This window comes from Pelodiscus sinensis, chromosome 5 (assembly GCF_052426305.1).
Source record: "Pelodiscus sinensis isolate ZL-2025 chromosome 5, ASM5242630v1, whole genome shotgun sequence".
In the NCBI taxonomy this organism is placed as follows: Eukaryota; Metazoa; Chordata; order Testudines; family Trionychidae; genus Pelodiscus; species Pelodiscus sinensis.
The window spans coordinates 34,922,741-35,211,098 of NC_143056.1; positions in this window are offsets into that span (position 1 = coordinate 34,922,741).

Below are 288,358 nucleotides of genomic sequence, written 5' to 3' on the forward strand. Positions count from 1 at the left end.
TTGTCCAGATCATTTTGAATGTTGATGTTATCCTTCAAAACACTTGCAACCCCTCCCAGCTTGGTATCATCTGCAAACTTAATAATCGTACTCTCTATGCCATCATCTAAATTGTTGATGAAGATATTGAACAGAACCAGTCCAAAAAACAGACCCTGTGCAACCCCACTTGTTATACCCTTCCAGCATGACTGTGAACCATTAATAACTACTCTCTGAGAATGGTTATCCAGCCATTTATGCACCCACCTTATAGTAGCCCCGCCTAGTTTGTATTTCCCTAATTTATTGAGAAGAAGATAATGTGGGACTCTGTCTAATGCCTTACTAAAGTCTAGGTATATACCATGTCCACTGCTTCTCCCTTTTCCACTAGGACTGCAGCTGGAATCAAATGGTGAGCAGGAAAGATGCTTCCTTTATGTAAAGCAGAAATTAGTTGATTTTGTTAGGTGGGAAAAATAAGGGTATGGATATGGATAAAGGAAAAGCAGTCCTTGGGAAAGCCAGATAGATACATTTAATGAAGGAAAAGTGTCAGGTAGGTGGCTGCTGAAGTAATACAGAATGTTAGATTTATGTTCCTTTAGAGAAAACAGCAGAATGGTTAGGTCATGCACAGGCTTGTGATGGCACTGACATGGAGGAATATATGTTGTACACATTATATTCAACATAAAAACTCAATTTTAATGTGTAGTTCAAGTGTATTATTGAAAAGTGATATTTTTATTAATGAAGAATGATGGGATGTTCTGATGTCCTGCATAAAATGTGATTTTATAACCTGCTTTTCACAGAATCATAGAATCCTAGAATATTAGAACTGGAAGGGACCTCGAGAGGTCATCAAGTCCAGTCCTATGCTCTCAGAGCAGGACCACGCACCATCTAGATCATCTCTGATAGATGACTTGTCTAACCTGCTCTTAAATATCTCCAGTGATGGAGGTTTCACAAACTCCTGAGGCAATTTATGCCATTGTTTAACCACACTGACAGTAAGGCTGTGTCTAGACTGCATCCCTTTTCCGTAAAAGGGATGCAAATTAGACATATCGCAATTGCAAATGAAGCGGGGATTTAAATCCCCCCCACTTCATTTGCATAAACATGGCTGCCGCTTTTTTCTGGCTCGGAGCTTTGCTGGAAAAAAGAGCCAGTCTAGACGCAGATCTTTTGGAAAATAAAGCCTTTTCCGAAAGATCCCTTATTCCTCTTAAAATAAGGAATAAGGGATCTTTCGGAAAAGGCTTTATTTTCCGAAAGATCCTCGTTTAGACTGGCGCTTTTTTCTGGCAAAGCTCCGAGCCAGAAAAAAGCGGCAGCCATGTTTATGCAAATGAAGTGGTGGGGATTTAAGTCCCCGCTTCAGTTGCAATTGTTATGTGTCTAATTTGCATCCCTATTACGGAAAAGGGATGCAGTCTAGACACATCCTAAGTGTTTCCTAATGCCCAACTTTAACCTCCCTTGCTGCAATGTAAGCCCATTGCTTCTTGTCCCATTGTTTTTACTCTCATAAGAAACCCAACTACACTGGTCTTGTTCATGTGAGTGAGATCTGCTCATTTGGATAGCACTTGCAAAATTAGTCCCATATTTTGCAAAACATAAGCATCAAAGTCCTGATGTAATCAGCACATCAGGTAATAAGAACGAGGCAACCAAAACCTCATTATATGTTGCCCATGTTGCCCATTAATTGCTTTCACTAAATAAGGTCTGGATTTGCTCCTTACATTCCACTGATTCACCCTGATGGAACTCAGGCTGTGAGCCTTTGGTGGTGGTAAATCTGGTTTGGGGCTGGGATACCACAGCATCTCACTTTACATAAATGACACAAAGCCAGCTGGTGCAGACCTAAAAATGGTTTCAAGAGCAGGAATGCTAGGTCAGGTAGAACTACTTAGGTTCACTGGCTCTCCTGGATGTTCTCCTTGGCATTTGGCAGGATTTACAGCTGTGCTCTCCCAGCAAAATTCCCAGAGGAAGTTGGCAGTGGTATTGCTATCATTCACTGCCAGAAATGAATCTCTTCTGAGATGTGGCTGCCTACACGGGTCTTCGGGGTACAAAGTGCAACCTCACAGCATGGTTGAATGCTGTGTCTGGCTGTGCTGTATTAATATAGTATACTGATAATATATTACTTATAAGTAAATGGTCTATTTCCTACAGGAAGTATACACAGGTTGAACCTGTCTAGTCCAACACCTTTGGGACCTGACCACTTCCGAACCAGAGAATTTTCCAGACCACGGGAGATCAATATTGTCTAGCAGAATTATCAACCAATGCTTACTGGATTGTTAGGGTATTTGCACACTGCACAGCTATTTTGGGATACCAGAAATATCCCAAAATAGCTACCCCACATCTACACAATCTGCCCGTTATTACAAACTATTTTTTTGAAATAATGGGTGTGCTATTTTGGCATCCCAGTAGCCTTCATTCCACAAGGGTTAAGGGATGTCTCAAAATAGAACATTATTTTGAAATTTGGTGCTGTGTAGACATGCCAAATTTCAAAATAAGCTATTTTGAAATAAGATATGCTATTTGCATAGCGCAAATTGCGTATCTTATTTTGAGTTTAGGATGCTGTGTAGATGCACCTTTAGAGGATATTTAGGGGTATATTAGAGCTAAATAATACAGAACACTGAGAGCCAAGACTGGTGGCTGTAAACTGACTTTATGGAACCATAGGAAATTTAATCACACCCATAAAAAGTGGACATCCAGCTAACTAAAATCATGGACAATTGGGCTACGTCTAGACTGGCATGATTTTCCGGAAATGCTTTTAATGGAAAACTTTTCCGTTAAAAGCATTTGCGGAAAAGAGCATCTAGATTGGCACAGATGCGCTTTTCCGCAAAAAAGCCCCGATCACCATTTTCGTGATCGGGGCTTTTTTGCGGAAAACAAATCTGAGCTGTCTACACTGGCCCTTCTGCACAAAAGCTTTGCGCAAAAGGGACTTTTGCCTGAACGGGAGTAGAATAGTATTTCCGCAAGAAGCACTGATTTCTTACAGTAGGAAGTCAGTGCTTTTGCAGAAATTCAAGTGCCCGGTGTAGACAGCTGGCAAGTTTTTCCGGAAAAGTGGCTGATTTTCCGGAAAAACTTGCCAGTGTAGACACAGTCCTGATGTTTCCAGACCAGAGAGTTGTGGACTACAGAGATTCAGCCTGTACATATAATATATATATGGGCTTTTCCCATCTCTGAACAGTAGAAGTTCCTATCTACCTCGACTTTGTTGTAGATCCTTGAACTTTTATTAGGAGCTATGTAGGCATTATTTGGCAAGTGTTAGATATTTTTCATGGACACGTCCTTCTATAGTTATTGTTTGTATTACAACAGCCCTTCAAGGACCCAACTGAGATCAGGGTTCCTTTGTGTTTGTCACTGAGCTACCACAGAGTAAAGAGTCCCTTCTCTAAAATGCTCAATGATCTAAATTGATGGGGCAGATAAAACATGAAAAGGGGAAGCAGACAGATGATGTGACTTGTTCAAGGCTACACAGCAGGTGAATGGCAGAGCCCAGGAATAGAACCCAGTGGTGAAATCCTGGACTTGTTGAAGCTAATGGGAATTTTGCCATTGACTTCAGTGAGGCCAGGATAGGACTTTAGACTTGTACAGTAGTGCCCTATCCATAAGACAACATGGACTGTCAATGAGCACATACATGGAAGGAAACACAGAAGCTGCTTACCGGTGCTCAGTCATATTATATACCCAGGTTGGAGAAGAAGGATAAGCCATCAGGGCTGGATTAAGGGGGTGGGGAGGCAAGCCGGGCAGCTGCCTGGGGCACCAACCTATGGGGGGTGCCTGATGGCAGCTGCAAGGGGCGTCACGCATCCGGCCTCGCTGCGCTCCTTTAGAGCTGCCATCAGGCGCCATGCGCCTGGAGCCGGGGGTACTCCTTAGAGCTGCCATCAGGTGCCATGTGCCTGATTGCAACTGTAAGGTGCACAGCATGCTGGGGGGCAGGGCCGCAGATGCGCTGTGTGCCTGGGGGCAGAGCCACGCATGCGTCATGTGCCCACTGCTTGGGGCGCAGGAATGGCTCGAGCTGGCCCTTTAGGCCATATCATGTCCTACTGAAATTACAGGGGGCTTTTCAGGTAAGGAAAATGCAATTACCTATGTTTGGAATTTCAACAGTATTTTGGGACAAAGAGTGTCAGAGGAACTGCAAGGATTAACCCTGATTATAACCTTGGTTTCATATAATCTCCATGTCACTGCTTCTGATCTCATCGGAGTCATATCTGCTTAGTTTCTCCCTCTAATTTACTTTCATCTTCTTTAAATCATGTACAATGTTCTAATTTTGCTAAGAATAATGTAATTGAAAAGCTTCCACTCCTCATTGCCTTCTCAAACAAACAGTAAAAGGCGTCATCCCTGTCTGTTATCGTAACAGCCCGTGAAGCAGAACAAATATTATAGACTGACATTCTCAGAGAGAAATGTGTTGCAGCTTCATCTCAATAAAATGCTAATGCTGCCTTCTCAATCAAAGGCATTACCACATTTCATGGGTGATAGAGTCATTACCCCAGGCTATCTCTTATGTATATTTAAATTTCTCTTGCGAAGGTTATTTTTTCTCCATAAGATTCACATACTGAAATAAGCGACATGTTTCTGTTTCAGACTGGATAAATGTGAGACTGACAGTTTATTCAAGAAGAAATATTTTTGCTTAGTGGATAGCATACCAGAGTGTGGGACAGGAGATATAGGTTCAACTTCTGGCTCTTCCACTGCTATTTGAGGACACAGTTTCTCCACTTGTAAAATGGGTATAATGATTCTGCCTTCCTTTGTAAAACTCTTTGAGGTCTACTTATGAAAATTGCTATATAAGAGCTAGATGTTACTATTCCAGCCTAGATCAACTTTTAGAAGGGACAATCAAGAGCTATTTTAAGACCCATGGCACATGTATTTCTGCAATCCTTCCTTAACTGTTAGTTTAGATGTTTACAGAATCTGTTCCCCATCTCCAAACTTACCCTGAAAAAAAAACCAGGCTGATACATCTATATTAATGTAATGTAAATGTTTAGTTTCCCAATATATTATGCCACATCTATTAGACCAATAGTGTTCATTGTGCCATTCTTACAAAATAAAATATATTGTTTCACTGCTCTCTCTCTCTCTCTCTCTCTCTCTCTTGCTCTCATTCTTCCAAAGCTAACACATCTCTTTCATATGACACCATACATATGAGGACTGTTAATTTCCTTATGCAATATGGGTCTCATTATTCAGAAATGAAAAAATATTACAACATTTAGATTATGATAAATTAAACAGACCAGATAAAAATATTAGTCTGCTTAATTATGTATAGTAATTCATGGTGAAGCAAATTCTTCTCAAATTATCAGAAATTCTATTAATGCCAGTAAGATTTTTGATGTAACTAAGACTAGCAGAGTTTGGTTTTTGCCCAGTGTAGCCATTGGTCAGAATTAGTTGATTAAATAATGAAAGACTAAATGGAATATACATACATGCCGGGGACAGTTAAGGCTTGGAGGGCATGTATATGGAGGGTCAGTGGGAATATGAGGACAGATTTAAATTGGTGACAGAATTCCAATTCACATTTTCTTTATCCTGCTTGAATTTTCATCTATGATTTTACATTGACAATGTGGGCTTTTTGTGGCAGCATTACCTTCTTAAGTCAGACAAAGAGGATCGGTAAGGGTATGTCTACACTACAAAGTTAATTCTAACTAACAGACGTTAGTTTGAATTAACTTTGATAGGGGCTACACAGGCAAACCGCTAGTTCGAACTTAATTCGAACTAGCAGTGCACTTAATTCGAACTAGGTAAACCTCATTCTACGAGGACTAACGCCTAGTTCGAATTAAGTAGTTCGAATTAAGGACTGTGTAGCCACTTAATTCGAACTAGTGGGAGGCTAGCCCTCCCCAGCTTTCCCTGGTGGCCACTCTGGGCACTACCAGGGAAACTCGTCTGCCCCCCTCCCGGCACCGGAGCCCTTAAAGGAGCATGGTCTGGCTACGGTGCCTGTGCCAGGTGCAAGCCTGCCGGCACCCAGCCAGCAGACCCTGCACCTGGCACAGCACGAATCAGCCACCCGCTGCCACCCAGCCCTCCGCATCTTCCCGGGACCAGACTGGCGGCTCCCAGGAGCCCACCTGGTCTAGTGCGGACATCGTGGACCTCATCCACGACCTCCGCACTAGGCACAGGAAAGTGGCCGTCTAGGGAAGGAGAGCTGCCAGCCTGGCCAGCCAGGAGCAGGTGTACATGAAAATCAGGGTGTTCCAGTGAGACCCCCGACCCTGAGCTTAGAATGGCCATACTGGGTCAGACCAAAGGTCCATCTAGCCCAGTAGCCTGTCTGCAGACAGCGGCCAACACTAGGGACCCTGGAGGGTATGGACCGAAGACAATGATCAAGCCATTTGTCTCATGCCATCCATCTCCAGCCTTCCACAAACAGAGGCCAGGGACACCATTTCTACCCCCTGGCTAATAGCACTCCATGGACCCAACCTCCATGAATTTATCTAACTTCTCTTTAAACTCTCTTAGGGTATGTCTACACTACCCCGCTAGTTCGAACTAGCGGAGTAATGTAGGCATACCGCACTTGCAAATGAAGCCCGGGATTTGAATTTCCCGAGCTTCATTTGCATAAATTGGGCGCCGCCATTTTTAAATCCCTGCTCGTTCGAACCCCGTGCCGCGCGGCTACACGAGGCACGAACTAGGTAGTTCGGACTAGGCTTCCTAGTCCGAACTACCATTACTCCTCGTGGAATGAGGAGTAACGGTAGTTCGGACGAGGAAGCCTAGTCCGAACTACCTAGTTCGTGCCGCGTGTAGCCGCGCGGCACGGGGTTCGAACGAGCAGGGATTTAAAAATGGCGGCGCCCAGTTTATGCAAATGAAGCCCGGGAAATTCAAATCCCGAGCTTCATTTGCAAGTGCGGTATGCCTACATTACCCTCCTAGTTCGAACTAGGAGGGTAGTGTAGACGTACCCCCTGGGTACGTCTACACTACCCCGCTAGTTCGAACTAGCAGGGGTAATGTAGTCATCCGCAATTGCAAATGAAGCCCGGGATTTAAAAAAACTAGCCGGCATTTAAAAATGGCGCTGGCCGGCATTATGCAAATGAAGCCCGGGAAATTCAAATCCCGGGCTTCATTTGCAATTGCGGATGACTACATTACCCATGCTAGTTCGAACTAGCGGGGTAGTGTAGACATACCCAGCGGGTACGTCTACACTACAGTGCTAATTCGAACTAACTTAGTTCGAATTAGTTAATTCAAACTAAGCTAATTCGAACTGACGCATCTAGAACTAAAAACAGGTTGACTCTTTGCTTTGTGAAGAACAACTTTCTGTTATTAGTTTGAAGCCTGCTACCCATTCATTTCATTTGGTGTCCTCTAGTCCTTCTATTATGGGAACTAATGAAGAACTTTTCTTTATGCACCCTCTCCACACCACTTATGCTTTTATAGACCTCTATCATATCCCCCCTCAGTCTCCTCTTCTCTAAGCTCAAAATTCCCAGTCTCTTTAGCCCCTCTTCATATGGGACCTGTTCCAAACCCTTGATCATTTTAGTTGCCCTCCCCTCTCTCACCCTCTCTCTTCTCCTCTCCCACCTCCTTTTCCCAGTCTCATGGGGTATGAGCCCCCGATGGGGAGGACTGGGGTGGCTCTGCAGGCTCCTCGGGGTGGAAGCTCTCCTGCAGTCCCCCGATTAAACCCTCCTCCCCCGGATGGCAGCCTGCGGCAAGTATAACCAGGCTGATGGCCGAGTGCTGTGATGTGCCAAGTGTGGGCATTCAGGGCACTCCAAGCCAGGACTGCTTTGCAAGCAGGGTACCCCTGAGAACTGTCTGTCCGGGGTGGGGGTCAGGTCCCTTTAAGCACAGCCATCGGCTAGCATGAGACAGCAGCTCCACTCTCTAAATCCTAATCTGATGCCCTGCCGGCACTGCTTCCGGCCATCCTTAACCTCGGTTCAGGGTCCACTCAATGTGGACATGCTAGTTCGAATTAGCAAAATGCTAATTCAAACTAGTTTTTAGGTGTAGATGCACTAGTTCGAATTAGCTTAGTTTGAATTCACTCATTCGAATTAAGTTAGTTCGAATTAGTGCTGTAGTGTAGACATACCCTAAGTGAGGGTGCCATGGACAAACAATGTTAAAAATTCAAAACAAATCCTCTGTTAAACTGTTAGCAAGAGCTCAGCTGCCTTCCAAAATCAGTTTCATGCCAGTAATTCCCTGTGTTTCTGGGGAACATGTGCAATTTTTCTCTGCTGATTGGCACACAGACCCTAATCAAACATGGTGGATTAACATGCAAGATGACTATATGAAAAATGCTCCTGACTGTAAAATCATACATCCTGTCATATTTTTAAATGAGATGGCAGGGAGTAGAAGGGATCATTATGTCATTGTCTAACAATGGGCATTGATTCCTTGTTTTGTAAACAAAAGATTTTGAGAAACCTATAAAACCATTTATCCTTGTAATATTTGGTGGTGCACAGCATGATATACTAGCAATATGCCATAAATAGTGAGTCTATCATACTGTTGCTATATGAATGGCAGATCAAGAGGCTTCACTATAACTTAAAGGTTGTAGAGTGAATAAATAAGAGATATATGTGAATTTCGGGGCTATAATTCCATCAGGGGAATCTGATGTCCAAAATCATAAGTGAAGCTAAATCACCAACATAATAAACTAGGAGTAGAATTCATGTTAGAACAAAGGATTCAGAAGCAGGATTCTAGGTTTTGTACATTGCTCGGCCATTACTTGGTGTGTGATACTCAGGGAAAGTTGGGGTTGGCCCAGCTCCATGCTCCTGGAAGGGATGGAGCCTTGGGTGGAAGGGGCAGGGCTAGAGGCTAGCCTCCAACCAGCCAACCTTCTGTACCACCTGGAGCACACCATGTGGGACTCTGCTGATGATTTATAGGGCCTGAGTTTCTATCTGTCACTACTTCTGCAGGAGCAGTGACTGGGAACCCTGGGCCTTTTGGATCACCAGGCCCCAGGACAACTGTCCTTTTTGTGTCCCCCAATCCCTGGTCAGTGGGCCTGTTGATCCCAAGCAGTTTCACTTCATTTGCTGTTTCATGGACAAAACATCAAATCAGCCCTCTACATGGAAACAACTGCACTGGTATCAGGAATCTCTGTGCATGTGTGGTGTGGGTATATGTATGCATGTGCAATGCAGTTTGCTCTCTCTTGAACAATATAATGATGGGGACAGCTGTTCACAAACCCCTTTTTTCTTCTCCAGTCCAGGTGTGTCTTGTGATTCCATCACGGGTGCAAATTCATTCATGAAGAAAGCTGAATGCTTCTACCTTGGCTTTGGGTCTGTGTAGCTCTCATCCCACTCTCAAGCAGCCTTGCAAGTTCCCACTCCTAAGTATCATGCTAGCAAGGATTCCTCATCTGATGCCTGCCCTTTACATTTCAGTTTAAGGTAACTCCTCAGAACAGAAGGGACTCTTGCAAACAACTGTGCTTGTCTCATGTGCAAGGGTGCAACACGAGAAAAAGTCCTTGTGTCCTCCTTCCACTTGCTTTCCTAGCTAGAAATCAGTCACAAAAAAAGAGCCCAAAACATGTATTATTGGTATAAGAAACATGTGAATATTTTTCAAATATAGCAGTCCAAAAGGGTACACCAGGGAAATAAGTGACCCCAGTAAAAATAATCTTGGTCAAAGGTTCCAAACATTCAGCTGTGGGTAATGAACTTTGATATCAGTCTGCAGACTAAATACAGCATGAGTAGTATCCATACAAGCTTAGCCATCACTGCTATCTCGATATGCCTCAGTCCTCCTTTTTGTTGTTGTCTAATTTTCTTGTCCATTCAATCATTTGTTTCTCTGCTGAGAATCTCAATTAGTGCCAACTGTGGTGATTTTTTTTCCTGCAGACACCTGTTCACTAGTAACTAGTCTATAATTTCTAATACGATGACTATTGGTCATAGGCTATTGAACAGATGGCAGATGGCTTTGAGACCCTACTGAGATAGGTCAGGTTTAAGCTGGTGATTTAAACCTGAAAGTTTATTATCCTGCCATTAGTTTTATATGGACTGAGATCACCACCTCATTATGCAGATGCCAACTTTTGGTCACCATTTACCTATGCTAGATGCAAACTGGCAACCAAGCAGTGAAAGATTCTAATTAAAAAAATCCCCTGAGTCATCCAGTCACTTTGAATGAAGAGTCTAAATAATAGATGGCATGGAGATAGATGAAATTCTCAACATCTACTTAGTTTCAGGCTTCAACACAAAGGGAGAGAAGCAAGAAGACAGGAGGCAGCAAAGTGAGATAAATGTGAATGAAGTTCTGGGAATATGAGAAAAGGGAATTAATAAGAAATAGGTAAAAGAACACTTCAATAATTTAAAATATCTATAAATCAGTGAGGGCCTAATGACATTTAGCCAAAGGTTCATAAGGAACTGTTAGAGGAACAATGACAATTCACTAAGCATATTAGAAAGCCTATAGAGAGCAAGTGACAGGACAGAGTACAGAGATGAATGGTAAAAACCTGCAATAATCTTCAAAAAGGAGAAAAGAAGAGTGATGGGGAAAGGGAATCATAGACTAATTACCCTCAGTACTGGATAAGATTGAAGATGATCGATAGTTTAGAGCATGTAGTTGATTGGCTACAGTTACTTATGGAGCCGGATCTTTTTTATTATTATTTGTATTACTAGAACTTCGAGAAACCCCAGTAATGGGCCAGGACCCTATCGTAGTAGGTGTTGTACAAATACAGAACAAAAGATTGTTCCTCTCCCAGAAAACTTGCAGTCTGAGTATGACAGAAGACAACTGCTGGATCATGACAGGAAGGGGAGTACAAGGAAACAATGAGTCAGCATTGATCAGTACAGTAGTCAGTGGTCTTCAGTGGAACCCAAATTTCAGACCCCAAGTTTTCATCCAAAATGAAATACTGCAATACATCCTGCATAGAGTTACCTCTTGTTTCCATTTGGAGATGAAAGCTGATGAAAAGTTGTGGTGGTTAGAAGTCAGGTATCTTTACTGGGTCTGGGAGTACATGGCACTTATACTCAAAGCACTACACTGGTAACCTATTGGTTGCTGGGTGAAATTTAACCCAGTTGTGGGTAATCCGTGGCTCACAGACCCCATGTGGCCCATCAGAGTATTCTGATTGTGAGACATTTTGCTATCATTGATGATGCACAGGCATCACCCTTGCCTGCTCCCAGTGACAGAGGTTCTCTGTTTCCTACTAATGGGAGCTGTGGCAAGTGGTGGCCAGCATGTCCCTCTGGCCCCTTCGCCTTCAGGAACCATCACCATAGCTCCCATTGACTAGGAACAAAGAACTGCTGCTACTGGGATCTGCGGCAGTGATGCCTATGGATGATCAATATCAACAACATGTCTCATGGCCCACAACCACATTACCCTGGTGGGCTGCAGGTTGCCTTCCACTGGTTTAATCTGTTGATTATGATCTATAACATTCTAACTAACTTGGGGCCCACCTGTCTGAGAGACTGCCTGTCATACAACCAAAGATGAAATCAGGAGAGCTGGGAAAATAACATTGTTCCATTTGCTGATAAGTCCAAAAATTGCTTTGGGTATAAAAACAACAGAAAATTTTAAATTTTACAGTGTTCTGATAAGTTGAAAAAAATTAAAACTTTTTGCTCAACCCCCAAAGTACCATTTGAATGTCAATGAATTTAAAACATTTTTTTTAATAAAACGAAAGGAAATTTTGAAAAAGTTGTTTCAAACCAAAAAAATCAAAAGGAACCATTTTGAGCTATGTTCTGGAAGTTAATTTGGGGAAGTGCTAGGACCCATGTTATACGAGAGGTGAAACTAGGTGATCATAACTGTCCCTTCTAATTTTGGAGTCTATAAATGTAGAGTTCTTTGGAACTTTTTGTTTTAGGGTTTTGTTTTGTTGACTGAAAGAACTTGGCAAAACAGGCACATTTTTATAAAACATTTTGTGTCACTGAATATTCATTTTTTTGTCACAATAAGTTTCATATGATATATTTGACCTACCTCTAGAAATCATTGGTGGCATTGAAGTTGGATCACCATCAACACAAGAAAGGGGCAATAGGCTGTAAGAGCTCTTGGTCTTGAAATTCACTCCTTTCCTTGATCCAAAATAATCTGAATGAAGTGATCTTCCTGTCATGTAGGAATATGGCTGGGCTTTGGGTGAAGTGTTTTGTGTTTTGCTGTTCTACATACTGTGTGGAATGTTACCTTTTCTATTCTATTGAGCTGCCAATATTTTAGTTGGCTTTAAACTTAATTGGTGTAAGGACTCTTAAAGCTCATGCATCAGCATTTTTTGGTTCATTCTTTATATCTAAAGAAGCTGGAGTAAGTAAATTAATACTTTTCACAGATGGAAAACTGAGGCTGAGTTTGCAGGCCTGCCAAAGTGGTGGCAGTGGGATCTTCTGCCTTACAAGCTAAGTAAAATCATCTGAAATCTCCGAGACAAAATAAAAATAGAAACTTTTGGTGTCATTTTAGCCACTTTTTTCAGAGCAGAACTTCACTTTCACATTCAAGAGGAGTGGAGTTATATTCCTTTCAATGCTCTACAAATTACACAGCAATTATCATGTACAACTGTATTATTACTATAAGCTGTTAAAACAGCTCTGTATTATTGAGCAAAGTCTACCACAGTGAATATACTTTGGTTTCAAAATGATTTGAAATGCTTTTGCACAGATTGTCTGAGCTCGCACATAAATGGGTGTAGGTTTCAAAAATCCTGTCACACAGTTAGGTTTTTCTGATGACTGAGAACAGGACAAACGCCTGAAGTCCCAATTCTGTAATTTACAAAGTATGAGTGAACTGCTGTGTCTGCACAGAGCCCCACTGATGTCATTTGCCCAGTAGTCAACCCATTTGCTGTAAGTTTCAGATTGAGGGCCTAAATCAGTAACTACTAATGTATTCTTTTCCATCTTCTCTGCTGTCACCCTTTGGATTTTTTTTTAAACATGGGATCTGACTCACCCTAACTTTAAGCATGTCTTCGAGTTCACTGTGTAAAACCCTGGTTCCAATGAATTCAACAGGAATTTTTCAGTTGACTTTAATTGAGCTAGGATTTATCCCAATTACTTTGGTTGGATTTAAGCACATGTTTCAGTGCTTTGCTGAATCAGGACAGACTAATGTACATGATTCAGTGTTAGTCAGAATTACATCCCCATTGCATATTTTTAAAGCACATCTCTGAACATTCTGGGTAATTAATATACTTATATAGGCCTATGTGTGTTATGGAGCCCTAATCTCCTTTTGCGCTCCTTATGTTCTAGGATAATAATTATAATAAACAATGCAGAGAGATGCATTCTGAACAAAAGCTGCTTAAGAAGTTATCAATATCACAAACTCCATCATGGTCAAACTGAACCCTTTGAGATTCTGCATCTGATTTTTGGGATGAAGCAAGCAAAGGAAATCATTTCAAGACAACTATTTTTTTTAAATAAAAGTATTTATTTGTAGCACATAAACCTTAAGCATTCTGCTAATGATTTCAGATTTCAATCAGTTTCTTTTCTTAAGAATAATAAAAGAAGACCATTTCAGTTCACCTTTAAATATTTCTGCAAATTACTCATAATTACACCATTTTCAAGAGTATTAGTTCTTTACATTGTACAGAATTACAATGAAATCTTTTTTTTTTTTTTTTTTTTTTTTTTTTTTGCTATTAAGTGTAATTTAAGGATTTTTCCTCTCCTGGATCAGATCCGTTAAATATTAAATGATTGGTCTTAGTCGCTTCTGGAAGTAAAAGTACATCTTCCATAATTCATTATCTTAGATAAAGGACAGACATCATCATTCTAAATCATGGTACACATAGTCTTTTTTTCTAATGAATTTCTCTTATTTGTTCTCTAATCATAAATTTTTGGCACTCACAAGAGATAAAGATAGAGGCAGATAGATTTTAAATGCCAGTACTGAGAGAGCTAACAGAAAAATCTTTGGTATATTTATTTATAGTTCATTGCCAAAATCCCCTGAAATATTTAAGAGGAAGAAGGCTTTTGTTAAAAAAACATATTGTGCATTAATTTGTAACTGGAAAGATGAGTACGTGCAAACACATGTCTGGAAAATGATCCCTTTTTACTAAAAAAAAAATATTTCTGGCCATCAGTCTCACAAACACTAATGCTCATCTAGTAAATTCATTATATTCTGGAAGTGGGCATTCTTGTCTGCATAGTAGTAACATCCCCCTACATCTTCCTCATCATATAATTAGCATAGCAACTCAAAGTCTCTGCAAATGCAACTTTGAGGAAACCATTTTCCCCAAGCTTGTCTGCCCCTTGCAGCATCATGGGGCTCCTGGTTGTACTTGAAGGTTAGCACACATGCAATTCTGTGCCGGATTGACACCATAGTCACTTAAAATTACTGCATACATGTGCTAGCTTTAATGATGCATATATATGGGAAACTTGGCTGAGAGTCTGCGCTGTCCCTTAAAGGGTGCAGCATGGAACCTGCAGCTCCAGGGAAGGACAGTTATGGCAGTTTTAAGCCATTCTGACTCCCTCCCAAGCCTAGTATGTTCCAAGGGTTCAAAAGGCCTTTGGCACAGCTCACATACACCTAAAGACCTAATTAAAATTATGGCCATCTCCTGGGCTGCCCTATGAGAAACAGCCTTGCCTGGAATCTCCATGGTGCTTTGAGCAAACCCCTGACACCACCGCACCTCTCCGCCACCTAAGCACACTACCCTCTCTGGGACCTCTTAAAAGGTTGAGAAGTAGCCTTGCAGTTGTCTCTTCAATGCCTGTGCTTGTGGAAATTCTCCCCAGGTCAAACCCGAGGCCTCTTAATACTGCTCTGGCTCTTTTACATGGTGTAAACGGGTGGCAGGCACCCCTTGTCACCAGCTATCCTTTTTCTGCTTCCATCCCACCACAAATTATAGATCATAGAACTCAGAAGTAATTGTAAGAGGTCATCAAGTCCAGTACCCTTTACTCATGGCAAGACCAAACACCCTCTAGACCACTCCTGACCGGTATTTGTTAGGGAGACAGAATACTTTACTTCTCCTGATTGACCACACTGGCTTTGATTCTTCTATTATTGTTTCCTTGGCATATGCATCATTCTAGTTTAGACTCATTTAAGCCATGTCTGTACTGCACTTAGGCCATGTCTATAATGCCTGGTACCAGGACACACATGGACAATTAGTATGCAGCAGGCTACTGTGCTGTGAATTTACACCCCAGCTTACCAGACACTAACTTGCCATGCAGACAAGCCCTTGGACTCTCTGACATCCAGTTAAATGCAGAGGGACAAATTCAGAGAAAGTCATTAAAGGAATATCTGTGTTACAACTTAGTAAGTGTGCGGGCATCCAAATTAGGCAACCATTGTATATGTGAGTCTTAGCTGAGGTAACAGGGATGAGAAAAAGGTGTAAATGTTACAAATCAGAATCTCTGCACATTCTTCTGCCACTTTGTTATTGCTGTGTACCATCTTAACACTCAAGCAGTTACAGTCATTGTAGAAAGATTGTTCACAGAAGAAGTGACTGCTTCACATAAATAAGAAAAGCTGAAACAACCTCTAAGAGTCAGCTCTGAATTTGCCCCAGAATCTCTGTCAGACTTCAGCAGTATTTTTAATGGACTTAAAGGACTGTTCAAACCTTTCATTTTAAAACGACTCTCCTCAGGTTGGATGTAGTTTATCATGTTAATTTATGTTATGAAGCAACAGTGTTTTGCAAGATAGTGCAATAAAGAAAAAGTCTATTTCCTACAACTGACAGTATTAGATAAGACTGGAGACATGACTGTGGAAATGAGGAATGCCTAGATGTTTTAGCTGGTACAGGTAGCATTTCCAATAGTTAAAAATTACAATCATTTTTTCATTATAAACCCTATTTTCAGTTGTTTTTTACTGCACTAGTTAGTTAGTATTTGGGAACCTGGGGGAGGAAGTGTCCTTTTAAGAGGACCATGAATTGAGATATCCACATGTCATCTAAGGTGGCTTTTTTGGCAAATATTCTTTTCGCAACCACCAACAGTCCACTTAGCACACATTGACATGAAGTAATACACACACACACACACACACACACACACAATTACATTTTTAACCAAGTCATGGGGTCACTAAAACTGACTTCACAAGAACATGCTTTCCCAGGAGACCTCCAATATTGCCCTGCCAACTAAATCATCAGTGCGACAGGACAGACTTTTCTCCGACAGTTTGAAACTTCTTCCAGAACTGCATGAGCCCAGGAAGAGCAGTGGTAGCATCAAAAATGAAAGCTAATGGAGCAAAGAAAATATCTGGACTCTTTTTGAACCTCAGCAAAGCATCTGGTTCAGTGGTGGATGGAATTTTGATTAGGTTGGTTATTATTTCATCCAGGCCATTTCAGATAGATTTCCTTAGGCCCTGTATATTAGGAGAATATCTTTCAGCCCATGTCCTGAACTGGTATCTGACACATGATGGATGAGTTTGCTCATGAGAACTAAAGTGCTGGGATGACCTGACAATATGCATTCGAAACACGTCAATACAAACAGGCTTTAACTCTCGTTTAAAGCACTTTTTGAAAAAGAAACGGGGGAAATAATGATTTCTTTCCATCTTACTGGTATGTGTATTGTTTTAACAGTAGTACAGTCGTGTCATCATGACTGCTCATTAAAAACAAGGTGTAGGGGTTGCAGCCTCTCCTGGGCTTGTGAGGATTCAGTGTGTTTCTGCTGGCAGCTAATCATTCTGGGCATTTGAAGAAGAATAATAAGCAGAGACTATCTAGATCATGGTGTTCTTGGCAAAGTGGTAAGACAGAACAGGGAGCAGCGTGTCAGCTTGACCCAACTTTTTGCTTCTGAAATTGTGGCTGCCTACAGCTACGTTAGTCAGAGGCAAGATCCTGCTGATTAAGGCTTTCTTTACTGAAGCTGCTCAGAGTCTCACTGTTAACAGCAGCTGTTGCTGAAATGTGCCATGTGTACAAAAGCACTATTTCATTAGTTTAAAAACAAGAATAACTAAGGGAAACCAACATATCCAAATTTAAAATATATTATAAAGTGCACCGATACAATTTATTGAGAACAACAGCTTACAGGTATCCCACAGTAAACTCCTATAACACTTCTGCTCTCCTCCTCCCCTCCGCCCTGATTATATCCTTTTGGCTGTGTCTACATTGGCATGATTTTGCGCAAAAGTAGTCACTTTTGCACAAAAACATGCTACTTGTCTACACTGGTGGGGGAGTTATTGCGCAAGAACACTGATGTTTTAATGTGTGAAATCAGTGCTTCTTGTGCAAGAACTATGATGCTCCCTCTCAGGAAAAAGCCCTCTTGCATAACTGTTCTTGCGCAAGAGGCCAGTGTAGATAGGTAACATAAATTTCTTGTGCAAGAAAGCCCGATGGCTAAAATGGCTATTGGAGTTTGCTTGCGCAAGAGAGCGTCTACACTGGCACGGATGCTTTTGCGCAAAAGCACATGCCAGTGTAGACGCTCTCTTGCGCAAATACTTTAACGCAAAAACTCTTGTGTTAAAAATATTTGCGTAAAATCTTGTCAATGTAGATGTAGCCATAGGGCTCGTCTACACTGGCCCTTTTCCGGAAGGGGCATGTTAATTTCACCTATCGTAGTAGGGAAATCCACGGGGGATTTAAATATCCCCCGCGGCATTTAAATAAAAATGTCCGCTGCTTTTTTCCAGCTTTTAAAAAAGCCGGAAAAGAGCGCCTACACTGGCCCCGATCCTCCAGAAAAAGCGCCCTTTTCCGGAGGCTCTTATTCCTACTTCAAAGAATAAGTATTCTTATTCAAAGTAGGAATAAGAGCCTCCGGAAAAGGGCGCTTTTTCCGGAGGATCGGGGCCAGTGTAGACGCTCTTTTCCGGCTTTTTTAAAAGCCGGAAAAAAGCGGCGGACATTTTTATTTAAATGCCGCGGGGGATATTTAAATCCCCCGCGGATTTCCCTACTACGATAGGTGAAATTAACATGCCCCTTCCGGAAAAGGGGCCAGTGTAGACGTAGCCTTAGTGTTTATCTTTGTTTGTCTTGTCTTTGGTTAGCTTGGAAGCTGCCTGTAACAGAATGCACAAGCAGCCCTCCCCCCCCACCCTTCTTGGGTGCTGGTTGCCCTCTCAAATCAGACTCAGAGATACTAAAACAGGGCAAAACATCTCAGGTGATTTTTGTTAGCTTCTGCATAATGTTGTTGGTATTCGAACTCAGAAGACATTTCTGTATAGTTCATTGAGATTTTCTGCCTCATTTCAGAAACCCAAGTGGGTTTGGATAAGGTTTGGAAAACATGCTGGAAAGTGGAATTCTGATTCCTTACAATCTTGTTCATCACTAGTGCATTACTATACAAATAAGTTTATTAAAATCTAGGGGGTATTTTTAGAGACTGTCTATATGGGGAATTTTCTTCTGGTTTTGAACTCTTTTGTATGGGGTATCTACCACCTCCCACTTTCTACTCATTACAGGTTATACCACTGATTGAAAAAGAATTTTAATAGTTCCTGATTAAAAAACACACTAGATGGAGATCATCTTTGCCAATAAAACATGATAAAGCCCTTCAAGTGCCCCCATGTAGTAGACAAAGGGCAAAAGCTGACATTTCTCTATATCTTGTGTCATGGTGCTTATACAAAAACTCTGACAATATGGATCTCATAGTCTCTCTCTAAACATGGATTTTCTTAAAGCTAAATTTATTTTAAATTCAGGAATTTGCCAACTTATGAATGGGTTGTGTTCCAAAAATGTGTTTGTAAGTCAGTTGTTTGGAACTTGGAGCACATTTTCCCATATAAACAATGTTATGAATGGTGGCTAGGTTCCCAGGCTAGCCCACAAAAGCCTACTTTATCAATAATGTAGCTCATCTACTGTATATTTACAATGAAAAATAGTACAAATAGTTTTCAATTTAATTTTGAATGCTGGTGCTTGAGGATGAGGAGAATGAGGAGATAGGTGGATATTCTGAAGGGGATTTCTGGGTATCCCTCGGCTACTCTCCTCCCCTCACCTTCACAGGCTCAGCATTGGCTCTTGCAGCCTCTAGTCCCATCCCCAACAGCCCTCCCACCCGGCTATGTCCACTCCCTGCTGATCAGGAGGTGACAAGCAGCGCAAGCTTGGGATAAAGGGCTCTGGAGGAGCAAGAAAAGGTTATGCATTCAGTGGCTAGAGAGAAATGGTGCTTTGCCCTTCAAAGAACTGCTTCTCTTCAGCCATCAGCTGTGCAGCTGCCCTCTGCTCCCCCAGAATCCTTCATCCAGCACGTGCGCTACTCACTGCCACCTGTGCCTCTTGCCTGCTCCCTTGATGACATAGATGAGCTTTTGTTTGTATGTGCGGATGTTCATAAGTCAGATGTTTGTAACTTGGGGAGTGCCTGTACAGTTTCCTTTTAGATTTGATCTCCCTCCCAATATCTCCTAAGCTGAGGACAGGGAGCAGCTCTATAAGATTTAGGACTGGTAATTTCTCTCTCAATGTATAAAATGGTTCACAAGTTGACTGACAGTAATGTAATACTGACAGTTCTGGAGAATCACTGGGGACACACTTGCAAAAACCTTGTTTATTTACTGTTTGAAACTAACTGCTCTGTGGCTACAAGGTTCCTTGAGGATTGCCCAGGTGACACAGTAGTTCTACAAAAACAGTGAGGAGTAGTACTAGTATGTCAAGTATTATACTATGAAGTATTGCTATTCAAGTATAGGATCAGTGTTAATGAGGCCAGTTCAGTCAGTGTGGATGATGGGGAAGTGTGAATACCAACAAAGGGAAAATTGCTTTTGTACTGAGATAACCATTCAAAATCCTTAATCAGTCCTAATTTGATCATGTTATTAGTACTGGCATAAAATAGAGCAGCACCTAGGCTGCTCTACTTGATGCTGGAGGCTGATCTGGCTTCCAGACAGTCAAACGATTTAAAGTCACATTTTCATCCATTCCACTATGCTGCACTAATCACAACCCTGTATCTGAGTGCAATCCAGTTTAAAAGACAAGACATCAAAGGTATTTTCTGCAGATCACCGATCACCCTCAGTTTTGACTATGTTGTAAGTATACATATAAGTTTGCTAATTCGCTGATTTCATTGTAAAATAAAATAAAACTTTGCCCCTATAGCAATCTGTTTACAGATAGAATGTGGAACTAAAACCAACCATTCTAGGCTGAAACAAATTGTGAACAAGATGATTTTAAAGATTTGCTTAGCTCCTGACAACATACACGAAAAATCATTTTAATGATTCTGCAAACTCCCTCCCCCCCCCCCCCCCCCAAGAACATTTAACAGTTTAACTGAACAAATTAAATATATGACAGTCTCAGTTTTTATGGTTCTAAATAATCTAGGCTTGAAATTAAGATTGGCAAAGCATGACTGCCTTTGGCAAAAAGAAAATTAACTATTTTCTGTCTGAGTATATCTGAATATATTTTCTCTATATCTTCTCTATGTTCTCTGAAGTGGATATGTTACTGCTGCTGCTTTGGAATTGTTTACACAGAGTTTTCAAACATGTAATATGCAGTAACTTTTATTTCTTTATTTTTTGCCTTGACATTGCACATTTCAATTTGCTTTTAGCTTTGATGCTCCTGACATTGCCAGTGAAATGATATCAATCTCTTGAAACCACATAGAATAATAATAACTTTCCTGTAAAGTATTAACTGATATTTAGAGAAGAGCTTCTGTTCAGAGACTTTGTTAAACAAGTGCACAAAGTCACAAAAAACTTTTCAGCTAAGATGGCCTGCTTCTGAATTCTAGGGTCTGCTCCTTGTGAAAGCTTTGTCAACAAAGCTTTCACAAGAAGTTATTACATTGGTGTACAATTGGTAGTGTAGCCCATTCTTCCAATACTAGGTCTTAAAAATCCAAGTCTTGTATTCATGAGAATAAGGGCTTGACTACTATTAAAAATAAAACAGTCAAGATGCTTTCAGAAATAAGCTTGGAAACATGACTCCTAGTGAATTCACCACCAGAAGGAAAATTTTGAGGGGACTTACTAATGATTTTTGAATGTTTGTGGTTGGCAATAATGATGCTGTGTAAGTTGGATAAGAACCAGACCTTTAGGTTATGTCTACACTGTGGTTAAAAACCACAGCTGGCCCATGCCAGAGCTTGCGAGACTCAAGTTGTGGGGCTGTTTTAACTGTGGTGCAGACATTCTGACTGGTTATAGCCTATGCTGTGAGACCATCCCTCTTCAAAGGGTGCTAGAACCCACACATCTCTACCACAATTCAACATCTCTGCACCCTCAGCCCTGTGAACCCAAGTTAGCAGTCATGGGCCAGCTGCAAGCTTTTAACTGAATTGTTGATATACCCTTAGATTATATGAACAAAATCTCTGTCTAGTTTGGAATATCACTCCGGTCTTGTGGCTTTGACCCTGAAATATACAAAGTAGAGCTGGGCATCTAACTGAACTAAAAGCTAGAAACAAAACAGTGATGCGGGGGTGGTGATGGTTGTGAATGTTGAAAATGATTTTGGTATTTAACTGTTGAAATTCTAAATCTCAATTTTGTCAATTTCAAAATCAATAGATTGTAATCATCTCCATATATTCATAAAAAAGGCTCCTCAATGATTTTCATCTTGTTTTAAAAAATTGCAAACTGTGAACAAATCACTGTAATTTAATTGTCTTCACAACGCCTCTGTGAGATAGAGAAATGCTATCCCTATTTTACAGATGGGAACCGAGATACATAGGGACAAACATCCACGCTTTTAAATGCATTTAGGAAACTACAGATGTAAATAGGCATCTAAGGGGATTTTTAAAAAGCTCCCACGGGAGTTAAACACTAAGGCTACGTCTACACTGGCCCCTTTTCCGAAAGGGGCATGCTAATTTTAAACTTCAGAATAGGGAAATCCCCGGGGGATTTAAATATCCCCCGCGGGATTTAAATAAAGATGTCCGCCGCTTTTTTCCGGCTTGTAGATAAGCCGGAAAAGAGCGTCTAGACTGGCCCGATCCTCCGGAATAAAGCCCTATTCCGGAGGATCTCTTATTCCTACTTCAAAGTAGGAATAAGAGATCCTCCGGAATAGGGCTTTATTCCGGAGGATCGGGCCAGTCTAGACGCTCTTTTCCGGCTTATCTACAAGCCGGAAAAAAGCGGCGGACATCTTTATTTAAATCCCGCGGGGGATATTTAAATCCCCCGCGGATTTCCCTATTCTGAAGTTTAAAATTAGCATGCCCCTTTCGGAAAAGGGGCCAGTGTAGACGTAGCCTAAGGCTGTGTCTAGAGTGGCAAGTTTTTCCGCAAAAGCAGCTGCTTTTGTGGAAAAACTTGCCAGCTGTCTACACTGGCCGCTTGAATTTCCGCAAGAACACTGACTTCCTACTGTCTGAAATCAGTGCTTCTTGCGGAAATACTATGCTGCTCCCGTTCGGGCAAAAGTCCTTTTGCGCAAAGCTTTTGCGCAAAAGGGCCAGTGTAGACAGCTCAGATTTGTTTTGTGCAAAAAAGTCCCAATCGCGAAAATGGCGATTGGGGCTTTTTTGCGGAAAAGTGCGTCTAGATTAGCACGGACGCTTTTCCACAAAAGCACTTTTTGTGGAAAAGCATCCGTGCCAATCTAGACGCTCTTTTCTGTTAAAAGCATTTGCAGAAAATCATGCCAGTCTAGACATAGCCTAAGAGTAAGTCTAGACTGAATTGCCCTTTTGAGATTATGGAGGTATTCTGAAATAGCAATGCCGTGTCTTTAAAAGCACCCGCTATTTCCCAAAAGAGTGGGTGCGCTATTCCGGTGTCCCTGTAATCCTCATAAGGGATTTGTTGGAAGAGTGCCTTATTTGCACTCCCACAGTGCCAAATTTCAAAATAAGCTCTTTCAATTTAGACTCGGAATAAGCTACGCAATTTGCACAGAGCAAATTGCATAGCTTATACCAACAGAAGGGTGCTTTCTAGATGAACCCTAGGATCCATTGAAAATTCCACAGGGTGCCTTTCTAGAATTTGTCCTTAGATAACTTGCGCAAAGTCACAATGAAAATTTGTGACTGAGTAGGGTCTTAAAGCCAGATTTCCCATAATTTCCAGTAATTCCTCAATCAATTGGACATTTATGAGACCATTGAATTCTGATTTGAACTTGGCATGACTCTGTGAAGTCACTGAAATCATGCAAATTCCATCAGCGTTCCTCTGACATGGTAATATTCAACTGCCTTTCTCCTTCCCATCTCTTCTGTGTGGGTCCATGACATTTCCCTGCTTCCTATTGTCCTGAATTTGCCCTTGGGACTGAGAGGTAGTCCCATAATGCATTGTGCCAAATTTCTGTTATACCAGCAGGCCAGCCCACAGGAGAGGGGAGACACAAGGGACAGTTGCCCTGGGGCCCAGAATCCCAGCCATGGGTGCCACTTCTGCAGGAGCAGCAGCAGCCAGAGCCCGGGGCCTTTTAAATTGTCACCAGAGTGCCATGCAGTATGCTCTGGGCAGCTCTCCGGGCTGTCTGGCAGGGAGGGGTCATGGTGCAATGTGCTCAGGGCAGTGTTGAGGGCTGGCTACCCCTACCTCTCCCCCTCTGCCTGAGTCCCTGCCCACTCCAGGAGTATGAAGTCACACTCCCCTTTCCCAGGGGCTCAGCAAGTCTGTTAGAATCCCCCCCCCCCCCTGCATATATCAGTTAACTGCCCCTTGAAAATATTGGGAGCTGACCAAGTAACACTTTGAGGGAAGGTTTCATAGAGAAAGAATGGAACTCTTGGGGTGGCCCATCCCATCCTGAGTTTCTCTTGTGTAACCAAACAAAGCTTTGTTAATTCCTTATGGGTATGGGATTCATGATGACAGTTTTGCTCCAGGATTAATAACTCTGACACTCAGCATATAATCATGCATGGTCTTGTGCACTGAACTCTCGTTGACATCAGTGAGTATGCTGCATGCAGTGAAGCAATACCTTGGCCTGAGTTCTTCACTGAATGTGTTATGTTTTTCAATCAACACTTTCTTAAAATTGCTGCAGTACAGCTGCATTTCATTTCATTTCCCTTTAGACACCTAATAGGATTTTCATCTAACAGAGGAAGGATTCATGTAAAAGTGTAAACTGACATTGAAACTTGTAACTGTCTTTCACTATGGTAATAGAGAAATGCCTAAATGACAACTAATTAGCTTTCAGCTAAAAATTCCTTTCCTGAGACTGAGATTAACATTTAAAAAAAAAACTGATCAACTGAAAAGTCTTTATTACTGACTTACTGAGTAAGTTGCTGGATGGTTTGATTCACAAATTGATCTTAATAGGACAAGGGCAGGAAATTTTCTGCACAAAGTGCACATAAGTCTAGCATTATAAAGACTGCATCACAAAGAGTTCACTTACAATAGCAGGGAAGGTGGCTTGAAATCAAATGTGTTCTCCTATTCCTGACTTTCAAACCAAAAATGCTTGTGATGTGAGAGAGGTGGCAACAAAAATGGCTGCCACTCACAGAATGTCTTGTTTCCTTTTCTGGCCTACTTTCTCTTCCCTATGGATCTGAAAAATAGCATCATTAAAGAGACTCTGTCAGTATTTATATGCACCAAAATGAGGATAAAGACAACAATAATTATCCTAATGACTCTGAACAAGACCATGAGGTGAAAATGTTGTTGTGCACAGCCTTAAAGACAATAAAATGTGATATTTGTTTGTAAGATTTATGACATGTTATGGCTATCATTTCAATCTGTGCTTAGTTACCAACATGCTTTAGAACTATCTACAAGAGTTAGTTAGCTAGCTAGCTAGCTAGCTAGCTGAGTCCTGGACCTTTAAAGTACTTCTGTATTTGGCAGGAAAGGAGTGGGATTCTATAAACCTCAAGCCTCAGTCCTCAGATTCAGCTATGCTCTGATTGGTAGGGATACAGAGAGGTTTCTGGAACCCCACAGTTGAAACTGAGCTCCTTTCTAAAACGTGATTCCCTCTGGCCCATGAGTTCCTACACCCATATACTCCCAGGAAGCTCTGCCTCAAGTAAGCCCCACTATTGGTTCCTCCCAGGATCCCCTGGTTCTTACCTTGCCATTCCTTGTTGGTGAGCCTCACCCTTGAATGATGGGTCTATTCTGCTTTCTGGCCATTCCCCAGCACTGGGAAGAGCTGTTGTGGTTTCAGCAGCCAGCAGGTGTGGCACAACTCACAGCACTTTCAATATAGATGTGCTGTAACCCAGTGAGCCAAATCTCAATGCCACTCACTCTAGTTTGAGCTGATCCCCCCCCCCCCCTCAATATTGATCCACGGATTTGGGGAACAGGAGGCCCAATACAAACTGCCCTTTTTGCCGCTCATTCCTCCCAGGCTGCCCTAGTTTGGTGTAGGATGAGTGTGTGGGGTGGGGAAGGGTGATCACTAAGCTGGTTGTTGACCCTTCGGACCAGATTCACAGAAGGATTTAGATGCCTACCTGCCGTTTTAGGTGCCTAAATCATAGCATTAGGCTGCAATGGGATTCACAAAAAAACCTGCTCATTTCTGAGGGAGCTCTCCTACATCATCCTCCCCTCCTCCCCAAACCTGGCCTTTTCCCAACAGGACATAGGTGCCTAATACCAAGAAAGGATTTGCAGCCAAGAACCCTAAGCAGAGACAGAAGGAACCTAAATCTGAGCTGTCTCCAACAGGAGGCTGGATTTAGGACACGCCCTTTGGCTAGCATTTCCTATTAGCTAGTGTAGGCAAGAAACTGCCTAGCAGGCTTTTGTGAACCCCTTTCTGAGGCTCCTCTATCTGCCCATTTAGTGCATAGGTAGCTAAAAGTTCAACTCAGGCTTTGTGAATCTCATTGATTGTCTAGGGAACTGAAAGTTAGGCATGACCATGCTTAGCATCACCATGACTTTGTGAATCTAGCCTTTTGTGCTCCCAGTCCCAGTGGTGCAAATAAGAGCAACTTCATGGTTTCTCTAACTTTCAGTGGCTGGGAACAGCCTCATGGATCATTATGTCAACCAGGTATGATCATAGAACAGCAACGCCCCTTTCTTGGGCAGCCAACTTTTCTAGGGACTCTGAGGGGGTAGTATAGACTCAGCATCACTTGCTGAACATGATTTAGGCATTCCTTTACTTTGAGGGAATTCCACTGAGGGAGGTTATACCAAACTTCTGGTCCCTTTGTGCTGCTGGAGCAGTGTAAAGGGACCACAGATCTGTCTGTCCCCTTGTGTTATTCAGTGCAATTCATGCTGAAGGGCAGGACACCTGGCTTATCCTCCATGGCAGATGGAAATTTGTACAGGACTTCAGCCAACCAGCCAGTGACATTTTTTACATTGATGTTATTAGAGGTGGGTAAATTCAAAGCAACAGTGTTTGAGTGGTTTTGAGACCAGGCAAAATTAACGAAAATATTATTGGGTTCTTATTTGGCATAGCTGATGGTATGAAAAAAGGGGCAGTATCTTTGTATATGTGAGTGTGGGTCAAACACTTGCATATTACCAGTGTAGCTTGTGGGGGTTGTTCTCCTATAGAACTGACTTTAGTTTGGCTGGAAAAGCATGTTTTTATTTTCTTTTACTGAATCACCCAAGTGAATTGGGGGGAGACAGATGGGTTTAAATTAATGATGAAGAAAACCATCCTGAATTTAAATTCCAGGAAGAAAGCCTTCCAAATGCCAACATACTTTTGGCTGCACAAAACTGTGGTAGAGTGATTTACAAAGCCTCAGACTCCATGTCCTTCTCCTCTCCTTACTTATTCCTCATGCAAATGTCAACCTGCCCCTAGCGAAATTGTTCCTTCCCTTTCAAAATCATTCACATTACACCCCTTTTTCTATCCCCCTTCCATATCCCCTATTTATTTTGGTCCTAGACATTCAACACTCCAGTCATCCGAAGAAGTGGGTTGTGCCCATGAAAGCTCATGATACCATCTATATGGCTACGTCTACACTGGCCCCTTTTCCGAAAGGGGCATGCTAATTTTCCAGGTCATAATAGGGAAATCCGCGGGGGATTTAAATATCCCCCGCGGCATTTAAAAAAAAATGTCCGCCGCTTTTTTCCGGCTTGTAGAAAAGCCGGAAAAGAGCGTCTACACTGGCCCCGATCCTCCGGAAAAAAGCCCTTTTCCGGAGGATCTCTTATTCCTACTTTGAATAAGAGATCCTCTGGAAAAGGGCTTTTTTCCGGAGGATCGGGGCCAGTGTAGACGCTCTTTTCCGGCTTTTCTACAAGCCGGAAAAAAGCGGCGGACATTTTTTTTTAAATGCCGCGGGGGATATTTAAATCCCCCGCAGATTTCCCTATTACGACCTGGAAAATTAGCATGCCCCTTTCGGAAAAGGGGCCAGTGTAGACGTAGCCTATATGTTTTGTTAGTCTATAAAGTGCTACCAGACTATTTGTTGTTTTTTCAGTTCACAATATAATGTTATTAGAATTTTTTAAAACACTTAGGCTGCATCTAGACTGGCATGATTTTGTGGAAATACTGTTAAAATCTTGCCAGTCTAGACGCACCCCTATTGTGAGTCTAACAATAAATAACCCTTTATGTGTAGGTTGGGAAATGGATATTCCAGACTGAATGTATGCAGTTAGCATTTGCATGCACTATCAGGCCTGGTCTGCACTAGATGTAGTTGGAGTTGGCTTACCTTGAGCCAGGTCTTGGTGGCATCCACACAGTGGGAGGCTGACAGGAGCAAATACACCCATTCAATTCCCTTACTTCTTACAAAAGGAGGAGTATTGGATGTTGGCGTGGGCTGCCCTCAGCATTCAATTTATAGGACTATACTAGATCCACTAAATCAAACACCAGAAGATCAATTTCTGGAGCATTAATATAGGGGTAAGTATAGATGTTACTTCAGTGACTGCATGCCCAACTCTGACCTGCTGTGAAGCTTGTAGTGAAAGATGGCTGGCGGTCATGAGGATACTCATAAGGATAGAAGGGACTGTCCATAAATGATGTGGGCCTCATCCTCCCTTATTGGATCCACCTCGTCATCTCCAGCCTGATTCCGGCTTGCATATTTATACCTGCCTCTGGAAATTTCCACTACATGCATCTGACGAAGTGGGTCTTTGCCCATGAAAGCTTATGCTCCTACGCTTCAGTTAGTCTATAAGGTGCCACAGGACTCCTCGCTGCTTTTGCAGATTCAGACTAACACGGCTACCTCTCTGATACTTGTCCATAAATGATGTAACACATTTTTAGTGATTTTTTAAGACCCAGCCACTCCATAACATTTTACATTAAAAACACACAGAAATAAGAGCCCAGCCTCCCCAGTACATTATGTATATTTTGGATAGACCCCAAAGTTATGTTTGCTCCTCACCTCAGGTGACATGAAATTCTCCCCTGTGCAAAAGGCCTATAGAATGCCATATAGACTTAAATTTTATGTTGTACAGACCTTCTACATTGGAGTGAATTTTACCACAAGCAGGCACACTCTGCTGCACAGGTATCATGGAAATATTCCTGATAACTATGAGTGTCTCAACCTAGTCAGCCAGTCAGATACAAGTTACATCCATTCATCTTGTGCCAATCACCCCCATCATATAGGTACTGGCCCTCAAACTTCTAACACTCATGATATTTGTTTTGGAGGGGAAATCCTCTCTCATCTCTGGCTTTATGATCTTGCTTGTTTGGTGTGGGTGCTTTTCTAGGGCCTTACAGATTTTGCCATTGCTCTCTTCCCCATCTCTAATCAAGTGGATCAGCAGGCGATCCAAAGCATTCCTAAACTGTCCCTGATGATTGGACTATGTGTTCTTGCTTTGCATCCTCTCATCCATAAAGGGCTGGGGAGTTTTCTATGTGGTGAATCAAAACTGGAACCTGAACCTCAAATTTGCCTGTGCAAAACTAGAGATCATGTTGAACAAAACTTTTTAAAAACTCAGGCCCTACATGTTTCTCCTCCTACCTCTTTATTCACTCCATCAATGTGTCCTTCTGAAGATCCTCCTCATCTCCCCTTCAGTTTTCTGTGGGGTCTCCATGAGGCTGTGATTTTGGTCCTCTTCTCATCTCCCTCTATACATTTTCTCTGAATAATCTCAGCTACAAAGAGAAATTCAGCTACAGTGTCTTAAATGAACAAATTACAGCTATTACTCTCTTCTCCAGGCCCATCTTCTTTTGTGCCAACAGAACATCTCAGCCCGTCTTTGACAATTCCACATTGACGGTTAGTCATCAGTTCAAGCTCCACATGACTAAAAGAGAACTTTTAATATTCCTCCTGAATAACCTTTCTACTACTTTTTCCCTCAATCACTGTGGATCACCCCGCTACCCCACTTATGACCCAGGTCCATAACCTGGCATCATCTTCAACTTAGACATAGTTGTTATCAACCTATTTACCCTTGTGGATCACATATGTGGCTCATGGGCTACGTCTAGACTGGCGTGATTTTCCTCAAATGCTTTTAATGGAAAAGTTTTCCGTTAAAAGCATTTGAGGAAAAGAGCATCTAGATTGGCACGGAAGCCTTTCTGCAAAAGCACTTTTTGCAGAAAAGCGTCCGTGGCCAATCTAGACACACTTTTGCGCAAAAAAGCCCCGATTGCCATTTTCGCGATCGGGGCTTTTTTGCTCAAAACAAATCTGAGCTGTCCACACTGGCCCTTTTGCGCAAAAGTTTTGTGCAAAAGGAACTTTTGCCCGAACGGGAGCAACATAGTATTTCCGCAAAAAGAACTAATTTCTTATAGTAGGAAGTCAGTGCTTTTGCGGAAATTCAAGCGGCCAGTGTAGACAGCTGGCAAGTTTTTCCGGAAAAGCGGCTGCTTTTGTGGAAAAACTTGCCAGTCTAGACACAGCCATAATGTATTATGTGGGTCATATCTGACACTACCTGTCTGACCCTTGGGATATCATATAGGCGGTAGTTGTGTGCTGACTGGACTGCAAGCCTCCCATGTGCCATGGGTTGAGAACCACTTCTGTAGGTTTTCACATTCAGACTGTGGCTAAGTCTTGCAGATTGTTCCCTTATGACACCTGTATGGGTGTGTCTAGACTACCTAGTTTTGTCGACGCTGGTATACCTCATTTTATGAGGCATAACACTTTCTGTCGACAGAACTCTGTCGACAGCAGGTGTTATTGCCTGTAACACTGCGTCCAGACTACGGAGTTCTGTCGACAAAGCGGCTTGCTTTGTCGACAGAACTCCATGTGTCTGGACGCAAATTGTCGACGGAAGTTTTGTCGACAGTATCTGTCGACAAAACTTCCGTCGACAAAACGCGGTAGTCTAGACGTACCCTAAGGTATGATCTTTCCTATCTACCTGTACAGCTAACATTCTCATCTAGGATTTCAGCATCTTGTGTCTTGACTATTGCTACAGTTTCTGTGGCTTTGAGAAACGTAATCTTACCTTTTCTGTATCCAGTCAGAATGATGCTGCTAAGATAATTTTCCTAGTCTGATGCTTTGTCCGTGCCACCCTTCTCTTTGCATCCTTGCACTGGTTTCCTCTTCTCTGTTGTATCAGATATACATGTATGAGTTCTCTTTCACGGCCATCCTCACCTATCCTCAGCCTACCATCCTATCTCATTCCATATTGAAAAGTCAACTTCTGCCTCAAATTGGCCAACCATCCTCCGTTGCTTACTTGTTATATTTTCCAGATGGCGTCTTTGTGCTCTCCCCCTGATGCCCGAGAAAAACTAACTGCAAATATCAGCTAACCTGATTCATTATCCTCCTTCAGAACCCTCCTTAACACTCACCTTTGCTGGAGGCCTTCAATAACTTGACCATTAGGCTGCTGGTGTGCTAGCAGCCATCTGTAAAACTGACTGGGATTGTCTCATTGTTTCCTTGTACACACTCATCATTATGTCTGTATCTATTGTTTGTCTTTTGTGTTATACTTAGATTGTACACTGTTTGTGGCTGGGATTGTGTTGCTCTATATTTTTACAACACCTAGCACAATGCCTGGTCTATGCCTAGAGCTCCTAAGTGCTATGGGAGTACAAATAATAAGTAATGATAAAAACAACCACCAGTGAGCTGACTAGATAATATTCTGGCTTCGGGGTTTAAATGAACCACCTTGAAACCATCTGTGCAAAGTTAAAATGATGCTAACAGACTTATTTAGCACATAAATAATCCATCATTGATTTTCCCCGAATGAGACAAAGTCTAAGAAATAGGACTAAGTATATTGAATTATATCTGATTATGAAAGCTGTTTCACAGTATTGCATATACTTTCAGTCTAACCAAATGTCTCAAACTTCTATAGGTTCAATGAAAAGAAATTAAAAGGAATAAAATCAATACTTATTTAGTTTGCACATACTCAGTGGCTGAAAAAGTAGGTTTTCATATTGAATAGATTCAGCCTCTGCACTACTGATTGCTTAAATGCAGGCCTGTTACTATAGTTGTGCATTAATTAACAACATGCGGCATGCACAATTATACCTAGGGGACAAAAAAAAGGCAGAACTCTTAATAATGAAATGACTACTCATGTTCTGACTACATCGGGGTGGGCAATAATTATTTAGGGAACCACTTTACCAATTTTGGTAGTGGTCGCGGGCTGGCTCCAACCCCCAGAAGGAGCAGGGCCTTGGGTGAAAGGGGCAGTTCTTTCTAGGCACTGTGTGCCCCTGGTGGGGGGTGAGGGAGGAGACTTTGCATGCACCTCTGCCCCCAGGCCAATCAGGGTCTGGGGGTGGGAGAGTGCGCAAAGTCTCTTGCCCCCCACCCTGCTCTGCCAAGGGTGTGGTGCCTAGAGGTAACTGTGAGATGTTTTGAACAGCTGGAGGTTCCCTCTGGTGCTGCATGTCCTTGGTGGGGAGAGGAGACTTCGTGTGATCCTCTACCCCAGGTCATTTGGGACTAAGGTGCGGGGGAGTGCTCAAAATCATTTGGTGTTCAAAGCAGCTGGCAGCTGCCTCCTGTCACCAAGGGAGCACAGTGCCTAGTGGGAGCCACTAGTCATTTTGAATGGCAAATGACTTTCTGCACTCCCCTGCACCTTGGTCCCAAATGGCCTGGGGCCAGAGGTATGGCAGAGTAGACTGCGGGTCAGAACAAACAGCTTGGTGGGCCGGGATCCAGCCCGTGGGTTGTATCTTGCCCACTCCTGGACTTCATAGTTTTTTAAAAAAGGGGACAGGTGAATAAAATGAATAAGGGTATGTCTACACAGCAAAGTTATTTCGAAATAACTTTACTAGCGTCTACACAGCCAAACCACTATTTCAAAATTAATTTGAAATAGCGGAGTGCATATTTTGAATTTGGTAAACCTCATTCTACAAGGAATAATGCCAAATTCAAAATAGCTATTTTGAAATAAGTGCTGTGTAGACATTTATATCAAAATAGGGGGCCTTCCCAGGGTGCCCTGGTGGCCACTCCAGCCTCAAATAAGAACACTCCTCTCCCTCCTCCCTCCTTACAGGGGTTGATTCTGGTGACAGTGCCTGTGAAAGCTCCAAGCTTGCCAGCCCAGAGCCAGCAGTCACTGCCCCTGACCCAGTGGCCCCAAAACATGAGCCAGCAAGCCACTGGCAGCCAGCCCTCCACCGCTCCCCAGGAGCAGTCTGCCAGCTCCCAGGAGCCTGCCACAGCCCAGAGAAAGCGGGCCCCTTCCTGGTCCAGGGTGGAGATCATGGAACTTATTCATGTTTGAGTGGGATGCCCCCAAAATCCATGAGCTCTGCACTAGATGGAGGAACGCAGCCATCTATGGCAGGATAGCTGCCAGCTTGGCCACCAAAGGCCACATGCAAACCCAGGAGCAGGTTTGCATGAAAATCAAGATGGTCCAGCAAGACCCCCAACCCTGAGCCCTGAGCTTCCCCTCTCCTTTCTTCCCCTTGCTTCCTCCTTCCAGCTCCTCCTCTCAGGTTTCCCCCTCCCCTCTCCCATCCTCTCTCTTCCCCTCTCCAGCCTCCTTTCCCCAGTCTCACCAGAGATTCATTCCCCTCCCTCCCCAGTTTTGTTAGATAAAGGGAGTTTGTGTCCATGAAAATACACATCTTTTATTTGACATCAGGAAGGGGGGTTAGGGAGGGGTAAGTGGAAGGACATGAGGGAGGAATGAGGCACAAGCCCCCAGTGGGGCAGACCAGGGAGGCTCTTAGTGCTTCACAGGGTGGACGCTCTCCCGCAGGGACTCCAGGATACTGACAGCCCCCTGATGGATCTCCAGGATGGCAGCCTGTAGAAAGTGCAGCCAGGCTCACAGCAACGCATCCATGAGAAGCACCAGAGTGCCCAGGGGCAGCTCTGGCTCCATGTTGCAGAGTTCTGTGGTGTCCCGAGTGAGGGCAATCAGAGCACCCAGAGATAAAGTGCTTTGCAATCCCTCATCGAGGTAGGCAAGCAAGCAGGGAAAGCTGAGAACCGGCTGTTCGGGAGGGTCCCTTTAAGCACAGGCCTCAGATAGCCTCAGGCAGCAGTCACACAAAGTAACTTCTGACCTGATGCCCTGCAGGACCTGATACTGGCCAGCTTTAAATGGAAATCAGCATCCGCGCAGTGTGGACGCGCTACTTCGAAATGCATTTTGTGTGTAGACGCGTTATTTCAAAATAAGCACTTTTGAAATAACTATTTTGAAATAAGCTATTTTGAAATAACGCTGTAGTGTAGACATAGCCTAAATGAGTATATGGGAAGACAGGAACTGATCTAGAGCCCAGGTAGAAGTACATCAGGTTGCTATTCAAAGAAAAGCTCTTTGCATAGGTGTGCATTGATAATTATCTATTTATTGCTCTCTTTCAAAATAGAGATATTTATACATACAGTTTGCATTCAGCTTATGTAGCAAAAATTGCTTCTGTGCAGATTATCTTGTGGAAAATACATGGGAGCTCAAGTAAAAATAAAGGCAGCTTGGAGTAGTAATGCAGAGAATGAATTTTATGGCAGTGGAATGGAAGGTCTATTTCTCAGCACTTATACAGACTTTCTATGTGACCCTGTGTAACCCTCTTAGGGGAAAGTTTTCAATACTGCCTAAATCACTTACATGCTTTAAAAAATGTTACACTTAATTTCCATGTTTCCACTCCATTTCTTATAATAAGTACTTCCTTTCTTACAGGTGTTGGCTGTCTTGTCTACTCAAAATGCAAGTTCTTCAGAGCAAGGATTGTCTTCTTCTATATATTTTGCTCAGGGTCTAATACAATGGGAGCCTTTCCCTGGAGCCTTTAGTCACTACTCTAATTACTGTTATTCGGAATACTTGCATGCATGAGCATTTGGATTGGATCTAGACTATTAAGAGTTGAATGTTATGGCATATACCATTGGAAAAGTAATTCTCCCTAGGCTACATCTAGACTGGCATGATTTTCTGCAAATGTTTTTAACGGAAAAGTTTTCCGTTAAAAGCATTTGCGGAAAAGAGCATCTAGATTGGCATGGATGCTTTTCCGCAAAAGCACTTTTTGCGGAAAAGCATCTGTGCCAATCAAGATGCGCTTTGGCGCAAAAAAGCCCCGATCACCATTTTCGTGATCGGGGCTTTTTTGCGCAAAACAAATCTAAGCTCTCTACACTGGCCCTTTTGCGCAAAAGCTTTGTGCAAAAGGACTTTTGCCCGAATGGGAGCAGCACAGTATTTCCGCAAGAAGCACTGATTTCAGACAGTAGGAAGTCAGTGTTCTTGTGGAAATTCAAGTGGCCAGTGTAGACAGCTGGCAAGTTTTTCCACAAAAGCAGCTGCTTTTGTGGAAAAACTTGCCAGTCCAGACACAGCCCCTATGTTTACCACCATAACTGAGATTCAGTTTGACCATGGTGTCACTACAATTTGTTAAGCCTCAATACACTGTTCTATATAGATATTTCTATTATATATAGGCATTTACTCCACACTCATTGCCAGAGAATCTTTTCCTTGAATGGGTATCTGGACTAATTTTGTGATGGACCTCTGGCTCCAGGCTTCAGCAGTCTCCCTCAGCTAGTCAGAGCTACATCTTTTTCTGAGCACTGGCCACAAACATACACATTTCTCCCTCTCATCAGACTTTGAATAGGCTGCTTCTATGCCATTGGGCTTCTGCTGATTAGAGCAAACCTTTGAATAAGGACACATAGAAAGCCCTGCCAAGGTTTGAAAAAGCTATCCCAGGTAGCATAATTCCCAACTGTGCTATGCTATGGTAGACATATAGGAATGCTGAAACTAGGGGATAAAATCCATATTCTCAAGGTCAGGATGCTTCCATCATGTAGTGCCAGCGAAGGCTTTGGCAACTTTAGAGTAAATGGGGACATTGATCTTCCATCTCACATAGGGATCCTCCGGTTCTCAAGAATCCTGTAAAGAAACTTAGATCCTTCATGGTACTTTCTACACTCCACTCCCCTTCTGCTTAATAAACATTAAATTAAATCTGAAGATACTTAACAAAAGCTCTGTCACAGGCTTCAGTTTATGCATAGCCTAGATATAATCAAACGGCAGTGCTTTATAGGCAGAGAAATTTTGTATTAAAATCCTAAACTTGTATTTATGACACCACAGCCTAGTGCCATAGCAATGACTGTGGCGGAAAGGGATCTAGGGGTCATAGTGGACCACAAGTTGAATATGAGCCAACAGTGTGATGCTGTTGCAAAAAAAGCAAATATGATTCTAGGTTGTATCAACAGGTGTGTTGTAAGCAAAACTCGTGAAGTCATTCTGCCGCTCTACTCTGCACTAGTTAGGCCTCAGCTGGAGTACTGTGTCCAGTTCTGGGCGCCACATTTCAAGAAAGATGTGGAGAAATTGGAAAGGGTACAGAGAAGAGCGACAAGAATGATTAAAGGTTTAGAGAACATGACCTATGAAGCCAGGCTTCATGAACTGGGCTTGTTTAGTTTGGAAAAAAGAAGATTAAGGGGGGACATGATAGCGGTTTTCAAATATCTAAAAGGGTGTCACAAGGAGGAAGGAGAAAATTTGTTCCTCTTGGTTTCTGAGGACAGAACAAGGAGTAATGGGCTTAAAGTGCAGCAGGGGAGGTTTAGATTGGACATTAGGAAAAAATTCCTAACTGTCAGGGTGGTCAAATATTGGAATAAATTGCCAAGGGAGGTGGTGGAATCTCCCTCTCTGGAGATATTTAAGAACAGGTTAGATAGACATCTGTCAGGGATGGTGTAGACGGAGCTTGATCCTGCCTTGAGGGCAGGGGGCTGGACTCGATGACCTCTCGAGGTCCCTTCCAGTCCTATTATTCTATGATTCTATGATTCTATGATTAATAGATGAATAATATCTTTACTTCAGAATCAAATAATAGGAGCAAATGATGGACTGTGAGGGAGGGAAGTCCACTGTGTAAACATACACTGATATAAAAGGCCTATAACCTTTTATATTTTTTACTGGACTGAAATAAATAAACAGCACAGGAAACGAGGATCAAATCTATGTTGTCAGAAGTCAGGAAATGTTAATTTGAACTAGAATTTCACATTTTATTGGATTGCCATCACTGAGTCTGCATAAATTTACTGGGTCTCATGTTACTTCACTAAAAAAATGGTGAAAAATTGAGAGAAATTGGTTAATGTTCCCTACTTTCTCTCACTTTTCCTATGATTATTGAGTGGAGAAAAATGGATTTTTAAAGGTTAAAAGAAAAAGAAAGAGATAGTGAGTGACATTTTCCCTCCACAACTTCAAAAATGTTCAATGTTTTGCTGTGATTTTTTTCTCTCTTTTGAAATTTAGTCAAAATGAAAAATGTCAGTAACGTGTTTTTCATTAAAAAGTCATCATCATCATGTTCAAAATCACATTTTTCAATGAAACACTTTTTCAATCAAAGATATTTCAACCAGCGTTAGACATGTGGACATAAAGCAGAGATTGCTTTGGAGTAGTGGCTGTTTTCCTGGAATAACTTCACACCCTGATTATATCAGTTAGTTAGGAAAAACCTAAAAGTAGAGAGGAAGCCAAAAAACCCAAACCCTGACACAAACTGTCCATTCAGTGGGAATGGAGTTATGAATGGCAGGACAGTAGTCATCAGGTAGGTCATTGCATGAAAGATTTTCTGCCTGTGAACTAGATTTCATGATGAATCAGGCATAAATATAAGAGAAGGAAACAAGAGCACATTAGCATATCGCTAGTACTAACAAAAGTGGTCTCCATGACAAAAAACAGATGACCTTTCTGCTGACTTGGTTGGTCTGCTATGATGCCAGAGAACCAGATCTTCATCTGATATAAAGTGGAATTGAAGTCAATGAAATTATGGTGATTTACAGTGATTAAGGATTCCGCTTCATATTCTTTAAGGTGTTTGTGTCTGTGAAAACTGAGGAGAATTTTCTATTCTATAGTTCTACATAGATAGACTCTAGGTCAGAAAAATGCTTATTTGATAATATATTATATATTAGCAGACACTTGTCTGGCAACAACAGCCCTGCTGCTAGATTCTGTGTTCTTTATGAGGTGTTCAAACTCAAATCCCTATATCCAAACTGCACTAAACTTATGGGCTGTGTCTATACTGGCATGAATTTCCGGAACTGCTTAAAACGGAATACTATTCCGTTTTCAGTTTTTCCGGGAAAGGAGTGTCTACACTTTTTGGTGAAATTCCTTTGACCTGCATAAAGTATTAGGTCTGCATTCACTTCTGGCATAAAATCATAGCTTCATTGACTTTAATACTCCATTGACTTCAATAGAGCTAGTTTGATATACACCAGCTGAAGATCTGGTATTGTGCAGATATATGTAGGGCCAAAACCAGACTAAAGGAGCCCTCTCAGCCCTTCTTAAGACCAGGGTCTGACAGTCAGCTTCTCTGGGCTGGATTATCAGCTCTTCTGGAGTTAAAGAACATGTTCAGTCCTTGCAAACCAGATGTAGAGGCTGCTACAGCCACTGGATTCACTTAAACATCAGCTTAATGTCCTTACCCTTGCTGCCTGTGGGCACCTTCTATTACACCTTTCTACTCCATTCTATGCAGAGCCAGTGCACAGAATCTAGTACAAAGGGTTGGTGTAGATATCATTGTCTATTTGGGCCACCAGTGCAGTCACAATGAAGATGATAAGAGGTGTGTCTTGCTGCAGACTGTCTGCACCATAAGTGAGTTTCATGTCTACACAGCTCTCCTATATCCTGAATTTTTAATGGCTTTTAATTATAACATCCATAGGCTTAATTTATGAGGGTGAGCAGAGAGGGAGGAAGGTGATTTCTCAAAAGTCCTGGAGGGTATGTCTACACTACAAAGTTAATTCGAACTAACAGACGTTAGTTCAAACTAACTTTCATAGGCGCTACACTAGCGCTCCGTTAGTTCGCACTTAATTCGAACTAACGGAGCGCTTAGTTTGAACTAGGTAATCCTCATTCCACGAGGATTAAGCCTAGTTCGAACTTACTAGTTCGAATTAAGGGCTGTGTAGACCCTTAATTTGAACTAGTGGGAGGCTAGCCCTCCCCAGGTTTCCCTGGTGGCCACTCTGGCCAACACCAGGGAAACTCATCTGCCCCCCTCCCGGCCCCAGACCCCTTAAAGGGGCATGGGCTGGCTACGGTGCCCGTGCCAGGTGCAAGCCTGCCAGCATCCAGCCAGCAGACCCTGCACCTAGCATGGATCGAGCCACCCTCCCGATGCCCCCCAGCCCGCCCCCTCTTCCCGGGACCAGGCTGGCAGCTCCCGGGAGCTTGCCCGGGACCGCAAGAGGCGGGCACCCGCCTGGGCTAGTGTGGACATTGTGGACCTCGTCCATGACCTCCGCACTAGGCACAGTAAAGTGGCCGGCTAGGTCAGGAGAGCTGCCAGCCTGGCCACCCAAGAGCAGGTGTGCATGAAAATCAAGGTGGTCCACTGAGACCCCCCGACTCTGAGCCCTGAGCTTACAATGGCTGTCCTGGGTCAGACCAAAGGTCCATCTAGCCCAGTAGCCCGTCTGCCGACAGTGGCCAACCCTAGGGACCCTGGAGGAGATGGACCAAAGACAGTGAGCAAGCCATTTGTCTCGTGCCATCCCTCTCCAGCCTTCCACAAACCTTGGGCAGGGACACCACTCCTACCCCCTGGCTAATACCACTCCATGGACCCAGCCTCCATGACTTGATCTCACTTCCCTTTAAACTCTGTTCTAGTTCTAGCCTTCACAGCCTCCTGCAGCAAGGAGTTCCACAGGTTGACTCTTTGCTTTGTGAAGAACAACTTTCTGTTACTAGTTTGAAGCCTGCTACCCATTCCTTTCCTTTGGTGTCCTCTAGTCCTTCTTTATGGGAACTAATGAAGAACTTTTCTGTATGCACCCTCTCCACCCAACTCCTGCTTTTAGAGACCTCTATCCTGTCCCCCCTCCGTCTCCTCTTTTCTAAGCTGAAAAGTCCCAGTCTCTTTAGCTTCTCTTCATTTGGGACCTGTTCCCAACCCCTGATCATTTTAGTTGCCCTCCCCTCTCCCAGCCTCTCTCTTCCCCTCTCCCACCTCCTTTTCCCAGTCTCCCCCAGTTTTGTTCAATAAAGACAGATTCCATTTTTGAACACAATTGTCCTTTATTTTGTACATCAGGAAGGGGGGCTAGGGAAGGGTAAGTGGAAGGAGGTGAGGGAGGAATGGGGTACGAGCCCCCGATGGGGAGGACTGGGCTGGCTCTGCGGGCTTCTGGGGGTGGAAGCTCTTCTGCAGCCCCCCAATTGCCCCCTCTGCCCAGATGACAGCCTGTGGCAAGTGCAGCCAGTCTGATGGCTGAGTGGTGTGATGTGCCCAGTGTGGGTAGTCCGGGCACTCCAAGCCAGGACTGCTTTGCAAGCGGGGCACCCCTGAGAACTGTCTGTCCGGGGTGGGGGTCGGGACCCTTTAAACGCAGCCCTCGGCTAGCCTGAGACAGCATCTCCACGCTCTAAGTCCTAACCTGATGCCCTGCCGACACTGCTTCCGGCCATCCTTAAGCCCAGTTCAGGGTCCACTTAATGTGGACATGCTAGTTCAAATTAGCAAAACACTAATTCGAACTAGTTTTTTAGTCTGGATCTGTTAGTTCGAATTAGCTTATTTCGAATTAACTAATTCGAACTAAGTTAGTTGGAATTAGCGCTGTAGTGTAGACATACCCGGAAAGAATAGTGAAGATCACAAATCTTTGACTGAACTGTGCTAACATCATTCATCACTGTTATGTGAACCCACATCAGTTCTAGGAAATCCCAGATATTATAATTTGGTGTATGATTAACAAAAAAGTACCATTTGATGTTCTAAGTCTTTGACATATATTAAAATAGTCAATCAAATTTTACAATGGAAAAAGAGAAAAATATAATGAGTTTGACAGAGATACTAGTGATACCACTTTCCCTTTCTAACCAGCTAAGACACTTTGAACTAAGAGAAAAGAGGTGCAGGTAAAATGACATTAAATAATTTTTCTATAAAAATCTTGTTAATCAGCATGGTTGATCAGTTATTAGAGGAGTATAAATGAAATTGACTTTCCTTTCTTCCTCTCCAACAGAGCTGTACTGTAATCCATGATTCTTATATAATCCAGTTTACATTTCACTGCCTCCAGGTATATGTAGGCTTAATCAAGACTGAGCCAGGCTTTATGACTAATTACTTGAGCTTCTGACCCTGTTCTTCTTAGGAAAGAATGAATATCTATTGACATATGTGCCCCCACCTCTATGTTTTGAATATTGATCATTCTTTGGCAGCTGATGGGAGAGCTACAGCAATTAAGAAAATTAAGCAATGATGTGCAAAAAGATATGTGATAATGAAGAAGTGGACTAAACTCTTGCCTTTGAAAGAGATATAGAATCCAAGTTTGTCCTTGTTTGGAACTAAAACGGCTTCCTAGTAATATTTCCTGAAGCAATCTTCCACATTTGTCATGCCCCAACAAGAACAGATTCCACTATGCTCTTTCCCAGTTTTTGGATTTCTCTTTTTTTTAATCAATGGTGGATTTTCATCTCTCATCCTGAGTCTTCTCATTCATCTAAAACAACAACTGAAGCATCAAACAGAATAAAATGGGCACTATCAAGATATTGTTCATATTTTTTATCTCTTACTGTTGTTTATAAATAGTAATCTTATCAATCTTAAAAATAAATTCTGTTTCCATACAGAGAGGTGCAGATCTCATTTTTCTTTTACAATTTATTACTGTCTAAAGCACGGAGCTGTGTCCACATCCAGGGCCGTAGCAGAGATGACTCTTGAGCCAGAACTTTTGTGGCCAGGAGGCAACAGTTCTATAAAGCCTGACTCCATTGAAGTCAATGGTAAATTTTCTAATCCAAATGGCTCCCTATCTGAGCCAAGAGGGAGAAACTTGCTGACCAAACTATCTGTTAGAGAAACACATGCCATCTGCATATTCTGCCTGATCCAAAGCCCACTGAAGTCGGTAATTCTTCTGATTGACATTGATGATCTTTGAATCAACTCATCTCTATTTAACTAGTAAAATCATTCACTCTCTAGGCACCAGCTGTACAATGAATACTCTATATTCTTTTTGTAGTGTCTGCCACTTGTTATGTTATAGGTTACAATTATCAGGCTGTTCCTGGTTGATAGGGAATCAGTGCTGTAGTATTTATCTTCACCTCTATCATTATCTCTTTTCATCTGTTTGGAAAAGCTTAGTACAGTAAGACAAAAAAGCGATGCATGCAGTAAGGTGCTCCAAAGAGTAGGACCTGTGCACTGAAGATCTTATGCAGTTTGAATAGCTTCATATGGCTTTACATCTTCTTACCTTAAAAAAAAAGCTTTAACGCTCTCTTCCTTTCCATTGCTATATTAAAAACTAGATGTGTTCTATTTTCATGAAGATTAGCATCTGAAGTTTTGTTACCTGTTTTATAGGAGTCTTTACTAGACTTTATGACTGCCACTTCCACTCTGTAAAAAATAAAAGTAAGAAAGCATGACTCACAAGAAGCCATTTAGGATGAATGGAATAAAACAGAAGACTGATTTGTTTTGTTACCCAACATTTAACTCACAGATTTCAAATAAAAAGCATTGTTTTCCACTCAGTGCCCCCTTTATTGCCTTTTCTATCCCCCACCTTTGTTGATTTACTTTCATTTCATGTCATGAAATGTTATAGGGCAGTCAGTTTAGGGAAAGAGAAAGGCCTGAGGACTGGGAGTACAGATGAAACCTATGCACCAGGGCCAATAGCAGCTTTTTCAACAGCCCGGTGCCGGTGATTAGTGATGGGCCAAACACTTACAATGTTTTTTTTTAAATCTTCAAACCTTCACTGCCCATAAGAAGCTTCACTTCACAGGTATTTGAGTGAATAAATGTTTAAAATTTCAGTCCAAAAGAATGCGGGTTCTAAAGGTAAGAGGAACTATTAAAGGATTCATTTGTAATGGAAATCACCATTGCAAAATTATCTCAAATATTCGCTACAAAGTGGATATTCTGACATAACTCCTTACCTGGCATAAAGTTGCATTGCTTCATTAAAGTCAAAAGAGCTATGTCACTTTATGCCAAATGATAATCTACCCCTATTGTATTTGACCAGAAATTACTATGAATCCTCTTCTTGACAATAGCCAGTTTGTGGAAGGAGTGAATTAGTTGAAACCTGGTCTGAATCATAGAAATTACATACAGAGCATATATCTTCATCATTTACACCAGTATTTCTCTACTTTTTTGATACCAGGAGCCAACTTGCTGCCTTCCTAAACTGTGTCAGGGAGATCTCAAGGATCAGAATGGTCCAAGGACTGTTTGTTGAGAAACACTGATTTAGACTGTCCTGTTAATGCAGGATTGTTCTTCACAGTATACAGTCAGTCCCCGAGTTACACGGATCCGACTTATGTCAGATCCGCAGTTACGGACGGGGCCCGTCTCCCTGGTCTCCAGCAGACCAGGGAGAGGAAGCAAAGCGGCGGAGCACGCAGGCAGCGGACAGCCCAGACGCGTCTGGGCTGTCCGCTGCCCGCGTGTTCCGCGGCTTTGCTCCCCCGTGCTCCACGGCTTTGCTCCGGACACCTGTGGTACAGCAGCTGGGGCGCTGCCGGTTGGTCCCGTAGCGCCGCTCTGGGCGCTACTGGACCAACCCGGCAGCACCCCAGCTACTCTGCCCCAGGCGTCCTGATTCAGCCACTGCTGGTCAGTTTCAGCAGCGGCTGAATCAGGACACCTGGGGCAGAGCAGCTTGGAATCAGCCACTGATCAGTTTCAGCAGCTGCTGACTTGGGGATGCCTGGGGTTCTTAAGTTGAATCTGTATGCAAGTCGGAACTGGTGTCCAGATTCAGTCGCTGTTGAAACTGATCAGTTTCAGCAGTGGCTGAATCTGGACGCCAGTTCCGACTTACATACAGATTCAACTTAAGAACAAACCTACAGTCCCTATCTTGTACGTAACCCGGGGACTGCCTGTATTTTGTTTTCTCCATGCTTTGTCCAGTACTCTTTTAATAATTTCTAATAATGGAACATGCATTACCTCCTTTTGTAGACTGGGCCACAGGCTGATAGATCTTACTATCAGGAAGCATTTGTAATATGCTCTCTAAATTGCCATTCTCTGTGGATATGAAGAAGGGGGTGGATATGATGTACCTTGACTTTAGCAAAAGCTTTTGATCCAGTCTCCCACAGTATTCTTGCCAGTAAGTTAAGGAAGTATGGCTTGCATAAATGCAGTATAAGGTGTCTAGGAAGCTGGCAAGATTGTTGGGCTAAATGGGTAGTAATCAATGGCTCAATGAATGGCTGGTGGTTGGTTTAAAGGACAGTGCCCCAAAGGTCGGTTCTAGGGCCTCTTTTGTTCAACATCTTTAGTAATGGCCTAGATGAGGGGAGGGTTTGCACCTTCAGCAAGTCTGCAAATGACACTAAGCTTGGGAGAGAGGTAGATACATTGGAAAGTAGGGATAGGGTCCAGAATGACCTAGACAAATTGGAGGATTGGGACAAAAGAAATCTGATGAGGTTCAACAAAGACAAATGCAGAGTCCTTCACTTGGGATGGAAGAATCCCAAGCATTGTTACAGGCTGGGGGCTGACTGGCTAAGCAGCAGTTTGGCAGAAAAAGACCTGTGGATTATAATGGATAAGTATGATAGGGATATGACAGGTTGGATATGAGTCAACAGTGTGCCCTTGTAGCCAAGAAGGCTAATAACATATTAGGGTGCATTAGGAGGAGAATTGCCAGTGGATCTAGAAAAGTGATTATCCCCCTTTATTCAGCACTGGTGAGGCCACATCTGTGCATTGCATCCAGTGCTGGGCCCCTGTTACAGAAAGGATATGGACGCATTGGAGAAAGTCCAGTGGAGGGCAACAAAAATGATTAGGGGGCTGGAGCACATGACTTATGAGGAGAGGCTGAGGTATTTGGGCTTATTTAGTCTACAGAAGGGAAGAGTGATGGGGGATTTGATAGCAATCTTTAACTACCCAAAGAGAATGAAGAGAAGCTGTTCTTAGTGGTAACAGATGGAATGAGGAGCAATGGTCTCAAGTTGCAGTGGGAAGGTCTAGATTGGAAAAAAACTATTTCACTAGGAGGGTGGTGAAGTTCTGGAATGGGTTACCTAGGGAAGTGGTGGAATCTCCATCCCTCAGGTTTTTAGGTCCTGTCTTGACAAAGCTCTGGCAGGGAAGATTTAGTTAGGGTTGATCCTGCTTCGGGCAAGGAGTTGGACTCGATGACCTCCTGAGTTCTCTTCCAATCCTATACATCTGTGATTCTATGAAATGAATCAGAGGCATTCAACTGCCTGCAGTGTCCTTGAGTCATAAGACCTCATAAGTCCTCACCAGCCAGTACCTCAAATCCTGATGATGGTCAGAAGTTCTTCTGTCTCATATGGCTAGAAGGACCCAGTGACATCAAATCCTGCCACCTCTAATGATAAGGCAGCTTCAAAGGGTTCCAATTTTGGATTCTATTGAGAAAAGCACAAGAATTCAGTTAGTGCGTGCTTTATGTTTTGAACCAAGTTTTGGATTATTCAGACTGGTTCACTTATCTTAGTAATTTCCTTGTTACAACAAAAAACAGCGTATATAACATACCATTCTTTTTTAACAGACACTACCAGTCAGAATAATTCTGTAACCAATTCTCCAAAGCAAAAAAAGGTGGTTGAGGGCCTCACTGCTTCTGCTTGTTCAGCCTTAATATAAAACATCTCCATATGAATAAAACATTTGTTGATTTACTCTGGAACTGCAGTCCCTGCCTTAATTAAGAGGATTCACATAAAAGAGGAACCCATTTCCAGAATCCTATCACATCTGAGCAAAGAATAAACTAATATTCATTACATTGGATCCTTGATGTAGAAGCAGAATCCATGAAGGCTACCCTTTGTGTGACCATAATTTGTACCCAGTCTGACTCTGATGGCTGTGATTTTTGTTAATATTTTAACTGTTACCTTTTCAATCTTAATTCTACCTCCCCCCCACACCTCATTTATTCCACCCTTTCTTTTCACTTTCCCAAACTTTACATTCCTTTTCCATCTTATCTTTTATTTTAATTGGGCCGCAGCTGCTTTTTCATACCTGTCAGTTCTGAAATGTTCCCTCATATTGCTTTGATGGTGCTCTTTACAAAACAGCCTTACCACCTGAGCTTGACTGAACAATAACCAATTCATCTTTTCACTTACAGTATTCCTTTACAGTATTTTTCTGGAATCCTCAGTCATATTATGGAAGGGAAAATTATTCCTTGGTTCTTTCTTTCATTTTAAGAATAGATTTCAAATAAGGATTTTGACAGAGAAAGAAAGATTTCAGTTACCACTGACTTTAATAATAAATAAATAACAACAACAACAACAACAATAATAATAAATAATCCCTTAGATTAGGAACAGGCCATATACTAAGGTCCTTGGTCATACTCAGTCCTTACTCACAAAAATACCCCAATGGTTTTAAAGTGAAAACTGTTTAAAGATCTCATCTCAAGATTAGGCATATTCTTATAAATCAGGATTTATTATTACTCTGTCCTGCTGGGCCAGAAGATCGGGTTTCCCCCAGCCAAGGCACAAAGTTGAGGTAACAGCCTCAAGGCAACCTCTGGAGTATAACTCATCACACTTTACCTGCAGACCAAATGATTCATAGCCAGCCCAAATTGATTATTAGTCACCAAAATCCATTATCTCAGGACTAGTGGATGGTTTGTGTGAGGTTAGTTTAGTGCACACTGGAGCTAGCATCCATCTGTGCAGTTCTGACCTAGACTCATTTTTACACAATGTTTGGAATTTGGTCAGATTCAGTGTTAAGGTTTAATCCTGTTTTTCTCCTGAACCAAATCATCACACTGAGTCCTAGCTGGTGAATCTTTGTCAAGATGTCATGCAGTGAATGGACACAGTGTCTGAACCGTTCCTTTTCCCCTCCAAGTCAGGTTGAAGCATACAAACAGGACAGTTTCCACCAAAGCTGTGTATAGACAGTCTGGTAATGCTCATGAGCAATGAAACTGAAACATACAATTAAATATAATAAAATACTACTACTACTACTGCTAGTAATAAACTGTAGTAGTAGTAATGTTTTAGCATACTTTTCCTCAACAAGATTGCCTGGGGAACTTCATGGGCAAGTTAAATAGAGCCGCAATAATAAATAAATACAAGGTGAATGTATCAGAAGATACTACACAGAGCTTAATGTTTCATAAAATACTACAAGGCTCTAAAAACAAAATATAAAACTGTGAGTAAATGGATAAATAAAACAACTTTGGGCTACTCAAAAGTATGTAGGAATGTAAAGATGTAGGTAAGCACCTGTTGGGATTTCAGAAGTGCCCAGCTTCCATTAAAATCAAAGGCCAAAGAAAATCCCATTAGGTGCCTAGCTGTATGTGCACATACTTGAATGCCTTTACAAATCTGGACGTTAAGCCTTGATCTCGCAAAGGTTTACCCCCACGCTATGGAGTCCGGCAGACTCCTCACAGTATGCAAAGTTAAATATATGCACATGTCTTTGTAATAGTTCAGCTTTAAGAGGCAAAAAACTTGTAACATTCACTCTTCCAAAGTGTGAAGTGACAGACAGTGAGAGTGGTCACTGCACTCATCTCTTCTGCAAGCCACCCCTTGCCTTGGTACAATTATTAAAGCCATTGCTATACTATCCAAGGCCTTAACTTAGATTTGTAGGACTGTAACCTGAGCTACTCGTCAAAGGTATCATCCAATATTCTCTGAAGTGAGTGGGAGTCTCTCCATTGATCTCAGTAGGGGTTGAAGCAAGTACCAGCTCAGGATTCCTTTGAAAGTATCCCTGAGTGCTTTTCTATGGCTGCTAGGCTGTTCTGATAAATCCAGCTGGTGCTTTGGTGCCTCCTGCTAGCATGTGGGCATGTGCCCTTTATGCTGTCAGTCAGATACTGATGCAACTGCTTCTGTCAGAACATAGATCTTAGGTCTGGGTTCTTCATCTATAAAAAAGACTTATAAATATTTTGTATTAATATCTGTGAACATAGAATCCAGATTAAAGAAACTTTACTCTCATTTTTTCTGAGTGAGGCAATGATAGAGCTTCCTTGGAAACTACCTCTGGGTTTTGCTCGTAACAGTCCATATTCTTTACGAGTTTGACTCTGAAATATAATTAATGTTTTATCATTATGATCCCAGTCATATCCAGAGAAAAAAACGGTGATGTTGCAAACACAGACTTTGAACTCTAGTGCAAAAAAATGGATGAGGTGTGACAGAGAAAATTCTTTATTAAAAGCACAAGTGTCATGAATAAAAACAACAATAATTCAGAAGACTACCACTTAGAATTATTCATTCTCTTTTATTAGGTCTGGTCTAGTATGAAAATGTTCCTATAAAAAAGCCAAGTCTGACAGCTAAAGGCTGTCTGTTCCCAAAGAATTTACCTTCCTTGTGCAAAATCCATCCCTTTCCCCACTAGACTTTTTTCTCTCCATGTTATTCAATCTATATTGAATTGTAAACCTAAAAGTATTAGTTTCAAACTCCCTTTACATTTTGCCTCTCTTCAGTATCTCTTTATTGAGGTCAATGATATGATGGTCATTTGACTTCTGGGAAGAACATACCATTATTCAATAGTCTATACACTGGATTCTTCAAGCAGTTTCTTACCTAGTGTCCATTACTGTATAATGTCTCTTTCGTTAACTTCTCTGAATAATTTTGTATTTTTCAGAAATAGTTCTTTACGAGCCTAAATCTTAGTGGTTCCCAGAAAAGGTCACAACTTTGCAGCCCAGGCATCTCCCTAGGACTTTGACCGTGGTTATTGTTAGAAAACTGACTATACAAAACTGGCACCTCATTAATATAACTGCTTATGTGAGTATTTTAGTCCTATCATCTTTCCTTAATGTGAAAAAAGCCCCAGTTGTTATTCCAGCTATTATTACAAACAGTACAACTATTGAACGGCATGATTCCCACCAATATTTACATGAATATTCGACATAGTTTCATAGATTCCTAGATTCCAAGACCAAAAGGGACCAATGTGAACATTTAGTCTGACCTCCTGTATAACTCAGGCCAAAGAACTCCCCCAACATCACATCTTGATTTAAAAATTGTCAATGATGGAAAATCCACCATGACCCTAGATATGTTCCAGTTGTTAATGACTCTCACTGTTAAAAATACACACATTATTCCCAGTATGACTTTATCTATCTTACCTTCCAAGCAATTGAATCACGTTATATCTTTCTCTGCAGATTGAAGAACCCATTACTATGTATTTGTTCCCCCATATGTATTTATAAACTAATCAAGCCATGTCTTAACCTTTTTGTTAAGCGAAATAACAAAGATTGCAGGAGGCATAAGGGATCTGTCAAAAAAGGCTTTCTTTCTCAACAGATCCCCCTTTAGACTGGTGCTTTTTGCCAACAAAGTGCTGAGTCGGCAAAACGCAGTGGCTATTTTTATGCAAATTAGGCATGGGATATTTAAATCCCTGCCTCATTTGCAATGTTGACCTGCCTAATCTTTATCCCTCTGCCTACAGAGGGATGCAGTCTAGACATACTCATATTGTTTGTGTATGCACAGCTTACCAACTGGTGAAGATCTTATATCTCTGTATCATCTACCTATCCTTCTCATTATTTATCACTCCACTAGGTTTTGTGTCATATGCAAACTCTATCAGTGATGATTTTATGTTTTCAGGTCAACAACAAAAGGATAGAGCAGGGTCAAGAACTTATTCCTGCCAGACCACATTAGAAACACACCTATTAGTTGAGGATTGCCCATTTTCAATCACATTGTGAGACTTATCAATTAGCCAGGTTTTAATTCACTTCATGATATACCTGTCTAGGTTTTTTGTAATAAAAATGTAGCAACAAGTCAAATGCTTTATAGACGTCTGAGTATAATATATAAACAGTGTCTGTGCCTCTTTTCTGTTGCTGGATGACGTGTGTATTTGCTGTATATACACATGAACCCTGAAGTGTGAAAAAAAGTCCCAAAATGCTTGATATTACCTTTTGATTCATATACATGGCTTACATTTTCTAACCTGGGTTCCTAAAGGCAGGCTAAAAAAATGGAGATTTAGAAATCTAAATAAAAGCTGTTAGGTAAGGTCCTGGATCCTATAAAGACAATGACAAACCTTCCACTGAATTCAATAGGGCTATCAATAATTGCTGTGAAATAAGATGCCATATCACTTATTTTCAAAGGTGCTGAGAAACTGTATCTTCTCTTGGAGTTAATTGTCCACATGCATAAGTAATACATACAAATATGCAAACCACTCACACAGAGTGCAAACCACTAAAAATGTAATGGTTTGCAATAAATGAATCTGCCATGCTCTCCTGTTAAATGAACTTACATAAGAAAAGATGTTAGTTTTTATTCTCTGCTACAGTGCATGCATGTGCTTGGTTGTAGTATGGTAAATTGCAGCCATGTAAATAATTGGATTGATCATGCACTTTTGGCTTCTTCACCTGCACAGTAACCTCTAATTCATCTCTGCTGGGACTGCTTCTATAATTCCAAGTCCCTAAACAGCTTTCAGTGGGCACTATTTCAAGAACAAAGCAAAACAAAACAAACAAACAAAACCCGCAACAAACTGCCACAGAAAATTTCCTCTTCTTCCTTTTGTATGAGAATTTCCTTCCAAATTATACTAATGTGACATGTAGGGTGGGCACTATTCATTTCTCAGCCTCTGACAGGCTTAAGGTTCAATATCAGGGTCAAAAAATATCTGTTAAAAATCCAGAATCTGCTTTTTGGCAAGGTACAGCATATTCTGAGGACCCCATAGATCGTGAGGTATTCAATCTTAGTTCCTACCAGAGTATTGATGTAAAATGTGACATACAGAGTATGGCCGTGATTCAGGAAAACACTTAAGCAGTTACTTAATGTTAAACACACAATTAAGGGCTGTGTTGAATAGATGTGATTAAACATATGTTTAGGTCCCACTGACAGCGCTGAGTGTTAAGCATATTCTTAGGTATTTGCTTTCATACTGGACTGCAGCCCATCTGATTTCTTGGAAACAAGGCACCTTTCTAAACTTATACCAATAAAACCATGGCCCCTCAAGGAACTCAACATAGAGATAGACCTCTGCCCAGATGAAGCATCACACAAATCAACAGGACTCTGCATGTGTGCAAGAGACAGCCCATACAAAGCTTACTGAAGGAATAAGGCTAATTATCTTTCTTCCACATCCCAACATCATACATTCTCCCAATCTAATCATTTGATTTATTTAGTAAATACCTCTTGTGTGCCCTTTCTTTTGACCATCCACTTGGTTTTTTTATATTTTTTTTTCACTTATTCACTATGTAGTGTTTTTCCAGCTCTCTGTGCAACACTTTAAATAATTACCCTTCTCTGTTTAACTGGAATGACAAACAGTGGAATGTTAATTAACAAAAAAGTTCACTGCAGGGCAAGATAGCAGAACTGTAAAGAGGCCATGATTTACAGTGTTTGCACAACTTGCTTTTATAAAGCAATTGTTCTGCATTATAATAATGTCAAGAGAGCAAATAAAAAAAAGAACAAACTGTGTTGCCGTAACAAAAGAATTAATGGGCATTTGTAGTTCAATAGAATCCATTTTTGTGCATTATTTTATATAAAGTTTATGGGCTTCATGATACCAGAAAATAAATTAAAGTAATGATTTCAAGGTAATGATCTCCAAGGGGGCATGAATACTTAACAAAACTACAAGTCTCATCTACTGGCCTAAAAACCAAGGCTTTTTTTATTCCCTAATTTTTCTACTCATTCTTACATTACAAGATCAAAGTATTCCATTAGGTGAAAGACAAACTGCTACAGCTATTTTATGGTTACCATTAGAGCCACCTTTTCTGCTGAAGCTTTGTGAGATCTCTCTTTCTATGTTAAAAAGCATAATTGAAAGCATTCCTCCAGACAGAGACGTATGTCTAAGGCTATGGCTAGACAGCAGCACTATTTTGGGATACTAGAAGTAGCCTGAAAGAGCTATTCCCCATCTTTAAATGCACATGTTATTTAAACATAGATTTCAAAATAATGGGCGCGCTATTCTGACATCCCTGTAACCCTCATTCCATGGGGATTAAGGGACTTGTCGGAATAGTGCTTTATTTCAGAATTATATTGAAATAAGATATGCAATTTGTGTAGCTCAAATTGCGTATTTTATTTTGACCTACAGGTGTAATGCAGATCATCTTAATTCTCTGAAAGACACTACAGATAATGGCCCTATGTGTTCTCCCCCAGACTAGTGTGTCTTACCACAGTATGTAACTTTCCAAGAGATGTCCAACATTTCCTTGTGTATATGAAATAGTTCTTATAACAATCTGCAAAACAAACCACACTTTTCACTTGGCAATCTGCCACCAGATTCCTGCCACCAGTCTCACTGAGGGTATGTCTACACTGCCACCCTAGTTCGAACTAGGGTGGCTAATGTAGGCATTCAAACTTGCAAATGAAGCCCGGGATTTAAATATCCCAGGCTTCATTTGCATGTTCCCAGATGGGCGCTATTTTTAAATGCCCGTAGTTCAAACTACCTCCCCACGGCTACACGCGGCACGGACTAGGTAGTTCGAATTAAAGCTCCTAATTCGAACTACCGTTAAACCTCCTGCAAGGCCGCAGCAAAAGGCAGGCTGTGTCCACACTGTGGTGTATAGCTACACATGTCAGGGACAAGTTCCAACACTGGGGAGGCAGTGGGGAAAGGTGATTTGAGAGTTGGCAGAACTTTCCCTGTTGCCTTTCCGCTGTGAAAGATTTTCCTTCTGGGGGTATATCTAGACTGCAGGTTTTTTTTGACAGAAGCTTTGTCAACAAATACTGTTGACAAAGCCTCTGTTGAAAAAGAGTGTCTAGACTGCATTACGCGGATCAAAAAAGCAATCCACTTTGTCGAAAAAGAGCATCCAGGCTGCGAGATGCTCTGTCGACAAAAAAAGGCACCCGGAAGTGCTTCTGGAAGGTCACAGGGCAGCCTTAAATTCCAGGCACTGCTGCATGGTCTTTGCAGAGACGTATGCTTAAAGGGATTCTCCTTGACAGCTGTTGCTCTGCTCCTGCTTCTGGCTTGCCTACCTCCTAGAGGGAAAACAAAGCTGCTGAAGTTTTGCTCTGGTTGCCCTGCTTCCTTGGATACCACAGTAGTTTATTTTCAGGTTTGGTATTGTGCTTTGCACTGTGTTTTTGGCCATGGAGCCTGAGCTGCCCTTGGGCAGGTGATGGCCCCACATTGTGATGCTGGACGTTCTGCTGCATCTGCACGAGAGCATCATGATGTTTGTGGCAGAGCTGGATTCAGAGCCCAGCTTTGAGCCCCTCATTCAGGCTGCAGCCCCACTGCCCTTGCCCCGAACTTATTCCTGGAAAGGCGAGTTTGGAGGCTGGACACCAGTTCTGACTGGTGGGACCGGCTTGTTATGCAGCAGTGGGACGACAACCAGTGGCTCTGAAACTTCCGGATGCAGAAGACCACCTTCCAGGAGTTCTGTGCTTGGCTTGCCCCTGCCCTGCAACGCCAGAACACCCACTTGCAGCCCGCCATCCCCCTGCAGAAGCACGTCGCTATTGCTCTGTGGAAGCTGGCCACTCCTCCCGACAACTACCACTCTGTGGGACATCAGTTTGGTGTGGGGAGATCTATTGTCGGGGCCGTCTTGATGGAGGTAATTCACTCTTGGGGGACAGTCCATGGGGATGGTGGCGGGCAGATAAGGGGGATGGTCACGACCATGCACAGGGAATGGGGGATGGGGTGGGAGTGGTAGAAGCCTGCCTGGCCTCACTCTGCGGTGGTGCAGGGGACACGGGGGAGAGGGGTTGCCTGAGGGGGGGGGCTCTTGGGGTCTGGGAGGGGAGGGGTGGGGGGGTACCTCTCATCAACTCACGCAATTCCTCTAATGTCTTGTTATGTATGTTTGTATTTGTCCCTTTCTGCAGGTGGTGACCGCCATCAATTTGGAGCTGCTTCACAGGACTGTCAGCCTCGGAGACCTGGATACCAACTTGGCTGGATTTGCAGGACTGGGTTTTCTGAACTGCAGTGGAGCACTCGACTGGACTCGCATCCCGATCCACGCACCACCCCATCGAGCAGCACAGTATATTAATAGAAGGGGATACTTTTCGATGGTGCTGCAGGCCCTGGTCGACCACCGGGGATAATTCACAAACATTTGTGTCAGGTGGTCAGGCCAGGCATGCGATGCCCGCATATTCTGGAACGCATATCTATACTGCAGGCTGCAGGCTGGGACATTATTTCTGGAGAGGAACTATGCACTCAGGGATGTGCAGATGCCTATGTGCATCGGGGCCAACGTTGTGTATCCCCTTATTCCCTGGCTTGAAGCCATTCACTGAACATTCCTGCGAGCAGGGAACTCTTTAACTCCCACCTGAATCGGGCTTGCTTCCAGGTGGAGTGTGCCTTTGGCTATCAGAAGGGCAGATTTAGATGCCTGCTCATTCGTCTGGACATGAGGGAACACAACTTCCCCGATGTGGTTGCTGCATGCCATGTGCTGCACAACCTAGTGGAGAGGAAAGGGGAGGCCTTCCTCCTTGTGTGGGGGACACAGGCTGATGTGGAGGGAGGCACTTTGAGCAACCCCAGACAGCTGCCATCTGACAAGCCCACCAGCTGGGAGTGTGCATTTGAGAAGCCCTGAGGGAGCAATTACCCCAAGGAGCCCGATGATTTTCCCTAGGGCTTTCTAGTTGTGGGATTGTGCCATGCCCTCAGTGCCTTCCTCCCCAAAACCCCTCCCAGCCCCACAGTCACACATTGTACACATTCATCACACACTGACAACAGAGACAGGTGTTAGTGAAAAAACCAGTTTATTTCACTGTTGTTTTTTTGAAAAAATAAAAGACTCTTTTGCTCAGAAAAATAAAGTATTTGTAAACAAAGTGCTTCATTTCAGTGACTCTCACAGGTGGGAAGGGGGAATGTCAGCTTGGAAGGTGGGGAGGGGGAGGTTCAGGGCTCAGAGTGCTGCCTTGATGAAGAGCCCCTGGCACTTTGGCTGTGGAGGCCTTCTCACAGACAGCTGTGCATGCAGGCTGGGACAATAGGGGGCTAGGCAGGAGGTGGGGCTGTATCGGTGTCTGGGATGGCAGGGGCTGAGGGGAGGCAGGGGCTGAGGGGGGGCAGGCTGAGCAGGAGGAGCAGGACCAGGCTCAGGACCAGGGAAGGCCATGGCCTCCCGGATAGCAGTACAAATCTCAGTGCGCTGATGGACAAACTCATCCAGCAAACGCCTGCGTCGCTCTGCCTCTGCCTTCATCCTCCGTTTCATTGCATCCTGCATCCCTTGCAGGACAAGATGTGCTGGCGCACCAGGTCCACATACGTGTGCCAGTGCCGACGGATTCCCTCCAGCCATCTGGGTGTTGGGGCAGGTGTGGTGCTCCCCTGCTGGTCAGCTGGTCTGGCAGTGGAGGACAAGAGGGAAAAGTCGTCAGTCATGCATGCCCACACTTCCCCTGAGAGGGCATGCCCTCCTTCTTCTCAGCAGTCAGTGCCTGTCCTAGGGTCAGAGGATGTTCATGTGTGTCTCAGTAAGGCATGGTGTGGCCTGGCCAGCAGCCACGGACTCCCTGGAGCCCAGCAGGTGTACAGGCCACTATCCTGCCCCCCTCACACACACCCCATGGCCAAGCAGCACACAAAACTGTCAGGCCACAGTTGGGGTTCCCACAGGTTGCTGAGAGGCCTGAAGCTGTGTGGCAATCCCAGCATCCCCAACCCATGCCTACACCTGGCATCACTGCTTGTAGGAGCAGGTGGTGCCTCACAGCCATGCGGGTGCAAGGGTAGGATGGCCCTCCCTGAGGTAGGCCATATGTGTGCCCCCACCCCCACTCCAGGCTGTGATCAGCATGACATGTCACAGCACTGCACTATCCACTTTGCTCCCGCCCGCCCTGCCCTGTGTGTGTTGAACCCTCACAGTGCTCACCTGATGTGGGCATCTGGCTCCTGGGTCAGGGTGGTTGTGCTCCTGGTGCTGTCTTCCTCCTCCTCCTGCTCCTCCTCTTGGAGCTGCTGGTCCTCTGCTGGGCTCTCACCCTGGAGTTGCGGCCACTGCTGCACAGGGGTCTCCAAAGCAGATTCCACAACCCTCTAGGGAGGCAGGGGTTTCCCTGCCCCCAGGATCTGGTCCAGGTCCTTGTAGTAGGCACAATAGTGTGCCATTTCCCCAGAGTGGGAGCTGTGCTCCCGGGCCCTGATGTACCCCTGCCGCAGCTCTTTGATGTTGGCTCTGACCAGGGTTATGGTGTGCGGGTGGTGGCCTTTCCTTGCCAGGCCATCAGCCATTCTGCTGTAGATGTCTGCGTTCCTCTGCCTGGACTGCAGGGCCTGAAGAGCCTCCTCCTCAGACCAGAGCTCCAAGAGGGCTTTTATCTCGGGCCCAGACCAGGAGGGTGCCGGGCATTTCGTGCCTCTGGCTTCCTGCGGGGATGTGTTCCTGGAAGGGAGGTCTTGGGGGGCTTGTCCCTGGGACATGGCTCTGAGTGGCCCAACTAGAAAAAGCTACGCAGTCAGGGTCCTGGCTGGAGCTGGCTTGCTGCCAGAATGCTAATTCTGGGTGTCTGTGCCTTTTAAAGATGGCTACAGGCAAGAACAATATTGTTGAAAGCTGTGGCAGGATTGTCCACAGGGCTTCTTCCTGGATGCCTTTATTGTCGACATAAATTCTTCCCCGCGTCCATACTTACCTTTTGTCAACAGAACTCTGTCGACAAAGGCGTTATCCTCGTAAAACGAGGTTTACCGCCATCGACAAAACTGCCACATTCTGTTGACTTACTGTCGACAGAACACGGCGGTAGTGTAGATGCAGGTATAGTTTTATCAACAAAAGTCCACATTTGTCCACAAAACCCTGTAGTTTAGACACACCCTGGCAGGGAAGGCTAAAAACAGTAGTGTAGAGAGAGGCAATGACTGAACTATCAGAGCAGTGTAGGGTACATATGCACAGGCTTCAGGCATGTTTTTACAGTACTTGCCTCAGTGGAGTCTCAGTGACTACAGGGTTATTTGTACCTGTCCTAGGGGGCTGCCCATGTACGTACTCTATAGGTCACTAAAAGAGCTATGCAGTATAGACATACTTAAGAGGCTAGTTTTTATGAGTGATTCAAGCCAATTATGGAGCAGCGCCTTTCCTTCATTTGCAGTTGATGTCCTGCCCTTGGGGAGGAACGATAAACATGCTCTTTGAAATGAATCAGGAAAGTCAGGGCTCAGAGAATGTCAGAGAATTATGTATGTGGCAGAGCCATGGCAACAGTGCTCACTGTGCTGGCAGAAAACATTCATTATGGAGGCTGTATTAGTGTGGGTGGTTTAGATGCCCTTGGTCACTTAAATGAATGCAGCATATTCTGAAAAAAGTCTCTGTGGTGCAGAAGTGATCACTGAAAGCTAATGGATGCCTTCAGTCTCTAGAATAACAGGTCCTGAAGTTTGTAATTTACAGATCGAGCTGGGTGAAAGACTTTGATGAGTTTATTCATTATTTTGAATTATTCCACTGATACTTTACATGAACACAGTTCAACCTAAGAGTTATTCATGAACTATTTGCTTAGCAGGAGCTGGAGCACCAGGAGGCAGCAATCTCTGCACCAGGGTCCGCAGGTGGTCACAGATGGCACGGCCCTGGACAAGCAGTTCCTGCCCACTCTCCCCCCGGAATTTCAGGTCTTCGTGCACCCAGTAGTCCAGGCTGCGGTGCAGGCCTTGAAGTATCCCCAGGTGCTGCCGCTGGTATTCCTCCTGATTTCGGCTCAGCCTGTTGAGTGCCTGGATGTTCTGGGTGGGGTAGTGAGCCCTGCACTCGCAGCAGGTGCGGCTGTGGAGAAACAAGAGATGTGGTCAGTTCTCCCTGGGGACACAGTGGGTGAAGCCCAGGCCCCCTCTGCAAGGCAAGGACAACAGGTATCTGTACCATCAGAGCCAATGTGCTAGCACAGATGCCATGTTCGGGATGTCCCACTATCTCCGGGAGTGGGAGCTGGCCCGAGAGTGCACCCATGCCGCTGTGCTGTATGTGGTGTGGGTCTGTGTGTGGGGGGTGAGAAGTCCCCTGCTTCTGTGCAGAGGGGGCTTGTGGAGGGAGGGTGTCCTGCTGTGTCCCACCCCGGAGTCAGGATCATGTCATGTGCCTTCATACATACACGCGTGTGGGTAACAGACCCTGGCCCCTGTGTGTCAGTCAGCTGGGGCCACGTGCCCAGGGGTGGCACAGCACATGCACAGATTGCTGTGTGAGCCGTGGCCAGCAAGGCCCACACGAGCAGTCCCTGGTCTCCCTTCCCTCTCATCCCCGCACAAGGGGACAGTGATGGCACTCACATGTTGCCTCCCCGGCCTTGGACTACACCAGCAACAGGTCCAGTGGGATGGCTTGGGGGCCGTGGCTGTGTGGCATACTCCCTCTGGGCTCCTGTGGCTCCTGGCCCTCCTCCTCCTCTTCCTATTCTGTGTCTGGTCAGGACCCTCTGCCCCAGGGTTGATGACCACATGAGGGGCATGGACCATTCCGCCCCCCCAGGATGCGGACCAGGGCATCAAAATAGGGGCAGGTATCTGGGTCTGTCCCTGTTTGGGATCTGCCCCCTGTAGGTCTGGCATACTCCTGCTGCAGAGCCTTGGTTTTCATCCGAACCTGCTCCTGGGTTCGGATGTGGCCTTTGGTGGCCAGGCTGGCAGCCATGCAGCTGTAGATGGCCGCATTCCTCCGTCTAGTGTGGAGATCATGGACGTTGCAGGCTTCTCCACAAACCTCAATGAGGTCCGTGATCTCTCCATTGGACCAGGCAGGTGTCTGCCTTTTCCAGCCCCTGGCAGGCTCCTGGGAGCTGGCAGACTTGTCCTGGGGAGTGGTGGAGGGCTGGCTACCAGTGGCTTGCTGGCTCATGCTGCGGCCTGGCTCAGGGCAGCAGCAGAGTGGCTCTGGGCTGGCAGGCCCAGTGCTAGCCACAAAAGACTGTAGCCAGACCTTTTAAGGGCTCTGGGAGGGGGAGGGAGAAAAGGAGTTTTCCTGTTTGTGCCCAGAATGGCCACCAGAGCATCCTGGGAAGGGCTGGAGGCCCCCTATTTCGAAATAAGCTTCTAGTGCTTATTTCAAAATAGCAATTTCGAAATAGGTGCTATTGCTCATGGAATGAGGTTTACCAATTTTGAAATAAGCCCTCCGCTATTTCAAATTAATTTCGATGTAGCAGTTGGCCTGTGTAGATGCCAGTACAGTTATTTTGAAATAACGGCCGTTATTTCGAAATAACTTTGCTGTGTAGACATACCCCCAGAACATGAGCCAGGTGCTCATTAAGGCTGCTTTTGTGATGTTCCAGATCTCAAACATAGGCTGGGGAGTCCCCCAACAACCACTGAGTTTGCTGAAATCTTGTAAACTGAGACGCTCGTAGGACTATTGTCTCAGTCAATGCACCACTCATGGGCCCTCTGATTGGGGGTCACCTGGATTCATCAATTAGTCCAACCATGAAGGAGTAACAAGAATTTTTTCTGAGCAATAAGGTAATTTCCTGTTATAGCTGCACTGGACACTGCCTGTGTCTGCCTCTTGCACCCAACTCTCCTCCTGATTGCTGCTTTGCTCCTGGATCTGCCTCACCTTTTTCCTCACTCTGTTCTCATCATACTCCTGCTCTCTCCATGCTTGATCTTTGTCTCTCCTCTGGTCTCTTCCCTTCCATCACATCTCCAATCATCAGTTCCCAGTCTTGGCTCTGATCCCAGTCTCCAACATCTGAGCCTGACTCTGGATTGATGCTTGGCTTTGATATCTGACCTTGGCTGTGACCCTCAGATTTGTTCCCAGGTACTTACTCTGGGTTGACTTCTGGCTCGGGTAATTGGCAGTTGATTCTGATGCTGACTCTTGGCTTCATTCTCCAACCTGGATGTCTGCTTCCTCTATTAGACCTGACTCCTGTTCTGACTATGAGGCCAGACTGCCTCAATCTTCTTTCATAACAGCTTTATGGTACTCCACTATACAAGGCAGTCTTAAAGCTGACCTAAGTGGTCATCTGAAGATTTTTCTGCACAGGGAAGTCTTTAAGAGGGGTAGAGTAGCTATTGTTAAATATCCTACTTTCTTCACAGCCCGTGGAACAGGAGAATGTGCTGTGAGAGTGTCAAGGAAAACAAGCAGCTAACAGGAGTTTTGGAAGCAGTAACTGTAAACTCAGTGCTTGGAGGCAGTGGAATTTGGAGTGGGGGGAGTTAGTCATCAGTGAGTGGCCTAACTAAAAGTTGGTTTGATCTCTGTTTGTGGGCTAACTGGGTCATGAACCCCAGAGTAAGCAAGGTGCCTTGCTAAAGACCAAGAGGCTCTAACCCATGGAGCTTTGATCAGTGTGTGGCTAAAAAATGCAAGGCTCCAATCCTTGGAGATGTTACCAGCTCAGCTGTTTGAATTCCCATTAGTTCAGGTCTACCCCAGACCATCAAGGAACAACTAATCACTCAGATTTCAGAGGGAGATGAGAGAGGAAATGTTAGAAGCTTTCTTGCCAGGTTCAGTGCTATCTGTGATAGCAAGATGGCTAGTGATTGAACAGTGATAGTGACCTGTAATGGATATGCCATGTTCTCTTTCCTCCTTGACGAGGGGAGTGATTTCATGTGCATGAAGTGCAATCTGGTAGCTGCACTGGAGGGAAAGAATCTGGGACTGGAAGGGCAAGTAGAGATGCTGAAAAATTCCTAGATAATCAAGTTTGGGAAACACCAATATCCAAGAATAAAGTAAGTACGGAACTGGGTACTAAAGAATCAAACAGAGAGGACATCAGTGAGGAGGCCTGACAGTCCATAAATGCAAGAAGACATTCTACATGGCTGACGACAGACGAAGATGAACAAGCTGGTCATCAAAGATAAGAGAAATGAGAGCAAATCCACACATCTAGACATTTCAAATTAATGCCAGATCCTCAATGCACAAACTTTGAAAGGCACCTCTCAAGATCCAGCAGTTCCAAAGGGACAAAGAGATGTAGGGAACACACACATGGATGACAGTTCAGCCCTACCTATAAGCTTGACTGCAAAGATTCTCCAACCACCCAAAGAAGACAAACAGTCCTTGTTGGCGATTCAGTACTAAGAAGATTCAAAAGAAGATTCTGCAAGGGACAGGAAGACACAGAACAGTTGGCCTAAATTCCCAGAGCTAAGATATGAGACATCATCCTATGATTGGACAGGCTTCTGAAGTTAACAGGCAAGGACCCATGAGAAATTATTATTACTGATACTGCAGTGCAGGACATTTTGTACATAGCAGATGACTTAAGGGAAGCAGAAAACTTCAGGGAACTGAGAAGAGTACTGAAGAGGAAGGTCATTCAGGAGATCTTCTGAGACACTTTCCATGAGTGAAGGATGAAAAGCAAAAGATTCTGGAAGTTAAGTGCTGGCTCAGTGTTTTGTGGAACATTGATCCACCTTCTGTATGGAGAGAGAGCTGAATAGTTTACATGGCTTCCAGCTCTATAGAAAGGGGACCAATGTCCTCAGAGACAGCCTAGCTAGAATAGGGGATTAAGTTAACAGCAAAAGGGGAAGGTAAAAAGAGGGAAGATATGAGCAATCAGCATAAAATTGAGGCATGAGAACACAGTTAGGGTACGTCTAAACTACATGGCTCCGTCGACGGAGCCATGTAGATTTGTTGTTTTGGCAAAGGCAAATGAAGACGCGATTTAAATGATCGCGGCTTCATTTAAATTTACATGGCTGCTGCGCTGAGCCGACAAACAGCTGATCAGCTGTTTGTCCGTTCAGCGCGCTAGTCTGGACGCTCCCCTGCCGACATCAAAGACCTTTGTCAGCAGCCCCGGTAAACCTCATCCCACGAGGAATAACGGGGCTGCCGACAAAGGGCTTTGATGTTGGAAGGGGAGCGTCCAGACTAGCACGCTGAGCAGACAAACAGCTGATTAGCTGTTTGTCGGCTCAGCGCAGCAGCCATGTAAATGTAAATGAAGCCGCGATCATTTAAATCGCGGCTTCATTTGCCTTTGCCTATGTGTCTAATCTACATGCCTCTGACGACAGAGGCATGTAGTCTAGACACAGCCTTAATGAAGAAGCCAAAGGACATGAAGAGAAGAAATTCCTGAACTGCCTATATACTGATGCTAGGGGCATGGATACCAAATAAGGGGAACTGAGATTGCTCATTTATGAGTGTAAATTCAATCCAGTTAGAATTATTGAGTGGGATGAATCCTCTGATTAAAATGTTAAAATCAATAGTAATAACCTATTTGAGAAAGAACAAATGAGTAAAAATAGAGGAATGGAACTTTGTCAAAAATGACAATATCTGTTTCTGAGCCACAGATAACTAAATGATCTTGAATACTAATGGGTCAATATCCTAACATATAAAGCACAAGAAGGGGTATTAGCTGGTGTTTATTAGAGACTACCAAATCTCACTAGGAACATGATGACCACTTCCTTACATACCTATCTATAATGTGTAGGGGGAAAAATTGTGTGATCATGGAAGACTTCAATCTGAGTGATATATGTCTGTGGTCACACTTTCCCAGTACTAAGTTATCCTTGGAATTTCTAAAGATTATAGATGAGAAGTTCCTAATTCAAAAAGTGTTGCAGCCAACACAAAGGAATTATTTATTAGACTGTCTTAACTGATAAAGAGAAACTGATCACAGAATTAAAAATTAATGGTAACTTAGGTACAAGTGATCATGACTTGATCACATGTATGATGTGTAAGAAAAATAAAGCCAGTAGCCGTATAAAAAGGCAGCCAGAGCAAATGCAGTAAGCAGTCAACAGGGCAGCAGCCAAGAGGGGAGTTTGTCCGGGAGTTCACCCTGGGGGAGCCCCATAATGTTTGGTGGTATTTTTCTTGAATTTTGTTTCTCTCTTGCCCTTCAGCGAGACATTTAAAAACATCTGAGGAATCTCTCAGAAGGAAGGCAGGTATGGATAGTGATAGGTCTGTTGTTGTTACCTGCACAGCATATGCCATATTTATCTTCCTCCCACTGGTCACCATTTTGGAAGAAAAAATTAGAGGACTTGAGTCTTTCAAAACAGATCAAACCTTCGGATTGCTACCCCTTTCTGTTTATCCATGTAGAACTAATGATACAGACAAGAATGACCTTGAGAGGGTCACTGCAGATTATGTAGTGCTGGGAAGAAGGATCAAGGAATTTGAAGTGCAAGTGGTGTTCTTGTCCATCTTCCCTGTTGAAGGAAAAGGTCCAGGTAGGGATCGTCTAATCATGGAAGTAAACGCATGGTTGCGCAGGTGGTGTCAGAGAGAGAGCTTTGGTTTCTTCAACCACGGGACTCTGTTTCGGGTACAAGGATTGTTAGGAAGAGATGGGATCCACCTAACCAAAAGAGGAAAGGGCATCTTCACTGGCAGGCTTGGAAACCTAGTGAGAAGGGCTTTAAACTAGGTTCATTGGGGCACAGTGACCTAAACCCTGAGGTAAGTGAAGAGGTGGGATTCATGAAAAAACACAAGGAAGAAGGAGCAACAAAGGAGGACCCTTGATTCAAATGGAGAAGATAAGGCAATCAAGTAGTTATCTAAGGTATTTGTACATGAATGCAAGAAGCCTGGGAAATAAACAGGAAGAATTAGAAGCATTGGCACAGTCAAAGAACTATTATTTGATTGGAATAATGGAGACTTGGTGGGATGACTCACATGACTGGAGCACAGTCATGAAAGGATATAAACAACAAGTGGCCAACCCATTCCGGGGAAACAGCCAAGATATTAGTGGATCCAGCGAGAAGAGCTGGGGCAAAGTTGTCTAGCAAAACAAAAAACAAACAAAAAAAGGACTGCCCCTTTAAAAGGAGCCCCTGGCTGCATTTGCTCAAGGCGGGGTGGGGGGGGGTTGGGGGGGGAGAAGAAAAGAAAAAAAAGGACTGTCCCTTTAAGAAAACGTGTTTAGAGGCTTTTTAGCCACATCAGGCTCCCACCAGCTGACACCATCTTTAATACTGCATCTTTAATGGCCACACTGGATGGCTCCCCTGCCCTTGGTAAGCACAGGGAGCCAGGCGGAGAGGGCCGTTTTCAGGGGTCTGGGGGCAGCTTTATGAGCTGGGGGGAGAGGAGGAAGGGGCTTCGTGAGCCGCACCCTAGGGGGGGAAGAGCCACATGTGGCTCGTGAGTCGTGGGTGGGCCATGGCTGGTATAAACTATTCAGGAAGAAAAGACAAGGGAGAAAAGGAGGAGGGATTGTACTGTATGGAAGAGAGCAGTATGATTGCTCAGAGCTCCAGAGTATGGAGGGAGAAAAGCCTGTTGAGTATCTATGGGTTAAGTTTAGAGGCAGGAGCAATAGGGGTGATATTGTGGTTGGTGTCTGCTATAGATCACCATATCATGTGGATGAGGTAGATGAGGCTTTCTTCAGCCAACTGAGAGAAGCTTCCAGATCACAGGCCCTGGGTCTCACGGGCATCTCTAACTACCCTGACATCTGTTGGGAGACCAATACAGCAGTACTCAGAAAATCCAGGAAGTTTTTGGAGAATGTTGGGGATAACTTCCTGGTACAAATGATGAAGGAACTGACCTCGGGTCATGTGCAGTTTGACCTGCAGCTCACAAACCACGAGGAACTAGTAGGAGAAGTATATGTGGATGGCAACCTGGGAAGCAATGATCATGAGATGGTAGATTTCAGGATCCTGACCAAAGGAAGAAAGAAAAACAGCCAAAATACACACCCTGGACTTCAGAAAAACAGACTTTGACTCCCTCAGAGAACTGATGGGAAAGATCCCCTGCAACACTAACATGAAGAGGAAAGGAGTCCAGAAGAGCTGGCTGTATTTTAAAGAAGCCTGCCTCTGTCTTCACAGACAAGGTCAGCTCCCAGACTACTATCCTAGGCAATGCGGTATGGGAAGGAGTTGGGCAGCCCAAAGTGGAGAAAGAACAGGTTAAGAACCAGTGCTTTTTTGTGATGGTACTGCCCAATATGCTGTACCGGCACCTCCAGTCAGAGCTTACCTGGAAAGAACAGAGAGTATCAGCACCTCTGTAATGAAAATGGCCAACAGTCAGCTGGATCTTAAAGAGTACTGGCACTTTTTTTTTAAAACAAAAAAAGCACTGTTAAGAACTATTTAGAAAAGCTAAACATGCACAAATCCATTGGTCTGGATTTAATGCATCCGAGCATACTGAGGGAGTTGGCAAATGTCATTGCAGAGCCTTTGGCCATTGTCTTTGAAAACTCATGGAGATCAGGAGAGATCAGAGAGATTCCGGATGATTGGAAAAAGGCAAATATAGTGCCCATCTTTAAGAACAGTAAAAAGGACAATCCAGGGAAGTACAGAGCAGTCAGCCTTACCAGTAACTGGCTCTGTGGACATGGGGAAGTCAATGGATGTGATATACCTTGACTTTAGCAAAGCTTTGTATTGTCTCCTCTCCCACAATATTCTTGCCAGCAAGTTTAGGAAATATGGATTGGATAAACAGACTGCAAGGTAGATAAAAAGCTGGCTAGACTGTTAGGCCCAACGAGTAGTGATCAATGGCTCAATGTCTGGTTGGCGGTCGGTTTAAAGTGGAGTTCCCCAAGGATTGGTTCCAGGACTGATTTTATTCAACATATTCATTAATGACCTGTATGTGCGGATGGATTGCACCCTCAGCAAGTTTGTGGATAACACTAAGCTAGGGGGAGAGAGAGATACATTGGAGGGCAGGGATAAGGTTCAGAGTGACCTAAACAGGTTAGAAGATTGAGCCAAAAGAAATCTGATGAGGTTCAACAAGGACAAGTGCAGAGTCCTACACTTGGGATGGAAGAATCCAAAGCATTGTTACAGGCTGGGGACTGACTGTTTGATAGCAGTTCAGCAGAAAAGAACCTGGGGATTACAGTGGATGAGAAGCTGGATATGAGTCAATAGTGTGCCCTTGTAGCCAAGAAGGTGAATGGCATATTAGGGTGCATTAGGAGGAGCATTGCCAGCAGATCTAGAGAAGTGGTTATTCCCCTTTACTCGGCACTAGTGAGACCACATCTGGAGTATTGCCTCTCCCCCTACAGAAAGGATGTGGATGCATTGGAGAGGGTCCAGCAGAGAGAAACCAAAATGATTAGAGGGCTGGAGCACTTGACCTATGAGGAGAGACTGAGGGATTTGGGCTTATGTAGTCTGCAGAAGAGAAGAGCGAGGGGGGATTTGATAGCAGCCTTCAACTTTCTGAAGGGAGGTTCCAAAGAGGATGGAGAAAGGCTGTTCTCAGTGGTGACAGATGGCAAAACAAGGAGCAATGGTCTCATGTTACAGTGGGGGAGCTCTAAGTAGGATATTAGGGAAAACTATTTCACTAGGAGGGTGGTGAAGTGCTAGAATGGGTTACTTAGGGCGGTGGTTGAATGTCCATCCCTACAGGTTTTTAAGTCTTGGCTTGACAAAGCCTTGATTGGGATGATTTAGTTGGGGTTGGTCCTGCTTTGGGTAGGGGGCTGGACTTGATGACCTCCTATGGACCTGAGGATCAGAGCCTTTATCTTTAATAATTTATTTTTCATAATGTGTGGGTTTAGAGTGCTCACCTGTATCACTTTGCACCTTTTCTGCGCATCCATTTTCATCTGTGGATGGCCAAAACCTCCATTCACTGTAACTTAGTTTGTCACACAGCAAACTGCTCCATCCTGAGTAGGTTTAAATAATAAGGCCAATTAGGTATCGGAAGTATGAATGCCATAGTGCATTATGGGCAACTAGAAGCACTTCAGTGGAACCTCTCTAGTCTGGCACCTTCGGGACCTGACCTGTGCCGAACCAGAGAATTTGCAAAACCATAGGAGTCAATATTGTCTAATAGCATTATCAATCCTTCCATTGCTTAATGGGCTCTCTGAAGATATTCAGGGGCAAATTAGAGATAAAGGCACAGAAGACTGAGAACTAGGAAGGACTGGTGGCTGTAAACAAACTTTATGGGACCATAGGAAACTTGGCCACATCCATGATAAGTGGACATCTGTCTAACTAAAATTATGCCAGACCATGGATGTTGCTGGACCAGAGAAGAAGAGAGGCAGAAGAGTTTTATGAATGGCTCTGACTTCTGGATATCAGTTGTTCTCATGGACTGAGTCCTTTTCCTGTTCCCAGGTCACTCTGCCCCATGGGTAGTTGGTAAAGGCACAGCTGGGGAAGGTCAATCCCCCAGCCTCACCTCCAGCCCTGCCCTTTCTTCTGAGGCCCCACCTCTTCTCCACCCCCACAGGGCGGTGGGGCAGTGTGCCATGTGTGCACTTCCCCTCCCAACCATGGGTAGTGGAGACTAGTAGGCAGGAGTCCACTTGCCACAGGTTCCCCAGCCTTGGGGAGGGAACAGGGCTCACAGCATGGCCCCAGCATCCCCAGGCCCAGAGGAGGGTGCACTGCGCTGCACAGCCCAGCTCAGCCTCTCCAGCCCTGGAGTACTGGGGGAGGAAGGAGGGCACTTCACGTGGTGCGGCCTCTCCAGCCCTGGAAGAGGGCAGAGGGCATGTTGGATGGCCCTGGCCTCCGCAGCCCTGAAGAGGGCTGAGCCACATGGCCTGGCCCAGCCCTGCCTCTCCAGCCCCAGAGCATGGGGAGGGTGGGCGCTGTGGGTAGCAACACTCCACTCCAGAACCCCTACTGCAGGCATTCTTGGGGTGTAGTGTGGGCCGGGCTATGCCTGATAGATACCCATGCTTTGAACTGAATTTACCATCTCTCTGTCAGCATAACTAATCTAGCTAGGTACTTAGAACCAGCACTGAGTTCCTTACTGCAGTGTAATTTGAAACCTATTTTGCCCTTCACTTGGTGAAGTGCTACATAAAATAACACGCTGAGTTAGGCCAGCCACATAGAATATGGAGTTACTTTGTGGGAATGTCTACACTTAGCGGGTATGTCTACACTTTAGCAGTGCTAAATTTGAAAGAATCTATGCAACTTGAGCTATGCTAATTGCACAGCTTATGTCAAAATAGCTTATTTCGAATATGGGCACGTCTTCACAACACTTATTTTGAAATTAAGCACTCTTCCTCTGACTTCCCTTAAACATCAAACAATGAGGGTTACAAGAGTCAGAGTAAGAAGTCCTGCAGCTCAATATTATTTCAACATTATGTCGAAATAACTGCTTGTATATAGACAAAGACTATATTATTTTGAAATGTCAGTTATTCCACAATAATGCTGCTGTGTAGACGTACCCTTGGTGAGCGCTGCTGATTCCCCAGGCTGCTGATTCCCCATCTACACAGCAACATTATTTCAGAATAACTGATTATGTGCCTTTATTTTGAAATAATGTCAAGCTGGATGACTTCTTACTTTGACTCATGGTAACCCTCATTTCAAGACAAGGAAGGGAAGTCGAAGGAAGAATGTTCTTCCTTTGGCCTCCTGCAGGGTAGACAGTGCCAAAAGCCAAATTATACTACAGTAAACTTCTGATAATCCAGCACCTTTAGGACCTACGGGGTGCCGGATTATCAAATATGCCAGACTATCGGAAAGGGGGGCTATGAAGGGTCTGAGGTGGAGTGGGGGGGATGTGCCCCTCGGTGCTGTGGGACCAACCCGGCAGCACCCCAGCTGCTCTGCCCCAGGCATCCCCATGTCAGCCGCTGCTGAAACTGACCAGCAACTGACTTCAGGAAGCCCAGGGCATAGCAGCTGGGGTGCTCTGCCCCGGGCTTCCTGGAGTCAGCCGCTGGTCAGTTTCAGCAGCGGCTGACTTGGGGAAGTCTCGGACAGAGCACCTGAGGTGCTGTCGGGTTGGTCCCGCAGTGCCGAGGGGCAGCGCTACTGGACCAACCCGGCAGCACCCCAGCTGCTCTGTCCCCGGCTTCCCCGAGTCAGCTGCTGGTCAGTTTCAGCAGCGGCTGAATCGGGGAAGCCGGGGGCAGAGCAGCTCCAATTGTCCGGCTGCCCAGAGCACTTCCGAATTCCAGATGATGCTGGACCATCAGGAGTGCCGGACCATTGGATGCCAGACCACTGGAGTTTTACTGTATTTTGACAAGCTACACAGTTGATATAGCTGAAGTTGCACAGCTTAATTTGACTGTTTCCTTGCTATATAGATATACCCTCAAAGTAAAGCTTCATGATAAAATGAAATGCAAAAAAAAAAAAAAGCTGTTTCTTCAAACTGTATGTGGATGTGTGGGAGTAAACAGAAATGATACATTTTCAAAGAACAGCTCATAATATCTAAAATTTTGATATATTTTATTAATTGACAGATGAATCTGGAGGCAGGACCTGGGAAAGAGATATATAACAAAATAGAATTTTTTGCAGTGTATCCTTCTTAGACTCTCCATTGTCACTCATTTTCATATTTCTCACTGACAACACTGATTTAATATTCAACATGTATTCTGTCTTATTATTTTCAATTCTTTGAAAGTCAGTTTTTTCTATTGTCTTAGAATTAACTTTATTTGTCTTGTTCTCTTATTCCCAATCTTAAAACAAATGAAAATAGCAGGCTGTTAGTGAAGGGAGAATTTCAAAAGTCTGGGAAGTTTGATAAAGGATCCAGAAGTGTCTATGCATGTATTAGCCTGAATCACTGAGACCACTGACAAAGGAGAATGAAGTCTACCCTACAGTCTTAGCCTAGAGCCAGCTGGCTGGGTATGTCTACACTACCCCGCTAGTTCGAACTAGCGGGGGTAATGTAGTCATCCGCAGTTGCAAATGAAGCCCGGGATTTGAATTTCCCGGGCTTCATTTGCATGAAGCCGGCCGGCGCCATTTTTAAATGCCAGCTAGTTTGGACCCCGTGCCGCGCGACTACACGCAGCACAGACTAGCTAGTTTGGATTAGGCTTCTAGCACGGGTCCACGATGTCTGCACTGGACCAGGCGGCTGCCCGCCTCTTGCGGTCCTGGTCAAGCTCCCGGGAGCTGCCAGCCTGGTCCCGGGAAGAGGGGGAGGGCTGGGGGGCATCGGGTGGCTGGCTCAAGCCATGCCAGGTGCAGGGTCTGGGAGGACAGCGGCCAACCTGACAGGGCCGGGAGGAGGGCAATAGAGTTTCCCTGGTGTTGGCCAGAGTGGCCACCAGGGAAAGCTGGGGAGGGCTAGCCTCCCACTAGTTCGAATTAAGGGGCTACACAGCCCTTAATTCGAACTAGTAAATTCGAACTAGGCTTAGTCCTCGTACAATGAGGTTTACCTAGTTCGAACTAAGTGCTCCGCTAGTTCGAATTAAGTTCGAACTAGCGGAGCGCTAGTGTAGCGCCTATCAAAGTTAATTCGAACTAACGTCCGTTAGTTCGAATTAACTTTGTAGTGTAGACATACCCAAAGTCTGTACAAAATATAGCAGGGCAGACTCACCACTGGAGCTTTCGGTTGTACATCATGTAGAAGCTCTTGTCTGTCTAAACCCCAGCAGATATCTACTTTGGTCCCTGTGGTGGCTTGTTTTATCTCATGACTCAGCCCACCAGCCAGTTCACATTTATGTCCCTCCCTTCCAGAGTAACAAACAGTAATTTTTTGGAGTAACAAACATCTCCAGGGTCCTTACATTTGTGCTGAGTCTGAATTGTCAGCCCTGTGGTCCACACTCTTCTCTCAGAATTTTGAATAATTCCTGTGCCCTTTCCCCAAGGGGCTTCACAACTCCTTTTTCTGTTGCTGGGTGGATAACCCAGGTCCTCCTACTCCATTAGGTTCCAGTCTAGGGATGCTATAACAAGTAGTCAAGATTTGTTCTATCTGCTGCTCATCCAATCTGCTGCCTCCCTGTTTTTCTTCCTAGATAGTCAGCAGGTGTCTACCAAAGCCTCTCTAAGTTCATACTTCATTCAGGGCCCAGACTGACAGGTCTATTCTTGGCAGCCACAACACCATGCCAAACTCATGGTAGAAATGTAAATCCATTTCTGCCTTCCCTAAGTTTGACCTTTCATTTTCATCTGTTCATTACTCAGGAGGGGATGTCAGAATAAACTCACCCCATGGACTTCCTCTATGTTCTCCCATAATATCTCCAGCTCTGAAGAACAACTGCAGAGTTTTGTTCTGTCATCCGAACTTCCTTTCTTTATAGTCATCACTCAGCTCCTTCTCCAGATGGGCATCATCTTTAATTAAACTTAACACACCCTCAAGCCAAGTAGCATAACTGGTCTCTCAGGCTATGTCTAGACTGCAGGCTTCTGATGACTCTCTCTAACCAAAGGGAACCTTCTATGTCAATTATAAAAGGCTTCAGTTTCTGTGATTTGTGGAACCCCATTCAAAGGATATTAGTGTGAGATATGCCATGACGTATGAAGTAAAACCAAAAGAAGATGTCAGCTAAATGTCAGTAAACACCCAAAGAGGGCCTGGTTTGGTTCTTCCTTTTCCATTAGGACAGTTTGACTCTCTGTAAAAATAAACAAAACAAAACAAAAACACACCATCAAGGCAAACCAGGTAACTTTTTGGCTCGACAACATGCATGAAAAACCTAATCCCTAAATTAGTATCAGCTCAAACAGTACTTGAACGAGGGAAGTGACAATCTATTGTACTACTTTAGTGAATTCATTTTTGTGTGTCAGTTATAGCATCATAATGCACATTGCATTATTGTTCTACTTAGACAGTGAATTGGCGATGTGTATAATGATGCACCTGTTAGTCAAGAAATCCCTCAGAAGCTAAACAGCGTTATAAAACTGACATACTCTGTCACAGCCAGAACTGTCAGGATGTTTCCTCTGCATTATGCAATATTTTCTGCTTTACGGCCATTAAAGACAATAATAAAACAGCTGTTACTGAGTAGTATGTTGTCATATATCAGTGAAAAGCATGGAAATGATTATAGCAGTGCTATTCACAGTGTTATAGTTAAGGGTGGGTCATAGTTTCCATTATAAATTCTTTTTTGTGGGCAAGTATGAATATATAGCTGCCTGGAACCAAACACAATCTCTCTCTCTCTCTCTCTCACATACATACACACACATTTTATAATATATACAGGTTGGAAATTCCTGGCCTGGCACCCTCGGGACCTGACTGGTCTTAAATGAGGGATTTTTCCAGACCAGGGAAGTCATTTCTGGCTCCCCTGCCATCAGCCCCCCAGCCCTGGCCCAGTTGCTGGCCCTGCTGCTGCAGTGCACCAGGTTTCCAGCCCCACTGGCAGCAGCCCACTGCCCTGCCGGCCCACAGGATTCCCACCTCCTAGCCCTCCACTGGGACTCTATGGACCTGGGATATCTGTGTTCTGGATATGCTGGATCAGACAGTCCTGGTTTGGAGAGGTTCAATCTGTGTATATATACACAATGTGTGTGTATACTATATTTTTATTTGAAAATATAGGTTTCATGTTGGAGTAATAGTGCCAGAAAATTTAGTCTTCATCAAAGGCAAAAAATGAGCACAACACTAGCAGAACAACAGCACTCCTATTCTTCCGTTGTATCTAGAGCTTGGATTGTCAGTGGCAGGGGACGATTTAAATACTGTGAACTTTCAGTCTTTTGGTTGAGACTACTACATGTCTGTTTATTTAGGGACCTGCAGAGACTCCATCTGAGCACCTCACAGATCTATATGACTTTATCCTCACAACATATTTCTGAGATAAGGAAGTATTATTTATTATATTATTACTAGAAGATATACACAGAGTTGTTCAGGTCCTTCAGGGCAGGGGGCTGCAGGTTGTGGAGGTGCAGGAGTCAGGGCAGAATGTAGGGGGCTCAGGGTAGGTGGCTGCTGACCAGGGATGACCTGGGGAGGTGGGAGCCACACTATCTGACCCAGGACATTGTTGCTCCCCAGAACTAGCTTGAGATGGCGGGGGTTGCACTGGCCAGCTTGCCAGTGACGTTGCTCGCAGGGACTGACCCGGGGCAGTGTGCAATGGCAGTGTTGCTCCCTGGGGCTGGCCCAGGGTGGCAGGCGCCATGCTGCTTGGCCAGTGGCTGCTACACAGCACTCTGGGCTGCCAGAGTGGCAAGGATGTACTTGCTTGCTGCCCCCTCCATTGTCATTATGGAATATAACTGTCCACTATGCTTTCTGCCTCCTGTGGTTATTCTAGAGTATAACTGCCCCTGCTATCATAGCCCACTCATTCTATTTGATGAGGAACCATTGCATTTCATGCACATCCCATTGTCCTGGCACAACCAAACCCTGACCTTGCTTTAAATTATGATAAGAAGAAGCTGACTACCAAATTCTGTGGTCCTAGCTCTTACCGTTTAGGGGGAGTTCTTGAACAAACAGACTCATAGACAGATGGATGCACAGACAGACAGACAGAAACTCTCTCATATATATAATAGATTAGTTGTAGTAACATTTTTACAATATGGATCAGCAACAAAGAGACATAGGGTATGTCTACACTTGCAGCCTATTTCGGAATAGGGCTGCAAACGTAGGCATTCAGAATTGCAAATCAACCTCATTGCAGGAGGAATAACAGGTAGTTCAAAATAGGGCTTTATTTTGAATGCCCGTTTCACTGCCACGTGTAGATGTGGGCAGTTATTCCGGGCTTGTAAATTTCAAAAATGGCACCCAGCCGGGAAGATGCAAATCAAGTGATGGATATTTAAATCCCGGGCTTGATTTGTAATTCCGAATGCCTACATTTGCAGCCCTATTCCGAAATAGGATGCAAGTGTAGACATACCATTAATGGCTTACTTGGACACATATAGGAAGTCCATTACAGAAATAGAAATTGAGCCTAATTCTCCTGCGTTTCAATTTAGTGCCCCAATCACAGAATTATGGTTCTTCTACTAGATAATCATTTTGCAAACTAAGCTCATTCTGAGGTTCAAGTTTGTAGTGTAGGCAGCAGGAACCAAACCGGCATTAGAGTACCACTGCCCTGCTTTGCACAGATTATGACAGACATCCACCATCACAAGTTAGCAACTATTTGACCTGAGTCTGAATCAACTACTGATTCTTGTTTGATTCAAACCAGAAAGATAGACATGAAAGATTCTGTAACATTCCCAAAGTTGAGAGCATTCAGACACACAAACCTATGAGCCATCTACACAAGTGTTCCAGCTGGCCTCACTTTAGGAGGAGAAGGTGTATAAAATGCACAACAAACAAGTGATAAGAGGACTGGTAGGTTAAAACCAGTACCTTAAATTACACCTGGAAATGGAAAGGAAAGTAGACCAATGTTTGGAGCACAAGCATAACATGCTCTTTGTATGCATGTGTGCCATCAAGTAAGTGACAGCCGCAGTTTGCAGGATAGGAGTTATTTTACGGAGCACACAACTCCATTGCTGAATTCTTTACTTTTACTTGCAGCTGAACTTGCAACTGCATTTGAATGAATATTCATGGAACCTTTCCTGCCCCTTTGTGGACTTTGCACTTCTGCTCTCTGAGCTCAAGGCAATAGCAATATGGGGCTAGTGGAGCTAGAAGCTCTCCACACCCCAGAGTGGGTTTGCAGCACTGGAACACCATTTTAAAATATGTAGGAGAAGCTGTTTCAGAGCATGGCCTGCAACATGCCCCCATGGGTTATAGACCTCCACAATCCACCAGAAAACCCCACTGGCTCTCAAATCTTTAGTACATCCCCCAGAGTTTCCATTCATTAGTCTTCTTTAAACATTCCTTTTATCTTATCTTTACGATTTCCCATGTGTCTGTTTCTACCACCTACAGATAAAATTGTTGAAGTCAATACAATTTGTGAAGCACACGTCCTTAGTTAATTTTGTATCAAAGCTGTAATTTTCTCTCTAACTGGGCTTTATAGTCATTACATTACTGGAGGCTACTTTGCCCGAGGGTCTTTGTATTTCTGATAAACTTGGAAATAAAATAATACAACTAAAAAGACATTTACTAGTCTGAGAAGCTTGACTCACTTTGCGGAAACGGAAGGATTAAATCTTGTCTGGGCTTTCTAAGCATGCTTAACTGTGGATATCTCCTATTTTGAATTATTCAGTTATTATTATATGAATTTCAAATATACACATCATTATAGCATATGGGCACTGAATAAATGCATTAAAAAGAACTACTTATTCTACAGAGAAGAATAAAAGTCTCTGCCACATCTTCTCCCACTGCTAGATTTAAATGCTACTTAGAGAGCTGTCTCAATTGAAGCCCAATGTATGGTTCAACTATTTGCCACCTCTCAAAATAGGCATGGTTTGGGTACAGCCTGATTCTGGATATTTGTATTGACCATATAAATAACTAATCCATCTAGGAACCTTTGGCCTTACTGATCTCTTGTGGCAATGAATTCTATAGGCTATTTAACCCTAGTGTATCAAAGTATTTCCTTTTGGCTTTTTGTCTTTTATTGTAAGTGTTTGATTCCTTGTTCTTCTAATACAGGAAATGGTAGACAGTATTAACTTTTTTATATCACCTTTTATTTTAAATGTTTCCATTATGTACCTGTTACAGTGGCATAAGTGGGAGAGATTTAGGGAGAGTACTGATGGCAAAATGTTTGGCAACCTTGCCAAAAATATTAAAGCTCTGGAGTAACTTAATTTCTGTTAAACCAGTTATGGCTGATGATGCCTTAACAAAGCATATCACTGTAAAATGGAAAGCTTATTTCCCTCAGGAGAAGGTATTTGATCACCTTAAAAATAAATCTTGATTTTTTTTAAAAAAAATCAGAAATACGATGAGGCCCCCGGGTGCTGTTCTGGATGCTTTAGAGTATTTCATGACCTTCATTTGGTTTTTACTGAAAGGCTTCTCCTGGAAACCTAGAAAACACAGCCAATTCATCTATGTGAACCTGACAGAAGTTAATCTAGGAAAGTGCATTTCACTCACAAAAGCTCAAATGACATTTCCATGTTTACTAAAAGGGCAGCGTGAAATGATGCTATAAAAGCACAATGGAAGCTACAGCATGCTGTAGAAAACATGGTGTTAATGGGATCTGTGCTGTGTTGTGGCTTGCCAAGCATTTCTGAGGTGATTTGTGAAGTTAGCTCAGGTTGTAAAGCCATTGTAGTAAGCCCCCCTAGCTCTGAACTATGTGCCATCACTCAAATGTATGTAACACTGTTCAAGATTAGATTAGAAGCTTCAGGTGCAAACACTGGATAAATGTTTTTTCATTGGTTGCTTAAGTAGTTTGTCAAAAGAAGGGTGGGTTCTAAACTTCAAGGAGAAGAATTAATGCATATCTAGAGAGAGAATTTAATGCCAGCTATTCCATCCAAAATTAAGGGGCTGTTCCCACATAATGCTGAGCAGCCATAGGAAGTGCACATTGATTCTCAGGACTAGACCCCAATAGTTTTGGAAACTTTGAGCAAAAATTGTCCAATGATTGAGCAGAGTGAAAAAGAATAGCCTCATATCTGGGAAATAATTAGTATGTGAGACCAAGAAGTGCCAATATATAATGTCAGGGTCATGATTATATGAAACTCTAGAGGTAAAAATAAGCAATATGGAGGGGGTTAAAAAAACAGGTAGGTGAATTTAAAGGCATAGTGAGAGAGCTAAGAGTGGAGGATATCACTGGCAGTTGCACCTAAGGAATTTTATACAGCTCATATTCTGTGGCTCTCTGATTGGAGTTAAAAATCTTTCCCTGGTATGTTTGGTATAGCCTATAGCACTCAACATTTCCCTCTTCATGGCTTAGTCCTCCACCAGATCAAGGGGGTGAGCATGAGCCAGTGCTGGGGGAGCCGGCTTAAAAGCCAGTCCCCCCTCCGAGCATCATCTCCATGGGGGTCAGGAAAGGCAGAGGGCAGCAGGGAAATGGTGTGAGCAGGGATTGAAACAGTACTGCTTGTGCTGGTCCAACTGATGCACCGCCCCCTTTGAAATGTACAAGAGCCGCCAAAAGGAGAGGAGCAGAAGTCGGACTGGCATCATGGGGACTGCTTTGGTCCCCCTGGCATGGGTTCCTGCTACCTCTCTCCCTTTGAGATGTACAGGAGCCACCCGCAGCTCTTGTATATTTCAAAGGGAGAGAGGTAGTGAGTTCCCACTACTGCTCCCCCTTTGAAATGCACCCGCTGGGTCTCTCTCTTTGAAATGGACAAGAGACATGAGTGGCTGGGTTCCTCTGGGTCTCTCCCTTTAAAATACATAAGAACCCCCTTTATCTAATAGATTAGTCAATGGAAATTCTATCAACTACTCAATTAGCTGATTAATTTATTTTAACATCCCTAACCTGGGCTTGTCTTCCTTTCAGGGTTCCAGCCCTGAGACCTGTCAATCAGTGGCTAAAGTCTGCACTCTTCCATACCTTCTTGCTGTTTGCTCAGACTGTTTCTTTTATTGTCCCTATCAGGCTCCTTCTCTAGCCACCTCCAGGTATGCCTTTCCCATTGAGTCAGGCTCCCCCCTCTCCTCAGCAGCAGAGAGAGAGGGACTGCAGGCTTTGTTCTTGCAGCCCCTTTCTGCCCTCTACTACCTGACACATATAAGCTTGTTCCTGTCCAGGTGAGAGTCATCCTTTAATTAGGGCTCATTGCTCCCTGGCTCCTTCTCCAGGTGCAGCTCAGGTAGCTCATCCAGGACCTAGTCACCTTCAGAACCTAGTGTCGGGAGAACACCCTCTCAAACACATACCTTGATAAAAGTTCAGTTCAGGTTCAATTGCAATGTTGAAGCAAATTGTGTCAGTTCTTATTTTATCCATGTAGCTTCACAGATTCCTGGTTATTGATTTGATAACACACTGAGAAACAGATCAAATAAATACAAAACAGCTGAATTTTACATTTTAAAAAAGTTATAACAGCATATTGAATGAAATTTAGAGAGTCAAGCCCCATAAATTAAAATTCTGAGACAAGACACCTGTGTCTACTCCAGAATACCAGGCTGGATACCCATACCAGGAACACAGAATTGAGGCGAGATCACATCCTTTGTCATTATTACCAACCAAGATATTTTCTGCCAAATTAATTTAGTACTTCATTGGAATGGGGTATTGTCAGATTATTTGCCAGATGGGAAGCCAAAGAATTGATCTGGGAATTCTTCATGTAACTTAAAACCCCCTTTCCTGCTTCACAATTAAGAATGAGAACTCCAAGAAAAGGAAAATCTATTTAAAGATTTTTTAGGACAAATCTGAAGGTAAAGAATTTTATGGCTGCCATGAGGTAGAATGTTAACCCACATATGATTAGAATTTTCTCGATTGCTAGCCAAATGAATTCTTGGAAACATAATATATAATCATAGAATGGTAGGGATGCAGAAAACCTTAAGGAGATATATAGTATTTTTCCCACACAAAGGTAAGTATACTTAAACCATCCTTAACAGGTATTTGTCAGAGATTTGACATGTATTTGTCAAACCTGTTTTTAAAAACCTGTAATGATGGGGATTCCATATTCTCTCTAGGTAACTTGTTCTTGTGCTTAACTATTCTTATAGTTAGAAAGCTTTCCAAATATCAGACCTGAATCTCTCTTGCTTCAAACTAAGTCAATTATGTCTTGTCTTACTCTCTATGGATATGGAGAGCAACTTATCACTGTCATTTACAACAAGAATATGTGAACCAATAACAAAAACTGCTCATTAATTAGTATAGGCAAATAACTTTTTCATGTGTAAAATAGATCAATGTGCCCCTGTTATGTTGAGAAAATGTAGGATCTGTGCACTGAGTGTATGTGGTAGGTTTGAAAATTCCTAATATCAATACCCTTCAGTTGAATTAGGAAATCCATTTGAGCTAAGACATCTTGAGAAACAGTACAATTGCTGTGTTCTATGGGCCACGTCCCCAATGAAAACTGTCATTGTTACAGCATTATAACACTATTGACTTCTGTACAGTTTCTCTCAATTACATCGAGTTCAAATGGCAGCAAAAGCAAGTCTCAAATATATTTGGAAAATTATGTGTTTGATTGTGTTACAAACAACAATCTAGATTCAGCTATGCCAATTTTGGACATTGAAAAATATGCCCCAAATCACATAAGGCAATCCTAAAAATCATCAGCTTTTAAAATAAATAAATCTTAGTTTCTTTTTCTTTGACTTCTAATTTTTGAGTCTTTAAGGTTTCTACAGATCATGTGTTCAAGATTTTTTGTTTTCTCACAGTTTTTCACAGAGTTGTGTGAGGGACAGAAACTTACTTTTGTACCTATGAAAGCTGAGACTCTCATGTAATGACTAGAAAAATGCTTTCATTAAAACATGCTATGTCACAACACTAAGAATAAAATTATGAGAGTTGACAACAGTGTACTTGCCTTTTACCGTTTCATGAAGGAAGACCTTCACACTTCTTTTTTCTTAATTTCACTTTGTAGTTCATACGTGTGTCAGGCACAACACAATTTTGTCACATTTAGTTTCTGAACTCTGCAGAAACTCCATCCAAGGATTTTTTTTTCAAAAATATTTTTATTTGTTAATTTTAGGAAATATTTTCTATTTATATTCGTTTTTTGTAGCCAGGGTTGAATTAATATGTGGTTGGGTTCCTGATAATATTGACACAGAGTAGGGAGGAAAAGTATCCAGTTAAAAAATTCTTTTCAACGCTGTCATCTCTCCAAACTGATTTTTACCTGTTTTCGTTTTCTCCAGTTGTTAACAGGCTAGCTCAGAATCACTGTGCCAAAACGCCAACTAGAGATTTCTTTCAATTCAATGTAAGTATTGTTCTTGTTTTGACTGTTCAAGTGAACATTACTCTTTTTGCTCTAAGGCCACTGAAAATATTCTCATAAGGTCAAATTCAATGTAAATGAAAATCTGTATCCTAAAGCAGAAAGAGAAGTTATTTCGTTTCTTTATGCTTTCAACTTCTTATTTATTTTTCCCCACAGCCCTCCATGCTCTTTATTAGAAGGCTTCATGCTACTGTGCTGATATTTCTGCTGGAGAATACAGTTGCTGCAGGCTCCTTTTCCTTACAAGACTTGCTGCGTGCCTGTTTAGTAATAAATACAGATGTAAAATAGTTCAGTAGCTGCCTTTTCCGTTGGCCAACTAAGTTTTCTGTGCTGACAAGCATGCTGGTAGCTTCCCTGACCTCTGTTCTCACATACACTGTATTGGGGATAGAAAGCTGGATTTAACTTTTCACACATAATGCAATTGTTAACTTTACCAATTTCTTGCCCTTCAGTTCTCTCTCTCTCTCTGATTCATGGCCAAAACCCTTTAACAAAGAAGCCACAGGCCAGAATTTTCAAGTGGTGTAAGTTTATGTAGCAATCTCTGAACAAGAATGTCTCTCTTCCACAGCATCCAGAAATATAATTTATACTATCATGTGCCAAAAGTGTCCGTCTGCTATGTACATTGGACAAACGTCTCAGACACTTCGCCAAAGGATCAATGCCCACAAAACAGATATCAGACAGGATCACAAAGAAAAAACAATTTCTTGCCATTTCAACCAGAAAGGACACTGTCTCAACGACTTAACTACCTGCATTCTGCTACAAAGACCTTTTACATCTGCACTTGAAAGGGAATCCTCTGAACTGTCATTCATGCTAAAATTCGACACTCTCTGGGGGGGATTGAACAAAGACCCCCAACTACCTTACCCATTACAAAGATAGCTTCCCCAGTTATCACCTCTAATACCATTATCTCACAGACATCTACCTTTCCCCACCTCTAATATCATTAACTCACAGACACTTACCTTCCTTCCCTCTCCCCCCCCCCCCGCATCCCCCTTCTGTTCTGAAATGTGATTTGTCCTTTTCATATGTGTTCATTTTTTTTTTAATTGTATCCTTTGGTATATATGGTTGTGACTATTTTCTTCCACTATTTGATCTTAGGAAGTGGATCTGGCCCACAAAAGCTCATCACCTAATAAACCATCTTGTTAGTCTTTAAAGTGCTATATAGTCCTGCATTTTGCAAAGGTGAGGCTATTTGATGTCTTACTTCATTCAGTACAATCCCCTCTAGAACAGGGAAATGTGTACTCCCAACATCCCAAGCGAGTAAAAGGGCTTAATGGGACATTTGTACCCTCTACCTACTGCTGAATGTTTATCTCATGACAAAAATGGGTGAGCATTAGGGAATCATAATAGTAGAAATTAAAAAATTCAACTCTATTGTCTCTTGGATTACTATGGTATTTATTTTAAAATTATGGAGACTACAAGGAAGACATGTGAAGATCTTTAAATATGAGGTCATGCAAGGAAGTTACGGCTTTTGCCCAAGGAATGAGTTAGATCTGTAAACTATAGGTCAACAATGTCTGATGACAGTTTCTGAGTACAGGAACATCTGAAGAGGTTAAAACTAGATAATGTATGTTTGTCCAAAATGATGGAGGTTTAGCTATCCTATCCTATACTCGTAGGCTATGTCTACACTGAAGGCTTTTTGTGCAAGAAACTTTTTGCAGAAGATATCTTCTGTGTGTATTTAGAATAGTGTATTGACTACTCAAGAAGCATTGCACTGTGTTCGCATGATGAAACACGCATGATCTTGTTTTCATATGATGGAGGGAAACATACATAGAGATCTATGTCTGATTATCACCGAGTCAGATGGCTGTGGCAGCATCACAGATAATAGGAGTTGTCTGCTTGGCAACTGAACTGCCCTAAGGTAAAAATTACACAGGAAAGGAGAGAACATTTGAAATATAGGGAAATCAAAGTCATAATGGTTATTAAAAATGTCTGCTACATTTAGACACTGTCATTTTTGCTCAGACACGTAACTGACAAGATAGTTCACAACACTGGTTTGCTCCTACTGAAAGCAATATTAAGATAAACAGGTATGAATAAACAGCTAGAAATACAGAGAAGATAAGTGAGACTGACAGATGTAAGGGCTGATAATCTTTGTTCAGTTCTTTACCTGCTATGATAGATGCCAGATGCTCAAATTGTTTTTTTCTTTGAATAATCCCTAATGTAGTTGGCATGCACCCACACTGTGAAGTGGAGAAGCTGAAACATGGAGGGATTAGGTGTCTGGCTTTCAAAAGAACTCAGCACCCACAAGCAGAGTTTGATTTTCAGAGGAGTATAGCACCCAATGCAGGCACCTGAGATAAGCGGCTACATTTTCAAAGGAGCTCGGATGTTCTGGGACTGAACTGGTTTGAAATCTGACCCTACATATCACAATGGGAGTCAATGGGAGCAATCGGGTCCTTTATGTGGGTGTGTAAACCATAGGTGAAGGTTTTAAAAATCGGTCTCCAACTATAGGCGCTTCACTCTTGAAAATGTGGCCTCATATGACTTGGCCTATGTCATATATCAAGCCATTGTGAGAGAGACTGTGCCTGACCTCCAGACACCAAAATTTCAGTGTCATGTTCTAATCTAAACTACACACTCTCCTTATTCTTAGTCTTCCTTATTCTGCTGTGTTTACAAATTCTTTTGAGACTAAAATTAATCATTAATATGGCCAATAACTTTACATCTACATGGTTAGATTCTGATTTGAGCCACAGAGGTGTAAATATCAGCAGAATCACTGGATATACAGTACACTAGTATAATTGAGAGCAAACTCTAGCTGGAAGGACTTTTATGCTAAAGGCTTATAGATGCCAAGAAATGTAGGAATTTAGGGAAAAAATCCTCTCTCCTAAGAAAATCATTTTGTTTACATGGGAGCTGCTTTAGAGAGTTAAATAATGAATTTTCTGATGAGAAAGTGGAAATTATTCTAATATAAAATAGCAATAAAGCCAATCATGTTATTTTGGAAGATTGCAATCTAAAATAACAATGAAAAAATAATAGGCTGGCCCACTGAAGGCTTAAAAAGTAGAGAGAAAACTCAATATGCTAAAGCTAAATTCCCTTTGATGTTTCTAATGTTCTGCTCCAATTCCCAATAAGCATCGGGATTACTAGTGTATGATTCCTAAAAGCCTTAACAAAATATGTCTGTTAAGGATTTACTCTCATTCATGACATTTCAAGTAATCATTTAAACTGCTATGAAAATAGATAGATGGCTGCAAGTATCAAGAAATAAAGAAGAATGCACAGTCCTGCAGAGAAATAGATAAAGGGTAAAAAAAAACCCTCACCCAAACAATATACATTATATATTCAGACTCGGTCTTGCCTGAGACATGGCATCGGGCTTGTTTCAAAGGGCAATTTTCTTCAAAGATCTAAGTTGTGGTGTTTTTCTTGAGGCCCTGGATTGGTGTTTATAGCTCCTGTGATGACACAGTTGGAAAGAATGCCTCCCTCTCCCCTCCAAATATACAACAGGACAAGAAAATAATGGAGAAAAATAATGTTGTTGAAAAGCAAATTGTACTTTACTTCAACATCATTCTCTCTCTCTCTCTCTCTCTCTTTCTCTCTCTCTCCAAAAAACTTTTCCCGTGGGAACAGATAGTGACATCAGCATATCACGCTGAATCTCACAGCCCCTTCCTCCTCAGCTGTCTGGCATCCTTTCTTCCTCCCTCCTTCCTTGGTGCTCTGGGTGGCAGATGGGAGCCACTTGGTCTCTCCGATCTCCCCAGTGCTCCAGGGCGGGGCGGGAGAGGGGGCAGGAACCACATGACCTTTCCTCTTCCCCGGTGCTGTAGCAAACAGGGGCACAGCCTCCTAGTTAATGATAGGTGTTCCAACAGATGATACTTTATTTCAGTAGCACCTAGAGGCTCCAGCAGAGATTATTCTAGGCCAGACATGGGAACCTTTTTTTTTTTGTTTTGGTTCGGAGTCCACTGATCAGTGAGGGGCCACATACAAGAAAACAGCAAGCAAGCAACCAAACAAAAAAACCCCAAACCCCACAACAACAACAACAACAACAAACAAAAAACACCAAAAATAAACAAAAAAAAAACAAGAAAGAAAAAACTCAAACACTCACGGACCTGGCCCCCAAATGCGAAGGAGAAAAAATAATGGTCATAGGTCCACAACTGTGAGGCAGGGAAAAAAGACACTCAACTCAAGCTCCAGTCCCATGGAGCAGGTAATGGTGGGGGGAGGCATCAAGGCTCAGGGCTTACCCCTCAGGATAGACCCAGAGCTAGTAGATTTTCTGGATCTCCCCAATGGGTGGGGCAAATTTTAGGGGTTCCGTTTGTAGGAGCATACTGCCAGAAAGTAGGCTGTGGGTGTGGGATCTGGGTGGGAAGTAAAGTGCAGGAGTGGACTTGGGGTATGGATGTGGGTGTTGGTGAGGGTGCAGGATTTGGATGGGAGGGGGGTGCAGGATAGGGGTGGGCAGGGTGCTGACAGCCTCTGTGAGCGGATGGTGCCCTGGTGCCTTCCTATCTAACCCATTCACAGTAACCAGATTTTGAGTGTCCAGTCAGTAGATCTGTCAGATCCCCCTTTTGACCAGACTTTCCAGTCAAAACTCTGCACTTGGCCATTGTATTAGGCAGAGGTGACAGCGGAAAGCTTTAGCAGATCTTTAATTTGAACTCGGACCTCCAGAATCCCAAAAGGTCATCTTTCCTACCTTTAAAATGCAACATTTGCCTTGGTGGACTGTCTGTTCCTAAAATGGAAGTGGAAGCCTGGGTTTTAGAACCTTGGTGGAAGCGGCAGGTGCTCAGGGTCTCTGAAAAAAAATCATTCTTTTTGTTGAAATGTATTTACATTAGAAATAAAAAATCATGAAACTAAAGTTGGAAAATGAGGCCTTTTACATTACTGGGATGACTTACATCTTTTCAAATTTCTATCAGGAATGTTTGGTGTCCCTTGGTTTGGGCCTTTGTCCCATATTTTGGCTTTGGCAAGTGTGAATGTGGGCAAAGTAAAAAGCAGAGCGAATATTTTCAGACTTCATTCTATTTCATTTGGCACTAGATTTGTTGATGCATTCCACCCTTTTCCATCATGGATTCACCCTGTAGGGTGAAATACAGTCTATATGGTGCTTGAGCTATTTTTTCATCTTAACAGTTGCGAAAGCTTGATATTAATTTCAAGCAGCGCCTGTTGAAAACCTTATAATGGGTTTCTTTAGTGATCGATCACAGAAAGCTGCTGCTGCTGCTGCTGGAGGAACCCCAAAGCTTGGTAATATGTTTATCTGAACTCATCCTTAACTGTGGGAATATCCTGTCCTTTTAAAGATTGATTTCTGAAATTTTGCCTCTAGTTTTTGGCATGGAAAATAATCTATACATACAAGAGGATTATCAGAGTGCCTGGCATGTGATGAAATAGGAGGACAACAGAGGTAAACCCACAAAGAGATAAATGTATATACACACATTTCCATAAAGTCCATTTCCTGGACTCACAGGGCATTTCAATAAACATTAATTATATTATTATCATTTACAGTTACAAATAGTGTTCATTGTATTTTACTTTTTGTATTTAGTACTTTAAAAATGAAATTCTGGAACATAGTCAGATACTTTCTGTTCAAAATTTTGACCTTGGTGATTTTATATTAAAGACCATTACATCATCATTTCAGTTTTTGGCATTTCAGTACATGTACTGGGGCGCCCAACCCATGTGGTATTTGAATAGCTGTTTACCAGTTGTGAAATCACACCTCGTTTATTGAGTGGACTTACTACATTAGCTTTGAATCGATTTTGACAGAAGGACTTGTCATTAAATACACTATTTGGACCTGATTTAAATCTTGTATAGATTATATTGAGCATCAGCAAATGCTTTTGGCCTGTGTCTCTTATTATGGTGGTGATTCAAAGGTTACCTTGCTACAAAATACAATTCATTACCTTGCCTCAGAAATTTAGTTCTAAACATCAGGTGCACATAACATCAGGGTCCAAATTCATCCCAGGTGTGTAACTCCACTAATTTCTATTAACGCTTTTTGAGAAAGAATAACTGTTAATATGCTTTGTGGAAATTGTAATTTGGGTGCCTAATGTTTCCATTCAGATTTGTGGCTGTAAACCTAAATATTTCAATTTGGATATACTGCTGTGGTGACTTACGGAATGCGTAGTTCCACTATACTACATTCCCACTCTCCTGTGAGGGCCAGCCTCCCTGGTCAGACTGTATCTCCCAGGATGCACTACAGTGTGTCCTCCTGGTGAAGGGAAATGGTGCAGCACAGGAGACCCATAGTAGCCATACATTATGGGATATAAATCTAGACAGGATACCTAGCCCTCAGAGGAGAGTAGGTATGTGAGAATAGGACTAAACATCCCATGAGTCACCGCAACATTATCGTTAGACTTTAGTCCATGCTGTGCTTTTCAGCACATTGGGCTACCACCATTCTCCATGCAACATTATATCCAAATTGAAATACTTAGGGCTATAGCCACAAGCCTAAAATATTTTGGTTTTTTACTGTTCACTTTCTTTAAATGGAAAATCCAACATTTCCATGGAAAGCACACATTTCCTGAGAAAAATATTTTGCCAAAACTGTAATTTGATGTGGACATGGAAACAATGAAATCCATACACAGTAAAACCTGTGTTATCCAGCATGCTCGGGGATTCGGGCGTTCCAGTAATTTAAAAATTCCAGTTATCTGAGGGTCCCCATGAACCTAGGAAAAACCAATGGACAATAATAGTAAAAATCAAATTTTTAATATTGGTAGTTTTGTAGTGTGAGGCAGTTGGTTTCACATTTCTATTTTGAGTTAAAGATGATTAGTACTTCTTAAATAAAAAATTGTTAAGCCAATCATGGTAAATCAAGCCAGGCCTGTACGCCTGAAGATGTGACAGTATTGTGGCTGGGGGCAATGCCGGTTAATGAAGTTTTCTGGTTAATAGAGTGCCGGATAACAAAGGTTTTACTGTAACACAATACAATTCAATGCACAGGTGGCAAATTAACTTGTCACTATTGTCTAACTGGAGTAACCACCTTCAAACTATTCAGAACAGTTATTCTAGAGCAGAACCCAGGTGGCATGAAAGGCTCCAGTACCTGTAAATCTGAGATTGGATGTAATAACTATTACTTGAGTGGGACTGGTAGAGTCCAACTCAACTTCTTCACTTCTCCCCCACTTTTCTTCTAACAAAAAACCCTATCCATCTACACAATGACCTTTATCAAACAAGCTTGTCATCTCAAGAAAGAGCACTTATTCTCCATAAAAACATGTTGACTGGCATGAATTATATTCTATTCTTTAATTCTTTGTCAGCTGAATTCTGTCAGCTTTTCTATTATATTGCCTGGGACTGATATTAGGCTAACCAGCCTATAATTACCTGGGTCATCCTGCTTGTCTCTTTTGAATATTGACATACCACAAGCACTTTTTCAGTGTCTGTAATTTCCCAAGTTTTATTAAAAATTAACATCAGTCATCCAGAGATCTCTTCAGATAAAATTTTTAGGAATATTGAGTTCAAGTTTTCTGGGCTTGTTGTATTGAAAATATTTCACTTTAGTAGATGTGTCTAACACCCTCATTAGTTACTAATGGACTGGAAAGTACCTCATCAGGAGAGCCCTGTGAGCCCTGTCTACAGTGAATGTGGATATCCATAGACAGAAATCAGTATCTGCTGATCCACGGGGCTCTATTCCTAGGAGAAGTTGTGGCCAAAGAAAGGGAACATGGTGCCACTGCTCCCAAGAGCCAGCACTCTGAGCTGTTTTGGCCATGTGGGGCACTACCTCCAACCCCACCACTAGCAGGTCTGTATGACCACAGACAGGAGACATGGTTGGCAGCAGGGCTGGGTGCAATACAGCTGCATGGCTGTAAGGCTTTGCTGGCATGGGGTGCTGGCTTCTGGGAGCAGCAGAACAACATTCTTCTCCTTTAGCCGTAGCGTCTCCTGGGAATAGAGCCCTGTGGCTCAGCAAATACCAGTTTCTATTCAGGGATATCCACATCTATGGGTAGACATTTGTATTTGTTTAGGGCGCTATTTATCATCCTCATATGTTACTTACACATTTTCATGCTTCTTTTCACATACAGAATAAAAATATTTACTGAGAACTTCTGCCTTTATTCTATCATTACCATCTCATCTAGTAATGGATCTATACATTATCAATGGTTCTCTTGAGGTATGTCTACACTACAAAGTTAATTAGAAATAACAGCAGTTATTTCAAATTAACTTTAATAGCTTCTACACAGCCAAACCACTATTTTGATATAAATTCAAAATAGTGGGGCACTTATTTCGAATTTGGCAAACCTCATTCTATGAGGAATAACACCAAATTCGAAATAGCTAATTTGAAATAAGTGCTGTGTAGACACTTATTTCGAATTAGGGGACCTCCAGCCTTTCTCAGTTTCCCCTGCCAGCAGCTGCAGACCCTCAGCCAGTGGCCACACAATGGCAGCCAGTGCCAGTCAGCCATTCTTTGCCCAGTCCCCCAGCACCCGGGGCCAGCCAGGGGCCGTAGACGGTGCACCCTCATGGACTAGTGCGGAGATCATGGACCTCATTGAGGTTTGGGGGGAGGCCAAACCATGGGTGGTACCACAGCAGGGGCTGCTACCTGCCCCTACTTCCCTGCCCTTGCCCGAATCCTGAGGGGTGGGGAGGTCCACGCCAACCAGGGAGGCAGCGAGCCGGTAGCTGAGGACCCTGATGTGGGCACTGCAAAGGGGCCACCACCAGAAATCCTGGCACAGGAGTCGGCAGGGTCATCCAGGGAGGCCATACCAGGTTAGTGCCAGCACTGTCCCCTACCTGGGGGGGAAGCAGGGAGGGAGACCAGGGACCGCGCGCATGGGCCATGCCTCCCACGGATCATGCAGCAACCTGTGCATGTGCAAGCACATGCCATGCCACCCTTGCCATGCCATGCGTGACAGCCGGGGCCGGAGCCCAATAGGCACATGCATGTGTGAAGAGACCTGACACACTCCTGACCCCGGGGCGGGAACCAGCAGGACACCCTCCCTTAACAACCCCCCTCTACACAGAGGCAAGGGACATCTCCCCCCCACACACACCTTGGCTGCACTATACACAACACAGGGGCATAGGTGACGTCTTGGGGCAGCTCCCACTTCCGAGGAGAACCAGACATCCTGACCATGGCCTCTGTGCAAGCATGTCAGCTCTGACAGTGCAGGGCACGGTCATCCGCACCTCGCAGGAGGCGCTGGGCATCATCCACTGTGTCCCCAGGGATAAATGACCACTCCCCTTCTTTCTCCACAGCCGCACCAGCTGCACGTGCAGGGCACGCCACCCCGCCTGGGATATGCTCCCGCACCCGAGGCTCCTCCAGACCACCAGCATGCGGCAAGCGTACCAAGACCAGCACCTGGGGGCCCTGCGAGCCCTGCACCGCACCATCCAGGCCTGGGTGCAGGAGGACCTGCAGCTCCGCCGGGAGCAGTTTGCCCAGGACCGTGCCATGTGCTCACACTTGCAGGCCCTGCTGCAGAGTGTGCTGCCCTGTGCCACTCCAGCGCCTGCTGCCCCCCTAGCTACTGTTCCTCTTCCCACTCCTGCCCCCCCATCTCCCTCCTCAACCTCCTCACCCTCCTCCTCAATCTCCACACCCCCACCTCAACCTCTACACCCTCCTTCCCATCCCCCCCAAGGACACCGAGGCCCCTACACACACTGTGCTGGGAGACATGTGGCCCGACGAGACCCCTACCCCTGAACGCTGAGCTTTCCCTCCCCTTTCTTCCCCTTGCTTCCTCCTTCCAGCTCACTCCTCCCAGTTTTCTCTCTCCCCTCTCCCACCCTCTCTCCTGCTTCCATTCCCCAGTCTCCCCAGAGTTTCAGTCCCCCTCCCCAGTTTTGTTAAAAACAGTTGATGTTTATGAAAAAATGTGTATCTTATTTGACATCAGGAAGAGGGGCTAGGGAGGGGTAATTGCAAGGATGTGAAGGAGTAATGAGGCACAAGCCCACGGTGGGGAGGGCTGGGGTGGCTCTGAGGGCTCCTTGGGGTGGACGCTCTCCCACAGGGCCTCCTGGATCCTGACAGCCCCCCGACAGACCTCCCGGATGGCAGCCTGCAGCAAGTGCATCCAGGCTGATGGCAACAACCCCACAAGACACACCGGCGTGCCCGGGGTCAGGTCTGGTTCCATGTTGTACAGTGCCAAGTGAGGGCAAGCAGAGCACTCCGAGACACAAATGCTTTGCTGTCCCTCAACGAGATAGACCAGCAAGCAGAGAAACCTGAGAACTGTCTGTCTGGGATGGGGGGTCAGGTCCCTTTAAGCACAGACCTGGGATAGCCTGAGGCAACAACCCCACACATTAAGTCCAACCCTGATGCCCTACCAACACTGGTTCCAGCCGGCCTTATCTTCAATTCAGGGTCCACTCAATGTGGACGCGCTATTTCAAATTAGAAAAACGCTATTTCGATTTAGTTTGTGTGTCTAGATGTGTTATTTCGAATTAGCTTAATTCGAATTAACTAATTCGAAATAAATTAATTTGAAATAGCGCTGTAGTGTAGACATACCCTTGCTCCTAATATATTGCGGGGGGGGGAGGGGGAGAGGAATATCCTCCTTGTTGTCCTTTGCCTTGTTCTAATTGCTTCTTGAAATCTCTCCTCAAAAGATACTTTTTCTGCAAAGTCTTTAAAAGTTTAGAAAGTACTTGAACCAGTTCTAACTCTGAAGAGGACACCATCTGTTATTTGGGGCTCATCTCTTTTTCCTTGGTTTAAATTAGTTTGCAAAGTTCTTGAGTCAAGGACATGATTTTTGCTAATTAACAAACAATAATATATGGAAAAGTTCCTGTACATGTGCAGTAGCCTATTTGTACAGGCCCTTAATTCTATCATTTTTGGCTTGAAGAACTGTGTGAAACCTGCAATATATATATATATAAAAAGACATTTTCGAGTTATGAAGTCAAAAGCAAAAAGTAAAAAATGGATACACTTCTAAATTTTGTTCAAATTAGCCTGGAATGTTGTGAAAATGTTATTGTAAATTAAATAAATACATAAATAAATACAAAAATAAAAAATCCATGCTCTCCTGGGCTGATGTTTCCTATGGAATCATGCAACTAGAAAAGACAAATTACAGAAGATCACTGAAATCCAACTCTTTATCTATTCAGGATTGTCCTTTGTGTCTCAAGGGTTTGATTTAATCCTGCCTTAAATGTATAAGCAATGAGACTTCCATCACTTCGCCATGGAAACTAATCACATACAATCTCAGGACATTTTTCCTATAAGCCTACATTTGCTTTTAGATTGATTTCACCCCATTACTCCTACTTACATCTTTTTATAGTACTGTATTCTAAATAATTTCTCCCCTTCTTTGATATATTTACATGCTTAAATACTTGTATGCAATGCTTCTGAATGAAGAGGACACTTAGAGCTGTTTTCACAAACTCCTAAAAATAGGGATTTAGCATGGAATTCCTGAGAGACCCCCTAAATACACTTAGCAAACACTACCATAATTAACACCCAATTCTTTTTTTTAGTGAACTGCTAATATTTTTTTTTTTTGCCTTCCTCATATTTACATCAAGTCATAATCTCCAATAAGCAGTACTGGACTCCCATATTATTTATTGTTTTGATACAGTGAGCAATTAAATATAATTAGCTGGATGATTATCATTTGCTGGTAGAATTTGCTAAGAATGCATATGCTCCTTTGGGGAATTGCTTTCTATTTCTTGCACCACTGAACTGATGCGGTTTAAAGAGAACTGCTTTTTTTTTTTCCTATTTATTGCTTCACTGATCTGGGGCAGTAAGAAAGTAAGTGTATGAAAATAAGTATGCACTAGCCTGTGAATAGTTCTATCACAGAGAACTAAAGGATGGTGCTTCAAATCAGCTTTACTGCAATACCGAGATGCACAAACACCAAAACATTCATAAGTGGACCATAAAAGGGAGGTCACACGGAGGCAAGGAAAATAATACAAACACTTTCAGTGTGTGAGAGATACAGCAGAAATCATTTAACCTGAAAGATTGCAGGAGACATCTTAGTTTGTTCTTGATTTATATTGCTATATGTCTTAGTTGTAAATGTTTGGCTGCAGGAGAGGGGGGGTGTTTTTATATCATATGGAACTGATCATTTTCTTGGATTATGAATAAAGTCATCCCTGTGCAGAGGGCCAGCATGGAGCCTATGCACTACTTAATACATACTTAAGACCTCCAAACTGAGTGTATATGAAACTTAAGTGATGCCCAAGTGCAGAGATGGCACCCTGCACAGGCGCAAAGTGCACCCTATGTGATCAGCTAATGAAACAAGTTGCATCATATCAAAATCTCATAACAGATCATTCCTACAGTACGTTGGGATATGTGAAAAACCCAGCCCTCATCACTTTGGACACCTGCAGTGTTTTCCTGTAATGAGGCGGCACTATAGTACTGTTACCCACTGCTGAATGGCAAATATTGAGATTTTTTTGTGGTACCTATTGTGATGATGCCTCTGGACTCATATCAGTACATAGTGGTTTGGCAGCACATAGGCTGTGTCCAGACTCAGGGGTTTTTTCGAAAAAAGTAGCCTTTTTTCGAAAAAACTTCACCTGCGTCTAGACTGCAGCCGCGTTCTTTCGAAATTAAATCGAAAGAATGCGGCTTTTCTTTCGACGGTGGTAAACCTAATTCCACGAGGAAGAACGCCTTCTTTCGAAAGTGCTCTTTCGAAAGAAGGCGTTCTTGAAAGCAAACAGGCTTTTTAGAAAGAGAGCATCCAGACTCACTGGGTGCTTTCTTTTGAAAAAGCGGCTTGCTTTTTCGAAATTCCGCGTGCAGTCTAGACGCTCTCTTTCGAAAGAGCCTCTTTCGAAAGAGGCTTGCAGTCTAGACATAGCCATAGAGCCAGCACAGGTTTTTTTTTTTCTCCTTGGCACCTGACAACTGAGAGCTGAATATTTTGAGCTCCTCTCTAATCTCCAGGTGGATTCCCATCATTAAATTGTCACTTAGTCCCTCTGATTAGAATTCAGGCCCATGTTCTGTATAATGCTCTATTCCTTTCATGAGTAATGTAAATGTAGTACAGTAAAACATTTACATCCCACTGAGATTTAGCCTGAAACAATGGAATACAAATGGCTAGTTTGATAATCATATATATAGTAGCCCAGTGTCTGTGTGTCTGTAATGCTGATGTACACGGCCACGGCCCCTGGCCGTGTGCATCAGCGCCCCAGCCCCCTTCCCCTCCCTCCGTGGCGGCTCGGCCAAGCGCTGCGCTGCTCAGCTGGGCCCCAGCAGGAGAGCAAGTGGTGGCAAGCGGCCGTTTAGGGTCCACACTCCCCATGCATGTGGAGTGCGGACCCTAAACAGCCGCTTGCCACCACTTGCTCCCCCGCCGGGGCCCAGCTGAGTGGCGCAGCACCAGCACCACTCAGCTGGGCCCTGGGCGACAAGCGGCTGTTTGCGGACCCCAAGTGGCTACTTGCCACTGCTTGCTCCCCTGCTGTTGCTCAGCTGTGCGGCGCTGGCGCTGCACCGCTCAGCTGAGCCCCGGTGGGAGGGGAAGGGGGGCGGGGTGCTCACATACATGGCCAGGGGGCAGGGCCGTGTACGTCACCGCCCCACCATCCTCCTCCCCCCCCCCGTGGTGCTGAGTGGTGCACCCCTCAGCCGGGCCGCCGCGGGGGAGGAGGGGTGGAGCGGTGATGTACATGGCCAGGGGGTGGGGCTGTGTACATCACCGCCTCTCCTTCCCCTCCTCTGCCAGGGCCCGGCTGAGGGGTGCAGCACTCAGCCCAGCCGCCACAGCGGGAGGGGAAAGGGGCGGGGCAATGACGTATATGGCCAGAGGGCGGGGCCTTGTACATCACCACCACCCCTTCTCCTCTTGCTGTGGTGCTCAACTGAGTGCTGCGCCCCTCAGCCGGACCGCCGGGGGAGCCAGCAGTGCAAGGGGCTGTTTGGGCTCTGCCGCGGTGAGAGGAGAAGGGTGTGGGGCAGTGACATACACGGCCTTGCCCCCTGGCCGTGTACAATACCGCCCCGCCCCCTTCCCTCACGGCAGTCCGGCTGAGCAGGCAGCACTCAGCCGAATACCACGGTGGGGAGGAAGGTGGAGGGGAAGGAGGGCGGGGAGAGACAGAGGGGAGAGAGAGGCAGGAGGAGGAGGAGAAGAGAAAGGGACAGTGAGAGGCAGGAGGCAGAGGATAGCTGAGAGGGGGCGGGGAGGAGAGAGAGACGGAGAGAGAGAGCTCAGGAGAGAAGACCTGAAAATCCCGTCTTATTACGGGCTAATTGGCTAGTTTATTGAGGAAAAGAGTGTGGAAGAGTCCAATTCATTGTGGCTCAGAGAGGCCCACGTAAGTCATGCTTGCTTCTCTTTATAGTTAGTGCTTTCAAAAACCATCTGCCCATCAGGCTGTCTTCTCTTTAACTGACATTTCCACCAAGCAATTTACCCTTTTCCTCTTCTCATTTTAGAAACACACCTAATTCCCTTTGATTGCTCTGCATGTGCTTTTATATCATGAGCAGGGGGATAGCCAAAATATTGTATAACTACACACTTTCCTTCTTCCTGCACTTCAGCATATCTTTTTACTGAAGCACAATCTAGAGTTCTCTTTTTTCTAAACTTGTAAGGAAGCATTTCACAGAATTAACTATAATATGTAAAATGCTGAGAAATGGATATTAATAATTCTCAGTCAGTTTTCAAAGAAAGTACTAGACATTTTCACAGTAAAACATTTAGTGCTCATAATACACAGTCTGAATAGTATAAAACACTGCAAACAATATTTGAAATACTATGAATAATTTTACTTATATTCCTTAAACTGGCTTTCCTCCTTCTGCTTTCCTCCCTGTGATCCACATACATTCAACTTTAACATTTTCAATAGTTTTTTTCAAAAATCAAAACACATTTTCCCATCTAAACTTTTCTCATAGCTTTCTTGATCTTTAGAGAGTGACATACTATGTAGTGTACGTTACCTGGATTCTTCAGAGCTTGAGAAATAGCAGCATCTCAGTCCTTGCAAGCATTTTAGTACTCCCACAACTAGCAGAAGTCCAACTCGTGGGATTACTGAGCACACGGCTCCTCACATAGGCTACTCTACTATACCAGAGGAATGCCGGAAAAACTCCACCGCATCCAGGGAATGTGTCTGCTCTTCGGCTTTTTTTGTGTGGAAGAGCAGATACGCTCTTTTGGAAGCTCTTTCTTCCTCATTCCATGAGAAAGAAGGGCTCTTCCAAAAGAGGAGGGTTTTCTGAAATTTGGCCCAGTGTAGCCAGGCCAAATTTTGGAAAAGCTTCTTCTGAAAAAACTATCCAACAAAGATACACAAATTGTGGAGCGCAATTTGTGTACCCTTTTCCGATAAATCACGGTAGTCTCAACATAGCCATAGAGTTAATAGATACATTTCAAAATGACATTAATACATCTTAACACGCTTAAAAACACCTTCACCAAAATCTACCAGAGAAGAACAGTCCACATAAATATCCTTAACGAACCTGTTTAAACGAAACCAAACCAAACACACACTCACACACCTACACCTTTTGCAGCACACCCCTACTTTCATATACCATACCAGAACCAATATGAGGTATCATGACACAATTACAACCCATATTCAGTGGGACCCCATCTTGAAGAAATATTTCCTGAATCACCTTTTCTGGCCTTCAAACAACCACCTTGCCAAGTTCATTAGAAGCAAGCTCCCTACAAACCAGGATCCACCAATACAGAGTGGCACCAGACATTGCCATTAGACATGCACAACTTGCAGACTTATCTCTACTGCTACAAAGATCAGTACTTCCCACAGTTACCCCCAAATTTGGATTGAAGGCATTCTTATACTGTTCTTCCTATAATTGTAATTTTTTGGGTAATGTTTTATGTCAAAATGGTGATGACTCATCCTGAAGGAGTTGCCAGGATTTTACCAGTAAGTTTTCTTTGATCCAGAGCAGGCTAATCCTGCTAACCCTTTGAAGGACACGGGTACTGCCTTGCACTCAAAGGATTGTTGAAAAACAGTTAATCGAAAACACAGTCTTATTTATTGAGAGAAATTTATATAATTACAGTATATTCAGGAAAGCAAGAAAGAAAAAGAGAAAAGACTATAAAGCACAATAGGAAAGATCATATCTTTAAATGGTACAATAGACTACATAGGCTCTAAGACAATTAAAATGTTGTAATCTTGGTACGCATTGACCTTTTTCATACTAAAACACTGGGTCTCTAGGACAATAACACTAGGTTTATTACAATGTAACATACAAATATTCTATGCGTGCATATAAATCAGCATGAAAATATAACAGGAAAGAAACATTAAGCTTGCCATTTTGTGAAAGATGATGAGATAGTCACAAAATGGGGATGGTGGTGGATCACACTCAGAAACAGATATTCTGTTATATGAATAGGCATTCTCAGTCATTTGTCAAGAATTATCATAAGACTCACACTCTTTTAATATTCCCTCTGAATCATCTAGTGCCCTTCTGCTTTGTCAGGCGTGCTGTTGCTGCTTGCAATTTTTTTTCTTCTGCTACTGTTGCTTCTCCCTGGTTTTCTTCTTTCTTCTATTATCTTCTCTGTTCATCTTCTCCAGTCATCCTCACATCCTCACACCAACCCCACTTCTAGCCAGCCTTATATCCAGTTTCTGGCCTCCTTTGATTGGTTAATCTTGCAAGCAGAGAGTCCCCTGTGTGGGTGGCAGCAGTCCCTGACATCTCCTGCCCTCCCCACTTTCCCCTTCAGGAATTTTGGGGTGTGTTGGATACAACTTCCTGAACTCTGTTCAATGTTTGTTACTTGCTATTGGTCAGTTCGGTTTGTGCCCTCCATTTTGAGAATCTCTAATAGAAAATAATAGTGGTGGCCCTTTTGGATTTTTAATTGCAAACTATCATTAATTATAACTTATCTAAAGCCTTAAATCTAAAACTAACTCTAGTGTTATGCAAGCCTAAGCATCATGATTGAGAGAAGTGAAGTTTTGGAAAACTTAAACCCTATCTGAGACTGCCAAATGGGCAGTGGGGCCAACAGCCTCTCCAGGCCAACGGGCAAGATGGGAGGGGGCCCAGCTCTGCACTTCCGGTAGGGGTGGGGTCTCAGAGAGGGCCGGAGGCAGCCAGCCCTCAGCACCACCCAGAACATACCATGCCATGCCTTCTCTTGGCAACCCTTGCCTAGAGCATGCTATGATGATGCTCTGGCAGTAATTTAAAGGGTCTAAGGCTCTGGCTGCTGTGGCTACTGCAATCGCCCCACGTGCCCCTCCTATTAGTGGGTCTCTATGTGGGTGTTGTCAATTATTACATAGGGTTACAGCAGTAATAAAAATTTGTTATCAACAACACACCGTTCAAGGTTCCTGAGTCCTACATGTGACAATCACATCATATGGTATACTTCTTCCCACAACAAATATGTAGGTGAAACCAGACAATTCCTAGAGTCTCAAATGAACTCAGGCAGAATGATAAAAGAGAAAAACACCAAATCACCTCTGGACGAACATGGTTCACAAAATGATCACCTCATATCTGACCTCTCAGTCCTCTTCTGCAAAGGAAAACTTCACTACAGCTTTCACAAATGAGCCTCAGAACTTAAAGCCCTTAACTTTGCCTGCATAGTCTTTTCTTTTGTTCTAACTTTGCCAGAAACATAAAATCACGATTTTAATACAAACACTGGATTTAAGGCTTATTTTAACAATTAGTGACTCATTAGCCCTCCCTTTTGGTCTAATGATTGCCACTTCACTTTTAGCATGGTAATCTCTTATCATGTGTTATCTACTTATGCTAAACAATCTGTTCCACCTTGTATTTAGCTGTGATATTGAGAATCTGTCACAAATCTAAAGAAGAGCTCTGTGCAGTTAGAGAGCATTTCTCTTTCACCAAATGAAGTTGGTTCAATAAAAGATTATCTCACCCACATTGTCTCTCTAATACCCTGAGACCAACATGGGTTCAAAAATGCAAATGACATGCTCTGGAAATTTCTGTGTATTTCTAAGTGAGTTGTCCTGTCCTGCTTTCTGCATGTGGGCAGAGACATACTAAGATCCTATTAAGGACAATGTCTTCTCCTCTCCTCCACTTGCTTCGGGGTTTTTTCATGGAATGTTTCAACGATATGCTGAATACTCACACTATAATAGTTTTCTTTCATCCCAGAGCATCTCTCCAGACAATGAAAGAAGTATAACCTCCCTATTCATCACTGTTCATGGCTTTTTCCTCCATTAACTCCAACCTGAATAGGATGTCCTACCATCTAGTGGGTGATCAGCTTCTAAGTCAAAATGACCTTAGTTGTGCTTGCATTATTTTCTTTTGCATCCTATTATGTGCTGGATTGTATGATCTAGAGTTAATCCCTTTATCTTATGCAGATGAAATTGTATTACTAGCAGACATGTTGGAATGAATGATGATACTATTCACTACATTACACAATTGGTATGGTTTACTTGAACTTCTGAGAAATGCCTAATCAGTGCTGCTGATTCCATCGAGGTTGTGGTAAAAAAGAGATGCGCGTTAGCTACAAGTGTTGCAAAAGAATTGATGAAATTATGGATCGATAAATACATTACATTTGGCTCCAAAAATGAAAATGAATCAAATCAGGTGCACTAACTGTATTACTCTATGATCTGGAAGCAGCTACATTAAATGAAACAGAAATCAGAAAGCTGGAGCCTGAAGATGTGGGAGTTCTTCAAAAGATTGCAGGTATAAAGTTGAATGATTTTAAGACAAATTAATAAGTTAGAAGGAGAGTAGGATATGAAATCAGAGCACATGGTGAATTACAATCAAAGAAACTATAACAGTGGGTCTCAGCTGAAGACAGGCTTCCTTGCTATCACTGTTCTAAAATTTGCTTATTTTTCTGTTCTTAAAATATTGGAATACATTAATAAATGTCCTTGTTTAATTAAAAACATATATCTTAGGCTTACATTTAATGCATTAAAAGTCAAGAGACCTCTCTCCCTCACAGTTTTTCCATTAAGTTCTGCTATATCCAGTAAAAGTCTCATTCTTTGGATGTGCTGGAAAGCTAAGGCTACGTCTACACTGGCCCCATCTTCGGAAGGGGCATGCTAATTTTGAACTTGGGAATAGGGAAATCCGCGGGGCATTTAAATATCCCCCGCGGGATTTAAATAAACATGGCCGCCGCTTTTTTTCCGGCTTGGGGAAAAGCTGGAAAAAAGCGTCTAGACTGGCGCGATCCTCTGGAATAAAGCCCTTTTCCGGAGGATCTCTTTGAAAGTAGGAATAAGATCCTCCGGAAAAGGGCTTTATTCCAGAGGATCGCGCCAGTCTAGACGCTTTTTTCCGGCTTTTCCCCAAGCCAGAAAAAAAGCGGCGGCCATGTTTATTTAAATCCCGCGGGGGATATTTAAATGCCCCGCGGATTTCCCTATTCCCAAGTTCAAAATTAGCATGCCCCTTCCGAAGATGGGGCCAGTGTAGACGTAACCATAGTGTTTAATAATGCTTTGCAAAGCTAAAAGGCTTTACAGACATTAAATAATTATATATCATGTCAGAGATAGGAAAATATTCACATTTGTGTAGAAGGAGGAACACAAGCAGAGAGTGTTTTTGTTGCAGAGTTCTTATTAGAACTCAGGAGTTCCTAGATCCTACACCTGTGCTCAGTTCATTAAAATTCACCTCTTTTACTCTAGCCTTAATAACTCCGCCTAAGAGGGATTTGCTGAAATGTTGTGAGTTTGATGTGCAGTATTTCTTGCCAGCTCAGTATGCCCAAGTCTACACTAGAGCGTTATTTCAAAATAACCTCCCTTATTTTGAAATAATAAGCAGAGCATCCACACTACCAAGCCTGTTATTTTGAAATTTGTACTCCTGCTTTCTTCAGCGAATAAGCTTATTTTAAAATAGTTATTTCAATAGTTATTATTTCAAATTTAGTTATTTCAAAATAATTTCCTAGTGTGGACATGCCCTAAGTGTCCTAGAGAGAAACATAGACACATACATTTTAAGGCCAGAAGTACAGGCACTTTATTAGAGGGGCTTCTGAACTTTATTGGGAGTATTCCAGTCCGGAGTCCTACATGCTGCAATCCGGCCTTGGACATTACCATTCCCATGATGCCTTGGGAAGAGTGAAACTTCCACTTTTCAGTGATGCTGGGAGACCATGTGGTAGGCTTTATTTTGGACAGCTAAGATCCTGGTCAGGGAAGTTGTGTCTAAGCCAGAAGCTGTTAAACTGCTGAAGAAAGCCAGAATCTGCAGCTGAAAAATTGATGGGTCTTTGGCCAAGCAAAAGGCCACAGAAGCTACAGTTGGGCTTTGTAGGAGCCATGGTAGAAACAGTGGTATGCCTAGAATTAACTGAGGTTGGCCTTCAGGGCAGGCAGTATGAGTAACTGATATGTTTGTTGTTTGGGAAAGTGCATTCAGGGGAAGGATGGTAGAAAAGAGACTTTAAGGGGCTTCCTTTAGTCTGAGAAGAGACAAAGTGGTTTTATTATCTAACCAGGATTCAAGGTTACTGACCTGTGTTTAAAACAACTCCCATCTTCAGAGGGGTTGTGAAGGTTGGAATAATCCCAAATTAGAATTTCTCTGCCATTTGTTGCCTTGACTAGACAGCTGTACCTAATCCCCAGCTTTAAGCTCTTCAGACACATCTATACAAGCATCCAGAACTCTGAGATTTATAAGAGTGCATGCTCTGATGGCACACAGGCCTGTCATTGAGGGGAGGGTGAATAGCGTGCAATTGCTCCAGGGCCTGGTGATTTAAAAGGTTCCAGGGCTGCCAGTCACGGATGCCACTTATGTGGCTGTGGCTGTGGCTGGAGTCCCGGGCCCTTTAAATTGCCACCAGAACCTCAGGCAGTGCTAAAGGGCTGGCAGGGAAAAGCTAGTTCCCAGCCCCTCCCCTTCCACTCTAGGCTGTGTCTCTTCCAGGAGCAGGGAGCCCCCACCTCCCACCTTGCCTGGGGGCCTGGCAATTCTGTCGGCCCACCTGGAGATGTGTAAATGGTGTCAGGGTAACTGAAAGTTGGATAAATTTCATTTATATTCTGTAAATCACATTCATTAACTGATTTTTGAAGTGCCCTCTATTGAGTTGAAGCAATTGTGACATTTTAGTTAATATCAGTCATTTTTATAGTAGTTTTCTAAATTGTTAAAGGAAGGTGTATTAATGCTAATCAAAGAGGATATTGGTTGTATTTTTTAGTTAGACCTATTGCATAGATCAGCTCAGGTTTATTCTTGGAGGCTCCCAAGGTATGCCAGTGAATGCATATAGGGCCCATCCACACAAAGGCACCTCTGTGATTTTTTTTTATCAGTAAAAGAACTGTAGCAGAGGGGTGGATAGAGGATTCTTACATATCCAGCATCATCACTGGGATACTGAGGTCTCCTTAAATATAGACAGTCTCAGGTTACTGGACACACAGATGAGCGTTGCCAATCTCTGAGAAATGCAGGAAAGAAATGGGGGTGGGGGAGAGTCAAAAAGAACTATCTCTTCTGGCCTTCTACATAACACTAACCATAGATTGCACTCAATGAGTCCTGCATCTGGTATAAAATCTCAGGCTAACAATAATGATCAAATTATACATTGGAATGAACAAAGACATCTTGGAACTTATAAAATTGGCTTTGTTTTTTGCATGCTAATATATTTTAACTCCTCTCCTGTAATGACAGACTCAAAGGAACAAATTGTGCTTAAAACAGTTTGCTGCCTCTCCTGACTTGCTTTAGTAAAAAAGAAAGCATGGTACAAGCTAATTAAATAAATTGTATGAAGAACCTTATCTGACTCATTTAGCATCTCTAGCAGATAAGAGAAGTAGCATGAAGTGAATTAAAAGTTGCACAGTGGGATGTTTGTGATAACAAATGCTAGTTCACACTTGTAAACTCAATAGTGAGTGCACCTGTGGACATATTTCAATGGCCAGAATGTACCAGTAGCTGTTGTTCATTGACTGAAATTCATTGTATTAAAATGATTCTTTTTGAATGGTTTTCTTGAATGGGCAAGCTGATTAACACTTTTGTCTCTTTAGGTATACATATTGGCTAGTGTATTAAAACCCTAGATTAGACATGTAGACAATGTAATTTATATTTTAACATTTTAGCTAGAGAGGGTCAACTCTATGCTGTCTTCTAAGGCTGCCCATAATCAGACAATATTTTTAAAATTACCACAGTGTTGTCTACATCAGGACTATGTGTGTTAATTAACATACATACATGACAACAAAACCTTTATTCCTACTGTTGATATGTCCTCTGTGGATTCTGGTGTACCACTAGAGAAGTAGTCAGTGTCTTACAGAGCAACAGAACAATTAATTATATTGACACTTCATCCTCTAGCATTGTGTTTGTCAGTCTCTGTAATGGACCAGTCCAGAGCTCTGGGTTTGATTCTTGTATATCCTGGATTCTTCTCTAATTTCACAATCCTATCCTGTGTAGTCTGGGTCCTCATGGTAGCTTGTCAATCCTTGGTAAGTACAAGCAAATATAACTACTGATTAAGGAAAATTTCCATCTATAAAGTTAACTCATTTCTATACCGTTATTTCTCAATAATGTTTCAGTTGCATATTTCTGCTGTCATTCTTGTAGGATCTATTGCTAGCACTAGACTAAATATTGTAATCCTCCCTTCTCCTCACCAATTTTTTGCTCTATACATTTCCCCAAGATTCACCAGCCGCTAAGGTATCACAGAAACACTGAAATCTGACAGGAAGATCATAAGGCTTCCCAAATGTCTGATTGCTGACTTCAAGATCCTTTCATTTGTCTTTTCCTCCTGGTAATATCTTGATATTTGCCTTAGGAGGTATAATCATACCTTGTAAAAGCACTTTCAGTCTCTGTGTGCAAAAAATGAAGTTAAATCTTGGTATGTAATAGAATTAATTAAGCCTGGGTATGAGTTGTCCCAGGAATTATTCTGTCAGGCTTATAAATCTTTTATTTAGAGCTCCTTTTGCTGAACTCTTTTAACCTACAAAAGTAAGAATGATTTATTTCTATACATTTAAAAAAACAAATGAAACAAATTAGAAATGTGACCAGGGATATTACTAAATAAATTAGCCACATCTTCAGGGTTATCTATGTTAAAAGTCATAACCATTCATAGACATTATACTTTAGCTCATCATCACCTATATAGGTGAAAAGTCCCAAACATATGTGTGCTAACTCACCTTAGCTCAACACACGGGATATGTCATGGAGGTCCCTAGCGTTACAACCAAAAATGCTCAAGTATAAATCTATAAACTTATTATAACCTATTATTACAAAAATAATCTGAAAATAAAAAATACATAAGCAAATATATATATGCATGCAAAAATATATGGGTTTACCACAGTGGCCAATCCTGGCCACTGGGAGCACTGAGCAGCAGTGCCTGTAGATGCCCTTGTAAATAAAGCATCTGGTGGCCCACCAGGGACTAACCCTGATGAACCGTGTGCAGCTCATGAGCCAGAGGTTCCCCACTCCTGGTATAAGTCATGAATTAAGAGTCCTGCCAATATGTGACCATAGTCAACTCATTTAAGCAGTTGAGCGTTGTCTGGTGTCTGTCAGAAAACTGGAAAAGACAGAAGAGTTCACAGTATGGGGTAAATCTTTTGCCCTACAACCCTGACCAAATAACATGGAAGGAAGGATTTCTGTTGACATGGGAATCAGTCGTATGTGCCAGGCTGCAGAATGCTAGGTGAGTTCTACTGCAGAGGTGGCAGCAGCCAGAGTCCCAGGGCCTTTAAATTGCTGCCAGAGCTCTGTGCAGCATGCTCTAGGAAGCAGTAAGAGCAGCCTGGGGTAGCTGCAGCATATTCTGGGTGCCTCTGAGTAGTGATAGGAGCAGTGCTGAAGACTGTCTGCCTCCTGCCCTACTCCTTCTGCTTAAGGCCCTGCCTGATCTGGGAGCACAAAGCTACCCACTCCCTCCGACCTTGCTCAGGGGCCCAGTAAATCTGTCGGCCTCCTAGCCCTTACCAATGTTATTGAAGCCCAGAGGCTATTTGGATGCTTGAGGTGGAGGGGCTCTACACTCACAGAATGAGTAGCAGAACTGTAAATATAAATCTACAACAGCAATTCCGAATCAGAAAACAAAACCAAAAGCAAACAACAATATCTGCCATACTTCACATATTCACAAAAATAGATCCCAGGGATTCATCATAACACATTCATGTGTAAAAATGGGGAATGGGCAATTTTAACATGCCAGAGAAAACTACTCAAGGATTATTGTACTCCCTAGACAAAATATAGTATCTGAGCTGTATGAGTTCAATATTTACAAACAGAATGAAAATGGAATGTTTGTTCAGCTGCTAATGGACCTGCAGCACTCCCCAAAAACTGTGAGCAAACTTCCTGAGCACAGTGCATTTTGTGGGAAAACTGTAGGGGAGATTGTGAGTAATGAGATGAGACGAAAATGGTTATATATTTAAAAAAACAGGCTCTGCCTACAGTGCATGTGAATGTACAGTGAGGCAGCTAGACACCAGGCGGCAAAGTAGGCAAAGTGATGACCAGCTTTACTCAGATGCTGTAAAAAGATAAAGTGATGCTCATGGACAGGTAGGGAAAAACCAGCTGCAAAATATACATCTGTGCAAGACTAAGTAGGCAGGCTGTATTCAGATTATACCATGAGTGGTTTTGAAACTGGATTTAGTGTGGAACACAACATGAGAACAGTACGAGGAATGAAGGAGATACAGAAAACCCAATGTATGTACCAGTGCATAATAAAAAATAGCCAGAAAAATGTGCAAGACAGATGTATTTATTGACAACATGAGTGATAAAGAGGGGGAGGGCAAATAACTTTGTGTTGGTTCAACTGATTTAGCTTGATTTCCAGTGTGTCATCCTAGCTACTCAAGGAATAAACATTAATGACAGTTGGGACTGGATTTCCAATTAAGGCACAGCAGGCATATTCATAGGGCGCAGTGTCCTACAGCCATCTAAAATATAAAAGTGTATTAAAAGTTCATTTTGTATGGAAAACTCAAAGGTCAGCTATAGGTAGGGGATGTTGAAGATGCTGTGGTTGGGGACGCATAATGTATAAATTGGGCCCAATGACAGCATCAATAAAAATTAACTTCCTGAAGACCTAAATAATGCACTTTTTTTCTCAACGTGACACAAACTTTAGCTATAACTGTTTGGCAACCTCTGTAGTTAACAATGCATAAGGCTTTCTGTTTACATTATTATTTTTCCATATTTACAGAATAAAATATGGGCTGTCATTAAGTAAAATCTCTGAGGGAGCACACCCATCTACACTACGATCCTCTTCCGCAAGAGGAAATGCAAATGGAACACTCATTTGCATATGTCATGCTCTCATTTGCATGTCCTCCTCGGATCCCTTTTGAGCAAGAGGTTTTTGCACAAAAAAGCCTGTATAGAGGTCTCCTTTTTTGCGTAAAACCCCCCATTTGTGCAAGAGCCGTTCTTCCTCAAAAGAGGGGAGTTTTGCACAAAAAGGAGACGTCTACGCATCGTTTTTTGCACAAAAACCTTTTGCATAAAAGGGATCCAAGGAGGACATGCAAATGAGGACACGACATATACAAATGAGTGCTCCATTTGCATTTCCTCTTGCAGAAGATGATCGTAGTATAGATGCAGCCTTCGTGTCTTTTGCTCAGCTGCCATAGTTTGGGGAACAAAACAGACTTGGCACATAGTGGGAGTTCAGAGAAATGTAAGGCTCTGATGTTCCAGTGACAGTTGCAGTGAGCTAGCTGTAGCTCCCTGATCCTCAGCTTCTTGGCGCTGTAATAGAACTTGGCTTCATTGCACTCTCTCCATCCTCCCCAGTCTCATCCTGCCTCTGCTTTTTTATGCGATTTCTGGGAACTTACAATGGCACAATGTGAATTAAGTAGCATGAGCATCTGCTCCTATATGTGCATTATCCAGAAACAAAGAAAGCAGAGCAACACAGTTTCATGGCTACCTATGTTTGATACTGCCACTTAGCAGGTTCACCTTTCAGGATGAAATTAGATGAACTTCATTCATTCATTCATTCATTCAAGTTGGAACAACAACTACATTTTTTGTTGTTGAGAATAAGAAGAGTTAAAATATGCAGTTGCCACTAATACAAATGAATGTGATAGTTTGTGTGGAATAGCTTTAGTGTCACTATAGTTAAGGACAGGGTGTTGAAAAGTTGCAGACACATATTCTGTATTTGCTATTGTAGGGTGTTATTAGAGAAACAATCTATGATAATGGGATTAAAGGCTGCATTGCAATGAACAAATGCAAACATGCAGAAGGTAGTATGTAGCCCCTTAGTTTTATAATTACCTGACTTTTTAGTGCTTAATCATTGAGTCTTAGTGCTACATCATGGCTACCCACAATTCCCTAGAGCAAGCCAGAAGAGATTGTTAGTAAGCGAAGCCAAGGTGGGACTACACTATGTCTAGTCTACATTGCATTACTCGCCAGCAGTTCCAGGTACTCTTGGGATTCAAATCCACGTCTTTGTCCATTTCTCTTGCTCTCTCATTCACTCCTGTCATGTACACACTCTGATCCTACTTTTGACCTCTTCTCAAGATGGCACAAGGGAGTAAGGGTTGCCTTAAATTCCTTATGCTATTGCACAACAATTTGTTCCTTCATGTTTTCATAATGAGGTCTGTATGCTTCCCTTCCAGAATGTAGAGTTGGGGCCTAAAAAGATTAACAATGTTAATAAGCAACTCATGGTTAAGCCATAAAAAAGAACCACAGGAGATTGCTGTCACCTGCATTGTTTTCTAATAAGAATATTGATCTCATTTTTTTATAATGATAAGGTTACAAAAAAGCCCATATGCAAAAATTTAAAAGGCCAAGAAAATGGCACCCTATAAATCTTGTCTATTATAAATATACATGTGACTTATCTGAGTACTTTGTATGTCAGATTCCATGATCCAAATTACAAGAACCATCCATTATGGGCATTTATCTTGTTGTGAGCCACAAATTTATTAAGTCTTTAGAACAAATCTTACACAATGTGAGACAACAGCAGTATTTAATATATGGCATCAAAATTTATGATACAAAGTTGTAAGGCATAAATATGTCTAGTAGAAAAGTGAGATCTTATAATGGAGACATCAAGAAAACAAGCAAGGCAAAAATGAACAGATGAGGTTTGCTAAGTAAAAACAAGACAAGGCCTGATTCTGTGTCCTTATATTATGAATGGGGAAGGAGAAGGAGGAGAAGGAAATTAACCTAAGTCTAGAAGTATAATCCACCAGTGAATATGTATTAGAAAGAACCCATAAAAGAATAAGAAACCCATAAGAAAAGATATACAGGTAAGCAAGCAGTCTAACCCTATAGGCCAGGGCTACCCAACACACAGCCATGGGCTATATGCGGTCCCCGACCCATTCGTTTGCAGCCTATGGTGCAGTTTGGGTTTACGCGGGGCCTAACACATAGCCCGCAGGTGGGAGGGGAGCCAACAGAAAAAAAAGTAGTCAATATAATAGTCTTCTGTTGATTTGCATTGTAGTAGTTAAATTCCTGGACTGTCATTGCTCACTAAAAGTGTTGTCATATGGGTGGAAATCGGATAAATATTGCATTTTATTAATATCAGCAGAACTGCCTTAAATGGGGCCTGTGTGTTGTGTAGTCTTGCCTTAATCTTTGTGTTCATGCCCATCAGTGTGAACGATGCTATTTGCATATATATGCATGTATATGCAATCACACTTAAGTTGCGGCATGTGCTGTGAGTATCATTATGGCTCCCGGAGCTTCCAAAGTTGAGTAGCCCTGCTATAGGCTATATTGGTAAACAACACTTACTACTGTACATGTACTTCAATATAGAAAATGGAGAGACAGGTTAAAACAAAGCAGGTGATGGAGGCATAGAAGGCGTTGTCCACCAATGTAACCTATTGGGCTGGCCTGCTTGATGGTCTATATATCTTTTCTTATGGATTTCTTATTTTCTTGTGGGTTCTTTATAACACACATTCATATATGTGCTATATATTTGATAGAGTATGCCCCAACTTGGATTCCATGTGGCCAGCCCTAGGAGCAGCTGGGCAGCCACCTCTGGCTTCCCCAGGGCTAGAGCTGTGGTCATGGCAGGAGCAGCCGGGCAGCCACCACACGACCCACCCTGACTGTGTGCCAGAGCTGAAGCCTGGAAGCTGGTGGTAGCTGCCCAGCTGCTCCCAGGGCGGGAGGCTTGCCCACTTATCTACATGAGTCTTGGAGGAGTAGCTGTTAGTCTTTATCTGCAAAAACAATAAGACATCCTGTGGCACCTTAAAGACTAAGGTCATGTCTACACTAGGAAATTATTTCAAAATAACTAAATTCGCCCTAAGAGACTTGAGTGAGTTTGTCTGTTTGTTGGTCTGCTTGTTCAAGAGCTCCTCCTAAAGGGTTAGAACTAGGACCACCAAATTCAGTATATAGCTTTCTCTTACCATAACTTAAAGCAACATAAGTCGCGAAGAAAGCAAACATGATTCTGGGATGCATTAACAGGTGTGTTGTGAGCAAGACACGAGAAGTTATTCTTCCGCTCGACTCTGCACTGGTTAGGCCTCAATTGGAGTACTGTGTTCAGTTCAGGGCATCGCATTTCAAGAAAGATGTGGAGAAATTGGAGAGGGTCCAGAGAAGAGCAACGAGAATGATTAAAGATCTAGAGAACATGACCTATGAGGGAAGGCTGAAAGAATTAGGTTTGTTTAGTTTAGAAAAGAGAAGATTGAGGGGGGACATTATAGCAGTTTTCAGATATCTAAAAGGGTGTCATAAGAAGGAGGGAGAAAACTTGTTCATCTTGGCCTCTGAGGATAGAACAAGAAGCCATGGGCTTAAACTGCAGCAAGGGAGGTTTAGGTTGGACATTAGGAAAAAGTTCCTAACTGGCAGGGTAGTCAAACACTGGAATAAATTGCCCAGGGACGTTGTGGAATCTCCAATTGTGGAGATATTTAAGAGTAGGTTAGATAAATGTCTTTCAGGGATGGTCTAGACAGTATTTGGTCCTGCCATGAGGGCAGGGGACTGGACTCGATGACCTCTCGAGGTCCCTTCCAGTCCTAGTATTCTATGATTCTATGATTCTATGATAAGGGTTTAGTTGTACGAGGAAAATGGGATGTGCCTGGAATGGGATTGCTTCTCATAAAACCATACTAAAGAGACAGAATCACCAGGCAGGTGAAAAGACCTCCCCCAACTGAGACTGCCCTAGCTCTGAGCCTTGCACCTACCAGGCATCCTTTAGGGAGAGTGGGGAGGCTGAAGCTCCCCTCCACCCCCGATCCGTACAGGGCTGTTCCCCTTCTTCAGGGAGCAAGGGGAAAGTGCACTGTTTGCTGCATTCCTCATCTGGTTGGGGGAGTGCAGGTTTCAAACGAGTTGTGCACTTTGTTCTTGCTCCCTGACAGGGTCAGAAAGGGGAAGAGCATGAAGCCCTGGGATGAATTTCACTTTGGCCCCCACCATCACAAGCTTATTTAGCTATTAGTACTGCACCTTAAAAAAAATACCTTAACGATTACATAGACTCAAAGACCACATTGTTATCTCAATTTTATAGAGATTATTTAACTGATGTGAAGTGATTTACTCAAGAATAGTCAGTGAGCAAATAGCAGAGCTGGTGGTAGATTCTGGGCCTCCTAACTCCCTTGGGTGATGTCTTGACTTGTCTTAAGTTTTCTGGAAACAAAGGCTTACCTATGTTAAGTACTAATGGTTTGTATACTGCCTAAAAACTTTGTTAATGGAAAAGAAATCAAGAAAATAAAGGTTTCCGAAAATAAATAATTTAACACAAACCAACCTGCTGTCAGTGTCAGCATTAATTACATCATGCCCAGAAGGGCACTTTTCTAAGAGGTATGTTGGAGGAGAACATAATACCACAAGCAAATGGTTATAATGCTAGGACCATTTTTAAACTACTCCACATTATGAAACACTTGTCCTTTTTCAAACCTAACAGGCTCATCTTTAATTGACCAAAAGACATGGATTTTGGTGTTAGGAAATGGGTAAATCTTTTAAAAGAATTTTTCATCTACTAAAGGTGTATTACTTTAAAACATGACTGACATCTCTGAGTGGCCAGATGCATTAATATTTTTCTTCCTGTTTCACCTGGTAGTAAGCAAAGTCATAAAAAATGCATAATTGTTAGAATTCACTGTAGGGAGCTTTCAGGAAAGCAGAGCACTACACATTTTCGTATACACATCTGCTAGTTTATTTAAGTTCATGTTGCATAAATACCCCAGGGGTATAATGTGGGAAAGAAAAAGGAAGCTCCTGTATAAAGCTACTGTTTTTCATTCTGCAATGCTCATCTTATCACCTCTGGGCTGTAAATTCCAATATTATATATGCATATTTTATAGTTGTATATAAAATAAGGAATGCAGAGTTAGATATGGTTTCTGAGTAAAGAGTTATTATGGCACATTCAATTTTACTGAAAGTTACTACATTTATTTAGCTGTATTAAAAATTTAAAATGTTAGCCTCAAATATCTCTCTGTTTTTATTTTCATTTAGACGCAGCAAAATATCTGGAGGTTGATCATTTGGGGAATGGAAACATTTCTGGGGTGTTAACATTGACTTATGAGCCTACTTGTCAATGCCAAAAGCATCAAGGGCAGGTGTCTAAGAGTCGTTTAGTGCTTGGGCAACTCGTTAATGAAAGTATAAAAGAATTCCCCTGTCAGTTATTGAATTCTGGTTTTATACCCCATGAATTCTGATTCAACTATATACACTTGGAAAAACACAAAAATGAATAAATTAAACATCTATCTATATATCAATAATGTTCCTTTCCCCCATACACAATTCCTTGCAATTTGTCTGACAAATAATTTACTAAGACATTATCATCTCTCTAGATACTAACTAAAGAAAAACGTATTTAAACAGACCATATATTTATGAGATTGGATCTTAAATATGTAAATAAAAAAACAAACAATTAGAGCTGTTCAGAATCTTTTTTTCCCCCAGAAAACAATTTGACTTGGTGTTGAAATTCTGAAAACTGAAATATTTTATCCAGAAAGTGAAATATTGTTATGCCAAAATGCCTTTGTAGTGCCATGGAAGTTATAGTTTGGGTACCTTGTGCTCCCATTCTTCACTATGGGCTGTGCTCTCTGATCAGACTATGTTTTGCATAATGAATCACTGTCTTTCCTGGGCCATAGAGGAGAATGAGGATCTGAGGCAAATGAACTTCAGCTTCTCTGGGATATCACAGTGATATGTCTGAATAAAACTTTAAAAAATGGCTAAAATATTTCAGATTTAAATGTTCAGACACTCAATTTGTTAATGACAAAGCAAAGGTTTCTAAGGAAAGAAGACATTTTTTGGGGGAAAAAGAAAACCATGAGTCAAAGCCCCAATTTTTTGTCAAAAAATAGTTGTCAGGTAATTTTTGACTGCTGCTACAGATACCGCTATGTGCAAGACATGTTCCAAGATAAAGTCTTCCTATGAATGTATCTAAGATATGTTAAAATGCATGAAAGGAGTAAAATAACACTCCCATCTCAGAAGTGAAAAGGAAGTTCTCTTCATCAAAAAATAAGGTTGATATATACTGAGTCATGAAAAGTCACAGATTTTTAGCAGCCACAGAGTCTCATTAGATATTGGAGGCAAAATCTCCTCTTTTGCTGATGTTTGCGGCCTTTGTTTGCACCTAAATTTTCCACAATGGTGTATTCTAATGGTCTTTCTAGTTCTAATCTGGTACTCTGTTTTGAAGCTCAGCCATTAATCAACCCAAAGCAAAACCAAACTTCCATAAGTCTGGTACCAACTGAAACAATAATTCAACACTAATCACCAAAATGTTTTGACATAATGAGAAAGATAAAAATCTTTGTGAATCTTTTTTGAATTTACACATTCTGTCAGATATAGGTATTTTTTAGAGAGGTCTTATTATTTAAGGGAGTAAGCTCAAAAGGAAATCTCAGGAAATCCCTTTAATTCAAACTTTCAATCCTGAAAAACTTAGCATCTTTGTGATCATTTGCTTCTAATAGACTTGATTGGCACAGACTTCTATGTTTTCTAACAGATTGTCAGAGAAAATATGCATTTTTCAGGGGATACAAATATAAGAAGTATGGGAAATAAGCAGGAAGAACTGGAAGTGCTAATAAATAAGTACAATTATGACATTGTTGGCATCACAGAAACTTGGTGGGATAATAAACATGATTGGAATGTTTGTATAGAAGGTTACAGCTTGCTCAGGAAGGATAGACAGGGAAAAAAGGGAGGAGATGTTGCCATATACATTAAAAATGAACATACTTGTAGTGAGGTGGAGGTGGGCATAGGAGACGGAAATGTTGAGAGTCTCTAGGTTAGGCTAAAAGGGATTAAAACAAATGTGATATCATGCTAGGAGTCTACTACAGGCCACCTACCCAGGTGGAAGAAGTGGATGAGGCTTTTTTTAAACAACTAACAAAATCATCCAAAGTCCAAGATTTGGTGGTGATGGGGGACTTCAACTATCCAGATATATGTTGGGAAAATAACACAGACTATCCAATAAGTTCTTGGACTGCATTGGAGACCACTTTTTATTTCAGAAGGTTGAAAAAGCTACCAGAGAGAAAGCTGTTCTAGATTTGATCCTAACAAATAGGGAGGAACTGGTTGAGAATTTGAAAGTGGAAGGCAGCTTGGGTGAAAGTGATCATGAAATCATAGAGTTCGCAATTCTAAGGAAGGGTAGAAGGTAGAACAGCAAAATAGAGACAATGGATTTCAGGAAGGCAGATTTTGGTAAGCTCAGAGAGCTGATAGACAAGGTCCCATGGGAACTGAGACTGAGGGGAAAAACAACCGAGGAGAGTTGGCAGTTTTTCAAAGGGACATTGTTAAGGGTCCAAAAGCAAGATATTCTGATGTGTCAGAAAGATAGAAAATATGGCAAAAGACCACCTTGGCTTAACCACGAGATCTTGAATGATCTAAAAATTAAAAGGTGTCATATAAAAAATGGAAAGTAGGACAAATTACAAAGGATGAATATAGGCAAACAGCACAGGAACATAGGAGCAAGATTAGAAAGGCAAAGGCACAGAATGAGCTCAAATTAGCTACAGGTATAAAGGGAAACAAGAAGACGTTTTACAAATACATTAGAAGTAAGAAGAAGACCAAGGAGAGGATAGGCCCACTGGTCAGTGAGGAGGGAGAAACAGTAACAGGAAACTTGGAAATGGCAGAGATGCTCAATGACTTCTTTGTTTTGGTCTTTACTGAGAAGTCTGTAGGAATGCCTAACATAGTGAATGCTAGAGGGAAGGGGGCAGGTTTAGAAGGTAAAATAAAAAAAGAACAAGTTAAAAATCACCTAGAAAAGTTAGATGCCTGCAAGTCACGAGGGCCTGATGAAATGCATCCTAGAATACTCAAGGAGCTGATAAGGGAGGTATCTGAGCCTCTAGCTATCATCTTTGGGAAATCATGGGAGACAGGAGAGATTCCAGAGGACTGGAAAAGGGCAAATATAGTGCCCATCTATTAAAAGGGAAATAAGAACACACCAGGAAACTACAGACCAGTTAGTTTAACTTCTGTGCCAGGGAAGATAATGGAGCAAGTAATTAAGGAAATCATCTGTAAACACTTGGAAAGCGGCAAGGTAATAGGGAACAGCCAGCATGGATTTGTAAAGAACAAATCATGTCAAACCAATGTGATAGCTTTCTTTAATAGGATAACGAGTCTTGTGGATAAGGGAGAAGCGGTGGATGTGGTATACCTAGACTTTAGTAAGGCGTTTGATACAGTCTTGCATGATATTCTTATCAATAAACTAAGTAAATACAACTTAGATGGAGCTACTATAAGGTGGGTGCATAACTGGCTGGATAACCGTACTCAGAGAGTAGTTATTAATGGTTCACAATCCTGCTGGAAAGGCATAACAAGTGGGGTTCCGCAGGGGTCTGTTTTAGGACCGGCTCTGTTCAATATCTTCATCAATGATTTAGATATCGGTATAGAAAGTACACTTATTAAGTTTGCAGATGATACCAAGCTGGGAGGGGTTGAGACTAATCTGGAGGATAGGGTCATAATTCAAAATGACCTGGACAAATTGGAGAAATGGTCTGAGATAAATAGGATGAAGTTTAATAAAGACAAATTCAAAGTGCTCCACTTAGGAAGGAACAATCAGTTTCACACATACAGAATGGGAAGCGATAGTTTGAGAAGGAGTATGGCAGAAAGGGATCTAGGGGTTATAGTGGATCACAAGTTAAATATGAGTCAGCAGTGTGATGCTGTTGCAAAGAAAGCAAACATGATTCTGGGATGTATTAACAGGTGTGTTGTGAGCAAGACAGGAGAAGTCATTCTTCTGCTCTACTCTGCGTTGGTTAGGCCTCAATTGGAATATTGTGTCCAGTTCTGGGCACTGCATTTCAAGAAAGATGTGGAAAAACTGGAGAGGGTCCAGAGAAGAGCAACGAGAATGATTAAAGGTCTAGAGAACATGACCTATGAGGGAAGGCTGAAGGAATTGGGTTTGTTGAGTTTAGAAAAGAGAAGATTGAGAGGGGACATAATAGCAGTTTTCAGATATCTAAAAGGATGTCATAAGGAGGAGGGAGAAAATTTGTTAATCTTGGCCTCTGATGATAGAACAAGAAGCAATGGGCTTAAACTGCAACAAGGGAGGTTTAGGTTGGACATTAGGAAAAAGTTCCTAACTGTCAGGGTAGTCAAACATTGGAATAAATTGCCAGGGAGGTTGTGGAATCCCCATCTCTGGAGATATTTAAGAGTAGGTTGGATAAATGTCTATCAGGGATGGTCTAGACAGTATTCGGTCCTGCCATGAGGGCAGGGGACTGGACTCGATGACCTCCCTTCCAGTCCTAGTATTCTATGATTCTATGTCAAAACCCAACACATCTCATTGATTGAAGTACTGTGACTCCATTCCAGTGCACTTGATTCAGTCTCAAATTCTTGGATTTTGAAAAGCATCCCAATAGCAAAAATACATTACAATTTCCATTTCAAATGACAGTTAACTTAGTAAACTCTCCAATGAAGCAAAAATGACACACTATAGAGGTTACAAGAGCTTTTTCATGTTAGAACCTTAAATGAACTAAAACAACTAATTAATGAGGCCAAGGAGTACTATCAAAATCAAAACAGAATCAAATGAAATCCATTTTACAGTGCCAATTTTGTATATTTTAATATGGAATACCATGTTAGAAATTCATTAGTATGCAGAAAACAATAGGAACCATATGGAAATACATCTTACAAAGTATTAGGATACAATAACTTTTATAAAAAAAAGCATAAAAAATCTTTAGGATGAATGATCATTCTGAGAGGCATATGCACTAAAATTGTAGGAGTGGTATTCATTCATTAGTTACATGAAGCCATTAACTGCACAAAATCATTCTTTTTTTGCATAACCATTTGTCATATAAAATCATTAGCTTCCTCATAAAATTGTTAGAAATGTGAAATGATTTTTTTAAAAAAGTCATTAGTTACAGGGTGTTACATTAGAAAAATCACAGACATATTACTTCATCATTTACTGCATAAAATGTGTCGGTTATGCAAAATCATTTAAGTTGATAAATAATGTTTTAAGTAGCGTTATTGTCCAATAGTCAGGCTGTTAGCTGTTCAGTTTCAATGGTAATTTTAATGGCAAAGACATTTATTAGTTAGGAAAAACTCTGAAATGAACTAGAACAAACATTACTTTTCTATCCAGTTGAAAATGACAGTTTTTAAAAGCAGTCTCATTCCCTATAAATGTGCTTTTCAGAGTTTGAATAGCAGCAGCTGTTTCTATTTATTTACTACCATTTTGTCACTGTTTGCATTCTATTCATTAAAGCTTTTGGATTCATGTTCTCACATCCTAAGCTCGATTCAGGAAACAACAGGGTTTTTTAAATAATGTCATAGAGTTGTCCAATGAGTTTTACATAGAACATTGTTACACTATGAAGACTAATTTACACATCAACATGAGGCACATTACCTCTCTTTCAGTAATCAGGAAACTTTTAAGAATTCTGGGGTTGATTCACTCCTAGTGATGCAGGGGAAGAAATTTTCAGTCCCCGTGCTCTGGGAGTAACTGATTTCTCAGAAGCACAGGTATCAGTGCCAGGGGCCATGGGAGGGGAACTTTTGAATGTATAGCCAAGGCTCATGTGAACTTTGCTGGGGGAAATATGTTGATTCAAAACTACCTTCCAGTGATCTCCTGAGTTAGCCTTAGCTATGTTTTGGGTTTCATATACCAGCTCTTTACCTCTCCCTCCTCTCCCCTACCCCTCATGTAGCAGTGTTTGCAAGTACAATGATTGTCATTTTGGCTGACACACCTAGGATGGAAATAGAGATCTCCAAAACTAAAGGCATGAGCAGCTATGGCTTAAACTCAAGAGCAAGGCACTCCAGGAGGATGGTGAGAGACTTGTGTCCTGTGGACTGGGCACAGAAGACACACCAACTACTGGATTACATAAGCAATTTTTAGTGTTACAACCCCTGTCTTGATGTACAATGTATACTTGATAATATTATAATTGGAATCACACACACCTCATCCTCACAGCCATTTATCAGAATTGTTTCAAAGCAGAATACAGCAGTAGGGGAACTCAGGCATTTAGCATGACACCAGAACTAAGTACAGTACTGGATTGTATCTCAGGAAGATATAACAACTTTCTCCTCCATAAAACAAACAACATATATACATGACATTTTGGCAAATACCTTTAGAGGAGGAAATACTGATTTCTGCTGAGTAGTTAAAGTCTCCTAAAGGAAATTTTTAAAACACACAGAGAATTATTAAACTTAAAAAACAATGAATAGTCTAGCAACACCTTAAGGACTAACAAAACATGTAGATGGTATCATGAGCTTTCATAGACACAACCTACTTCTAAATGGGAGTGTATAACATCTGAGGATGCCTAGTCAGCTGGGGAGTGGGACACTGTTATTTCCAATGGGAGCAGAGGAATTCAAAGCAAGAGGTAGCATGGTGGGACTGGGAGGCTAGGAAAATGATCTGAACATCTATGAAAAGAAAGAATTTGTTCAAAATCAAAAAGCAAATACACACCTTTCCAACTTCTGCATATTCTCGTTTGTTTGTTTGTTTTTAGGTTTTCATGCTATGTCCATCTCTGTGAGATCTAGATATAATGGACTCAGGTAGGTTGGGATCCAGGAGTAATTCAGATGGGGCAGTGGAAGGAGAAGAGTGAACACTTTGGTGGGAATCACTTGTTAAAATATGGACAGCACATCAGTAAACTGAAGTCTTCTGTTTATCAACTGTCTAGGTAGAGCGCAAGCTGTCAATACTTCCATACTTCTCAAAGTCCCTCTGATTGTCTGTCTATTAGGTTTTCTGTATAACTTAGGATCCAGACCTACACCTTACAGAGCATGGGTAAACTGCTGTATCTGTGCAGTCTAATGTCAACAGAGTTCCATTAAGTTTCATCATTCTGTTTGCCTGCTGTAAATTCTAGGATTTGGGTCCCATGCTATGAACTCCTCAGGGCAGGATCCTTGTCTTTTTTTTTTTTTTTTTTTATTGTTTGCTCTGCCAATAAATGAAGAACATGAATGGGTGAAAAATACGGAAAGCAAACTTGATGCATCATTTTTCTCTTTTTATGCGGCTAGCTAGAATAGCAGCTTTTTCTTATTATGTATATAATTAGAATTATGGTAGCACACTAGTTAGCACATGTTAAACTCTACTTGAATAATCATGCCACCAAGTCAAAAAAAAAAAAAAAGAAACCCTGCAATTCTTTATAATTCACTTGCAAGCTATCCTGAACAGGTAAGCAACACCACAGTGAAGAACTGCTAAGCTGTTACATTCCAGCAACTCTCCTCACAGCAGAATCAGAGAAATCAATACATTTTAAGTACATTATTTAAAAAGTGCTGCAGTTTTATAGTAATTCTCTAACTAATAAATAATGTATTATTTAAAAACAATTATGTACTACAGAATAGCCTGCTTCCTTATTTCTACTGAGTAAAAACTCTCTCCCTCTTTTACTTACTACGATGGGTATATAATTGTACAACTGTCTTCTACTGAAATATAGATGAAATATAGATGAGAACTGTTCATAGAGGTCATAGTTCTTTCAAGCTAGGCTTGCCTTTTTAGCTTCCAGGGCAAAGGACTTTGTATATATAGTTTATTATCCTTATCTCATCTTTCACCCTCTGACCTGAGTACCTACCTCTTTAAACTGTAGTCTTCCAAGTCCTCAAAATTGTTTTCTTCCAGCTCCAGTTTTACCCTAAATGTCATCTCTTTCTAATAAGATGAGTTATATCTTTAAAATCCCAAGTAGCTTTTGAAATTTTGATCTAAATCAAGTAGTTTGATGTAATCTGATCTGGTTCTAATTTCCTCATTGTTTTCCTCCAAACACAAACAGCTTTTTGACAGAAAACACCAAAAAATAAGTCTAGAATTGGGAAAAAGAACTTATAAAGTAGTATCCCTTTGACTAAGCAAAGACAATTGTTCTCCACAAGGGCAAAGAGCTATTTTTTAGTCTGACACGTATCATTAAGAATCTGGGATGTTGGGGCGGGGACCATCTCTTCATTTCATGTGCAGTGCCTAGCACAATAGAGTCCCAGGCCATGACTGGAGCTCCAGGGTGCCACCACAATATAAATAGTAAATAATATTGATTAATACTCTAGGCTCCAGTTTTGTGTGACATGGAAGATACCTCCCATTGTCTTTTTTCAATATGTCCCCTCAGCAACAGCAAGTATAATTGTTTTATAAATTTCTGACTCTTTTCTTTTAATGTCAGATAATAAATTACTTTCCCTCAGTCTTCTCACCACACAAAATAGATGGGTGAGATAGAGGTGAAGGGAAAGGAAAAGGGCCTCTTTAATAACTTTCTACTCAGAGGGTAAGTATGCACTTGTGATGCAGGTGACATGTGAGTACTATTCCACCATCACCTCTGAAATGAGTGTTCTACTCATGATATATGAAATATTCAGATGAGGGGTTCCCTTAATTTTTGCTGTTACACTGGACAAATAATAAAAGAGTCATGGAATGGGGACTGGTTCCTAGGTCTCCTACATTCTGGAGCTATGGAGTCATTTAAGGGAGCAGTTCCTCTCTCTCTTTTCCCAGCACCCAATGATTTTCTGCATGGAACAGCTTCAGTTGGTAAGACTGAGGGACCCCCCATCATACAGGTTAATTCTTTTTGCATGTATCTGGGCCTAAGTAATAAAGAGCATACAAGATTAATGCAACAGTCCTGTTGAAAGTATAAACAATATCACTGTGCTGTGCCAAAGATGTCCTGAAAACCCTGTTTTGCAAGCCTAATTTAAATCCACTGGGTTGTAAAGGTTTTAAAGGATTGTGTCTCATGCACAAATTGTCCCTTTTTTCCTGAAGATCTCTGCAAACTATGTAGCAACACAAAACACAAGATCTCTGCAAGTTATGTAGCAACACAAAACTAACCTCTTTTCCATCAGGTAAGAAGTCTGCATGCAAGTGGCCAGCATCTGAGGCTTTTGGCAGAACTTGAAAACCCTAAAGCCCTAACAAATTATTCAATCCTGCACATGAAGAAAGGATTTATCTGCCTCTAATTAGAAATTACTTTGGAACAAATCCCCAGATCCTAATGCCTTCAGATTTTGGACATTTGAATTTAAATCCAGATCAAGATTATATGGACAGAAGATGGAATGCTCCTATTTCTAAAACAGTGTTTCTTAAACTGTATTCTGTGCCACACTGGTGTGCTACGAGGCAGTCAGAGGTGTGCCATGGAGAACAACAGAATTCAAAATGGCAGCCCTTAAATGCGACCCTTTTTTGAGGGTTTTTTTTTTTGCTCAATATCTTTCCCCAACCCCTTTTTTCCCTCTCTCTGACCCCCCTTTTTTTCCCTCAAACAAAAATCTTTTGTGTTTCTCATAAAAAAAATTGTTTGGTGATCCTCGGTCTTAAAAAGTTTAAGAAATACTGTTCTAAAGCACAGCTATCCTTATTTTCCATGTGAAAGGTCAAATTCATCAAGAACATTAACAACAAAGAGATCAGCATTGACAAACACAATTTATTAATGTTATTATTGATGCTACTCATGCTGCATTCTTGTTTAATATCTACCCCATAGCACTAATGAAAATTATTTTTTACTAATTCTTTTATTTGACATTGATCATACAGTTGAGTCCTGAAACCTCTGTCAGCTTATGCAGAGGGAGAAGATTGGTGCAGAGGCCACTGCAAATACAAAAGCTCTTAACCTGAACAGCAAGTCAAAGTAACTTCATGGAAATCAGTTGGGTGAATGTGGATTTAATTCAACTTAATTAGAACAGAATATCATCTTCTGACTTCAGTCTAGTCCCTAGGTAAAATGATCTCACAATGGGCAAGTGTTTACTGAGCATATGTAAACTGCAATTGTTCAAAAGCTTGTACCTTGGCCAAAATTTAAGCATATTTTCACAAAACAGCAAAAAGCCTGCTTGAAATACAGTGGCCACCCCTCTGCCAAAGCTCAAGTCTCTACTCTAAAGAACAGGGGTATTAGAGATTCTCAGATAAAAAGTTGCCAGAATGTTTTAATATGAGCAAAATGGTGTATTTCCCCTAATCTCGTTCTCAGAAACAACTGTACGCCCCATGGCAAATTTCACACCAAATGATCAAAATTTGATTAAGTTATAAACAACTAAAAACAGTCTTATAAAAGGAAGTGTCAGACAATCTAAATTATTGGCAGTGCACTTGCTCTTGCTAGCCCTAGAAATAATATATAGAACAATGCTATATCATCAAGAATAATGTTTTTTATTTATTTTTTTTAAACTTATTTTCAAGACAATCTGACAGGAGGTTATTAGATGAGCACTGCATAATTTGTAGAGGTTTAGGCTGAAATAAATGATTGGCTAATATTGCTATGGCTGAATGCTCCAGTAGCATATCTAAGCATGCTGTGAAAGCAGTGATAAACATGATATATTTTTATTACCCTGAATTTTCTACGTGTCAATAAGACACTGGTTAAATTAGAAAAGGGTTCTGCAATGAGCCTATACATCCTGAAGCACAAATCTCAGGCTGGCTAGCCATCCCATTCAGATGAGAGAAACATCAATCACATGTGACGGAATTAGGTGTGTGTAGTTCCGGGCATGTGTGGTGCTATACTGTGAATGGCCTCAGACTTATTTGAAAATACAAAGCCAGATATAGTTCAATTGCTTATGTTTTGGGAACTGGACCATGATTATAATCTGCCCTGTGAGCTAAATGATCTTAATTTAAAATTCTGATGATCTTGAAATTCTGTCCAGTTAGTCATCCATTCATGTGACATGGACATCACCCACAAAAAGCCAGAACAAGTAGGATTTGTGTAGGTGAAACGCAGGGTATCTGGTAAACGAAAACCCACTCAATCAGTCCAATGTTAGCGTTTAATTCTGTACTACGCACAGTTGCTGTCCAACAAATGGGCTGAAATAATGACCATCACAATTAAATGGATTGTTAGGGCCACTAGATCTGCATGATCTTGTATGCTGTGGCCCTTTCCACAGTATGCCTCTAGTTTGCCCTGAACACTTTCCTTTAAGTCAGTCTATGCAGGACAAAGAGATTAGTGTGGAGACTTCCTTAGGCCATGGCGTATCGAAGCTTCTGGTGCTTCTGAAAACCCCCACCAAGGAGCTTTCCCTATTCAGAGAGCCTGAGTGGAGCTGCCACAACAAGATGACTGTAACACACATTTTAAAGGGTCTTTAAATCATCAGCTGGTGGAAAAGAGCATAGCTCCATTGAAACCAATGTAGCACTGGTGCTATATGCTAGCTGAAATTGGGGTCCTCCTTTTGCTCATGTGTGGAATATATGTATTTTCCTATTTCTCTCCTTCCCATCCACCCGTCTTGACCACTATTCTCCACTATTGTAACAGAAAGCAAACATCAGCTAAACCGTTTAAAGGAAAGAGTGGTTTCAGCTTGCTTTTTTTACCCATTTCTTTCCTTCATGATGAGGAAAAGCACCTTTGAAACTGCAGTAGAAAGCTCCCTCTCTGAGAGGTTTGAGAATGCACAACTATTAGCATATGGTGCCAAATGGCAACTCTCGCTAGAATTGCTGGTATTTACATAATAATTCAACATACATTAAGTTACTGAAGGTCAATGCCCTAACCCACTAATGTATTAAGCACTTGTAGTGGCATGAAATGCAAAGCATTAAGATAGATTTCTGTTCAATTACAGTTCATTTTATTCCAAAGACAGCTTGACACTTTTTGGAGCGTGTATGTTCTGAAGGAAGTGAAGGTCGGGCCAGCTTGATACAGCAGAAAATGCTGTGTATGAGAGATTGGATTCAATATTAGGAAGCTCTCCTGTAAGCTGAGATCGGAGGCTCATCACGTTGGAACTGTCCCCTTCACATTTTGAGAGCCTGTGAGTACAGCAGTTGTCATTGATGGGCTCCTGGTCCACATGGAAATTCATTCCTTGTTAAGAGGAGGCACCTACGATGCTTAGACATCCTTATATAGAAATAATCAGCATTCTGCTGTATATCGGTTATGGAAGAAAACTGAGCCAACCTCTAATGAATTGTACTTTGAGCACCAAATAAAGCCATAGTCTATACACTTTGTGGTCTCACATTCTAATCAAGACCAAAAACTGTTGGGAGACTGAGGTAGGGTTAATGTGAATTAAATTCCAGGGTCTGAATGATTCCTTTATGGTGCTAGTGAGTTAGGCCCATGCTGTGCAAATTAAAGGTTATGAGGCCCTCAGAAATGCAAGGTACTCTCATGTCTCACAGGCTGTGTCTAGACTACAGCTCTCTGTCAACAGAGAGATGTACATTAGGCATGTCAAAATAGCTAATGAAGCAGGGATTTAAATATCCCAACCTTCATTAGCATAAACATGGACGCCGTTTTTTCCGTAAAAGCTCAGTTTAAAAAAAAAGTGGTGGCTATGTTTATGCTAATGAAGCACAAGATACTTAAATCCCTGCTTCATTAGCAATTTCAATGTGCCTAATCTACATCTCTCTGTTGACAGAGAGGTATAGTCTAGAAGGTTCCCCCTGTACAGCTGGTTCAGCTGTTGGTTTGGATATGAGACTATTGCCTGTGGTTCCCAGAAGGGGGTTCTTATGATGTGACCTTCTGGGAGAAGGTGGGCAAGGAATTGAGAACCTCTGAACATCTTGCATTATCCCTCCCAAAAGGGATCATAGTAACGTGGCGAACTGTTTATACAGCCATATGGGCATTGCATCCCGCCGAGCAGGTCCTGAAGGAAGAGTCGGAAACATTTGATCCCAGGCCATATCAGGACCCAGAGGATCCCTCGTCCCCTCCCCCTAAACCCCCCGGGGAGGATTGTGAGCCAGTGTACACCACGGTCCCGGCCTCCCCGGAGCCTGAGGACTTGTGCCCCAGCCCTGAGGACAGTGAATCTGAGGATGGTGGGCCCAAGGACCCCTTTGACACAGGGACGGCGGCGGTCAGCGTAGGGCCTGACTCGTACCCGTCGCTCGAGCCTGTCAAGGCCCTGGCGGCATCTGCGCTGATGGCAGAGCAACTTTTACAGACTCAGAGGCTATGAGCTGTTTCTCAGTCCTCGATTGTAGCCCCTCTGCCTTTTGCCCCAGCATTAGCTCCCGCTTCTTCATACAGGTCCGCAAGCCACACGGTCGCTCCATATGGGCCCCCCTTGGCGGCGCCCTCGCATAATGAACAGGCAGAGGTTTTATCTGAATGCTGACATGAGGCTCTTCGGCGAGGAGATGTGCAGCTTCTACAAGCTTTTATATGCGCCCCAACGGCCCGCCCGACATGAGGCTTTGCCATATGAACTCATAAAAGAGTTGTGCAAGTCTGTGAAGGTGATTGATTTAAAGGACTGCTTTTTTACCATCCCACTCCATCCTGATGATTGTTCACATTTTGCCTTTTCCGTACCCACGTTAATAACGAGGGCCCGATGCAACGATATCATTGGGTTGTTCTGCCCCAAGGCATGATGAATAGTCCCACCATTTGCCAGATTGTGGAGGATTCAGCGCTGACGGAAGCCCGGACATGCCACCAACAGGCCGTTATATACCATTATATGGACTACATTCTTTTTGCCACCGCTGATGAAGCGGCCCTATAGGCTTTATATGATTTGGCTTCTCGACTGTTGCGATGATATGGATTGTGTATCGCTGAGGAGAAAGTTCAAGCTGTGCCCCCTTGGAGATATCTGGGGTGGAAACTTTATGAGTCTGAGATCCGCCTGCAGCCGTTGAAAATTGCCACGTCCATCACCACTTTAAATGATCTACAGAAACTTTTAGGTACCATCAATTGGATTCGGCCAACCTTGGGGGTCACTACAGAAGAATTGTCTCCATTGTTCCAACTTTTGAGGGGTGACTCTGATTTGTCCTCGCCTCGTGCTTTAACACCCAAAGCTGTGGCCGCGTTACAGTGCGTAGCGGAAAAAATACAGACAGCCTTTGGTCATCGCCGAGATGCGTACCTTCCAATTGGACTGTTTTTAATCTACCACACGTTTTAGCCTTATGCATTGATTGCCCAGTGGGACAACAGTCCCGTGTCCCCAAACTTATCTTTGCTCACCTTCGAGTGGCTTTTTCTTCCGCACTCCTTTTCAAAAACAGTTACCACGGCAACGGATATGCTGGCTCGTCTAATCTCTCAGGGTCGTGTCCGTTGCCAACAGCTCACCGGAGTGGATCCTTCTGTCCTTCATATTCCTGTGACACGCGCTGATTTTGATTTTTGGTTGTCTCAAAGCCTTAGTTTACAGATTGCGCTGGCCGATTACTTGGGGCAGATCGAGTACACCTTGCCATGCCATCGGCTATTACAATCTTTGCCACAACTGCATCTGCAGCCCCGGACCATGCTTTCTCACATCCCCCTCCCTGGCGCACGCACTGTATTTGTTGATGGCTCAGAGAACACAGGCAAGGCTGTAGTTGTGTGGAGGGATGGCGATGATGCCCCCTGGAACTCGGACGTTTTCCGTGTGCAAGGCTCAACCCAAATTGTTGAGCTCGCCGCGGCTGTGCGTGCTTTTGAACAGTTAAATCTTGTTGTAGACTCGGCATATGTGTCTGGTATAGTACAGCGTTTGGAGAGCTCCTTTCTCAAGGAGGTCAATAATCGCCTCCTCTTTCAGCTCCTTTTGCAACTGTCATGCCTTTTATTGGCTCGGACACACCTGTACTTTGTGGTCCATATTCGCTCACATACCACTTTACCGGGGCTCATCACGGAGTGTAATGCTGTGGCTGATGCCCTGACTATGCCAGTTGTCCGGCCCAATGTGTTACAACAAGCACGACTTTCACATGATTTTTTTCACCAGAATACTAGATCATTAGCTCAGCAATTTTCCCTTACTAAACAGCAGGCGCAAGATATAGTTCGTGCCTGTCTGGATTGCCAGCGTCTATCCACCATACCGGTACCTAGCAGTGTTAACCCGCGAGGCCTACGGGCCAATGAACTTTGGCAGTCTGATGTGACCCATTTTTCCGAATTTGGCAGATTGTGCTATGTACATGTTACTGTTGATACCTTTTCCCACCTTATTGTTGCTACTGCCCATGCGAGAGAAAAGGCTTGTGATGTTGTTCGGCATTGGTTACATTGTTTTGCTGTTATGGGTGTTCCAGTTTCTGTTAAAACTGATAATGGTCCCGCTTATATCTCCCAGTCCTTTTTGCAGGATTGGGGTGTAAGCCACACCACAGGCATTCCACACTCCCCCACGGGCCAGGCGATTGTTGAACGCACGCACCGCACTCTCAAGACCCTTCTTGATAAACAAAAAAGGGGGAATCCAGTGGGAATGACCCCACAGGAGCGTTTGGACAAAGCTATGTATGTGTTAAACTTTTTAAATCTTTCTGATTTGTCTTTCACGTCAGCACAGCGCCACTTTGGGTGAGACTCTGCATGGCTGGAGTGGCCACAGGTTTACTACAGACACCTGGAATCTGGACAGTGGCAAGGTCCCATTCCATTAATCACGTGGGGACGCAGGTATGCCTGTGTTTCTCTTCCCTCAGGTCCCTATTGGCTTCCTGTGCGATTTGTTAAGCCAGCCAGGATTGGTACGCCATCGGCGCAAGAGATTCAACTCGAGAATGAAGGGACCGCTGCCGATCCGTAGCTACAGATCCATGACAGTCACCGCTGCATTTTTGTGGTTCCTGTGGAGCGGTTTCTGTGTGCATACTGCGACAGCACATTTATATTGGGCACACATCATTGATCCCCCCGTATTCAGGCCTGTGATGTGGTGGGATCCCTCACTGCCCATCAGTAACAATGGTACCGATTGGGTGGGAGGGGTGTGGATACCCCCTACAGCGGAACAGGAAACCGAGGTCGTTAATGTTACCAATGTCACCTTTGTCACTGACCTCCCACCGCTTTGCTTTTCTACCCTTTATGACTCAGGTTGTGTACCCGTGCAGCCACAGTTGCACCTAGTGGCATGGGAGCACGACGGAAGGGTTAACTATACCTTACTGAGCATTCCCGGGATGCACGGAAGCGGTAATGACTCCTAGGAGCCATACGCCCCTGATTTGCCCCGCTGCATGATAAAGAGGATATCAGCAGATGCGGCACAGGTTTGGCAGGCATGTCGTGGATGCAGCCCACTGGTACTCCGGAGCGAATTCGGCGCATTTGTGGATTGGGGCCCTCATGGTATGCTGTGGGATAAAGTGAACAATCGCACTGTCCCCTTCAGCCAGTATAATCATAGCCTTTCGTGGCATGAGGGAGGCTCTGCCGGTCCTGTGTTACAATTTATTACTAATGGGGATAACGCCACAGCCTCCACGTTACATAAGGGGGTGTGGCAGATAGGATTAGTATTTATGGGTTATAATTTAGGGAGTTTGATTTTAGAGAAAGCGACGAGGAGTCCTGTGGCACCTTATAGACTAACTGAAGTGTAGGAGCATAAGCTTTCGTGGGCAAAGACCCACTTCGTCAGATGCATGACTCCTCGTCGCTTTTGCAGATTCAGACTAACACGGCTACCCCTCTGATACTTGATTTTAGAGAATTATACATCTAACTATATTAAGCAGCAAGATAATAGTGTTATGGTTTGTACTTCCCATCCATATGTTTTTGCCTTGGCACAAAATGCAAGTTTTAAGAGATGTAATTTTTCCCATTCTTGTTATTTTGTTATGTTGTCTGAGGTGCGATATAAGACCTGCATTTCCATGAGTGATAATGTAACCTTTGTGTTCCCTCTTCGACGACGCCCTGAGTTATGGATTCCTGTTAATCTCACACGAGACTGGGAAGGAGATAGTGGCTTTGGCCATCTTACAAGGTTGCTGCAGGAGGAGATTACTAACACACGTAGATGTACGAAGCGATTTTTGGGGTGGCTGATTTTTGCTCTCGTGTGGGCAATTATTATTCTTGCTTCTACCACTGCTGCTATTGCCTCTTTAACTCAGTCGGTTAAGACTGCAAAAATGGTAGGGGAAACGCTAATAAACGTTACACGGGAGTTCCAAACGCAGGAGACCATTGACGAAGAGATATTGGCGCTGCTTGAGGCCCTAGAAGCCGCAGTCATTTGGCTTGGTGATAGGCACGCAGCCTTAAAGACTAGGTTGTCTCTGCATTGTGATTGGGAGCACACTGCTGGAGGTCTCTGTGTGACATCCCTCCCCTGGAATTCATCAGTTCATGATTGGAACCTTGTTAAACACCATTTACAGGGTGCCTTTGATGTTTCTTTACGTTCTCATGTTAATTCTTTGCATGCTCAGTTAAAGAACCAAATCCAGCAATTGCAAGAATTAACCACACAGAAGGTTTTTGCTACTTTGCAATCTGACTTATCTTGGCTTAATCCTACTATGTGGTTTTCTGAATTAAATTTGCGCATGTGGGTGTTTATTGGGCTTGCAAGTGTGCTTCTTATTGTGCTTTTTATAATTATTTCTTTACTTTTTTCTTGTATTCGTTCTGCTCGGAAAGTTGAGGCTCGTGTAAAGACAATGTTACTTATTAATGGTATTGCTTTGTATAAAAGAGGGGAAGATGTAGAGAATCAACAAGTATAGTGCTTTGGCTGCGTGACAGGGCATCCCAAGGACAAAACCAAGAAAAGCTGCAGACCTTGGAGGACGATCCGAGAGTCAGCGGGAACGCGCGTAATCAAGAGTCCTGAGCCAACAATAACAACATCTGCCCGAGTCAACGACCTTCGAGAATACTGTGTTGGGGCTGTGAAAAAGCACAGTTTGTGAAAAGCAGGATGTGGACTTTTGGGAAGTTGAGAGGGTATAAAGTTAGTTGTAATCTTGCAATAAAATGATTTCATGCTTGCACCGGCCGGAGTTCGTGCCTTCATACACCACAACAAAGGGTAGGCATAAATGGTACATTTTCAGAATGGAGAGGGGTAACTAGTGGTGTCCCCCAAGGGTCAGTCCTGGGACCAATCCTTTTCAACTTATTCATAAATGATCTGGAGAAAGGGGTAAGCAGTGAGGTGGTAAAGTTTGCGGATGATACCAAACTTTTAGGATAGTCAAGACAGAAGCAGACTGTGAGGGACTCCAACAAGGTCTCACCAAACTGAGTGATTGGGCAACAAAATGGCAAATGAAATTTAATGTGGATAAGTGTAAAGTAATGCACATCGGGAAAAATAACCCCAACTATACGTACAGTATGATGGGGGCTAACTTGGCTACGACAAATCAGGAAAGGGATCTTGGAGTTATCGTGGACAGTTCTCTGAAAACTTCCACACAGTGTGCAGCGGCGGTCAAAAAGGCAAATAGGATGTTAGGAATTATTAAGAAAGGGATAGAAAATAAGATCCAGAATATCTTAGGGTATGTCTAAACTACCCCACAAATTCGAGGTGTACAGCTAGTTCGGATTAGAAGCCTAATCCGAACTAGCTAGTCCGTACCGCGTGTAGCCGCGCGGCACGGGGTGCGAACTAGCTGGCATTTAAAAATGGCGCCAGCCAGCTTCATGCAAATGAATCCCGGGAAATTGAAATCCCGGGCTTCATTTGCAACTGCGGATGACTACATTACCCCCACTAGTTTGAACTAGCGGGGTAGTGTAGACATACCCTTACTGCCCCTGTATAAAACTATGGTAAGCCCACGTCTTGAATACTGTGTAAAGATGTGGTCTCCTCACCTCAAAAAAGATATTTTGGCCTTGGAAAGGGTTCAGAAAAGGACAACTAAAATGATTAGGGGTTTGGAACAGGTCCCATATGAAGAGAGGTTAAAGCGACTGGGACTTTTCAGTTTAGAAAAGAGGAGACTGAGGGGGTATATGATAGAGGTATATAAAATCATGAGTGGTGTGGAGAGGGTGAATAAAGAAAAGTTATTAGTTCCCATAATAGAAGAACTAGAGGACACCAAAAGAAATTAATGGGTAGCAGGTTTAAAACTAATAAGCGAAAGTTCTTCTTCACACAGCGTGTAGTCAACCTATGGAACTCCTTGACAGAAGAGGCTGTGAAGGCTAGGACTATAACAGAGTTTAAAGAGAAGCTAGATAATTTCATGGAGGTTAGGTCCATAAAAGGCTATTAGCCAGGGGATAGAAATGGTGTCCCTGGCCTCAGTTTGTCAGAGACTGGAGAAGGATGGCAGGAGACAAATCTCTTGATCATTGTCTTCGGTCCACCCTTTCTGGGGCACCTGATACTGGCCACTGTTGGCAGACAGGCTACTGGGCTAGATGGACCCAGTACATCCGTTCTTATGTTCTTTGTGGCTATATAGAAGACCAGCTATATTGTTACTCCTGGGAGCCCCTTGATGCCTGCCCAAGAGATTTGTCCCAAGTCTCACCACTGTGAATCCTGCGCAGTACCTTTTGTCAGGAGTCAGGAAGGACCATGAAGTTTATTGGAAGTATAGCAGGATTATGAAGAACAAAACAATTATGGAGGGCTCATACTTAGAGGTCAAAGAGGTATAACAAGGGAAGAGAAGGAAGAATGACTCCTTATAAGAGGAGGGGCCATATTTCCATACCTAATGGCCTGTGAGAGAGTGGTTTTTAGAATCCAGGAGCAGAAAGAAAATGGTGGGGTTGTTGGCAGGGGCCAGTGGATAAAAAAGGAATGGAAGTAATGTTAATTTGATTCTTGCTTTTTAATCTGAAGCTCTAAATACAAGCATACTTGTTAGAGTTGTAAGAATTACCACTGTAGTAAACATTGCATGCAGATCAAAGCAAATGTTTGTTACATGCACCTACATTTACTCCGTGTAGCCGTGGGCAGGTAGTTCGAACTACGGGCATTTAAAAATGGCACCCGCCTGGGAACATGCAAATGAAGCCAGGGATATTTAAATCCCAGGCTTCATTTGCAAGTTTGAATGTCTACATTAGCCACCCTAGTTCGAACTAGGGTGGCAGTGTAGACATACCCTTATATACTTTAAGCTCTAGGAGATCCATTTGAGAGCAGAATGCTAGATAATGATATTTTTCTAGAGTTTGTCAACATTTTCTGAATCTGCTTGAGCAATTTCTCTGGGAGCACAATCTAAATTTGTTTGTGTAATTTGCTAGAGCACACTGTATATGCTAATAGGCTGCAAAAGCAGTTTGCACAAGCACAAGCTGAGGATTTGCATGGGAAATATTGTCAGGCTTCTGCTTTGGAAAATACACATTCTGTGTGAGGGAATAGACTCCTAGTGCATGCCAATAGCAAAAACCATTTTTTAGCCTCCTTCCTTTAATGCAAAGCATCATTTTTTTCTTCACATGGGAGTTTGCTCAAGCAATTTTAATAATGCAAACAAACATACCTTTTAGCTTTATGCAGCTCCAGATAACTGGATAAAAATAGAGGCAACATTTAACATAAAACATCCTGTCGTTTGATGGGTGATATAAAGGGCAGTGTTTAATGTAATGGAACCAGCCAATTAGAAAGATGAACCTAAAACAAAGCATTGGAAGAAGAGATAGGTTGTGAAGACCAGGACTTTAAAAGAAGATAAATTCATCAATACGTAATAGTCAGGATGGGTAGGAATGGTGTCCCTAGTCTCTGTGGGTATGTCCACACTACCCCACTGGTTCGAACTAGCGGGGTAATGTAGGCATACCGCACTTGCAAATGAAGCCCGGGATTTGAATTTCCCGGGCTTCATTTGCATAAGCGGGGTGCCGCCATTTTTAAAACCCCGCTGGTTCAAACCCTGTGCCGCGCGGCTACACGGGGCACGAACTAGGTAGTTCGAACTAGGCTTCCTAGTTCGAACTACCGTTACTCCTCGTGGAATGATCATACTCAGATAATTGGCTTGCTATTTACACTATGTAATCTTTGCTGTTCATAATCATAATCAAATGACCTTCATCCCCATATATATGAATGTGATGCTGGTTGGATGGTGTTACTGTTAGGAATGAGGAGACGGGTAGAGAGAGAGTATTACACTTCATAGTCACCTCTCCCAATAACTGCCTTATATTGCCAATGGATGTTGCATCCACTTCTGGTTATTCTTCTCAACAAAAGAAATAATAGAGACTGGAGATGAAAGTGATTAGAGGCATGGAAAGATATCTGAGGAAATCAATAAGATTGGGAATACTTGCTTTAGAAATGAGGTAAACAAGTTTGAGCTTTATGAAATGATTCATGCTACAAAGATGGTAAATTGTTTGCTCCTATTTACTTTTTTCATAACAGAGGAACTTCCTACCTCTCTCATCTCTCCACCAGATGTCATTTGGAGGATCCTTCTCAACCCCTTTCCAACTTTCTATGGCAGATCCACAAGGGTGTGTGGTTAGCCCCATTCTCTTCACCCTCCACATATTATCTCTGGGTAGTCTCATTTACCAGCACAGATTCACCCTTCTCTGTGTTGATAATTCAAAGATTTTCCCCCTACTCCAAAGTTGTCTCCTGGGGAATACCACCATTTACCTCTCTCTCTTCTGAAAACTGACAATTTATTCTTATCCTCTGTTTCATATCTTTGGGTGTGTCTAGACTACATGCCTCCTTCGACGAAGGCATGTAGATTAGCCAGATCGGAAGAGGGAAATGAAGCCACGATTAAAATAATCGCGGCTTCATTTAAATTTAAATGGCTGCCCCGATCTGCCGATCAGCTGTTTGTCGGCAGATCGGGGCAGTCTGGACGCGACGCGCCGACAAAGAAGCCTTTCTTCATCGGCACAGGTAAACCTGGTTTCACGAGGCTTACCTGTGCCGATGAAGAAAGGCTTCTTTGTCGGCGCGTCGCGTCCAGACTGCCCCGATCTGCCGACAAACAGCTGATCGGCAGATCGGGGCAGCCATTTAAATTTAAATGAAGCCGCGATTATTTTAATTGTGGCTTCATTTCCCTCTTCCGATCTGGCTAATCTACATGCCTCCGTCGAACGAGGCATGTAGTCTAGACACACCCTTTTAGCCAGCTACTGATCCAGGATAGAACTTTTCTTCTTATTCCATGTCAGGGTATGTCTCTACTACAGCGTTAATTTGAAATATCTTATTTCAAAATTGTTAATTCGAAATAAGTTATTTTGAAATAACGTGTCTACACACAAAATGCATTTCAAAATAGCCTTTTGCTATTTTGAAATAGCACATCCACACTGACTGGACTCTGAATCTCATTTAAAGCCAGCTGGAGCCAGGTCCGGTAGGGCACCAGGTCAGGACTTACTGCCTGAGGCTAACTGAGGTCTGTGTTTAAACACTTCCCTTCCCACCTGGGCAGTCAGTTCTCAGGTGTCCCTGCTTGCTTGCCTGCCTCAATAAGGGACAGTAAAGCATTTCTGTCTTGGAGTGCTCTGGCTGCTCTCACTCAGGACATCATAGCACTCTGCAACATGGAGGCAGAGCTGCCCCTGGGCACTCCGGTGTGTCTCGTGGACATGTTGCTATCCGCCTAGCTGCATCTGGGAGGTCCATAGGGGGTTGTCAGTATCTAGGAGGCCCTGCGGAGAGTGTCCACCCTTAGGAGCACTCAGAGCCTCCCTGGTCTGCCCCACTGGGAGCTTGTGCCTCAGTCCTCCCTCACATCCTTCCAAGTACCCCTCCCTAGCCCCCCTTCCTGATGTCAAATAAAATATACATATTTTCAAAAATATAAACTCTTTATTTAACAAAATGGGGGGGATGAAGCTATGGGGAGACTGGGGAAATGAGGCTGGAGAGGGAAGGAGAGAAGGTGGGAGAGGGGAGGGGGAAATCTGGGAGGAGGTAGCTGGAAGGGGGAAGCAAGGGGAAGAAGGGGGAGGGGACGCTCAAGGCTTAGGGGTGGAGGGTCTCGCTGGGCCAACTGTCTCCCAGAACAGTGGGTGCGGGGGCCTTGGCATCCCTGGGGGGTGGGGAGGAGGATGTGGAGGTTGAGGTGCAGGACGTGGAGGTTGAGGAGAGAGAGGCGGGAGGGGAAGAAGGAGTGGGAGGAGGAGGGGGAGCTGGGAGGCAGCAGGCTCTGGAGTGGCACAAGGCAACACATTCTGCACCAGCGTCTGCAGGTGTTCACAGATGGCATGGCCCTGGGCAAGCAGCTCCCACCAGAACTCCTATTCGTCCTGCACCCAGTGCTCCAAGGTGTGGTGCAGGGCTCACAGGGCCCCCGGGTACTGCTGTTGGTACCCCTGCAGTGTTCAGGTGGACCTGCTAAGCCCTCAGGTGTGGGAGGATGTCTAAGGTGGGGTGGTGCATCCTGCACACACAGCAGGTGCGGCTGTGGAGAAACAAGAGAAGTCATCAGTTCTCCCTGGGGACGCAGTGGGTGAAGCCCAGCCCCCCTTTGTGAGGTGAGGATCACCGTGACCTGCACCATCAGAGATGATGTGCTTTCACAGAGGCCATGTTCAGAATGTCCGGCTATCCCCGGGAGAGGGAGCTGCCCCGAGACCGCACCCATGCCCCTGTCCTGTGTATAGTGTGGCCGAGGTGGGGGGGGGAGATATCCCATGCCTCTTTGTAGAGGGGGCTCGTGAAAGGAGGGCATCCTGCTGTGTCCCACCGAGGGGTCAGGTGCATGTCATGTCTCTTCACACATGCGTGTGGCTATCAGGCCATGGCCCCTGTGTGGCAGGCAGCCGGAGCCACCCACACAGGGGTGGCACCACATGTGCTCGCACGTACATAGTTTGCTGCGTGATCCGTGGTAAGCAAGGCCCACGCACGCGGTCCCTGGTCTCCATCCCTGCCTACCCCCGGGAAGGGGACAGTGATGGCACTCACCTGGTGCAGCCTCCCTGGATGTCTTGTGAGCAAGACACAAGAAGTCATTCTTCTGCTCTACTCTGTGCTAGTTAGAACTCAGTTGGAGTATTGTGTCCATTCTGGGTACCGCATTTCAAGAAGGATGTGGAGAAATTGGAGAGGGTCCAAAGAAGAGCAACAAGAATGATTAAAGGTCTAGAGAACATGACCTATGAAGGAAGGCTGAAAGAATTGGGTTTGTATAGTTTAGAAAGGAGAAGATTGAGGGGGGACATGATAGCAGTTTTCAGGTATATAAAAGAATGTCATAAGGAGGAGGGAGAAAACTTGTTCATCTTGGCCTCTGGGGATAGAACAAGAAGCAGTGGGGCTTAAACTGCAGCAAGGGAGGTTTAGGTTGGACATTAGGAAAAAGTTCCTAACTGTCAGGGTAGTCAAACACTGGAATAAATTGCCCAGGAAAGTTGTGGAAGCTCCATCTGTGGAGATATTTAAGAATAGGTTAGATAAACGTCTATCAGGGATGGTCTAGACAGTATCTGGTCCTGCCATGAGGGCAGGGGACTGAACTCGATGACCTCTCGAGGTCCCTTCCAGTCCTAGTATTCTATGAGTCTATGATTCTATGACCTTGGTGACTCCGCTGGTGGGACAGCTCAGGGGTCCTGTCGGTGAGGCACCTTCCATGGTGGCTCCTGAGGCTCCTCCTCTGCGCCCTGGTCAGGGCCCTCTGCTCCCAGATCGGTGCCCCCCGGGGTGGCACAGACTGTTCCGCCCTCAATGATGTGATCCAGGGCGTCAAAATGGGGGCAAGTGTCTGCCCCTGTTGAGGAGCTGCCCCAAGTGGCCGTGATGTACGCCTTCGCAGGTCCTTAATCTTCATGTGCACCTGCACTTGGGTGCACATGTGGACTTTGGTGGCCATGGTGACTGCTATGGCCATGGCGGTGTTTCTCCATCTAGTGCAGAGATCATGGATGTTGGAGGCCTCCCCCCAAACCTCAATGTGATCCATGATGTCCGCACTAGTCCAGGAGGGTGCCTGCCATCTCCAGCCTCTGGCTGGCTCCTGGGAGCTGAGGGACTGGGAGGGGGACAGCTGGCTGGCACTGGCTGCTCAGCTCATACTGGGGCCACTGGGTGAGGTCAGTGACTGCTGGCTCTGTGGTTGCAGGCCCGTAGCTGGCACATGCACTATGGCCAGAGTCTACCCCTTTAAGGACTCTGGAGCTGGGGGAGAGGAGAGGAGTTTTCCTCGTTTGGTCCAGAGTGGCCACCAAGGCTATGTCTAGACTGCAAACCTCTTTCGAAAGAGGCTTTTTCGAAAGTATCTTTTGAAAAAGCCTATTTCAAAAAAGAGCATCTAGACTGCAAGCAGTACTTTCGAAAAAGCAAGCCGCTTTTTCGAAAGAAAGCAGCGAGTGAGTCTGGATGCTCTCTTTCTAAAAAGCCCTGTTGGCATTCAAGAACGCCTTTTTTCTAAATGAAATTAGGTTTACCGCCGTCGAAAGAAAAGCCGCATTCTTTCGATTTAATTTCGAAAGAACGCGGCTGCAGTCTAGACGCAGGTGAAGTTTTTTCGAAAAAAGGCTACTTTTTTTGAAAAAACCCCTGAGTCTGGACACAGCCCAAGGGAAACTGGGAAGCACTGGATGCCACCCTATTTCAAAATAAGCGTCTACACAGCACTTATTTATAATTAGCTATTTCAAATTTGGCATTATTCCTCACAGAATGAGGTTTACCAAATTCAAAATAAGCACCCCTCTATTTCGATTTTATTTCGCAATAGCGGTTTGCCTGTGTAGACGGTAGGAAAGTTAATTTGAAATAACGGCTGTGTTGTGTAGACATACCCTAAGGGAGCATCTAGACTGGCAAGATTTTGCACAAAAGCGGCCTCTTTTGAGCATAAACTTGCCAGCTGTCTATACTGGCTGCTTGAATTGGCGCAAGAGCACTGACTTTGTAATGTACAAAATCAGTGCTTCTTGTGCAAATACTTTCACGCTCCCGCTTGGGAAAAAGCCCTCTTGCACAAGTATTCTTGCACAAGAGGGCCAGTGTAGACCAGTGTAGAATTGTTTTGTGCAGAAAAGCCCCAATGGCTAAAATGGTGATCGGGGCTTTCTTGTGCAAAATCGCATCTAGACTGGACACAGATGCTTTTGCGCAAAAGCATCCTTGCCAATCTAGATGCTTTTTTGCGGAAATACTTTTAACGGAAAAACTTTTCCGTTAAAAGTATTTCTGCAAAATCATGCCAGTCTAGACATAGCCTAAGAGTCTTTGGCTTTGGACCTTGGATCTCCCGTCCACATACGTGTTAACTCCTCAAAAAAATGTATTACATAATGAGGCATGATTTTCCTTTACAAAAGCCTATAATACATTTTTACCTTCACCAAAAAAACCTATGAAATCTGTCTTTGACTACAGAAAAAAGGTGGATATTTCTACTCGAATGATTTGCTAATTTAGCTTTGGCATATAAACCACATGGGACCTGAAAGGATTAAAGTCATAATGGTAAAAAATAAACCATAAATGCTGTTATAGTTTTTAGAGGAGAGAGAACTGAAGAACCTTGTGGGAAATGGGGCACTTATTTCTCATTATTTTGGTGAGAATGAAACTTTTCAAGTGCATCTTATAAAATTTTTTTACAGTATCTATTTTGAGCTGAAAAACTTGTTTGTGACTAATTTGGGTTCAAAAGTTGAGCAACCACTGTAAACTTGCAGTTCTGTTTCTCTTTTCAACAGTCATAGATGTTAATTACTATTTCTTTTCTTCCTCTTGTTGTTTCTTCTCTTGGTGTTATCTGTCTTTTCCTCCTTTTCTTTCTTCCTGATTCTGTTATTGCTTCGTCTCCTCCTTCTTTGAATGGTGTTCTTTTGTCTGATTAGTGCCAGTTACCCATGTCGCTAAGTTGCTGCTTGTGTAGCTGTTTCACTGATAAAGTCCACATCCGTTCCCTTTGATTCCATGGTGTTTTTTTGTTTTTGTTGTATTTTCACAGGGCTTTCTTTTTGTGTGAGACACAGACAAGCTCAGCTCCATTCTTAAAAGCAAAACATATGTAGGAAAAACAAAACTAAGCAAAAGTTAACAAACTCTCAAATTAATTGAAAAACCAAACAAACCCCGAGCACCAAGCAAATAACCCTCTTTCCCTCTAAATAAGAAATAGATAAATAAAGAAACAAATAGTAACACAAGATGTGAGCAAACAGAACATGAAGGATGGGGAAAAACAGCTGAATATGGTCAAGTAAACAATGTTTGATCCTTCTATCTCCATCTGTAACACACAGGATAAACTGTTTTTAATTGTTAGAAACATGATTTATCAAAGACACAACTATTACATAGATGTATTGATCTTCTCTGGAATGTGCTCCCCCTTCACATCTGTCACTGAACATCTGTGCCATTCATATGAATGAGGTACAAGCCTTTCTTCTTTCTTTTCATGTTGTGGTTTTTAGGTGATTGTTTTCTTTATTGTACCTTGGGGATGCAATTCAAAATTGTGTTCATGCTAGTGTCAAAATGTATTGGGCCATCATTTTTCTAAAAATATTCACTAGCATCTGTTTTAAAATATTAAAATATAAATTAGAATTCATGTATCAGTTCCAGAAAATATATAAATGTTAGTGTTTAGAATATTTTTATTATTATTATAATTGCAAGCATAGACACATGCCTTGTACAAGACACAAAGAAAGATCTCAAACCATCTTGAAGACAAACAATAAACCAACCAAACAAGATGTTAGACGTGAATTTTATAACCAAAATGCCAGTAATTGTTAATATAACAATTTGCTAGGAGTTTGTGATTCTTCTGTCACAGAGCACTTTATCAATATGAATGACTGATCCACCTATATCATCTGTATGGTTATCCATGTACTGATATAGCCTTCATCACCATAATATTCAACGTGACTGTGAGCTGCACAATTTGGGTCTAGAGCTGAAAGTACCTTGCTCTGAAGTTGTGGTCCAGCTAATTATGGTGGTAGAATCCTGCTGAGTAGCCTGGATCTAGATATTCCCCATTGTAGACAGTTTTCTGAGTCAGGGTTCTGCTGTGGACCTTCTTTATTTCTCTTTGTTATAATAAACTTGAAAATCTTTTAATTATATGATGCTTTTCTGAATTCACTCACTCTTACAGTCTGTTTCAAATTGTCCTAGGTTTAGGGAATATTGCTAGTCTAGAACTTCAGGGCTCATATGGATATTTTGCCTAAGTTATCAAACTCCTTCTACTTCTTTGGTATAACAAGAACATTTACAGGGCCCAGGTGAGATCAGGACCTCATTATTTTACCCTTATATCCTTAACCAGCTTACAATCTATTTGGACAAGACAGACAAAGTGTGAAAGAAAGAAATACATTTAAATCCTGGGCTTGATTTGCAATTCCGGTCGCCCTCATTAGCCTCCCTAGATCGATTTAGGGGGCTAGTGTAGATGTACCCATAGGCTATAAATGTTAGTGTTAGTACCAGCAGCCAGAGGTCATCATAATTTTAATAGTGTCATCATGAAAAGCCAATACCTCAAGCTTAGCATGAATCCAGCTCAGGTTTCTTTGACATAACCTAATTTATTTTACTTCTCAATGTTTATCCACATGATGACCCCCAAGCAAAGAAGCCCAAGGAAAGGTAGAGAAAACAGGGATAATTTGGCTGCTATAACTTTGGGGATGTAAAGAGACTAGGCCATGCTACCTGTATTGATCTAAGCTTGAGAAGGAGCATCGGGGGAAGGGAGAGGGGGGCTGAGACACAGCTCTCACTTATTCATTTCCCCCACTTAACTAGCAAATATAAGATCATGAATGGGGATCACAGGCAATATCTTCTTCAGCTGCCTCTCCTAAATGCAGACCCTCAGTGCCTCTGAGGCCTGATGTCTGCTCTGCCACACACTACTATATTGTCTCCAGGGGCTTCTGCTCTGCCAGCTCTCCTCCAACACCCCCTCCCTCCACTTCCCCGCCCCACACACACCATTACCTCCAACTCTAGCATGGCTGCCTCAGAACCCTAAGGGTATGTCTACGCTACAGCATTATTTCGAAATATCTTATTTCAAAATAGTTAACTCGAAATAAGATATTTTGAAATAACGTGTTTACACACAAAATGCATTTGGAAATAGCCTTTTGCTATTTTGAAATAGCAGGTCCACACTGAGTGGACTCTGAATCTCATTTAAGGCCGGCTGGAGCTAGGTCCGGTAGGGCACCAGGTCAGGACTTACTGTGTGGGGCTGCTGCCTGAGGCTAACTGAGGTTTGTGCTTTAACACCGCCCCCCCCCCCCACACACACACGGACTGCTGGTTCTCAGATTTCCTTGCTTGCTTGTCTACCTCAATGAGGGACAGCAAAGGATTTCTGTCCCAGAGTGCTCTGGTTGCCCTCACTCAGGACACCGTAGCACTCTGCAACATGGAGCCAGAGCTGATCCTGGGTGCTCTGGTGCTTTTCTTGGACATGTTGATTCAAGCCTGGCTGCACTTGCTGCAGGCTGCCATCCGGGAGGTCCATCGGGGGGCTGTCAGTATCCAGGAGGCCCTGCGGGAGAGCGTCCACCCTGAGGAGCACTCAGAGCCTCCCTGCTCTGCCCACTGGGGGCTTGTGCCTCATTCCTCCCTCACGTCCTTTCACGTACTCCTCCCTAGCCCCCCTTCCTGATGTCAAATTAAATATACATATTTGCAAACATATAAACTCTCAACATGGAGCCAGAGCTGATCCTGGGTGCTCTGGTGCTTTTCTTGGACGTGTTGCTGCGAAATAACGGCTGTTATTTCAAAATAACTTTACTGTGTAGACATACCCTAGGAGTGCTGACTGCAAAGGGAAGAAACAAAATGCTCTAATGTTCATAAAACACATGTGTAAGCAGGGTCTGAATCACTGCTTCGAATGCAGCCAGCTAGAAGAGGACAGGAATCTTAGGTGTGGTTATGCTCATTCAGTTGTTTAGCTCTGTAAAGTGCTCAATTGTTGTTATGAAAATACAGTTCATGCTAGAATGGGGAAGAAATCATGGGTGTGCTTATGTAAATCCAGTTCAGCCGTGCTATAGGTCTGATGGATGCTCAGTTGTTAGAATGGTATTTTGCCTGTTGTAACTAATTTGGTTGTTGTGGGGTCACAAACATGTTAACCCTAAATGTAGGAATTGTAAAATATGACACCAGTGCTTGCAGGAGAGACACTGTCATTGTAAAGAATCTCGGATAGACAAGCCTTTCCCTTCCAACTCAAGTGGATTGGATTGGGGGGAAGAGCAGAGCAGACCTTAACTCAGCTCTGCACCAGCAGGCTGTATGCCCTTCAGGCATGAGCTGTGAGACTGGTTCTACCTCTTTCTCTTCCCCCCACCCCGTCCTAATGATAGGACTAAGACAGATTCTGTAAGAGGCCTCTTTATTTTCTGTTGGTCTGTACTGTGGGCCAAGAGCTGAAATTACTGATAAGCTGAAATCACTAGGTTTGGCCCAGATCCAAACCCATCAGCAGGGCAGCTGGCAGAAGCACGCAGCTGGTGGGAGCAGCAACAGGCAGCCAGTAGGGCGGCTGGCAGGAGCCCATGGCTGGTGGGAGCAGCTGGCAGGAGCAGCTGGCAGAAGCAGTAGCGATTGGCCAATGGAGTGGGTAAGAGGAGTCCTATCCCCAACCCCTTCCCCCCAAGGGTGGGAGGTGAGCTCTGAAAATCACCTCTGAGCTCTGGTCTGCCCTGACCAAGGGCAGCAACTGCAGCTGGTATATGTAGAAAGGTTGGACATGTGAATGGGACACTCAGGGTATGTCTAGACTACATGGCTCCATAGACAGAGCCATGTAAATGAATTTACTAGACATAGGAAAATGAATCGGTGATTTAAATAACCGCAGCTTCATTTACATCAAAATGGCCACCGCGCTGTACTGATCAGCAGGGCAGTCTGGACATGCCGCGGTTGACAACGGAAACCTTTGTCGACTGCTCTGTTATGTCTCATGAAATGAGGTTTACTGGAGCGGTCGACAAAGGCTTTCCTTGTCGACCATGGCGCGTCCAGACTGCCCCGCTGTGCTGCCAAACAGCTGATCAGCTCAGTGCGGCAGCCATTTTGATGTAAATGAAGCGGCAATTATTTAAATAGCCGCTTCATTTTCCTATGTCTAGTAAACTCATCTACGTGGCTCCGTCGACGTACCCTTACATTGCTGGACTTGTGAGCCTGTAAGGAAAAGGACTTTGCTCAGTCTGCTTGAGCTGGGACATTCACTTGTGGGTTGGTTATGAACTCTGTCTGTTTTCACAAGTTAATGCCATGTTACTTCTCTCTCTCTTTCATTAAAAGTTAATTTTCTACGCTTAGACTCTGAGGTTGTGAGTGGGGAAGCATTGCCTCTCAGAAGTGCCCAGGGGAGTGTGTGAATTTCCCAGGCTACTGAGTAGGGGCTCGAGCCAGTTCTGTGATGGATGGATGGAGAGGAACCCCTTGATATTGAACCTGGCCCTGGCTGCTGCCGGCGCTACTTGGCAGAAGGGTTACAAATGCATATAAGTGGCAAATGTTCAGGAATTGAGATGCTGAACATATGCAGCTGTAATCTACAGCAGAGTGCAAGCTGCACACATTTTGTTCACAGATGTAAGACAGTTTACAAAAATCCATTGCCAGCCGCAGGTGACTTCTGCTTTACAGATTCCCTTCTGTAATTTTGTAATCCCAGAACCTGACCAGAATATGAAAGACATATATTTCAGATGTTCAGATACTACCATGATGGGGGAGAGTATGCTAGACAGATGGGACACACTCTTACAATTTCCAGGGGCCTATGTTTACTATTAGTAGACTTACAACCTTCATATGACACCTTGTAGTTCAGAGTGCATCTTTCCTGAGTTGTAGCCCTTTTTCCTTGAACTACAATATTTTTCTAAAAAACTCAGCTTTTTAAACAGTGTTATCAAGAATGCTATTGTCACAGATGTAGCAGATGTTATTGTCACCTACTGCTGAAGAAAAAGTAGGCTGATCCATAATTTCTGCCAGATTCCTAGTTCCACCTATTGGAGAGAAAACATGTGGTTGGAGAAAATCACAAGACACATTGTCTTCCACAGGAGATGCTTCTGGGGGAGGAAATCCAAATGGAGCTCTCCTTGCTTAGGTGGTAGGATTGGCCACACAGAAGGAATTTCAAGGACTACTTCAAAATCTTGCACATCTGCAGGGATTCATGCAGATTAAAAAACAAATCCATCGGAAGCCAGCGTCATCTTTTTTGAGGACTTGTGACTGAACTATAGCTCTGCCCCTTGAGGAGTGGGCCAAGTCTCTAGCTGCAAAGGGTCATGTTTCCCTGTTCAGAGTGATATTGTATCCATGTGGAAAGTAAATGGCAAGATGTAGTTTGGTTAAATTGTCTTTCATTTTTATCACAGAACCAAATGTCTTCAGAAGAAACTTTAGCCTACAACATCCAGCAACACAAGTGGGATGAGAGGGTGAGAAATGGTTACTTAAGATGTAAAATAACCATATGCAGCTCTGTGTTATCACATTGTGGAGTCCTCTTATTAGTTAATGATTAGTTGCTATTCTGGGGCTATGGTAAGACTGTACATTCTGTTCCGGAGTAAGGGTAAGGCTGTCACAAGAATAGCATGATGAAAATAAGCATAAAGCAAAAATATCATTCCCATGTATTCTTGTAGGTCTTACAGTCTTGAAGGTGATAGAACCGGTTAGAGATGAAAAGAGGCAAAGGATTGAATAAAATATGGTTTAATTTCATATATACAGGATTGTGCAAAAACAAACGGAAAATTTATTTTAAATAAAAGTTTTGTATAAACTCCCAGCAACATTGCATCAGTGGAAAAAATATAAAGTAAACCAATTTAAATGAAAATCACACTTATGTAGTTATTGTTTGTTAGAAATATCTTCTGCAGGATAGCTGTATTGGAGAAAACAGGTTACTGGAAAAATGATATCTGCAGGTATTTGACAGGCATAAACTTTCAGGATGGAAGACATTACTTACTAAGCTAAAAGGGGATATAAATAAGAGAAATAGGATGAAATTAAGAACAGGAAATTTTAATTTGTATAGCAGGGAAAGAAATCTACCTGTTTGTCACATTAGGCTGTGAGGAAAGATGATCTTGTTAACTAAGCTGGGAGATTTAGGAGATCCAAGTTTAAATTCCTGGCTCTTCTATATATTGGGCAAACATTTACTCTCACTCCTTCAAGTTGTCCATCTCTAAATAAGAATTTCCTTTATTTGTGTGCCTGTCTATTTAGAATATAATCTCTTCAAGGCAAGGACGGCCAGTTTTGTTAGTCTTTAAGGTGCTACTAGTCTCTTGTTATTTTTTAATTTTTTCCTTTTACTCTGTGTGCATGTGTGTGAAGTGCTTACTAGAATGAATCCTTTATGTACTACTGTAATATTACTACTACTACTACTAACAGTCTTTAGCAGTTTCCCAAAAGAAACATTGGAAGCTCCATTCTTGGTGCCATTTAAAGTTGGAATGGACAGCTTTGCTCTTGGCCTACCAGGCCTTTTTAAGATTACCCTGGAGTTTCCTGGAATGAAAGATTATGTCATGTGATTAAATCTCTAAAAATACATTCAGTCAAAACTGTCAGCCTGAGGTCTTTACTATCTTAATTTTTGTGATTACATAGAGGCCTTTCAGACTGTCTATTCAGATGATGGGCTTATTGGCACGCTGTGTGACCTATTGGTCAAGTCTTGCCTCTTGTGAATAGAAGTAGTTTAAACATGGTAATTGTTTCGGGGAAGGGAGGAGGTGTAAAATTAATAGGGGCCTGGAATGGCCTTTTTGCATTGGTAGTTAAGGATTCAGCTACAGCAGGCATTATCCTTGGACGTATCCTTTTCCTTTGTTTTGTAGTTTGGGACAAAAGGGTCCAGTTGAGATCAGTATTATGTTTTAATATATATATGTCCTTGATCTCTCTCCCTCTGTTTTGTAGCCTAGGAAACCAGATAGGTATGGAGCTGCTCTGCCTTGTGTCTCTTGTTTATTCTCATTGGCTCTGCATAACAATTCCATGTAAACTTTGTAATTTTTTAGTTTGTAGTATAAGACATTGATGATTTAATTAGAAATTATATACATAATAATTAGGGGCAGGTATAATTGTATTAATTATTTGCTTATTAATATTCATTTTGTGGGAGTTAACATTACTAAATAAGGCTTTAGGAAAAGTAGTGATAGACATGTGAATTAACATACTAAAATAGATAAAAGATTCTAACTACTGCCAAGTTGTTGCCTCTTGGACAGTGGCTATGTCTACATAGCAAGGTTTTTGCTCAAAAATGGCCATTTTTGCACAAAAACCAGCAGAGCATCCACACCTCAAGTGCTTTCTTGTGCTAAAAAATATATACAGTAAATCGACAATGACAGGACAGAGGGCTTTTGCCGGTAGATTTATTCCTCTCCCCATGAGGCATAACTCCTTTTCGCACTTCAGTTCTTGCACAAAAAGGCATGTGTGGATGCTCCACAGAGGTTTCTTGTACAAAAAGAGCTATCAGAAAAAGCACAGAAAAAGCACTGCCATTTTTGTGCTAAAACCTACAGAGCGTCCACACCTCAAGCGTTGTTTTGTGCAAGAAAATTTACAGTAGAAAGTCAGAACAGAGGGCTGTCTACCTCTTTCAACGAGGAATAACTCCTTTTTGTACAAGAGCTCTTGCAGAAAAAGATGTGTGTGGATGTTTCTTGCACAAAAAGAGCCTATCAGAAAAAGCATAGGTGCTCTGATGGCCATTATTTGAATGGCCATCAGAGCTTACTTGCGCAAGAGCGTCCATGCAGCATGGACACTCTCTTGCACAAAAGCACATCACTTTTGTGATGCGCTTTGAGGTGTGGATGTTCTTTTGCACAAGAAGTTTTTGCAGAAGATCTCTTCTGCAAAAAGCTTCTTGCACAAAAATCCTGCAGTATAGACAAAGCCAGTGTGTTGATTGTCTGAGGTAAACGTGCGTAGGCAATAAAGCTGTCCCTTTTACCCCAACCGCTCCTGGGTCGCTTTTTTCTTCTTTAACAGTAATCATGTGTAAAATCATTTTCTTACTTTTCAGTTAAAAAAAACCTAAAGGAGAAAACTTCTGGTTTTCAGGGGTTTTTTTTAAAGATTTTTATTTTTGAATTTTTTTTGTCCAAAAGTTTGGAAATGTTGGGAAAAATTGCTTTGCTGCTGAAAAAGGACCAGTTCTCAAAGAAAAATAAATATATTAAAAAATTGAATGAATGATTTGAAATAGCTCTGTAAGGGTATGTCTACGCTACCCTCCTAATTCGAACTAGGAGGGTAATGTAGGCATACCGCACTTGCAAATGAAGCCCGGGATTTGAATTTCCCGGGCTTCATTTGCATGAAGCCGGCCGGCGCCATTTTTAAATGCCAGAGTAGCTAGTTCGGATTAGGCTTCCTCATTCCACGAGGAGTTCAGCTAGTTCGGATTAGGAAGCCTAATCCGAACTAGCTACCCCATGCCGCGTGTAGCCGCGCGGCACGGGGTTCGAACTGCCGGCATTTAAAAATGGCGCCGGCCGGCTTCATGCAAATGAAGACTGGGAAATTCAAATCCCGGGCTTCATTTGCAAGTGCGGTATGCCTACATTACCCTCCTAGTTCGAATTAGGAGGGTAGTGTAGACATACCCTAAGATATTTTATATAACAAATGTATAAACAGAATCTTTATTCTGAAATGTAGGGAGGCATAGCCAAATTGAACAAACAGCTAAGTTTCTGGTGTTTACAGTGCTGTGAATAACTAATATGTTTCTAAGTAAAATGAGGTGTAAATCTTAGCCAAATGGAACATTAAAAAGTAATTTCACCTCACATGCTTTATTCAGGCTAACTGGTTTGTTAGCACTGTACTGATCATTAGGCACCACAGATAGCTTGGAAGGGTAAAGAAGTGACCCGCCTACTCTTAAAAGATAACTGTAAATGATCATAAACAAGACAAAGCTATTTTATGCCTAGCTGGAGGGCAGGAATGGAGGCCCAACCCAGTACAAAGCCAAGTGGCATGCAAAGTGTTTTGTGAGATATTTTCCTCTTTCAGGAATCATGTGGAGCCAAGCAAGAGCCAGATGGGCAGGTCTCACTCTTCTCTGAGCCTCACTGTTAGTTTAGCTGTACTATTACTGCTGCAAGCAACACTCCTGCACTGCTGCTGAGGAACAGAGCAACTAAAATGCTAAGAGAGCTGAGATGCAGGGGGCAGAGCTCTGCAGGCTTCACTGGTTTGCTAGCCCCCATCCCCTACTTGCTCTGCATTTCTCCAACTCCCTCTGAAAGCAATGGGAGAAAAAAACAAGTGGGCTTTCCTGGGTCTTCTGTCCATCTCCCATATGATTTTCTTTGGGATGTCACGTATCAGAAGGGTAGCTGTGTTAGTCTGGATCTGCAAAAGCAACAAGGAGTCCTGTGTCACCTTATAGACTAACAGATGTATTGGAGTGTGACGGACCCACGATGGCCCACACTCCCAAAAGGGGGGGGATCGCCCCCCCAAGGTGGAAAATACGGGCCGCAGCCGGGTCCGGACATGGCAGCCCCACTCTCTGGCTCAGCAGGGTCAGGGAAGAGTGGGAGGCTGATGCAGCCCGGCTGCATGGGGGGCGGGGTCACATCACACTGCTGCTCCCCCGCATGAGGCGGAGTGACACGGAGGGGGCGGGGCGTCATCACTGGGCATCTGCCCCCGGGCCGCTTGAATAGTGGGCAGGTGAGCTGACGGGTGGGAGCTGAGGAAGGAGCCACCGACCCCCATGCAGGAAGGAGGACATCCCGCCCAACTGGAGGGACGGAGGAGCAGCGCGTCGGCCCAGAGAACACCAGCAGGACGGGGCCAAGGGGCAGTAATTGGTGAGTACCCCAGTTGGGTCTGTAATGGGGTCGGTGCTGGATGGGGAGTGGAAGGAGCCTGGGGCAGTCCGCCTCTGGTGGCCGTGGACAGGCGAATTTTGGGGATTGACCCCGCCTGTCATGGAGGGAACGTGCTAATCCCTCCACTTAGAGCCTCGGGCTGGGACCTGGTGGAGAGGGATGGCCCTGGCCCCCCCTCTGCTCATAATCGAATTGACTTGCCGCCTCCTCCAGGATTCCCGGATGAGAGCAGCCTCAAATTGGACACTAGTGGCTGTTGCCCTTACCGGGCGAACACCCAGGGATAGGACCTGTGTTGGGGGTGTAACCACCAGACCCCTATCAGGGGTAAGACCCTAAGACCCTTACCAGGGACATAAAGATGGGTTCGCTGAACCCCGTTGCCGGGCCAGCGACAGGTGATCGCACCCACTGACCCCTTCAGAGAGGTCGGACCTTGGGACCCAAGACCGAGGACCTAGACGGTGGGTCCGCAGAACCCTCCTGCTCTTCCGAGAGAGGGCGATCACACCCAACAAACCCGTCACATGGAGTATAAGCTTTCGTGGGCAAAGACCCACTTTGTCAGATGCATGTAGTGGAAATTTCCAGAGGCAGGTATAAATATGCAGGCCAGAATAAGGCTAGAGATAACGAAGTTAATTCAGTCAGGGAGGGTGAGGCCCACTTCTAGCAGCTGATGTGGAGGTGTGGATGCCAAGAGAGGAGAAACTGCTTTTGTACTTGGCTAGCCATTCAAAGTCTTTGTTTAATCCTAAACCAATGGTGTCAAATTTGCAGATGAGAGATGGGTGTGAGGGCACTAACATATACCTTCAGCATTGCACATGGACACCTCTTGTATTCTGTTTGCCTTCCCTCTGTCAAGTACAATAAAGTATTATTATTTTGTATTATCTGTACTGTGAAACCTAGACATAAATTTGTTGTGCTAGATGATGTACGAACACCAAACAGGTGATGGTTTGTGCCTTTTCTCTCCCCAATAGTAGTAACTGTACATTAGGCTGCTGTTCTTCCTGGTCAATTTTATTCACTTGCTTTGTGGCCTGCCAACATAATTGACAGTAGGTATTGTAAGAAACATGTAAACATATCTGTTTCTCATAAGAATATACTATTGAAAGGGAAAGTAGAGTGCACATATAAGTACCTAATATTTGCTTGTGGACAGAGAGATGCTGTTCTCAGCAAATGAACAATATCTAATCCAAACCAATTCAATCTAGTCTATTTATCTATCAAGCTTTTTACTCCAAGACCTTCACTATGGTGTTCAAATGCCATATATACATATGAATTCAAGCACATTTCCGTATCTCTCTTTTTTCCCTCCATTCTGTTTTCCTTAAAATGGATAGATTTGGAGGGATATTGAGGGAAAGTTAGGCTAAAGAAATTGGAATGAGTTTAAAGCCTTTGTGGTTCTTTGACATTCTGATCTCGTCGACTCTACAATTCTATAATTGTGGGTCATTTGTAGGGAAAGAGCCCCGCTTTCTCATTTTGTTGCTAAATGGCATTCTTCGGATCAGATTGTGATATACTTGTTCAATCTTGCAGACTGCACCTTGGCTTTCATGATACCCTTGAGCTGAGTAAGTGCTTGTCAATGTAAGAAAGAGAACTCACAATATGGCCCTTTTTGATTAAAGTCTTTCATAATAAAGCCAAATGAGCATTTTAAAAACACCAAACGCTGAGCACAAGCACTCAGGTTGGGCCACTTATAGATAAAACATTTCTGAATTCTTTGTCATGACAAGAGCATTCATCCACATTAAGATCCCAAATAGATAAATGGAGGATACAAATAAAGGTTTATTGGATCAGTCTTTACCCAAAGAATACACAATGACTTTAAAATTGAAATTGATTGATACCAATCAGACAGGTCTCTTATAATTGTTGAATCAGTTGTAACTCCACCGAAATCAACAATTAGACCCCATGTAAAACCAGGATAAGTGAGATTAGAATCAGGCTCATGGAGAGTAGTGAATATTCAGCATCCTCTTGATTCACAGGATGTACTTATGGCTTCCATATTACATACAGGGAGTTTCTGAACTTTTGCTGGCCTTTTTCTTATTAACAATCCCTTTCTCTGCAAAATTGAAATGAAATTAAAAATACCATCACTTCCTTCAAATTTGTCCAGTCTCTAATTCACTTATAAAATATTTACATTGTGATTCTTCAAGCAGTGAATGCTCCTGTTCTTTAAGGAGGACTGGTATTTTGCTTTGACACATAAATTGGAGAGAACTTGCACACACAATTTGTAAGAAATTTTAAACAAGAAAAGTGTGACTCAGTTCTGACACAATAACAAAATCTTTAACTTTCACCCTTAAAGGAACCTCTCTAAATCTTTGAAAGTGTATAGATCAGCTTTAACTCATTCTTTTTCATTATATTGTTGACTTCATACCTGTGGGTTTCAAGGAGGACTAAGTAGTCCAATAAACAATGAGAAAGGCGGTTTTGCTTTCATATATCCAACCTTTCTTCTAGTAAGTAGTAGAAACTCACAGGAGAAAGCCTTTTCTCAAGATTTAGAGCTCAATTTTCAGAAGAGCTCAGCTCCCATTTAGGCACCTAAACAAAGTGACTGGGTTTTTAAGAGAGCTAACCACCCAGCAGATTCTGTTTTTCTCCCCATCTGGCTTGAACATACTGTGGTGGTAGCTTACCCCCTTCATCCTGCAGCAATGGGACTAGGAAACATTCCATCTGGTCCTGTTTTATGTGTCCTTTAACACTCTGGAACCTGAAAGAAGCCCAAAAGTACTTTGAGCATTACAGCTCTGCTTCTCAGAACTGTACTGGACTATTTAGAGTCTGGACTACTGTGGATAAAGTATTGTCATATTGCCGGGTTTTGTGTGAAAGGCTCTTTTCTGTACCATAACTTTTCTGGAGGTGTAAAGATGGTTTCAGTTATCAGTGCTATCCATTTTAAACCTATCACCAGCACTATCTAGCACAGTTTTTAAAAGCAAATGGCCAGATTGTGAGTTTAGTTTCATTGGTACAAAATCAGGAGTATTTTCACTGGCAGACGTGAGGTTATTGTGTTTATGTAACTGGTATAATAGAGAAGAAATGAGATTCTAAATCTTTCCTTCTAAATGTGTCACACTGTATAACAGCAATGATTTTAAAAAACAAACCCATGAATCCAAACACAAATATTATGTTATTTTATGTGAAGTTGTGACATTACATGTCTTTTTGCATAAATCTCACTGTAGCAGCTGCAAAAACTTGATCACAGAAATAGTCTGGGCTCAGTATCTTGAATTTATAAATACATTCACTCTCAAATTTAATAGGTGTCATCATAAAAGATCTGGAAGAAAGGGCTTTAAAATTAGCAAAAAGTAAACCAACAGTTTTGTATAAATATGTAAATGGCACATTAATATTGTTAAAGGGAGATGGGACTAAATCGAATAAATTCACTAGGGAGATGGGAAAGGATGACATGTTACCATTTCTTGGTGTAATGATCATTAAGAAAGATGATTGTCTTTCACAGTTGAGAGAAAGGAGACCCATTCAGATGCCAATTTAAATTATAAATCAAATCTCTATCCTGCAGTTTCAATGTAAAGTAGTCAAAACATTCATTGATTAAGCACTTAAGATTTGTGAAGCAGAATTCTGGAAGAAAAGGCGCTTAATCATATTAGAGTTACATTGCTAAACAATAGTTTTCTTTTACAGCCCATTAATAAAAAATACAATAAAGTAAAAAGAAATGTTCAACGTGAAGCCATGAAGAAAAAGTGTCCTTCATAAAAACGGCATTATACATTATGTGGGATGTTCAAAACCACTTGGCTTGGCCAAACTACTCCCACTGAAGTTACTGGGAGTTTTAGTTTGACTTCAATGGGAGCTGATTTAGTCTAAATGCTTTTGAAAACGTCACTTATAGTGTCTATAATCTCTTCGTGTGCCCATCATTGTGGGATATGAGCATGGGATATGAGTGATACATTTGGCTCTTTTACAGTGATTTCACTAGGAGTTTTTCCTGTGCCAGTATCACAGGATCAGGCTTTAAAGACAGTAAATTAAATTCTGCCCCAGGAAACACATACAGGCTCCCACTGGAGTCAATGCAATCCCATGATTCATTAGAAAGTATTTCACCCCTGTGTCTCCAAGAATTGTTAAAAGGTCTGGAGAAAAATGGCCATTGGTACATTTCTTTTCTTCTGTGACTCCTACAGCGGGCTGAGAGGCCCAGATCCTGCCTTTTTCCAAAGATGGTTTCTCATAAGAACATAACATAAGAACGGCTGTACTGGGTCAGACCAAAGGTCCATCTAGCCCAGTATCCTGTCTACTGACAGTGGCCAGCACCAGGAACCCCAGAGGGGGTGGACCGAAGACAACAATCAAGCGATTTGTCTCCTGCCATCCCTCTCCAGCCTCTGACAGACAGAGGCCAAGGACACCATTTTATCCCCTGGCTAATAGCCTTTTATGGACCTAACCTCCATGAAATTATGTAGCATCTCTTTAAACTCTATTATAGTCCTAGCCTTCACAGCCTCCTCTGGCAAGGAGTTCCACAGGTTGACTACACGCTATGTGAAGAAGAACTTTCGCTTATTAGTTTTAAACCTGCCACCCATTAATTTCATTTGGTGTCCTCTAGTTTTTCTATTTAGGGAACTAATAAATAACTTTTCTTTATCGGCCCTCTCCACGCCACTCATGATTTTATATACCTCTATCATATCCCCCCTCAGTCTCCTCTTTTCTAAACTGAAAAGTCCCAGTCGTTTTAACCTCTCCTCATATGGGATCCGTTCCAAACCCCTAATCATTTTAGTTGCCCTTTTCTGAACCCTTTCCAAGGTAAAAATATCTTTTTTTGAGGTGAGGAGACCACATCTGTACACAGTATTCAAGATGTGGGCGTACCATAGTTTTATACAGGGGCAGTAAGATATTCTGTGTCTTATTTTCTATCTCTTTCCTAATAATTCCTAGCATCCTATTTGCCTTTTTGACCGCCGCTGCACACTGTGTGGAAGTTTTCAGAGAACTGTCCACGATAACTCCAAGATCTCTTTCCTGATTTGTCGTAGCCAAATTAGCCCCCATCATACTGTACGTATAGTTGGGGTTATTTTTCCCGATGTGCATTACTTTACACTTATCCACATTAAATTTCATTTGCCATTTTGTTGCCCAATCACTCAGTTTGGTGAGATCTTCTTGGAGTCCCTCACAGTCTGCTTTTGTCTTGACTATCCTAAACAGTTTTGTATCATCTGCAACCTTAGTATCTCTGGGTATGTCTACACTACCCCCCTAGTTCGAACTAGGGGGGTAATGTATGCATACCGAACTTGCTAATGAAGCCCGGGATTTGAATTTCCCGGGCTTCATTAGCATAAAGCCGGCACCGCCATTTTTAAAAGCCGGCTAGTGCGAACCCCGTGCCGCGTGGCTATACGCGACACAGACTAGATAGTTCGGATTAGGAAGCCTAATCCGAACTATCTGTACGCCTCGTGGAACATTTTTATTCCTTCAAAGTAGAAATAAGATCCTCCGGAAAAGGGCTTTTTTTTCCGGAGGATCGGGGCCAGTGTAGACGCTCTTTTCCGGCTTTTCTAAAAGCCGTAAAAAAGCGGCGGACATTTTTATTTAAATGCCCGGGGGATATTTAAATCCCCCGCGCATTTCCCTATTGCGATTTCAAAAATTACCATGCCCCTTCCGGAAAAGGGGCCAATGTAGACGAGCCCCACTAGTTACCCCTCTCCAATCTGAAAATTTACCATTTATTCCTACCCTTTGTTTCCTGTCTTTTAACCAGTTCTCAATCCAAGAAAGGACCTTCCCTCTTATCCCATGGCCATGTAATTTACACAAGAGCCTTTGGTGAGGGACCTTGTCAAAGGCTTTCTGGAAATCCAAGTATACTATATCTACTGGATCCCCCTTGTCCGCATGTTTGTTAACCCCTTCAAAGAACTCTAACAGATTAGTAAACGGGATTTCCCTTTACAGAAACCATGTTGACTTTTGTCCAATAAATTATGTTCTTCTACATGCTTCACAATTTTATTCTTTACTATTGTTTCGACTTATTTGCCCGGTACTGAAGTTAGACTTACTGGTCTGTAATTGCCAGGATCGCCTCTAGAGCCCTTTTTAAATATTGGTGTCACATTGACTACCTTCCAGTCATTAGGTACGGAGGCAGATTTAAAGGATAGGTTACAAACCACAGATAATAGCTCAGCAATTTCCCATTTGAGTTATTTTAGAACCCTTGGATGAATGCCATCCGGTCCCGGAGATTTGTTAACATTAAGTTTTTCTATTTGTTCCAAAACCTCCTCTAATGACACTTCAATCCGGGACAGTTCCTCAGATTCATCACCCACAAAGGACGGTGCAGATTCAGGAATCTCCCCAATGTCCTCAGCCGTGAAGACTGAAGCAAAGAAATCATTTAGTTTCTCCGCAATGGCTTTATCGTCCTTGATTGCTCCTTTTATAGCTCGATCATCTAGGGGACCCACAGGTTTTTTAGCAGGCTTCCTGCTTCTAATGTACTTAAAAACATTTTGTTATTTCTTTTTGAGTTTTTGGCTAGCTGTTCCTCAAAATCATTTTTTGCTTTTCTTATTACATTTTTACACTTGATTTTGACAGTGTTTATGTTCTTTTCTATTTATCTCACTACGATTGGACTTCCACTTCTTAAAAGATACCTTTTTGTCCCTCACTGCTTCTTTTACATGGTGGTTAAGCCACGGTGACTCTTTTTTAGGTCTCTTGCTATGTTTTTAAATTTGGGGTATACATTTAATTTGGGCCTCTATTATGGTGTCTTTAAAAAGTTTCCATGCAGCTTTCAGGGATTTGGCTCTCGTCACTGTGCCTTTTAATTTCTGTTTAACTAACCTCCTCATTTTTGTGTAATTCCCCCTTTTGAAATTAAATGCCAGGGTTCTAGACTGCTGAGGTGTTCTTCCCATCACAGGAATGTTAAATGTTAGTATATTATGGTCACTATTCCCAAGCGGTCCTGTAACGGTTATATCCTGGACCTGATCCCGCACTCCACTCAGGACTAGGATTCTGACTCTAGAATCTCCAAAGACTAGATTCTTGCTTTCTACCAGCCAGTGATGTGGAGCCATAGCAGAGGCTGCACCAGCTGTCAATAGCAAAACAAGGGGCCAGTCTGGCAAAGAAGGATTCTGGTAGTATAATTGTGATGGGGCTAGCCTGCCCCGCACTGAGCAGGAGGGAGGGGAGCCCGTTTATTGGGTGGAATATGGCCCTCCCCCACAGCCCTACCAGGCATGCTCGAAGTGCAGCCTCACTATAAAAGGCTGCCGGGCTGCTCAGTTGGGGCAGACTGCTGGGGAGCCTCTGCCCCAGCCGCAGGGCCATAGCCGGTCCTGCGGCCCGAACCAGAGCTGGAGGTACCGCTGCCGCCGCCGCCGCCACTGCTACAATCTCTGGGCCGAGCACAGCCCCAACGCCGACTCCGGGGGACCGCCCGCCCCATTGCAGTGGACAACCCTTGCGCTGCTGCTCTAGAGAAGGGACCGGCTGACGTTGCCATGCATCTCCATGTAGGACCACCATCGGCCACGAGGCTGGGTAGGAAGCAACCCAGGGCAAGGGGCAGGGAAACCCTCCCCCCCCAGTGGGCTTGGCGCGTTTTGGGGAGGACCCCTGCTGAGCCAGTGGTGGGAACCACCCACCACCATTAGGGCCCTGGGTTGGGGTCCGGTGGAGAGGGAGGGCCCGGACCCCCCTACCCCAACCCCTCAGGGCATGGTCTAGGCCTCAGGGCCTGTTGTGGCTGCTGGACTAGGCCTCCGGGCCTGCTTTAACCACCCCCCAGACCAGACCTTAGGGTCTACGAGTGGGGCGGAACTGCTTTAATCTCGGGGAGGACCCTGACACAATAATTCTTTATAATTCCACAATCCTTCTGTGCCAGAATGGCCCCTTCTCATTGTGGGAAGCTGCTGCAAATTAGAACATGTTACTCAAGCTGCTCTCATTTACTTTGGAGAACAAACTGATCTCACATCACCCCCAATATTGGGACAGAGGGTTTAAAACTACCTTTGGCTATGTCTAGATCGCACGCCTTTTTCAACAGAGGCTTTGTCTACAGTGTCTGTCGACAAAGCCTCTGTCGAAAAAGAGCATCTAGATTACATTATGTGGATCGAAAAATCGATCCGCTTTTTCAAAAAGAAGAGTCCAGACTGCCGAATGCTCTGTCAACAAAAGAAGGCACCTGAAAGTGCTTCTGTCAGGGCATGGGGACAGCCTTTACTTCCAGGTGCTGGTGCTTGCCCTTTGCAGAGACGCATTCTTAAAGGGATCTTTCTGGACAGCCGTTGCTCTGCTCCTACTTCTGGCTTGCCTAGTTCCTAGAAGGAAAGCAAAGCTGCTGCAGTGCTTGCTGTGGTTGCCCTTCTTCCTCGGACACCACAGCAGTTTATTTTTTTTTTCTGCTTTTCACCTTTTATTTGGCCATGGAGCCTGAGCTGCCCCTGGGCAGGCAATGGCCCCACGCTGCCATACTGCAGCTTCGGCTGCATCTTCATGACTCTGTCATGAATCTCCAGCCCCATATGGACCCAGTCTGCACCAAGGAGACCCTCCTCCAGGATGCAGGAGCTCTGTCCTTGCCCCCAAATTTTTTTGGGACAGGCAGATTTGGAGGCACGGGACGAGTTCGGACTGGTGGGACCAGCTCATCATGCAGCTCTGGGACGACGACCATTGGCACCGCAACTTCCGGATGCGGAAGGCCACATTCCTGGAGCTGTGTGCCTGGCTCGCCCCTGCTCTGGAACACCAGGACACCCACCTGAAGCCCACCATTGCCCTGCAGGAGCAGGTCTCAATCATCATGTGTAAGCTGGCCACCCTCGACAGCTACCACTCCATGGGACACCAGTTTGGCATGGGGGCTATGTCTAGACTGCAGGCTTCTTTCAAAAGAGGCTCTTTCAAAAGCATCTTTCGAAAGAGCCTCTTTCGAAAGATCGCGTCTAGACTGCAGGCGGATCTTTCGATAGAGGAAATCTGCTTTTTCGAAAGAGAGCACCCAGCGAGTCTGGATGCTCTCTTTCGAAGACGGCCTCTTTACATTGTAGAAAGAACGTGGCTTGAGTCTGGACGCAGGGGAAGTTTTTTCGGGAAAAGGTTACTTTTCCCGAAAAAACCCCTGAGTCTGGACACGGCCGGGGAGGTCTACCATCGGGGCCGTCTTGATGGAGGTAAGTCATTGTCAGGGGACAGGCCCTGCTGAGTGTGAGGGTTGAGAAAAGAGGGACTCCCAGGCAAGGGCAAGAGGGAGTGGGGGATGGAGTGGCACTTGGAGGCCGCTTCTTGGCCACCCCTAAACTGATGTGGGGGAGAGAGGCATCCTGACAAGGAGAGGGGTGAGTTGTGGGGGGGGGGGGGAGTGAGGGTTCTCCTCCCAAGCGCTTAGGAAACCTAACTCCCTGGTTTCTGTCTATTTGTCTCGTGCTGCAGGTGGTGAGGGCCATCAATGAGGAGCTGCTGAAGAGGCTTGACCTTCTCGGGGACCTGGACAACATCATTGCTGGGTTTGCCGCCCTGGGCTTCCCGAACTGCGGAGCAGCCCTCGATGGGACACACATCACAATCTGTGCACCGCCCCATCGAGCAGCCCAGTTTATAAACAGGAAGGGCTACTATTCCATGGTGCTACAGGCCCTGGTCGACCACCGGGCACACCTTATGTACATTTGTGTTGGGTGGTTGGGGCGGGCACATGATGACTGCATATTCCGCAACTCCTACCTGTACCACAGGTTGCAGGTAGGAACATTTTTCCCCCAGTGGCACCTTGCGCTCGGGGATGTGCAGATGCCGGTGTGCATAGTGGCCAACATGGCCTACCCCCTGATGCCTTGGCTCATGAAGTCCTACATCGGCCACCTGGATGCAAGCAAGGAGCTTTTCAACATGCATTTTAGCCAGGCTCGCATCCAGGTGGAATGCACCTTCAGCCATCCAAAAGGGAGGTTCCGTTGCCTGCTCACATGGCTGGAGATGGGCGAATGCAACATCCCGGAGTTGGTGGCCGCATGTTGCGCCCTCCATAACCTGGTGGAGATGAAAGGGGAGGCCTTCCTGCCGGGGTGAGGGACAGGTCCTGATGGTGAAGAGAGGCAATTTCAGCAGCCCCGGATGGCTGCCATCCGCCAGGCTCACCAGGCTGGTGTCCAAATCCAAGAGGCTGTGAGGGAGAGATTCTCAGAAGGAGCCTACTGACTCTCCCCAGGCCCTCCCTTATGGGGGGTTTGGCCTGGCCCGCACCTACCTGTCCCTCCACTACCCTCACTCTCTTCCCATAAAGAATACATACACACACGGTTTTCTTTGTATACAGATATGCGGGGGAGGAGGGTATTAGAAACACTATCAGTAAAGAAAATGTGCTAACTGTTTAAAAAAAATTCTCTGTGTACTGTTCAAATGTGTAAAGGTAAATCTTTCACTCAAAAATAAAGATTTTGTTATTATCACTGAAATGACCTTTAACTGGGGTGTTAGGGGATTGAAAACCTGGAGGGGGAGGGGGACTGAAAACCTGGAGGGAGGAGGGGGGCTCAAGTAGGTCGCTGCTTCCCTGATTGCAGGGTCCTGCCACCTTTCTGTGTCCTGGCATTGCCATGGCCTTGGGATCAGGTAGAGTGAGACCTAATCCTGGCCTGGGCATGATGGGGGGGGGGGCAGCTATTGGGCATGTGAGGGCTCAGGAGCAGGCAGGGCTGGGGAAGGAAGGGCGGTCTGGGGGGGCTGAGGGGAAAAGTGTGGCTGGAGGGGCTGGGGGGGAGCTAGGCAAAAGGGGGGGGCTGGAGGAGCAGGGGAGTAAGGGCCTGGCATGCAGGAGGAGTGGTGCCCAAGACAGAGGCAGGCAAGGCAAAGACCTCCAGCATTGTGGCACAGATAGCAGTGCGCTGCTGGACCAGCTCGTCCAGCAGCCTGGTGCACCACTTGGCCTCTGCCTGCGTCCTCTGCTGGAGGGTCCTGTTGAGGTCCTGTAGGGCCACAACGTGCTCCCTCAGTAGGTCCGTGTACACCCACCAGTGGCTGCCGGTGCCACAGGTCTGGGATGGTGGTGGGGCAGGTGTGGTGCTCCCCCATTGGGTAGAGGTTCCGGCTGTGGAGAAAAAGAGGAGGAGACAAGAGGGGTCTGTGTGCACCTCTGCTGTCCCTCAGGACATTCCATGGCTTTCAGGGGCTCTCCTTTGGACAGGAGACTCAGGAGTGTTACACGTGACACTGCGTGTGAGTTGGGCAGTGGCCTGAAAGCCTCACAGGGGCCCCACAGGGGCAATGGGGCTAACAGACCCACCTGTGTGTGGTGACCTCTCAAAGCACTTACCTGATGTTTGCTCCCCGATGTCCACTGATGTCTGGGAGCCCTTTGGAGCCTGGGTCCCTGCTGCCTCCTCCTCCTCCTGGTGCAGCTCTCCTGCCTCTCCTGCCTTGTCTTCCTCCCTCAGGAGGGGTCGGCCCACGATGTGGTGGGGTAACCTGGACTCCACCATACGCAGTGGACTCTGGGCTTCCCCACCGCCCAGCATCTGCTCCAACTCCTCGTAGTAAGGGCAGATCTCGGGGGCTGCCCCAGAGTGGGTGCTATAGTCCCAGGCCCTGGCATATCCCTGCCACAGCTCCTTTCCCTTGGCCCTGACTTGTGCCATGGTGTGGGGGTGATGCCCTTTGGTGGCCAGTCCCTGGACCAGGCGCTCATAGATGTCCGCATTCCTGCAGCGTGTTTTCAGGGCCTGCAGGGCTTCTTCCTGGGACCAGAGTTCCAGGAGGTTTTTTATTTCTGGCCCTGACCAGGCTGGTGCCCGCCTTTTGGTGCCCCTGGGTGGGTCCTCATCTCTGTCCCAAGAAGGCCAGGAAGGCCTTGAGGTTGGGACATAGTTGTCATGGCTGGCACGGGTGCTCTGGCTAGCTGCCGGACAGGAAGGCCTGTCTGGGTGCCTGTGGCTTTAAGAGGCTGTGGCCAGGAACCACAGAGGTGCTGTACCTGTAAAGGCTGGACTGTCTACCAGGGCTTCTTCCTGGAGGCCTTTTCTGTCAACAGAACTGGCTCCCTGCCTCTACACACACCTTTTGTCGACAGATCTCTGTCGACAGATCTCTGTTGACAAAGGCATTCTTTCTCGTGTGAAAGTAGAAAGAATTATATTGTAAGAGAAAGATGAATTATACTGTAATAATAGAATAAGTTCAAGGAATACTGTTTGTCTCTGAACAGGAAAGAGAAGATTATGTTAATGTTGTTTGTAGGTATGCAGGATGGATCAGAGTGGAGCCAGGTGTGTCTGGGATAACAGGAAAAGGAACATTAGGTGTTAGACAGAAAGTAATTGAGATAGCCAGTGAGATATGAATAGGAGATTGCTGAGGCTTGATATGGAAATGAAGATAGGTGACTAGTCTCGTGGAAATCATGTGAAGTTTTGCCCCCTTCTATAATCTTGTTAATTCTGCTTTCTTTTGTCTGTATAAATCAAGGGGTTTGAGCCTTGTATGGTACTCACATTTTCTGTGTGTATTAGCAGAGCAGCTTTGCTAATAAACAGAGTGGTCTGACAAAGTTTTGAGTCCTATCTCTGACTTTGACACTCGTAAAAGGAGGTTTACCGCTGTTGACAAAACTGCCGCGTTCTGTTGACTAACTGTCGACAGAACATGGCAGAAGTGTAGACGCAGGTATAGTTTTGTCGACAAAGGATTACCTTTGTCGACAAAACCCTGTAGTCTAGACACACCTTTTGTGCCAACTGTCCCACCCACAATTTTTACTCATGGGTCTGTCCAGAGGATCAGTGACATAGACTAGCAAGAGCTGACATAAATATGATAGTAACCATGTTTGTAATAATAGATTTTATTTTAACAGGATTAACTATGCATTGTATCTCTATTGTAGTGTTGCACTCAGTCATTGCTTAGTAAGTCACGTCTGTTAAAACGATATTTTTTAAGGTCTCAAGAAAAAAACGTCCTATTTGAATTGCATCATGATTTTGCCTTCAAACCTCATTCAGTGTAGCAACTGTTATAAAAATAGCTATTGCATTATAAGGTCTCACATTTTCCTTTCCTTCCTGTTTTTCCAGGCCCTTCATTTTCCTTCTATCCCCTCATTTTTCTGTTTTTTTTCCCTTCCTTTTTTTTTTCTTGGTTTCCCTCTTCAGCATCAGATACATAAACTGTAAGGCCTGAAGGGACCATTATCATCACATATTTTGACCTCCTGTATACATAGACTGCAATTATTTCTCCACCAGAAACTGGATTCAACATTTTTTTTTTAGAAAGCCATTAAATCTCTCCTTAAATTATCCAAATAGTAGTGATTTTCAGGTTCTCTATCTATCACCCCTATTTTTGCCTGTTTCTCCATTTTCTTTTCATCCTTTAAACTCAACAGATTTTACTTCTTTTCTTAGTCAGAAAAGCATTGCATTTTCTCTCTCACTGATGAAAAAAACAGGTCTTGCCTTTGGCTATCCAGCCTGCATGAGTACTAGGACCATGCACACAGACAGCACTCTTATTCCTTGATCTTCTGGGAAGTTGAAGCAGACTACCTGCTGTCTCTCTTCTGTGTGAGTGTTCTCAGTGTGTAACTATGTGAAGGTATGGGCTGCAGCTGGTCATAATATTTCAAACAAAATATTTTTTGCTGAAAAACAGCATAAAGATGTTAATGAAAACTTTTCAGTTCCAATAAAATTTTCTGGTTGCACAAAATCATTTTTTCCTATGGTGCTTTATTCTTTGAAAAAATAACACATGATTTTTTATTTGGATTTTTGAAATTATTTTAATTTTCAATGTGTGCCTATGCAGCTTTTAATTAGGATTGCCAGTGGCATGTAGGCATGTGATTTTTTTCCTGACACCTTTAGTCAACAAATGTATACATATATACCTGATATGCTCAATCTGTCTGTGTTTCACACAGGAATCTCTTCTTGGTTTGGAAAGTTTTGCGGGTTCTTTGAAGTTGAAAGTTTTCAGTAACCATGAAAAATTTCACAAAACAAAAAGTATTTCTTCCAAATGGAAGTTATTTTTATATTTGAAATTTTTTTTTATGAAAACAAGAAATAATTTTGACCAGCTATCATGAAGGTCTCCTGTGCTTAAACATGCGACAACAATGACAATTCTCCTGCTCCTTGGGGGAGAATCCCCTGCATCCAACTCTGAAGGGTTACGTCTACACCGGCCAGTCTTGCGCAAGAACATATGCAAATTAGGCACGGTAATGAATATCGCCACACTTCATTTGCATACTTAATGAGCTGCCATTTTGCTCAAGAAGGAGCAGTTTATACTGTTCCTTCTTGCGCAAAATCCCCCTCTTGTGCAAGAACCATTCTGTCTGAAAATAATCGGCAGAACAGCTCTTGCGCAAGAAGGGGTTTTTGCACAAGAAGGGGCTGTGTATACTGCTCCTTCTTGCACAAAAATGGTGTCTCATTAAGTATGCAAATGAGGTGTGGCGATATTCATTGTCATACCTCATTTGCATATGTTTTTGAGCAAGACTGGCTAGTGTAGACATAGCCTCGTTGTTTCTGTCTCATAGTCATGGTGACTTTTATGCCCAGTATCTAAAGGCCAGAAGCTACTATCAAGATCTGTGCACATTGGCAGGCTCAGCATAAAGGGCAATGACTGGTGCTCATTCTAGGTGCCTGGATAAGCAGAGGACTCCAGGATCCAGGACTGGCAGCCTGGCATGCTTTCACTAGGAAGGTAATTTCTTCTGAGGCTCTAGATCACAATGTCCATTACTAATACCAGGCATAAGGGCTCAGATCAAGGGGGTAGGACTGAATTAAATGTCTGATAATATATTGTGGAAATGGTTAGGGTATGGCTGCACAGCAGGGCAAAATTCAAATTAAGCTACACAACTGGAGCTAACTCAATTGTGTAGCTGAAGTTGAAATAGCTCAATTTGGCTTTTGGCACTGTCTATACAGCTGGAAGTTGAAGGAAAAATTCTCTTCCTTTGACTTCCCTTACTCATGAAATGAGGGTTACAGGAGTCAAAGTAAGAAGTCCTCCAGCTTGACATTATTTTGAAATAATGGCTTTCAGCATAGACACGCACTATGTTATTTTGGAATAATGTCAGTTATTCTGAAATAACGCTGTTCTGTAGACATAGCCTTAGAGATTAAAAAAAGGTGAGAGGTGAGAGCTGGAAAAAATCCTGTTAATCATGTAATGAATTATGCTGCCAGTATAAGACTAATCCTCATAGTATCTTCCCTAAATTTAATGATGAACAAGGAAGCTGACATTCAAATTCTGGTAACAAGTCCTTTGGGGTTCAAAAGGTGTTGGGACTCCCAAATATAATATATCGAAGCATCATCCTCCAGCCAACAGCCCAAGAGTTTTCACTTGCCCATGGTATTTCTCTCATCTTTTCCCACCAGGAGTTGTCTCCTCACGGGAAAAGTATTCTAATTTCAACCCTATTAGAAATTTTCTGGGGGCTCATTCCTGGTTTTGCCTTCTTCCTATATTGTCTAGGACAGTGTGCCAGTTATCACACTATGGCTATGTCTACACTACAGAGATTTTTTTCAAAAAAATGGCCATTTTTCTGAAAAAACTTCACTTATGTCCACACTGCAATCATGTTCTTTCGAAAAAAAATGGAAAGAACAGAGGGTTTTTTCCGACATTGGTAATCCTCTTTCTATGAGGAAGAAGCCTTTTTCTGAAAGAGCTCTTCAGAAAAAGACGTGTGTAGATGGGAAAGAGGGAATTCTTTGGAAAGAAGAGGAAAAAGCACAGGTGCCCTGGTGGCCACTCTATCCATAAAAGCGGCAAGGAGTCCTGTGGCACCTTATAGACTAACTGAAGTGTTGAAGCATAAGCTTTCGTGGGCAAAGACCCACTTCGTCAGTTGCACGTACTTGCATCTGACGAAGTGGGTCTTTGCCCACGAAAGCTTATGCTCCAACACTTCAGCTAGTCTATAAGGTGCCACAGGACTCCTTGCCGCTTTTGCAGATTCAGACTAACACGGCTACCCCTCTGATACTCTATCCATAGTAATCACAGCTTAAATGCAAGATAGCGTCCATTCAGTGTGTATGCTATCTTCCAAAAAAGCAGATCACCTTTTCGATGCACTTTGGCAGTATGGACACTCTCTTTCAGAAGTTTTTTCGGAAGATCTCTTCCAGAAAAGCTTCTTCCGAAAGAAGCCTGCAGTCTAGACATAGCTTCAGTATGCCCACAGAACTCTTCCTATAAACCCAGATAAGCTTCTTTAGCTGGATTGGATAGCGTTTCTTCTCTACCATGTACCCAACACAGTTCTGCCATTGTTATACTCCTCGGTTGTAGTCTTTTAGATTCAGGCAGACAGACAGAGCATTACCAGAGGAGCTGGCAAATTGTCAACCATCAGGGAGGACTGGTAAAAAATAGCCTTGAGAAAAATAACACCAATATTCATGTTGTTCAGCAAATTTAAATATTCAGTTTCTCTCTCCCTAGAGCCCTAAAGTAATCTAGGGCAGGGAAGAAAAATATATCATTTATTTAATATTGTTATTCCAAAATTTTATCAAAGTTTTAGATTAAGGCTGGACTTGTTGGCAAGTACATCTGTCTTGTATAACTTGCTGAGGTGGTTTTTTTTTTTTTTTTTTTGTAACTGAATTGCATGCTTTCTCTAGTGTCCCAAGCAACAGATGTCTCATTAGCACCTGTACTATGCCAGGTTCTGTGGAAGGAGGCAAACTGATTAAACACATGCTCCATTTTTATCTTTTTATGAGTCATTACTTAGAGGTTTTAACACCAGATTGCCACATTTAATTACGTGTAACCATAATTAACTGCAAACATCCTTAAAGTTGGCTTTCTATTTTTGTTTAAACCCCAATTAAATGTTAGGCTATTTGCTAATAAAATGCTAAGGGAAAGGAAGGAAATAAAATGCAAAAGAAGAAACCAAATGATTTTTTTCAATGGCTATTTTAAAAGTTGGACAATATTGCCTTGTGGGGTATTTTCAACAGAAGAATTTTTTTGTTTATGTTTGTCTGTTTTCTGCATAGAGATATCACTTTGTGCAATGAGCAAGTGCAAGGTGGTGAAAAATAGCCAGAGTTTTAAAGAAGATCTTCAAACTATATAAAGCCTGATCCAACAAAAAATCCAGGTAAGCAGAAGTCTTGGCCAGTGTACAGAGTCGCTGGTGTCTGCACCAATGCTGGGGTCTGCCGAATCAGAATAGAAGCCTTAGATTCCAATGAAAATGCTCAGTCACAGATCTTCAAATCATGGTTTAGGATGGACGTGATAGTGGAAAAGGAATTGCCTTAATCTGTAGAACTATAGACACGGAAAATCAATTTGGGTCAGTAGGGTGTATTACATTGTTTGCTTTCCTGAGGTTCTTGAAAGGGAATGAAGAGGAAACAATAGAGGATATAAGTAGTTTAATTATGAATTCTTAGATGTACAGTAGCTAGAAAATGTATCATAAAGATAGGCATCAACTTAAAAATACGGGAGTGACAATTCTCATGAGATCATGAAATATTAGCATGGGAATGAGATCTAATGAATGTTAAGCATTTGAGTTTGCCCAGTCTGAGCAAACCCAGCCTGAGATGATGTCTAAGTAGTAGTTAGTCCTTCCACAGTGCAGCGGACTGGATTAGCTGATCATTCAAACCTAAATTTCTATATATCAGTTAAAGTGTATGGGTACGTCTACACTACAACGTTAATTAATTCGAACTAAGCTAATTCGAACTAACGCGTCTAGAACTAAAAACTAGTTCGAATAAGCGTTTTGCTAATTCGAACTAGCGCGTCCACATTAAGTGGACCCTGAACCAGGCTTAAGGATGGCCGGAAGCAGTGCCGGCAGGGCATCAGAGGAGGACTTAGAGCGTGGAGATGCTGTCTCAGGCTAGCCGAGGGCTGCGCTTAAAGGGTCCCGACCCCCACCCCGGACAGACAGTACTAAGGGGTGCCCTGCTTGCAAAGCAGTCCTGGCTTGGATTGTCCGGAGTACCCACACTGGGCACATCACACCACTCGGCCATCAGCCCGGCTGCACTTGCCGCAGGCTGCCATCTGGGGAGAGGTGGCAATCGGGGGGCTGCAGGAGAGCTTCTACCCCCAGAAGCCCGCAGAACCAGCCCAGTCCTCCCCATCGGGGGCTCGTACCCCATTCCTCCCTCACCTCCTTCCACTTACCCTTCCCTAGCCCCCCTTCTTATTGATGTACAAAATAAAGATAACGTTTCTTCCAACATTGACTCTGTCTTTATTGAACAAAACTGGGGGAGAGTGGGAAAAGGAGGTGGGAGAGGGGAAGAGAAAGGATGGGAGAGAGGAGGGCAACTAACATGATCAGGGGTTGGGAACAGGTCCCAGATGAAGAGAGGCTACAGAGACTGGGACTGTTCAGCTTAGAAAAGAGGAGACGGAGGGGGGACAGGATAGAGGTGTCTAAAAGCAGGAGTTGGGTGGAGAGGGTGCATTCAGAAAAGTTCTTCATGAGTTCCCATAAAGAAGGACTAGAGGACACCAAAGGAAAGGAATGGGTAGCAGGCTTCAAACTAGTAACAGAAAGTAGTTCTTCTTCACAAAGCAAAGAGTCAACCTGTGGAACTCCTTGTTGCAGGAGGCTGTGAAGGCTACAACTACAACAGAGTTTAAAGGGAAGTGAGATCAAGTCATGGAGGTGGGTCCATGGAGTAGTCTTAGCCAGGGGGTAAGAGTGGTGTCCCTGCCCAAAGTTTGTGGAAGGCTGGAGAGGGATGGCACGAGACAAATGGCTTGGTCACTGTCTTCAGTCCATCCCCTCCAGGGTCCCTAGGGTTGGCCGCTGTCGGCAGATAGGCTACTGAGCTAGATGGACCTTTGGTCTGACCCAGGACGGCCATTGTATGCTTAGGGCTCAGGGTCGGGGGTCTCAGTGGACCCCCTTGATTTTCATGCACACCTGCTCCTGGGTGGCCAGGCTGGCAGCTCTCCTGCCCTAGCCGGCCACTTTCCTGTGCCTAGTGCAGAGGTCGTGGACGAGGTCCACGATGTCCGCACTAGCCCAGGAAGGTGCCCGCCTCTTGCGGTCCCGGGCAAGCTTCCGGGAGCCGCCAGCCTGGTCCCGGGAAGAGGGGGTGGGCTGGGGGACATCGGGTGGGTGGCTCTGTGCCATGCCAGGTGCAGGGTCTGCTGGCTGGGTGCTGGCAGGCTTGCACCTGGCACGGGCACCGTAGCCAGCCCGTGCCCCTTTAAGGGCTCCGGGGCCAGGAGGGGGGCATAGAGTTTCCCTGGTTTTGGCCAGAGTGGCCACCAGGGAAACCTGGGGAGGGCTAGCCTCCCACTAGTTCGAATTAAGGGGCTACACACCCCTTAATTCGAACTAGTAAGTTCGAACTAGGCTTAATCCTCGTAAAATGAGGTTTTCCTAGTTCGAACTAAGCGCTCCGCTAGTTCGATTCAAATTCGAACTAGCGGAGCGCTAGTGTAGCGGCTATGAATGTTAGTTCGAACTAACGTCCGTTAGTTCGAACTAACATTGTAGTGTAGACATACCCTATGTGTGTGTAACCTTTAAGATCTCCCCAGCAAACATTAGCTTTTTTCAAATGCAATTGATACAACCTTTCCATGTAAGTGGGTCTCAAACTTTATTGCACCATCACTTCCCTTCTGACAACAAAAAATACTATATGACTTCAGGAGTGAGGACTGAAGCCTGAGGCTCTCCCAACCTCTCTGCTCCTCTGGGGAGAGGGAGCCAAAGCTCAAGGGTTTCAGCCCCAGGTTCAGGGGGCAGGATGGTTACCTGAGATTCATTAAAGCTGTCCTACAGCCTGTTAGTGTCTGGGTTATAGGGACCAGCATTTTTATGTTTTACTCCTCATAGCTCCCATAATTTTGTTAAGACTATACACATGAAATTTGGTTCACTGTCAATCAAGATTTCTCCAGGAAAACCTACTCAGTTGAAAATGGTGAATAAAGCTGAATCCACTGTTTCCGTTTCAATGTTAGACGAGGCTGTGGGCAGATGGTAGCAGAATTCACATTGGAGTTAGTACTCCACCTCCCCCCGAGGCTGTAGCTATGTCAACAGGAAAAGCCTTCCTGACTAAATTTCACTGTCTACATTGGGGATTAGGTCAGTATAACTACCTTGCTCAAGGGTATAGATTTTCCACATCCCTGAGAAATGTTCCTAACATAGACCAAGCCTGAATAATCACCATTGGTATTAACATGTGGCAGTTATACAAGTGAAATGAGATGAAACTACACCTGATAATAAAACCAATGAATATATGGCTCCTGTGCACATGTACAAGGTAATTATTCAGCAACCTGGAATATTGAATGCTAGGAAGCCTGCATTGGTAAAATTTGGGGAATCTGTTTATGATGTCTTAGATTAGTAATTGTTCCAGATAGGCCATTTTTTATTGAATGGTAAATTTATCAAAAATGCATTTTGAGGACAGAGAGGCTATTTACAATTTGGGTTAAATTTAGCAAATAGTTTTGGCTGACAAAAAAAGGGGGGACCTGTTAAAAATGTCAAAATATTTAATTTAGACATTCTGAAAAGAAACCATTTTGCCATTTACTTTCAAAATGGTTTATTGATTCAAAATGACATTTTGTTTTGTTCAAATCAACATACACAATGTTTCAGTCAACCTGAATGAAATGTTTTTGGTTTTATGTTTCAATGAGAAAAAAATGAAGTTTCTCTTTGGAACAGATTCTTTTTTGGTTTGGCCCTCAAACCAAAAAATCAACTACCCACACAACTCTAGTTCTGCATGCAGCAGCTCTGGAATGCTAGGTCTATAGTGAGAAGTTTTTCTGTGTCCTTCAAATTAAGTCTCTTTGCCTTGGTCTACACCAATAACAAGTGAAGCATCCACTTTACCAAGTCCGTTATTTCAAAATAACCAGTGCTAATTCCAAAATAGTTATTTTGAAATTCGTGATAGTGCGGGCTGCCCAGAGGAAACAATCAGCATTTCAGGCAACAGTGCCACCCAGAGTTAACAGCCAGCATTTCAGCATTACAGACTCTCAGACATTGGGCTACTATATATATGATACGTTATTTCAGAATAATTTCCTAGTGTAGAAATACCCTCTGAGACTAACTTGAAAAATCCAATTTCACCATGTTGGCTAGAAGTATGGTGTCATTTAGTGGTCATGGTAAGGAAAATGACAGAGGACATACTGGGATACACAGGACTACCTGGCTACGTTTAGATTGAATCCCTTTTTCGTAAAAGGGATGCAAATTAGACATAACGCAATTGCAAATGGAGCTGGGATTTAAATCTCCCCCGCTTCATTAGCATAAAAATGGCTGCCGCTTTTTTCTGGCTCGGAGCTTTGCTGGAAAAAAGCGCCAGTCTAGACGAGGATCTTTAGGAAAATAAAGCCTTTTCCAAAAGTTTGCTTATCCCTCATTTTAAGAGGGATTTACGAAAAAGGGTTGCTCCTCCTTAGCAGGGGAGATTTAAATCCCCGCTTCATTTGCAATTGCGATACGTCTAATTTGCATCCCTTTTACGAAAAAGGGATGCAATCTAGACGTAGCCCCTAGGAAAAAATACTGGGATATATAAGTTGAAGATAGAAAACACCCAACTAAGGTCACTGCACCCAACTGGGGCAAGTGTAGGAGACAGTGCTTGATATAAGACGTATCCTTAGAGAAGCAGGCATGTTTTGTGATTAGACACTGAAGATCTCTGAGCTCTATTTCTGTCTCAGACTTCTGACATACTCTTGGGAATTCATGTAACCTTTGTACACCTGGGCTTAGGACACAACATTTCCAATTCTGCACTTCTATTGTTACAATTGCTGGGTCTGGGTCCCATAGCTGTGCTAATACAACCATTCTGAACAATGCAGACTCTCTGACTCAGGTCTGCATCGTCACCTGCATCCACACTACAAAATGACAGTGCTTAGTGTTGAGTCTCAGGGGGTATGTCTACACTGCCACCCTACTTCAAACTAGGGTGGCTAACGTAGGCATTCGAAGTTGCAAATGAAGCCCGGGATTTAAATATCCCGGGCTTCATTTGCATCTCGCTGGGCGCCACCATTTTTAAATCCCCGTTAGTGCGGACTCTGTGCCCGCAGCTACACGCGGCACGGAGTAGGTAGTTCAAATTAGGCTCTCTAATTCGAACTACCGTTACTCCTCGTGGAATTAGTTCCCTATTAGAGAGCCTAATTTGAACTACCTACTCCATGCCGCGTGTAGCCGCGGGCACGGAGTCCGCACTAATGGGGATTTAAAAATGGCGGCGCACGGCAAGATGCAAATGAAGCCCAGGATATTTAAATCCTGAGCTTCATTTGCAACTTTGAATGCCTACATTAGCCACCCTAGTTTGAACTAGGGTGGCAGTGTAGACATACCCAGGGGGACTTGGGCTCTGACCCATCCCTTGTAGCAGGGATGTTCTCTCTGTGTCTCAGGTTCTCCACCTCTGAAACCAGGCATAATCCTTTCCTTATATTATTGGGATATTGTAGGAACTGATTGATTAATTAATCTCTGGGAGGCACTCACATACTGAAATAATGTGAATATTAAATATCTCCAATGAATACACTGTTTTCTCAATTATTTTCATCATAATATCAGTTAAAGAAAGAAAGAAAGAAAGAAAGAAAGAAAGAAAGAAAGAAAGAAAGAAAGAAAGAAAGAAAGAAAGAAAGAAAGAAAGAAAGAAAGAAAGAAAGAAAGAATTGTGTGGGTTGAAAGGTGTACATTAGAGAGCTTTTCCTTCAGCACCATGAAATCTCAGCCAGAGATTTGCCACTTTGCTATGAAAAAAAAAATCCTTACTTTTCACAATCCATTCACGTCAACATGTTTTACGGATATTTATCTAAATTGGTGCGTCTGTTGCAGATGAATTGCTTTTTAAATGCTGAGAAGACCTAATGATCTCCTGTAGTTAAACAATCCCTCTTCTTGTGACGTCAGCCTTTGGTGCTTCTGAAAAATGTTCAGCACTTAAAAGTCCATTTCTCTGAGAGGGGAACATTGATTCATCCTTTTATTCCCATTAAAAAACCAAATAAGATAAATGCACATTAAAAAGGCCCTTAGGAAAAAGATGCATTGTTTTAATGCAGCATTGTCAATGCAGGAGCCTTGCTTGTCTGTATTTATGTATGTGTCATCAGTATTACTGGTATCTATTTTTGTACTAAAGAGAAGTTTACGCACCTTGTACAATAACTGTTTTTGAAGAGGTGTGCCATGTGGATGCTCCACTCCAGGTGCATATGTGTTTCTTCAGTCCTTTATTCTTGACTTAGTGGTAGCAGTGTTCATTTGGCCCACACATGTGCCTTAAGACTTCTTGTAACAGAAACCAAGGCTCACCCTCAGTTCCTCTCCGACCATAGTGTCCCTTAGGAAACAGTGTGAAGCAGAGAGTAAGGAGGAGAGGTAGTGGCGCACCCATAGGGATGCACATCTTGAAGAATAACAGTTGAGAGAGAGCAACTGACTCTTCTTTTCTGAGTAGTATCCCTATGGCTCCTCTGCTTCTGGGAACTTCTGAGCAGGATCCCCAGGAAGAGGAGCGAGCTTCAGAACAGAGTTCAGAACTAAAGATAATACTGCAGAACCAAATGTTGCAGCAAATCTGACAGCATGGATAAGGGCACAATGTTTCTTAAATGTTTGTACTGAATCCCATGCACTGGCCCTACATATCTCAGAAAAAAGCACAACCTGACATCTGTATGAAACTTGAGCAGCCAGTGGCTGAGATATAAAAAGACGAGGATCGCTTCCAACTAAAGCTAAACCACCATTTTTGCTAAAACCTTTGAGAATACGCTTGGGGCTGGTAATTGGCTTAAGTGAAGCACTCAGAATTGGAAATGTTCCTGGCCTATGCAGAAGCACATGCATTTCCTGTGTGATAGTTGTATTGATATATGAAAATACATGTCCTGTAGGTCAAGAACTGGAAACCATTCCCCTTCCTCCAAAAAACAAAATATACTTGCCAGAGTCACAATCCCGAGGCCTTTCAACCTTCAGGCACTTTTGTAAGAGTCTTAGATTTCAGACTAGCCTCTGTCCTTCTGTAGCATCTAGAAATACCTTGATAGAACCCTTTGAGCTTATATGGGGAAGGGATTGGTTTTATTGGTCCTAACTGGATGATGGAGTTGTCTGTTGCCTCAACATAGGTTTGTGACAGAGGTCCCTGATGAAAGACAGGGGATTGGGTAGAAGGGAGGGGGCAATATATAATGGATGATATAGACTGATGCTATGGCTTTTATGATCCACTTGTACATGGTAATCCATTTCCAACCCTAATAGAAATAAAAAAGGCACTCTCCAAAGTGGGTGAGATGCACCAGTGGACAAATCTGTAATTCCAGGAGCATAGGAAACGTGAACCCTTGACTAACGATGAAAACTGCTTGTTGGTCAAGGCCTAGATGGTCAAAGAGGGTGGTTAAACAACTCTTTTTCTCTGGAATCTGTTTCTCATTTGGGGGAGGGTTGAGTCGGTCTATAGAAACCAGAACACTGCACAGGATATGAACTCTGGGCAGTTGGTGACCCACTCAACCACTTCTTATTTATGTCATCATTGTGGGAACCAAACAAATGATGCACATCTTCAGCTGGCTCTCAACCATTGCCACAAAAACACAGGAAGCAGTTTCAGTCTATCTTCAACTGTGGTGTCATCTGTTGCATAAAAAAGCCTCCGCCTGAGCTCACTAGATTTATATACATGGATTTTCTAAAGCTACACCAAACTGTAAGGTCTAAGGTTTTTAACTGCAACTTATTGTGATCTTTGTCAAACTTTGTAATCTGTGTAAAACTCTCAAACTTACTGTAAACTGCAACTTTGTAATCTTTGTAACTCTCAACCACCTTGCTTGTAACTTTCCCTAAGCTGCATTCTCCCCTGGGTGAATGGAGAGAGAGTGTGAGAGTGTGTTTGAAGAAGGCTAGGAACAATGGAGCACATTTCAATAAGCCATCACAGTATGGGTATGCTCTCTGCTGGGTAAAGGGAAGTCTGGGCGTGCTCCCTGATGACAAGGCGAATGAGTCACAGGAGCCATTCAGACACTCTATAAAGAGAGGGAGCACATGTGAGAGACTCTTTTTCCTACCACTGCTCCTGAGAAACTCCTCTTCAGTGTCTCTCCTCCTGACCAGCTTCCCCAGCCATGATGAGCAGACAGACCCTCCAGGATCCACATGCCTTGGCTCCTTCTGTAACCCATATGGCTGTTTTCCTCAAAAAATGGAGGAGTACAGGATCTGTCTGAAAAGCTCCCTGCTGTCGGCAGAACCACGGCTAGACTTCACTTTCACTTTCGAAATGGCGCGTGATCGGCACAGCACCGGAACGTGAGTATGCAAATGAAGCCCGGGATATTTAAATCCCGGGCTCATTTGCATTTTGGAAGTGCTTGATTTGCATCCCTCTGCCGACAGAGGGATGCAGTCTGGAGGTAGCCTAAGGAAAGAATAAAGAAAGGAAAGATCAGTGCTGCTTTTTATCCTACTAATTTTGAACCAAGAAAGGAGGGCTGAAGATAAATTTATGGGCCTAACTGAGGACCTTCCCTATATTGATCTGTGCCTCATTTATGTCATTCAGATTACTCAGATGAATAGCTGTGACTTAGGGCTCAGTGCTGCTATACTTACTCTGCCCTCGTCCACAACGAGGCTTTCTTTAGAAATAATCCATCCTTAGGTCGAATTATAAGCAGAGCATCCACACCACCAAGCCCGTTATTTCAAAATAATGGGCGGCTTATTTCAAAATCTGTACTTCTGGTTTCCTCGAGGAAAAATGCTAATTTCAAAATAGCTGTTTCAAAATAACTACTCCCTAGAGTAATTCGAACTAACTACTTCCCAACACTTCCTGGGGCTATAAGTTGAGGCAGTGCATCCACATTAACAGAGCCTGCCTCGGACTAATTTCAAGGGTTTCCCATAGTGTGGACATGCTATTTTGATTTTGTTAAATTGGGCATTATTCAGTCGATTTAAGTAATTTCAAAATTGTTTCCTTGTGTAGACATGCTCTGTGTTGGGATGAGAACAACAGCGGAGATAACACAAACAGGGATGAGGGAATTGATGGTGTAGGGTTAAGACTACAAGCTATTTTGAGAGACTAAAGAATGCATCTTGGTGATAACTATTCTGAACATTTACTATTTGTTTGTGTTTTACAAGAGCTACACTTTCTGTATAATCTAAAACGGTCTTCAGAAAGGAATCAATGGAAGAAAAGCAAAGGCCTGGTGGGCAGAGCCACAGAGTCATATCTTCAAAGTCATAGGCTATGTTTTACCGATGGTATCCCAGAAAAACTCCACCGTGTCCAGGGAACACGTCTCTTTTTTCGGTGAAAGTTCAAACACGCTCTTTCGGAAGCCCTGTCTTCCTCATGGAATGAGGAAGACAGGGCTTCCGAAAGAGCATGTTTGAACTTTTCTTCCTAAAGAGGAGGATTTTCTGAAATTTGGCCCAGCATAGATGGGCCAAATTTCGGAAAAACGTCTTCCAAAAAAACTATCAGAAAAAGGTATGCAAATTGCAGAGCGCAATTTGTGTACCTTTTCCCAATAAAGCCCCATAGTGTAGACATAGCCATAGTCAAGTCTCATTTTTAAATTTCTCTGCATCAGAGGAGAAATATGTAGAATATAGGTTTAAAATGCTGCCAGATGCCTGATTCACAATCAGTGTGACTGAGTCTCACCTTTCAACTTTCAGACATCCTAAGGGATGGCAGGGACATTGTGAACAGTATCTGACTGTTATCACTCTTATATGTTTCTTTTTCTCTTTTGAAGTCAATGTCCAGTGTTTTGATTCTCAGAGGGGTAGCATGTATAATTTTAAAAACAATGCGTGGTCCTGTGGCACGTTAGACCTGATCTAAGCTAGGGAGTTATTTCAAAATAATAAGCAGAGCGTCCAGACTATCAAGGCCATTATTTCAAAATAATAAGATAGAGAGGGTATGTCTACATTACCCTCCTAGTTCGAACTAGGAGGGTAATGTAGGCATACCGCACTTGCAAATGAAGCCCGGGATTTGAATTTCCCGGGCTTCATTTGCATAAGCGGGGAGCCGCCATTTTTAAATCCCCGCTGCTTCGAACCCCGTGCAGCGCGGCTACACGGGGCTCGAACTAGGTAGTTCGGACTAGGTTCCTATTCCGAACTACCGTTACTCCTCGTGAAATGAGGTGTACCGGTAGTTCGGAATAGGCACCCTAGTCCGAACTACCTAGTTCGAGCCCCGTGTAGCTGCGCTGCACGGGGTTCGAAGCAGCGGGGATTTAAAAATGGCGGCTCCCCGCTTATGCAAATGAAGCCCGGGAAATGCAAATCCCGGGCTTCATTTGCAAGTGCGGTATGCCTACATTACCCCACTAGTTCGAACTAGCGGGGTAGTGTAGACATACCCTTATTTCCAAAAATTAACTTCTGCTTTCCATAAGGAATAATGCTTATTTCAAAATAGTTATTTTAAAATAGCAGTAGTGAGGATGCTCCACCACTGCTATTTCAAAATAACCACTTCTCAGAGTCATTCAAAGTAATTACTCCCCAGTGTCTCCGGAGCTCTAAGTCAAAGTATCATGTCCACATTAATGGAGCCTGCTTTGGACTAATTTCCAGGGTTCCATGTAGGGTGGACATAGTATTTCAAAATAGTTATTTTGGAAGTTAACATTTCAAAATAAGTTATTTCAAAATAATTCACTAGTGTAGACATGCTCTTAGAGACTAACCAAAATATATGGAATCATGAGCTGTTTTGGGCAAAACTCATAGGGTACATCTAGACTACAGCCTTTTGTCGACAGAAGTTTTGTCGACAGATACTGTCGACAAAGCTTCTGTTGACAAAGAGCATCGAGGGTGTCTCTAGATTACAGAGTTTTGTCGACAAAAGTGGACTTTTGTCAACAAAACTATACCTGCGTCTACACTGCTGCTGAGTTCTGTCGACATAACGTCGACAGAACTCAGCAGTTTTGTTGGTGGCTGTAAACCTCATTCTACGAGGAATAACACCTTTTGTCAACAGAGTTCTGCCAACAGAAGGTGTTACTGCATCTACACTGTCCTTTGCGTCTACACTGTTATGTCGACAAAGCGGCTTGCTTTGTTGACAGAACTGGATGTAGTCTAGATGCTCTTTGTTGACAGAAGCTTTGTTGACAGTATCTGTCGACAAAACTTCTGTCGACAAAATCCTGTAGTCTAGACACACCCTATAGTGTTTTGACAGTACATTTAGTAAGTATTTTTGCAGTTGTGTAAGAAGGGATATTAATGTGTTGTCCTGCATTTTCATGAAAACTATTAAAATGGAGCCTAGGATATTAAATTGCCATTGAACGGTTACAGAGAAGCTTAAACAGAGGCTGTGCCCAGTACACATCATTTACTTCAGTGAAAAAACAATCTCTGCTAGAGGGCAGGAAGCTGAGGCATGAGGATGAGAGGAGGAAAGGGATCTAACTTTCCCATTTGCACATAACTTATCTAAGGGATTAGGCCACAGCTGTGCTTATCATGCTGACCAGTATCATCTTATTATTTCCTTGTATTCTTCCCTGTTTGTTGTGTCCATCTGTCATCTCTTGTTTTATACTTATTTTGTAAACTATCCATGGCAGGCTCAGTCTTTCATGTAGTTGCACAGTGTCTAGAACGAGTCTATGGCTACTGAGCATTAATGCAAAACCAATAATAATCAATAATAATAGAGTGGAAAAATCATGATATTTGTTTCTATTTTATTTGTGCTAATTAAAAGAGGCAGTCTGCAGTTATCTTCTTGATCATATATGAGCTTCCCATGCTGCTATAGATGGCCTGCTTAAATTTCATAAATGCATTTGGGTGAATTCATCCCTGGGGCAACTCGAGTGGAGCTACCTCACACCAGGAATTAATGTGTCCAGATTTTAAATTCCCCACCTCCAACCCCTCCCCTCAATCCAGGGATCATGCTAGAGGAAAAACATCTATCTTCAGCATTTCCAAAGCACCTATCATCATGATATCTATAAGGAGCCTTATTACTTTTTTTTCTGTTTCTTTTTTAAAATGTTCTCCACATACATCAGACCCCAAATCTTTACTTTCAGTTACTTTTCAATCTCTCAGGTGCATGTACACTGCAGAAGAATAACTCAGACTTTTTTTTTTAACTCCATGGCTCACATACACACCCATGGTCTTTTTTGTACACATAGGTCATGAGGAATAGCACTCTCATACTCTACCTTCCCATATATAGACTTGCTCTCTCTTCAAACTTTTATCTTGGGATTAGAATACTCAGGATAACTGTAAGTAAATTATATTTTGAGGCACTAGAGAGCCCTCAGTTTTGGCCCTTTATTTTTTTTATTACTCTCATAAAGCCATGATCATTTGATCTTCAGGACACGTTGTCAGCTCACGCAAGCTCTTCCTAAATAAATGGTTTGATGGGGTCCAAGGTTTTCTTGAACACTGTGTACAGATGTGGTTGCCTCATCTCAAAAAAGACATATTGACAGCAGAAAAGGTTCAGAAAAGGGCAACAAAAATTATTATGGATTTGGAACAGGTCCCATATGAAGAGAGATTAAAAAGACTTAGACTTTTCATCTTAGAAAAGAGGAGATTAAGGGGGGATCTGATAGAGATCTATAAAATTGTGACTGGTGTAGAAAAAATGAATAAGGTAAAGTTATTTCCTTGCTCCCAAAACATAAGAACTAGGGATCACAAAATGAAATTAACAGGTGGCAGGTTTAAAACGAACAAAAGGAAGTTTTTCTTCACACTGCGCACAGTCAACCTGTGGAACTCCTTTCCAGAGAATGTTGTGAATATCAGGACTTTAACAGGACTTCACAAAGCAAAAAAGAACTAGATAAATTAATGGAGGTTAGGTCCATCAGCAGCTATAAGCCAAGATGGGTAGGAATGGTGACCCCAGCCTTTGTTTGTCAGAAGCTGGAAATAGATGACAGGAGAGGGATCATTTGATGATTCCCTGTTCTGTTTACTCCCTCTGGGGCATATGGCATTGGCCACTGTTGGAAGACAGGATACAGGGCTATATGGACTTTGGTTTGACCCAGCATGGCCATTCTTATGTTCTTATTTTATTTTTAAACATTCTTGAAATGAAAAAATAATATTTTAGGTGGGAAAATTCTGTGCTACCCAAAATAAACTTTTCCCCCCATTTTTTGGAATTCCCGATGAGCCAAAAAATCCATTATTCACCCAGATTTCAATCTGAGCATAGAATATGGACTGAAGAGATCCTTGATCTGTTGAGTCTGATGCAGAGGTTGACAGTCGCAACCTTAGAAAGGATTCACCCCATATCCTAGCAATGCTCTGAATCTAACCAGCAGATTTTTTTCTGCTCTGATGCCAGTCATCACAAAGCTTGGCCCAGTCCGCTTTGCAATGTCTCACTCCATCAACAAGCTGACTCCACTAACCACAGTGACATTCTTTACTCCTTTCCCAATCATTCAGAGAGATTTCAAATGATCATCTTTGCAAGCTTCCCAAAGTCTCCTTCTCTTTCAAGACCTTTCACCAACTTCCAAGGACAGCACACTCTGTGGGGATCTTGTGATCTAACATTTTCTTCACGTGTCCAAGACAACTGAGTCTTTTCTTACTAATCAACATTCCCGTGAATGATCTACCAGCATGATTTAACACTCCCACATTTGGCATTTCGTATTACGAACTTATTTGAAGGAAATTATGCAAGCATGTGATACAAAAGCTATTTAGATTTTTGGGATGTTTGGTGTAAACTGTTCATGTTTCTGAGCCATATAGACGAGTGGATGAAACGTCTCATAAATATGGATTTTCACTAGTTGACATTTATTGTTCCAGGCTCTGTCTTACTCTGTCCTGGCTGCTTTATCTATTCTACTAGTGAGTTCAGCATCAAGAACTACATGCCTGGTAACTGTAGAGCCAAGGTAGCAAAATAAGTCAACAGCATTCAGACAAACATCAGCTAAGGGATATCTGGAGCTGGTTCTGAAGAGCTTTGGTGCATAACAACAGATTTTTGAAGCTTATTACTAACCAAAAGATTTTACATAAATCAGAGAACTTGGTAATAAGATGTTGTAGGGGCATCAACACTGTGAGGGTATGTCTACACTACAGCACTAATTCGAACTAATTTAATTCGAATTGGTTAAATTCGAACTAAGCTAATTCGAACTAGTGAATCTAGACCTAAAAACTAGTTCGAATTAGCATTTTGCTAATTTGAACTAGCATGTCCACATTGAGTGGACCCTGAACCGAGGTTAAGGATGGCCGGAAGCAGTGCTTGCAGAGCATCAGATTAGGACTTAGAGCGTGGAGATGCTTTCTCAGGCTAGCCGAGGGCTGTGCTTAAAGGGAACCGACCCCCACCCTGGACAGACAGTTCTCAGAGGTTCCCCGCTTGCAAGCAGTCCTGGCCTGGAATGCCCTGAGTGCCCACACTTGGCACATCACAGAAATTGGCCATCAGCCTGGCTGCACTTGCCGCAGGCTGCCATCCGGGGGGGGGGGGGGAGGATCAATCAGGGGGCTGCAGGAGAGCTTCCACCCTGAGGAGCCACCCCAGTCCTCCCCATCAGGGGCTCGTACCCCATTCCTCCCTCACCTCCTTCCACTTACTCCTCCCTAGCCCCCCTTCATGATGTACAAAATAAAGGACACGTGTGTTCAAAAATAGAAACCCTCTTAATTGAACAAAACTGGGGGAGACAGGGAAAAGGAGGTGGGAGAGGGTAGGGCAACTAAAATGATCAGGGTTTGGAACAGGTCCCATATGAAGAGAGGCTAAAGAGACTGGGAATTTTCAGCTTAGAAAAGAGGAGATGGAGGGGGATATGATAGAGGTCTATAAAAGCACGAGTGGTGTGGAGAGGGTGCATAAAGAAAAGTTCTTCATTAGTGCCCATAATAGAAGGACTAGAGGACACCAAATGAAAAGAATGGGTAGCAGGCTTCAAACTAATAACAGAAAGTTCTTCTTCACAAAGCAAATAGTCAACCTGTGGAACTCCTTGTTGCAGGAGGCTGTGAAGGATAGAACTAGAACAGAGTTTAAAGAAAAGTGAGAGTAGTTAATTCGAACTAGGCGTTAGTCCTCGTGGAATGAGGTTTACCTAGCTCGAATTAAGCGCAACGCTAGTTCAAATTAAGTTTGAACTAGCAGTTTGCATGTGTAGCGCCTATCAAAGTTAATCCAAACTAATGTCTGTTAGTTCGAATTAACTTTGTAGTGTAGACATACCCTGAGACACACGAGCTGCATCATCTGCAAACAACAGGTCCCTTATGGTGATCTCCCTTACCATCTTAACGGTGAACCTTGCAATATTAAACAAACCTCTGTCAAGTCTAATGCTGAGATAGAGGCCCTCTTGAACATCACAGAATGATTGGAATCCAAGAGAGGTATAAGGACCCGAGATTTCCAAGTAGCCCTGTATTGGAATGGCCTACTTGCCTCATGTGAAGATGATCCTAGAAGAGGTAGGTCAAAGAAATCTAGCTCATTGTCTACATCCTTGCTTAGCTGTTTTGATAAGCAGAATTGCTTGGTGGCCTAAATGGACTTCGACTCCCAAATACAATTTTTATCTGATCTTGGATTTGTGGAAAATGGCTGTACTGAGTAACGTGCTTGGATGTTTCAGAATTTATATTGCAGCTCTTTCTGAGACTTGGCTCTCAGACACAGGCTTCCTAAGGAAGAAGGATTATACTATTTGCTGGCATGGCAAACCTAAAGCAGTAAGGAGAGAGTGTGGTGTAAGTTTTGCTATCAGAAATGAACATATGTTGTTGCATGAAGTTCCAACTGCAGTGTCCACACGTGTCATGATGCTTTAAGTTAGCTTACAAAAGAACTTCATCAACATCATCAGTGTCTATGCTCCAAATCTGCAGGCTAGTGTTGATGACAAGAATAGCTTTTACCAACATCTGGAACAACTGATTGTCATGATTCCTCAGAAGGAACCCATCCTATTTCTTGAAGACTTCAATGCAAGGGTTGGGTCTGAAGCTGATATCTGCCCTGGTATTCTGGGTAAGATTGGTATTGGATGTATGGATGACAATGGTTAGAGAGTTCTTGAGCTCTGTGCCAGTCAAGACTTATCACTAACCAACACCTTCTTTGCTGGTAACATCAGAAGAAGAACATCCAGGAGACACCCAGCTTTAAATAATACTTTCCAGCATGCTCTGCATGTTTGTGTGTAAGTAAAAAACTTTAAAAAACAATGAATAGTTCTGCAACACCTTGGAGACTAACAAAAATTTAGATGGTATCAGGAGCATTTGTGGACACAAACCACTGAAGTAAGGGGTTTAGGGTATAAATACATAGCAGAAAAAGAGAGGGGATGGGACGGAAAAGAGAAGGAAAAAATATTGTCATTGAGAGTATCTGTGCTAAATGAGGCTGAGGGTATGTCTACACAACCACTCTAGTTCGAACTAGGGTGGTTAATGTAGGCAACCAAAGTTGCAAATGAAGCACGGGATTTAAATATCCCGGGCTTCATTTGCATCTTACCGGGCGCCGCCATTTTTAAAGCCCCGGTAGTTCGGACTCCATGCCCGTGGCTACACATGGCATGGAGTAGGTAGTTCGGATTAGGCCTAATTTGAACTACCTACTCCGTGCCACGTGTAGCCGTGGGCACGGAGTCCGAACTACCGGGGCTTTAAAAATGGCGGCGCCCGGTAAGATGCAAATGAAGCCCGGGATATTTAAATCCCGGGCTTCATTTGCAACTTCGGTTGCCTACATTAATCACCCTAGTTCGAACTAGGGTGGTAGTGTAGACATACCCTAAGAGACTGGGCTATAAGAACCCGTGCTCAGCTTTTTTTATATCATTAGGGTATGGAATGTAGAGGGCCATCCAGGTCAGGTCTTGATTACAGGTGTCAAACATGTAAATGAAACCAAGTTCTGCAGCTTCTCTCTCCCGATGGTTTTTTAAATTACAGTCACTTTTAGATCCATTAGTGAGTGCCCAGGCAAGTTAAAATGTTCCCCAACAAGTTTCTGTGTGTTACCATTAATTCTTTGTCTCAGAGACGTTTCAGTTTGGCCAATATACATAGCAGAGGGGCATTGCTGGTACTTGATGGCATAGATCAAGTGAGGAATGTGAGTATGCAAAGAAGGGTGAGGAGCTCCAACAAGGAGTGTTTGGTCTCCCTTCCCCCAAGGTAGCCTGAGAATTCAGTCAGTAACTGGGGAGGACTGTTTACTCTGCCCAGGCTGACAAGGGGGCACTGACCTTAACCCTCCCCCTTTTTTTGTTAGCCAGGGGACAGAGGCCCAAACCCTGGCAAGGGCAAGTGGGACCCGTGCTGCAGTACCTAGACTGAGAGACTAAGGACTGAATGGGGGTCTGGGACCCAGGAGTAGATAATATTAGTAATTTACTTGTAAAATCCTTTAGATTTACTGATAACACTAGATAAGTATTAGATATTATTATAATAATATTATTATTTGTGACTCTGAACACATGAGGTTGGCAATATTGGGAATTCAAAATTTAAATTCATAGTAATTGGTGGCTTTAAAAAAAACCCAGATACACAGATAAGTATTTTAAATAGAATCATGTGGTTTTCATTCCTGAACTAGAAGCAGTGTCATGTGACTAACGTGACCATTTACAACTAAGCAACAAGGTCCAACTAGTCAATTCATACAGTACAGGCATTTCTCGTATTAATTTAAACAACAAACATTCAAGAATGTTTGATTTACTTGTGGCTATTTGGCTTGCAGAATAACAGGTGAAATTGATTAATATATTATTCATTGTGAATTTCTGGGCAGATCTAGAAGACAGATTATTGTCATACAAAAATAAATGTTATTGAAGAAGGCTATATCAGCTTATAACATTATCAGATTATACAGGAAGCAATAAAAAGAACATATTGTGCTATAAGGCAGGAAAAAGTCACTTGCATTGGGATTTCACTTGATGGAGTGAGAGAGAGAGAGATTTTACCTTCAATATCCTGGTGATTTTTTAAAAAAGCAACACAGTTATTTGCATATTGCATAATGCATGTTTAATATGATACTGTTATTAGGGCTATTTTTACTACATAGTCTTAATTAATTATTCTTGTCATTTGATGAGCCAAACTATTCTTTTTCTTAGGAAAGAGGTAAAGTAAAGAATTATATAGTTCTGATCACCTCTTTTAAATTTTTACTCTAAATTGCTTTTTTACCTTAATAGTAAAATAACAAAAGAAAAATAACATGAATAATGTACACTACCTACATGCCCTCCCATCTCTGCTGTACCTCACAATCTTTTCAATGCACTTTTCTTCACAACACCCCTATTAGAAAGGGAAATAACCCATTTTTTATGAACTGAAGCACAGTCAGACTGAGTGTTTTGCTCAAGGTCACATAGGAAGTCCTGGGTAGTGGATTAATGCCCTAATCACTTTACCATCCTTTCTCTAAGAGTATGTTTACACTACTGAGTTTTTTCAGAAAAACAGCCGCTTTTCCGAAAAAAAACCCAATTACGTCTACACTGCAATCGTGTTCTTTCAAAAGAATATCGAAAGAACAGAGGGGGTTTTCTAACATTGGTAAACCTTTTTCTAAATGGAAGAAGCCTTTTTCCAAAAGAGCTCTTTCAGAAAAAGGGGTGTGTGGATGAGGAAGAGGGTTTTCTTTCAAAAGAAGAGGCCTCCAGGAAATAATACAGATGCGCTGGTGGCCACTCTGTCCAAAGTAATCACAACTCTATAGTTCCTGTCTCCTGGCCTCTCTTAAAGCTGCAGGCACCCTGGACAAGCTTTGTGGCAGGAAGTCGGCCTGAGAAGAGCATCCTGAATGCCCAGCTCTGCCTGCCACAGGCATTGCCACCCGTGGCCCAGCCTCAAGCCCCCCTGAGACCTCCCTGGCCCTGACAGGGAGCAGCCCCAGGGCTCCCAGGGCACACCCAGGGGACCAAGAGGTGGGCACTTTCTTGGTGCAGAGAAGAGATCCTGTCCCTCCTCAAGCTGTGGGGCGAGGAGAGACTGCAGAATCTCTGCTCCAAATACCGCAATGCTGAAATGTTTGGGTGTATGGCCAAGTCCCTGGTAGAGCATGGACGCCCACCCCGAACATTGGAACAGGTCCAAAGTAAGGTCAAAGAGCTCTGCCAGGGATACATGAGGACCCCACACCTGTCCCTACTGTCAGGAGTGCCACCAACTCCTGTGGGGTTGGGAAGCTGTTTTCCTACCTGTCATGGTGAACTCTAGCCTCGACATGTCCATTGTCACCTGGCTGGAGGTCACAGCTGTTACCTACCAGCCCTGTGCTTTTGGGAGCCAGGGAGTGACATTCATGGAAAACCTCCCCTCCCCCTTAGCCTTTGCTGGAATCAGACAAAGCAATGAAAAGACTGGGGAAGACACACCTAAACTGCTTCAGACAAAGGTGAGACAATTAAGGAAACACCCCAGCCTCATTTGCATTAAAGATGGAACAGAGGGACATCTCATTAGTATACAGAATGGAGAGCAGCTCTTCCAAGGCAAGAACCGCAGTGAACTATGGAACAACTAAAGCAGAAAAGCACTGCCTGATGGGAAATCCCTGCTCCAGATGCTAATGAACCCAGGCCTGCTCACACCCAAATTAGTCATTATCAGACCAATTCTAGTAACGATCCTATTGACATCTAAAATACTGAAACTGCCTAGTTGCATTGTGAGCTCATTCAAGGAACATCACCCATAACCAGGGGTGATCAGTCTCTATTGTCTCTCCTCTTTCTCTTTGAACTATCCCTATAAAAATGCCTCTCTTTGCCCCAAGAAAAACTGTTCTGATACCTGGACTTAAACTGCATCAGTTCCATTGAGACTTCTTCATCTCCTGTCTGATCATGCTGGGGGCGCTGTTCTGCTTGTCTCCTGCCCTCTGGACCCCCCTGGCTACCATCATCATCCTGGAACCCCGATCAGTGCAAGCTCCGTGGAGTGGTGAGGTCTCTCTCTCTCTCTCTCTCTCTCTTTCTCTCATCAACTATCTCTCTAAGCATAGCCTCCTGACCCTGCCCTATGTAAACTGTTATATGGTTACCTAACGTTTGTAATCAGTTTCAATTTAGATTTAATATTGTAATTGTTAGATTTAATATTGTAACTTTTTTATATCTATTCATTACTCAGAAATAAATCACTTTCATTGTTAAGCTGGTTGCTTCTCTCTCTTTCTTTCTCTTTTGCTCACTCTTCCTTAAGGGGTGTTGTTTTGGCTTCCCCATTCGCTCTGCAACAACGCTTCTTGTACCCAAGCAAAAGATCCCTGTAGTGCCCAAAATCCTGTGGGGTTTGCTCATCGTGTGGTTTACCTGTGAATGACTGTGGTGTGAAAGTGGGGATAGGGGGTGCTGAACCTGGGGGCTTATGAGGATGGCAGCTTAAAGTGCTGTTTAATCCAGCCCATGGAGTCCAAAGGCACATGAGGGTGCAGTGTGGCCTTGCTGTGAAACCCAGCCAGCTGAGTCCAGGGACATATGAGGGGGTCAGCTTGTGAGTGCTGAGTACCCAGTCCTCTCAGACGTGCTCTGATTAGTGGGTGTGAGTGTCTGTGTGTGTTGCCAAGGTGGGAAGAACCCCATCCTGAGGAACCTAGTTCCTGCAGGAGAGCTCCATTGGGAGGGGGAATTGGCAGCAGCGAGAATTCAGCTCCATATGAGAGCCCAAGTAAGCACCAACAGCACACAGAGGGTGTGTCTAGACTACATGCCTCCTTCGACGGAGGCATGTAGATTAGCCAGATCGGAAGAGGGAAATGAATCGCGGCTTCATTTAAATTTAAATGGCTGCCCCGATCTGCCGATCAGCTGTTTGTCGGCAGATCGGGGCAGTCTGGACGCGACGCGCCGACAAAGAAGCCTTTCTTCATCGGCACAGGTAAGCCTCGTGAAACCAGAGGGTATGTCTACACTACAAAGTTAGTTCGAACTAACAGACGTTAGTTCAAACTAACTTTCATAGGCGTTACACTAGCGCTCCATTAGTTCGCATTTAATTCGAACTAACGGAGTACTTAGTTCGAACTAGGTAATCCTCATTCCACGAGGATTAAGCCTAGTTTGAACTAGCTAGTTCGAATTAAGGGCTGTGTAGACCCTTAATTCGAACTAGTGGGAGGATAGCCCTCCCCAGGTTTCCCTGGTGGCCACTCTGGCCAAAACCAGGGAAACTCTACTGCCCCCCTCCTGGCCCCGGATCCCTTAAAGGGGCACAGGCTGGCTACGGTGCCCGTGCCAGGTGCAAGCCTGCCAGCACCCAGCCAGCAGACCCTGCACCTGGCACGGATCGAGCCACCCACCTGATGCCCCCCAGCCCTCCCCCTCTTCCCGGGACCAGGCTGGCGGCTCCCGGGAGCTTGCCCGGGACCGCAAGAGGCGGGCACCCGCCTGGTCTAGTGCGAACATCGTGGACCTCGTCCACGACCTCCGCACTAGGCACAGGAAAGTGGCCGGCTAGGGCAGGAGAGCTGCCAGCCTGGCCACCCAGGAGCAGGTGTGCATGAAAATCAAGGGGGTCCACTGAGACCCCGGACCCTGAGCCCTGAGCTTACAATGGCCGTACTGGGTCAGACCAGAGGTCCATCTAGCCCAGTAGCCTGTCTACCGACAGCGGCCAACCCTAGGGACCCTGGAGGGGATGGACCGAAACAATGACCAAGCCATTTGTCTCGTGCCATCCCTCTCCAGCCTTCCACAAACCTTGGGCAGGGACACCACTCCTACCCCCTGGCTAATAGCACTCCATGGACCCAACCTCCATGACTTGATCTCACTTCCCTTTAAACTCTATTCTAGTTCTAGCCTTCACAGCCTCCTGCAACAAGGAGTTCCACAGGTTGACTCTTTGCTTTGTGAAGAACAACTTTCTGTTACTAGTTTGAAGCCTGCTACCCATTCCTTTCCTTTGGTGTCCTCTAGTCCTTCTTTATGGGAACTAATGAAGAACTTTTCTGTATGCTCCCTCTCCACCCAACTCCTGCTTTTAGAGACCTCTATCCTGTCCCCCCTCCGTCTCCTCCTTTCTAAGCTGAAAAGTCCCAGTCTCTTTAGCCTCTCTTCATATGGGACCTGTTCCCAACCCCTGATCATTTTAGTTGCCCTCCCCTCTCCCACCTCCTTTTCCCAGTCTCCCCCAGTTTTGTTCAATAAAGACAGATTCCATTTTTGAACACAATTGTCCTTTATTTTGTACATCAAGAAGAGGGGCTAGGGAAGGGTAAGTGGAAGGAGGTGAGGGAGGAATGGGGTATGCGCCCCTGATGGGGAGGACTGGGCTGGCTCTGTGGGCTTTTGGGGTGGAAGCTCTCCTGCAGCCCCCAATTGCCCCCTCTCCCCAGATGGCAGCCTGCGGCAAGTGCAGCCGGTCTGATGGCCGAGTGCTGTGATGTGCCCAGTGTGGGTACTCCAGGCAATCCAAGCCAGGACTGCTTTGCAAGTGGGGCACCCCTGAGAACTGTCTGTCCGGGGTGGGGGTCGGGACCCTTTAAGCACAGCCCTCGGCTAGCCTGAGACAGCAACTCCACGCTCTAAGTCCTCCTCTGATGCCCTGCCGGCACTGCTTCCGGCCATCCTTAAGCCTGGTTCAGGGTCCACTTAATGTGGACATGCTAGTTCAAATTAGGAAAAACGCTAATTCAAACTAGTTTCTTAGTCTGGATCCGTTAGTTCGAATTAGCTTATTTCGAATTAACTAATTCGAACTAAGTTAGTTCGAATTAACGTTGTAGTGTAGACGTACCCAGATCGAATTGTTAACCTTCCCCCAGTCCCATAAGGATAACCCTGATAAATGAGCACACCCCAGAGTATTGGGCAAATCTGGTAACACAGCGGACAAGAAGGAGGACCAGGGCCAGCAGAAGGAGAAGGAGGAGGAGGTGTATGGCAGAGCCACTGTCACACTCTTTTTGGAGCTGGTTCCCATGAGCGTGGATATCTACCAGGCCTCATCTGATACCAGGGAGGTATCTTCAGGTGAGTGCTTTCAGTATGTCACTCACACAGGGAGGGGGATGCGGGCACATGAGAGGTGGGGTGTGAGCATTACTCAGCCTGTTCGAGCTAGACATCGTGCTGTAGTCCGTACACATGGAACCACATGAAGCATTAGTGTGTGGCATGTAGACTCAGCAGGCAGCCCCTGAGTACAGCTTGGATCCTGCTCTCAGGCTCAAGGGAGGCCACACCACACACATCTGGCTCTGTGGAGGCGGGATTCCCTCCCATCACCTGCCACGGTTGGAAGCAGGCATGACCCCAGACACATTGAAGAGTGCTGCACACAGCACATGGGCATGCCTGCATGTGCTAGGCAGCACCCACTCCCCTGGGCAGTGCTGCAGGGTGCAGTTGTATATGCAGGCCCCAGGGAGGCTCCTGGCTCCTCTGCCACTCATGGAGGGATCCCACTGTGGCCGGACACTTCCCTTGCCTGCTTGTCCATAGGCTGGGGGGAAGGGGGGGGCAGCATGGTCTTCTGAACTGGGGGGGGGGGTTGCAGGCAGCATGGCCCACACATGGCCTTTCTCCTGGGACATCCCCCTCCTCTGGCCCGAGGACTGTTGGTTGCTGCTCACAGAGGAGGGCACAGCCTCCAGATTAGTGTCTTCATGGATGACTGACCGCCTCTCCCTCTTTGTGGTCTCCACTGCCAGACCAGTTAGGACTCAGGGGCAAGCCATGTCACCCATGCCAGCTGCCAGACTCCAGGGCATCCAAAAGTGCACCAGAGTCCAGGAGACAGCTTGTTAGCATCCTGCGTGACATGCAGCAGACCCTGGTGCAGAAGGTGTGGGAGAATGCAGAGTGGTGTAACCACGTGTGGGACCAGCTCATGCAGCAGTGTGATAGCATGTGTGCCATTATGTGAGACATGATGGCACACTCAGCTGCTGTCGCTGCTCCTGCCTTCCCCCCTGCTATGCCTCTTCCTCCTCCCCATGCCCCCTCCCCAAGTGATGCCTATGTCCCCTCCCGCACCCCTCTGCCATCCCTGACCCTGCTCCAGCCCCCTTCCTGCTCATCTCCCTGTGGTCCCAGGACTCGCCCAACCTCAAATCCAATGATCTCCACTCACCTGAGGTGACACATCTAGCCAGCTCCAATGCTACTCTGAGCCCCCCTTCCTCTCCAGGTGATGAGCTCTCCTCCCCAGTTTCTTTTAATGAAAGATCAATACAGTAATTCCTCATTTAACACTATAGATATGTTTCAGAAAATGATCGTGTTAAGTGAAAATGTGTTTTGCGTGGTCAATTTTCCCGTTGAAAATAATGGAAAAGGTGGGGGTTGTGTTTCTGTTGAGACTGGGACATAAGGTTGGGGGAGAAAGGGGACTGGGTTACAGCAGGGAGGGGATGTGTTTGGCTCTGGGGAAGGGAAGGAGAGAAGAGGGGAAGGGGACTGGGTTGGGAGTAGGCCCCTGTGATGGGTCTGCCAGGACCCACACTGCGTCCGGTGAGCGGGGGGTCGCCAGGGAACGGCACGGCAAGCGGCGAACCCTCTGCCGCTTTGCAGGGAGGTGGGGGAAGCTCCGGGCAGCCACCGGTGATGGGCTGGCTGGGGAAACCCAGCCACCAGCCTGCAGGCAAGGGCAGAGGAGAGGGTGCAAGAGGTCCAGTGAGGGGGAGTCAGCGGGGAATGGCACGGCGAGCGGCAAACCCTCCACCGCTTTGCAGGGAGGCGCGGGAAGCCCCACGGAGCCACTGGCAATGGGCCAGCTGGGGAAATCGTGTTATTCCGGGGACGGTCGTGTAATTCAAAAAACGTTCCCTAAAAAAATAATCATGCTATCACAAAAACATGGTAAGCGGGCATGTGTTAAATGAGGAATTACTGTACACAGTTTGTTTTGTTCAAAAACAAACAGGTGTCTTTATTGAGAGGTCAGGGAAGGGACAAAGGAAGAGGTTGTGGTAGGAAAGGGATATTGGAATAATCCAGAGGCCCTAGTGGGGAAACCCTGGGGAGAGTTACTGGGGTGCTTGACAGAAATTCTCCCTCAGGGCCTTCCAGATGCGCACCAAGGCCTGATATGCCTGGTGGATGGTAGCTGTCCATCGCTGCATGAAGGGTTTCCCTGCGCAGCCGGCATCTGTCCTGCACCCTGAGAGAAAGACCTCCCGCTTCCTCTACACAACACGCTGAGATGACCTCCGAGATGTTGTGCTCCCCCATGTCAAGGTGGGTCAGCAGACACCTGAACTGTGCCTTGAGTCAGTCAAAGGCACACTCCACCTGCATCCTCACCAGGCTGAGTTGGGAGTTAAATTGGTCCCTGCTGAGGTCCAGGTGGCTGGCGTACAGCTTCATTAGCCATGGCATGAGGAGGTAGGCCACATCCCCCCATAATGCACAATGGCATCTGCACATCCTTAACCACAAAGTCCCAGCGGGAGAAGAATGTGTCTGCCTCCAGCATCCCATAGAGGCTAGAGTTCTGAAAAATCTGGGCATCATGTGCCCTGCCCAATTAACAGACAAAAATGTCCGTGAGGTGGTCAACCAGAAAGCAAACAAAAAGAACCTCAATTTCACCATCATCTTTTTAATGTGATTTTGTAAGTCAGTCCCATGATTTTGGGGGGACAGGACTGACTACTGATTTTTGAATCCTTAGGGTTGGCAATCCTAAATCTTTTAAATTACTTCTCTTTCTTTTTACATATAATGACTATACTTTTAAATAGCCAAAGATTAAGTATTGTTTCTAGATAAGCTTCACCTGCTGAAGTCAATGAATGCACGGTTAACAAAATGCAATGAAATCAAAGAAAATGCCTTTTGAACTTGAACATGTGAAGTGATGTATTAAGTATCCTGTTTATTTTCCTGTTGTGAAATAGCACTTGTCCACACAAAAAACATCCATCTTCACATAAAACTACTTCAGTTAATTTAACTTGAAACAAAATCCTTTGCTACAGTTAAGCAGACCCCAAAGTAACAGATGTAGCAGAACTAAGTCCAGTTCAGTGCAGTATGTCACAATCTCCAGATGTGTAGAGAAGCAGTGTTTCCCTCATTCCTGGGACTTAAATTTCAGTTCTGATGATTCCACAGACATGTGGTAATTCACACTGATCTCTTTTTCTGTCCTGGGTATATCCACAAACAGAATTTCCTCACTGTACTCATTGTTTTGAAAATTATGATTGTTTGCAATTAAAATATATAAAAAGATTACAAACAATTCTTACTTAGTGTGATTCATTATATAAGCTGTATCATTCAATTGCCACTGGCCAGCTAAGTCACACAGCATTATTGCATCTGTTCCTTGACTGGATGAGCACACATGCAGCACTTTGGGGGTGAATGCAAGAGTGACTGACTTTGAAATTCACTTAATGTGAAAGCAGCTGACACTAGAATACTATCTCTTGAATGTTAAGGAGCACAAATACAAGAAATTATGGCAGCAGTTCTAAAAAGATGGGCTACTGTTTTGGTAGCAGGTCTAAAAAGATGGGCTCCCCCCGCCCCCCATTCCAAGAAGGAGAATGCGTATATGCAACAGATCCAGCATTAACTAACACAGAGAACATGAGGATTCAGGTATCAACAATGGTAGAGTGGAATGCCCCACTTAACAAAATGCCTGTCGTTTGAGGGATAGTCGTGTTAGTCTGTAACTGGAAAAACTTAAAAAACAACTAATAGCCTAGCAGCACATTCAAGAATAACAAAACATGTAGATGGTATCATGAGTTTTCGTGGGTACAACCCACTTCTTCAGATGGAATTAATAAAGTCCAGTTCCAAAATAAATAGAGGATTAAAGGGGGAAAGGAAAAATTTACATTGCAATTAGATACCTGTGGCTGGCCCGTTCCCACTGACTCATGCTAAGGGGCTGTTGAATTTTGGCCTACATGATTGGGTTCAGTCTGCAGTATGAGCTCTGGGACCCTCCCAAGCTGCAGGGTTCTAGAGCCCAGATTCCACCTGAGTGCAAATGTCTACAACAGCGTTTCCCAAACTATGGGCCACGGCCCGGTACCGGGCCACGGGAAAAAAATACCAGGCCTCAGCATGGCCGATTCAGGCCCCGTGCCCCTGAACCCAGAAGTGCCAGCGAGTTACAGAGCTGGGGGCCCTGCTCCACCGATACGTGGAGCTGGGTCTCTCCCCCGGCTCTGCCTGGAGTGGGCCAAGGCCCTCGTGCGTCCTTCTACCCCACCCCCAGAGCATCCCTGCCATGCGCAGCTCCTCCTCACCACCTGCTGCTGTCCATGTGTGGCGTTGCATGTGGGTGGGGAGGACACCCGGCCATGACGTGATGTCACGGCCTGGGATTTTAAAAGTCTTCGGAGGCATGTGGCGGGGCCACGCTGGCTCCAGCGGCCTCCAGCCCCTCAATGTAGAAGGCTGAAGGTAGGGAACTGAGTTGCTCTGCCCCGGGCTTCCTGGAATCAGCCACTGATCAGTTTCAGCAGCGGCTGACTTGGGGACACCTGGGGTAGAGCAGCTGGGGTGCTGCCGGGTTGGTCCCGGCAGCGCTGAGGTGCGGCACTGCGGGGACCTACCCGGCAGCGCCCCAGCTGCTCTGTCCCAGGCGTCCAAATTCAGCTGCTGTTGAAACTGATCAGCGGCTGATTCCAGGAAGCCCAGGGCAGAGGAACTCTGCCTCGGGCTTCCTGTAGTCAGCTGCTGGTCAGTTTCAGCAGCGGCTGAATCTGGACGCCAGTTCCGACTTACATACAAATTCAACTTAAGAACAAACCTACAGTCCCTATCTTGTACGTAACCCGGGGACTGCCTGTATTGAAAAAAAAGGGTTGCAACTAAAGTAAAAAGTTTGGGAAGCCCTGGTCTAACACAGTTTTCTGTCTGTCTTACAGTCCATTTATCCAATCCATGTTCCGTAACTTGCTGGCAAGAATATTGGGAGTGACCATATCAAAAGCTTTGCTAAAGCTGGCACTGGGGATTTTGGGAGGACCAGAAACAACTTATTTGAATATTCATCATTTGATTAATGAATATGCAAATATGCAAATGAACATTACCAGTCCTCCAAAAGTTCGTGAATGGATTTACTGGTCCCCGTGTCAAAAAGTTTGGGAACCCCTGGTCTACATCATAATTAAATGGCTGCTTAGCCTGAGCCCAAACCAGATGGCACCTCATAAATCCAGGAGGAGGCACACAGGGCAGTCACACACAACTCTGGATCTTAAAGAAACAATCCCCATATACTACTAACCATTTTTATTGTACTTTCAAGTAGGAATAAGAGATCCTCCGGAAAAGGCTTTATTTTCCAGAGAATCACGTCTAGACTGGCGCTTTTTTCCGGCTTATCTCCAAGCCGGAAAAAAGCGGCAGCCATGTTAATGCATCCCTTTTTCGGAAAGGGGTGTCAGTGTAGACACAGCCAATTAGTAATGCCTCATTTTAAACATTTTGACCAATTACTAATTTCATTAGAGATAACATATATAACTTATATATAGCTGCTATCTCGCGGCATTTACATAATTTTTGCTGCTATGAAAGCATCAGAAGTAGCCAAATATTTTTAGAAATTTGATTCATACCCATACAAACAGGGATATAAAGGTTGAATGCATCCTATAAAAAAGAGACTTCACTCAGGAGATTACAATGGGATACAGAGCCTTTCACCTCTCTTTGTCACAGTTCAGATCCAACATGTTTTGTTAATCTGCACAAGGCCTGAATTACTCACGAAGTCGACACCTATGCCCCTGAAAATAGGTCTTTTATTTAGACAGGCAGAGGGATATGCTGATATTCACATCACTACCCCTTCCACATCCCTTCACAGGTGTTTCTTCTGGTTTAAGTTCAGGTTTCTTATCCACATCCTCAGGACTTGCCATAACCCTATCTTTGCTCATGTGTTTTCCACCATTTCCTTCTTTTCACTCATTCCTCTGGACCCTCTGCCAATAATCCCTTTGCATGCTTCTCTTCTTTATCAACACAACTTCATGAAGGATCCCTCCCAGACATTACCAATGCTGCAAGCTTGCACCATCACCTTGGCTTGTATCAGAATGTGCCTTGTATTGTTTGTGACTCAATTAAATGGTAAGGTCCTTATTACTGTGCACACACAAATACTATATTGTCTATGCATAAATAATACAGTGCACATCGTTGACTCCCAATAGATAATATTTCTGAATATAAAATGTATTAAATCGAAAGGAGAACAATATTGGTGAATATATTTATGCAGGTCTTGAAACTATGAACTATTCAAAGTAATTTTTATTTATCCCTCTTAAAAGAAATCAATAAGCAAGCTTGGCTAGGCCTTTGTTATGTTTAAACTTGGATTGAAGTTTAATGTCCAAGTTATAGCCAATCTTTCCCTTGCAGAAAAAAAATGCGGTGTATAATCGTAACACTGATATATACTTAACTAGAGCAGTGCTACTGGGCAAAAGTAAAAATAAAAATCGCCAATAATTGGTAATGACACATGAGAGATTTGTACCCATGAAACACAGTCTATTGTTTTCTGTAGTCAGACTAATTTATTCATCCATTTATCTTTTAACAAAATCAGTTTGTTGACAGGACAGTATTGAAGAAGCTGCGGGGAGGGGAAAAGGAAGATCATAAAATGAAATATAGTCAAGAAAAAATTATTTCCTTTTCTTGGAAACATGTATTTCCCTTTCATAGATTCAAAGGCCAGAAGGGACCACTGTGATCATCTAGGCTAACCTCCTGAATAACATAGGCCATAGGACAGCCCCAGAATAATTCCTAGAACATAGCTTTTGAAAAACAACAACATTCTCTCTTGAACATGCTACTGAGAACAATGCTTATCTAACATATTAGTAAGTTGGGGAAATTTCAGTAATTTCACATTTCAGAAGCAGTAGAAAACCCTGTGAAATATATTATCTTTGCGGCTGATGAAAGAAGAATTTTCAGAAGGAAATAATTTCAGACATTGAATCAATGAAGTAGGAATGTTTTCCTTTGCAATAAACCATGAATGGAGTGAAGAGGATATGTAACAATATGTACAATATGAAAACACTATGTGCAATATCCTTACCCTGATATTTTATAGGGACATGATCTCATGGGAGAATTGTGTTCTTGTGCCATGAAGATGGAACACAGATTTTAGGCAAGAAACATCCTGAGGGCTTGTTTAACAGAATAAAATCTTTGATCAACAGTTTGAAGAGGGAAGTTCAGAGTTTGACTATTGTTTTTCCTTCTTCCCCACTCAGCTTTAAATCTTCAACAGAAGCTGAGGTTTATGGAGGTTTTTCCAGGCAAAAGAAATATCTTATAGTGGAATGAAAGCAGACTGAACAGATCCTTGTGCACTAAGGAGTCGAGTTACTACAACAACTCAGAAAAAGTGACTGCCTAGATATAAAGAACTAAAGACATTGTTTCAGTGCCCTGCTGTTCTCAAGGTCATGTATTGAAAAAGCAGAAATGATAGCAGTTAAGTTTTTGATGCATGCAAATTATCATGACCAATACCTGCTTTCTAAGGCATCTGCTTCATGAAAAATCAATGAGGGAGCTGTGAATAAGCAGATGGATTGTGGCTGATGAGTTCCCCTTGGGCAGGCATAACACAGTGTGCAGTTATGTAAAACAAGTATCACATAATACAAGAATCCCTCTTCTACAGGTACATCACTAAAATCAGTGGATAAAGCCAATGGCATCTCTGCATGGATCAGTGTGTGAAAAAAAGATGGGTGATTCTGAAATGTTGAGCAAGTTAATTTATACTCTGAAGCCAAATTCTATGTATGTGAAGGTGTGTGCATAAAGATATAATGCACTATGCATAAAAAGAGCAGAGGAACTTGAAAACTGACTGTACTGTGTGAAGTTCTATAACTTTAAAGGAACACTTTCTTACTAGTGTCCTGCAAGGATGGCAGACATTAAAGTGGCTTATGGGTTTTCAATATGCTATGCAGAAATATGAGGAAAAAATAGAGGAGTGTTTACTTTTTTAATTTCTTTATTTCTCAGCCACAAATAGGCAAATTGTATGTAATTTTTTAAAATACATACATACACATGTACATAAAATTTCCCATCATAAGGTCAAATAAGGCCTCTTATAACTACTGTAGCACGAATAACTATATCATTTGGGTCCCATAAAAAAGGTAAGTTTTGTCATTGACATCAATACATGCAGGCTATAGCCTGTATTAAACTTTTTTATAGCCACAAACTCAGAATTTATATAATATAAGTTATCATTTTATAACATCTTTATTCTCATAATCTAAACCCGTGGTCACCAACTGGTCGATCGCGAGACCTCGACCAGTTGATCGCGAGGCGTTCGAGCAACCCCACCTCTCATTTTCCCCCCACCCCCGAGAAGCCCCACCACCTACCTCTAGTGTAGTGCTGGCTTCCCGCGGGGTGGACAGAAGTCCTGTCTGAAGCCCGCGTCACTTCCGGGGATTCTAGAAATGCGTGGGCTGCTCCCCTCCCACAGCTCTGTTGCATGCTGGGGGAGGGGGCGTCAGCCCTGAAGGAGGACTGCGGAGGCTTCCCTGTGCCACCAGTGCTGGAGGGGTGAGTTGAGCGCAGGGGTTTCCCTGCGTCGGCCCCGGGGTTTGGCCAACACCAACAAACACAGTTTTCTTAGGAATAAAATCTCAGCCAATTTTCAGAGTCAAGTATGACTTTGGGAGCTATATTTCAATGTATAATGATTAAGCATATATTAGATTAATTTACTCAGAAAGATAAATTAGAATTATGAATTAACAGACCATGTTGGGTATCCAGTCACTTCTTGCTGCTCCTTTTTATTGTTCTCATATTAGGGATAATACTGAATAAATGGCTACCCTTACAAATGGCTCTGGAGGCATTAAAGAAGTCTAAACCACAGTGGCATCCATTTCAAGAGTTAGCAGGATGCAACATATTTGTTCTCTATGGCAGCTTAGTATAGCGGCTGGAGAGTAGGAGGGCAGAAACACTGCTGGGACAAAAGTTGGATCAAGAGTTGTTTCTTACATGCCATGAGCACAAGGACCAAGGACAGTGGTTGTCTCTCTGCATGGCTGTAAAAGAGGAAGGTTGCTTGAGCCTCCAGTTACCCTTCTAGGCTATGTCTAGAGGACTAGGCAAAACACAGCTTTCTCAGTAGTCAACAATAAGCTATTCTGCCTCATCTTCCTTGACTGCTGAAAAGTGTGTGTCCCCATAGGTCTAAATCTGTTCACTGGGACTACAAGTTGTTTAGGAAATCTACACCATAAACATCTTCAGAATATTGTAATAATAAAACTTCAGTTGAGGACAACCAGCCACCAGAAAAATATGACCTAAGAGTCCATAAATGGATCCTTTGAACAACTTAGTAATGAATCTGGCTTTTATATTTAAACACGTTTAGTGGAGGAGATGCTTCCTGAGAGATAACGTGAAGATAAAGATAATCTAAATGTTTTCTGGAGATAGTTTAAATGCTACCTGACATGTCTCTTGCTGCTAGAAATTGATACAAAGTGCTTCAGTCATTCTTTTCATTTGCAGATTATGACCTCTTCCCCCCTCCAGTTTCTAATTAAATTTTCATAGTTTATTCAATACAAGAACAACATTCTGGCTCCTGTTGAAATTTTCATAGTTGGCATGAGGTCTAACTGTTTCCATAAACCAGACTTAGGCTTTTTTTTCCCCACTTGGATTTTAACAACTCTGTGATTGGAGGGGGGGAGGGTTATTGTGTGCCGTTATTTTAATTTCATTTTATTATTTTATCAGAAATATGATCTCTGCTTACAAAGCCAACTTATTATAACTAAATCAATATGATAAAGGGAACAAAGCCTCTTTCTGGGGCGGCTTCAGAGACTTTCCTGAATTCTGAATATTTTAACATCCTTTTATTAGAGATCACACACACTCCAATCAGGATGTTATGAGTCACTCACAGTCTAGAATAACAAGGATCAGAAGACTTTTTACCCACCCTCCTCTGAATTGCATAGACCACTACTTTCACCCTATCCTATTAAAATGTAGAATTTTAAAAGACTTGAATTAATCCTCTGTATAAATGGGGAAAATTGACTGTTGTCTTAATTGCTGCTGCTTTCATTTTAGCTACTTCTTTGCAATACTTGGAGCTGGGATAGTTATTGACCCATTTCATTAAAGAATTATACACCATTTGCATGGGTTTGTCAAAGAGGATTTACTGCTAGGGAAGCAAAGTCTTCCTGAATGAAAAGATATTCTTCCTGTTCCTTTTTACATCCCATACATATCTGATCTCCTCAGAATGGTGGGCATTTAAATAAATGGCAGGGTCCTTTAAAGGTGACCTTTAATTTATGATCTCAAATCAAAGAATTATAGAAATACATAGCTGTAAGGGACATTAAGAGGTCATCTGGTCTGTGCCCCCCTGCACTAAGGCAGGATTAATATGTGTTGACAAACAATACTCAGAGTCACAGTGCATTTTAAAACCTATCCAGAATTGGGGCCCTCTCTATTTACAGGAATATAGGGTTCAGCATTGCATGTAAATACCGCTTACCTGTGCAAATGATTCCATTTGCTTTAGACTGATTTTTCATGGGAATAAAAGTTGACTGCAGTGGAGCTTAACACCTGGAATTGGGATTCTATTTTTCTGCCAGAAATAGTCATCACAGAATCATAGATCAAATGAAACCTCCCAAACCATAATCCACAGCAGGGAGCTTTCCCATCAACCTTCTGTTGTGAGGGATGGGGCTGACTTTGTCCCTTCTGTAAATCAGACTTGAGAACTTTCCACGGTTCTTCAAAAATTCTGGAGGTCATAACTGTGATAGATCCAACACAGCTCAAGATTGCCATATTACCTTGGAACTTCCCTGGCCTCACATGTATAATGATAAGTCAGGATCTAATTTTAATGAAAATCTCCAGGACTTTGTCTTTTATGATGATAGACCATAAACGTTAATTTAAAAAAAGATGTGAAAATCATCCTCAGTGACATATCCAGAATAGTGGACTATGGGTACATCTACACAGCAGACCTAAAGTCAAATTAAATTATGCAACTTCAGCTACGTCAATTGTGTAGCTTAAGCTGAAATAACTTAACTCAACTTTTGGTGCTGTCTACATTGCAGAAAGTGAAAGGAAGAAGACCCTTTCGTCAACTTCTCTTACTCCCCATGAATAGAGGGTTACCATGTTTTGGAGTAAGAAGTCCTCCAGCTCAATGGTATTTTGAGATAAAGGCTTGTAGTGTAGGTGTGCAATATGTTATTTCAGAATAATGTCGGTTATTCTGAAATAATGCTGCTGCGTAGACATACCCCAGGTAACCCTAACTAAATGTGAGCAGTCTCCAAAGAGACTTGTTAATTTTATACCTATCAGAAGATAATGTGGCACTTTTAAAATATACATTTCCCTGACCACTAATTATTATTTCCTAGGAAAATTGGCTTGTGATTCTGGTGCGTATGTGAAATCACGAGATGACATGGCAATCAAAAATTAACATATGTCAGTGCTATATGAGCTAAAGTAACAATCAATTCATTCTCTGTTTGGTGTTTATTAACAATTCCTTCAGATCTACATTTTAGAAATATCCCTGGGGCTCACCTATGGTTTAATGGTGAATATTAATTTTACTTATAACTGTCCACCAAAGATATGCACAGAACAAAAATGTGCTGAGGTCCAGCTCTGCCCCTAAAGCAAAAATGATGCTGACGCCAACAGACATACTTAATGAGTGACTTGAAGAACTAGGAGTCCGTTAAAGGTTCAGATAGCTTGTTGGATTTACTGGCTAGCTGTTGAGTGTTTGATAGATGAGCACATTCTACTGCCAAAGCTGAACAGGCATAAAACATTATTAGTAAATGCCATCATTATAAGTTACCAGAGAATGGATAGTTGTGTTATGGTCTGTGTGAGGCAGAAACAATAGCAAGCATCACACTAAAAATGGATGGAAAAATTCTCTTTTTTTGTTTTGTTTTGCTATTGAAGCTGTAACCCTCAAAGACCTGGGTTGCTGGTAGGCAGGATCAAACCTGGAATCTCTGGAGCTAAATGCATGAGCCAAAAGTCACATGGGGACAAACTATGGCCTGCAGGCCAGATTTGTTCTGTCAGGTCCTTTATTCTGGCTCCTAAACTCCCTCTGGGAAACAGAATTAGGACTGCCTTGTCAGGAGCAGCCAGCCCAACTTTGGGGTAACATGGCAAGCAGGGGCAGCTGCTAGTCCCTCTCTTTTTGCCCTTTCCCCCATAGCCTCAGTTTCCCCAGCACCTGAGTGGTGTAATCACTCTACCACCAGCCCTGATACTCTGGGCAGTGCGGTCACAGAGCAAGGAGCTGGAAGAATTGGATACGAGAGGTGGTGGTTAATGGGTGGGAAGTAGAGGGTAGGGTTGGATAGGAGGTGAGGGATTCCAAGGGATGATCATGGGATGGGGAGCAGGAGAGATTGGAGGGGGCAGGGTTGCTGGGGACCACGGGTCAGAAGGATTGAACAGGGCAAAGGGTAATAGGAAAGTGACTTTGATTGTGCATTAAAGAGCAGATCAGGGGGATAGGCTGAACCAAAAATAACAAAGTTACAAAGGGAGTTGAAGGCAAGAAGAGGGGTAGAGTGTAATACAAAATACCTGATGTTGACTTACATGTGTTGAATTACATGTCTCATTCTGGAATGAGGGAACTTACACTAATACCAAAAAAGATACAAACTATTAGCAAGCGGAACGACCCTGGAAATGTACCTGAGTTAGGAAGAAGAAAAGGTACAGGGGCAGCTAAGAATAGCTTATTCATAAGAAAGAGGACATTCACCTTTAAATGCAAATCAGAAGAAATCAGTGAGTAGCTTCATCTGAAAATAGAACAATATGTCACTGTCTGCTCTATTTAAAAATGGGAGGAAAGAAACAGAAATTAGACATGGCATTTTAATACTATTTAGGAGAGATTACAGAATGTACAGGAAGTCACAGTAGCTAATAATTTTCCTTATTACAGCCATCAGCATGATTATATTAGAACTCATATAGTATTTAGTGTCCTGGTCAGTTTCACTCAGCATGGACAGAATCTAGGTAGGAGGAGGCAGAGTAAAGTTGTTCTTTAAACCATACATTCATTCACAACATTTTATGCAACGTTAATTCTTCTAATTTGAAAATTTCAAAGATGTTGTTTATTAATATTGCATCATTCCTTGAACATGTTTTCCCCTAAATTATAATTGAAATATGTTTGATATTTATATAACTTATGGAACCTGCCTTCTGAAGAGATGTTTCCAACATCATTGCCTTCAAGGCAGCTGTCTCAGGAACAGCCACAACCAGGTATGGAAAATAAACTCTCTTCTTCGTGCTCAGAAAATATTTTAAAAGAAAGTCATTTCTTTGGATATACCCCTAAAGGTTTCTCTCCAGAAGCTGACATGTGACATGTGATGAGGAGAATAAAAAACAAAACCACAGCAAAATGAGCACTGTGTAATTTTGGAAATGTTCCAAAGAAATTCATGAATGGATTTTCATTTCAGTTGTTTGCGGTCAGATAAATATTTTATATGTTCCTGAACAGACTATCAGTTAGCAGATTACCATAAATAAATATATATTAAAGGAATCATTAACATGTTCAAGAGAGAAGTTGGGGTCCTAAAGGATTCTTTAAAATAAAAATACCTCAAAATGATTTACCAGCTTTTTTTAGTTTGTACGTAATCATTTTGAAATGTCATGTTTACTGTTCAACTTGGACTTTATATATTTGTATTAAATGTTTATATTACTTTAGCACCCAAGTGCCCCAATAAGGACCTCATTTTGTTAAGTATCCTACAAAGTAAAGAAGGAACGAGGACTCTTTTTCTGAAGAGTATACAATTGAAGTCTTCAGTGTCGCAAAAAATTGCAGTGGAAAGATGTAGCGCAGCAGGTTTCATTTTCGAAGAGGGGTCAATAATTGAGTTGTACACCACAGCAGCTAATGAGACATTCCTATTCATATTGCCTGTTATGCACATATGCATAATCAGGTGATTTTGCACTTGTAAATCGCACATGCCCTTCTTTATAATGCCCAACATGCTTACTACACACTGTAGTGCATGTACAGTGTCATTATTACTAGAACTACAATAAGACCTAGAAACCCCAACTAAGAATCATGTCCCATTGAGCTATTTCCTATACACATACATAAAAAGGATCTACATTCTAAATAGAGATGCCAGACAAAGTCTGAAAGAAAAGGACAGTCATTATTTCCATTTGACCAACTGAACTTTAGCACAGAGTGATTTATGGTCAAATATGGCTTCATTAAAGCCAGCTGGAAGACTCAAAGGGTATGTCTACACTACCCCGCTAGTTCGAACTAGCGAGGTAATGTAGGCATACCGCACTTGCAAATGAAGCCCGGGATTTGAATTTCCCGGGCTTCATTTGCATAAGCGGGGAGCCGCCATTTTTAAAACCCTAGGCTTCCTAGTTCGAACTAGGTTTCCTAGTTCGAACTACCTAGTTCATGCCCCGTGTAGCCGCGCTGCACGGGGTTCGAACCAGCGGGGTTTTAAAAATCGCGGCTCCCCGCCTATGCAAATGAAGCCCGGGAAATTCAAATCCCGGGCTTCATTTGCAAGTGCGGTATGCCTACATTACCCTCCTAGTTCGAACTAGGAGGGTAGTGTAGACATACCCAAACTGAGTGCAGTGGGCATTGGATCCAGCTGGAAAAGTTTTGCCAAAGGTCACATGGGAAGAGTGCAGCAGAGTGAGAATTTCAATCCTGAATTTCTGAATCCTAGCCTGTGCCTTATTCACAAGCCCTTCCTTCCTTAGTATGGCAACACTTTCTCTACTGTTTGATGCTTAGCTCTCCATTACAGCTCAGCATCCCAATGCAGCAAATGGGCTTAACAGGAGTGTTATCAAGAGCAGAATTTGGTTCACTGCATCTCATTGATCCATACCATGAGCCACATTTTATTCTTTGCAACTGGAAAATGGGGATCACTTTCCTCTTCTTCTCTCACCATCTTTTCCTGAGACTCACGTAGGTGTCTCATTGTATATACTGTAGATTTGTTTTATGAAAGTCTTAGAAAGCCCCCAAGTTTTGTCTTAGTAATAATGCATGTAAGTATGTGAGACGTTTGGGAAGTGGAGAAGATGACTTTTGTTTTTCCATTGTGATTTTCTACTTTTGACTGTAGGCCCTTTAAAATTCTTGTTCATTTAGTTACAGAGTTCCAGCAACATGACCCTTTCCATGCAGTGCTAATTAGGATTACTCATTCATTGTAATAATAGCAGCAAACAAAGATGAAAAAATGAGTAAGTCTACCTCTTGGGTGGAGTGTGCATGTTATTATAGTTTAAAATAATACCTCTTTCTTCTTTTCACTTTCATACTTTAAGGGAATATGTTACAGTATTATTCTAATTCCTGCAAGAAATACAGTTCTAACCATATTACAGTCTACACAGTGGGAAGACCATTAACAGGATGGTGCCCTATATTGTAAATTCTAATTCCTTGGGCTAATAATTATATTAAAATTATACTAGCAAACCCCCTGTTTTTACCTATTAATACATGAAATTTAATTTTTTCTGCCTGAAATCCATCAGTTCCACCACATATCCCTGGACAGTAAAATTAAAAACATGGAAAATTGCTTCAACTTTACTTCTTACTACTTGAAAGACTGCTATAATTCATGAAAGAGACAGTTTTTCTATCTGTTTATGAAAAGCTACGTTGCTAATGGGTTATTGTTTCAGAAACTAGGGATGGTTGGGAAAAAAAATACTACACTCTGCTCTCCATTTAAAGTGCCAAGAAAGATGGAGAAAGAAATTTATTCTGAAATAACCATACTTATTTTTTCTTATTTCCATATAGACCATTTGATTTAACATTTGGATCTTAGTGGTTAGGAAAAAAGCAATCACATCATTCTTGATACATTATGCTTTAAACATTATTTGGGACAAAAAAAGAGTATTTTAAGGGTTTTGTTAAAAAAAATTACTACTTGGAATGTTGTGCAAATGTAACATCTGGCTAATAGTATTAAGAGCAGCTCAGCAAAATATTGGCAAGCAGGAACTGTGCATCTTTCCCACTACACATATTTCTCTACCTTTCTAAGGGTACATCTACACTGTGGTGCTATTTCGGGATACTTCTGGTCTTTGAAACAAGACTTTTTTTTTTTTTTTTTTTTAAGTATAACGAACTCGCTGTTCCGATGTCCCTATGAACCTTGTTCCACAAGGATTTAGGGATGATTCAGAATTGTGGCTTATTTCAAAATTTACAAAATAAGCTATTTTGAAGTTAACTCGTAGCTCAAATTGAGTTACTTATTTTGAGTTAAGGGTGCAGTGTAGACACACCTTAGCTCAGCCGGGAAGGCATCAATCCGTTACTGCTATTACAGATTTAGATCTACCTTACACAAACCTACTCATACACATCAATCCATACTTAAGCTTCTCTTGTCCATTTCCCTTTCCACACATGATAAAAAGGTAGGTATCTCATATAAGACACCCATTCCATTTATCCCCCAGGAACAGAAGAAATATTACGGTAGCACAAACCAAAACAACTTTTTTGAGTAGTACTGAACCATTTCTAGGTCCTTCCCTGTCCCTTCTTTTTCCTGCATAACCTTGATCTATGCACAAAATGAACTTAATCTAGGTAGAGACATAAAGGGTAACAAGAAAACATTCTGCAAATACATTAAAAGAGGAAGATCAAGGACAGGGTAGACCTGTTACTCAATGAAGAAGAAGAAATAACAAGAGATAATGTGGAAATCACAGAGGTGTGTAATTACCTCTTTGTTTCAGTTTTCACCAAGAAGGTTCATGGTGACTGGAGGCCTAACACAGTGAATGCTGGTGAAAATAGGGTAGGTTCAAAAGCTAAAACAGGAAAATAACATGTTACAAATGACACCAAGGCCTGATTAAATACATCCTAGAATACTCAAGGAGCTGCTTGCGGAGATATCTGAGCCATTAGCTATTATTTTTGAATAGTCATTGAAGACGGAATAGATTCCAGAAGTCTGGAAAAGGGCAAATATAATGCCCATGAAATAAGGGCTAGCCAAGGAATTACAGACCAGGTCATCTTAACTTCTGTATCAGGAAAGATTATGGAGCATGGCTTTGTCAAGAACAATTCTTGCCACATAATGCTGACAGTGTAACAAGCCCTGTGAAAAGGATGGGAAGTGGTAGATGTGATATATCTAGTCTTTAATAAAGCTTTTGATACTGTCTCCCATGACCTTCTCATTAATGAACAAGGAAAATACAACCTCCATGGAGCTATGAAGGTGGGTACATAACTGGTTGGATAACAGTTCCCAGAGAGTAATTACTAACAGCTCACAATCATGCTGAAAGGGCATAACAAGTGGGATTCCACAGGTATCAGTTCTCAGACTGGTTCTGTTCAATATCTTCATCAATGATTTGGAAAATTACATAGACAGTACACTTAGGGTACATCTACACTACAGTGTTATTTCAAAATATCTAATTTCAAAATAGTTCATTCGAAATAAAATATTTTGAAATAATGCATCTACACACAAACTGCATTCTGAAATAGCATTTTGCTATTTCGAAATAGTGCGTCGACACTGAGTGAATGCTGAATCGCATTTAAGGCCGGCTGGAACCAGTTTAGGCAGGGCATTATGTCAGGAGTTACTTTGTGTGGCTGCTGCCTGAGGCTATCTGAGGCTTGTGCTTAAAAGGAATGCCCCCAGACAGCTGGTTCTCAGGTTTCCCTGCTTGCTTGCCTACCTTGCTGAGGGACAGCAAAGCATTTTTGTCTCTGTGTGCTCTGTTTGCTGTCACTCGGGACAGTACAGCACTCTGCAACATGGAGCCAGAGCTGCCCCTGGGCACTCTGGTGCTTCTCTTGGACTTGTTCCTGCGAGCCTGGCTGCACTTTCAGCAGGCTGCCATCGGGGAGATCCATCGGGGGGCTATCAGTATCCAGAAGGCCCTGCGAGAGAGCTTTCACCCTGAGGAGCACTAACAGTCTCCCTGGTGTGCCCCACTGGGGGTTTGTGCCTAATTCCTTCTCACATCCTTCCACGTACCCCTCCCTAACTCCCCTTCCTGATGTCAAATAAAATACACATATTTTCATGAACTCAAACTCTCTTTAGTTAACAACACTGGAAGGGGGGAATGAAACTCTGGTAAGACTGGGGAAAGTAGGCAGGAGAAGGAATAGAGAGGGTGGGAGAGGGGAGGGGGAAACCTGGGAGGAGGGATCTGGAAGGGGGAAGCAAGGGAAACAAGGGGGAGGGGAAGCTCAGGGCTCAGGGTTGGGGGTCTCTCCGGGCCAACTGTCTTCCAGAACCATGGGTGCGGGGGCCTTGACATGCTCAGGGGGATGGGGAGGGGATGGAGGGTGGGGAGGCTGTGAAGGGAGAAATGAGAGGGGGAGAAGGAGTGGGAAGAGGAGCCATAGCTGGGGAGGCAGCAGGCACTGGAGTGGCAGGAAGCAGCATGCGCTGCACCAGGGTCTGCAGGTGATGGCAAATGGCACAGCCCTGGGCAAGCTGCTCCCACTGGAGCTGCAGGTCTTCTTGCACCCAGTGCTGGACGGTGCAGTGCAGGGCTCACAGTGTCCCCAGGTGCTCCTGTTGGTACCCCTCCACTGCACAGGTGGTCCTGAGACCCCTCAGGTGTGGGAGCATGTCTTGGGTGGTGTGGTGTGCCCTGCACACACAGCTGGTGCAGCTGTGGAGAAACAAGAGAAGTGGTCAGTTATCCCTGGGGACACAGTGGGTGAAGCCCAGCCCCCCGCTACAAGGTGAGGATGACGGTTCACTGCACCATCACAGCTGATGTGCTTGCACAGAGGCCATGTTCGGAATGTCCTGCTATCCCCGGGAGTGGGAGCTGCCCCAAGACCACACTCATGCCCCTATCCTGTGAATAGTGTGTGTGGGGAGTGGGAGGGGGTTGTCCCCTACCTCTGTGCAGAGTGGCCTTGTGAAGGGAGGGCATCCTGCTGTGATCCACCCCAGGGTCAGGAGAATGTTATACCTCTTCACACACATGTGGCTAACAGGCTAAGGCCCCTGTGTGGCAGCTAGCTGGGACCACATGCTCAGTGGTGACATGGCACATGCTCGCACATGCACAGGTTGCTGTGTGATCTGTGGATGGCAAGGCCCACGTGTGCAGTCCCTGGTGTCTGTCCTCCCCTTCCCCCCACATAAGGGGACAGTTATGGCACTCACCTGTTGTTGCCTCCCTGGCCTCAGATGACACCGGCGACATGTCTGCTGGGGCAGCTTGGGGGTCCTGGCTGCTCAGCATGCTCCGTCTGGTCTGCTGAGACTCCTGGCTCTCTTCCTCCTCCTCGATGCCCTGGTCAGGGCCTTATACCCCAGGGTTGACGACAACCTGGGGGGTACAGATTGTCCAGCCCCCCATGATGCGGTCCAGGGCATTGAAATAGAGGCAGCTTGGTGTGTGTGCCCCTAGTTGGGAGCTGCCCCCTGTGGCCCTGGTAAATGCCTGCCAAAGCTCTTTTATTTTCATCCACACCTGCTCCTGGGTGCTGATGTGGCCTTTGCTGGCCATGCTGGCAGCTAACCTGCCATAGACAGCCACATTCTTCCATCTAGTGCGGAGATCATGGATGTTGGAGGATTCCCACCAAACCTGAATGAGGTCCATGATCTCCACACTGGACTACGAAGGCACCCGCCTTTTATGTCCCCTGGCAGGCTCCTGGGAGCTGGCAGACTGGAGCAGTGGAGGGCTGGCTGTCGGTGGCTTGCTGGCTCATATTGGGGCCACTGGGTGAGGGGCAGGACAGACTGTTTGTTGGGCTGGCAGGCTTGGAGCTGACATAGGCACTATGGCCAGACTCTACCCCTTTAAGGGCTCCAGGGACGGGGGGAGGGAGAGGATTTTTCTTGGTTGAGGCCAGAGTGGCCAGCAGGCACCCTGGGAAGGACTGGAGGCCCTCTATTTTGAAATAAGTGTCTATACAGCGCTTATTTCAAAATAGCAATTTCAAAATTGGTGTTATTCCTCATGGAATGAGGTTTACCATTTTCAAAATAAGCCCTCTGCTATTTCAAATTGATTTTGAAATAGTGGTTGGCTTGTGTAGACGCTAGTAAAGTTATTTTGAAATAAAAAGCTGTTATTTTGAAATAACTTTGCTGTGTAGACATACCCTTACAACGTTTATGGATGATACTCAGGTGGGGGTGGTTGCAAGTGCTTTGAAGGATAGGATAAATATTCAAAATGATCTGGACAAAGTGGAGGAATGGTCCAAAGTAAATAGGATAAAATTAAGGACAAATGCAAAGTTCTGCACTTAGGAAGAAACAGACCATTACACTCATAGAAAATGAGAAATGACTGCCTAGAAAGGGAAATTGTGGAAAGAAATCCTGGGGTCATGGTGGGCCACAAACTGAATATGAATCATCAGTGCAACACTGTTGCAAAAAAAATCATTCTGGGATGCATTAGCAAGAGTATTGTAGGCAAGACATGAGGGGCTCGTCTACATTGGCCCCTTTTCCGGAAGGGGCATGCTAATTTTTCAGATCGTAATAGGGAAATCCGCGGGAGATTTAAATATCCCCCGCGGCATTTAAATAAAAATGTCCGCCACTTTTTTCCGGCTTTTAGAAAAGCCGGAAAAGAGCGTCTACACTGGCCCCGATCTGGCCCGATCCTCCGGAAAAAAGCCCTTTTCCAGAGGATCTCTTATTCCTACTTTTGAAGGAATGATGATGGCCTGGGGGTTGCGAGGCAGCCTGCAGAAACTGCTGCCAGGCTTGCAGCAACACATCCAAAAGAAGCACGAGTGTGCCCAGGGGCAGCTCCAGCTCCATGCTGCAGAGTGCTGTAGTGTCCAAAGTGAGGGCAACCAGAGCACACAGAGAAAAAAATGCTTTGCTGTCCCTCAGTGAGGGAGTCAAGCAAGAAGGGAAACTTGAGAACTGGCTGTCCAAGAGAGTCCCTTTAAGCACAGGCCTCAGATAGTCTCAGGCAGCAGCCACACAAGGTAACTCCTGACCTGATGCCCTGCCAGAAGTGGTTTCAGCTACCCTTAAATACATTCATCATCCAATCAGTGTGGACAGGGCTGGACGTAGGCATGGGTGAGCCTGGCAGCTGCCCCGGGCACCAACCCACGGGGGGCGCCTGATGGCAGCTGTAAGGGGCGCGTGGCATTCCTTACAGCTGCCATCAGAAGCTGCGCGTCTGGCTCCCGCAGCTCCAGAAAGCGACGCCCTTGCCCCTGTGGCTGCAGGACCATGCATGGCCTGGTGCATGCACTAACAGCGCTGGCCGGGCCGGGCCAGGCAGTGCACACGCCGTGCGCCCCGGGGGCAGGCCCTGGGCTGCACACCAGGGGCCGTGACCGGTGCACACATGTGCCGTGCGCCCCCGGGGGCAGGCTCGCGCACCCTGGGGGGGGGCGGGCCTGCACCCCATAGGTGGGCCTGCGCATGCACCCTGCGTCCAGTGGTGGCGCCACACGTCTGGGCCCAGGGCAGCAAAAGGGCTCGGGCCAGTCCTGAGTGTGGATGCGCTATTTCAAAATAGCAAAACACTATTTCAAAATGCATTTTGTGAGTAGATGCGCTCTTTTGAAATATCTTATTTCAAATTAACTATTTTGAAATTAGATATTTTGAAATAATGCTGTAGTGTAGATGTACCCATAGTGGGGACATGATAACGGCTTTTAAGTTTCTTAAAGGTTGTTACATGGAGGAGGAAGAAAAAAATATTCTCCTCTTGCATCATGGGAGGTTTAAGTTGGACATTAGGAAACATTTCCTAACTGTCAGTATGATTATTCACTGGAATAAATTACCTAGGGAGATTGTGGATTATCCATCACTGGAGATTTTTAATAGCAGGTTGGACAAACACCTGTCAGAGATCGCCTAGTTGGTGTCTGGTCCTACCTTGAGAGCATGGGACTAGACTTGATGACCTCTCGGGATCCCTTCCGGTTCTGTGATTCTTTGATTCTGTGTTGTGCTAAATTGTTTTGTGCTCTTAAACAGATGTTACATTTCTCCCAGAATCTACTGCATTTCTTTGATTTGCAGTTAGTAAGCATTTTGTGATCATTCTGATTAAATAAATGTAGTAAAAAAACCTACCTTTTTTTTCTGCATGTATAGACAATATGTCCCAGTATCATATAAAATACTAGGAGATCTACAGATGGTTTTTATGTGGTGCCAGTCTGTCCAAATCTTTGAATGAAGTCAACCAGGATGCGAAATGTCTTGGCTGAGCCCTGAAAAAGTATCTCAAGCGCTGTGAAATATTATCATTTCAATCTCTTTTTCATTTCCTTAAGTATATTCAACTGAACAGTGAAATGCATTTTCTAAGATTGATTCTTTTGGCTGAAAAACTTCCCTGAGGATTCTTTTGGTAAGTGCAGTATAACTTCTTTTCCTAAAGCCTTCAATTAAACCATCATATGGGAGATGGATAATATATGGCTGTTAATATATTCTCTGGTTGAAGATATACTATCAGGGTTACAAACAACATATAGTAGGTGAGGACATGCAAAAGCAAACAATTGTGAAATACTGAAATTGGAATTTGCTTCTGAGATGTTTAGGGACTATTAGAAATATGAACCTACGCTCTTTGGTTCCTCCAAAGAGGTAGCATTTTTAACAGCATTGTATTGCATAACGTGGTGGGGAGCATTGGTTCAGGAACTAATAAGAAAGGGAACCACCTATTGGATCACCATCCTCATTCAAATTTAAACAGGGCAGGGTAATGACTTGGAAGGGAGTATCCCATCCTAGTCATTACCCTGCCCAGTTTAAATTAGGAGCTATAACTCACAGTCTGATGTGAAGGCAAAGATATGGTGCATCAAAGTTTTCACCTTCTTCTGCAGACTTTTAACTTCTGTGGCTGAAATTTATCTCTGCAGTTTCTCCAGTCTTCTTCTATTGCTTCTTTTCTGTTCTACTGTTTATGTGCAGCAGATCACTGTGAAATGTTCCCCATTTTCAAATATGTTCAATCTAAACTTCATTCACATTGCGTAAAACTAACAGTACCAACAAGAGGAAAGCTAGCAGCCAGGTAAATGGCTTGTAAATTAGAGTTGCGTATATGAAGCAATAACAACAGCTGCATCTTAGTGAAGCAGAAAGAAGAAAATGTACACACTATCATCTAAACCCAGTAAAACTCTCCTTGTACAAAAAAATGTATCTAATTGACTTGGTGTTCAAAAGGGTTACTTTAAAGAAGTTACGGTGAACATTTCAGTCAGCTGTGATCCATCAGTAATTTATTCTGATTATTAATTTGTATTGTAAAGGTGACCAGAGCCCCCTGTCAGATTAGCACGGCACTGTGTTAGATTCACATAGTTAGAGATATTCCCTATCTGTAGGGAAACACATAGCTAGAGATAGTTAGAGATATTCCCTAACCAGAGCAATTTATAATTAAAAAAAACAAACTCCACCCAAGTCTGACCATGAATGATATCTAAAACAAGTAAAGTCTGAGTCATTTGCTATTGTCTTCTGCTCAGAAGCAGGGCTGGGTGAGAGTGAGAAAATTTCCATTAGCTCTGCCCTAATTTACATAAGTGAGCAGAGGCTTCCTACCCAATTCCTATAAGGGAAAAAGTGAAGTCGGAGTGCGGTGGGAGGAAGGCGGGTAGGGAGCAGTGTATCTTCCCTGACTCTTCCTGAAAGTTTCTCTCCCAGTCCTGCTGACATTTCCAGAATCCTCATGTGAGTGGCACAGGAACTGTGTTTGGGGTATGTGATGCTTCCTCCCAGAAATTGCTCTTTAAAGCAGTTACAGTCTTGTCTCACAGCCAGATGGCCTCAAACCCTGCAACAATGTGCCTGCTGGGGAAATAGGAAGAGAAAGGAGGCACAGTATCTCTCAGCTCACAATGGCAGTCAGAGGGAAACACAGATTAGTAGAGATGCCTAGTCCACAATGTTTGGATCTAGATCCAGATCCATATTTCTCCAATTTCAGGGGCATTTCAAACTGGAATTTTGGTGTTGAGCCTATCTGTAATAACAATGTGTCAGCATTTCTGGCTGCAGCTGCAACCCAAAAGCGAAGAATTATCCAACATGGTGGGGTGAGAGAATAAAAAGAAAGTGAACCAATCATATCAGAGCCTTTCAAATTGTTGGGTGGAGAAATGGGCAAAACTGTAAAACAGCTCTCATGTTCCAGAACAGTTCACCCATTTCTAGGGATTCATTAGCTGATGCTATAGTGTGTGACAGTGTAGGTTTTCTTAAAAATCATAGAAATATAGAATACTAGAACTGGAAGGGACCTCAACAGATCAAGTCCAGTCCCCTGCCCTCATGGCAGGACCACTCACCATGTGGATCAGTGGTCACCAACCAGTAGATCAGACCTACTGGCAGATCTTGGAGTCTTTTGACAGGTGATCTTGACAGGTTTGGCTGGGAGGCTATCAAGTGCCAGCACTTCCTCTGCCCCCTGCCTTGGAGCTGCCTCCCACCTCCCATATCCTCTTGCTTGCTGTGCAGTAAACAGGAAAAAGGGGAGGGCGATGCTGATGTCAGGCTGCCCCTCTCCCATCCTGTACCTCATCTTCACAGAGCAGGTGGGGGGGGGCAGTATTGAAGAGAGTTTGGCTGCTTTTGGGAGTGGTGCAGGACCAGAATAGGGGTAAACCTGCTATAGTCCCCTGCACCACCACCCAGAAACCACCTGTGCTATGCAGTGACCAGCTGAAGCCCAGCCCCAGTCCTGAACCGCTCTTGCACCCCAAACCGCTGAGTCCTCCTGCACTCAAATGCCCTCCTACAGCCTGTACCCTGAACCCCCTCCTGCATCTCAATTCTCTGCCCCAGGCTCAGCTCAGAACCCCTCCCACACTCCAAATCCTTTAGCCCAAGGTCAGAGTCTGCATTCCCCTCCCCCATATCTCAACCCTCTGCTCCCAGCCTGATAAAAGTGAGTGAGGATGGGGAAAGGAGGGTGAGGCCTCAGAGAAAGGGCAGGGAGAGGTGGAGCAAGGGTGCTTGGGTTGGGTTGCACTTCAATTCAAAAAGTGATCTCTTGCTTAAAAAGGTTGGAGATCACTGATCTAGATCATCCCTATAGAATCATTGACTTGACCTTTTTACTGTTACTCAGGAATCCCTGAGGGAGAGAAGAGAAAAAGCTCTTCCCACCTTTCTTATAAGCTGTATTATTGTCTTATTTACATGGTAACATTTCAGCTTCCATCTTCGATCAGAATGAGATATTCCCATGTAAATAAGGTATTTATCCAATGGGCATGAAGAGTGGAATAATAAAGAAAGTGCTTTTTACCCACGAAAGCTTATGCCCAAATAAATCAGTTAGGGCATGTCTATACTAAAGGGGAAGGCTGACTTAGGATACTCAACTCCAGCTATGTTAATTACATAGCTGAAATTGACATATTTTAAATCACCATTCACACAGGGGAAGGGTGACAGTAGCAAACACTCCCATAGGCTTCCCTTACTTTTCATGAGAAGCAGGAGTACCAGGCCGGACAGGAGCAGCCTCTTGGTTCGAATTAGCGGATCTTCACTTAAGCTACTAAATTGAACCCCTGAAGATCGACCATGCCAGCATTCATTTTCTGCACAGTGTAGATATGGCCTTAGTCTTTAAGGTGCCACAGGACTCCCATTGTTTTTTCAGATACAGAATAACCCAGGCTACCCCCCTGAGACAAGAGGAGAATAGCACTTATATTGACTAAGGAATATTGTAGCTCAGGACAAATATAGAGGTACAGTAAAACTCCAATAGTCCGGCATCCTATAGTCCGGCACTCCTGATAGTCCGGCATCAAAATGGCAAGAGCCTCGTGAGTGAACTTCGGCAAAAAATGAGTCACAAGGTAGCAGCAACAGCAGCTGAACTGAGCAAAAAGGGTAAAAAAGGGTTAAAAAAACTAAAACATTACAGTATACTGTACACAGTATGTACAATAAAAAAGGGTTAAGAACACTATACATAACCATCTTATAGTACCTTCTGATACTCCGGCATATCTGATAATCTGGCACCACCTAGGTCCCATAGGTTCCGCGTTATCGGAAGTCTACTGTATTATCATGAAATTTTCTCAGCCATAAAGGAATGGCTTTCCTGCTTGCATAAAGCACACACTCGGCATATTTAGCATTGCATTTAGAATTGCTAATCAAACTCTATAGTGGATTATATAGTTCAGTGATCTGGAATCACAATATTACTACTTGTACCACTATTATTACTAATAATAAATAATAACTAAGTATAGAAGCTAAGTGACTTGCCAAAGATGAGACAACTTAAAAAACAACAAATGGTCTAGCAGCGCCTGAAAGACTAACAAAACATGTAGATGGTATCATGAGCTTTCGTGGGTACAACTCACTTCTTCAGATGAATGGAGTATTAAAAGTCCAGTTCCAAAATAAATAGAGGATGGGGGGAGAAGGAAGGGAAAAAAATAGTGAGAGTTAAATAGTTGTGGGTAAGGACAAAGTTGCAGAGCTCTATAACCAGGTTTACAGTGGTGTCATCAGGGATGGTGTTCCTGACAGTCTGAAATCCATCTTCATGTGGAATGTAGGTGTAAAGAGCTTCTATGTCCATGATGGCCAGGATGGTGTTTTCAGGAAGATTATTAATGTTCTGTAGTTTCCTCAGGAGGCCGGTGGTTTCTCAAAGATAGCTAGGTGTGCTGGCAGCATAGGGTCTGAGGAGAGAGTCAATATAGCCAGATAATCTTGTAAGTGTGCCAATGCTTGAGATGATGGGTCGTCTGGGATTTCCAGGTTTGTGTATCTTGGGTAGTAGATAGAAAACTCCTGGTCGGGGATTGGGGTGGTGGTGTTTGTGTAAATTTCATCTTGAGCAGTACCAGGGAGCTTCATGAGCAGTTATTTTAGAGATTTTTTTGCTATTCTTTAGTGGGATTAGAGGAGAGAAGCTTGTAGAATCTGGTGTTGATGAGTTGTCTGGTCGCCTCCTGTCAAAGATGAGACAGTGTGCCACTGGCAGTGTGAATAGCCAAAAGTCAGTCCAGCTGTTTTATCTTCTGGCACCCAGTTCTGTCTCCAACTGCTTATACAGTGCATTTTTTTCTATATCTGTCACTCTATAGCCTGCAACACTGAAGACACTATGTCTGCAGGCTCACAAATCAAAATGAGTAGGAATGGTATCTCAAAATATATGCAGACTCCCTCTTTCTCTCTGTTCTAACACTTGGCAAGTCCAAAACAGATTCGGTGTCAAAGCAAACTTCCTGAACTGACTTCAGGATGTTCTTGTTTGCTAGTTCCCTAGTCATTTTGATTTGATGGAAATCTGGTTATTTATGCTCTCCTTGATGTCCCATTTGAGAGCTGTGGCTGGAGAGTATTATATGGAAAGTAGTTTAAGCTTCTCTCATATTTCATGTATCCATTCAGTGAGGAGGGGAAAAATAAGTAAAAAAAAGTGATTTTGGTTGTCATGGCAACCAATTCTCTCAGGTGCTCTATTCCAATATAACTATTAACCCTTAGTCCATATTTATTATTCCAGGAAAATAATTGACTTGGAAAAAGAAAATTGGTTGTCACAAAAGAGACAAGACGCTATGCTAAATTTGAGTAATTTGCATTCAATGAAAATGAATTAAAGGGAGTAAATCCTGTTCAGCCCTCAATAATTTACATTTGGGTTACTGCTCTGTTTTATGCTAAGCTATCAACATTACAGAATATAGGAAGTATTGGGAATAGCAGATTTGGAAAGAAATAACAGTACCCTAAAGCTACAAAGCAAAAAGACTTAGATCTTTATCAGGCTATTCAGGTTAACTTCTTCCAGATACAAAAGGTTGCTCTCAGACATGTTGAGTATAAGAAATCATATAAAAAGCTATCATTTCTAATCTCTTCTCTTTAAAAAATAGCTTGTATTAGTTCAGAAAATTAATTAAAAAATAGCTTGCAATTAATGTGGCGCTAGTAGTTAGCTGAAATTCAGAGTCATGCAGATTATTTGTGTTAAGAGGAGAAATTTATGATAGCGTCAGGTATTTCTTTCATGTACACCTGTTTATTTATGAGGAAAGTACGTAAAGTCCTATTTCCCCGAACAGAAGAGTAATTAAAAATAGAGATCAGTTTCTTTTTGCTCAGTTCCAATCATCTTTCCAAGACAGCACACTGTCCATAATTTCTCTTGCTCTCAATATCATGACATAAGTCCTTCTCTGGCAGTCCTTGGGTTCCTGCTACTTCCTCTCTCTGTTTCAGTGGTCTTTCTTCCCTCTCTCCTCTGTCTTGTACACAGCATTGCAGCTGCAATACAATCATTCCTCCTCCCCTCCGTTACAGTTATCAGAATTTTGGGAAACTTTTTCAGCCATATGGCTCAACTCCTACTCTAGCCTTGTATGTAGCTAGTGTTTTGGGATGAGTCTCCTGTTGTTTTAGATGTCTGCTCCATGAACAAGATGAACTGCTTTCTTACTTTAATTCTGAACTGGAAGATTTAGCATTGCTCAGGTCCTTAACTCAAATACCTTTTGTTTTTCTTCCTTTAAATCACTGTTCTTGTTCTGGGGTGGTATTGGGGATGAAGGATTCAGTATGCAGGCTGCCCAGGGGGATGAATGTTAGAATGTAGGTATATCACTAAAATGAGAGGAAATAAACAGTCCATAAAAGATCCCTCCTGAACCTTGAAAAAAGTGATTAGCTTCTTGAACTCATTTGACTCTCTACTCATAATCAAGACAGACATTGAGCAAGTAATTTAAAACCTCTCTGCTTCCATTTATCTAGCTATTATAAGATAGGTATAACAAATAAAAAAACTAAGAGAAATAGGAGTCCGTATTAATAAAGTAATTGTGAAGTGTTTGAGATTCTAGAGCTGAAAGGTGCTCTATAAGGAGAAGGGTTCTTTATGAAGTTAAAGGGAAGTAGAATCTCACATTCCCTCTCTCCTCTTTAGTATTAAGGTTATACAATGTACATATCCTGTTTCTCCTGATCTTCCTTTGCTCTTCCCAGTTAATAATTTATGTGCATTGGATAATTCTTAATAATGTGAACTTGCTGTGTTTGAAAGAACAAAGTTCACCCCACTTCTCCACAAGCACAAGATTTTCCTCTCCTTTAAAGCTATTTTTTTCTGTTTGCATATTACACATTTCCATGATCATTACTGTTACTGGCATGTCTAAGAATACCATGAACTGGAGAACAGTAGACAGATTCACTTATCAGCCTGACAATCAGTAACACATTGTATAGTATTCTATAGAGTACAGACAGCCATTAGCCTTTTCTGCAGCACAGAACCCTTCCACTTGCAGCATTGTTCTTTTTCTGATCTTTATTTGTTCATGCTGCTTATGCATGCATATAGTAAAACTCACCTAAAGGTGGCAGCAAACTTACACTACAAGGTCAAGGCCAGACTTTTCAATTACTTTCAGGGATGTGTTCATGAATTTTTTTTATTTTTTTTTTGTTAAAGGAAGAATTCATAGAAATGTATGATTGTTTTAGACCACAAATCTAAAAGAGAAAAGATTGGGGTGGGGGGAGGGAGAAGAGCAATCATGGGGGTGGGGGGAATGAGAGGGTGCATGCGGAGACAAAAGGATTTGAAATCTAAAGCAGAGAGAACTGTTGGACAACTCTACAAGAAGTTTACTTTTCAGATGAAAATCATTAGCTGTTTCCCTATTACCAATCCATCATCTGGGAATTAACCTGTATATTTAAACATTGTCACATTGCAGGTGAACTCCATAGTGTTTGAATATAAGGGCTTTGTGGCTGACATTCTCCCTCATTGATGGTTTTCTGATATAACATATTTAATGCAAACTGTTTTATTTTTATTCCTGTGGCTAGCAAACTGGTGTGGAGATATTTATATTGGGAAATACTCTGCATATATCATAGATGAGGTGGGCATGCTTGAAAGGACCAATTAGCCACTGTATTAGGTTTCAATGGCTAAGAATGATCATTAACTGTTCTATTGCCATGGTCTTATTATCTTCTGGTCCTTCTTAAGAATCATTACTGTGTAAAAGAGATTAAATTCAATTTATTGAAAGGCAGGCCATTAAACCCTTGATATGTGCTGCATTGTATGAATCAGATTTCATAGCCAAAAGTGGATTTCTTATGGGAGATAACAGAAGATAATGAAGGTAGAAACAATTATAGAAATCTAGGGTCCAGTGATTATCAGCACCATCAATATTTGCATATTAGGCTCCAAGGAGTTATTTCCACATCTGGTTTATTTAGTGAGCTTACATGAGCCAGAAAGAGTTTTGCTTTGCATTATTCTGTATTTAAAAAAAATATGGAAAGGAGGGTGCACCGTTACTTTTTTCAGGCTTTCTGCGCTCCAGTCAAAACTGATATCAGGTGCCTTTCAGAGTGAAAATGACTAACGCATGATAAAATCCCTTAGACAGATACTATATATAGATTAAATTTTGCCTTTTGCTGCCTAGGTGAACCAAGATTAGGGCTTGAGAAACTCTGTTTAAGCATTTCATTTTCTCTAATACATTAAAACTTCCCTTTTTGTACATACATTTCTTATGCTCTATCTATCTTCTTAATTCCTGTGCTTCTAAGCTTCCCTTTCCTTTCTTTTCCAATCTTCAGCAGCCACCCTCTTCTTAGCTACTGATCAGCTTTGCCCTGCCCTCTTTGTTCAGATCATTCATTTCCTGAAAATAATCATAGAGCTCTTGAGTTTCTCTCTTTTATGAGCTCTTATGCCTCTCACACCTACAAACTAGATATTAGACCCTTATACTCTTCCCTGTTTTAAATAATAATATTATGAACTGTTATGCCGAAGTTAAATTATATAAGCACAGGAGGCTCTGACAGTCTGTGAACTGTCAACAGTAGTAAGCATGTGTGTGGCTGAATCAGTCCCCCACACCAAAGTGTCATTTTGTAGGATCGTTAAATCTTTGCTACCAGTGGAAGAAGGGATTTTTTTTAAAGTTCTTTTTTTGTGCATGTTTCAGTGCACATTTAGAGCCTGCAAAAAATGCTGGACTGACATGAGAGAAGCGTCTCTCACACTCCCATGAAAAAGGAATTTTCCTTTTGAGGAACTCTAAGAAGTGTTGCAGTCCTCAGGGATTAAACTTCTTAGAGCAAGACACATTATGATAGCTAGATAAGAAATTTCACATCCTGAAAACACTGAATTACATTTTAGCCAAGAGAATGAGTCCATTCAAAACCTCAGTGCTACCCTGCCAGTATATTGGTTCAGTTACTGACCTTCTGGAGAAGGTCAGTGAGTAAATCCTTGCCTTGGAAGCAGTAATGCAGTGGTAGGAACTCTGAACAGTTTAAAACTATATATTTGTAAACTAAGTATCTGAACCTGCAATGGTCTGGGGGCATCACAAACACAGGGGCCTAGATAATCAGGACTTCTACTAGATAATTGATTCATCTTGAGGGACAAAAGCCACATATAGTAGAACTAAATTCAATAGTACTCATATACATAAACATTTGTATGATTATGTTCTAGCCCATCTCCCACAGCCTTGTCACAGCTCAAATAATTTTGAACTCTGATTACACCCAAAAAGCACCTTCACCAACAAGCTTAGAACCCACAGAACAAACCTTCCTCTGCTAATATAGGCACTCCACTCCAGTTAAGCTTAAATAGAATCACCTGTCATCCCCAGGTAAATGAGTTTTTCTTCCAGCCTCCTCCTTCCCCCATTCATGAGTGGCTACTCTGCTAAACTCTCCTGCTTGTGGTGACTAAAAAGCCACTGTTGAACAAAATGGTTAACCAGCCATCACTTAGGGAATGTAGTAGATAAAAAGACAACAAAAGCTGAAATAATATAACTGCTCATAGTTATCAGAAGTCTGTGTTTGCAAGTAAATATACACAAATGGCTCTGACAATTTACTGGGCAAAGCAGCTGTCTTGTTCTGCCTTAATCTTGCTCTTTATTACCCATTGCAAGCAATGCTTTTGGGGTGAAGGTTTTACAAAGGTGAAATCTTAAATCATTACATATTGTTTGTGCTCAGTCACCTGTAGCTGTTCTTTTCAAAAGTATGTAAGCAGACACATGGGCTATGTCTACACTGGCATAATTTTCCGGAAATGCTTTTAATGGAAAAGTTTTCCATTAAAAGCATTTTTGGAAAAGCGTGTCTAGATTGGCAGGACGCTTTTCCGCAAAAGCACATTTTGCGGAAAAGCGTCCGTGGCCAATCTAGACACGCTTTTCCGCAAAAAAGCCCCGATCGCCATTTTCATGATCAGGGCTTTTTTGCGGAAAACAAATCTCTGCTGTCTACACTGGTTCTTTTGCGCAAAAGTTTTTTGGAAAAAGACTTTTTTTGCCTGAACGGGAGCAGCATAGTATTTCCGCAAAAGCACTGACAATCTTACATGAGATTGTCAGTGCTTTTGCGGAAATTCAAGTGGCCAGTGTAGCCAGCTGGCAAGTTTTTCCGGAAAAGGGGCTGATTTTCCTGAAAAACTGGCCAGTCTAGACACAGCCATGGTATGTAGGCAGCAGGTGGATTCTGTGATAGTGTAAAACCAGGTAAGCTAGCCATGGGTTAGCTATCAGTGCTTAGACTGCAAGGTCAGAGATTGATGGAAAGGGCTTTATCTGGCTCCAGTGAAGTGAATTAAAAGACTTCCACTGAATTCTAGGAGAGAAGGCTAAGGCTCACAGAATGAGAAACTTAGAGTATGGGACTCTGTATGCCAGAGATGCTTTAGTAGACAAAAATAACAAGATTATTAAAACACCTTGCAGTTTTTAAATGTTTGTAGAATGAAAGGTCCCATGTGAAAAACTATGCATATCTAGCTCCAAGGGGAAGAGTTACATTTCAGGAAGCCATATCATTTTCACTGGCTTATATAGGAGATGTACTATCCAGAGCCCTGCAAGCCAGGACACTGTGGAGTCTGTTCTTGCTACTGATCTGGTTTCTGGCTTTGTTTACAAGCCCAAGAACCTCCTCATGCCTCAGTTTACCTACAGTGAAATGATCATTCAAATATTTCTCTTGTAGTGTATTGCGAGTCATGATGGCTAATGCCTTAAAATGTCTGAAAAAACTTAAACAACAAATAGACTAGTAGCATCTTAAAGACTGCAGCTTTTGTGGCTGCAACTTCAGAAGATACCAAGCTGAATATGAGTCAGCAGTGTGATGCTGTTGCAAAAAAAGCAAACATGATTCTGGGATGCATTAAAAAGTGTGTTGTGAGCAAGATGACCTCTCGAGGTCCCTTCCAGTCCTAGTATTCTATGATTCTATGATCCACATGTTTTGTTAGTCTTTAAGATGCTACTCGTCTATTTGTTGCTCTTTAAGTTTTTTCTGTTACAGACTAACTCAGCTACCCCTCTGAAGCTTTTAAAATGTTTGGTAGCTGATACTGTTCTGACATTGGCTCTGTGGCATTTCACTGACATAAAACTTGCCTAAATGGGAGAGACTTTTTAGAAGTAATTCCAGCACTGTATTCTGCTAGGCTACGTCTACACTGGCCCCTTTTCCGGAAGGGGCATGTTAATTTCAGCTATCGTAGTAGGGAAATCCGCGGGGGATTTAAATATCCCCCGCGACATTTAAATAAAAATGTCCGCCGCTTTTGTCCGGCTTTTAGAAAAGCCGGAAAAGAGCGTCTACACTGGCCCCGATCCTCCGGAAAAAGCGCCCTTCGAAGTTCTTCGAAGTAGGAATAAGAGCCTCCGGAAAAGGGCGCTTTTTCCGGAGGATCAGGGCCAGTGTAGACGCTCTTTTCCGGCTTTTCTAAAAGCCGGACAAAAGCGGCGGACATTTTTATTTAAATGCCGCGGGGGATATTTAAATCCCCCGCGGATTTCCCTACTACGATAGGTGAAATTAACATGCCCCTTCCGGAAAAGGGGCCAGTGTAGACGTAGCCCTAATGTTTAACATACAATGAAGCACAACTATTTTGCCTACCTACTAAAATGAAGTTACAAGAATTTGAAACTAGGACCACTTTATTATATAGACAGGCAGCATTCAAAATGCCAGGTATGCTTGACCAAATAACCAGAGAATTCTTATAGGTTTTTTTTCACATCAGTGCTCACATTCGGCACAGATAGAGAGTATGGCTGTGTCTACACTGGGCCACTTATTCCGGAAAAGTGGCCGCTTTTCCGGAATAAGCTGCAAGCTGTCTACACTGGCCACTTGAATTTCCGGAAAAGCAACGACGCTGTGCTGTACAAAATCAGCCGCTATTCCGGAAACCCTACGCTGTTCCCCACTCGGGCATAAGTCCTTATTCAGGAAAAGCTTTTCCGGAAAAGGGCCAGTGTAGACAGCTTTTCTGAAAAAGCAGAAGAAACGGAAAAAAGCGCTTTGGACAGCGCGAGACCCCGTAGGAGCCCCGGACTTCCTGGTAACCCGAGCTCTTAAAGAGCTCGGAGGCTGCTGGACGCCCGTGGCAGGAGCCTGCCGGAGAGCGTGCAGCTTGAGCTCTGGCACGTGGCGCTGTGCTGCCCAAAAGCCACCTCTGAGCCCAGCATGGCAGCTCCGGGTGGTGAGCCACCTGCACCCGCAGGGGAAGAAGCCGCCAGGGGCCGGAAACACCGGACCCGATCCTGGACCTCCAGGGAGCTGGAGACCCTCCTGGACCTCTGGCAGGAGGAGGAGGGTCTCCACGACCTGCAGTCCCGCCGCCGCAATGAAGACCACTATACGCGGCTGGCGCAGAACCTGGCACAGCAGGGACACCCCGGCCGCAACTGCGAGCAGGTGCGGTCCAAAGTCAAAGAGCTGCGGCTGGGGTATGTGCGGGCCACCGATGGAAGGGGGGCAGGACCCGATGCCTGCCCCTATTACGACCGGATCCATGCTTTTCTGGGACAGCCAGCCCCGGAAGCCCCAGCTGTCCCTGTGGACACCTGCCAGCCCACCCCCATCAACTGTCCCACCGAGCCAGGGGAGGGAGAAGACAGCGCCAGCACGTCTGGCGGTGAGGAGGCCAGCATAGCCACCACCCAGCGGGCCCCCTCCAGCAGCTCCTCCGAGGCCGATGCCGGGGAGGAACCCACTGGTGAGTTTGTGCAGTTTGCACTCCCAACAGGCGGGGGGTGGAGGGCAGGGGGGAGAGGTGCCCGGAGGGAGGAGGGGAAGAGCATGTCACTCAGGCCTCGTGAGCTGCACGCTGCGTGGCATGAGGCAGCAAGCAGCACATGCAACCACGTGCAGCCTAGTGACTGAGCGGCACATGGCCACGGCAGGCAGCTGCAGGGCACACCTGGGACCGTGCTGCTCACACACTTTCGGCGGGACCAGGGGAAAGGGTGGATGCTGGCTGGAACCGGCCAGGGCCCCAGAGACTCAGCCCAGAGCCCGCACCTCCACCAAGGGTGCAGCACAGAGAACGGCACACTGTCCCATGCCTCGCTGTGAGGCACAGCCAGCTGCTATTGGGTACACCGCAGCGTCATGGTCCTGTGACCGTGGACCCCCACCGAGCCCCTCGCCTGCTCCCGGTGCCTTGGCTACCTCCCCGAGGGAAGTGCCCACTGTGGCCACACATGTCCCTGGGCTACTGGGCTTGCGGGAGGGATAGTGGAAGGGGGAAGGGCCCCTGCGTGTTGCTGCAAGGATGGAACATCCCCCCCACCCAGTCACTCTTCTGGTTCCGTCCAGGAGATATCCGATGCGAGGGGATCTGAGAGCCCAGACCGCCTCTGCCAGATGTGCTCCCAGGCACTGCGTGGGGATGCATCTCACTCCCTGTCTAACACCAGTGATTAGACCAAAGCTTTTCACAGTCTCCACCGACAGGGAGTTCCACAAGTGAACACAGCACAAGCACCCTCCCGCCCTCCACGGGGCCAGGATACAGACCGGTGCTTACAGTACTGGAGGGGGGACCCTACTCCAGGGGTGGTCCTCCTTGCAAACATACAACACGGGGGAAGGAGGGGAACCGAGTGGGCCCAAGCCACACAACTGTGGGGTCACCTGGGCTCAGGGGTGGAGGGTATGCGGTGTAGGAACAGTGGATGGCCTGCCTGACTGACCCATCCTTTCTTCTCTTCCCTGCAGCGGGACCCAGCACCAGGCCCTCCACTGTGGCAGCAGCGGCACCCCCAGCAGGCCAACCCCGGAGGCACAGGCTCCGGCAGAGGGACCAGCTGCTTCGCCGGCACGTCAACACCGTGGAGGCAATCCAGGCCTCCATCGCGGAGCGGGTGCAGGGGGACCTGCAGTGGCAGCAGGACGGCTGGGCTGCCTTCCTGGACGAATGCCGAGGGATGCGCACCACAATGGACACGCTGACGGCACATATTGTGCATGCGATTCACTATGGCATGGGCGGAGCCCAGGCCCCCTCCATCCCTCCCGTAGCACAGTTCATGCCCCCTCCCATCCCAGCTCCTGCCCCTGTTCCTGCTCCTCCTCCTATCCCAGCTCCTGCCCCTGTTCCTGCCCCTGCTCCTGCCCCTGCTCCTGCCCCTGCCCCTGCCCCTGGCCACCTCCGTGTGCAGCCTGCCCCGACGTGGTCTGCCCAGTGTGGGCAGGCTGGCCCCCAGAGGAGCGCTCACAGGTGCCGCCCATCCCAGTAACTGCCCCCCCTTCCTGTCCCAGTTGAAGGTCTCCCCCCCCCTTGTAAATAAACAGTTCTCTATTTTGCTGTTCATTCCTGTGTTGGGTATTGTGTAACTCTAGGTAGTGTACGAAATGATGTGAGATGCCAAGTAGCCACTTACATTTAACATGGTGGCAAACTGTGGAGAACAAAATCTGTACTCTATCTCTGGGCGGGGCCCTTTGTAAGTGGTCAGTGGTTTGTGGCGCAGAAATAAATGCTGACACTTCTCAGTAAAATGTAAACCACAAACTATATTTACATAGATAACAAACTAGCAAGAACGGTTACAAGACGCACACAACAGATAATTAAACATAGTTCTAGGCGCAGGGAGGACGATTGGTGGTGTTGCTGGCCACCTCAATCCTTTGGTCCTTCCGGGCCTCAGGAGAGGAACAGCCAGGAGATCCCTCGACGGACGATGACTGGAATCAGGTACGCTGACTTCAGCCTTCCACACGAACCCCGCATCCTCGTGGCTGTTCTTCGGGACAGGCGGTGGTGGCCTAAACCCTAGCCTAAGCTAAAAAGAAAAACCCTAACTAAGCCCGACGCACCCGACGAACAGACTCGATGACGACCAACATGCTTTCACCCGACGCTTTACAATTGGGGGGAGCTAAGGGGAGGGGGTGGGGAAGGGTAGGGGATGGGCGGGAGTAGTCTGGGGAGACCCAGGCGACCCTACTACGGGGCTTGGGCAAACATGTCCACCTGGGCCTCTCTGATGCGCACCACATCCTGGCGCGCCTGGTGGACGGCAGCTGTGTCGGGCTGTTCCCAGGTCTGTGCCTCAGCTGCCACCCATGCAGGGAGGAAGGCCTCCCCACTGCGCTCCACAATGTTGTGGAGCACGCAGCACGCGGCCAGGACCTCCGTTGCATTCTGCTCACCCATCTCGAGACGGGTGAGCAAGCAACGGAAGTGGGCCTTTAAACGTCCGTAGGCCAGCTCCACTGGATTTCGGGCCCGGTTGAGGCAGTCGTTGAACCAGGCCCGGATCTGGTCTGGCTGCCCCATGTAGGGCCGCATTAGCCAGGGCATCAGGGGGTAGGCCGTGTCCCCGACGACGCAGATGGGCATAGGCACATCCCCGACAGTCAAGTCCCGCCGGGGGAAGTAAGTGCCCGCCTCCAACCTGCGATACAGTCCAGAGTTCCGGAGGATGCGGGCGTTGTGTGCCCGGCCGGACCAGCCCCTGTAAATGTCCAGGAAGTGGCCCCGGTGGTCCACGAGGGCCTGCAGAATGATGGAGCAGTACCCGTTTCGGTTCATGAAATGGGCCGCTCGATGCTCCGGGGCCCGGATGGGGATGTGGGTGGCATCCAGGGCTCCCCGGCAGTTGGGGAACCCGAGGGCAGCGAAGCCGGCCATGGTATCACCCACATCGCGCAGGCGGATGATTCGCGGGAGCAGGACGTTGTTGATGGCGTGGACGACCTGCAGAAGGGTGCAGAGAAACAGAAGGGAACACATCAGTGAGTGTGCGCTCCCTTGGCCCCCCCCTTGATTCCCTCTGTCCTCTCACACACACACACACATGCACTCACACACACACACCCCAGGGCCCCCCTTGCCGCAGGCCCCCCCCCCCACCGGGCCTTTGCAAGGGAGGGGCGGCCCAAACCCCTGGGCAACCCAGCCGGGAGTCTTGGCTGTCCCTGGGCCTGGAGTGCAGCACCCTCCCCTCATCCCACTCCCCCTGGGACTTACCTCCATGACGATCACTCCGACGGTTGATCTGCTGGGCCACCGAGCGGTAGCTGTCCAGTGTGGCCAGCTTCCAGAGTGCGATGGCGACCCTCTTCTTCATGCAGATGGGTGCCCGCAGCTGTGTGGTGGCTCTCTGCAGCGCGGGGGTGAGCCAGGTGCACAGCTGCAGGAAGGTCCGCTTTCTCATTCAGAAATTCCGGATCCACTTGTAGTCGTCCCATCATCCGAGGACCACCCGGTCCCACCAGTCGGTACTGCTCTCCAAACTCCAGATGGGCCGGTCTACGATCGGGTGCTGATGCCACTCGGTTGCCAGGGCCTCCCTGGTGAGGGAGTCCAAGGCGATCTCTGCCTCCTGGTCCATAAACAGCATGGCACCGGCCTGCAGCAGGAGCCGCAGCCACCTGTACAGCCCCAACAGGGGCCCGACCAGGCACATGGCCACCTGTGGCTCCATAGCAGACAGAGCAGGGCAGAAAAAAAAACCCGCAGGCAAAAGCAGTTGGGGGCCAAAGGGTGGTGTCCCCAAAAGTCAGAGGGCACCCACAGACCCTGTGAAGGGTGTCAGTCCCTGGCAGAGGCCCCAAGGCACGAGAGCAGGAGACCAATAGCTGCCTGGTGAGACCCCTTTAACCACGTGTCTGAACAGTGCTCTGGCCCCGCCCCCAGAAAGGTCTGGTGGCCTTTGCCCTCTTCAAAATGGCTCCGGGCTTCTGCTTTTCCGGAAAAGCGCTTCGTTACGACGATAACTCCGGGGCCAATGTAGACGCTCCTTTTCCGGAAAAACTGAAAACGGAATAGTATTCCATTTTAAGCATTTCTGGGAAAAGGTGCCAGTGTAGACGTAGCCTATGTGAGTATGGCAGCAACAAGAAAATGGAAAAACTCATTACTGAAAAAATGTTGCATGACCTAGGCTTGAGAGAAAACCATGTTTAATTTCCTTTTTTGTTAAGCACTTATATGGACACACAATGGGAATAACATATTATGGTTCTTGCCCTCAACACAAGAAGTTTCTACAGGAATGTAAAAGTGACATTTAGATGCAATGAGACCATAGCCAGTTTTGAGGTTTACTTCTGTGGATCACCATGATCTCTTGATCTGCCTAATGACACTTCTGATTGCATTTTCACTTTATCTGGGCATCATTATTCTGACATTAACTCCAGTGCCACTACCAGGCCTTCCACACCATTAGAGCCCAAAAGTAACAGTGAAGTTTGGCAGGGAACATACTTTTTTTACCTAGAGTGGTTGTCCCCCGCTTCCTCCAATTTATTTCACAACAATTCCACTGCACATGGAGAAGGAGCTGATGGGGAGGACTGACAATAAGTTGAGAAAAGTGTCCCTGAATTCATGCATACAGGAATGAGAAGGGGAGTAAGAGCTTCCCTAACTTCAAGTATATGTAGCTTATCCTCCAGGCGAATTCCCACCCAAATCTATTATTTGCACAAAGCCTATTTACTTGGTCTTTTTTTTCTCTTCTCTCAGTCCGTATTTGATCCTTGACTTTATATGTAGACAGCACAATGAAATGAAACTGCTGTTCTGATATTTCATTCAGCAAGACTCTTCAATTCATTTTATGAAGTTTTGAAGATAATTATCAGGTCTCAGAAACCAAAATACACATTAAATTTTAAGTACACCAAGTTTAAGTACAGCCAATCAAATTTAAGTACAGCTGATAAAAATATACCTTATAAGAATCATAGATTTCAACGTCAGGCGGGGTCATTGTGTCCATCTAGTCTGACCTTTTGTATAATGTAGGCTGAAGAACTTACCCAAAATAAGATACAGTGTTGAAGTGGTAGGCAATGGACTAGATGACCGCTTCAGTCATTACCTTCTTATAGTGAACGAGAAGTGAGGTGAAATGGGCTTGGGTAGTACATTGTCCTTAGCTCTAGCAGATAGTCCCAGCAAGCTTCAGGGCCTACTAGTTGCAGCTAGGGAATGCACTCCTTTAATGCAAGTGGCTCGTGTGGTGGATGTTTAAATTAGCGCTTGATAAGTTTATGAACTGGGCTGTATTATGATATTACTTGTGATAGCAGCAGACTAGAGTGGATGACCCAGGAAGACCCTTCCATTCAGATATCCCATGTTCCTAAAGAAATGGAGCTAACTTGAGTTCTGTAAAATGCCTTCCCATTGGTTTATCTAGGGTAGGACAGGAGTTGAATTTTGAAAACGTGTTGTAAATAGTACATTAAAGTTGTACGATAGGCAGGGCAAGTTGTATTTTGATAAACATTAGCTGGTCAACTTGTATTATTAGCTGCAAGGAGTCTAGCACGCATGTCAACCATCTACTGTGTTAAACTACAACTGGTCTTGCCTACACTAGGTTTTTTAACATGGTTTTAAAAATCACCTATTATTGTAGTGTAGACATGCTGGCCACTGGCATTTGAAGAACAGATTGGTGGCCTAGTCACAGTAGAGCAGCTGGGTTGGAGCAGATGCAAATCCTCAATGCCTTGGGTACACAAGATCTGTGCTATGCTGCTCCTTTAAACAGTCCATTGGAGCAACCATTTTTGTGTGTCAGGTTTTCCGTGGGTCTCACTTTTCCTTCAAGTTGGGCCATGCAGCCTCAACCCCTCTGAAGCTGAGGCTCTGGGCTCCAGTGCATCTCCTTCACACAATGTGCTTTGCCCTCAGAGTTCCGCCGAGATAAACTCCTGTTTCGAGACTTTTTTGCCTTCAAGTTTTTGCAATGACACCAGGCTGGCTGTTTTTTTTTTTTGTTTTGTTTTTTTTAAACGGAGTGAGGTTTATTTAGCAATGGGAACATAGCATCCTTTGCTTAGCATAAGCAAATATTAAGACAGACGGTGTCAGTCTGGCCAGGCTGTTGTCGTTTTGTTTCTGCCTCTCTTTGTCCCTCTGGGTTTAGTGTCATGTGTGAACTGCTGTCTCTCTCTCCAAAGGGCAGTGGTAGACTCACACACATTTTTATTTTGTTTCCCAGCTCTGGGACTTTGTTTAGCTTCCCTGCAGAGAAGTGGAGAAAAAAAAATCTCTTTCCTCTTGGCTGTGGGTTGCTTTGTGAGAATGCCCCAGTGATTGGGGATCCCAGTGTCATTCCAGGTCTTTCATGGATGTATCTTGGTTTCATACAGTCCTTGAATGACCTAGTCATACTGGCCCAGGCACTTAAGTGAGACACTCAGTTTATGTCTCCTGCTCTGCTCCACAGTAGTTTTTTAACCCTTTTGCCCACACTGGATAGCAATCCCTACATAAGCAATATATGCCAAGTATGTCATTCCAAAAATACCCTAGAAAAGTCCTTCTTTGACACAGTTTTTATAGTGCTTCAGAAAAGATGGCTGGAAGGTATAAGTGAATACCCAGTGGATGTATGAAACCATGTTTGCAGAATTTTTGGCAGCATTTCCAATTATCAGTCACAAAACACGGCACAACAAAGTGATTTCCATGAATAGGTGGATCAATGACATGTGGGTGTTTGAACAGCAGGATGGTTTGTCTTTCCTCATCTTGGCTTCTTTATTGACTCAGAATAAAAGGAAAATATAGGTCTTGTAGGTCCAAGGCCCTTGTTTACCCTATCCAGTGACAACTAGAGTAAATGGTGTTTATGAAAAGGTCTTTAATAAGTTCCTTTGATCTTGGAACTCTGCTTAGGAAGATTATTTAGTCTAGCGTAGGCTGTGGATTAGTGTGCTCTAATATTTAGATGGTTTGTGTTTTGAAGCATGAGAGATGAAGTTCTAGCCCCACTGAATTCAATGGGAGTTTTCTCATTGACTTAACCTGGGGTAAAATTTTGGCCTCACTGTTTATTGTTTCCAAAACCCTATGTTTTCCCCAATTTTTTGTAGCTCTAGATATTGTTATTCATATAAACATTCTCTCTCTCTCTTTGAACTTGCCAAATCCTAGGTCCCAGTGACATTCTGTGGCAAGGCTTGCATATTTATCTAGCAAAGCAACTGAGTCCCTTATGTTTTCGTACCCAAAAGGGAACTGCTTTCCTATATGGCCAGAAACTGCAATAATGTTGAATGGGACGCTTACAGGGAGACCAACTGAAACTCTACTGCTTGAATTTTCTCTTATATCAGATTCTTGTTACAATTATAATAATCATTGAGGCATGTAGAAATGTTCCTGTAGATTTATAAAACTGAGTCTTAGGTGGGGAGGGGGGGAAGGGGGAAGAGTTCATTAGGGTATTAGTAAAGGAATCCACATCTCTATCTTCTGTGTTAGGATAATAAGCTCTCTCTTTAAAAACCATGTCACAAGGAGGGTGGGTGTAGAGAATGCAAATATGTAAAAAGGGTAAGAGTGGATGAATATATATAATTGGAATTAATCTTTTTAAGACCTCTGCGGGGATGATTAGTTCTTACCTTCTCCAAGGTTCAGGGTAAACTTGGCTTCCAACAGTAAACCAAAGCTCCCTCTCTAATTCAGGTCTCTCTCTAGTTTTAGATCAATTCGTATGAGGAATCGAGACACTTTGCTCCTTGTCCTAGTCTTCACAGTTTTGCCCACCAAGTCAGTTGACATAACAAATATTAGTTTTGTTCCAGGATGTCCCCACACTATGGAGACAGAGGGAATCTTGGTCTCCTCATCCTAGAGTTGGTTTACTGCTAGTAAAGGTGATGTACTATCGGTCAGACCTCCCTTGTCTGGCACCCTCGGGACCTGAGTGGTCCCGAACAATGAAGTTTGCCAGACAAGGGGAAGTCAAGGCTCCCTACCCAGATGTAGGTTCTACTTCCGAGTGGGACTGTGCTCCCTGCTGCCTGCTGTTGCCTCCAGCTCCCCACTGTGCCAGGCCTCACCAGGGCTGTGTCCCCCATAGCGCCAGCCCTGGACAGGGGCCTGCCCTGCTTCCTCCGGCCCTGACAGTGGCAGTGCATCCCTCCTTACCACCACGGTGCTAGTCTGGGCTGTGTGCTCAGCTGACTCTAGCCCTAGCCAGGGCTGAGCTCCCTGCCACTAGCTCCAGCCAGGACTCTGCTCCTGCACTGTGCCAGGAGTGCAGCTGAGGCTCGGCTTCCCACAGCACTAGCCCTGACTGGGGCTGCACTCCTGGCTGCTGGCCCCACTACCTCCAGCTCTGGCTGGGGCTGTGCTCCTTGCCACCAGCCCTGTCCAGGGCCATGCTCTGCCCTGTGCTGGCTCTGCTAGGGCTGGGCTCTCCACCGCCAACCCAGCCTGAGCTCTGATTCTGAACCTGGCCAACCACGGCTCTCTAGTCTAACAATATTCTTGTTCCTGCCAGACCACTGATGTTGCCAGACCAGAGAGTCCTGGATTTTAGAGGTTCAACCTGTAGTTGAAGATCCTCACTTTTCTTAAAGGGCACAGGTCATTGTTCTGCAATGTCAGGATAATTGCAAGAGCTTTGTCACAAACCCCTCCCCCCCCCAAAAAAACCCCAAACAAACAAAAAAGGAATTCATTCTGATTATAACATTTCCTTCTATAAGGATGTTCTCTTTATCAGAAGCTAGACAGAAATATAGGCCCCAATCCTGCAAATACTTCTGCAGTCATTTTAACTATAAACATGTGAGCTGTCCTCCTGAACTTAGTGAGATCATTGATTAGCTTTGAGCTAAATACACACAAATCATTTCAGATAAAAAAGCCATAAAGTAAAGCATTGTGTTTTATATTCCACGGAAATTATTAAAAGCAAAGAAAATATTTTAAGGTAAACAGTGGTTTATATTTCGCTTATTACAATAAAAATCTCAAGACGCTTTTTAAACCACTTCCCTTGGTGTTAAATAAATTGACAATTACATTTTATTCTTGTCAATAACATGCTAGAAACCATTTCATAGTCTTGGAAAGCACGTTAAGTGGAGGAATTCACCTAGATGCACAAATCATAACATTAACAACGAAATACATTGTGAACCACCCAGAACAATTGAATAAAAATTACAGTCTCAGTGGGGGTATTATCCTTGGAATTCTGGCTTTAAAGCATATTTTGATGCATGAGTTGTCATGAACCTTAGAACAGAGCAAGACATGTTTCTGATGAAAAACATTTTAAAGTTTCTATTAAAAATTCTGCTATTTTTAGTTCCAAAAACTTCAAAAATACAGAACAACCAAATGTCCTTTTAATTAACTGATTTTCATAAGATACATTAGGTAAAAGAAAGGTTAGAAAAAGACCTTGCTAACTACGGGTATGTCTTCACTACCACCCTAGTTTGAACTAGGGTGGTAGTATAGACATACCCTACCAGAGGTAGTGTCCAGCTAGAAAAAAAAGTAATTTCTTTCTCTGGGGACTAATCTGCAGATTTTGACTTTGCACATGAGCAATCTGTGCAAAGTGCTCTTCTAATTACAGTAAGTCTCAGTTAGTTTTGGTTTATATCAGTGTAATCAAGGTTACCCAGCATATGGAGAGTGGGTCAAGATTCCGCCTCCTCCCTGCCATTTGCATAAGGAGAGGGAATGTCACAATCCCATAGAGATTGTTTGCCCCTTGCTTCTACCTATGATCAGTGTTCCCTGTAAGCTGCACACTTGAGCAGCCACCCAGGAAAGATTCAAATGCCACACTACTCATTAGTAGAGTACCTACAGACCCTACAGCTGGCAGGATGTGTTTCTACTAGCGGTGCACATCTGCACATGCCTTTGTGCACATAACAAAATGTTCATGAATAGAAAAAATTAGAGGGAACATTGTCCATGATCATCCCCCTTTTACTTTCATGGTTATGCCAGGAAATCTGCAACAAAGTTCTGAGTCTGGGTTTTTTGAGGACTTCATTCCAAAACTTTCTTTTTTGGCTTCTTAGTTCCTTATCCACTGGGACTCTTCAAGATGAGGCGCCATAGTACAATAGTTGTAAACATTTACACTGCCTCTGCAGTAGTACTTCTGTGTATAAATAGAGGACTTCTGCCTCTAGGACTTTTAGTCTGGCACTATAGACAGCCATGAAATTCACTTCTACAAAAAAAGAGAAACTATGAATATGAATTATTTTGAATTGAGTGTTTTTTAAATCATGTTTTGACTGAGCACCCTTTAAAGAATAAGTATGTATCATGTATGTATCATCTTAAAGTATTTTTCCATTCCCCTACTGATGCTCCAAACAGGTCCAAGAGGAACACTACATCACATGTTTTGTTACTCCTTTTCTCTCTCTTCATGAGTTTCCATCCTCCTTCTTCAGTTTTGGCTTTGCTGGTACTATTACTGTTAAAAGTCTTCTTGCGAGGTTTGGGGAAGAACAGTGCATGAAGGGTTATCATATTGCTATTTCATGAGAAAAATAGTGTACTAGGCTATCAACAAAACAGATTATATACAAAGTGCGGATCAACATACAATGTAATTAGACAAAAACTGGGGAGGGCACTTCACTGATTTACACCAACTGACATAGTCCAATTTTTGGTCTTGTTAATCTATCAGGTAAAGTCATATTTCAGGTACCTTGTAATATTAGTAGATAAAGTTACCCCAGATAAAAATGAGGTTTTTAATTAGTGTTTCTCTAAAAATGACATTTTGTACACCGTATTTAAATTTTATTTTCATAAATAGCTCATAATGAGTTTTGAAAGCAAACTTCCCACTATGATAGGTTATTTCACAGTGATTATAGGGCTATTCACAGCACTTCAAAATAACAGCAAAATATAACGTAGGAGCTTATAATTATGCTATACTCAATGGAGAAAATACAGAAAGATTTACATACAGATTACAATAGGAAATGCTGCCTAGTAAATGAATGCCTTATAACACTTTTTACAATATTGTCATCTATGTTCTTGCTATAATTGATTATTTAAAAAAGAACTATGTGTATGTTTAGTAATTGTCATATAACTTGATTGAAGAAAAGCATGTTTTATAGAAGAGGCAAATGCAATATTTTGTGGTGGAAAAAGTATATGAGGAAAGATGAACTGCTCATTGTATTTTTTCCAAAGGGACTAGGTTATTATGATCATTTGATGGAGAAACCAGACCATGACTGGCTAAGCTAAAGAGCTGTGCCTTATTTATTAGTGAGAGCTGATAGAAATTTTCTAAAAATTTCCTAAAGCATAAATGTTTTCTGAATTTGCAGAAGTCTAAATTAAACAAATTTTCCTACAATGAGCATAAATATAAACAGGTTATTAAAATAATTGGGTCAGAGAATTTAAAAGTCCCTTATTAATCTCAGAACAAAGCAAGTTTTTTTTTAATACACTATTGTCCCTGGCATCCTTTTCAGTGCATTAAATGTCAGCACTATGAAACTATTTGTCTTGTCAATATAGCCAGTTATTGCACTTCCTAAAAGTCCCAATATTGCAGAAGTGGTGTGTGGAATAATGGTGGGGTATTAAAATACAATTAATTTCTTGGCTATTTCATTTTTTATGTCATTTTAAAATAACAAAGGGAAATCAATGTAAAAACAGTGATATGAAAGGATAGTTTATATATTTGAAAGTTTTACATTTAAAATGATTCATCCACTGGGAAAAATGGAATAGTACATTTTTGTAAAAGCATGTGCTCTACTATTGAAGAATAGTCTACTGCTTAAAATATAACTTTCCTGTTAAGGTTAAGATAATAATCAGATAATATAATATTTCTCCTCATCAGTCATCGGTGAGCATATACTGAAGATTGGGAGCAGTCTTATTTGCTAAGGAGTGCTAACTGGTACAATGCTCCAAGGGGAGTTGTTGCCTAGGAGCTTTTGAAAATCCCAGTAGATGCCTGACTGCATCTTCAGGCCTATAAATACCTTGGACAATCTGGCCTTTCTCACATAGGCCATATGCCTTCAAAAGATTTTGGAAGAAGTAGAAGCATGTCTACCAGCTCAGGTCAATGGATTTGGAAGATTGGGGTTCATGTTATGCTCCAAAAATAGCTATAGAGACAGGACCCTGTGGCTCTGGCTCTGGCTCTGAAGCCACTCTCACCCCCGCCCCTATGGGCTTCAGAGCCCAGACTCCAGTCCCAGCTGCAACTTTAAAGTGCTGTCTATATAACTATTTTTAGAGCATTAGCATGGCCTCCACTGGCCTGAGTCTGTTGAATAGGCTGGGAAGCTTGCTGCTGCTTGTCTCAAAATGTTATGTAGACATGCCTTTCTGAATTGGGTACAGAAGTATACCTGGGTTCCTAACTTCCATTGATTTCAGTGGAAATTAGAGCATAAGTCTATGTGTTTGAGTGTTAGGCATTTAAGGCTAGTTCTACACTTCAACGTTAAATTGGAAAATAAATGCAATTTGCGGTACACAAATTGCATATCTTTTTCTGATTTACTTTCAAAAGAGGCTTTTCCAAAATTTGGAAGGTCTACACGGTGCCAAATTTCAGAAAAAAAGTGCTCTTTCAACACATTCCTTATTCCTCATAGAACGAGGTTTACAAGGATGGTGAAAGAGCCTGTCTGCTTTTTTGAAAATTTCTGGTCTCCCAGAAAAGCAATGCAGTCTAGACGTAGCCTAAGTCTCACTGAAAGAAAAGTAAGGCTCCAAAATGTCTAAATCACTTTTAAAATGGGACTTAGAATGCTAAGTCACAAAAGTATTCATGCTCAGAGGGAGAGGCATAGGGAATTTTTGTAGTAGAAATGTAGGTGATGAGTGAGTTTAGGTGCCTACATTGTTATTTGGCAGTAGGGGTGGAGTGAGAAACAATGGCAGTGTTTCTGGATTGCAGAAGTTCCTAAAGCCATAGATGTTGGACCTAGATGAAAAGCACCCTCTGGTTTGAAGTGATTTTCATCATATGTAAGGTTTACAGTTCGATTCAATGGCTGTCAGTCTTCCCATTTTACTAATTGTTCTAGCGCCCCTGCCTAAAACAGCATCTTATGTGCCTTCGTTATCTATGTGCCTTTATGGATCTGGCTTATGGCATGTCTGAAAAATGTATCTTTTATCTTTATTGCAGAACTAGATCCAATAGTTTGTCAGAGTAGTCAGTTTAGTACCCATTCCTGCCTGCCACTTTGTTTTATAGGAGTGCTAGCCCTCTCAAGCCCTGACATCTCATTGCTAAGGATGTTTCTCTTTTACTGCCTCTATCCAGCCCCTGGAGTCATTAAATACACATATACTTTATTGACTCATGCAACATCTTGTCCAGCTGAGAGGTTGAACACTCTTTTTTCTTTCTCTGCAGTCTGTGTTTCTGTCCCTTCAAAGTAAAGCGAAATGTCCTGTTTCCTCTAGACAGTTATAAAAGATACTTTAAAGGAAGAGGGTCAGGAATAGGAACCATAGACTTTCTGGACAGAAATAGAATGAGGCTCTTGAGAATGTATTAGGGCATTAGTTTAGCTCATGAATAGAGACAGTGACTTCTGAGTGAACAGTGATAATGATAGTGTACCCAACGAGTCTGCAGTTTCTCACTAGGATTCACTGAAAGCCTTTAATATTTTCCCAGCTTGTAGCAAATCTCTTCATTATTTGCTGTATTAAATGAGCACTACGTGCACTCGTCTAAAGATCTGTATATCTAAAAATAATATTTTTTAGTAAAGCTACTTAGAGAATAAAAAAGGAAGAGGAAAAATACCCACCTGCTTTGACACAAAGTGATTTTACTCTATAATATGCTTTACAGAATGCTAGTGTAGGCAGGAATCTTATTTAACATAACTAAACAGTACTGTAAGGTATCTAGCTGCTGTTGAACAGTATCAGTGAAAGAGAAATTGAACTAAAGAATCCGAAATATTATAAGATGCAAGTCAAACAGGAGACCAGGAGACTCATCTCTAGACAAGAAGCTAGAGATGCTCTTTTAAGAAGTAAATGTATTATTATTATTCTTTATTTAATTATTTACTTGGCTGCTATATAGCATTTTTCATCAGTAGATCTCAAAACACTTTATGAAGTAAAACATTATCATTGTTCTAGTCTGCATCAGGGAAAACTGAGGCACGCAGCTGAAGTGATTTGCCAAAGTCACCCAGCACTGAGTGCCAAAGCCAGGATGTGATGGAGTGAGGTCACAGATGACCCGTTGGGGATGCCTCCTGGGGTTCTGATCCGGCCACTGCCACTTGCCTTCCTGCTCTCTGGGGCTCCTCACCGCCCAGTCCTGCTGGGCCAGTTCCATAGTCTCCCCCAGCCAAGGCCCTGTCTGAGGTCCCTGCCCCCACCGAGAAGCAGCACAGACACTGAACCTCCTCAGGTCAAAGGAAAGTTCAGCTTAGAGCCCACCCTCCTGGGGATAGCACTCCTCAGATGGCATCAAACTCCAAAGAATTAGGTAAGCCCCCTTTAGCAATGAAAGGGGGAATGTGCACACTGGTTGCTCTCCCCAGGTAACAATCGCTTACACTGTGTTTGATAGAAAATAAAAGTGGTTTTATTAAGTTGAAGCAGTAGGATTTAAATAGTAATAAGTGAAAGTAGGCAGAGCAAAGTAGGTTACAATTCAAAAGAAACAAAACCGCTTGACTAATTCTACATAGAAACCTCAGTACAAACTTAATCAAACTCACCCTAAAACCTCTTTTCCAGCTGCCTTCCTCCCCTTTCCCCTCCCCCTGGTGGTCCCTGGCTCCTTCCTTCAGGTGCAGCCCAGCCAAAAATACCTAGGCCCCTCCATTCCTATTCCTTTTGTTAAGGAATTGAGACCATTCCCTACCAACCACTGCTCAGACTTAAGGACAAAAATTTGTTTAACAGTGGCTCATCTAGAAGTTGCAGGTAACACTCTCCATGTCTCCCATTCATGCATTTGAAACTCACCAAGTATTCCCCACTCCATGTGTCTACTTTTCCACACACAAAAGATACATACAACAGAGTAAGATAAACCGAACCAGAAGATCATTACATGAAGATTGATGGGTTACATGAAATAATTCTCTCAAACCACCTTTGATATATGTATATTCATGTCCATGAGTCCATTTCCAAAAGCATGGTGTGGGGGGTCTGTCACACAGGAATATAATTCATAGTTTGTAATTGATACCAGTATAGTTTCAGCAGTAAAGCCCCTCCACAGGCTGACTCTTCAGCATCCTACCTGGAAATATGGAGACTGTCTTTTGTCTAAATAGGCTGTACTTCATGATTACCTTGCATCTTGACAAAAGATTGGGTTTTTTATTTCAGATTTGAGAAGAATGGTACACATCTTCTTTAGTAACATGAATCTGTGGTGACATGTGAACACTTGCAGATCACCAATTTCTTCCTTGCTTTTGACTGCGAGAAGATATACATCCATTTTTCCTTTCTTCCACTTTCTTAAATTCTTCAAATTGGAAAGTTCCAACTTTGCACAATTCAGAAATATCCAGCTAAAAGAGAGTCAGGAGTGTACATCAGACCTGGGAAGTGACTTTGTCCCAGATGCAACTATCAACTATTACGGAACCTTCTGCTAGTCATAATAGAAGTGTGGTCTAGTGGTTTAAGCCAGGAAACAAAGTTCTCATTCTCAGATCCATCAGCAATTAACTGTAGGACTGCAATCTTTACATCTTTTCCCCATTATTATTGTTTGTATAGAGGTAACATCCACAGGCCCTAGTAATGGTTCAGACACTGGTGGGTTGTTGCACCAGAAGTATGCAAATGAGACTAAGGGTAAAATATCTGATTTGCATACCTAATGAGCTGCCATTTTTGCGAAAGAGACTCTTGCGCCAGAAGGAGCTGTCTACACTGCCCCTTCTTGTGCAAGAAAAACCCTCTTGTGCAATGTCGTTATTCCTGAAAATAATCTGTGTAGCAGCATTGCGCAAGAGGGTTTTTCTTGTGCAAGAAGGGGCAGCATAGACAGTTCCTTCTGGCACAAGAGCCTCTTCCGCAAAAATGGTGGCTCATTAGGTATGCAAATCAGGCTCGGTGATATTCCACGCTTAGCCTCATTTGCATACTTCTGGCGCAACAACCCGCCAGTGTAGACATAGCCCCATTTTGGTAGCTGCTGTATAAACACAGCTGTCCTATCACATAAGGCTGCTCTGAGGACAATTTCTTCCCATATCAGGGCCATCGATGTGTACCTGAGGGCAGAATGTGACTAAATGTTTGTACCGTGAGGTATTTGGGAAAAAATTGCAAAATATTATTAGATGAAGAGAAATAGTAACGGTAGTAGAGGGTACAGATGGGTTTATTAACATAAGCTGCTGTTTTCAATTTAATAAGATAGAAATGTTTAGATTTTTTAATGAGACATGTGACTATAGCTGCAGTCTGACTTAAATATAATTATTTCCCAGCACTTGTTACAAATGAACAGAGTTTACTACAGAGACTGCACTATTTTATACATATATTTTATACATATATTTGTGTTAATTTAGTGCTTATGGCCCTGATTCAAGGCAGCATCTATACTTCTGACTTAAGCACATTGGAGTACTATGGATCTCATCATCTTCTTTAAGTTAATTATGTGTTTCTTGAATTGAGAACTAGAACAATGAGGGATTCATGTCATTTATTAATATCAGTAACTACAGACATGTGGAGTGAGGGTAAGTGTGAAAGCTTCCCAGCATCTCTACTCTGTCAGTTCTAGTTGTAGTGTCTCTGAAATTTTCACTCTCTTTCTTGCAGTCCATAATTTACCGCAGTTAGTTGTATCACAGTCAATCTACATTATTGGGTCCCTACACAGAACTTTGCTACTGCATCTCTATCATGATCCACTTCTTACTGTGGAAGGAAAGAGAATTTGCATTTCTTGGGAAAATCAGACATTTCCAAAAATAAAGGTCTGAATTAAAAGGACAAAAATAAAAATTTTAAAATTTCCTTCAAAACAAATTATTTTTGTTTGCTTTGGGTCCATTACAAATTTCTCATTTCAGTTTAGAAATGTCTGATTATATATATATATATATATATATATATATATATATATATATATGATTTTGTTTACACTATGAGTTTTTGTGTCAGAAAATATGCTAATGAGGGACTCATTAGCATAAGTCATTATCTCATTAGCATATTTCCTGCCATTTCTTTTTGCACAAAAAGAAGCAGTGTAGCTGCTTCCATTTTGCACAAAATCCGCATTTTCCACAAGATCCACGAGGTAGTGTAGATGTAGCCTCAGAGTCCCTTCCTCAACTAACTACTATTTTACTGGTGCGGTTACTGTGCATCCGCTCTCATGTGCCTTTTAGCAGACCCCTCCTTTAGTGTTGTATGAGAAACAATCACATTCCAGGCACATACCATTTTTCTGGCACAACCAAGATCTGACCTTGCTTTAAGTTATGATAAGAGGAAGCTAAATAGTAAATTTGGTGGTCCTAGCTCTTACCGTTTAGGATGAATTCTTGAACAAACAGACTCACAGACAGACATACAAATGCACAAACTCTCTCAAATATTTAGTAAATATGGTGTCAAAATGAAATGCCATTTTGAAATAAAATATCAAATCTGACCATTTTGGATGAGATCAAAATACTTCATTTTGATTTTCTTTCAGAGCTAGTTTAATCAAAATCATGTTCCCAATAAAAGCTCTATTTTGATAAAATGGCATTTCCTGAGAGAAAAAGAACAATCAGTAAGATTTTGATTGGTTCAACCTGCCATTTGCCTGGCTTTTCCTGAGAACTGTCTGTAAAATACTCCGAGTTATATGCATTTTGTGTTTGTAAAAAATGAACTATAAAATAGGAAAATATTTGTCATTTCTGATATAATGCCTGGATTTGAACCCAGATGAAAGGCTGTGTGCCATCTGTATCTTACCTGACCATTGCCAATGAAAATATCTCCTTACGACAATTATGTCTATGTTAATAAAGGGCTTAGGTTGACATTACCATTACCATTGATTTTTTTCAGGCTTTCCTTTGCCTTGAGAAGCATCTTCATCTAACATGGAGGAGTCAGCAGAGGCCATATTATGCATTGACTTACCCTCTCTTTGATCCATTAGCATGGTTTCATTTACATTAGGTGCAAATCAGAGAATATGGCCAAAGATTTCAAAATCTTTGCATTGATTGAATTAACTGATTAATTGTGAATCATTGGAAAGATGGATTTCCTTGTCTTTTGTATTTTTTTTAAGCAAGGATCTTAAATGTACACAGTGTACATTTAACACTGTGAAACTTTATATGAATGAATGGTTGGCCAATAAAGTGTTGATCCAATAGTGACAAACAGAAAACCAGATGTTGTTCACCTCATCAATGGCTTCAGTCACGACCCATATGGAAATCAGCAGTTTTAATACCCCAACGACTCAAATGTGAAAACTTTTACAAAAACATTTGACATTTAATCTTCTCTCACAATATACATGTAGGAAAAACTATCTCCTTTCCTCCATAAAATATCCAGAGGAGATCCATATTTTATTGTGGCAGATTCTAATGCCTCTGTTTAAACAAACCTTACATTTAGAGTACTGCTACTTCCTGCAGCTTACTGTAATTCCAAGTAGTCTCAACTTCTTCCTATTCCTATTAGTAATGTCTCAAAGACTGAACACAGTATATGGTATTCATCTTGTAGTGAATGTGAATATTCTTACTAGAAAATTCCATGAATTGATTATTAAAAAGATGCATTGATTAATCACTGCTTGTCCATTGCACTTTACACAATTAATTCTTTACCTGAAAAAATACATATAGTTTGATTTATGTACAGATTGAACCTCTCTAGTCCAGCACTCTTGGGATCTGACTGATGATGAACCAGAGAAGGTCACCACGGAAGGTCAATATTATGTAGCAGCATTACCGACACTTCTGCTGCTCACTGGGCTTTTAAAAACCATGTTGGAGTAAAACAGAGCTAAATAACAGCACAGTACACTGACAAGGACTGGTAACTGTAAGCAAAATTTAAGGGATTGCAGAAAACTTGGCCCCACCCATGATAAGTGGATATCTGGCTAACTAAAATCATGCTGGACTACAGATGTTGCTGGACTAGAGAGGTTCAACCTATACTTAAAATCTAAAGTTTGGCAACATACACAGCAGTAAGTATCTGAAGAACAAAAGAAAGAACAATGAATCTCCTGTAAGCATTCTTTGTTTTAGGATTTAGAGTAATACATGTAGCTTAGAATATTATATAGAAATATACAAATCAAACCTCTGTTAATATTTATATAAACTGAGGGCAATGAAGGATTTTCATTCTAGTCAGAGGTAGAAAGTTGGTTTTAAATAAATCAAATTAGGAAATTATGAAAATCCACAAAAATTAAATGTTCTCCTTGTTTTTGTGGTGACAGTTTCTAAAGGAATTCAAATATATTATCCAAAATATATGGTGCAGAATTGTCAAAAAAATTAAGGACGTGCCCTGATTCAGAAAAGTTCTTAAGCATTTAATATAGAATATGTCCAGTGAGTTCATTAGGATACTGCCATCTTTGAGGTAGGTATGTGTATGTGATTAGTTAACCTGATAAAGTAGAGTCAAGATTATTGCTCTTGTGCAGACATTCCTGTTTGCAGTGACACACAGAACTTTTTTTCTTGACTGGGTTCACTTGGTTTAGATCCTTTAAATGAATATCAGCAGTTTACAAACAAAAGAAGGTATATCACAGGTAAAAATGGATTTTAACAGAAAGCTAACATTTTATTCTGAATAGTATGGCTACATTAAAATGTTGATCAAATGATTGGATAAGATCCTCCCATATTTTTGCCATCATAAGGTTACTGAAAGCCTTATTTATGATTTGTAAAGCACTTTGACATTCTCTAATGGAAAGAGTTAGAAAACTTCAAGGTCTAGTTGCTTATGATCACTGTTTATTATGTTCACTGTTCCAAAAGATGCATGGCATTTAACATGTGAATGAAAAGCTGTCAGAGGTCAGAAAGGTTTGGCAAGAGACCAAACAGAACAAAAGAAATGGAATGTGTGGGAAGGACAATGCTTGGATAAAAGGAAGAAGAAACTAGCTGAAGATAATTTTTTCCACAAATATCATAAGCTAAATGTTGAATTCTTTATACACTTCTTGTCTAATTTTGTTCACTTTAGTGACATTTATAAGTATATTTTTTAATAAAGGAGCAAAATAATGTACAAGTGGTGGAATTAGAGCTGATAGGTTTTGCAGAAGTGGTTATTTATAAATAGAAATTTAAATGAGGAGATGGTAGACTTAAACATATGCAGACTTTGATGTCTTCTTCACTGTTGTTTCATGTCTATATCATAAACCACTGTGCCCTCATGGGCTGAAAACACTTGCATTTTAATAACTATGATTTTTTTGTAACAGTATAGATCTAATGACTGAAATAGAGAGTTTGGCAGAACATGTCAATAGCAGGAAGTATACAATGCCTGCACTGCCTGCAGGTTTGAGGTTTGGAGATCATTGCATCTCCATGGGTGGTTCAGCACATCTGGATTATTGTAGTCTATAGAGAATCCCAGTTCTTTTCTCCCAGATTCTTACATTACAAAGACTTTATTTCTAAGTCAGAATAAAGTTCTCAGGCTGTTCTATTCCCATTTCATAGGATGTTTAAGAAGGTTGTTAAATTAATCAACACAAACAAATATATATATTTGACAAAATTCAAGACAAAATTCAACCAAAAGTTCTGAGTCATACATCCATTTCCATAAACTTCAGTTATATCTCATAGGGGATTAATGTAATCCTATTTTTAGAAAATACAGTGAATATTAGTAACTGATTTTTTTGGAAATGTGGACATTACATTAGTGAATAGATAATGTTACAGTGACAGAGACATCTAATGATCAGAAAACCTACAAGGTCTGAAAATTCAGCTTGGTGAACTCATCTAAACTTTTCTTAACCCCCATGATATGAATAAACATAAGAAGACTGTGAAGGTGCCAGGTTCCAATAGGCACCCCCTAGTTGTCAGAAAAGGAGTGGCTTCCACTATTCTGTCTTCATCTTCTCTATTCAAAGTCATCACTGTCTGGTAGTGGTCTATCAGATATATAACTCGGTATTCCAGCTGAGCTGTATGTTCTATATGTGTAGAGTATGTCTACACTATAATAAAGGAGCTGTGGCATGGCTATCACTGGCCCAGATCAAATTATTCAGATCTTGGTCACTAAGACGCCACAGGGGTTGTGGCTTTCAGAGCTTCAGCTCCAGACTGAATCCAGTCAGCTATACTACAATTTTTTGACCTGCAGCCCAAGCCCTGTAAACCTGACTCAGTTGACCCAGGATCAGAAACTCAGTGTCTTGGGTTTTTTACTGTGTTGTCCAGAAAAGGTACATGGACAAACCCACAAAGACTAGTTCCACTGTCTGAAAAAGGGCAGCAGGCCTCACCAGGCCAAAGACCTAGTTTCAGGATTCTCCAGGATATAGAGTCTTCCTAGTCTTGAGTCTCTGGCATCAGAGATGGGCTTTTCACCCCTAGCCCTATTAGGCTGTGGTAAGGAAAATCTCCACCAGGTTCTGATCCAAGGTTCCAATGTAAACAGCTAAGTCCTGCATCCTGGAGTTCTATGCAATTGCTTCCCTAGATTACTTCGTACTAGCATTCCCATGCAGGAGGGAACAACAAAGTAACATGGAAAAAAAAATGAAAAAAATCTTCAGCCTTGTAAATGTCACTCATAAGTCTGGTCGACCATCAATAGTCAGGGGCCCCAGCAACTGAAATTCCTTTTGCAGAACTTCAGCACGTAAGTCTCCTCACCACTGCCAGCTGCCTTTAAGTGAGCTAGTCTGATCCCTGTTTCATCTCCTCCTCCCTCCTGTGCATACATTGCTGGTGAGTCTGGACCCAGAACAGGTCTTTAACACTTTCCTTTCCAGTTCTGGGTTCTTACACCCCATCACAAACACATATATTCTGAGATCTCCTCTGGCATGGTAAGCTAACGGGACAGATGAAGAAATAAGACAATCTGCCAAAAATCATTACTCATTATTTTGTATTCTCAGAGGTTCTCTCCTGATTGGCCCCAATCCTTATTTCTTTCTGAGGCTAGAACTAGACTGACTAAAACATGAGAGAGAATATTCTTGTGGAAATTTCAGCTAAGACTGGAAGGGGAGGTTCCAAAGTTTCATGAAACAGACTGTTTTCTAGTGTCATAATATATGTGATATTTCTGCAACCTCAGATTTCCAACCAAGTTTTACAAGTTCAAGATACTTTTTAGAGAATCATCTGAACTTTTAGATTCCTTTATGTCGTGAAGCCAATTTCTGGGGCTTGGGTCTTCTCTAACGCCAATGTGACACCATTGATTTCAACAGAACTTCTCCTGCATTTCACTGGTGTAAAAGAGAAGAGAATCAAGAACTCCACACGTCTAAAGTGACCGCTTCACTCGCATCATCAGTGATGCAAATGTCATACAAGATGACAATATTCCTGTGTCACACCATGCAGGCTGTGTTTCCAGTGTCTCCTTTTCACTTGCTACCAGATCTACTCCAAACTAGCTCATCAATCACATATTTACAGGCTGCACAATATCAGCATTACACAGTAATTAAATATCTTGGGGCTTTTTGACAGAAAGGAACATCCTTGGCTTGTGTAATAGTGTTATCAAGATAAAAAATGACAGCATTGTTCACTGTGTATGCTTCCATCTAGCATTGTGCAAACATTGGCCATGTGCTGCTAATATGTCTCTACTGATTCTTCACTGGTAAGATGAGCAAAACTGACAGTATCAGATATAGTATATGAATGTTCTGCATTGGATACTGTTGGTGGTCTTATTTTCCTTCCAAAGGGAAATATGCATTTTACCATTCAAGTACTCAAGTAAAATAACGTGCTGAGAGAAATGAATTTGGAATTGTTCTCTTTAATCCTGTCTTCTTCAAAATATCATATTACTAAGTTCTTAAAATCCCCTGGAAGTGTTCAATACCCAATCACATCTGCTCCCTATTTAGCAATTTTTAAAACCGAGAGTTACATTTACAATAAGGCTACATCTACACTACAGGCTTTTTGCGCAAGAATTGTTTTGTGCAAGAGTTCTTGTGCAAAAGGTTTTGAGCAAGAGCATGTCCACACTGCCATGTGCTTTTGTGCAAGAGTGTCCATGGCAGTGTGGACGCTCTCTTGTGCAAGAAAGCTCTTATGGCCATTTTAGCCATAAGGATTTCTTGCGCAAGAAACCCCTGTTGCCATCCACACTGCCTTCTTGCGCAAGAAGCCTGTGGAGAGAGGAATAACTCTTGCACAAGAAGCCCTCTGATATAATGCCTTACTGTAAATTTACTTGTGCAAGAATGCAAGTGCAGTGTAGATGCTCTTTAAGTGTTTGCACAAGAACGGCTGTTCTTGTGCAAAAAGCCTGCAGTGTAGATGAAGCGCCCGATTTTATTGGAAAGGTTTTCTTCACTTGTGACTCAGGATCTATCATAAAACTTGCAATGCATGTCTATCTGTTCTGGGGTAAATCTGACCAGCTCAGTAATACATCCTTCTGAGAGTAAATTTGTGTTACCTCCTCTTTCCTTAAAATGTGAAAGTGGCATATTGATGAGATGCTACCAGAGGAATATTCCATTGTTGCTCCTTAGTTTTAAGAGAAACAGAAGACATTGGACGTTACATTTTAAGACACTGGAGAATAAGACTGGTCCTATCAGCTTAGTGGTACAACAGCTTCAGGAGCATCTTCTAATGTCTATTGAGTTTAAATCTGATTTCCAAATACCCCATGGCCCTGAGGTATCTCTCTTAGCTCCAATGCAGCCTAGTTCCTTCAGGGCTTCATTCTATTATGCGTCTCTCCCAAATGTTTTCTTCTTTTTTTTTTCATATGAGCATTACTTATTTTGGGGTGTAGCTTATTACAGGCAAATTAAAAGAGTTCTCACTCCAAGGAGCTTAAAATGTAAATTAGACAAAAACCAGCAAGAAACAATGACATGTACTGATTCTTCTCCCCAAACAGCCAGTGTGCTTCCTGAAAATCTGGGTCTGTTGTGTACCGGCGACTTCCTTCTGTCTGCTGCTTTCCTGCATGCGGGGCGGGAGATGGAGTGGGAGTGGGAGTCCCAGGTAGCGCACGCCTTGGTCCTCGCTTCCCGCGTGCTGCTTGAGCAGTTGGAGCTGGTGCGAACCTGGAACTCCCACTCCCTCCACCCCCCCCACAGGAAGGCAGCAGGGGGAAGGAAGTTGCCGGGACGCAACACACCCAGCTTTTCAGGAAGCACGCCGGCTGTTTGGGAAGGAGAAGCAGCACACTTGCTTCCTGAGATCCCAGACCTTGCACGCAGCTACGGGACCCCCAGGTACCAGCCTAGCTATCCCCTCCCATAGGCCCCCACAATTACCCTGCCCCTCTGCCCCACACCCCCACAATTACCCTGCCCAGACCACCACAAATACTCTGTCTCCCTGCCCAGACCTCCACAAGTACCCTGACCAGACCCCCATGAGTACCTTGCCCAGGGCCCCACCAGCACCCTGCCACCTTACCAGGGCCTCACCTCCCCCCTGCTCAGGGACCCACTAGCACTCTGCCCCCTACCCCCTGGCCAGACCTCATCCAGAACACTGCCCAGATACCACCAGCACCCTGCCTCTGCCTCCTAGCCAAACACCCACCAGCACCCTGCTCCTACCCCCTCCATCCTGGCCAGACACCCACCCCAGCTTGCTCCTGCACCCTATTTTCCACCCAGCCCTATCCCACGCACTGGCACACTGGATCCACTGTCCTGCACACTGGAACCCTCATTTTTGGCCCCACCTCAGAAGGTAGAGGGGCCCATAAATTCCACTTACCCTGGAACCCCAGAAGAGTTAATCTGGCCTGAGACCTTGAACCTTAGCCCTACCTACCCCTACACCCCCCCCCCCATGGGGCCAGGGTGCCAGGGGAGGGAGGTCTCTCAGTTGGGGCCACATCTGAGGGGCTTGGAGGGGTGGTTTTTTTGCATCTCATTTGTGTGATCCCTGACTGATTTTTCTGTGGGTCAGTGACCCCTGACCCAAAATAGGTTCCTTGTCCCTCTCTTAAATAAAGACAATGCTGAAACAATTGTGTTGGACATATTTTCTTTAAAAATGAAGCCTGGCCAACAAGCGCCAAGTTGGGACCAATCCCCTATCTGGCTGCAGCATCATAACATCCCTGCATTCCCCACCCACACCCTAACGCTGAGCCTACCATACACTGGACCACCCCCGTCCTGAGCCTCTCACATCCCCAGTCTTCTGCCACAACACTACTGCACGATCCACACACTGCAGCTCTGTGTCCTGTGCCCATCATACTCTCAACTCTCCTGCCCTGAACCCCTTACACACTCCAACCTGAACTCCTGCACCCTCAAGTCTACAAGCCTGTGGTTTGCTCAGCACCCCAACCCTCCACCTGATCCAAACTCTCTCAAGCCTGGAGACCCCTCCCTGAGCCAGCAGCCCCTTCTCCACCTCCTCCTGCACCCAAATTCCCTCCCAGAGCTTGCACCTTTTGTCCCTTTCCACACCCAAGGGTAATTTTGAAAGAAGGGTTTTCTTTCGAAATAACCGCGTCTAGACAGCATTTCTTTTTTCAACATAGAGAATTTCAGAACAGCACCTGGACGTGATTATGCAAATGAAGCATGGGAAATTCAAATCCTTGCTTCATTTGCAATTTGGCTTAGCTGCATTTGCATTGCTCTCTCAAAAGAGGAATGCAGTGTAGACATACCCTTAGGGATTTACCAATTTAATGGCTGCGTGTAGAGCTAGTAGGCATGGCCATGACTTCCACCATACCTAGAAACTTTGTAGGAAGGAAAGAGCAGACTTTTGAGGGGCACCTCCTTTCTTGCATACCCTACCCAATAGTTATAGCGCAGCCCCTTCATGTGCAGTACTACAGTTGGTAGGAGGTCTTTCAATCCCATGACCAGCCATACTCCCCATAATTTCAATTTGCTCTATCTTTGTTTCCAAGCTCAAAGAAAAATTTAGCTTTTGTTGTGATGTGGTTGGTGGTTTAAACTGGTAGAAAAAATGGGGAAAATTCAAAATTATAACAGTATTTCAATTTTTAGGATTTGAAATGAAACAAATTTTCAAAATTATTATATTTTTAATTTCAAATGTTCCAGATTTTTACTCTTTCCCCTTTTTATGTCTTTTAAACAATGCGTTCAATAAAATTTATTATATCAACTTTAGCCCCCTTTTTCTTTTTTTGTGTTTATTCTGTAACTTTTTTTCAAAACTTACAAAAGTCTGAGTGGCAAAAGGAAAAATGAAACTTTAATTCTGCTTCTTTTTAACTTTTCAAAATTTTCAAGTTGCAAGGTGGTAGAGTGCTTCATTTTTCCGTTTGCTATTCTATAGCTTTTGCAGTGTTTCATTCAATGGCATAACGGAAAGAATCCAGAAGAGAGTTTTTCAATGAAAGTTTACAAAACAACAACTTTTATTTACAAAAGTTCTGAACTTTTCAAATGGACAATTTACAAAAAAAAAAAAAGGCTCAAAACCATTCCGCTACAGCTAGTGATGACTCAGGTGTTTCCTCTAGGACACAGACCAGGGTGGAGGAAGGAACAAAGAGAATATTCCACAAAAAAATAGTAGTTTCATTGCTTTTTAGTGATTTTTAAATTGATTTCAATTAAGGTCTCCCTTGGTGTATGCCAAATTGTGTGACTTGTATGTAAAAGAAACTTTACTTTCCAAACAAGTTATACAGCAGGTTCTCCCAATGTGTGGCTGAGGCTATGTCTAGACTTCAGAGCTTTTCCAAGGGATGCATTCACTTTTCCAAAAAAAAAAAAAAAATGTCGGAAAAGTGACATGGTTTTTCAGCATCTCTGTAAACTTCATTTTACGAGGAAGAAGGGATGTTCCAAAAGAGGGGTTTTCCCCCCGAAATTTGGTCCCGCAAATTGTGTTTCTTTTTCCGATTTATCTTTGTAGTGTACACATAGCCTGAGTTAGATATGTGTGTATCAAACCCAGGTACTTCTAAGAGTAGAAAGAAAACTCTTAGGCTACATTTACACTACGAGTTTTCTTGACAAAAAATATGCTAATGAGGAACTCATTTGTACGAGTCACGATCTCATTTGCATATTTTCTGCTGATCCATTTTTTCACTAAGGTTTTTGTGCAAAAACAAGAAGTGTGGGTGTTTTCTTTTTGTGCAAAAACCCCTTTTCCCACCGATCTTGTGGGAAAAGGGTTTTTTGCGCAAAAAGAAAAGTCCACACTGCTTGTTCTTGCACAAAACCCAAGCAAAAAAAGGATCAGCAGAAAATATACCAATGAGATCACAACTCATGCAAATGAGTCCCTCATTAGTATATTTTTTGCCAAGAAAACTCGTAGTGTAGACGTAGTCCTATTGACTTCATGAAATGTTTTCTATCTACATAACTTATCTGGGATGTTAGGTATTTAGAGTGTGCCTGTCATAACATGTGGAATCTGCTTGTACTCATAGCCAGCAAGTGTACTTCTCTTGGTTAGAGTGCTGGAGTAGCAGTCAAGCAGTCTTGGTTCTGTTCTTAGTTGTGACTGTAAAACTCTAAATCAGTAAAGATACTTCTACAGGCAGCATTATTTCAGAATAACTGACGTTATTTCAAAACAACGAAATGCGCATCTACACAGCAAGCCATTATTTTGAAAAAATGTCAAAATAGAGGACTTCTTACTCCAACTCCTATAACATCATTTCACGAGGCATAAGGGAAGTCAAAGGAAGAGTATTCTTCCTTCAACTTTCGGCTGTGTAGACAGTACCAAAAGTCGAATTAAGCTATTTTGACTTTAGCTACACAAGTGACATAGCTTAAGCTGCGTATCTTAATTTGTCTTTTGCCCTGCAGTGTAGACATGTCCTAAGACTCCTAATTTCAGCATGTCTCCAAACATTTGTTCTGGCAGATACTTGTGTTTCTGTATAGAAAGGGAGTGACTTCATGCCTACTTACTTCTTTGCTTTTGTGAATTCCTATGTGTACAGATGTGGCGTCTGTGCACAGAACAAGATGTAAAGACAGCACTGAAGGAGCACTTAATATGTGGAAGTTAATTGCTCTGTATTTGGTAAAATAGGAATAACAAACTGGAGTTATCACTAAGACATGATACGGAGATTAATTAATTGTTGTATGGAGAAAGTTTTGAGATCTAACATGGTATCCATGCACAGCAATAATAGTACATGTTTTCAAATATAATAATAAATGATGAAACTTGTTACCAGAGACTAAGCAACACCATTAATTAAAAATGATTTACCCACCTTTTGGATCTGAGGGATGGTAAATGTCTCTGCCCCAAAAGTGAGATTCCCCTGATATACCGTATCTTAATCACTGGTGAGATCTTAACCCAATAATGACAGACTACGAAATTAATTTAACCAATATATTGTAAAATTTGGAACACAGCATAAAATACACAGTGATAACAGTAACCTCAGATTGCTCAGTATCATAAAACAAACCCACACCTGCTAAAAGGAAGAAGACAGAAAAGATCCCAATACCAAAGGTAAATAAACCTTACAGTCCGTAATGACTATGGTAGCTGAGGGGAAGGAGAGGCCTAGGACCTACTACTCTTGAGCTGAGTTAGAGCTCTCGGGGAGGAGCGCTAGGACGATCCCTCATAGATGTCTTTGATGTTACAGATGTTAAAGGAGGATCAGCGATACAGTCTCCTCTATCAGTCCTGAGCCTTCTCTACAGGTATTGCAGAAATGTCACTGTTCCTGGAATGCTTTCTCTGGCTCACCACACTTCCGGGACTTCACCATGGATAAGGACAAAGAAATGTTGTCTTGGTGGCTCTTAAGGTTACAACAGACCCTATTTGGTGTACCCCGAATATCCTTCCCAAGCCTTCGCTATGGAGGATAAGGAGAAGCACCACAAGAGTCCGAGCATCTTCTCTGACTATGGTTGAGGAGAGTGAGCCACACTGTCCCTGGAGGGGGCAGTGCTTATATGCCTCTTGTGGCAGGAAAGCAGAGTGGTTGACAGCACCAGCTGTGCCCAACTTCTGAGGTAAAAACAGCCAACCTATCCTTTTGGAGGGAAAAGCTAGTCCAAATCTGTACGTGTTTACCTCAAACTGTCCTCACAAGGTTCAAAATGGAGGCAGTGATTCAAGATGGAGTCATAATGTTGAAAATGGAGTCCTGGTTATACTATCCAATTAAAATCATTCCAACAAACTAATACGTGTTTAGGAAAAAGTAACACATTATATAATAGGGAAACTAGTATTTTTCATTTTTTATTAACTTCACTTACACTTTCAACTCAGTAATACTAAATCCTGCAAAGTAGAGAAATAATGTTTTTGTGATTAAGACTCCAGAAGCAGGACCCAATTTCCAGCTCTGCCACAGACTTCCTTTGTGACCTTTGCCATCTCACTGTATTTCTCCTTTGTGCTTCAATTCTCCATCAGTAAAATGGGAATATTTCTACTTCCTTCTCATGTTTTCCCATCCATTCATCCATCTATCTTGTCTGTTTAGATTGTGAGGTCTGTGAGAATGAATGCCACTTATGTGTTTGTAGAATGCCAAGCACAATGGAGTCCTGATCTCAGCTGGAGTGTCTGGGTTCTACCATAATACAAATAATTAATAATAATTAGGTGCTGAACATCCTGAAATCCCACTTAAGTAACAGACAACATTCATTGTGGCTTCTGCGGTAAAGAATTAGTAGACTGCTCTTGGATAAATGTATCTACAAGTCTCATAAAAGCCATAACATAGAAAATCTTTGGACGAGGCTTTATTCTTCTTTGCCTTTTCTTTTGCTTTTAATTATTAATTGATTTCAGACAGCAGCAAAGTGCAATGCTCTGTTTTAGGTGTACTGCGGATATCAACATATATTTAGCAAATCCAATAACACTTTACTGCTAATTCTTAGAACATTTAAAATGTATAAATATGTGAAGCTAAACCCCCTTAGAGAGCCTTGTTTCTCTTGTGTGCTACAGCGCAGAAGAGTCACTGATTGTAGCAGGCAGCCTGCTTCTTGCTTTTTGCAAATCAATTTGTCTAATGAAATACAATCAATAAGTCACAGACTGAAACTAGTAAAGTGCTAAAGGGTGAAGAACCCAGGGTCATTTTCAGTTATTTCCTTTAGAATTGGAACATAAGAACAGCTGTACTGGATCAGATCAAGGGTTCAGCTAGCTCAGTATCCTGTCTTCCATCAGTGGCCTGTACCAGATGTTTCAGAGGGAACGAACAGGGCAGTTGTTGAGTGATTAATCCAATGTCATCCAGTCCCTGCTTCAGCCCATCAGAGGTTTAGGGAGATTGCAATTATGGTGTTGTGTTCATGATCAACTTCACTAATTGCCATTGATGGACTTATCCTCCATGAAATTATCTACTTTTTTTTTTAATCCAGTTATTGCTTTGACCCTCACAAGACCCTGTGGCTATGAGTTCCACAGGCTGACTGTGTATTATGAGAAGAATTTCCTTATGTCAATTTTCTACCTGCTGCCTATTAATTTCATTGAGTGATACCTGGTTCTAGAGTTATGTGATGGGGTAAATAGATACTTCCCTATGCACTTTTTCCACACTATTTGTGATTTTCTAGACCTCTAATCTATGCCCTCACTCATCTCTTTTGTAAGGAGAATAGTCCTGTCTTTTAAATCTCTCCTCCTATGGAGTCACTGAGTTAGCCTTGCACAATGAAGGGGAATTGTTCCTAAACTTGCTTGTTTTGAAAGTGTGATGGAATGTAGATTTGTAGACTAATAATTAGAACTAAATCACTTTATCTGATCATGTCTTCGTCTTAAATTCCCAGTTCAGCAAAGCACTTCAGCATGAGTTTAAATCCACCCATTGTGGGCCAAATACTTGAGCATGTGCTTAAATTTAGGCATATGCATAAGACCCATTGAGTTAAATGGGAGTTAAATAGTCACATACAGCCTCTCTCCGACTTACGAACTGGTTATGGACCAAGCAATTGGTCATAACTCAGTTTGTTCTTAAGTCAGACCCCATAGAGTTACACACGACCGCGCTGTTCGTACGCGCGGATGGCGTTTGTAACTCAGGGTTCGCCATTTATGATAGCTTCGGTTGTAACTGTGAATGGTCGTAAGTTGACCGTTCGCAACTCGGGGACCAGCTGTAATACTAAATAAGAGATATGGGGCTTTGTTGAGTTGTGATGGTTTTACTGAACTGGGACCTAACTGCTTCAATAAAGAGAAACTTCTATAATACTCCGCTATTTGCTTCCCATTCTGCACATTTGTCGATTGGTACTGCTGATGAGACAAAAATCTCTGGTTCTAGTATAAAGAAAATCACAGTGAAAGATAATGGAAAATAGTAAAATGTAAGGAGGGAGCAGAGCTACCAGAAATATTGGTTATTTTATATAACCCTCGGAATTTGAGTGTTCGATTCAGTTAGTCTTTGAGAGTTTTGCTTGCTCAATTTCTTCTCCTCCTCTATGTCCATTCCTTCTCCCTTGTTAATTATAACCCACTCTAGTCCCTGTCTTGGCCCCTTATTTTTTCCTTCCCCTCTAACTTGGCTCCCTTGACTTGATAAACAACCTTGCTTCTCCCCATCCTCTCTCCTTTACTCTGAGCCATGTTCAGCTGCTGTCAGAGCTTTGGTTGATTCCCACAATTGCCTCCTTGTGATGTCAAGTGTCCTTTGATGCATACAGTCCTCCACTTGCACTGTGATAAAGATCATGAAGTATTTACTTTAAATTCAACATTTTACCCAGCATGAAATTTGTGGCACAGGACCCAGAGCACACAAATATTGAAAACAGCAGCTGGGACAGATCTGTAGGAGCCATCCTATATTTGGCATAGTTCATAGGATGCCTGATCATAGCATTAAGCCCCAAACCAGAATCTGCTGAGCAGAATACCTGTTCTGAGTTGTAACTCAGGGCCTATCTATAATACAGAGGGGTTTTTTTTTTTTTGGAAAAATGGCTATTTTTCCAAAAAAAATTCAATTACATCTGCACTGCAATTGCATTCTTTTGAAAGAAAATTGAAAGAACAAAGGGGTTTTTCTGACATTGGTAAACCTCTTTCTATGAGGAAGAAGCCTTTTCCCGAAAGAACTCTTTTGGAAAAAGGCACCTGTGGACGGGGAAAAGGGAGTTCTTTCACAAGAAGAGGAAAGAGGAAAAAGCACAAGTGCCCTGGTGGCCACTCCATCCATAATAATCACAGCTTAAATGCGAGATAGCGTCCATTCAGTGTGGATGCTATCTTTTGAAAAAGCAGATGGCTTTTTCAATGAGCTTTGGCAATGTGGACGTTCTCTTTTGGAAGAAGTTTTTTCAGAAGATCGCTTTTGGAAAAGCTTCTTCTGAAAGAAGCCTGCAGCCTAGACATAGCCTCAGAGCACCTAAGAATTCTTAAAGTTGAGTGGGAAATAATAACTCCCAATGGGCCTTATGGCAGCCAAGGATCAGTTGGCTATATCAAGTAGCACCCAGCCACATCCTTTTCCTAATGATGTTCTGTACTCCAGAGTGTCAGAAGAGGATGACTACCTTGGCTCCATGCCAGGAGACTCATCAGATGATGTCTTTTTCCATCTGCCTTATGCTGCCGAGTGGTCTAGGACAGCACAAGTGGCAGCTGGAATACAAACTTGTCTGTTTTGACTGATGCTCTTAGTTTATCTTCAACCGATTCACCCAGAACATTAAACTTAAATTAGATTGGTCTCTAAATAGCTCTTAAAACCATAACTTTTGCTTGACATATAATTCGTATCTACTAGAATTAAGGAAAATAAGTTTGTCACTACAACAATACTGCTCAGTTCCAGTTATGACCAAGGACAGTAGAACATATATGAGGCACATATTATCTTCATTAGCTACTGTCAAGTTGGTTTGAGCACTAGAGGAAATTATTTGCTCCACTGGCAAATTCAGGTGAACAGAATGTCTTCTGTAACACTACAATTCTTCCTCATCTTTTGCTCTGGGCTGTGCCTAAGAGGTACAATCTAGCACCACCTAAAGACCTTAGGGTCTGGCTTGTTAATTTTGTGAGCTTAGAAATTAGCTGGTAAAGTTGTATTGATTGGCAAAGATTCTCCAGCTTTCATGCATCACAAACAGGGAACTATTTACCTTAAAAATTGGTATTAATAATGTGTGAAAAGAAAAGAAAAGAAAAGAAAAGAAAAGAAAAGAAAAGAAAAGAAAAGAAAAGAAAAGAAAAGAATCTGGCACATTTCTTTTTCTCCATTCATTTAAGTTTCAAAAGAGAATTAGCTTCTGGTTCATCAAATGTCATCATCTGACATCATTTTGCAAATAGGCCTAATTTTATGAGCTTCCCCATAATTTTTTATGACTTTCATAGATGAAATGTGATTTCATACCACTGCTCTTCACCTTTCCCCCTGAAAACTCAATCAGAAAACTAGAAGTCACCATTCTCATTTTAGGTAAAAGTCTTTTTTCATAATTCTAGGGCTTAATTCATATTTTATTGCTGCATTAATACATTCATATTTCTAGGTAGGAAAAGACACCAGTAGATGGCTCCATAATTCCTGAATTAAAAGCAAGGAAATAAGTGAGTCTTTAATACCTTTGACTTGTGGCAAACAGCCTTGATTTGATTGTACCAATGACAGGAATAAGCTTCATGCCGCCGTGCTGAAATGGGACACTTCAATTTGTTATGTCATACAGTTTCAGAATGGGCAATTTGTCCTCAACCCACATTGACCTTGATGACTTCCTGGTAAACAGAGAAGGACTCATCAGCAGTGTGAGTTCTTGTGTCCCACAGAGAAAATGGCTATGAGTAGAATCTTAAGCAGAACTGCACAAAAATCCATTGGAGGGGGCATATAACTCCTTCCTTTCATGTCCTACTGAAGAAACTTCACTGCAGAGTGATAAATCAGAAATGTAATGGCTGCCACAGATGCTAGAAGTACAGTATCATGGTGAAAATGAATAAATGTTAACAATGGAAATGCAGCATTGAACATATATTTGCACTGATATTAACAAAAACAACATTCAGATAGAGCTATTTTTGTTTAGTTTTTTAGAAAAAGAATCAGGATGAGAATATGTATGAAGAAAATGTACCATAACATAATGGCAAGAACATCCATTTGTTGCTACCTGTAACATCGATACCATATTATGAATTTCCCACTGACCCTGTCAATAGAGTGTAACCTCAGTTATATCTAAGTCCTTGTCTACAGCAGGGAGTTATTTTGAAATAATCCCCCTTATTCAAAACAATATGCTGAGTATCTAAACTACCAAGCCCGTCAATTCGAAATAATGGGCTGGCTATTTTGAAATATGTACTCTGGCTTTCCTTGAGGATTAAGCTTATTTTGAAATAGTGATTTTGGGAGTTACTATTTCAAATTTAGTTATTTGAAAATAATTTCCCAGTGTAGATATGCCCTCATTGACATGGATAACTCCTATCTCTGTCCTCTGCGAAGGAATGAGCAGCACATCTCAGGGGTGCATTTTCAAAAGAGGCTTTAAGCCACTCTGGCAGCCTGGAACCATCATGGCAGCTAAGATCTAAATAAGAATATAGAACATAAGAAAGGCCATACTGGGTCAGACCAATGGCCCAGTATCCTGTCTTATGCCAGTGGAGCTTCAGAGGGAATGAACAGAAGAGACAATCATCGAGTGATCCATCTGCTGTTGTCCCCTCCCTTCTTCTGACAAAGGAAGGCTATGGACACTCAGAATATGGCGTTGCATTCCTACCCATCTACTGATGGATCTATCCCCAAGGAAATTATCTAGTTCTTTTCTGAACTCTTTAGATCTCCAGAGCATAGCAATGACCCAGAAATGTTCCTTATACCTAGGACAGGGAGAGGTGGTGCAGCTGCTGCTCTGGTGATCGAACTGTAGTCAGCTATCTCAGCTTTAATCACTTTTCAGAGGAGATATTCTTATGCCCTTTGGAGTCCATAAAATTCCTTCATGTTCATACTTGTGGACTTTGATCAGAATCTAATGACCAATAGAAGGAATAAAATAATGTACATAGGAGATGAATCTACTGTTTTCTCTCCTATAGCCTAAATATGTTATATGTAGTAGCAGAACACTAATTTGTACACATTTTTTAATGCTAGATGTATCTATTGTGTTAAGCTTTTTAAAAATCCATCCAATTAATGTGAATGTCCATGCTTTAAAAGAATGGTGTTCTCTAAATTAATAATTGCACATAAACAAAATCATCAACCATTAAGGATATTTTTATTGCCGTGGTTTATGACATCAAACTCCCATCTAAATCAGTTCTTAATTTCCTCCTTCTTCTACCTTTCCCTCTCCCCCAAATGATTCTGGAGATAAGGAAAGTAAAATTGGAGAGAGAGACATCAAAGTGAGTTGATACAAAGGAAGTCTTTATTCTACTGCAGAATTTCTACTGTTTTTGAAATTTTCCATGAGAAAATGCTAAAGTCTTTCACAAAATATTGTGATAATAATGGGTATGACTACACTACCCCGCTAGTTCAAGGTGTACCGGTAGTTCGGAATAGGAAGCCTAGTCCGAACTACCTAGTTCGAGCCCCGTGTAGCCACGCTGCACGGGGTTCGAACCAGCGGGTTTTTAAAAATGGCGGCTCCCTGCTTATGCAAATGAAGCCCGGGAAATTCAAATCCCGGGCTTCATTTGCAAGTGCGGTATGCCTACATTACCCCGCTAGTTCGAACTAGGAGGGTAGTGTAGACATACCCAATGGAATTAAAAGGGAAAATGATCTTTAAAATAATCTGAACACCACCTTTTAAATAAAGTTCATATGCCATCTCTACCTACTTAGGGTATGTCTACACTACAAAGTTAATTCGAACCAACGGACGTTAGTTCGAATTAACTTTGATAGGCGCTACACAAGCGCTCCGCTAGTTCGAACTTAATTCGAACTAGCGGAGCGCTTAGTTCGAACTAGGTAAACCTCATTCTACGAGGACTAAGCCTACTTCGAACTTACTAGTTCGAATTAAGGGGTGTGTAGCCCCTTAATTCGAACTAGTGGGAGGCTAGCCCTCCCCAGCTTTCCCTGGTGGCCACTCTGGACAACACCAAGAAAACTCTACTGCCCCCCCTCCCGGCCCCAGACTCCTTAAAGGGGCATGGGCTGGCTACGGTGCCCGTGCCAGGTGCAAGCCTGCCAGCACCCAGCTAGCAGACCCTGCACCTGGCACGGCTCGAGCCAGCCACCTGATGCCTCCCAGCCCTCCCCCCTACCCGGGACCAGGCTGGCGGCTCCTGGGAGCTTGCCCGGGACCACAAGACGCGGGCACCCGCCTGGTCTAGTGCGGACATCGTGGACCTCGTCCACGACCTCTGCACTAGGCACAGGAAAGTGGCCGTCTAGGGCAGGAGAGCTGCCAGCCTGGCCACCCAGGAGCAGGTGTGCATGAAAATCAAGGTGGTCCACTGAGACCCCCCGACCCTGAGCCCTGAGCTTACAATGGCTCAGGTCCATCTAGCCCAGTAGCCTGTCTGCCAACAGCGGCCAACCCTAGGGACCCTGGAGGGGATGGACCGAAGACAGTGACCAAGCCATTTGTCTCGTGCCATCCCTCTCCAGCCTTCCACAAACTTTGGGCAGGGACATAATGGCTACCGCCTGGCTAATACCACTCCATGGACCCAGCCTCCATGAATTGATCTCACTTCCCTTTAAACTCTGTTCTAGTTCTAGCCCTCACAGCCTCCTGCAGCAAGAAGTTCCACAGGTTGACTCTTTGCTTTGTGAAGAACAACTTTCTGTTACTAGTTTGATGCCTGCTACCCATTCCTTTCCTTTGGTGTCCTCTAGTCCTTCTATTATGGGAACAAATGAAGAACTTTTCTTGATGCACCCTCTCCACCCCACTCATGCTTTTATAGACCTCTATCCTATCCCCCCTCAGTCTCCTCTTTTCTAAACTGAAAAGTCCCAGTCTCTTTAGCCTCTCTTCATCTGGGACCTGTTCCCAACCCCTGATCATTTTAGTTGCCCTCCCCTCTCCCAGCGTCTCTCTTCCCCTCTCCCACCTCCTTTTCCCAGTCTCCCCGAGTTTTGTTCAATAAAGAGAGATTCTATTTTTGACCACACATTTTCTTTATTTTGTACATCAGGAAGGGGGGCTAGGGAAGGGTAAGTGGAAGGAGGTGTGGTAGGAATGGGGTACGAGCCCCTGATGGGGAGGACTGGGCTGGCTTTGCGGGCTTCTGGGGGTGGAAGCTCTCCTGGAGTCCCCCAATTTCCCCCCTCCCCAGATGGAAGCCTGCGGCAAGTGCAGCCGGTCTGATGGCCGAGTGCTGTGATGTGCCCAGTATGGGCACTCAGGGCACTCCAAGCCAGGACTGGTTTGCAAGCGGGGCACCCCTGAGAACTGTCTGTCCGGGGTGGGGGTCGGGTCCCTTTAAGCACAGCCCTCGGCTAGCCTGAGGTAGCAGCTCCACGCTCTAAGTCCTCATCTGATGCCCTGCTGGCACTGCTTCCGGTCATCCTTAACCCCGGTTCAGGGTCCACTTAATGTGGACATGCTAGTTCAAATTAGCAAAACACTAATTCGAACTAGTTTTTTAGTCTAGATCCGTTAGTTCGAATTAGCTTAGTTCGAATTAAGTAATTCAAACTAAGTTAGTTCGAATTAGGACTGTAGTGTAGACATACCCTTAGACATCCAGCACATACACATGACACTTATAGTTACAAGACAAATAGGAGACTTCTGTCATACTACAGCTATCATCCACATTTCACTGCCTCATCTGTGTTCTGCCCTTTAATGCATTTTTACTGGGACTGCTGAAATTTCCAACTTTTAAGCAGCTTTGCATTGTCTCTATTGAAAAAAACCACACGACTGTGGCAATCATTTTTTTGTATAAAGTTTCACATTTTTTTGGTCAAGATATAGTCGAGATCCATACTACAGAGAAACGTGTGTCACACTTCAAGTAACTCTGTTCACCAAACACATACTACTGAGCATTAGTTATATATTCCATTGCTTATACTGTTAACGCATTACATGTAAAACAAAATCAAACCACTGTTTTAATTAAACATACTGGTTAAGCCTTTGGCCATTGTGGCAAAGCTAAACAGAAATAGCGTTCCAGTCTTCTTTAAATGAACAGCTTCTCTAGAGAAACTGGTTGTAAGTAATAATTGCTCACCCTAAATATTGTGCAGGTAGATTCCTCCACAGGCCAAGTATTCTCCTTCCCCCTGCCTCTCCCACCTCAAAGACAGTTATTGTCCTTTGGTCAGGAGGTGGAGGCAGATTTAGCCTGTGGTCCATCAAATGAGTACCCCTGAACTAATGAATCCTGAAAGAGAAATTCTTCCTCCCCCCATTTTCCAAATATAAATTGATCTTCTTTTCTCCCCACAGTGAAATTGATGTATGTCAAGGGCAGACTTAAGGGATAGCAAACTTACAGCTTGTGACACAATGGTAACATCATGTTAGTGGGCAATTCCAATTATTCCTGCTCCTACTAAAATCATGAAGTTGCTCTGAAAGTTACATAAAGTTCCAGCAACTCCACTGACTCCTGTGCTTGCCAAAAAGCTTGGGTTCTCTCGCCAACTCAGTGGTGGATTTCTTTCTCTCTTCCTTTCTCTTCCTTTCTTTCTCTCTCTTTCTCTTCCTTTCTCTTTCTCTTCCTCTCTTCCTTTCTCTCCCTTTCTCTCCCTTTCTCTCCCTTTCTTTCTTCCTTTCTTCCTTTCTTTCCCTTCCTTCCTTTCTTTCCCTTCCTTCCTTTCTTTCCCTTCCTTCCTTTCTTTCTCTCCCTTTCTCTTTCTTCCTTTCTCTCCCTTCCTTTCTTTCCCTCCCTTTCTTTCTTTCCCTCCCTTTCTTTCTTTCCCTCTTCCTTTCTTTCCCTCTTCCTTTCTTTCCCTCTTCCTTTCTTTCCCTCTTCCTTTCTTTCCCTTTCTCTCCCTTTCTTTCCCTTCCTTTCTTTCTCTCCCTTTCTTTCTCTCCCTTTCTTCCCCTCCCTTTCTTCCCCTCCCTTTCTTCCCCTCCCTTTCCCTTTCTTTCTCTTTCTTTCTTTCCCTTCCTTTCTTTCCCTTCCTTTCTTTCTCTCCCTTTCTTTCTTTCTTCCTTTCCCTTCCTTTCTTTCCCTTCCTTTCTTTCCCTTCCTTTCTTTCCCTTCCTTTCTTCCTTTCCCTTCCTTTCTTCCTTTCTCTTCCTTTCTTCCTTTCTCTTCCTTTCTTCCTTTCTTTCTTTCCCTTTCTTTCTTTCCCTTCCTTCCTTTCCTTCCTTCCTTTCCCTTCCTTCCTTCCTTTCTCTCCCTTTCTTTCTTTCTTCCTTTCCCTTCCTTTCCCTCCCTCCCTTTCCCTCCCTCCCTTTCCCTCCCTCCCTTTCCCTTTCTTTCTTCCTTTCTCTTCCTTCCTTTCCTTCCTTCCTTTCCCTTCCTTCCTTTCCCTTCCCCTCCCTTCCTTTCCCTCCCTTCCCCTCCCTTCCTTTCCCTCCCTTCCCCTCCCTTCCCCTCCCTTCCTTCCTTTCTCTTCCTTCCTTTCCCTCCCTTCCTTTCTTTCTTTCTCTTCCTTCCTTCCTTCCTTTCTCTTCCTTTCTTTCTTTCTCTTCCTTCCTTTCTTCCTTCCTTCCTTTCTTCCTAAAAATCAGAGGCTTAAAACAAAAAGTGCAAAAATACAAAAGTACAAAATTGGAATCTGACCTAAATTTGTTGGCTTGTTTTTTTCCCAATAATTAGTAGTGCCCACCATCACCACTCGTGGATTTGGCAGTTAGTTCTATAGTATTGTCCACTTTCAACCTTGTTGTCTCATCTTTCTCAACTGTAAGGAGAACAAGGTCACTCAGCCGTGTCCATTTTCCATTTCTGGTAACACATCCGTAAGAGAACTTGACACTATGAAATTCAAGTAGCTCTGGATTCCAGGTGACAAAATGAACACCTCTATGACCTTTGTAAAATAATACATCTAGAAAGACAATCTCATGAATCAAGTATAAATAAAAATATGGTTATTTCCTCGTTTGACTTTTCTAAAGATATATTTTGTAGCTGCCTAGAATGGAGGAAACCAGACAGAATAAAATCCTCACATCAAGATTTTAGTTCCCCAATTTGGTTAGGATGGGAAATATTTCCTTCAGTGGTTTTCCTTTACTGCTAACACAGATTTGTGTGCAAATTTATCATCTATGTGGCATACACTTCTCTTCTTGTGACATGCATTTTTAAAACCCATTGCTTCCTGCTTGTTCTCTGATTCTTTTGCAATTTCCTCATACTTTTCTTCAGATGTGAGTTTTTTGAGATCATTCATTGTGCTGTCAAATGTTCAGTGGACTTAGAACAGGTCACTTTTCTTTGCCTGAAGGATTCCGGAAGCTGTAGCCATCATAATTAAAATCCTAAGCCACCATAAGAGATTGAAGTAGAACATCCAGACCATCAAAGACAGGTTGCTGTTTGCTCGATGTATGTTCTCACTACTCCTGCATTTAGTAACAGTTTCATCTTCTAGGCATTCAATTATACTCTGAAAATTTACTATTATTGCCTCAGTGGCTTTCATTTGAGTTACCCTTCTTGTGCTGCAGAATACTTGTAGATGTAAAGGTCTTCCTCATTCTTCAGAAGCTTGTTCAGTGTCATCTGCTGCCTCAATTCTATCAAATTCTTGAGGGGTCGGAAGCACATTATCAAGTTCCTCTTCTCTTTTGCAAAATTGTACTCTATCAAAGAAGAGTTTGAATATCAGGATTAAGTTTGCATTTAGTCATTAGGTTTTCCCATCACAGGATAGTCTGAACAATATTTATATATTGCCTGAAAATTACAAAGAAACTTCAGTTTTGGACTGGCCTTATCTTTAGCAGCATGCACCAAACCAGGTTAATTTAATGTGGTGGGAAATGGATGTTTCATGAGTACAATTTGTCTCCCTTGTCTGCCAGATATTCTCCTATTTTTGGTTTTGATCATCCATGAGCTCTGGCTATAACACTGACCTCATCATATCTTTGTATAAATATGTGTTAAAGGTCTAAAGCCATGCTTGCAGAATAAAATGCCAGTTAACTGTCACACAAATATGCAACATATGCCTTACTTACTGCCACAAAGCTGACAAAATGCTCATTTATGTCTATTTTTCCACTGATATGATCAGTATCAGTGTGAAGTAAAATGGTTAACATATATGGTTGTTGGTGCAATGAGTGTAAAATGTAGTGCCTTTGCCTCTATTAATGATGTGCTTTCTGGTTTCTAAAGGGTTTAGAAACCAGAAAACTCATCTTTTTGATGAGCACAGGATCTTTTTAAAAAGGGGTTTTCTTTCGAAAGACCCACGGTTAGACGGGGGTTTCACTTTCAAAATTCCCATTTTGGAAAAAATGGATGGCCGCCATAATGCAAATGAAGCATGGAAAATTCAAATCCCAGCTTCACCTGTAATTTCAATCTGTCTAATTTACATCCCTCTTTTGAAAGAGGGATATAGTTTAGACATGCCTTATTAGTGAGGGAGGGGCCTCAGAATTGAGTTAGGGTGGGAGGGTGGCAGTGGCAGTGGCAGAAGAATAGCTGGTACTGCTACTCAGGGGCTCTTGCACTTGGAAATCCCCTGCAGGGTCGGTTGTGTGCAAGTGTGCAGAATGTGCCTGGTGCAGCCTGCTGCTTCCATTGTTTGTAGCATTGCTGGAATAACGAGCAAGAACAACATGATGCTCTCTAGTCCCGGCATCTGAATGTGCCTTCCAAAATGGTGGTTCTACCCTGGTTCTGATTGGTGGGAAATCTAGTGGCAGAGCCTCCATTTTGATTGGAGGAGCCTTCCTCACCTCCCATTTCCCAGTTAAATTCTGCTGTGGACAACAGGAAGCAGCACACTGATCTTCTAAGAAGCTCTGTCTCTATCACTAGTGCCAGCAGCAGAGCTCTGGCTCCTATGACAATAATATTGACTTAAGCAAGAGCAGTGGTGATGGTAGCAGCAGCAGAACTGGTTCAGTGCCTAGGCCAGAGAGAGCCTGCAGTGCAGCGCAGCACAGCAGGGATGGGGGAAATGGGCACAGGTACAAAGACAGGGCTAAGTTGCAGGGCATTGGGAGTGAAATGAATGGGTGAGGTGGTGGCACGTGGAGGCCTACAGTAAAATCATGGCCCATGATTTTGTTCCTCTGCTGCTGGAAGATTGGAGAAAGAGATTGGGTGGAAGGAGAGTCCTGGATCAGGATTGGTCACATTAGTTTTCAGTGACTGTGATGACTTAAATCTGCCACTTCTGTAAGTGTAAGATGGAGTGTTCAGTCCTATAATAGTGACTGGGTTTAGACTCTGGCCTCTTGTAACCTGCACAGGTAGGGAAAGGATGGTTTCCGTCTTCCCAGCAGAACACCAAGCTTTGGATCCCAAGAGATCATACTTAACAAGTGTCACATTGTCAATGAATGGAAAAGTCATTTTGATGTTTTTAGTATTTTCGTGGCTATACATTTCTTCTTTCTCTGATGTCTGTGCAGCTGGGCTCATAGATCTATATCCTCCCATCCATCCACCCAGATACTGTGTTCTAACCACTAGACCAAATTCCCATGACAGTGGTGGTGTAATTTTATTATTCCAAGATAAATTTAATCATTTTATAGACAGGTGAAGCGACAGAAGCCAACTTTGTAACTTTCCCATATTTTTTATTACATTCTTGACAATATTATTTCTGCCTCTCAGCAATTTAAAAATTACAAACAGATTTTTGTCAAAGTAGGGAGTGCTCACTCCTGATGTCAGTTGCACATATGATTTCTACAATAACTGCTGAAGAATCACACCACATTTCCACATTTCCTCCATATTTATTCCTTTTGAATTTCCAAGCACAAAAGGAAAAAAAAAAAAACCACAATTGAAACAAACAAACAAACAAGTATATCTAAAATAAACTCTGTCCAAATGGTCTGAAAGTACTTAAGGACCTAAAGGAGCATGGCAGGCATCACTGAGTTAGACAATGATTCTAAATTTTAAAAAAAGCTGATTTATCACAACATGATTATTTACTATCGGTGGATTTTCTTCTTGGTAAAGGGTAGATATGTTAGAAGTGTGTAACTGCTTCTCAGTGGTATCAGGTGATTGCTGTGTCCCTGCCCTCAACTTCTGTCAAGTACAATTGGGAGCACAAAGAATGAAAAGCAGATGGTAATGAATAATTAAGATCCCACCTCACCTGAATATCATCCCTACTGGAGATAAAGTCTATATAGCAGAACAGGAACATCAGAATCCTTCTGTGTGCACTAGATGTAAGTTATTTCTCTTCTGTACCTCGCATTCAGTACTGTCAGAAGAAGCCACATGAGTATCAGAGATGATGGTATTGCCATCACACAAGGATCTCAAAATGATTGTGTTGTGAGGGGGTCACTCACCACCGTAGCGGGGGTCCGTCGTCTGTCCCCGGAATCAGTCCATTCCGCCCGCACAGGCCTCCGCTCCCGTGGCGTTTCCCCTCTGGACTTTTCTGGTCGCGTTGCTCTCTTCGCCACACTGCCCTCCGGCAGTGCCCAAGTCACTCGCTCTGAGCCCCCCTTCCGGGGGTTTGGTGTCTCTCCAGCAGGCCTGTCCGCAGGCCCAGCAGGCTGGCCGGTTGGCTGTCCGAGCGCCCTGGCCCAGCCTAACTCTCTAGCCCTGCCCTAGCTCCAGAGAGCGTCCTGCTCCCTCGGCAGTCAGGCTCACAGCCCTGCCGCAGGCCTAGCAGGCTGGCCGGTTGGCTGTCCAAGCGTCCTGGCCCAGCCTGACTCTCTAGCCCTGCCCTAGCTCCAGAGAGCATCCTGCTCCCTCAGCAGCCAGGCTCACACTGCTTGGCTGAAGCAGCCCTGCCCTTTTATAGCCCCCAGCTGGGCCTTAATTGGCCAACGCCGCCCAGCTGGGCTGAACTCCCCGGGCCTGCCCTAGGCTGGGGTTTGGCTCTTAAGGGGCCAGTACAGGGCAGCTGCCCTGTTACAGTGTTCATATTGAACAGTTAGATGTTGCTGTAAATATGGGGTCACTGTGAAGTCCTTGATTAAAATATGATTTATTGTTTTTTAAATAAAGCCATATCATTCATATAGTATTAAAAAGTTTTGGTCATTTATTTGCAAGTTTGTCTATTTCTCAGCAGCATGTACAGACACTCTGCACAATTTAAAGGCTAGTTCTTGCAGTATACATATCTTAAAGCCATTTTTTATAGCAATATTGGGTGAAAATGCAACTTTTCCTCTTAAACATTTTCTGTAGATTCTCCTTAAGGACACTCATATATGTGTAAATAAAAATATGCTTAACCAGGGACAGGATTGTATGAATGACAGAAGGAAGAAAACCACAAGCCCTGGTAAAAATGAAAGGCTTATGACAATCTACCATTTATTAGCCAGAGGGAATTATGTAATGACCCCTGGACCACTCCCACAGGGCAAAATTCTATTGATTTCAGTAAGCTGAGAGAATTAAACACAAATTAAGATGTGTTATTATCATTCAATGGCCTCAAAAGAAAAGGGTTTAAATCAGACCTTCCATTTCCTCAATTGTGGGATGCATTGGCAGCTTACCAGCAGCCAATCTTGCTGTTAATTCTTGGAAACTGCCATTCCTTTGAAAGATGGGGAAACTGTGAATGCAATAGTAAGGACAGAATATAACATCATTCATAACTTTTCTTAAGGATGACCTTGTTTCTTCAAATGCCAAAGATTTCAAAGAGTGTTAAATATGTTGGATGTTTAAAAGAGAAAAAACCTTCCATTTATAACTAAAATGAATCTAAAGAAAAAGTGAGATGTGAGAAAATGCTTTTTCAATATCCCCTATTTAATTTTTAACTCACAAAGTGACACATACACTTGAAAATGCTCAGAGAATTTGATTTTTACTTGTAAATGAGGTGCTGTAAAAGTAGCAAAAAGAGCCGTCTTATTCATACAAAACAAACAGGCTGAATCTTTGTTTAAAGTAAACAACTAAACCAAACCTTAATTATTAATTAAGAAATCTGCCAAACCCAAGCTGAATTACAGAGCTGCTGCCTGCTGTATGCCCATAATCCAGTCCTTGAGTAAACAAGGTTACTAATTGTAGGACACTGATGACAAATTCATTCATAGTTTTGCTAGAAAAACTTTCTCAGAGAATACCCTAGAATATGCCACAGAGCTATTTCTGATGGACAGAACATGATAAGAAGTTGAGCTATAAATACAATGGTGAGGACTTTGTATGACAGTAAAGAATATGCATCTTTGGAAATGGTCATTTTCAATACTGCAGTGTAATACAGGTTGAACCTCTCTAGTCTGACATTTGCTAGACCAGCAACATCCATGGTTTGGCATGATTTTAGTTAGCCAGATGTCCACTTATCATGGGTGCGGGCAAGTTTCCCATGGTTCCATAAAGTTTGTTTACAACTATCAATCCTGGCTGTCAGTTTTCTGTGCTGTTATTTAGCTCTTATTTACCTCTAAATGTCTTCTAAGAACCTGGTGGGCAGTGGAAGTGTTGGTAATGCTGCTAGACAATATTGACTTCCCGTAGTTTGGCAAATTCTCTGGTTTGGCATTGGTCAGGTCCTGAGGATGCTCAATTTGAGAGATTCAACCTCTACACCCACTATATTGAAAGAGATAAGCAATGTTTCTTGGTATCAGTCAAGTTGTTTGAACTAGTTGGAAGTAATTTAATTGTCCATAACTAAAATAAAATTCACAGAAACACTCCAGGGCGTTCTTGCTTCTTATGGTTTACCAAAGTGATGTTCCATAACAGACCAGTGTGGTACAATATAATGCCATAGACTTACAAATGTTCAACAAAATGAAATCTACAAGTGATAGCTGTGCCCCTACCTTCTTTGGGAGCACAAAGAATGAAAAGCAGATGGTAATCCTACCTAAAATAGGACTGCTGAAAGATTAGGTGCAATTCCAGAAATTAAAAGCAGGTATGCTATTTCTGTTCATTTATGCATTTCTTATTAATTTTAGCATTTGGTTGAGATTGTAATCAAGGATGCTACTATACTTTGTGGAGTTCAATATTTTTGATATAGTGAACTAAATAATGGCATGAAGTAGATTCATTTGTCATTTTATTTACTTCGGGTGCTTTATTTCCCTCTTGTATGTTTTGTGCATTGTGTCAGTTATTTGCGAGTGTACACAGCCTCACTGAAATATATAATAATAGTTCTGCAATAAAATTCTGTGAATTTAGATGAAATAGTTGCTATCAATTGGGACTGTAAAAATCAACTATAAAGATCAGATAAAAATGGATCATTTCAATTTTCAAACTGCCACAGCTTCTGAACAGTTTGCTGACTTCTTTCTCTCTGTAATTTACACAGCTTCCTCTAAAAGTGAAGACAATGAAAATGAAGCACTATCATGAACAATAATAGCTATCAACACATTTAGGCTGGTGTAGACCCACTACAAACAGTGGCAGAATGGTGCCAAGTTTGATGTCACTTCAGAGTCAGGGATGCACCTGGTCATAATATATATTCTCAATATTTATTAGTATTGCTATAGCTCACAAGTACCTAAGTCAGCATAGGTGCTTCATTGGGCTAGGCAATGTTCAAACACAAAAGATGCAGGGTAACATTTTAAGGTGCAAATCCCATTTTAAAAAGTAATTGACGATCCTAAGTCCCGAGTGCCTATGTCCTATCGCCCAGATTCTCACAGATATTTACGTACTGAAATCAAATGCCTTTGAGGATCTTGTCAAATGTGCCTAAATCAATTTTGAAAATAAGATTTAGGGTCCTGAGTCACTTAGGGTGTGTCTAGACTACATGCCTCCTTCGACGGAGGCATGTAGATTAGCCAGATCGGAAGAGGGAAATGAAGCCGCGATTAAAATAATCGCGGCTTCATTTAAATTTAAATGGCTGCCCCGATCTGCCGATCAGCTGTTTGTCGGCAGATCGGGGGAATCTGGACGCGATGCCCCGACAAAGAAGCCTTTCTTCATCGACACAGGTAAGCCTCGTGAAACCAGGTTTACCTGTGTCGATGAAGAAAGGCTTCTTTGTCGGGGCATCGCGTCCAGACTCCCCCGATCTGCCGACAAACAGCTGATCGGCAGATCGGGGCAGCCATTTAAATTTAAATGAAGCCGCGATTATTTTAATCGCGGCTTCATTTCCCTCTTCCGATCTGGCTAATCTACATGCCTCCGTCGACGGAGGCATGGAGTCTGGACACAGCCCTAGGCAATCATTTTGCCCAAACTTTGAAAACTTTACATTATGATTTCAAATAAGAAGCAATAAGGGTATGTCTACACTACCCCGCTAGTTCGAACTAGCGGGGTAATGTAGGCATACCGCACTTGCAAATGAAGCCCGGGATTTGAATTTCCCGGGCTTCATTTGCATAAGCGGGGAGCCGCCATTTTTAAAACCCCGCTGGTTCGAACCCCGAGCAGCGCGGCAACACGGGGCACGAACTAGGTAGTTCGAACTAGGAAGCCTAGTTCCAACTACCGTTACTCCTCATTTCACGAGGAGTAACAGTAGTTCGAACTAGGAAGCCTAGTTCCAACTATCTAGTTCGTGCCCCGTGTAGCCGCGCTGCACGGGGTTCGAACCAGCAGGGTTTTAAAAATGGCGGCTCCCCGCTTATGCAAATGAAGCCCGGGAAATTCAAATCCCGGGCTTCATTTTCAAGTGCGGTATGCCTACATTACCCTCCTAGTTTGAACTAGGAGGGTAGTGTAGACATACCCTAAGTGAGTTGAAAAAGCACCAGGGTGGAAAGAAGAGAGAGAATAAGGACAGCACACAATGATACATGATTACATATGTTATATTTGGGCTTAATCTGAAGGCCTTTGAGAATACATTTATACTGGGTTTAAAAAAATCCTTAAAACCCCAAGCAAGGTGAACCTGGTGCAGAGGCTGAAAAATTGCTCTGCAGACATTTGGGCTCAGGCTAGTGCCTGAACTCAGGTATCCTGAAAGGGTGGAGGTTCTACAAAATAAGTTTTAGCTCCTTGGCCTCTGGCTCAGAAACTTGAGTCAGCTGAGCTGGGCCAGCTGCAGGTCTTTTGTCACTGTGTAGACATCTCCTTACTTTCAGTTTAGCTGTGACTCACACATCAGGTGTGCTGATGATCATTATGATTATTATGGACAGCCCTCTCCCATTGCCCCATGAATGGGTCCTGAGGCAACCCCCCTGCCACAGGCCCCACTTCACCCCACTCCACTCCTTCTCCAAATCCTTCCCCTGCTCTGCCCCTACTCTGTCCCGCTTCCCTAGAAACCATGGCCTAGGGAATTATGGGGCACCTGGTGCAGCGGTAGCAGAGGTCACCTCCACAGGCACACACATGGGCTGTGTCTACACTGGCATGAATTTCCGGAAATGCTTAAAACGGAATACTATTCCGTTTTCAGTTTTTCCAGAAAAGGAGCGTCTACATTGGCAGGCTGCTTTTCTGGAAAAGCCCTTTTTCCGGAAAAGCGTCTGTTGCCAATGTAGACGCGCTTTTCTGGAAAAGAGCCCCGATCATCATTTTCGCAATCGGGGCTTTTTTCCGGAAAAGACTACTGGGCTGTCTACACTGGCCCTTTTCCGGAACAGTGTTCTGGAATAAGGACTTATGCCCAAGCAGGAGCAGAATAGTTTTTCTGGAATAGCGGCTGATTTTGTACAGTAGAGCGTCGTTGCTTTTCCGGAAATTCAAGGGCCAGTGTAGACAGCTCGCAGCTTATTCCGGAAAAGTGGCTGATTTTCCGGAATAAGTGGCCCAGTGTAGACACAGCCATGGTGTGTGTGCATGTGTGAAGGGATTCCTGCTGTCACCTCACACCATGCCCTCTGTAATTCTGAGTCACTCCTGTCCCGTCCTGTCCTATGGACAGGATGTCTCTGATGGACACATAATAATGGGATATGGCTTGAAGTTATTAACCCAGCTGGAGAGTTGATATGTGACCTAGACCCATGGCAAATTAAAATTAGACTACCCCCTTTGTAGGCAGGACCAAATACAAATTGTCTAAATTGTCAACAGCAGAGCTGGTAGTCAATGCAGGCTCTGTGGCAAAGTGTGACAGAGGGTAACTTAGAAGTGGTGGGGTGTCATATAGAAGGGGTAGGGACAGGACCACCTTTCCACCCCCCCTCCATATTCCTCAGAGCTAGTGGCAATTCAAAGCTGCTGCTACCATCCCTTTTAATTAGGATTGTCAGATGGTTTCAACAAAAATAGCAGACACATTTGACATTACATCACAATCTACATTACATCTTATTTAGAAAATACCGGACATTTTTATCTTCTCATTTATATTTTCTCAATTTGTTTCCCGAACAGAGAGATCAAATACTCATCTGTACAGTTCAAAACCGGACACCTAGAGACCCTACTTTTAATCACAGGGCCCTGCAGCAACTGCCTTTTTTATCCTCCTGTCAGCCGACGGTCAGGGCAGTGAGTGGTGTGTGTGTGTGTACTATACACCCAAGACTTCAACTGCTGAGACCGGGGTCCCTTGCAGTGGGCAACCTGGAAGAGGCTGGAGGGTGCCCCAATAAGTGTACAAGAAGAGCTTATTACGCTTCAGATTTTAGCTGCTAGAATTTCATAATTCCTTCACAGCGGGCAGCCTCAGGGAGACTGAGAAGCGCCCCAACTGAATTTTGCCACCTGGGTGTGACACAAATCCAAACGCCCAGGCTCTCCCTATATCTGTCCCTTTATGACCGGCTGAAGTTCTTTTAAATTGTGCTTGGTTCTATTACAGCAACTGAAGGAGTCAGGTTAAAGCTTAAACAGTTACAGGTTTATTTGAGGAAGCTTATAAATCATGTGGTTGCAATGCCTATTGTTCTATTTCTTAACTGCTGGCAAATATAGATAGATAGATAGATAGATAGATAGATAGATAGATAGATAGATAGATAGATAGATAGATAGATAGATAGATAGATAGATAGATCTTAAAAAAAATGGTTACAAGGAAAATAAAGATAGGAAATAGAACATAATGGTACCAAATGACAGCTTAATCTTTAAAGAGCTCTATTCTATTCATGCACTAAAACAAAAGGACACATACAGGTACAATTTTTACCCCTTTCTGCGTCACTCGGTCCCAGCGTGTCAGGCCAGGATCGGTCCCTCAATTCCTCGGAAAGACGAAAATACGAGGTGGGCGTCCCCGTGGACCTCGGGAGGTCAAACACCTAACCCGACCAGCAGGTAAATGGTAGTTTGACACTCAAAGTGAGTGTGTGCTGGGCCCATCTTATATACCCATTGGGTCACGTATTTTCTCTTTCTTATCTGTAATGCCAATTGATGCTGGTCTGTCTGCTGTGAGACCAGTTCTTACAAGGAAGTTGTGAACTTAATTTACACTTGTAAGAGAGAATTGAGATGATTAAATTTTGAAGTACTGGACATTGTTTTCTCAGTGGGAAATTCCTCTTCCGGGGACTGTGTGTTCGAATCAACATAGGTGCCAGCCGACACTTCTTGCAGCCTCGAGCTTAGCTTATTTCCTTAATCGTTACTCAGAGTCAGAAACTTGCATATCCTGGTCAAAGCAGATCAAAGCTTAATGGCTATGCTGATCTTCTTATTGTTCCTTCTCTGCTCTGTATACAGACGACATCTCAGAGGGCAAGCAAGATTGTTTGAGAAAGGGGTGGGCTGCCTGGCTGCACCTCCTTGTAGGTCTCCCCAGTGGTCAATGACAGTCAACAGAAAACAGCCCATTGAATTAATGCGTGTGCTATAAGAAATTATGCATAGGTAAAGGGATTGGGACTAGAGCTTGGGAAAGGGGTAGGTAATTCTGTTGTCTGGAGGATTTTGATTATTTTGACTTTTCATTTAATTCTGATTTGATGGAAAACTTGAAAATTCTGAAAATCCCTGTAAAATTAAATGGAGCCTCCTAGACTCCTGCCCTAGAGCCTTAGACTTTGAAAGCCCTAGGGATACAACTCTGAGACTGTGAGACCGTGCAGCAGGGAAGTGGCAGAGGAGCTGTGTGAGCAAGCTGACATGAAACTAAGCAGATTTCTGATGGAGTCGTGGCTCATTTGCCAGTAGACTGGACTCTAAATTAGTGTTTCAGTGAAAGTTGTTGATTTCAACAAACGGGAAAATTCTGAGGGAAAAAACGTTTTTGTACAAATTTTTTTGACTTGCTTTAATTTGGATGTTTAACTCAAGAGTTTCACAAATCTGCCTGGCCAGAGTTCTAGAACTGAAATGATATACTGCATTATACATACAAAGATAGGAGACCACAGGCTATGTAAACTGCACTACACATGTCCATGTGATTCTGTGACAAGTAATTGTTGACAGTGCGACATAAAATGAAAACCATTCAGTTCAATCCATTCACTTGACAGGTATATATGAAAGTGTGTGTCGTGCTGCTGCATGTGAAATGCACACACCAGAAGTTCCCTGAACCCTCTAACCAGAACCCTGGCACAAATACAATTAAAATAAGCTAGACAACAATTTGACCATAGCCTTTACAACTAGTACCGCACACATTCATGCACACACAATTACTTGGTGTGAATGTGTCAAGAAAAACAGGATTGGAAAGTCTTCTAGACAGCTAATACATCTGGCTTATGTCTCTCTCTCTCTCTCTCTCTCTCTCTCCCTGAGTCAGAAAGGAAAATGGCTATTGTAAAATCTGGGGTCCATGTGTGCAGCCAAATAAATACAATATTCTTTCAAGATTTTAAATGTTCTAAAATTCATAGGCCTGTTGATCTCCTGCTATTGACCTCTTCCTAAAACATTACTTCTCCCTGAAACTAAATGAACCAGTGATTTCTTCAGTCACTTCTGACAGCTCCAGTCTGAGAAAAAAAGGCAAAATCCATGTGGATTCAAATGCCAATCACAGATGCTCTCAGTGACCAGTGCATGAACAATTCTTGAGTTAAAATGTGTTGGTTGGTACATATGACATGTCCAACAATTGCAAAATGGAAACAATTTCATAGAATTCACATGTGTCTGTGTGAATAAACTGTGAAAAGGGAAGAGGGTTAAGTACACAGAATAAATTACTCATTGCTTCTTAGTCTGCCAGCTCCCTCTGTGATAATATACACTTCCTTTCTTACACTATTGGTACTTTATACACTGATACTTTTGTATCTTTTCAACATATATTCTTAGCCTCAGGGAATGAACATTTAAATTAATCTAAATGGCTACATCTACACTACAATGCTATTCGGGGTACCGGAGTATCCCAAAATAGCTATCCTGCATTTTCACACAAAGCCCGTTTTTTCAAAATATAATGGACTCGCTATTCCAATATCCCAGTAAACCTCATTCCATGAGGAGTAAGGGAGTAAGGGATGTTTTGGAATAGCTAGTCATTTTGAAATTTGGCACTGTGTAGCTATCACCAGATTCAAAATAAGCTATTTTGACATAAGATTGAAATAAGAGATGCAATTTGCATAGCTCAAATTGTGTATCTTATTTTGAGCTATGGTGCAGTGTAGACACACCCAATGTGAACATTTTGGTATGTGCAAAAGTAGTATTTTTGGGCCCAGATTTCATAGGTGCAATTTCCAAGATTGTTTGGAAACATGGGCCATTTAGTCCAATACAACATTAAATCTCGCCCCATAGCTTCCCAATGCCATCACGTTCAATAAGTCTCTCTGATTAATTATATTTTTGTCTGTTATAACCATTCACTCCCCTGCTTTTACAGATGCCATTTCTATGATGTATCCACTGCACACAGTTTTTTTTTGCAGTTGATTGCATGTTGTGTTATTCATTTGGAAAAACGTTTTACTTGAATGACACTAAACAACAAATAAATTGTATTGTTTACTTCTTGTGTTTCAAAATATAAGCATTTCACTGTCAGCATTGTTTTGTGCACTTAACAAAATGTGTTTTGATCACTGCTCTGAATGAGAGATGTAAACATGTTATTATACAAAGTTTTGCATAGTGTAAGTATGCTGTTTTTTCCGATTTAGTTTGAGCTCTGCTTTTCATCTAGTCTGAACATCATAATTAACTTTAGCAGGTACATTAGAACAGCCTCACAGTATACTAAGCAAAGATCATATTTAAATATCATTTAAACAAAGTAAACCCAGAAAATTATGTTCATCTTATTTAAACAGTTGTAACTTTTAGCATATTTTACAATTCTTTCTGCCTCTGCACAGATGGGGATTTTCAAATAGAAAACAGATGAAAGCAAATAGCAATCTAACAATCAAAACCTCAAGGTAGAAACTAGCATCCTCAACTCAGAGCTGTAATTAGATCTGTTCTTGTGGTGAAAGTATGTTTCCAATAACTTTGCTGTTATCCTCTTTGGAGTTTGAAAACTACAAATCAGAACTTGAATTTCTTTCTTTCTTTCTTTCTTTCTTTCTTTCTTTCTTTCTTTCTTTCTTTCTTTCTTTCTTTCTTTCTTTCTTTCTTTCTTTCTTTCTTTCTTTCTTTCTTTCTTTCTTTCTTTCTTTCTTTCTTTCTTTCTTTCTTCTACACGGCACCGTTTTTCCAGAATAATGGCTGTTATTCCAGAAAAAACAATACTAGTGTTCACACAGCAATTTAATCATTTCAAAAAAAAAAATAATGGAGGGTTTTTTGTTTTAAATAATGCCTCTTCCAAAAAAGCTCTTTGGGAAGAGGGTGTGTGTGTATGCTCCATTGCTGCTACATCAAAATAGCTCTTCACCAGGGCCATTCTAAAGTTACTCCTCCCCAGTGCCTTCTGCAGCTTTAAATCAAGGTAGCGCATCCTCATTAGGGAAGCCTGCCTCAGACTAATTTTGAGGCTTCCCTGTAGTGTGAATAGTCTGTTTCAAAATAATCTATTCCGGAAGATATCTTCTTTCAAAAGAAGCTTGCAGTGTAGACTTACCCTAAATTGCAAAGAAGAAATATGGACATTTAAATCCCTAAACTATTAATCTGAGCGGGGATCCTTTAGGCAATTTGCCTACAGTACTCAGATTTATTGTGTTTTATAAATCCCATTAACACCTCATTAAATAATTATCTACATCTGTATCAGTCATTGTTCTGAATATATTTTTACCACTGATCAGCAAGGTTTGTTGTCATTGAATGTCTGTATCCCTCTCTCTGGCTTCTGTAGCTTTTTTACTTATTAATCACTTGCTTTATAAACTCTCCTTTTCATGCAAATCCAAGATGACTGTAAGGTAAAAAGTCATGTTGCATCTTATCTTCTTTTTGCCATAAAACGTCATAGTCATCTAAAAGAAAACAGATGGAATTTCTCTGAGAAAGAGGAGAAGAGGAGGGGGGAAAAATCTCAGAAAGGTAAAGGTTATGTGATTGTGAGCAAACATCAGAATACATTCCCTTCACAAGTTTTTTCCTCATTTGAATATGTCACCAATAGTCTGAAGTCCAAGGGCTCCACCCAAACTAAGGCACTCTTGAAGAGCTACTCCAGCTACATAAAGTAGAGTCAAAGCTGCTTTGAAGACAGATGAGAACACTTCTATTACAGGGGATTCTTCCATATCATAAAGCCAGAATGTGCTTGACTGTATGCCACCTAATACATAACTCCTTATAGAAGCTATCTTGGGGATGGACAGAGAGTGGAAGGGGAATGGCTAAAAGGCAGGCTATCCTCTGTGGATCTGGAACTATTAAAGCTAAATAATGTAAATAATAAAGCTGTCTGATGAGACCAGTTTAGCACCCCACCAGTCCCAGGATCAAGGTGGAAAGGAGTCTTAAACGTCCATGTCTCACCACCATGCTTTGGCATGCTAAACAGAGGTAAAGATTGAGCTGTAAAAACATGGAGATTGGAGATTAAACCACACTATCTCAAAACCTGACTTGTTATTCTTCATCCAAACTCCATGCAAGTATTTTCATGGAATTTGTATATGGAATTTTTTCAGCTCTCATTTCTCTCACATCAGAGCACTAAAAGTAAATAGGGAAGACTATCTATTGGTAATTCAGAATTAACATATTGCAGATTAATGCTAAGATTAAATGGGAAATTGTAAGGCAAAGAAGAAAAGGGGAAATACATAATCAGGCTGTTGCTTGCTTTGTAAATGTTGAATAGGAAGGCAGATGGGACCCTTTATAGTCCTTCGGGTCTCTTCTTAAATGTCGGAGAAATGATTACCATTTTAATTTGAGGGGAAAGTGTATCTGTGTGTATGACAGAGCAAATATGTGATGTAGTAGTACTTTGTTTCTCTCCATGCAAAAGCCATCTTTCTTAGTTAATAGGAGTTCCCCTAAGGGTGTATATAAACTACACCCCTCTGCCGACAGAGGGATGTAGATTAGGCACATCACTATTGCAAATGAAGTGGGGATTTAAATATCCCATGCTTCATTTGAATAAAAATGACCACCGCTTTTTGCCGACACGGCGCTTAGCCAGCAAAAAGCAGCAGTGTTGACAGGGATTGGTTGACAATGAAAGCCTTTTCCGACTGAACCTGTTGCACGAGGCATAAGGGATCAGTCGGAAAAGGCTTTCCTTGTCGACTGATCCCCATCTAGACTGCCGCTTTTTTGCCGGCTAAGTACCACATCGGCAAAAAGCAGTGGCCATTTTTATTCAAATGAAGTGCGGGATATTTAAATCCCCGCTTCGTTTGCAATAGCGATGTGCCTAATCTACATCCCTCTGTCAGCAGAGGGGTGTAGGTTAGACATACCCTAGGAGTCCAGGATGGGGGAAAGGAACACATTTAAAAAGAATAAAAGTGATTTAAATTAGATCTTGATTAAAGAAAAATGTAAGTGTTTTAAAATTTAATTATTCAGCTCTTTAGGGGCATGTGAATCCCTTTAAAATCCAGGAATCTCCTCCTTTCCCCCAGTGGGTCATGAGATAACTGATCCCTAGTTCAGGACTAAATATTGCTCTTTCTGAGCTTCAGATCTCTGGGGAGAAACAAAGCAAAACAAAAATAATGTCTCTTGCACATTGATTTTAAAATACAAAGGGCAGCTTTTGTAATTTGTTTAGACGTTTGGAATACAGGAGTACATTCTGGGGTTAGGGAATAGTTGTCAAAGTACAGGCAGTAAGAGAACTGCATAATGCAATTCATCATCTAGACAGCATGGCCACACACATGATATATATGGACATACAGGTACATTTCAAGATACTTTGCCATAGAAGCAGGTGTCACAAAGATACTCATCACAAGCTTGCTGTGTGCCAGTGCCTACATGGCTCAGCAACACATACTTTTTCTTTCGAATTTGTATAACACTCTTACAACCAAAGGACCATCATCAAATGTCTCACTGTCTGGGCGAAGTCAAGTAAACAGGCCATACTCTCTAAATGGAACCAATGTAATTGATTCCTCTTTTTCTCTTTAAATACACATATGTATTCAGTCTTCATCAGTGTGGATATCATGTCTGAGATGTCAAGGACAGTGCCAATGCAAGAAATAGTAATAAGACATTATTGCTCCGCAAAACAATTTTGGTTAGTGAGACATTCCTGATTATTTTTCAGTTCAGACATACTCCTGATTTCTAACAAGAGGTGAAATTCCATTGCAGTCTGTGGCAAACCTCCCATTATTTCCGAGGAGGTCAGGATTTCACTCCAGGTGGAAAAAATATGGGTCATGTTTAAAAGCAAAGTTAAACCTGATTCATCTCCATTCTGTGCAGTCTTTCCCCCTGAAAACCCCAAACACTGATTACAAGAATCAGTGTAAAGCCAACTGACCCTATCCTTAAACTCATTTCTTCCATCAAGGGTAAAGCTTGTATTTGGATCTCACAGGGATAACCAGCCTGTTCACTTTTACTCAGTTTTCTTCTTCATGAACCTAGACATATTTACATTTTCTTGTCTATTTACTGATGCTGTGGGGTTGCTGGTTTTCTCATCTTTGGCTCCTAGGTTCTGTTCCTATTTAAAACTTGCAGACAACCACGTTGTCAAAACTTTTGCTCAATATATTCTTTGGCAGAAAATTTCTGACACGTGAGTTTTCCATTAAGAGGAAATGTTCGGGTTTTGTCATCTGGCTCCACTCTTAACTCTCCCTATGTTCTCTTTAGAAGGCACTTGGAATGCACATCTTTCAGACTCTTATAAAAAATCATTGATTCTCATGCGGTTCTTCTCAATTTGATACTCAGAAACATAATCACATTTTCTAATGTGAACATGGAGATGCCATGTGGCTAAGTTAGCACATTTCTTTTTTGAGCTAGAAGGATAGTGTTAAGTGAAATGTAAAATGATTTTTTGTGGGGGAGTTCAAGGGATATAAATCCTGCTGTGAAATTATTCTCTTGTAATGCAGATGGGCTCAATAACGGGATTTTCTTCAGCTTCAAGATTTCCATTTAGTTCCTCTAAAAATATTCAAGATGTGGTAAACTTAAAGATTTTGAAATCTGATGCCTGTCTGAGTTTCTTATTGAGCTGATGGTCCTCTGAGTTTTGTCCTATTTTCAAATTATGTGGCAGTGTGTACATAGCTTCACGAAGCCAGATGAATTGTTTAAACCTGCTTGGTCTTTATTATAAACTAATCCTTTAAAAGAGATTTACATGGAGTATTTGTAAAATGTATATTCCCATTGAAATGAATATTACAAAAATACTTCTTTGGGGAAGCTGTATTGCTAAAAGGAAGATTCGACCCATCAACAAAAAAAACCCATGTCATGTAATCACAACTTCCTGTTCATTAAACAATGTTAGATGCACAGTATACAACCTCACTGATTTTGTGGATGTCTATTCTCTTAGCATGTATTAATATTGTAAGGTTATTGGGATGTTTACTGTAGGAATATGTTGGTTGAGTTTAATGAAAGGGGAGATGTGTAGGTTCTATCTCCTTGCTCCAGCCAAGTTGCAAAATTTGTTTTGCCACACAGGACATGTCTACAATAGGAAATTATTTTGAAATAACTTATTTTGAAATAATAACTTCCCAAATAGATTATTTTGAAATAACCTGGTAGTGTAGACGTAGCCTAAGAGAGCCCTCTTCGGACTAATTTTGAGACTTCATTGTAGTGCGAACATGCTATTTCTAATAGTTATTTCAAAATAATAACTCCCAAAAAAACTATTTTGAAATAAGCTTATTCCTCTTCACAAACAGAAGTTATTATTTTGAAATAACAAGCCCATTATTTTAAAATAACGAGCTTGGTATTGTGGATGCTCACCTTGTTATTTTGAAATAAGGGGAGTTATTTCGAAATAATTCCCAGTGTAGACTTGCCCTTAATGTGGTGGACGTGCTACCTCGATTTAGTGTTGGAAGAAGCATTTGGGAGTAATTACTTCGAATGACTCCGGGCTGTAGCTATTTAGAAATAGCAGCAGTGGAGTGGCTACATTTGTGCTATTTCAAAATAACTATTTCAAAATAACCAGCCCCTTATTTCAAAATAATGGGCTTGGTAATGTGGACACTCCGCTTGTTATTTTGAACTAACTCCCTAGCAGACCAGGGCTTAGTGTGGATGCACTACCTTGACTTAGAATCTCAGGAAGCACTTAGAATGTCTGTGGGTTGTGGTTATTTTGAAATAATAGCAGTGGAGCAGTAAATGCTATTTCAAAATAAGCATATTTCTTGTGGAAAGCAGGAGTTATTATTTCAAAATAGCCAGCCTCTTATTTTGAAATAACAGGCTTGGTAGAATGGATGTTCCGCTTGTTATTTTGAAATAAGGGGGCTAGTGTAGGCCAGGGTTTAGACTGGTTAATAATTAAATTTCACAGGTTTGTAGTATCATATGCTGCAAAAAGTTTCAGAGAGATGGCAAAGAGCCTCCTATGGCTCTCGAGTCCCAATCTGAGCATCACTGCATTAGACAATAGCTATACCAATCCCAGACAAATGGCATGTGCCTAGAAAGAGTTGACAGACGAACCTGAAAATGAGCACAATGCACTACAACACAGTAAGAGAAAAAAACTGAATTTTCAATGTCAATTTTAGCTGAAAAAGTTAATGGGTTTGATGGATTTTTGGTAGGGTTTTCTTTTTCAAGATTGTAGAAGCCTTGGTGTAACAATATTGTTCCTAGGAATCTTTTAGGAACATATGGTATAGTGTGAAAATAAGTATCAAACCCCAATCTTCTATAGTGCTTGATTTGATCCAATTGGACTACTTTCATACTTAAATTAAATATGTTCATAAATGCTCTGCTGAATTGTAGCTCAGGTCTCGAGTGCTATCAGGAGATAAATACGAATATATCATAGACTCATAGACTTCTTTCACAGCTATCTGACTAGCAGGTGATGCCCACATTTGGGGTTGTAAAGGAATTTTCCCTGGGTCAGATTGGCAGACACCCGTGGGTCGGGTGGGGAAAGTTCGCTTTCCCCCAACATGTAACATTGCTGAGAATGGGATGAAGAGTTTCTTTCCAAAATTATGTTGAGTTCTTAGACACTTCCAAAATCCACTTGAATTCTGGATACTGTCTGCCTAAGATCTGGAGTCTATGTGGTAAATGAGAAGATCAACAAGGAAAAAGGTAAAAAATGGGAGGGTTTGCTCACAGGATTAATTTCTTAATACTACTAATAAAATATGAACTATTCTATCAGGTAAAAGAGAAATTCATCCTTAAAAAGAAAACTATCAAATCTCGAGTGTTATTTCATGAGGCCTTTAACTCATTGCTAATAAGTGTTTCCCTGACTACAATAAACATGGATATAGTGCAAAGGAAAGGTATCGTGCTTGAGAAACTGACATTCTCTATACATAGTTAGAGCTATAGCTACACCTTAGGCAATGGCAGTGTAAACTTTGCTGAACTGTCTTTCTAATGTGTCTCAAATATGACCATAAACACACCAATTCCAAGGATGAGAAAGTAGTTTTATTTTCAGGTGCATTCAGCACTTGGCTTCTCTGCTGAGATTTTCAATTAAAGTACTAATTATAGCAGAGGTTTCTGTGATGTGAATACCTTCACACTGGGAACCCATTTTACATAGGCCACTGAACAGCTTTCAAAATGGTAATGATTTTTCCTTGCTGCTATTAGGAAGCAATATGCTGGACCTCAACCAACAACTTAAAGCTGAAAAGCTCCCTATCCTACAACCATTCTCCTGAGCCATATCCTCCAGATCTTGAAGGAATGAGCTGACGATAATGTCACAATGCTGGAAGGAATCATTATCCTATGGCTCCATCTGGGTCATATCAGAATTGTTTTTCTTACCAAATTATAAAGAAAAAACATCATGTTTACAATTCTGGCCAGGTTACTGAGGAAAGAGAATAAAAAGGGCTTGTTTGAGCTTAACTCTTTAGTCCTGGAGCTGAGAGCATCATGAATGCATCCTAGGGAAATCCTGGATTGAGAAAGCAATTCACATGATTAAACAGCAAACCTGAGCAATGTGGATGGTGTAAATAGTGCATGGGAAGGCCTAGTCTAGTCCTCCTCTGCTAGAATGATAATCACCACTGTACAGGGAAAGAGAATTAAGCATGGAAAAGTGATTTATTAAATTACATTTCAATATAACCACTGAAGCTTTCAATAAAAAGGATACAGTGAGGCTGAAAAGTCATGGCTGAAGAGGTATAACAATTTGGCTTGATGAAAAGTGACTTGCCCTTTTCTCACCAAAAATACAAGTCCCAATTTACACCCCTATGGAATGTGAAAATAAAAATATTAGTGTGGAGAAGGTTACCATTATAACTAAGGGTGCATCTACATAGCACCCTAAACTCAAAATAAGATATGCAATTTGCACTACATAAATTGCATATCTTATTTTAACTGAATTTCAAAATTGCATATTTCAAAATTTGATGTATCTGCACAATGCCAAATTTTGAAACAATGCACTATTTCAAGACATCCCTTAACCTTCATGGAACAAGGATTGCAGGGATGCTGAAATAGGTCTTGAAATAGCTGGTGCATTCAAAATATGTGGGGTAGCTATTTTGGGATACTTCTGGTGTCCTGAAATAGCCCCACTGAGTAGACATACCCTAAAGCTGCTAATATGATGATTAAGCGTCTCAGTTCTCAACACCAAGGAGTGTAATAAAATGGGGTTTGAATTTGCTTTGGGTAGCTGAGAAAGCCACATTGATCTAGAAAAAAATGACAAAGCAATTCAATAGAACAGTTTTGGAAACCTGTTACATCAGACCTCCCCATTTTCCAGGAATTAAAATGCACTTGACAAAAGTTCACACTGAGCTAAGTACATGTGGAACAAATGTAGTAAATCATGACATGAATCATAGGGAACGTTTTATAAACTTGATGTGAGTATGGCAAATTTTTATAAACAGCACTGTCCAGATGAGATAGAAACACTTGCCAATTAGTAACCCATTTCAGAGAGGCCACTGACACCTATCATAGAGTTACTGTTATCTAGAGGATATGATCCTAAATTGCAATTAAAAAATGTAAGCTGAAGATAATGGTGATGGAAATTAAGAAAATCCAGGATTTCTTATGGGTTATATTTATTCTGTTCTCCACACACCATGCTATTGATGGCTGAAGCCTTTTACTTTGGTTCCAAACCTTGGAAACTATTCTCACTTCCTGAGGGGCATCCATTTTCTTAATGGTTACGATAAGAATATAAGAATGGCCATACTGGGTCAGACCAAAGGTCCGTCTAAGCCAGCATCCTGTCTTCTGACAGTGCCAATGCCAGATGTCCCAGAGGGAGTGAACAGAACAGGCAGTCATCAAGTGATCCCTCTCCAGTCATCCATTTCCAGCCTCGGACAAACAAAGGCTAGACTCTATTCCTGCCCATCCTGGCTAATAGCCATTGATGGACCTAACCTCCATGAATTTATCTATTTCTTTTTTGAACCCTGTTAAAGTCCTGGTCTTCACAACATCAACCTTATGCTACAGAATGAATAACATGTGCACCACACACACACACACACACACACATGTGTACTGTAGACTTTAGCAGTTGTCAGGCTGTCAATTGCTTGCATTAATCTGCAGCCTTTTAAGTGTGGAAATAACCCTGAAAACATGGCAACCCACCTCTCAAATGCTTGGATATTGTAAGTCCAGGAAATAACAACACTTCTCTTTATTAGTTCATAATTCTCTTTGTCACTGGTCTTGCAAGTAGTACTGTTGTAGCTCTGTTGAAGAGACAATGTGAGTGAAGAAATTACTTTTATTGGACTTACTTCTGTTGATGACAGGGAGAAGCTTTTGAGTTGAGTTTCAGGTCTTGGAAAGCTACTCAGAATATCATAGATAAATAAGAAAAATGAGAAAATAGTTTAGCATAAGTAGTTGCTACATATTCTAAGGGACCATTCAAGGGGGAGTGGCCCATTAACTTAAATTCATAACTTTTCTGGGCAATAAAAATCATGGTCTGGATTTATTACACATTACAATCTGTAACCTCTTGACCCCCTCCTTTTTTTGTCCTATGACAACTGTGGTATTAATAGGTCTTTCCTTCTCAAGTGGTCACACAGAATGCAGTAGGCATGTATTAGGCAGTGGTTTTTTTCTATTAAGGTGTAACCCTACTCTCATTTTCAGGGTCATAATAACACTATCTCATAAGTGGGTGTGGTGTGTGAGGGAGGGACAGGCAAAGAATATTAAGAGCTACTGGTGGGAATTTTCCCTGCATACTTGTTTAATACAATTCATTGACTTGTCTGTGGACAATGATGCAGAATGCTATGTTTCTAGAAGGGTTGCATGATCTCATAAATTAAGCAGGGACAGGCCATGCTTATATTTAAATGGGAGGGTTGGAGGTGAGTTGTAAGCTGCACTGGTGACTCAATAATGGTGTTTCTCCTTCTGAGTCGACACTGTACCAAAGCTTCATGAGGTTGAGTATGTTTGTGTAAAATGAGTGTCCCATATATAATGCACTTCAGCTAATTACAATTGGACTACCTAGTTACTCCTTTTATTTCAAATGAGTATCAAGCCCTTCATTTCCTGCCTTAAACTGCTACATAATTGGGACCAAACTGGTTTAGTGGACATGCAAAATCATGTTTCCCACTAGTTGCTGTCCACAGAGAGAGTGAGTGAGCTGTAAACAGTAGATAGTAAAATCAGTAATTCCTTTAAGACAGCTGAGATTTGGGGACCTGATCCAAACCTGATGAAGACATTGGGAGATGGGAGTCTTTCCTTTAACTTCAGTGGGCTTTCAATCAGACTTCAGGTGTTGACAGCCCCGAGTTTGAGCTTTACTTTTGGTCTATATATTGCCACGGATTGGAACATAAATTTGCGAAGACATAACTGTTTATCAGCACACAACTGGAGGTATCTGCACTGCACTAGAGGACAAAGTGATACCTGTATATAGATTGTATTTCTATTTGCATTTGCAAAGCCCTAAAATCCTTCAAGATGAAACATGGCATATAAATGAAAAATGACTTCTTTTTTTATTTTATTGGGATTTTGTATGGTTTAACTTGTGCTGGCTTCCAACCAAGGTGCTTTCTTTTTATAGACAATATTTTGAATGTGCATAAAAATAATTGATGTTCTTATATACACAGTTTGAAGCAATGGAATAAGAATAATGGAAGACTGTTTGAAACACCTTGCACAAGGCAGAAATATCAAATTCTACGTAGCCAGTAATATCTGCAATTTCAGTGGATCAATTAAAATAGGTATATTGGTACACCTAATCTCCTATCCTTTTTATCAATGACCAAATTGCAAGTGCTCTTAATGGCTAGTTATGAATTAATCCACTTCTATTTAATGTTTGGTCTGAAGCGTAAAATTATATGTCACTCATAACTTTTAAGCCTGCCTATATACTTTTAGATGTTGTAATCATCATATATATTTCTACTTCTTTTTAAAATCCTGCTAAACTCTTGGCTTCAGTATCTTCCAGCAGTGAGTTGCACAGATTAATTATGCATTGGGTAAAACAAAACTTTTTTGTCAGTTTTTAAAATGTGTTCCCTTTCAATTCAAGGGCATGTCCCCTTGTACTTGTATTAAGAGTCTGGGTAAATAAGAGGCCCTGAATGATATTTTCTGTGTCTTTCATCATTTTATATATCTTAGTCATGTCCTCTTTAATTTGTCTCCACTGCCATTAAACTTACAGTATTACCTGTAGTAGCTAGTGAGAATAACTCTATCAAATTAAGTGAGAAAATTGAAGGAAAAATAGAAATATAAATCCCTGTATACTTGAGTCTTTATTGCCAAACTTTCCACTGAAATGTATTTGATAGCATAAACTGCTCACAAACAGGGAAGAGGGGATAATTCTAGAATACTAGGAGTGATTGCTGGAATTCTGCAATAAAAAATAAACATGTAGTTACTCCTACACCAGACAGGGCAATACCAAGCTCCCCACTCCTTTTCTAGGATACTCTGTCTCACACAACTGAACAAACATCTTTACATATAATTTTATAATGACTTGCATTGCATCCTCCTTTCACTAAAAGAAATAACCTAACTCAAAGCCCATTACAATCCAATTCTACATTTATCTATAGTGACATTTCTCCTGGGTAATCTCTATGTAAATTATGGCAATAATTTTTTATGTTTCATTTTATAGCAGTATATCTTTATTTTTTCCTTTAAAAATATTGTACATAACTGAGTGCACTTCTGTAGCTTATTATAAGACAATAGGAAGAGGCAGATTCTGCCAACCTACTCTCAGTGAGTTGTCACTCCCTTCTCAGGCAGTCCCATTGATTTAGGTGGAACTACTTAAGAAGTAAGGCACTATTCAATGGGAGAAAGGCAGGCAGAAGCTTGCCCATAATTAGCCACTGAATGTAAATCTAATTCTACTGTAGATTCTGAATGGCACAAACAACAGTTAAACAGAGCATATGTAGACAGTGATTACATACATTGATTGCTTCAGTAAAATGTAAGTAGGCATTTGAGTTTCTCACCAGCCTACACCACAACCCAGCAAAGTGCTTAAACACTTGCAAAGTGTAAAGCACACAAAGTGTAGTCCCACTGAGATCAAATCTCTAGGAAGATGGATGGGGCTCAATCCCGTAGCCTGTAGGATTTAACAGAGAATTGTCCTAGCCTACTCATTAGAATTCTATAGTACGGCTCA